Below are 243,793 nucleotides of genomic sequence, written 5' to 3'. Positions count from 1 at the left end.
GATTTGTTTCCAGTTAAACAAATGTATTTTATGAGCTATTACACAGGCCACACACATTAGCCCTAATGTGTCAGGGTGACCTACCGACTATACCCCATCTGCAGATGTTGAAGATAGCATGTAGCTACTCAAAACTAATAAAATCTACATCAAAAATACAAATTAGTTAGGATTTGATGTCATTTATGAAAAAGCTCACACCTATTACGGTAAATGTATTATTTAGCTACTTTTTTTTTTTTAAATCTCATATCCTATAAAGTAATTAAAGAAGTAATACCAGTGATCCCCCTCCACTTCTGGTTCATTGCTTCCCGGTTCCCTGCTAGTCTCTCTCCGCTGGCCTTCAGCAATGATGTGTTGACATAAACATGTGACCACTGCCAACCATTGGGTTGTAGTATTGGCGTGATCACAGTACTGAGGTCATGCTGTAGCCGATAACTGGCTACAGTGGTCAAATGTCAAGACAGGACAGTATACAGAGACTAGCAGTGGATTGTTAAGGTTATATGCAGTCATTACTACTTGTATTGTTTTATATATTCTGTTTTTAAGAAACTTCAGATGGCTGGATGACCCTTTTAATAAATCTGATGCATTTGGAATTGTCTGATTTTCCTCTTATGAGCGCTAATATGAGCTACCATACATTTGTGCCACTAATTTCTGTCATTTTTACCTTTGCCGTTGATAAGTAAGTTTAAGTGAGCATTCACACACTGTGTTCAAATCTTGGTTTGCTTTTTTTGCTGCAATTACTGCAAAATTGCCAAAATGGCATTTTGTGGCTATTTCTTTGTAATGGTAGCAAAAAATATTTGATTACAGTAGGTGAATCCACCCAAATTTGTTGTACCATGCCCACTCTTCCAGTCCATTATCTTTTTTGAAATAAGACAACAAATTTTTGCAGATTTTGTGCAAATTTGACAAAATTTTAGATGCATCTTTCCGTGCAGTTTCTGTCAAAATCAAATGTAAATTAATGTGGCCCATTTAATTTAATGATATTTGTTCAGTAGTTTCCTACATTGACTTTACAGTAGGTGGGATTAACATTGTTTAAAGGGGCTGTTTAGGATTTGAAAAAGATGGCAGCTTTCTTCCAAAAACAGCACCACAACAGTCCACAGGTTTTGTGTGGTACTGCAGCTTTGCCCCACTGGCTCCAATGGAGCTGAACTGCAATAGCAGACAACCTATGGACGGGGAAACCAGCCATGCTTTCTAATACTATACAACCCCTTTAAAGCATGAATAGGACTAAGCTCTGTGACCTGTCATGTTACTGGGTTAATAGCTCCTAGAAATGTACATCTTAAGGGTGATTTATTAAAAGTATTGAAAGTGAAACAGTAGTTGCAATGACTGCCATTGATAGGCAATAAATTAAGGTTGCTGCTTTGGTTTTTAAAGGGCCTATGAGACATTAGAACTGGAAATCTTAATCTGTGTCAGGGCATTTGAACATATGTATTAAAGGGGCTCCTGATATTGATTACCTATTCTCAGGATGGGTCATTAATATCTAATAGGTGAGGTTCTGACACCCTGCACCCCCACTGATCAGCTGTTCCGCACAGCTTCTCGTACTGGAGCTCATGCTTTGCAGCTCCGTTCAAAGTGTAGTGTTCGTGCTGGGTACTGCAGCTCAGCTCCCACTGAAATGAATTGAAACTCGGCTGTAGTAACCCGACATGGCCACTGCGCTTTGAACGGAAGTGTGTGTGTTTGTATATGTATGTGTGTGTGTGTGTGTGTGTGTGTGTGTGTATACTTTTTTTTTTGGGTGGGGGTGGGAATGTAAATGTAAAGTGAACAAACTTATTTTAGTTGCATATTATGTTTGCAGAATGGAGGCAAAAATTTAAAGAGAACATGTCACACTGAACATGGTCTCTGAGCTGCAGGCAGCATGTTATAGAGCAGGAGGAGCTGAGCAGATTGATTTTTTTTTTTTTTTTTTTTGAAAAGCCTTAATAAAACTTGCATTTCATTCATTTAAATTCCTGCTCTTTCTGGGCCTTGAAGTCAAGGATTCGGTCTGGTTAGTGATGACAGCCTTCCCTCTATGACTGTGTATACAGAGATAACTGTCAATCACTGATAGGACCGAATCCTTGACTTCAAAGCCCAGAATCAGCAGGAATTCAAATGTATAAAATACAGGTTTTAATGAATCTTTTCCAATAAAACTATACATCAGGCATGGCCAACCTGACTCTCTCTAGCTGTTGCAAAACTACAACTCCCAGTATTCCCAGACTGCCTACAGAAGGGCATGGTGGGAGTTGCTATACATCAATCTGCTCCTGCTCCTGCTGCCTGTAGATTACTCAACATTTTCCTGGTGACCGGTTACCTTTAACAGCGCACACTGCTTTGATGGGGCTCATCAAGATCCCTTTTCAGTTTAAAAATGGAGTCCAGTACAGAAGACTCTGTTCCTATCACAGTTACCTGTGCAAATGAATAAAACAGTATTCGCGCACTGTTCTCATCAACTGCTTAAAGCGGCCTTAGTAATTTTCCAGGGAAATCTGTACACACTTGGCCCCGTAGTTAAACTAAAATGGAAAGCTCCTCAGCAAACCCAGCTTCAGATGAACTAATTGTTTGATTTCATGTAGCTCAGCAAGTTAAGGTGTCCCTATACCAGGAGCTGAGTGTACAAGACTGCAGCATCAACATTTTATGCAGCTCATATACCAGCCAACGCTTTTAAAGTGAATGTAGCTTCCCATCTCATTTCTGCATGAATATTATCTGCACACACATTGCCTTGGCATTGTGTTTGCAGTATAGATGGACTTTAAACTAGTCTATCATTTATCATAATGTAGCCCCATTTTGAGACTAATGCAAATGCTACATCCAGTGCATGCATCATGTGCTGAATCACATCCACTCTGTTATTAGAAGCTATCAAGACTCAAACATACAATATGCAGCCCCACGTAGTCTTCCTTTTTACAGAAACCTAGAATAATTAATTTATTAATTAATTTCAAATAAAACAAAGTTGTTCTGTTGTGTATGTGATTTTACACACACAAAATCTAGACATTGCATATAGTAAAAGTCGCAGGGGGTTCTACAAAATTGAACTTGTCCCAATGAGGAAAACATATTGAATATCAAATGGCATTTCAGACCTTATTCTCATGAACTAATTTTTGAAAATTTGCTGATCTGAAATTTTAACAATTTGATTCAATAGAAAGCAACTACAAAGTGTTACAATTTGCCAAGTGTCCTCCCAGGGAGATAAGTCTGTAGAGAAACAAGAGAGCTGTATTTATAGACATTGGTCTACCAGTATTTGGTTCTAAAGGTGCGACCTCCTTCATTACATGTGGGGAGTAATCATGCCAATTTGGTCCTTGAGCTGCGATCTTGGTGATCACTTTCTATGGATGTGTGTGTTTGTGAACATCTTATAAGGATTTGGTGATCTATCTGCACACATCAGCAGTGGTCTCCAACATGTGGATCTGGAGCCGTCAACCACCGGTTGGGACTTGAAGTTTAAAAACAGATGGAGAACCACTGGTTGGAGTCTGAATTAAAAATGAATGCACACAACTTATCCATATACACACACTGAATGGACGGGTGAATTATGACATTCAGACGGAGTGGTCCCAGAAAAATGAGCTCAAGGACCAAATGAATACAGAGAGTTCAGTTTATTCAGTCTCGTTGTAGACAAAGGCAGAAAGATGGATAACTCTTTAAGAGCCCCAAAATGTTTGCCTGGTAATACACCATTTTATATCAATATATCTAAATATGATTCAATAATAAATTAGCAATAATTTGCTATACTGAGCAGCTTACTTAATAATGTGTTGCTTATAGCACCAATATGTTGTTTCAAGTACAACCAATTTTCCTAATATTGGCTATAGAGACACTAGTCCGTTCCTGATTGGTTGCAGCAGATACGTGTTGTATTCACACATTAGTAAGAAAGCTCTCAAAGACATTTCACAGATGCTAATACTGATCACCTTTTCAGGTAACAAACAAAAAGTGCAAACCAAAAGATCCACTCCATTTCTTCCTTCGTTCTAGACAGAAATTTCACCGCTAATTGAGCCATTGGATCTGCACTTTTAAAGAGGAGCATTCGCTCCTTCCATATTAAAGCTATGGAAAAAGAAACTTCAAAGAATAAATATCCAATATCTGTAGAAACCTGCCTGTATGGCACCTAAATATTAAATAAAGAATATTTGTAAAATATATACATTTATATATCTTTAGATATGTATATACAATTTAGAAAATGTATGTACAGTAATATACATCATATAAATTTCTCTGGAAAAAAAAAAAAATCCTTCAAATATTTCATTACACTTCTAACTTTGCTTGTCTGGTGAACCTTCCTTGGCAAGGTGGTAACTGTGATGTGTCCCCTGCCATCAGCCTCATCCATTCCAGGGCGATGTACTGTAGCCGTCTCACCATTCAGTGCATCTAATTTACCTTGCCGGTTCCATATTTTCTGCCCACTGGAAGCAGTCACTTCACAAATTCGGAGTCACTTGCACAATCTCCTTCATAAATTAAAAAAAATGTCAATTCAGTGCACTCTCTTTGGAAAATATTCACGTCACTGAGCAGTTCCAAGACTTTTAGGGTTAAATTGTTGGGTATGATTTCCAGTCAAGGAAATCATTTTGCGTTTTTGTTGGGATGAGATCTATTTAAGCCCAGGAGGTATTTTCTTCAACTCTTGGTATTGACCTGGAAAGAACAAGAAAATTATTGCACTAGCATACAAAGTAAAAAACACTGTAAAAAGTCTAGTCATGGCCAGTACGTCACATTGCTTCATGCTTTTTTGGCATAAACCTGGATGTTCATTCAATCCCATGTAGTTGCTGGGATAATGTACAGTATATGGGAGTTCCTGGACAGTCCCTGATGGCAGATGTTGGAGAAAAGAAGGATGGAGAATACTGGATTTCCTCATGCTCAACTCATAGTTCCTGCAGGAGTTATCGCCATCTTTATTGTTCCTGCAGGAGTCAACCATCTCCCCATTGAAATAATCACACACATTCAGCTCAACATGTTTATGGCTGAAGAGATAAGTGCTGGAGACAACTATCTAATGTGTATGCCCAGCCTGACACTCCACAAATATGATGATGATAACGACAAATGCAGCAATCATAAAGATGGATTTAGACGGGGCGAGGAGAAGCTGATTGTCAGGAAGGAAGCGTTCCTACCCGACAGGTGTTCATTAAGTGGAGATGAAGCCCTGCATTTTCCATGACCTCCACCGTACGAGGACGAGTGATCTCTATTGCACATCCTCATACAGCAGTACTATTTCCGGGCAGCAGATCGCTGTTTACACCGCACAATCTGCTGCCCAGAAACAATAATTTACTTGCCTTCACTCGTTCATCGGGTGATCGGCTGCACCTTTAGATGGCCAGATAGTCGGGAATGAGCGTCCTCGATAATCTGCCTGGATATCGGGCCATGAAAACCCACTTTACAACTTGTGTGAACATTCACTAACAGGGGCAAACCATATCAACCAAGCAATTGAGAACATCTACAAACTATAGTTATTCCCATAATTTCATGGAATTGATTTAGATTTGTTATGTAATTTATGTAACACTTCCTAACCCACCTTGACTAATATGTTTTAGATGCTTTTAAGGTAGAAACCCTCATTTGGCTGACAGCTATTGATCCTGTACTCGTCATACACCTGCACCCTCAGTTCATGTATGGCTACTATCACACTCGCATTTTGGGTGGATCAGTCATGGATCTGCACAAACGCTTCCGTTCAGATAATACAACCGCATGCATCCATTTAGAATGGATCCGTTTGTATTATCTGTAACATAGCCAAAACGGATCTGCCTTGAACACCATTGAAAGACAATGGGGAACGGATCCGTTTTCTATTGTGCCATATTGTGTCAGTGAAAATGGATCCGTCCCCATTGACTTACATTGTGTGCCAGGACGGATCCGTTTGCCTCTGCATCGTCAGGCGGACACCAAAACGCTGCAAGCAGCGTTTTGGTGTCCGCTTCCAGAGCGGAATGGAGGCGGAACAGAGGCAAACTGATGCATTCTGAACGGATCCTTATCCATTCAGAATGCATTAAGGCAAAATGGATCCGTTTTGGACCACTTGTGAGAGCCCTGAACGGATCTTGCAAACGGAAACCAAAACGCAAGTGTGAAAGTAGCTTATGGCGTATCTCCACAGGAAGGATCGGGCATACTGAAATCCAGTATGTGAGATTGTGCTGTAACCTGGCATCTGTCTGGAGGCCCCTGTACACATAAAGGGAATCTGTCACCAGTTTTATGCTGCCCTATCTGAGGGCAAAGTAGTGGCACATAGTATTCATGTGCTCTGACACCCCTGGCCTCCCCCCCCCCCCCTATCAATTGCCAAAATTCTATAGACAGTATAGGAAGAAAGTTACTTTTTAAATCGCCAGCACATCCTGCAAACTGGTAATTTCTTGAGTATGGCAAAACTTCCCGACAATTGTTTGTGCGTTACATTCACATGCAGTAATCACCTCCTCATCCTCATACATCTGCATTGTTTCTGGGCAGCAGAGTGCTTTTTAGACAGCAAGCATCTGCTTCCCAGAAATAATAATTTAGGTGTCCTCATAAACGACAGTTCAGTTCGCTCGTACATTGGGTGATCAGCAGCACCTTTAGATGGGCAAATTATCAGGAATGAGCGTTTGTAGGAACAGTCACCCCCGATATTCTGCCAACAATCGGGCATTGTAAATCCGCCTTAACTATTGCAATTAAATCACACACATTATGTCACATAATCTGTACCTTTTTACCCTTTTTAAGCTCAGTGCTTTAACGTCAATCAATTGACTATTATTATTCACTCTATTGTTCACTTTCACTATATATATTACATGACTTAGCTATTAGTGTTTTTTTGTATTTTTCAGACTTTATTCTGTATATATAGGCATTAATATAATGAGATAATGTTTGCTGAACACCTAATTTAACAGAACACCCTGTGCCTGAGCAGAATAGAGTCCAGCGTGCACAGAAACACAATACCGAGACCTAAAGTAGCAGAAGTCTTTATAAACCACAGCATGTGACCTGCTCAGTTCCAAGGCAAAGAGCTGATCAAAGTGGATGCAAACACATCTTTACAATTATAGACTTTGAGGTTTCTTTTAGAAGTAATGAGGAAGACACAGTAGGGGGCACTATTGATTGCATTAGAGCCTAGGCTATGAAAAGCGCCCAGGTGAGAGAAAATGTGCACCCTAGGGCATTCAATCCGGGATAACGACGGAGTGCCGGCAACAGAGTTAAATGGGACATGACAAAACGGTAGCGGATCATCTCTGTGCGCACATCAATGAATTATTCTCCTTTGCTTTGCTGCAGTAACATAGATATAAGTGGAACACTATCATCTAACTGTATCCATGTATATAAAAAAAATAGCATAAAAGGCTTCGCTAAGGTCCCAACCATTGTAAGTATCCCACACTGGTCTGCAGAATCACAGATCACTCATACTCAACCTATGAGTGCAAGAATGTGTTCAGTTTTTGGACTAAATCATACACATTCAAGTCCTGGTTTCCCTGCATATGACTACCATATTCACAGAAATGCAAGGCAGTATAAGATAGGTATAGGCCAGACCATGGATATAACAGGACAGTGCCTGGTATACGCTCAGCTAGGTGTAGAGATCTGTCATACTGTGCCATATGCCAGGGGTGACTGTACCTTATCAGACTTTCACAGAGGCTGGTGGCATCATGTGTTGACTCACCCTAAATAAAGGACAAATAGCAAATGTCACTTTTAAGAATAGCAAAAGGACAAGACGTGAAATGTCAGGGATTTCAGTATCTACAAAACGTTGTGCCGTCTTGAGTAATGAAAACTGCCAGCTCAGCTTCACGTACTCCTCTTCAATGAATTACCAGCTATATCGTGTTCAAGTAAAATGATAGATTTATGACTCTCCGTTTATTCACAAGATGGACAGTAATGATGTTTGTACTACTTCACGAGTCAGCAGATGTCTGGCCACCTATCTTCCAAAGACAGACACCATCCTATGTACAAATAGTCTGAAGGTATGACCAAATCAGGTTGGGATTCATGTAAGATGATCACAAAATTTTGAGAATGTCAAAGAGAATGCAAAGTATATTGTTTTCAAATGGGATCAATCAAAAAATGATTGGGTACAGCAGTTGCATACTCCCTATGGTGCCCTCTAGTGTACCAATTATTACTGGCTGACCTGCAGAATGGCAGGAGTTTCTTCAATACCCATTTACTAAACGTACACAGTGGTTGGGCTCAGCTGCTGGCATCTGTGTCCACCACCAATTGACACTTAGGCAGACATCTTGAGAGGACATAAAGAACACCAGGGAGACCCTGGTGTGTAACAGCAATATCAAGACACCAAAGCATTTTTAAAGGGAACCTCTCACACTGAACATGATGTCTGAGCTGTAGACAGCATGTTATAGAGCAGGAGAAGCTGAGCAGGTTGATGTATAGTTTTACTGGAAAAGATTCAGTATAACTTGTATTTTACACTTTTAAATTCCTGCTCATTCTGGGCTTTGAAGTCAAGGAGGAGGTCCTGTCAGTGATTGACAGCAACCTCTATAGAGAGAAGGCTGTCAATCACTGATAGGACCGCCTTCTTGAAAACTGTACATCAATCTGCTCTGTTCCTCCTGCTCAATAACATGCGGCCTATGGATTATTTCCCATTTTATGGATACATGTTCCAGTGGTTCCAATTGAAAAAATGTTATGGTTTGTGAGACATACCCTTGAGAACACCCTTTTAAGGGAAGATGTAGTGGAAAATACCCTATGAAGGTAAGATATCCAGATGTCATCAGATATCTTCTCGGCTCTGTTATTGCAGTGGCTTCAAGTTCAAGTAGAATTGCCATTTAGCCATTCCCTCCACTATGTGCACAGGGTATAACCTGAAGACCCGTCATTTTGTGATAAATATTACAATGGTCTGACTGGTAGGCAGCCATCTTTAATGTAAGAAGCCTAAATTAATAATGCAGCGCTGTCAGATTACATTTTAATCACTGTAGCCAAATGCAACATTAATGTCATGAACCTGAGATGAGACCATTCACTAGTGTTAGTCAAATGTGTGGAAATCATGGTGTACAATTAGTTGCGAGAGTCACAGAATTCTGCTTATACTTTGAAGTTGCTATCCTGTAGATAGCATTTCTAGTGCCTGTATATCAAATAACCTTGCATCTTATGTACTACTTTGTTATATAGTAACTGTTTATAGCCCAGCCTTCATATTTTATATAAGTTCTATGGTTCCTTGCCGATACTATTTAAAAGATCAGTAGTAACCCAGATTACTATGGGCTTACTTACAATAGTACTATATACAAAAACCTATGCTTATATCCTAGCATGGGGATGCAATTATTAATGATTAGTCCATGTTGCCTCATGGATAAACCAGCATTGGCTGTATGTACCTTATGTAATAGTCGACCAATATATATGTGAGCATACACGATATACAGTGTAGGCTCATTAGACCTTGGTCTCCATTGTAGTCCCAAGCTTTTTAAATACAATCTGGGTTTACCAATAAGAAGAGGAAGCCAAGGGCTCCAGGAATAGTTCTCCATCAAATATATTCCACAAGTAAACCATCACTATGTGTCCACAACTGGACCGTTCTCATATCCCACACGTAGGAAGGGTTGATTCATGGCATTACTGATGTCTCACATTCCTGTGGGAATCACACAAGAAGCAAGAGGAAGGAACACTACCCCTTTCATCCTGAAAAGAGGAAGACACTATATTCCAGCCCAAGCTTGGCAAATAAATTGCAAGGAATAGTTTGATTCTATTTTAGGAATTCCCAATCTTTGCTGAGATTTTGTTACGGTGAGAGTGGTTTATTTTAACTTCTCATCCGCCTATTCAATGCTGCCATGAAAAAGGAAGTGCTTATTTTTATGTGAAGGGTTCCCTTACAATAAAATCATTATGCCTACCAGCCGGAGTTCTGGAAATGATAGGATATTAGCTGTAAAACCCTCTACTTACTTATTTAAATCTAAACCTTTATGATAAGCTTCCTGGCTGTGTCGTGACAGTGTGGGCAAAGGAAAGTCCTAAAGGGGGTGAAGGCTAGGAGCGTAGACTGAACGTTCTGAGGAAGTGTTACCAGATACTAAAACATTTTACTGGGAATATTCTACTCAATGTAAAGTGCTGGCTGGGAGGTTGTAAAATAAAATAACACACCAAGAAGGAGTTGTTGTGTGACTGTAATGATGATATATGTAAATGATTACAATATTAGAGAGAAAGGATAGGTCAATTGGGGAAAACTGTACAATTGAAAGGAGTCTCTCTCTATATGGTATTCTGCCATGCATTTGTCCACCATGCATCTCGGCCTGTAGATCATGCACACTTGTATGTTGCCAAAGCTGATGGCCCAGATGGCCCCCTAAATGCTCAATTAGCAATAAATATGGCGATCTGGCAGGCCAAGGAAGTGTTTTAGTCTGGCAGAGACATTTCTGGGAAAAGCTTACTATGTGTGGGCGATCAATATTCTACCAAGACAAGTCAGTTGGTAGCCCTGCCATGAGAGGCAACACATGTGGCCACAGGATTTCCTGCACCTATTGCTGAGCTGTTATTGTCCCTTGTATCATCGCAAGGGGTGACCGACTGTCATATGTGACCGGTCCCCAGATCATTATATCAGCAGTTGGGGCAGTGTGTCACTCCAAAGCAAAGGCAGGGTTGAAAAGCTCCCCATGAAGCCTCCATACTCAAACCCCACTGTCTTCGGATCCAAAATAGAAAATGGATTTGTTGCTACAGACAATATGGTTCCAGTCTGTAGCACTCCAGGTTTCTTGTTCACAATGGCACCAAATTTCCCTCTGCTAAGCTCCCGAGAATGGACCAGACAGAGACAGTGGTGTGTAGTGAAGGTGCCACCTGTGTCTGGATGCTGGATAAGGAAACTATGGGAACTGTTCGTGCTTGGATCAAATGATCATCTCCACTGGCCGTCTGTCTGGGCTGCACAGAGATTGTTCACTGTGCGTACCCTCACATAATCACTACTCCCTACAACTAGGTCAGAAATGCCTAGATGACAGGCAAATCGTTAAAACAACCATACTGCTTTTCTCATTCCAATGAAGCACCCCCCTCTCAAAGTCTGTCAACTAGGGAAAATGTCTTAGAGTGCCACACCTGTAATTATTTATATACCTGCCTGAGACATAACTGCAATACGACATTTCTGTCTGGGTGCATTATTTTTTCATATTGAGTTTATATTTCTTGTCCAAAGATGGAAAAAACAGTTGTAACAAAAATAATGGTTATTATTATAAACTATGTCATCCATCATGTTCCTCCATCCACTGGTGGCATTGTTGACTAACCTATCCTTCTCTCCAACTTTAGAATGGATTTAGTGTACCCCATTGACTCAACTACGGAGCGCCTGACTTTACCCTTGCCCTTCATCCTCTTTTTCCCTCTCCTTAGATCTAATAATCAGATAAGAATCAAGTGTTCCAATGCAAGGACCATGCATACAGCAACCCAGATGTCGGTTCCCTACCCATTTGCGAGCATGACTTCGAGGGAGGATGAAGATTGGGACTCATCTTCAGATTTCTCTGAACTGACAGCTGAACTAGTACCATGTACGCTGTATTCAAATTCTAACACTCATCCTATAAAAGGATAATAATTTCAATAGGTACATTTCGGCATGTGAGTCACAAATAGACAAGAATCCTTATGAATCATATTCATCCACTATTGCCAATATATTTTCATAAAATATGCCTATCATACAATATTGGATTCACTGGATTTCCATCTATAAATCTGTATGGTGACTGAAGCTACCCTACACTTATTGATTTTCACATACAATCACAGCAAAAATCCTATAGCCAGCCATACACTTCAGACAGCTGTCTGCTGAATGCTGTACGCTCGGTGCATGTATTCTTAATAGGAAGAAGAGAGTAAGCTTATGTTGCTAGACACCTCTGTTGGTGGCTCATTTCCAGTGACAACAAAATCCTACAGTCTGAACCTTCTTCCCTTTGACATCTGCCATCGTGGAGAGACAGGACACCTCCATGTACATTAGGTGGTTGGTGCAAAAATCTGCAATTTTAGCCAACAATCATGTAATGTTTATGACCATCTTTAGAACTGAGCATCCCCAAAGTCTTTGGCCACCACAGATTTTCATGAGTGTAGTCTCTGAAAGCACAGATGTCTGTGACTGCTTTAAAGAGGACCTGTCACCTTTCATGACATGTCTGTTTAAGTAACTGCTTGCACTACCCATGTAATAACTATTCTGGAACATAGATTCTTATGACATCTATGATGTGCCATTCCTTTATCATTCCTGCTACAAGTTATGAATTACTAGCCGTTTTCAATATTACACTATCCAATCAGGGCTGCCAGTGTCAGAATGCATGGTCATACCTTCAACTGGTAACAACTGGGCCTGCATTGTAAATTGCTGGCAATTCATTCATAAACTCCAGCAGGAATAATAAAGCAACGGCACAACATAACATTATAAGAATATAGGCCCCAGAATTGCTATTACAAGGGGGGTGCCAGTAGTTACTAAAACTGACATGTCATGAGAGGTAACATGTCCTGTTTAGGAAAACAAAATTACAAGTAAGTATACAAGAAAGACAATGTGGTATAAAAAAAACTATAATAACGTGCCAAATGAAAAAAAACTATCCCTCTATATATGTTAATACTGCTTGCTTTTAGTTTGCTTGCTAGAATCCTAGGGCTCATGTTATAAGTGACAATGTAATACAGTAATCATATACCAGGAATAATGGACTCTTAGCTCTTCTACATAAGGGAGAAAAACCATAATAGATAATGATTAATAGTAGCCATATTATTATGCATGTTATAAGACCATGTTATTCAGCACATCAACTGCTATATCCCCATGGCAAACCTGTAATTCAGGCTGTGTGCTCACTGCAGTAAGGCCCCTTTTACACGAGCGTGATTTCCGCGTGGGTGCAATGTGTGACGTGAACGCATAGCACCCGCACTGAATCCTGACCCATTCATTTCAATGAGTCTGTGCACATGAGCGCTGTTTTTCACGCATCAGTTCTGCGTTATGCGAAAATCGCACCATGTTCTATATTCTGCATTTTTCACGCAGCCCTGGCCCCAAAGAAATGAATGGGGCGGCGTGAAAAAACGGATTGCACCCGCAAGCAAGTGCGGGTGCGATGCGTTTTTCACTGATGGTTGCTAAGAGATGTTGTTTGTAAACCTTCAATTTTTTATCACGCGCGTCAAAAACGCATCAAAACGCATTGCACCCGCGCGGAAAAAACTGAACGCAATCACAGACAAAACTGACTGAACTTGCTTGCAAAATAGTGCGAGTTTCACTGAACGCACCCTGAATGCATCCGGACCTAATCCGTCACGCTCGTGTGAAAGAGGCCTAAACCAGCAGCTGTATATATCCAGCCAGAGAACAAAGTATGATTGTGTGTGAAATAAGGTTAAACCACTCAGGTTTCTTATTGTTATATATGGAGTGTTACGGACCTGCTAACATTACTGAGTTTGCTTCTTTTTTTATATTCACTTTAGAATTTTAGAATTAAAAAACATATAGAAAAAAAAAGGAAGAAATGGTTCTGTAAGGGTTACATTAATGGGCTGATCTTATAGACAATACAAACCATACAATACTTAAAGTGAATCTTGAGGGGCATATGCAGAAATCGGTAATGACATTGGTGCATATGTAATACATTATTCATATTCCATTAAAATAACATTACAAGTTGCACTAATTGGTGTATACTGTTGGTCTGAAATACGGCCCAAATACACACACATTGATAAGATAGATATAGATAATTAGATAGATATAAGATAGATAGATAGACATGAGCTAGATAGATAGATCTAACAGGTCCTCTTTAACACTGCAATCAACAACACAAACAATTATAAATTATAGAACTGTTTACAATATTATTTGTTATAAATTAAAAAAATCTTGCACTTTGAATAATCCCTGTCTCCTTAAGGGGTTGTGCCAAGTTATCAACTTATCCTCTATACACAGGATGACCGTACTCGGCTATCTCTGGAATGGCATTCATGGGAACAGGGCTACCAATCTCATGAATGGTGGGGGTGTCACTGTTTAGAGTTCAAAACTTTTTTAACAGACCTTTTTAGAGTGGCTGGACCCACGTAAGGGTTTATATTTACCTGGTCCCAGCCACTGGATTCCAGCTGCAGCTCTCCACGGCTGCCACGGCAGGTCTCTTGGAATCTAAATTCTGTTGACGGGCATCAAGTGACCACTGTGGCCAGTGATTGCCACTGTAGTCATGCGGTATGTCACTTGGATAACCCCTTTAATCGTCACAACCCCTTTAAGATGTTATCCGTTGCTTTTGTATGTAAGTTAGGGTACTTTCACACTTGCGTTTTTCTTTTCCAGCATAGAGTTCCATCCTAGGGGCTCAATACCGGAAAAGAACTGATCAGGCATATCCCCATGCATTCTGAATGGAGAGCCATCCGATCAGGATGTCTTCAGTTCAGTCTTTTTGACTGATTAGGACAGAGATAAAACCGCAGCATGCTACGGTTTTATCTCCGGCCAAAAAACACTTGCCTGAATGGCAAGGCATTTTTTTCCATAGGAATGTATTAGTGCTGGATCCGGCATTCAAAATACCGGAATGCCGGATGCGTTTTTCTGGATGACACCGGAAAGACGGATCCGGCATTTAAATACATTTGTCAGACGGATCAGGATCTAAAAATGCTATCAGTTGGCATACGTTTTGACGGATCTGACAGGCGAAGTGTGAAAGTAGTTTTAAATGAATAACTGATGATCTGTTTCAAAGACTAACGCACTGGAAAGAGCAAATACTGGGCAAATCTGAGTATTCAGAATAAATACCAATGCTGGGATCAGGACACTTAATATCAAAATAATATGTCAAAAGAAAGTTCATGGGAAATGAAAATAATTTTTTAATAAAGCTTCAAATTAAATGTGAAAAGAAAAAAAGAAAAAGAAATAAAAATGAGACCAACCTAAAGGCTACAAGATGGAAGCTTCTTCTGAGTCACTACAGCTGCCAACAGTGAAAGGATCTGAACACGGCTCTCTAGTGGGAAGAAAACGCATCCTTTTTAATGGAGGAAACAAACTATTTTAAGCAGAGCCACCAGGCAAACCAGACAAAGAAACATTGAATTCTTTGTCGTTGCTTTTGTTTGCCTGCAGTAATGTCATCCGGGCAGAAGCTGGGTACCATAGTGAAACCACAGGATACAGCTGCCTATGCTCGAAGCATAGCACACCTGGCCCTGCACAATACCGTACTACCTATCCCAGCAACCAGAAGCTTCACAGATGGACAATGCCTATGTTATGTACCAGGTCAGTGGACAAAGCTATAATATTTGTTACATGGTGACAGACGTGTGCTTGTTACTGTATAGATGAGCTTTAAGTGGAACACAATGAAAAATATGACTTTAAATGGTTAATGCTAGAGGCTTCCAATAGTAATGGAGTGGTCTCTGTAGCTGCTCCCTGGGACCTGGATTACAACTTCCCACCTTCACCTCTTGAAACAACTACATACATGCAATCTTCTCTGAGAAGTCATCTACAGAATTATAGAGGTTCATCTACAAAATTAGGAAATGAGGCAGGTGATAAAAGTTGTCAAGTAATCTCCCCTGCTTTTGTGGTGTTAATTTTAAAAACTAACAGAAATAGCGTGGTGTTCAACAGGCAGGAAATGGTCAAACCCATATGCAGTTATGCACATGTATACAGGGGAGCAAATCCTGCACTTGTGGCCCATTGCCAATGGCGATCCCCAGCAAAAATGCATACAGTGGAGGATGCCTGCAGTGGACCACAAGTACCACAATAGACATCCTACACAAGATAGCAATGTTGAATACCACGCTATTTCTGTTAGTTTGCTTGTATATGGAGGTGTATAAACTCCAATTTAAATGTGCCTGTTTTCCATCTACAGGCTACATTTAGGTGCACCTGTGAAGCCTGGGCCATACCAGCCAGTCTTGAGTGGGACTCGCAGACTTCTCCATCCTCCTATTGTTGGCATGGAGGTAACTGGTGAGTTGTCTGTAAGTCGGACCTCACACTCCTGTAATTCGCCCACTGTCCCCTGGTATTGCCCATACGGCTCAGGTAGGTGAGTGTTAGGACCCGAGCTACTTGAGAAACCTTGGCGCGGTGCTCGGGCTCAGACATGTCCTCATGTAGGACATGTTGGCTACTCTCTCCATTTTAACACCAGTTTGAGGGCTTTAGTAAGATCGCAGAGTGCACCTGTCCTTGTTATTAGATTGTTTATTTTAAAAAGTCAAAAATTATGTTTATAATTATCATATTTGCACAATAATTTGTGACTTTTCACTTCTGTGGCAACTTTTCAAAAGTGGCAAGAAAAATGAGTAGAGTTTCCAACAAATGTATTGCATTTTAATGCCAGGAAATGCCCAAAAGGCAGCACAGATCATCTACATCTCCTCATAGCAGGTGTAGATTTAAAAGGGTTCTACAGGCTTTTACTTAAATCCCTTTTCCTATAAGCTGTGGAAGCAAGATTTTACATTTACATTATGCAACTGAAGGAGAAAATTCTGTAGCACATCTGGTTGGGGCCTCAAAAGAAGAGTCCATGGCCATTCCACACGGTCACATGCGTGCAGAGGAAATGGCGGAATTGATGGTGCAACGGAGGGATAAGTACTGCACAGGTTAAAAGACTGAGGGGTTTTAGTAAAAGCCTGTACTCAGTAATGCGCGTCACTATGACGTGTCAGAGGTTTTTTGAAATGGCTGTTACTCTTTAACTAGGTTTCATATATTACAAGTATTTACAAAATATTACATTTACTATCCATTTTATGCAAACTCAGAGTATTTCCACACAGAATGTAAATCCTGCAAAAATATCTACAGTGGATTTTGGCGCTATGTATTGCAAAAGTTTAAATCTGCAGTGGAATTCCATTTTCATGGCAGACTTTTTTCTACAGCATGTGGATGCGATCTGAAATATAAAATCTTATCCATTTTGCTGGTACTGTAATTTTCCACAATGTAAAACCTAATGCGTATCTGCTATGTGTAAACATAACCTTAGAATGACTTTTGAGGAACCAAATTTTCTTCATACACCTCGTCTCCTCTGGAGCAGTGGTGTAGCGTAATTACAAGTACCCTCCCCATTCACTTGTATGGAGCGAGTACTTGTATTACACTGCACTTCTGAGACTAAGTGTAGTGAAGAGGAAGCAGCGCGCGCATCGAGCGTCACCTCCTCTTCAAACAGCTGATCAGTGGGGGTCGCGGTGTCAGACCCCTCCGATCAGATATTGATGACCTATCCTCACAATAGGTCATCAATATTAACGGCTGGACAATCCTTAAAGTACCTAGGGCCCAAAGCATAATTTGTAATAGGGCCCCCTAACTACTATGTAGGATTTATAGTATTGGTGTCTTCTTATGTGAAGGATCATCGGTCTCCTCAGCCACCAAGACCCAGGGGCAACTGCTACCTCTAAAAGTTCTGTTCATTATCATTATCTGAGTTGTACTAGATGAATAAAACAATTAAAACTTAGCCATAGCATAAATCTATAGGCAACATATGCTATGCCCAAAGAACATCAGCTGAATCCCACATACACGGATCTACAGGCTGTGTAGCTACTTTATACATTATACATTTTCCAGTACCTACAGAACTACAGTAATATTGCCCATAATGTCACCTATTCCTACTACATGTACTAATGAAAATGGGTTACTGTGCAAAGAGGCTTGTTACAGTCACACATACATGCAGTCAATGGTCAATGACAGCAGATGGTACTCCTACATTTTCTTAAACATGTCAGTGGAAAGGACTGTTACCATAATGGTATGCATCTACTAGAATAAAGAGCCAAGGCACTCTCAAGAAAGGTTGCTGATATTCTAACGTTTGTTACAAAAATTTCCTATCAAGAATTTCCCATATCCAGAAGTGTTTGATATTGTGCACAGAGGTTAGGCAATATTTCTAGTTTCTATGGAGAATGGTATAACTGATTCGACGCAGTTCTCCCCGGTTCTGGTAGACGACACATTAACCTTGGATATTGGAGAGGCATTCTGAACATTTATGGTTGGACTGTTTACCTCCCATTTTAAATTATATTAGCACCTTCTTAATGATGTGACCTTGGTAGTTTTCACTTTAGTAAATGCATTTCCATATATACATATGTGAGGTTAGTGTTCTGTGATGTGAAGATTAATTTTTAAAATTAAAGCAGTTAGTAAGGTGACCAAAGAAAACAAGCCTGGCTTTAAAAAGTCATTTTTTTTTCCTTTTCTTTCTTTATCATCCAACATGATGTAAATGTGAGACTAAGGCTCTTTTCATATTTTGTTTGTGGCATGTGTTTGATGTACACACCAAACAAGGCTATAAGCCTCTATTCACCTGACAGATACCAAAAGCGCGTCCTTTTAGCATCCACCAGGCTGGGATATGTCATGGCATTTTTTTTTTACCCCATAGGAAGCAAAGCTGACGCACAAAAAACGACACACGGTATACTTTTTTCGGCCTTTACACATAGCCATTGCCGTTTTAAAGTCCGCAAGCCTGGGATCCATTAAATATGGATACTGGCCATGTACATCCCACACTTTACTTGTCCTTATTTTAGAAATGCCTATTCTTGTCCGCAAAACAGACAAGAATAGGACATGTTCAATAATCTGCAAAACGGTTGCATGAATGCAGACAGCACATGGATGACATCTGTGCGCTGTCTGCATTTTATGCGGCCCCCTAGAATGGCCAAAAATGCCGATCGGACACAGACTCAAAATATAGTTGTGTGTATGAGGCCTTATAATCATTTGGGCTTTGCCTAAGATATAATTAAGCCAACTTATTTTCATTGGTGCCTCCAAACACCCAGCAGACCATACCGATATCAGAGAAACATCAACTTACTGTTGCTCAGCTTTGGCACGATCTTCCAAAAAGTAAAGTGCTGTAGCCAGGAAAAACATTCCACCCAAAACCACCACAAACGGGCAGAGCATTAGTGCATAACCTAGACTTAGGAATTCCCACAGAGGAGACTTATTGGTGTTCTCCTGGATGAGGTCCGAGATCTGTGAAGCAAAAACAATAGACATGTAAACAGCCTCCTCCAACCTGGCACCAAGAACAATTTGCTTCTACAGCAGAGGAAATCAACTTTAGCCTAGCCAACTAATTAACCTGGGCACTGGGGATTGCAGAAGGAAACTAGGTTCAGCTAAACAACACTTATGCGAAGTGCCCGTTTTCATCACACCAGGGTCATTTGTGAGGTGTGGACATGTTTCCAGTCAGGAATGTGGTGTACATTATGATTCAACTGTAATAAAAACTAACTAACATGACCTTTCAGCTCCAGCATTGTGTATTTGATATCATAAAAGCAAGCAGAAAATATTTTTATAATTTCAGAACGCAGGCAAGGTTATTCTAGGTCATGAGTAGAACATCCCTGACGCCAAGACCATCATTTGTTCTGATATTATTTTTGAGGGTGTTCCAAAAATGAACTATTGTAATGTATTGTTAATTAATTACTTCATATTGAACAGTCATAGAGACTTATCCATGTTTTAATAGTATACATTTGTCTTTTCTTCCCTTTAGGCCTCATGCACACGACAGTTGTTTATCCCAGCCTCCGTTCCATTTTTTTTGCGGATTGGATGGGGACCCATTCATTTCAATGGGTCAGCAAAAAAATGCTCATCCGTTTGTGTTCCGCGTCCGTTGTCCGTGTTTCCCTTCAGCAAAAAAAAATAGTGCAAGTCCTACTTTTTTCACAATTGTGGACAAGGATAGGCATTTATTACAAGGGATCTATGGAAAAAAAACTGATCCTCCAAAAAAAACTGATGCCGCATCCATTTTTTTGGGCGGATGCACAATTTGCAGACGCAAAAAACAACTGTCGTGTGCATGAGGCCTTACAATGAGTGTTTCGGGATGACCAGGTTTGAAAAGAAGAAAAAAAAAACATTTGCAGTGCACAATAAAGTAACACAAAAGTTTTATTTTTTTGTCAAAGCTGGTCAACCGACGTCTTTCACCCGTTGAGCCAAAAGAAAAGACATGGAAAGACACACCTGTAAAAGTAATGTACCTTACAACCATAAAACTCTCCAGTGACTAAAGACAACCATTAAACGGTAACATTAAAATAAAATTCCTATGGGCTTGCACCTCAAAGTCTATATTAAGAAAGGGATGCAAACTAGCTCTTAACAAGCTCTGCCTCTGATGCCACCAGATATAAGGCAGCTATCCTATACGTCACTGTTTGACCCTTTAAATAGGCCTTGAGACATGACTCGGATATTAAATAAGCCAGCACCTCATCTGCGTGATTGCCCCTCATCAGTGCGGAGCAGAGAGTACCAGCTTAACTGGGTGAGAGGCCTAAGTCAGGATTTAGGGGTACTATCTCTCCTCGGTGTGAGGAGACTTATAGGCCTTACACGCTCCTCTGGAATTTTTGGGAAGAAAGGGATGCAAATGAGCTCTTAACAAGCTGTGCCTCTAATGCCACCAGATGTAAGACAGCTATCCTATAAAAAAAAGTTGATGTGACATACGGTAAAGAGAGCATTATCTTAATAATTGTGTCAATAAAATTTTGTTTCAAGTCAGTTTACAAATTGTTTCTCCTTTCCGTAAAGCCTGGTATTGCCATAAAACCTCTTCATGGCGAGCTGGAGGTAGTGCAATTAGAATAACGTATGAAACTGCAACTGTGAAATGGCCTTGTAATCCTGAAACGTGATGTGCACGCTGAGCCAGACAGGCTCATTGGGAATAGTTCAGCCTCGGCATTCCAGTTAAGGCTCATCTGCGTCGTACATTTTATGAAGTCTGCACACAGCTTTAAAGTACTTAAAAACAAACATCTAGAGCTATGCGACCATTGCTACACTTTCCCTAGCGCTACTTGATGTTTTTTTGCCTGATGGCTGAAACAAGTTCATAGTTCCCTCAGCTGTGAAAAGCAGTAAATCTACCTGTTCGCCCACAAGCTGGACGAGGCCCACCAATGTTTTCCACATTCTACAGAATGCTCTCTATGTGACCTATTTGTTCACTTTCTCACGTTTCGGCAGTGTTCACTAGTTTTGTGGGTGAGTTAACATTTTGCTCCACATTCATCAATGTATTTGTCACTCTAAAATAACGTCTAATCTGCCATGAGACACATTGTAATTACAGCCATTTGGGCCAATTCAATTGGTAAAACGAGAGTAAAAAGTAGGCATGGCTAACTGCTTGGCCAGGATTTACACATATTTATGAACTGTAACTTTTTAAAATGTCGAAAAAATTTTGTGCACTGTCTCTCCAGTAGGTGGGTGTTGTAAAATAATGCACAAATATCGCTCGACATAGTTAAAGATGCAACAAACTTAACAACATCATGCTACAGTTTGACAAATCTGCAGTAACTAACAGCAATGCTGCCTCCGCAAAACTGACTTAAAAAAAAAATCACGATAAATAAGGCTATGTAACCCTGAGGGTCCTGAAATCTATTGTATTACGCTGACAGCATTATGTCAGTCTAATACAATAGATTTCAGGACTCTAAGGGTTACACAGCATTATATATCAGTATAAGCCTACATGCACACGAACGTGGCTTGGTCCCGCATTTTCTGCGGCTCAGGTGTGGACCCATTCACTTCAATGGGGCCGCAAAAGATGCGGCCAGCACTCCGTGTGCTGTCCGCATCCGTTGCTCCGTTCCGTAGCCCCGCAAGAAAAATAGAGCATGTGAGTACAATAAAGGAATAAAGAGGGGCCTGGATGTATTTTTGGAGCATAATAATATTACAGGCTATAGCTACTAGAGTTATTCTGATTGCCTGATTGGAGTCGGGAAGGAATTTTTTATTCCCCTAAAGTGAGGAAAATTGGCTTCTACCTCACAGGGTTTTTTTTTTTTTTTTACTTCCTCTGGATAAACTTGCAGGATAACAGGCCGAACTGGATGGACAAATGTCTTTTTTCGGCCTTATGTATTATGTTACTATGTTACATGTCCTATTCTTGTCTGTGTTGCGGACAAGGATAGGCATTGTTACAATGGATCCGCCAAAAAAATAAAAATGATGCCATACGGACGTCATCCGGTTTTTGTGCGGATCCGCAATTTGCGGACCTCAAAACACAAACGTTCGTGTGCATGTAGGCTAATGCGGTGACACTGATACATGCTGTGAGTTCCTCGCATTCAGATTGCTCCTGTGTGTCTGGCCTAAATGGATGAAATACAAGTTGTACTGAATCTTTTCCCACAAAACCATTTATCACTCTGCTCAGCTCCTCCTGCTCTATAACATGCTGCCTGCAGCTCAGATACCATGTTCAATGTGATTGGTTTCCTTTAAAACTGCTCCATTAAGTAATCATCTTATATAGAATTGACTACAATGACTACAATATGTGTTGGTTATGAACATTTTCAGAACTGCAACCTGCCATTGGTAATCTGTGTATGGCATATTTCTAATCCATGGTTTGCCTATTTATCTGCTGTAATTAGTTTTCCTGCTACAGATATGCAATTAGTTATTCGAGGAAGGACAGCATCTGGGCTCCCCACAATCTTCATTAAGGGGCTGCAGTGCTAGCCTCAATCAGTGCCCAGCAAGTGGACAGAAGCAGTGCTGTGCAAACAAAAAATAAGCTAATGTGACCTCTTTTCCTCTCTTTTTGGGATCAACAGGGGTCTCATTGGTAGGTCCCCCACAATCAGAATGCTACCACAGACCATAAAGAAATTCTATGACGGAATGCATAACGGAAACAGGATGGATCAATTATGACGGAATGTTAACCGTTATGCATTCCATCAAAGAATTGCGTTATGGTCCATGGTAACGGAATCCATAATGCAGTTCACCTTTTACCAACAAACAACCTTTACAGAACAGTAATATTTCATAAGTTCACAAAAAAATACATAGTACAATAATACTACCTTTGATCTGATACTGTTATATACAATTAAAGGACAAAAACTCTATCTCACACCACATCGTTTCTCAAATGACCAAAACAGCATTACTATATATTACCCGATCAGCCTTACTATAAGGCCTTATGCATACGGCCGTTGTTTTGGTGCGCATCCGAGCCGCAGTTTTGGCGGCTTGGATACGGACCCATTCACTTCAATATGGCTGCAAAAGATGCAGACAGCACTCCATGTGCTGTCCGCATCCGTTGCTCCGTTCCGTGGTCCTCAAAAAAAATATAACCTGTCCTATTCTTGTCCGTTTTGCAGTTATATTAATGGCTGTCCGTGCCGTTCCGCAAGTTGCGTAATGCACACGGACGCCATCCGTGTTTTGCGGATCCGCAATTTGCAGACCGCAAAATACACAACGGTCGTGTGCATGAGGCCTAACTCAGTAGCAATATACCACTATAAATATGAAAACTGTTAAACATACTGGATTACTATCATAATCATACCAATTTCTGCTATGTACTTACAAAACCAATAAGGTATGGACTCCCAGCATCTCCAAGAAGATGTGAAGTGAAGCTCTGCAAAGCCATGGCTGTCGCACGGCGAGTTGGAATAACCACATACTAAGACAAAATAAGAGAAACAAGAGTAAAAAACACTGAGAAAAACATGAACACGGAATGGATACGGCAAAGAAGAGGCTCCCCAACTCATTGGATAGTGAGAAATGAAGAACTCTGAATTTAATATCACCATGGATCTAAGCATAGATAAGAGTATGCAGTATTTCCATTACAAGATATACAGGTCCTTCTAAAAAAAATTGCATATTGTGATAAAGTTCATTATTTTCTGTAATGTACTGATAAACATTAGACTTTCATATATTTTAGATTCATTACACACCAACTGAAGTAGTTCAAGCCTTTTATTGTTTTAATATTGATGATTTTGGCATACAGCTCATAAAAACCCCAAAATTCCTATCTAAAAAAATTTGCATATCATGAAAAGGTTCTCTAAACAAGCTATTAACCTAATCATCTGAATCAACTAATTAACTCTAAACACCTGCAAAAGATTCCTGAGGCTTTTAAAAACTCCCAGCCTGGTTCATTACTCAAAACCGCAATCATGGGTAAGACTGCCGACCTGACTGCTGTCCAGAAGGCCATCATTGACACCCTAAAGCCAGAGGGTAAGACACAGAAAGAAATTTCTGAATGAATAGGCTGTTCCCAGAGTGCTGTATCAAGGCACCTCAGTGGGAAGTCTGTGGGAAGGAAAAAGTGTGGCAGAAAACGCTGCACAACGAGAAGGGGTGACCGGACCCTGAGGAAGATTGTGGAGAAGGACCGACTCCAGACCTTGGGGGACCTGCGGAAGCAGTGGACTGAGTCTGGAGTAGAAACATCCAGAGCCACCGTGTACAGGCGTGTGCAGGAAATGGGCTACAGGTGCCGCATTCCCCAGGTCAAGCCACTTTTGAACCAGAAACAGCGGCAGAAGCGCCTGACCTGGGCTACAGAGAAGCAGCACTGGACTGTTGCTCAGTGGTCCAAAGTACTTTTTTCGAATGAAAGCAAATTTTACATGTCATTCGGAAATCAAGGTGCCAGAGTCTGGAGGAAGACTGGGGAGAGGGAAATGCCAAAATGCCTGAAGTCCAGTGTCAAGTACCCACAGTCAGTGATGGTCTGGGGTGCCATGTCAGCTGCTGGTGTTGGTCCACTGTGTTTTATCAAGGGCAGGGTCAATGCAGCTAGCTATCAGGAGATTTTGGAGCACTTCATGCTTCCATCTGCTGAAAAGCTTTATGGAGATGAAGATTTCATTTTTCAGCACGACCTGGCACCTGCTCACAGTGCCAAAACCACTGGTAAATGGTTTACTGACCATGGTATTACTGTGCTCAATTGGCCTGCCAACTCTCCTGACCTGAACCCCATAGAGAATCTGTGGGATATTGGGAAGAGAAAGTTGAGAGATGCAAGACCCAACACTCTGGATGAGCTTAAGGCCGCTATCGAAGCATCCTGGGCCTCCATAACACCTCAGCAGTGCCACAGGCTGATTGCCTCCATGCCACGCCGCATTGAAGCAGTCATTTCTGCAAAAGGATTCCCGACCAAGTATTGAGTGCCTAACTGAACATAATTATTTGAAGGTTGACTTTTTTTGTATTAAAAACACTTTTCTTTTATTGGTCGGATGAAATATGCTAATTTTTTTTATATAGGAAATTTGGGTTTTCATGAGCTGTATGCCAAAATCATCAATATTAAAACAATAAAAGGCTTGAACTACTTCAGTTGGTGTGTAATGAATCTAAAATATATGAAAGTCTAATGTTTATCAGTACATTACAGAAAATAATGAACTTTATCACAATATGCTATTTTTTTTAGAAGGACCTGTACTATGTTCCTTCTCTTCCCTTTCATGTCCCCCTCCTTTCCTCTAATTTATTAGTGTTTATATGTTAAAAATTTCAATAAAAAACAAAAAAGATATGGCCATTAAGTAATGACGAAATGAAGTAGTTAAGTAATGAAGGGTACTTTGACACTAGCGTTTTTTTATTCTAATAGGCAGTTCCGTTGACGTGTACAAACGGAAAGCTTTTTTTTCGGGATCAGTTAGAATACCGGATCCGTCTCATCTGGTATCATCTGGAATAACGGATCCAGTACTTAAATTTTTCAAAGATCAAAAGCCCGGTGCATATGCAGACCGGAAAACCGGATCCAGCGATGCGGCAATTTCCGGAACACTTGGTACCGGATACGGCATTAATACATTTCTATGAAACTAAGTGCATTATTGCTCCAGGATTTTGTCTGGAAAAAATACCGCAGCATGCTGCGGTATTTTGTCTGGTTAAATACCGTACAAGGGACGGAACGGTAGACATCCTGATGCATACTGAACGGATTTCTTTCCATTCATAATGCATTAGTACAAAGTGCGTTTTTTTCTGTTATTGAGCCCCTTTACCGGATTTCAATACCGGAAAAGAGTAACGCTAGTGTGAAAGTACCCTTAGCTATAATGAGACTATAAATGGAGGAAATTCCAAATCCAGTTAACACCTTTGTTTTCAATATATAAACTACGTTTCTCAGAGAAGGATGTTTTTGATGCGTGAGCTAGGACAGCTCAATGTGAGCATTTTATTTATTGTCAGGGGTATGTTTTTCTTTGCTCGATATTGTTGAAGGAAACAATAGCGTGTTGCTGGACGACTGGCGGTATCTTGACATATCAAACAAGAGCATGGTATTCAAGAAGCTTCCTGTTTAAAATAAACCATCCATGGCCATAGCCTTGTGTTTACGTGAATAAGCTCAATAGGAAATGCCTACAGTAGATGATGGTCAAGATTATTTCATTCCTTTGCAAGGACGTAAACATGGTGTAGCACATTCCTGTGAGAGAGTTGGGTCATTGGAACAATAGCCAAGGCATGTGACTCGGCAACTTAAAAGCAGGGAAAAAAAGATAACTCACGCTACACATTAAGCTGGATTTACACTGCCCGATGTTTGGGCTGATTATCGGGAATGAACTTTCCTACGAACACTCTGTCTACAGGTTCCACCGATCACCCAACGAACAAGCAAAACGTTCGTTCATTGAGTGAAATGATCTTCGGTGCGGACACCTCAATCATAGTTTCTGGGCAGCAGATCATGCGGTGTAAACAGCACTCTGCCGTCCAGAAACAAAGCAGCTATATGAGGGCGAGCCATAGCCGTAGCCTTAGCTCGTTCCTTTGCAATGGAGGTAATCACTGAATGTAAAGGCAGTGCTTCACCTCCACTTATAAGGAGGCAATTGTCAATAAGAAAGGTCATCACCACCGTATAAATGCGCTTTTAGAGAACTTTAATAAACCTTGATTTAATGAGTGACACATATTATCTGCACTTCAACACTTAAGGAGATTAGGCATTCATGTGCCAGGAAATTATGAGTATGGGTGCCACCATATAAACTACAATGAGCTAGCTAAATGAGGTTTCATTCATTGCGTCCAACTGTGGCACCCACACAGCATGATTACAGTTCTGTGGGTGTGCCTGGCTTGTGTATGTCAATGGCAGCTCCCTAATAACACCAGTACTTATAGTATTAAGAGATTGTTGATGTCAGTGCTTTATAAAGATGACGTCACCATAATTTGCACACACTGCACAATTGCCACACTGTAGGTCTCTAAGTATCATCACTTTCCTACTTCCTAGTGACCACATAGCTGTGTTATCAAGCAACTGTTCTAGGCTGATATCCTCCCAAGTCTCTGCCTACATATGCTGAATTGTCAGCTTTTATCATGTAACACAACCGGTGCTTGATTTCATCGTAACAAGGTCCACATCCTGGAAGTAGAAGATTCATTCATTACTTCTATTGCTCCCTGGATTGATTAGTGAGAGTGATGAACTTTGTGCATCCACATTCTCCACCATGATTTGCTACTGTGTCTTCCTAATTTGCACCCGGCTCTTCCTAATTTTCAAGCTGTTTAATGCATAGCAAGATTCTTGGAAGGGGTTATTCACTTATGGCAACCCTACAAAACCGCTAAATATTTCAGAATTTTACTTCTGGCTATAATGTATGTTACAAGCAAACAAAAGTAGACAAAGTTCACGCTCTATTAATACAACTAAATATTTTAGAAATGGAAAGACATTTCACAATCACACTGAAAGCTTTTGAGGTCAAAGAACTCCTTAGTGTCATCTCTTACTGTTAAATTATTGTTACTCGCTGCATAGAGTATGTCAGAGTGCAGAGCCATTGGGTCCATTAAAAAGAACATTGGCAAAACACATAAAAACATTAAATATAACAAACTGCAAGAAGCTAGAGCAGAAGTTAAAGTGATATATACAGCAGATGCTAATAAGCCATTTATGTACGGTAATTCATATTATATGATATATGAGTCCTGCAATTTAATATCACATTATTTTCTAAAAGCATACTTATATTTCATTTATTTACTGAAAAATATTACCTAAAAATGCTCTTAACAACATGTATAGTACAATCCTTAAAAAACATAATTTCTGTCTTCATGAAGTACACACTAGCATTTTGCTGCTAATATTACAGTGTACTGTATGTACTAACTAATTACAACAATTATGGGAGTAACATACACAAGGCAAACATACAGAGTGCAATGGCAGGGGTCTCTTTACAATCAGGGCAATGATTAGGAAGCAGTGTTTCTAGGAATGCTCGTTCCCAATAAGCGCCCCTGTATAAAGGGGCCACCAAAGGCATTGCTGGTGCAGACACCTAAACCTGTCTAAAACTGTGATCTGCTGCCCAGAAACAATGATTCTCTACGTGAAAGAGTGACTGCAGTAGCGATCCCTTGTCGCCATACAGTGGAGGTGATTGCTGCATGAAAACGCAACACTTATACCTCCACTGACGAGCAGGCGACTATTGTGAATGAATGGTTTGTTCCTGATAACTGTCTGCTGTGTTGGTGAGTGCATGTGGAACCCTTACATAGGACAGAGAGACTAAGGGAAGCTTTACGTTTTAATTTGTGCTTGGGGACCAGGTGATCAAATGTTCTATAAAGCCTCCATAATGGTTAACGATGGTTGCAACTTCCAGTCCTTAGTTACAGAGAGAAGAGCAGCACTGGAACAAACTGATGCTCTCTAAAAAGTGATATTATGCTGCACCTCCGGCACGAACTCCGCATCCCGTCAGGTACAAATGGTAAGGCCTGAAGGGTCCAGTCTCTCATATGTCAGGGTGCACTGAAGGATATCTATCCTTACAGATAAAAATTCAATTCTGCCGTCTAGGGTGTTAGAAAATACCATTGCCTCCAATTATATCTGATAATCTCCTTTTACTTTGAACCCAACAACCCTATGTAACTGACAACGCCACAAAACCCAGTAGTAACATTCCTATGTAAAGAAATATAAATTAGAGGCAATCAATATATTTACAGTCATCAAAAGTAGGTAAACCTATTAGGGCAATTCTTACTCACCATTAACATATCAGCGGTGATGGCCCAGTTAGAGAACAGTAGAGTCTCCCCAGCAAATATACAAATCTGTCAAAATGTAATACTATGAATTAATTCACCTTGAATATATTTCTTTTACTACAATCAAAATAACTTTCTATGATCTAAAAGCAAGAGAACAAAAGATGTACCTAAAAAATAAAATTAGGAAATTTGTCATTTACCTCTGCTGAGGAACGTCTTCCAACATATCTGATAGCGTTCAGAGAGATAAAGCGCATGAGGTTTGTGTAGATCTTAGGTTGTGAACCTGTCTTATATAAATACCATCTTTTCTGGCATATATCTGTAGCAGATTGCGGTGCAAAGGTTATTTGCGCTACAATCTGCGACTTTTCCCCAGTCAAGCCAGGTCCAAAAAAAAAGGGGGTGACGTGTGGGCAGGGAAGGGCCAGCAGGCCCGCCTCATTTATCATTTTCTACGCCTGTTTTAGGTGCAGAAAATGGTCTAAATTTAAACCAGAAAGGAAGCTGGCTTAGCGCACAGGGTTATTAAGACCGGCGTCTAGAACGCCAGTCTTAATAAATAACTCTGCATGTCTCTAGGAGATACTTGTACTTTTGTGCTTTTAATAAGTACATCACAGTGTATGAACATAGGTTTGAGTGGTGGGTACCTGGCCTGCAAACCATGAAATATACTGGTTGAGACCATATGACACTCTTGTAACTCTGAATGGTTAGAAGCGCCGTTTCTTTTCAGTACACATGCTGAGGGATAAGGTAACTTAGCTGCACCCTCTTCCACAGAGTAAAGATGCCTCCTCATTAAAGCCAAACATTCATTAATGTTCATGAAGGGAGTCCACTGTAGAAAGTCATCATAGAATGTCTATGCTCAATTTTCAACCCATGGGAAACTTTTGCTACTACTACTTTACCACTTCTACTGAGAAGAGTCAGGGGAGGACAGCTAAAATCTTGGCAGCTAAACGGGCTGTCTCAATTCAGCAATGGCATTTATCATGTAGAGAAAGTTAATACAAGGCACTTACTAATGTATTGTGATTGTCCATATTGCCTCCTTACTGGCTTGATTCATTTTTCCATCGCATTATACACTGCTCATATCCAGGGGTTATGGTCAGTGCTGCAATCCAGATGCAAGGTGTCCAGGACAGAAGCTGCTGCGCATGTGTGCCTGAGCGCCTGTATGGTCCCAGCCACCAGAGAGGCCAGTGCTTTTTCCTTTGGTGTTGAAGCATGGCCACCACTGCTGGACTGCAGGGTGGTCGTGACCTCTGGATATGAGCCGTGTATAATGTGATGGAAAAATGAATCCAGTCAGCAAAGGAGTCAATATGGACAATCACAATACATACATGTGTTAACTTTCTCTACATGATAAATACCCTTTGCTGATGTGAGACAGCCCCTTTAACTTAGGGCCCTTTCACACCTGCGTTATAGTCTTCCGGCATAGAGTTCCGTCGTCGGGGCTCTATGCCGGAAGAATACTGATCAGGATTTTCCTAATGCATTCTGAATGGACAGTCCGTCCTTCAGGATGCATCAGGATGTCTTCAGTTCCGGAACGGAACGTTTTTTGGCCGCAGCAAATAGCGCAGCATGCTGCGCTTTTTGCTCCGGCCAAAAATCCGGAACACTTGCCGCAAGGCCGGATCCGGAATGAATGCCCATTGAAAGGCATTGATCCGGATCCGGCCTTAAGCTAAACGTCGTTTCGGCGCATTGCCGGATGCGACGTTTAGCTTTTTCTCAATGGTTACCATGGCTGCCGGGACGCTAAAGTCCTGGCAGCCATGGTAAACTGTAGTGGGGAGCGGGGAGCAGCATACTTACCATCCGTGCGGCTCCCGGGGCACTCCAGAGTGACGTCAGGGCGCCCCAGGCGCATGGATGACGTGATCGCATGGATCACATGATCCATGCGCATGGGGCGCTCTGACGTCACTCTGGAGCGCCCCGGGAGCCGCACGGATGGTAAGTATGCTGCTCCCCCGCTCCCCACTACTACTATGGCACCTAGGACTTTAATAGCGTCCTGGGTGCCATAGTAACACTGAAAGCATTTTGAAGACGGATCCGTCTTCAAATGCTTTCAGTACACTTGCGTTTTTCCGGATCCGGCGTGTAATTCCGGCAAGTGGAGTACACGCCGGATCCGGACAACGCAAGTGTGAAAGAGGCCTAAACCAATTAAAGAAGCCGTTTCAGGCATCCTAGGTGTTAATATTCACACGTGGCATTTCTGTTGCATTTTTTTGTGGTTAAAATGACAAGGAAATGTAAGTTCACAGAAAAGGAAATTGAGTTTAGCTGCAAAAAAGAGCAATCGGTGTGCAACCTGATTTCTTTCTCTGCTGGCTAATTGCACATGTTGAATATGAAAGTGCTAAAAAGTCAATACACTTGTTTTTCAACCTGCTGCAATGTAATGAATACATCATGTATCAGCCATTAAACTATTATAGTAAATAAATTACATAGATCAGGCGTTCTTTACAAAGACACGCGATGTGCAAAGCTTCTGCAGCTAATAAACTGCACTGACTGCTGGAAGCAATGGGGACTACCGCATATGGAGTTCTTTACTTGGCGGATCTACATTTACCTTAAAGGCATCTACTAGAGAACATATGCTAATATGCTTGTGTTTCAAAGGGAATCTTACATGTTATCAATATACATTAATATACATAGACTAGATACAGTGGTGTACATAGAGAAGTAAGGGCTCCATAGCAAGGATCAAACCAGGCCCCCACACAGGACAAAAGGGTTTCAGCCTAAACTCTTTTCAATGACCCTTGGGCCATTTATTCCACTGCCTTGTTTGCTAAAAGTTGTTCCTTTAGAGGGTAGAGTCCTGACCATCTAAAGACTGGTCCCCCCTCTTAGGCTACTTTCACACTTGCGTTTGATCGGATCCGTTCTGAACGGATCCGATCATATTAATGCAGACGGAGGCTCCATTCAGTACGGATCCGTCTGCATTAATAACTTAGAAAAATTTCTAAGTGCGAAAGTAGCCTGAGCGGATCCGTTCAGACTTTCAATGTAAAGTCAATGGGGGACGGATCCGCTTGAAGATTGAGCCATATGGTGTCATCTTCAAGCGGATCCGTTCCCATTGACTTAATTGTAAGTCTGGACGGATCCGCACGGCCAGGCGGACAGCTGAACGCTGCAAGCAGCGTTCAGCTGTCCGCCTGGCCGTGCGGAGCGGAGGCTGAACGCCGCCAGACTGATGCAGTCTGAGCGGATCCGCATCCATTCAGACTGCATCAGGGCTGGACGGAAGCGTTCTGCTCCGCTCGTGAGCTCCTTCAAACGGAGCTCACGAGCGGACCGACGAACGCTAGTGTGAAAGTAGCCTTACCCTGGGCCCCATAGCAGTCGCATGGTCTGCCGCTATGGTAGTTACACCCCTGACTAGATATTATTGATATGACAAAATAAAATAAAATCATCCTAGAAATAGATGGCAAATAAATAGCTTGGTCCACGAAATGACCACTTTTCTTGCCACGCTTTTCAGTACGATCTGACCATTTGCGCCAGAGCTATTTTCTTCTCTTTTCTTCTGTGAAATAACATTTTTAATTCTGTGGATAATTTTTTTTTTTATATGAACGCTAAGATGGTAATTTGCAACCAGCTGTTGGGATGCTACAACTTCATGCATGCCCTCGCCATCTCCAGCAGTAAAGGTATGCCAAGAGTTGTAGTTTTCCCAATAGCTGGTCAGCTACAGGTCAGAGACTTCTGCTTTAACATATCAAGTAAACTATAAGGTTTGTATCCTAAGTTTTAACAAATGAGAAGACCATAAATACTTTATTACAGTATCTTCTATAAGTATTGGAGTAGGTATTATGTAAAGTGTATCTTTAAAGTAGGAAGATACAATCTAAACTCAAACTTTTCACTGTTATTAGTGTATTATATTGTTATCTGCCCCCTGTATATTATCTGGATAGAAGGAAACTGCCCCTTTGATGTACTATATTCTAATCCCTATGGTTAATGTTCGTATAACTAAGCTACCAATCCCACCGCCTGTGTATTTGCCAAGACTTTCTTTCCAGTTATTGTTTCGCTCTGCTCATTATTTGTATTCCTATTCTTGCTATTGTGCATTTAGTCTTTGAAGAGCGGTATCTCTGTATGATGAATGCCACTGCTCCATTCTGCCTTATCTGCAAAGTCTGCGTCTCATACAATATTCAACGCTAAAGTGTGTTTACATAGTTGTATTATATTCATGTATTCCTATTTATATCTCTTTCTTAAAGGATAAGTATGTGTAGTCAACAAGCACACTTTAAAGGGAGTCTGTCACATTGACGGTCCTATATTAATTGGGGCATTAGCAGAGAGCAAAGAACCCTGCTGCCCTAAGTGACCATCAATATAGTATAGCAAAATCCTGCTATTCAAGAAGCACCTTGGGGCAATCTAGTGGCTTTGGTAGTCCTATTGATAGTGCTGACATTTATTTGACTTGCATATGAAAGAAAGGCAGCCTAAGGAGTCAACTATTGGGGATGAGCTTTTCTAGGAATTCTCATTGCCCCTTGTAAAGATGTCTCCAATCACCCAATGAATGAGCAAGCTCATTTATTGGGAGGAAACGCTGATTCACTAGGAGATTCACTGAATCTTTCAACCTCCAGCCAAAATCATAATTTCTGGGTCTACAAACAATGAATCTGTATGGGGACGAGAACTCACAGTAGCGACCACTTGTCTTTATACAGAGGGATGATTGCTGCATGTAAATCTCCCCCCCCCCACTCAATGATCAGGCAAGTATGGGGTATGTTCCTAATATTTGTCTGTGAATCACCAAGTGTAAAAGGTCCATTAGCATAGTCAAATTCTAGAATTCCCTACTGCTAGAGAAATTTTCACCAACTTTTGGCTCTCCAGCTGTTGCAAAACTACAACTGTCATTGTGCCTTGGCAACCAGCTGGAAAGCCAGAGGTTGGAGATCACTGCACTAGAAGCTGGTCTAGACCTTCAAGTTATGACTAATGCTTTTGAGGTATATAATTAATAAGGGGGTTATTGTTATGGAATTAATGCAGAGAATTTATTTGATGGCCGTGGGGGATTGGGAAGGAACCCCCTTTGTACAATCTATGAGTTTTGCTTTGTCTTTCTCTCAATCAAACAGCTAGGCCTGAGACTGGTTGAGCTTGATTAACTTGTATCTCTTTTGGGGATTTATGATGCTGTGATTTTGGTTCAGTTAAAAGGGTTATCTGGGAATTTATATTGGTGACCTATCCTCTGGATCAGCTGAAGAGACTGCTGATCCATGAGCGCTCCGGCCTCTTCCTAGGCCATGTGACTTCAGAGTAAATTAGTCACACGGCCTAGTTGCAGCTCAGCCCCATTTAAGTCCTAAGGATAGGTGTGTTGCCAAAAATCAAAGTTAACAGATAGATTGCTAAATTAAAATTCTGTTGTAATATCCGTATTTCCCTGGAATAAGAGCTAAATCTAAGACTTGCGTACATGTACAATGCATTTACTGTTCCAATTTTGCAGTATTACGTTTTCTGATGAAAATAAACCTGCATTGGCAAGTATGTGGCAGTGTTAAAATCCTTGTGAATTCAAGCTATATTTTTAGAATACACTAGACCTTGAATGGCGTCTGAAATCATTCTGTACCGGAAGTTTTGGATTCAATCTAGGTTAGACAATTCTTCTAGGTGAGATGACTGCAATATACTGGCACAATACATATGTAGACCTCTCTACGGCCCTAATAAAGAAGCCTGTTAAGGTCAGCATGTGTAATATTTTTTGCTGTAATATACTGCTGTAGTGACCTGCCCACTACATTTGCGCTTGGGATAAAAAATTTAAGGGTTTGTCCATTTTAGACATGCCTTATTGTGGGTGCCTTTGCCAGAAGAAGATCTTGAAGCTTGATGACATGCAATCAAGCTGTTATTTGATAGAAAACTACTATGCCAATGTTCATTTTCCTTGCATTGGCATAGCAAGGTGGCAACTGAAGCCAAATGACTGCCATGGCAATATTGGAAACCCCTTTAATGCAATCTTTATCAAAACATTAGAGATCTTCGTGCTAACCCTTTTTTCATAAAGCTATGGTACCGGGTCTGTTGCTTATATTGGAGCCTGTTAGGCTAGTTTCACACTAGCGGCTGTGTGCCAGAATTGGACAGACAAAAAACTTTGCGTGCAGCGTTTTTTCTCTGACCGATTGCAGGCATTTTTGCCGGAAAGCGAGCGGTCTCTGCTGGACCCCATTATAGTCAGATGGCAGTATCCAGCAATACCGGATCTGGATAACATGCCGAAACAGCCTGCCGGAGAGGACACATGCACATGTGAAACTAGCTATACTTATATTGCTCTGCCCTCTGCCAAGTGGTAAATGATGGCATCGATATACAAAATTTCTACTATCAACATCAAATATACATTTTAACAACAACATAGTACATAAATGCAGCATTTCCCTTGGCTTCCAGCCATACTAAGATCTGTAACTCAAGCTGCAAACTTGATAAATAACACTATTTTATTACACAGCACTCTAGAACCTGAAATGTGAAGATAGCATCAGGGAGGAGGGCTACGTCAGAAGCTTTAGTGACTGAGTGGGTGGCACTAGTTCTTTAACAGGAGTATAACAATTGCAGATCATGTGCAATCTGGACACCAGCTGAGCTGCACAGAAGGTTTGTTTCAGCTTCACTGGGCAGAAATGATTTAGAGCAGTAGAAAGGCACATGAGAAAAGACTTCCCTAGTAAAGTAACTTACATATGCAGCTGCAATGCTGCTCTTGGCAGCCACGAAGACCAAGCAAATGAAGATGGCAGATCCCAGCATGCCCACAGCACAGACAAGTGGATCAGCACGTTGAGTTTTCGATCGACACCATTTAGTAGCTCCTGCCCCTATTATCACTCCAAGAAAGCCGGTGATGCAGGTGATTGCTCCAAAAATCAAACTGTTAAAAAAGATAGAAAAATATGTCAGGGACACGGGGAACCACATGTGGACTGGTACAGAAGTGGCAAGTTTCTAAGTATCTTTAAATTACAGAGTTTTTTATGGCCATCAATACCAAAGCAGGAAGTTTGATATCAATATATAGCAAACCTGCCTTCCTTGTAGCTGCTGGCTGCCCTCTGATCAGCTATCAAATGTTGGACCCCCGCCAGTCAGATGCTGATGATCTATCGAGAGGATAGATCATCAATTTAAACTGCAGAACCCCTTTAACTGTATCACTGTATTGAGGACTTGAATTCGGGAGGGCACCTGCGACAGCTGGCCTGGTGCATAAGTACCTAATGCTCCATTCATTAATAAATGCTGAGAGCATCAGATTGTTATGTATCTGGCCAGGCGTAAACATGGCTTGGGCGTCCCTCTGTGCCTCTGCCCACTGGGAAATTTCCCTGTACGGTCTACAGCCAGTCCGACCTTGCCAATAAAAGAGAAGTATTACAGAAGATGTATCATACATAAATTGTTGTAGTAATTGGATCAGTTTAGTAATAAAATGCAGAATTCTTAGTACCTTGGAGAATTGTCCTCCAAATATGTTGAATTACCTGTCTTTGGTGCTGCAGGGTCCATTGTTACATGGCTCCACTACTTTCTGTACAACTTGTGCTCTATACAGATATAAAGGAATCCACATTCCAAGAGCCCCAGTTGCAAACGACACGGTAGAAGTTGCCAGTGAAGAAAAGACATAACTGCGACTGGCAAAGTAAATAGGAAATGGACAAAGTAAGTGCTTGAAATACGGGCTGCCCAGATGAGACCTGATCATTGATTCCTGCTTTTTTCTGTATTTTCTAGGGATTTTAACAGTTTTGACAAATTCCTTACTATATATAACAGCTGTGTCGCTGTTGAAACATAGCTTCATCACCTAGTAGTCAATGGTAAAAATTTAGACAATGAATAAGTAATGCCCTTATCTTGTAGTTACCCCAAATAAACTCCAAAGTATGTCTATGAGAAAAAAAAAAATACACATTCTGCACTGATGATACCTAAATAGACTGAAACTGATTACAGATAAATATTTTATCTCAGCAAAGGCACATACAATGCTCTCCAGAGAAGGTGTGGCACTGAATATGACATTTATTCAAAAACCCTTCTAGTTTTTAAGAATCTCATTTCCCTCTATTGCAGTTCGACCCTTAAATGACTTACTTCCTGAGCAATGCTTTCATGTCTCGGAACCAAGAACTATGCACCTTCAGTTGTTCTGTGTGTCCTCTTTTTGCTACTGGTACGAATATTAGTATTAGAGCTCCTGTTATCATACCAAGCACCGGGGAGACCTGAAACATATTACATTTGTAGAACTGTTAACATGATGAGAATAAGAGATTCAACCAAAAATATAATGCACCGTATAAGTCACGACCACCAGCGCCGTACATGTACGACGAGAATCCTCTACGCCGGGTTATGTAGAAAATTTAAGAAATGTAAGAAAATTTAAGAACATCCAAGGAAAGAAATTGTAAGACATCAGATGATAGAGTCCGCAGGGGGGAGATTTGTCGAAGCTGATGCAGAGGAAAAACTGGCTTAGTTGCCGATAGCAACCAATGAGATTGAGCCTTTCATTTTGTAAAGATTGGATGCTTGGACAGATAAGTGGCAGACGAGGTTTAACACTGACATATGTAAGGTTATGCACATGGGAAGGAATAATGCAAGTCACCAGTACATACTAAATGGTAAAACACTGGGTAACACTGACATGGAAAAGACCTAGGAATATTGGTGAACAGCAAACTAAGCTGAAAAAAACTGTGTCAGGTAGCTGCTGCCAAGGCCAAAATAATGGGTTGCATCAAAAGGGGCCTAGATGCCCATGACGAGAAAGATAGTCCTGCCACTATACAAATCACTAGTCAGACCACACATGGAGTACTGCGTACAGTTCTGGGCTCCTGTGAACAAGGCAGACATAGCAGAGCTGGAGAGGGTTCCGAGCATGACAACTAAAGTAATAACTGGTATGGGTGCACTACAGTACCCAGAAAGATTGTCAAAATTAGGGTTATTCACTTTAGAAAAAAGACAACTGAGGGGAGATCTAATAACTATGTATAAATGTATCAGGGGTCAGTACAGAGATCTCTCCCATCATCTATTTATCCCCAGGACTGTGACTGTGATGAGGCGACATCCTCTGCGTCTGGAGGAAAGAAGGTTTGTACACAAACATAGAAGAGGATTCTTTACGGTAAGAGCAGTGAGACTATGGAACTCTCTGCCTGAGGAGGTGGTGATGGTGAGTACAATAAAGGAATTCAAGAGGGGCCTGGATGTATTTCTGGAGTGTAATAATATTACAGGCCATAGCTACTAGAGAGGGGTCGTTGATCCAGGGAGTTATTCTGATTGCATGATTGGAGTCGGGAAGGAGTTTTTTCCCCGAAAGTGAGGAAAATTGGCTTCTACTTCACAGTTTTTTTTTTGCCTTCCTCTGGATCAACTTGCAGGATGACAGGCCGAACTGGATGGACAAATGTCTTTTTTTTCGGCCTTATAAACTATGTTACTATGTAATACTATGTTACTATGCATAACAGATATGTTTAACAGTAACTGTGATCAGATTAAAAAAGTGTTTTCATAAAAAGAAGAGATGTGATATTAAATAAGAGACAAGGAATGCTAGCAGGCTGTCATCACAGTATTAAGTATGTGTTTAGTAAACCTTGAGTACTCGCATCTGTTTAATCCTAATGAGCCTCATTGATGATACCTCCCAACATGTTCCTCTGAGCACCCAGGCTTTAGGTTTGTAGCCTCAAGGATACATACACTAATTTGTGACCTTCTATTAGACAGGCAGAGGGAAGGACTAAAAACTTAGTTCTCAGGTTATGGTCCACAGTTTATTACCTTTTAGCAAGTTCTCTAACTTAAAGAAGTTTGAATTTGTAGTTCCATACTTACTATTCTAGAGCAACATATGTATAACCATCATTTTTGCTTCTTTTTGTACGCTATTGTTTAATTCAATAGGAAATATACAAGCACCACACCTTTTCCTAAAAAATACACTGTATAAGTTCTGGGAAAAGTCACCAATCCATAAAACAATAAGAACCTGAAAACAAATGTTCCCTATTTTTGACCGTTCCGTAAGGACAGAAATATAACTTTACTATAACTAGAACTCCCTAGTCGCTCACTGGATCTGTTCTAGAGAAAGAGAGTCAAAGGTGAAAAAGCAATGCTTCCCGTTTTAAGCCTTAAAAGATTTATGATCAGACAAGCAATGCTTGCACTTGGATGAAGAAAAAGGAAATGTGAAGTATATGGGGTCAGCGCTAAAGCTCTGGAAACCAGTTTTATTGTTTATTTTTCCCTGAAAACAGGAAAGAGTCTTTGTTATAATCTTAGACAGCCAAAAGTGGTGTAGAGTGGGGAAGGAGGACCACTAGAGTGGCTGCTACTGATTAGGATCAGGAGAATTCATTAATATGTGATGCTTGGAATAGTATTCTTGTTAAGCACAGTCTGTCTGTATTTCAGGCTGACTGACTTGGTCTTACATTAAAGAGCCTCTGACAATGTGATCAACCCTATTAAACCAATCATATTGTCTGGTAGGGTTGATCAAGCTGATTAAAACCTTATTTATCTTTGTAGGTTGCAAAGTTCTGGAGATATGAATTGTTTATCTTTATGCAAATGAGCCAGTTGGAGCACCAAGAGCTGGGCTGTTTCTCTTCAAGCACCACTACAGCTACACCCCTATAACTCATACAACCCCCCTTTGATTGACAGGGCTAAAAGACCTGTCTTCTTGTGTCTGCTCTGTGACTCAGTAATAATCTTTGGTGATCCAGCATTAAAGAGGGCCTTTCATGGGTCCAGACTTTATAAACGAAGTATCAGGATATGTAGGGCATACAGCGGGGATCTAATAGCGCTTACTATTTTTTCTGAGAGCCGCTCTGTTTGCCTGCTATGGCCCCCGTTAAATTCTCCCGCCCTGTATGCTAATTTTTGCATCAGAACAGGGAGGAGGAGACTGCCCTGTTTCTCAATGGGGTTTTCCTTCTCCCTGGCTGTAGCACTGTCCAATCACAGCAAAGAGCATCACAGCCAGGGAGAAGGAGAGTTTTTTCCCCCCTGGCTGTGATGTTCTCTGCTGCGATTGGACAGTGCTACAGCCAGGGAGAGGGCTATTAGGGGAGGGGGGCATGTACTTGGTACTAGGGGCATAGCAGTAGTGGTGCTCCAAGTGCTACACCGGCCCCTTTTCCAATTGACTGATCTGCATAAAGATAAAAATACTTATATCTCAGGAATGCTGCAACCTACAAAGATAAATAAGGTATAATTGTAATCAGCATGATCAACCCTACCAGAAAATATGCCTGGTTTAATAGGGTTGATCATGCTGACAGAGGCTCTTTAAATGATCACAACTCTTCTCTATACAAGTATTTCAGGAACTTTTGTTTTAAATAGGCAACTGCACTAAAACAACAAGATGAATATATCTGGCTTTGTTCACACTAACATCATGACTTCTGTACATACATGACATCTATGATAGATCGTTTTCAAATGGATCCTGTAGACTTATAATGTGGTTCATCAGATTTCCATAGGGGTTCAAGTATTTCTGATACCAAGAATACCACTGCAGGCTATGCTACAATGAAAACCCTGACAGTGTGAACAGAGCCTTAAAGGGGTTGTCTCATCACAAACAATATGCCCCTATTGTCTAATAGGTGCGGGTCCCGGCTGTGGGATCTATCAGACAATGGGGGCATATCGAGAACGGAGCCCTGAAAGTATTGGAGGAAGCACTGTGCATGCGCAGCCGCCCTACATTCATTTTCTATGGGGCTACCGAAAATTTCCATCAGGCCAATATAAGTGAATGGGAGCGGTTGCTGGTCATGTGCGGTACGCTTTCTTTCACTTTTATGGGGAGCGCACTTGGTGGTGGCCAGACCGAAGTCCTCCAGCCACCACTTTGCAGGGCTCCATTCCCGCTGGGACCTGCACCTATCAGACAATGGGGGCATATCCTAGCGATATGCCCCCATTGTCTGTGATGAGACAACCCCTTTAAGGCTGCCATACACATTAGATAGAAGTTGGGTGTCGGTTCGACTAGTTCATACACGCACGCTTATAGTGGGCAAGTAACGAATGATGGTCCGGACTCCAACTTTTGTGTGGATGAGTACAGTGTAGTTATGCTGTCGGTCAGACATAGCAGTGACTTACATGGATTCTTTAGTATTGTCATTTACAATTTTTAGATCTGAATTTGACTCTTTAAATGCAATGAACTGCCCATTGTATAATATTTTATCAATCATCCTGCATGGCCCCTCCAAACAGAAACACATATTATGTTTGGTCTGAACCCGCAAGGCAAATAAGATTTTTTTTTTATAATGAATTTTTTAATTGCTTACAAATTTATATTATTTCTGTCTAGGGAATCTCTCTGCCCTTACCATGTGGTATGTACATCTGTTCTACTATTCAGTAAAAGCCTCCATAGAAATTACTGCGTGCATAATATTTGCTATCAGGGATATGAAAACCTTGGAAACCATTGAAAAAAATTTATGGGAAATAAATTCTCACAAAAATGTTGCTCTACATATAAGACTTAGAAGAGACATAAGACTTTTCAGATTATTCTGTATTTGCAGTAAGAGATGTAATTGTACAGGACTTTGGGAGGTATCTAGAAGTAGTTTAGTAGACAAACACATACTTCAAACTAAGGCAACCAATAGTAGAGGAAAATATAAAGGAATACATAGAAATAGGCTGAACTCAAGGTGCCCGTACACCTTCAATGGCCATCGTCTAACAGCAATACCTTCCATCCCTGCATACACATGCAGCTTGGTTCAGTGAAGGTTGCATGTGCTGTCAAAAAGCAGATGAGTGTAAAGCTATCAAACACCTCTGGCCGTGGCTTATTTTCTTAAAGAAAGAAGGATCCTGTATGAAGTTCAACATGCCCAAAACATCATCATCTATCAGGGGACAGTTGGGAAGTCACCATGCTGGTTCCATTGACTTTGCTCTAATTTATATGGAGGCCTTAATGGCGTTAGCCCATCTGGGACATTGATGTCAGTGAAGGAGAGCATGCGGTACAGGTGCAACATACTCTCCATTCATAGCTCACTCAGCTATTTCTGGAAGTCCCATAGCCATGAATGGCGAGTGCACCGGACAATGCGCCCACCTGTCCAATCACCACTATGGGACTGCAAGAAATAGCTGAGCCATCGCTCTGCTATTTTCAGAACTCCCATAGCGGTGAACAGAGGGTGGCCATGCATGCACAGCTGCTGGAGATAAGAGCAGGTCCCAGACATGGGACTCACACTTGACACTGAAGGTGACTAGTGATATGCCATCAATTTCCCAGATGGGCAAACCCCTTTAAGTTCTAAGATTTACCACTCCTTCCTTCTACCTATTGTAGTCCTCTCACACTAATGCTAGGGCAGTTATGTCTTGTAGTCTACCATTGTTATAGCTGGTATATGTATGTTGACTTATTCTTTCATCATGAATATATTTCATTAGAAGAAACTAAAATAAATACTATACCCGCAATGCCCAGCGCCAGTCCCCTGCCACCTGCTTGACACTTGAACCGGTGATATATCCTAGGCCACTGTGGATAAGGAAAAAGAGGTTAAATAGAAAAATGACAACATTTCTATACAAGGTTTAGGAGATGCAAACAAACCATACTGTTATACCATCAAGAAATCTGCTCCCCAAACACTGACAGAGATACAGATTGATTAGCAAATGACTATATGGAGCAGATTTATCCACTTTAAGTATTTTTGACCCATATTCAAAAAAGTCTTTGATGTATTGGTTAAAGGGTTTCTACCACTTGCATATCACATATTTGGTGATCAGACACTAGCGATCCGCTAGTGTCTGATGTAGCTTACAAGCTAATTATTACCTTAATCCACTTATATCTTTATGCAAATGAGCCTCTAGGTGCTATGCAGGCGTTTTTCCAGCACCTAGAGGCTCCGTCTACCTTGCAGTTTGCCGCCCAGCGCCTCGCTCCAGCACGCCCATCTTCAACTCTATTCGATCCTCCCCCTGCTTCTGCCTTCCGAAATCTCGCGCCTGCGCCGTTCGTCGCGGCATTCGGCGCAGGCGCAGTCAATGTCTGACCGCTCCGTGCTCAGACATTTCCACTGCGCCTGCGCCGATGACATCGGCGCAGGCGCAGTGGAAATGTCTGAGCACGGAGCGGTCAGACATTGACTGCGCCTGCGCCGAATGCCTCCGAATGCCGCGACGAACGGCGCAGGCGCGGGATTTCTGAAGGCTGAAGCAGGGGGAGGATCGAATACGGTAAGAGATGGGCGTGCTGGAGCGAGGCGATGGGCGGCAAACTGCAAGGTAGACGGAGCCTCTAGGTGCTGGAAAAACGCCTGCATAGCACCTAGAGGCTCATTTGCATAAAGATATAAGTGCTTTTTTTGAGGTATGGGCCGAACGGATTAAGCTAATAATTAGCTTGTAAGCTACATCAGACACTAGCGGATCGCTAGTGTCTGATCACCAAATATGTGATATGCAAGTGGTAGAAACCCTTTAATAGTAATGTCCATTCTTCCAAGTGCCAACAATATACACGCTAACATTATGCATCTACAGTTTAATGAGATGGAAAATAAGGGGTTGAAATGCGTACGGCTAATCCGTAGTTGTTTACAATGATTCGTGGTAGATTACTAATGTACTGCTTTATGTGAGAGGAAATACCACTTTACTATAGGAAACAGCCAACAGGAACCTAGCTGCCACCCAGTCTGGTTCCTTCTAGTGCAAAAGGAAGCTATTGGAGGGGTACTTCAAGTTATGTTTCAGATAAAAGAAAAAAGGTTCAAAGTGGTGTAAAATAATAAAATATGTCAACCTTATAAATCGTCCATTCCAATGCCTCCAATTCTCCCACTGGTCTCCACTTCCTGGTCTCTCTTGACACACAGGAAATGACTGCTCAGCAAATCATTGCCTGCAGCGATGACCTGCATCAGCAAGTGGTCATTTCCTGCATGTCCAGAGGGACTAGAAAGTACAGACCAGTGGGGGACTGGAGGCATTGGAATGGGCGCACTTGGGGATTGGTAAGGAAAGTAGAATTTAGTTTTCGATTATCTTTACCCCATATGGAGCCTTTTACAAAAAGAAATTATGAATAAGACGAATGCTGGCCACTTTCAAATTAGCTAATGTCCACAGTGATCTGCTGATTTTGTGAGGGAAAGCTGCAGCTTCTAGGCATTTCCCATGTAGCAGTCTCAGAGAATTACTCTTGCACTCTGAGAGTGGGGACCCCAATCTATGATGTCCGTATGCCCTAGTAGGACAAATGAACAGGGGTTGTCTTCAATAGAAGACCCATTCAGTGGATCTGACATGATGATTCTGTAGGTCCCTTCTGGCTGCAATACCTTAAGCACTGCCTCCTGATATGTCAGTGAGCTGTGACCCACGCAGATCACATGTTAAGTATGGGCCCACTGCCTTCAATGGTCTACAGAGTTTCTGACATGCAGAAATGACTAAAGCAAAGCTGGAGAGATGCCCCCCCAAGTAGAGCTCCACAGACCCTGGAGAGGGGGTGGGGTAGAAGCATGAGCTTGCAGACTTCTCCCAAGTCCCAGTTACCAGACCATAATGGAAACTGATGATTTACTTTAAAACCTTCATGTTTGTATTATATTTGCACAATAAATTTGCTCACTGCGTGAAAAAAATATTTAAAAAAAAGAGACAGCAAATGTATGGAATTTAGAGAAAAATTGCCTCCTACTAGTTTTTCTTTCAATCTCATACTTCTTTGACATACTTTGTTGTTTGATAAATGAGAAGAATGGGTTAATGTGTAAAGACAAAACCAAAAGGCACTGACACATGTACACTGCATGCTCCGTAAGGAAGGCGGTTTCGCCCTGAGTGTCATGACTATAAATAGTTCCACCGGTCGGTCGGGCTGACTGAGGATAGTCTCTTGTGAACGCTCTTCATGTGCAGTACAGTATATTCCATGTAACAGCGATTACCTTCCTAGAGGGATAGCAAAGTAGAAGACTGACAGCATAAGCGTGCGGGTGTTCTTGGTAAACAGATCTCCGATGATGGTGGGAGCGATGGTTGAATAGCTAGCCTCTCCAATGCCTACAAGCCCCCTGGAGAGCACAAGCAGCCAGAAATACTGAAAAAGAAGACATTCGAGCATAAATTATGATACATTATAATAATAATTATTATTATTATAAACAATAAGCGTTATGACAAGGAACACGTTCAGTTTGCTTTGAAAGAGTTAATGCATAAGCAATTTTCTTTGGTTGCCACAGTAACTGGTAAGGAGACATGTAATGGGAATACATATAAAAATGAAGAAGATGAAGCAGGGTGTATCTCGCCTGGCAGGGGTCCTCAGCCAGACAATCCCGATAAACATGGTACAATCATTACACAGCTTTGTTTTGTCTCTGCTTCTTGCAGAGATCAGCATAGTTCACGCGGCATAATTACAGCATCATCATGTATCAGGCCTCTGTGAAATCATACCAATAAACACGGAAAATGGAACAATTACAGTAAAATTACTTACATAATTTAACTTAACTACTCATTATGGAAGATTTGTAAGTATTCATACTTAGTTATCAAAAAGTACATGAGGTGTACCAAAGTCAGCGTTACCTGGTACAACCAGCTGCATACATAAATGTCCTTCCTATGTAGCCACAGTATATGGTTTAGGATGTAAAACGGAAAAAAATGTAAAAAATAAGAGATGGCAAATAGATCTTTGAATGTTATAATCCAGATTGATATAAAATGGCTACAGAAATGGAAATAGTTGATTAGCATTAGGGCCCTATTACACTGCCGGAGGTTCAGCAGTACGAGCGCCGACTGATGATAACACATCCATCGGCGCTAGTCTGCACAGGCCTTATTATTGCTACTGCAGTAGTTACTCCCTCATTCAGTTCTATTGATAATCAGAAGATGTGCTGCGATAATTGGTCATTTTTCATCTAGCCAACAAACAAGCGCTGTTTACTTGATTATATAGGGCAATTACTGGAAAGGGTGTTCCTATGAGTGTGCCAAATAATTGGTCTGAAAATCGCGTGGTCTAGTAGGGTGCTAAGGACTCATGCACAAGGCTGTATTTGGTTCATTTGTATGGGCCGGTGATACAGCTTGAAAACTACAATTTTTTTTCATCCCTTACAGGTGTCAGGATGCAGTGTTTTATATAATAAACTATTGTCCTAAAGACTAAATTACACCTCCTATTCCAACACCTACTTGCACAGCTTGCATAGTGGTGCATGTGCCCTCTGCTGTACTGACATATGCCTCCCATTTTCACATCTAAGCACGCAAAGGTAAATTTCACGGTAAAATTTAGACGGTAAAAAAGATATATTGCATACTCGGGTCTAAATTAGGCGTATTTCTGGTGCAGATTCTGGTGCAAAAGGGGGCGTGGAGTGGGCGGAATGGCAGGCCCATCTTATTGATCATTTTCTACGCCTATTTTAGGTGTAGAAAATGGTCTAAATGTAAGACAGCTAGGAACCTGTTTTACATTTAGAAGTGGCTGAGGATCCGCCAAAGTTATGAAGAGGCCGGCGCCTCTTCATAACTCGGGCTGGTCCACCTCCAGGTCTAGGGGTTATTAAAACGCCAGTCTTAATAAATGACCCCATGTATGTACAAATGTATTATTATTATTTGGACCATGGGGAATAAATAGTATTTAATAATTCATAACAACACTCAAATATAATAAAATCACATAAAATGATAGGTGGTACCAGTATAAAATCACACTGGCGGGTGATAGTTGCGCAAACCTTGTATAATAATCAATCACAATTCACACTTGCCACCAACTAGGATTATATGGTGGCAATGAAACCGCAGACCGCAAATGTAGTGTCCCAATACAAATTCGTGTGGCTCCGGATTAAAGTGTCCACGTGCATAGAGATGTCTCTCAGTCAGGCAGTCTCTCCACAGTTATTTCAATGTGTCCGCAAAGGGCTGAAGATATTATATGCCCAATTCAGGTTCCTACCTTATTCCAAGGTTTTACCAGACTGTTCTCCGCTGGGCCGTCCTGCCACGAGCAGCAAGTGTACCGGCCGCTTCGGCGTCTCACGTCACAGATCTCGAGCCGCTGACGTCACAGTATCGCGGGAACAAAGAATTTGGCTGGTATGGATGGTAGGCAATTGTTGGAACCTGTATTCAGCTCCTATGTCCTAGTGGAGTGTTAATAGGATTCCTTATCGCATGGCCATGCAATGTATTCTCTCAGAATCCAGTGGATTAGGTGGGCGCTTCTTCCAGTCACCAGACGCGTTTCGGGGCGTTCTACACCCCTTCCTCAGTGCCTCCAATGTAGAACGCCCCGAAACGCGTCTGGTGACTGGAAGAAGCGCCCACTGGTACCACCTATCATTTTATGTGATTTTATTATATTTGAGTGTTGTTATGAATTATTAAATACTATTTATTCCCCATGGTCCAGATAGTGTGAGTGCTCACTCCTTTCTTTTTTGTCATATTGTTTATCAATTTTTGGGTTCGGGCACCCAAGTTGTGAGTTTGCAGCACCCGCCCGTAATTACCTGAGTGTGAGCCAACCACCAAATTACTCTATTTATTATTATTATTTAATTGGAAGTGCAATTAATATGATGGGGCTGTACATCTAAGAGGGGGTATACATACACCACAAGTACAACGAGCATGAACCCAGTAACAGCCTGGTACAGGGTGGGAGAGGACCCTGCCCGCGAGAGCTTACAGTCTACAAGGGAATTCTTTCATGATTACATAAGAGCTGCTAACTCTGTATCAATTCCATATGTTTTTAGGATTTCTGCTTGCTATCACTCAATAGAAACTTTTATTGCTTACTTCCAGCAGGAAGAAAATGTGACCTGACACTGAAAGTATACTGGAGAATTGCATAGCTGTCCATTATACAAAGAATAATAACCATTATTGCCTGAAATGATAATATCCCGATAGTCAAGCAGATGACTGGTAATAAAGGAGGAGCAGACAGCTCTAGAAGGCTTGTCGGCCTTTGTGGTGGAGACCCAGGTCATTACACATTGATAAAACACTTCAGCATTTCTTTGTTGTAGGCCTGTGTCCTTCAGGCAATGCACTTTGAGTATATTATTTACGCAGTCTGCATGAGAATAGGTAACTCCTCGGTGGAACTGCATGCCAATATTTGTCTTTATGCCTAAAGAGTAATCTGGAGGTGTCTGTGAATGCAAGATTAGGACGCTTCATGAACCAGAGGAAAGCGAAATAGAATGAATGCCTTTACATCAGGATTAGGTAGCCTGCGGTTTAACCATTGTACAATCCTGCCAATGAGAGTTGTCAGAGACTATCATACAATGTGTTAGCGGCAGCTCCGTGTCTAAAGCGATGACATGAAAGAGGTTATCCAAGACTAAAAAATCTACCACATACGCCCGGGCCCCTCACACTGAATATACTTACCTGGCCGCCTGCGCCGCTCCTGGTCCCCGCACATGGATAAAAACATCCGGTATCGGGGGTGAGCAGCCAATGGCAGGCAGTGACGGGGACAAGCCTCCATAGCATCACCTGCAATGCTAGGGAGGCTTGTCCCTGTCACCGTCTACCATTACTGCTTCCCCCTCGACACTGGATGTTTTCATCTGCACATGGGGAGAAGCAGCAGCAGCGGTGCGGGGACCAGGAGCAGTGCAGGGAGCAGGGAGCCAGGTAAGTATATCCAGTGTCAGGGGCCCAGGCGTATGCGGTACATTTTTTAGTCTTGGATAACCCCTTTAATGTCATCGCTTTAGACCTGGAGCTGCCACTGACACATTGTATGAACTCTCATTGGCAGGATTGTACAATGAAATGCCTTTAAGGAGCTGAATTTTATTAAAGGGGTTGACTGGTGAAAGGGAGTGAGCTGCAGTAATCTGGCATAGCCACTCAGGGGAGGATTTGGCCAAATTACTAAATCGAACAAAGATGGGCTTATTACCTAGACTTAAGGTCCCTTTACACTGCCAGAACATCAGCGTTCACTTGGTAGCAATAATCTGCCTGTGTAAAGGTGCCTCCGATTACTCGATGAATGAGCAAAACGTTTGCTCATCAGGTAATCACTCTGCCGGCTAAGATCAAGTGTAGTATCTGTTTTTAGATTCCTGGTGGCCAGAGCCATGCCAGGATGTAGAACAGAGAATCACACAGCAAGCCTAGGGTGTACGGCTTGGGTCTAAAGGTACCCTTGCTAGGTGACCAAGGCCTCTGCTGGATCTAAGCCAGGGGCTGAGATGTTTGAAAGCCTGAGGTGCAGAAGTTCCCCAGGAGTAGTGACCCTGGGGTGCCTGAACTCACTAGGGGTGGGAGCCCACTAAGTGACGGCACATTTGCACGCACTTCACTTTCTCACATTTTGAGTGCACACACGTCTCTTTGCTCGGCTTCGGCCCAGAAAAGATGAGGAATTTTTATAATTCTGGTCGAATGTCCGGGCCGTAATGGCACACATTCACTTATTTATTTTTTATGTTCACTGTGTGTTCACTTTCCACGTTTGTTTTGTCACTAGGGATGTGTGTGGCCATCTCGGTTCCGCACCCCACTGCCAAACCCCTTGGTCTCTCCCTTCAGGAGTTGAGGCTCCGTGCTACACCTGGGGTGACGCCCAGGTTGACGACTGGAGCAACAGACGCAGCGTACCCTCGGCCGAGGGTTGTCTGGGTGTACCCCCAGCTTTGGCTGGGGGTTACCTCTTTTGTTTCGGTCCCTTGCAGGAGTCTTCTGGCCCGGAGGGACTGGGAAAGGTTTATGGGGGCCATTCTTCTTTGGAAGAGGGCCTGTGATGGACCGTACCTAGTGCACGTTTTTTGTGTGGCACGCTGCACGATTTTCTTGCACAGGAGTAGAAAGCACGCTCCTCTGGCTTTAAAAGAAAATATATAGTACTCTGCCAGCAAACAGTCATTTTGTATGGGGGCGAGAGATGGTATTAGCGATTGCTCCTCCACATACTGAGGAGGAGATTGCTGCAAGTAGGCGATTGTCGGGAAGGAACACTTCCCTCCTGACAATCCTCTGCTCACTTGAGCAGTGTAAAGAGGCCTTTAAAGAAACTAATGTGGTGCCACAAAATACCCCAAAATTCACAAAAAGCCACACTAAGCCCAAAAAAATAAAAAAATAGTACATCACAAAATATATTTTAAAAATTACATTATTAATTAATCCCTACAGGATGGGACAGACAAAATACCATATAATCCATTATATCACCATATACTTGAATAAATCTAATGATTACAGTATTAAATGACCTGTAGGAAAGATCCCAAAACTCAATCATTACGCTAAACATATATACAGCATGCATAAGGATGGCACATAAAAGATAAAACAGTATATGCCATGAGTATTTAAATAGCATGTTATCCTGCAGCTTGCTTACAGGCTGAAAGATTTAGGCCTGTATTAGACAAGCATATAGTCTGCCAGATCATACTGATGCCGATAACCCAATCTTTCAACAGGTTTAAAAATCGTTTGCCAGAGGTAGATCGTGGTGTGTAAACACCATCTACTGCCAGCAAACAATGATTCAGTATGGAGATGAGAGATGGTGTTCTGTCTTCATACACGTTCACACAGTGTGCAGTCTGACATTCAGCATAAACCATTTCTGTCTTCCAAATAAGAGGACTGTTCTTTGTAGTCTAACTTGTTTATTGGTCAACAGGTTGTACTCTCTGCACGATGCGCTTGAGTGAGATATTGTACTGCGCTTAAGTGTGGTAAAACTACAAGAATACAAATAGCATGTATAAGTATAAAGCATAGTATAGAATGTACTATAACATTTGCATTGACAGTGAAAGCACATGGTAAAATGGCTGCCTATACATAGAATTACATGTCTAGCTAACAGTAGTAACAACTCTCTGAGTAACAATTTCAACTAACTGAACAGCTCTGCATAACATGATGTCCCTGAAACAAAGGTAGATCTCTCACCAGATATGATTTTACAAGAATGGTGGAGTTTGAGAGGGAGATAAGCATAGAACAGCTCTGAACTGTGTCCTGGAGACTAGAGACTTCTCTTTCCCAGAATGCTTTGCACTCCCACAATGCAGTGCACCACCCACAATGCAGTAATATTTGTAACTGGAAAAACAAAGTGTATTACAACTTAACACCGCTAGATGGTGCTATAACCACACTAAACACTTCAGAAATACAAAGACTGAGGCAGACTTGATCTGTAATGATTCTCTAACCCTGCTGGGCAGAACAGATGGCATTAGCGATCATTCCTCCCCATACTGTGGAGGAGATCCTTGCATGTAATAACAACTCTCCACTGACAAGAAGAGATTTGATGGGATGGAACACTTCCCTCCTGAAAACTGCTTAATACAGCCTTTAGACTAGTGTATATGCTAATAAAGTGCAAAACGAACTTATAGTACATAAGATAGATTTGCTCACAAATGATGTGTATAAATACACAAACCAAAGAGATATGGCAAAATGGAAGCCCAGTCGCTTCTTCCGGAGAGTCTGCAGGATAACATACTTGATGCTCATATATGTGGGCAAACAATCACTACTCTTATTGTTTGTTCCCATTCAGATTTATTATTTGTCGCCAGTTTACATGAAGATGTGATGCCAATAAATGATGATTGAATGTGCTGCATAAAAAAGATGGATCACTAGCACCTTTATATTGGTCAATTATCTGGAACAAGCGTTCGCAGGAGTGTTCGATCCCAATAATTGGTCCAATCCTCATCCTGTGTAAAAAAAAGCCCTTAGAATATAAAAAGTCAGCAATGCTTGCTCAGAAACAATAACTCAGAGTCTTAGTAGAAATTAGTAAAAACAAGTTCTCCACCCATTAGAAAGGACTCTATGGAGTATGGTAGATTGGCAAGTTGTATAAACTGGAGGGTAAGGGCACATATAGTGGGTGCAGTACCCGTTTGCAGAGTAAGACCTAGGTCTGAGCATAAGTGAGTATTCCAAACCCACAGAAGTTTGGTGCACAACCACTATCCAGTGCCATTTTTTGGCTCTACATGTAGCCTAAGGGCTCATGCACATGCCTCCTATTTTATACATAGGCATATTGGGGGGTCATTTATTATCAGATATACGCCAATTTTTGGCATATATCTGTTGCAGATTCGGTCGAAAAGGGGACTTGTGGCCGAATCTGCGACAGATATACACCAAAAATTCCCTGCTCGCACGTAAATCCATTGCAAAACACTGGATACAGCCAATCTCTCCGACTAAATCAGAGTGGATAAATATGGTCAATCATATGATATCCATGGAGAGTGGCATCTATATTAAAAGAGGCACTGTACAGAAATTTAAGAAGCAATGGCAGGTGTGGCTGGCTGGACCTGGGGGGATGTCTCAAAGATTGATGCATATTTGGAATGGAATGGTCCTAAGGGGATTTGGAAGTTAAGATGTAAGAGAAGTGGAGCATTTGTGTCCATGTCGAGGGAGATGACCACACGGAGAGGGGGAGGTGGGGAGGGAGTTGGGGGGGACTGGGAGATTTAATAAAGGTTTATTTGATGCAGTGTTATTGACGTGCTGATTTGGATAAAGTATGATTGATTTTACTGTATTGATATCCTATTGTCATATAATGTATGGTTTATCTGAATAATTGGCTGTATGTAAAACCTTTAATAAAAATGATCTGATAAAAAAAAAAAGCTCCCTGCTCACGCTAGGTCTAAAAAAAAAAGGGGCGTGGCATGGGCAGGGAAGGGGACAAGCTTGCAGGCCCATCTCATTTATGATTTTCTATAGGGAGCTTGCATAGATTTAGACAGGCGGTGGATGCTCCTAAGTTATGTAGAGGCCGACACCCCTACATAACTTCGGTGCATCCTCTGCTAGCACAAGGGGTTTTAAGACCGGCGTCTTAATAAATGACCCCAATTATTTTTTTTCTCTTGGATTCCATATGAGGTATTGTTCTCTACAACTGCCGTGGCCTCTGCACTTTGATTGACAGGGTCAGGCAGTGTAAATGGTGTAATGTTGTACATTACTAAAATAAATGGACTGAAATTCTCAACAAGCACATATGGTTGTGTGGTGTGGATTTCATTATACTTTTGACTATGTAGTAGGTATTTAATAACAGATCACACTCTATCGACCAAATTGCAATGTGCCCATAGGAGTTTTAGAATTCCAATTGATTGCACAGGTTGATAAAATCACTAGACGCATAGGCTGGGCCAGGAATACTTGGTTCTCTAATTATACCCACTATGATTATAATGTACCAAGCAAAACAATAATATAAAGTACACACAGGAATTGGGCTAATGAAATAGCAGAGCTCCATTGTCACCGGCAATAAGCAAGTTTGTTTTCATTTTGGAGGAAGAGCATTTATGTGATCCTCACACAGTATATTCTGCAAATTAACACAGTGAGAAAATGTGCTTATTTCAGATAATGTAATTCACAAAAAAAACTCAGCTCATTGAGGATATTAAATTGGGACATTTAGACAAATAAAACCCGAGAACATTCACAGTGAATGAGAAATGAGATGATAAGATGCCGTCCATGCGTTCTGAGCTGGCTCTGGTTGTGATGAGCTTAATGGAGGAGTGTTAAAAGATTTACATTCAAAATAAACTGTGCACACTGCTGGCTAGAATTAGATTTATGGAGAAAGATGTCCAGATGTAGTATGGCTGAGTAGCATTGAGTGAGAGGTGTGCTTTTCAGCCCATGATAGCCTCTATCTAGAACAATGTATGATGACCTGTACGAAGACCTGAAGCTTAATCACTTATGATGACAGAGGGTCAGATGCTACTGTGATAACATCACTCATATAATGTCTATATCCTGATTTCATCCACTATCCATATCCCCATTCCCTGCATATTAAGGTAACAGAGGAGGGTAACGATTTCTCTTTGCTCTAGAAAACCAATGGGGTTGAAATTGATATGAATGGATACAGAGTGCTTTCCCTGGTCACAACATCTGATAGCAGTCGATTCTTCCTCTACTATCAGACAACTTGCAATCTAAAATGAGGTTGTCCAAACTGATCAACGGATCGGGCAAGTTGAAATTCAACATGTCTAATCCATTCTGGTTGTCCAGTCCCACTGATACCAGCGGCTCTGCCCAAAACTAAGAGACAAAAAACCAGCTCCACAGTTTATCACAAGCGATTTGTAGAATCGGATGCACTAATGTCTTTTAGCCTAAACTAACACAGCAACCTCAAGCAAGGAAGGTAAGTTCAATCTATATTTCCAGCTATACTGCATATCGTATTTCCACCTATACCGCTATACCGTTTGTGTCAGAAACATGTAGGAGAGTAAGCTTTCATGTGATGGCAGTGGTGTTCTCTGGATTTTAATAGTTGCAAATAAAGAACTTTTATTCTGGGTGCTGGGTTACCTTCCTTGCTTGAGTTTGCCCAACCGTAGTCTAATGTGTATGCTAACCATAAATCATGAATTTAGGACCCTCTTATCCTCCTTGGCTGAGCTGTATCATTATACTATAAATTACTCCCTGTTTCAGTTTTCAAACAGCATGGATCCAGCAGCAAAGAATTTTAATAAATTAGCTAATAAAGCTTTTGCAACATTGACCTACAATCTCCTCCATAATCTTTTTTACAACCATTCTCTTTTTAAATATTTGGGAAAGGATTACTGGGTTTTGGTTTACATTCCTTTCTAAATAGTTATATGTTGAAAGGGGCTGTCCGCTTTATTTATATTGATACCCTTTACTTACGATAGATCATCGATATTGGAACCCCGATGATCAGCTGTTTGAAGAGAAGGCCATGTCTGTATGAGCACTACCTTCTCTTCACTGTTTGCCTTCTCACCATCGCAACTGCAATGGTGAGCAGGTGTAATGACATCTCAGCCATGCCGTTAACTTCAATGGGATGGCTCCCTTTCCACTGCAGTCGCGACGGCGAGCAGGTAAAGAATGATGTGAAGAAAATGCTAATATGAGAGCTGCCTTCTCTTCAAACAGCTGATCCGCGGGGCTGCCGGGAGTTGGACCCCGCTGATCTGACATTGATGACCTATCCTGAAGATAGGTCATCAATATAAAATAAAGTGGACAACCTCATTAACCCTGTGGATATATTTAACTGAAAAATATCTATTCTTCAAGTAGCCACCTAATAGAATATTCACTATAATGTTGGCACCGGTTGTTTGCTGTCTCATTATCTGATTAGCACTCATTCAAGAGTATGTGGTACCCATGAACAAAGGTCATGTATTGACATGTTTTGATGGTCTTTTTCTCCTTTGTTGGAGACTTCTTTGCTTCCATTTTTTTTGTAGGGAGAAGACAAATTTCACACTGGAGACAAATTAAATTCTGTAGAACATTAACAGGATACTTTACAGCAAGGTCCTACAATCTGGCCAAACAGAACAAGTGTTTGTCTACTATTTATTACATTGTCTGGAAAAAAGTGTTCTTTCCCGAGAATTGCCTGCTTCTTAGTAGAGGTTAAGTCTCCACAGTATAAGGACAAGCAATGGCTACTGTTGTTGCTCATCCTAATACAACTGGATTGTTTCTGGGCAGCAGAGTGCTGTTTGCACTGCACGATCTGAAGCACGGAAAGGATGATTGAGGTGTCAGCACAAAAGCTCATTTCACCCGGCGACCGTTCATCAGGTGATGACCAGCAGATTATGAGGAAATTGCGTCTAAACAAGGTATTACTATTCTGTATGGTTTTCATTACACAGACAGGCCATATTGTCAGTAAAAACTTATGAAATGATATAACCAATGAAAGGAATAAACTGAAGCAGCTAGTAATTACAAGTGCTGGGCTAAAGATCACCATAAAAGTAGGAATGCTTGTTTGTTCAACCGGTATCACTCCCAATCCCCTCATACACATGCATGCTCATGTGTTCTCAGTAGGAAGAGGAGGAGTAAATTTCCGCCAAACTCCTCTGGCAGCAGCTTAACTTCCTGAGAGAAAACGATCAGGGAAACGTCGTGAAGACTCCCATACACGTTAGATAGTCACCTGGTCCCAGGTGTATGGTCAGTTTACGTTCTACATTAGAACCTGTGTCTTCCTGTGGGTGGGTTCCACCCTTACTAAGCTGAATAAATGACTGTGCTTGTGAGATCATTTTTAAGCCTTCTAAAATTAATAACCTCTGTGTAACTCAGCTGAGAGGAAAACCTCGGGCACAGGTGCTGTATAACCTTGGCACTGTAACCGGTGTAACCAGTGGCTGCTATGAGCTTTTGGATGTTAAAACAAAGGACTATAGATTTATTCATGCAGGAAACATCACAGGAGGGTGTGACAAACACGTGCCCCAGGAATGCAAATATTAAAATGAAAAGGTTTTAGAATGGCGGGGACTGCGTTCTACTTAATCTCTGTAGGAATGTAACAACTCTCACATTTCTACCTCATGTAGCCTTGTAATTCTCTGGAGCGGTTATGTCATAATTACTACAAAAGAGAACTGACAGGCTGAAACTAAGTCTGAGCCACTGCTGTGTAAAGGAGGATTCTGAGAAAACAAAGAAGAGCAGTTACCAGGAACGTGTGCTAGCACACTACAGTGCACTCACCTGATCCAGGTCAATACTTTCAGTGTTACCCTTTCAGCTGAGCAAATACATTTTATTAGTGTCTAAGAATGTGCCTTAACTCGCTGGGCAAATATTTAAAAATATGACTTTATAAGGGGGTATTATTAGAGAAGATTTGTAAAGTTGACTTGAATAGGAGTAAACAGCTCACATTCACATTCTCTGTCACCACTTACACAAAGGAAGCCATTCAGAGGTGTAACATGAATCTCCTGGGGCCCAATGCATAATCTGTGACAGGGTCCCATCTACCAAGTGCCATTTACAGTACTAGTATCTCCTAATGTGGCAGATATGGGCTCCCTGAGGCACCAAGACCTGGATGCAACTGGTACCTCTGCACTCCCTATAGCTATGCCTATCCTAGAACTAGCTGACCTTTATACATGTGATACTAGCTTTATCTAATAGCTACTTTTCCTTGGCTACATTCATACCTGTCCAGCCAAAAGCTGATATTTATGCTGAATAGCTACCGGATTCCCTTTGGACCTGGTGATATCCAGCTATGCTGGATACGGTAACTCCGATAGGCTCTTCCTATGCAGGAATAGACTCCTATATTACCTTTAGTGCAGATTTGAACCTACGCTTATAATTACATTTTAGATTACTCAATGCTTGACACTGTATCTATCGACAGGTACACAAGTGAATAGAAAGTCTTGGACAAAATGTTTACACATTCTGAAGGGTACCCATTGGCTTCAATGGACCAAAATATACCATTGACAGATACATGCAACAGTCTGCACAAAACAGATGCATGCATTTTTTGAATATAGCCAAGTATATGATTATTTTTTCTTGGGGGAAAAAATGGCCATACTTCAAAAAAATATAAAAATAAATGTGTTAAAGAGTTTTTCAAGGATTACTATGGTTTTAACAGATATGGTCTTGAAGCTGATTACCTCATGTACATCTTCCCCCTTTTTTTAATTTGCACCCATTTTTACCATGTATGTCAGGGATGGCCAACCTGCGGCTCTCCAGCTGGTTTAAAACTACAACTCCCAGCATGCCCAGACTGCCTTCAGCTATCAACCTACAGCAGGGCATGGTGGGAGTTGCAGTTTTACAACAGCTGGAGAGTCCCAGGTTGTCCATCCCTGATGAACGTAAATCACTCTGGTTTCCATCCTGTATGTAGTACTTCCTGTTGCTGTATCCAACCAAACCCATGATGCCCTTCTCCTATTACTGCCACTCCTCCTAACAACACTAGTTTATAGCTCTTCCCACCCAGCGAGCTACATAGACACTCCCCTATCCCTAACTCTGTATGGACATAACATCACAGGAAATAAAGAGCTGAATGGACATGGTCATGTGACCCCAGCCTTTAATGGAAGATAGGAGCAATAAAGGTAAAATAAATACATTACAACAATACATTACTACCTCCATAAATGATCATTTCATAGGATTTTGATGCAAACCAGAAAACCCCGGTAAAGTCTGGTATCCTGATTATTCAAGCTACAGTTAGTGCATTACGCTGAAAACAGCAGCAATCAAATGGGGATGTCTAAAACTCCTACACTGTTAAAACTTTAATTTGTTCTCATTTTTAAGACCACAGCCTCCACATTAATTAGTGTAATTGGAGCATATGACCTTTCAGTACAGCTTGGAACCAAAGACAAAATCAGTACATTCCTTCATGACAGTATTTCGATAACGTAATATAAACCATATGTCGGCACGATGCATGGAGCGGTTAAAAAGAAGACTCTGCTACAGTGACTATTTCGTTCCTGGCCAAAGCGACACAAGAGGAGTAGTGTGCTTTTACCATTTCACAGTTCAGTCAAATCATACGCTACCTGTTTAGAGATGAAGGAACTTGAGAAGGTGACTGCCGACCAGAAGAATATCCCACAGCTCAGGATCACTTTTCTGTTGAAGCGGTCTCCTAAGTAACCAAATATAGGAGCTGCCACCATGAAGCTACAGATGAAAACTGCCAAAGAAAAGTTAAGCGTTAGTGATTGATAATTATTGCTCGTACTGAACACATAACCATAGTTACTGAAGGAGTCAACAAAAAACACCAATGCATGTAAAGGTTCAGGGTCGCTACAGTGACAAATGTTTAAAGTTGAAGAGTCTTAATCTTTAGAAATAACATCATGTTCACATACAACCAAAAATGAACTCACATAAAATATCACATATTAAATACATAAAATTTGCCTCGTGAGTCAGCTGAATCTCCTGTAAATTACTTGCTACCTCTTCACAATACACTAAATTAACAGATGTCGTGGCATACAGATGTAGCAAATATTAACCGGACGCTTAAAGGGGTTGTCCTATTTAGTTACCGTAGATCTCCCCAAAGCCCCTAAATGCAATAAAATAAAGATCTTATTCACCACTTAATCCCATGCACGTTTTCTGCATTAGCGCCCAGGTCGTCAGCTTCCGGGTGTGTTTACACAACTGCAGCAGTGACACAGCCCTATAGCCCATGTCACTGCTGCAGCCAATCGGACTCGCCGCCACAAATTTTCATGTGGCAAATCTGCAGGGGAAATCTCATTCACACTCTGTGTAATAAAATCTAACTGGTGGCTTTGGATTTGAGACCTGTATGTGGAGTTATGCTGTGGATCACTTCGCCTTTCACCCAAAGGAGAGAGTAAAATCAACAGTGATTTCCATGGCAAAAATGCATATAATTCATGTGTTTTTTGTCACATTTGTTGCAGCAGATCTTTTCTGCAGCATTTTACCTCCTGCCTAAAGGTTAAACACGCTGGTTCAACCGTCCCCAACCATATGTAGGTTTGCATGGTTGTAACACTGTGGGGTTCCTGAACGCAAAGCAGCGGTTCACGGAAAATAAGGCAGACAGCTGGAACTGTGCATGCCCAGAAAAATGATGGCCCTGCAGCACATAATTAAGATTGTTACTGTCTAGACAAAATATACATCTTATTACAGAATAGGGAATGCAGGTGGTTTCAGGACAGGGAAGGTAAAGGTAAAACCTGGGCTACTCCTCCTTGGCAAATTCATGTTATTAGAGAGGAGTATAATTAGAATTCATAGACCCCATAATAAAGCCACGAATGGGATCTACAGCTTGCTGACTGTAAAACTAATTGTAATAAAAAAATTGTATACAAAAAAACTCATTGTGAGCTCCCTCAACCATTGGACCTTTTACGAGCTACTATGGATGTGGTAATAGAATTTCACATTTCAGTAGGTTCTTTAGGACTGAAAAATTGCATAAATAGGGGTGAATAAACCACCTTAAGGATTTGAATTGCAAGGTGTGCTGGAGTTCTTTAGTGTTTTATGCTATGATCCTGAATCACGGTTCCCGCCATAGCTAGTGTATTTGGATGTGTTTCATATATATATATATATATATATATATATACACACACACACACTAGTTACATTGGTAAGTAGCTTCACTATGTTCTTTGATCCTTATAGGGGAAATCAACCAAGATGTTGATATTAAATGCAGTCTACAGCATGCCTCCCAACTTTTTGGATGGTTAAAGAGGGACACTGATAGTTCATTGTTCCTCTGTATCTATGTCAATAGTTTTCTTTTACACAATAGTGCAAAAATGATCTGAATATACAAATGTCTAAAAATCCAAAAAGCATCAAATAATGAAGCAATATACAAGGCGGGCTGTAATATACAGATAGGAACGAAACAAATGCTTTCTGGATCAATATTCTAAATGTAATAATGCAAAGCTAGACTTCAGATCAAAAAGAGGGACTTTTAAGGAGCAAAGAGGGACTTGGGTCCAAAGAAGGGACACATGGGAGGTCTGGTATACTGTTCCATTTAAGCAGTTTTTTAAGGTGACTGTATTGTTTCTGCCCCGTAAGTGTTATTTACTGGAAATTCCGTAAGTTCTTTAACAAGTTCTATGCCTTCTTGATTATTATCTCAATTTTTCCAGCCTGAATAATAGCAATAAGTCTACTGAAAACTCAAAAAGCAAGTAAAACTGCCTGTAATGTTTTACGCGTTAACAGGTTGTCTGCTGCCGATCAAGGCCCTGTGTTGACTATAAGCAGTACACTTCAGATTTCAGCGCCCAAAGACACAACATAAAGGAAAGAGATGCACTTGATTTACAGAACAGCTTATGTAACTAAGCAGTTCAGAGATAGTAAGGAAGAAATCTACTCCATAGGGGGGAAAAGTACACCGTTCTTTGTTTTGACAGCCCACACTCTGAAACTGTGATAACATTTTTACTGTCTACAGAAATGAATTTCACCAGCGCTGTCTATGTGTTTACATAACATAAGAGCATATATAATTATGTGCTCGAGGACTAAATGCTAATACGTGATAACAACAACTGTCTTAGGCTATTTTCGTCTTAGATCTATAACTGACAGTTTTATAATGCCTGTTTAGACCTGTTGTATGGGCAGGGAACACAAAGTTAGGAAAAGTGCACGTGGTTTCATTGAGCCTAATAAATAGATCATGCACCAAATTCGCACATTTTAATGCGACCATCCCTTGTTTATTTATTTATTTTTTGTCAATTTTTTAAATGACAGAAAAACTGCCAGCAAAGGTATACTATGTATAAATGCGAGTCAAGGCTAGATTTGTGGAAAGGTCAATGGAGGTCTAGGACTAATGATGGTATACCTGCCTGCTGGTTTGTAACAAGGTTTGTAACTGCGGGCGCAGCTGCAACATAGCCATTTTGTGTGGTCGTGTGGTCGTTCCCCAATTACAGAGGACCTTAAAGTATTAGCTTAGGTTTACATCTGAAGCCAGGGTCGGACTGGCTCACCAGAGCACCAGAGGATTCTCTAGTGCAGTGTTCCCCAACTCCAGTCCTCAGGGCCCACCTCCCGGTCATGTTTTCAGGATTTCCTTAGTATTGAGAAGGTGAAATAATTGGGGTCAGTGCATCAGGACTTACCACAGGTATTCATTCTGTGGGATATTTTCAAATCATGACCGAGAGCTGGGCCCTGACGACTGGAGTTGAGGAACACTGCTGTAGTGGCCCAAGGCTCTAATATTTATTTAATTTAAAACCAGTTAAACTTTATTGATGATATTGGGGATGAGACTTTAACGTTATGTCTTGTGCACATGGCTGTATACGAGACTCACGGTACAATAATCCTGATCACGTCATCCGTAGCATGCTATGGGCCCATAATGGACCTCCGTATGTTTGAGAAGCAATCAGGGATAACAGCCTCACATGTCATATTACAGAGGTGTTCTACCCTAGAGGCATTTTTGTAGGCGAGAGGCGGGTGTACAAGATGTCAGTCTACAGAATACCTCTAGGCCTGTAATATGGTCTGTGCACACAGCATTGCTGAAGAAGGTAAATACCATGTGAAGGCATTTAGACGATTCTTTCCTGAATAGAGGCATCTTGTCTCAACATTCAGCCAGGATGATATGATTTTAAGCTTTACAACTTCTCAAGTTCTCTCTATAAATAAATTGGGATTTGGCTAACTTGATTTTAATTCCGCTTCGCTGTATCAAGTCTATCTCAATGAAAGTCTGGCAGGATATTCTTAAAAGAAGTTCCAATTACTGCACCTCTCCAAGGTAATCAAGAGATAGCTATCTAATCTTGTAACCAAAGTCTGGAACACTCTACACAAAGCTTAACACCGGCTGGGAAGAATTTCCATGAAGCCTCAGAGGTCAAAGGCAAATTGGGACTTCTACAAAGGCAAACAGCTTGAAAGATTAATGTATATTTCAACAGTTCGCATGCCACAAATACACTCAGCACTACGGACAAGTGATGGATGTGTTAGCTCTTCTCATTATTTCTCAATGCAAAGCAGCAAAGATTAACAGTGCTCCTATCTGGAATAGGAACAGACAGAAACCCAATTTTGTGGCTATCAGATGTGGGCCATGTATAAGTAAGACAAGTTAATGGGTTGAAATTCATACAAATACTTAATAACCGGTATTATTTATTCTAGGATTACATCCTCTAATGCTGCAAAGTTGAAAATCAATTATTTTAATAGTTAGGATTATGTAGGAGGAATTTTCAATAGGCCATCAATGATTCCTTTATTGCACAGATTGGTCTAATATGAGGAGGTCAATTACTCTGATCATGGTAAAGCTGTCTGTTGACACAACCGGTAGCATGTCAGATTTGCTACAATGACAGAGATCATCATCAGTTGAAAGTGATGGCTTCTGGTCAATTATTGCTATATGAAGTCAGAATGAATCAAATCTCAAGTAAAATCCTAGAAAGGAAATCCACCCTCATATACACAGTGATCCGGTCTCTCTAAAAAACATACCAGTCCTGTTTTACCAGAAGAGAATTGTCCTTAGCCTGATGAACATCTATTGTACTTTGAATGAATGTACTCTCTGTGCAGCACACTGTGACAATAGGCTATTTAGAAGGGCACAACAGCTATAGCACAGCTATATTATTTTATAAGGTAAACTTCTCAGAGGTGTCGAATTTTCATTAGAAAATATTGTCTTCTGAATAATCCAACATAAGAGCATTACATAGGATAAGAATAATTAGTGATAAAATTATATCTACATTTTATAACAAATAGGGTGAGCAGGTGATAGGTAACAGGTAATAAATAGCCTGGGGTCAGTCACTAATCGCTCCACATGTTAACACATTAGATCTACCCTGCTACTTATAGGATGAAAGCTCGAGTGGGCAAGGTACGGCTTATATTGTATTTGATATATAATTTATTGTATTGTATATTATATGTATATGCATTTATTACATAAACACATTCAAACGTAACATGAACTGATAAGAGGCTTGATTTTGCCGACCCTAAAAAACATAACTCCAAGGGGTCGTTCACATGGCATTTTTTGTATGCATATTCCATGCCAAAAACTGTGCGGAATCCACAAGGAAATCGCCTTCCATTTCTGTCCTCATCAGTTGGGACTACAGTTCACCCAGTTGCGGTTTATTTCAGTGCAGATTTCCAGACCGTGGCAAGAAAGAACTGTGCTTTCTTGGTGCGGCTTCAGTGTGGATACTGCCAGAAGCCGTGGGTCCACTTACGGATAAGCTCCACTGAATGTGGCTAAAGTGGTGAATGGATCCGCCACATTCAAATTCCAAAAATATGTGTGGATTCAATGATTTTATCCGAATGGAAATCCACGCACAAAAAAGTGGCGTTCGAACATGCCCTAATTCTTCATTTTCTTGTGGGCTTTTGTGTTATAAAAAATGCCATGCATGCTATTTTTCAGGTCCTGTAGAGGAGCCTACAGGAAAAACTTTGAAAAAAAGCCATGCATAAAATTTTAAAAAATGCTCAAACAGAATGAAGAAATGCACCCACCACAAAAAAAGGACTTTAAGGTAAAATCAGGGAGCATAAAAAAATGGGGAAAAGGGTTGTGAAAAACATCACCCTAAATATGACCAACAACCTATGCTAACCCTGGTAAGTCAATATTCACATATCATGTATCCTTCCACTTATAGTATTGATGACAAGGCCAATTATTCTGCAGATAATATCCAGGTAAAGCTGCTGAATCAGAGCTTGGGTGTGTCCGAGGATACGTATCAGACAAAGAAATATTGCCTGTGAACTTTGTGAACTTATTGCTCTCTGAAGCTCAGTTCTTTCTACACATATTCCCCAGACACACCGAGGATATCCTGAAAGGATGCCCTGACCAGCTGAGTCAGCAGCATATAATGGCTACAATGGGGATTGCTGGGAGCACACACAACAATTCCCTGCACACACATTTAATCCTGACATACTCTACATGAAAGGAAAAATCTACTGTTCCATTGAGATAATTATGCACTGGAAAAAAACTAATGCTGGGAAATATAAAAGGATAAAAATAAAACAATCAAATGCTGTGGAATAAGACAATTATTTCTGGGGAGTCCCAATTTTAGGGCTTTGAGATCAATAAGAACTATGACCAAGCTGATCAGATAGAGTACTGCCATGCTAAGCAGGAAAAGACTTGCTGTCACACCCTCGTCTTCTGCTGATGGCCCCTAATCTACTAGATACAATTCTGCAGACTAATGATAGCTATGCTGGGATGTCACACCCATTGTGAGAACTTCAACAGTGCCCAAACAGTTGGAAAGTAGGTTCGTGGGCTATGCAAGACATAGTAGGGGTTAATTATCGTCGATAAGAACATACTGTCCATGGAAACCCTTTGGGAAGTGAAACTTGGGACGTTTAAAAAGCTAATAATAACATGATCTTTGCATGACATGATCTTGTTGGCTATGACTGAACTAATCTGCATCATATTTATGATGCTTGAAATTGGTACAGCCTGAACTGTTACCGGATGAGGCCAATTCATATGCAGGTTGTCAGATGTGAACACAATTTGGTTACTACACAAAGATAAATATACTGCTATGGTGTGACAGGCCTTTTCATAGTGTTCAGAACGGCAGGAAATTGTACTTAGGCTACTTTCACACTAGCGTTCGTCGGTCCGCTCGTGAGCTCCGTTTGAAGGGGCTCACGAGCGGACCCGAACGCTTCCGTCCAGCCCTGATGCAGTCTGAATGGATGCGGATCCGCTCAGACTGCATCAGTCTGGCGGCGTTCAGCCTCCGCTCCGCTCGCCTCCGCACGGACAGGCGGACAGCTGAACGCTGCTTGCAGCGTTCGGGTGTCCGCCTGGCCGTGCGGAGGCGTGCGGATCCGTGCGGATCCGTCCAGACTTACAATGTAAGTCAATGGGGACGTATCCGTTTGAAGATGCCACAATATGGCTCAATCTTCAAGCGGATCCGTCCCCCATTGACTTTACATTGTTCGAAACAAGTAGCAATGCCTGAAAAAATTTTCTAATGTGAAAAGAAGGAATCTAATATACCCCCAAGTATATTTCAGCAGCCATAGTGTGTGTGGGCAGCTGATTGGACCAGGATCACATTTTATTTTATTATTGTTTTATATTTTTTATTACGATCGTTATTGTGATATATTGATATACCCATTATATTATTTGTGATATATTTAACAATAGTTGGGGGGTATAATAGATTCCTTACTACATTAAAACAATTGTTTTCAGGCATTGTTTATAGAGCCAGTCATTTCAAACATTATTGGGGTCATTTATCAAAACTGGTGTAAAGTAGAACTGGCTTAGTTGCCCATAGCAACCAATCAGATTCCTCCTTTCATTTGTGTTTGACAGCTACTCATGGGCAGCTCATGGTAGTGCAAGCATAATGGGGGACATTTATCAAAACTAGTGTAAAGTGGAACTGGCTTAGTTGCCCATAGCAGCCAATCAGATTCCACCTTTCATTTTCCAAAGGAACTGTCAAAAATTTAAGGTGGAATCTGATTGGTTGCTATGGTCAACTAAGCCAGTTCTACTTTGCACCAGTTTGATTAAAAAAAAACTATATTTTTGTTTGATTGTTTGTGGGTATATAGTAGACTGTAAATATAAAATAGAAGTGGGGCACTCTCTTAAGAAAAGGGATCTTTATTACAATAATATATATAAAATGCAGTAGAATTAATGTAGCAAGTGAAATGCAATAAAATTAATAAGCAATAAAATTAATAGAGGCAGCAGATAAAACAGAATTTCAGTCCTAAAATAGTATTAAAATTGTATTAAATAACCAACATACAAATTGATCCCAAAATAAATAGATAAATTATTCCATTATTTTCCACTCTAGTAATAGTTCATTCATATAACAGTTCCGTTGATGTTATTTATTTATTTGAATATCAGAGTTTCCAGATTTGGCCAGTCTCTTTATGAACTTCAGTCTATGACTGAATGGAAAGTTCTCCTATTAAAGAACAATAAATTCCACTTCAATGTATCTGCAACAGATGGTTGACCACTGAGGAAGGGGTCAATATTATAAATCCCCGAAACGCGTCTTGTACACATTTCCCCCCTAAAGAAAACAAGGCTTGTGTAACTCCGGTGATCTGGACACTGCTTTACAAAAAGGATCTATTCAAACTTATCCACTGCGACATCAGAGACGCCAGAAACACGTGGACCAAACAAATCCAAGTGGCGCCAAGATTCAAATCCAAAGCAGCAACCCTTGAGACCGGGACCTCAGAAGCTAAACGTGCCGAGTCGAGGGTTTATCGTCCAGCTAAAAGACCGCCGGGTAAGATTACACTGTCTTCATAGCGATCGCTTGCCGAATATTACAGCGGGACGCCGCTGTACTCACTAGTAGCTTTCTCAACATCATTGCAACCAGTGAATAGCTACATCGCTTTGAACTTTGGTTACCATACGCATACAATGTTGCAGATACATTGAAGTGGAATTTATTGTTCTTTAATAGGAGAACTTTCCATTCAGTCATAGACTGAAGTTCATAAAGAGACTGGCCAAATCTGGAAACTCTGATATTCAAATAAATAAATAACATCAACGGAACTGTTATATGAATGAACTATTACTAGAGTGGAAAATAATGGAATAATTTATCTATTTATTTTGGGATCAATTTGTATGTTGGTTATTTAATACAATTTTAATACTATTTTAGGACTGAAATTCAGTTTTATCTGCTGCCTCTATTAATTTTATTGCTTATTAATTTTATTGCATTTCACTTGCTACATTAATTCTACTGCATTTTATATATATTATTGTAATAAAGATCCCTTTTCTTAAGAGAGTGCCCCACTTCTATTTTATATTTATTCCACTTTTTCAGACCGGGTGCTGTCTGTTAGTGGGAGCACCTCTGGTGGATCCCCCCCCCTCATTCTAGTGCGACATTATTTTATTTTATTATATAGTAGACTGTGCTCTCATAACAAAATAGACTTATCTGAATTGGCTGGAGCAGATTTCTGGTGTCATTTGCGCCAGTTTTCAGGTGCACTTGTTGATAAATGAGTTGGGCCACCTGCGGCTTACCTCCTCCCACGCCCACTTTTTGTTGACTTTGGAGCTTCTAATAAACTTCTCACTGTTGTTTGCAATAGCATATTCTATCTCTATATAAAGTATACCATGATGTGACCCGTGACAGTGGGCACTACAAGGATTTGCACCAACTTACATTCCTGCCAACATCCGCTGCCATTGTATAGACTTAAACAGAACTAAACATGGAGCTCATATCATCCTAATCTCATACACTAACTTAGTATCTTTCATCCTATACAGTTCAAAGACAGGACCACCCTACATTCAGAAGGGCTAGAACTGCCACATGAGAAAACCCCACATTCACATTCAAGGTTAAAGAGACCTACAATAAAGGGAGTTACAGTATTTCCCAGCCTGCATTCATCCTTGGTAAACGTCACCCGTTCCTGTAGACCTTTTCAGACCTTACAGGTTATACAAGTTTTACTGCTTGTCATTTCAGATCAGTGAGTGCTTGTGGTGGTGCTGAAGACATTCACATTTCTGCTGTCCCAGGTGCTGATTTCTCCCTAAGCCTCAGAGACTTGGAAAATTTTCATATAATCTCTCATCTGCACCAGTATATTGCTTGCTTGGCTTTTAAGGCTACTTAAACACTCGCGTTTTGGGCGGATCCGTCATGGATGTGCAAAAATTGATCCGTTACAATAATACAACCGCATGCATCCGTCATGATCGGATCCGTTTGTATTATCTGTAACATAGCTAAGACGGATCCGTCATGAACTTCATTAAAAAGTCAATGGAGGACAGATCAGTTTTCTATTGTGCCAGATTGTGTCAGAGAAAAAGTATCCGTCCCCATTGACTTACATTGTGTGCCAGGACGGATCCGTTTGGCTCAGTTTCGTCAAGCGGACAGCAAAACGCTGCAGGCAGCTTTTTGGTGTCCGCCTTCAGAGCGGAATGGAGACTGATCGGAGGCAAACTGATGCATTCTGAGCGGATCCTATTCTATTCCTATTCAGAATGCATTAAGGGCAAAACTGATCCGTTTTGGACCTTCCTGAACGGATCTCACAAATGGAAAGCCAAAACGCCAGTGTGAAAGTAGCCTAAGACAGACATTTTACTCCAGAAAATACACTGAGATCTAGACCGTTTGTTTTCTGTGTCGGGATATATCCATCACAATATCCCAGATAGTTAGGTGCACCATAAATTCACCCATCAATCTATACGAGGTCCTTCTCATTTTCCATCTAGTCTGTCTGGTAAGGAGCTCATGCATGCAGTAATATCCCAGCCAATAGACTGACGGACATATAATGGTTTTCTATTACTGAAGAGTCCACTATTGGGCATAATGGGGGAAAAAATGAGCTTAAACACTCTATTCACATAAATCATTTTTAATCAAAGAAAATAAGTTATTCCAATTTGGCAGTTTCTATATATAAATGTTTATCTTGGTTCTTCATTGCTTGGTTGAAATTTCTACCATTAGGGCACATTAAGAACCATCACAGAAACGACATACAGTATATAATATAAAGAAGATAACATCCCTATATTTAAAGGGAGCCTATCTGCAGTTTTGAGACCTTTAAACTGACAGCACTCGTAAGATAATGAGGAGAGTGAAGTGTCCCAAGCTCTCTGCAATGAATGCTTCCTGGCCTCCCTTGTGCATGGCTGTTCTAGTGGTCTCCCATGGCATTGAAAATAAAGGGGCCACCTCCTGGGCACTTTTGGTAGCTGAGTCGAGGAGAGGAAAACATTGATATCTCAGTAATGCAAACTGCAACCTCAATGTATGTCTGCACCACTCTCCCCATCACCTATAGAGTTCTGTCAGCAGTTTTGAGGGCTCAAAACTGCTGACAGACTCCATTTAAAGGGAATCTGTTACCAGTGAGTCTCCATTCCTGAGTTATGATACGTCCTCTTAACATGCAAATTAAGCCTTTGGTGCAATGAAGGCGTCACCATTGCTCTTTTTGCAACCAAGCTCCACCCCTTCTGTGGCCAGATTCTCCCTTGTTGCTTTGCAACTGCCTGGCCCTGTCAATAAAAGCAGCTAGGGTGCAACAAGAGCAATGGTGATGCCCTCATTGCACCAAAGCCTTAATCTGCATTTTAAGAAAAGGTATACTAACTCAGCAATGAAGCCTCGAATCAACAGAAGCAAAACACTGTTTTAATCGGGTGAACGACAACCACATGTCTATGCAAACAGTTTGATCGCTGGTGACAGATTCCATTTATTACTATAATACTTAATTTCAATCATTTTCACATGTGTCCTTTGTAACATATATCATCCAGTGATATGTATATCTAATAAAGTGGGCTGCTTATCTGAAGGCAGAGACCCGAACATGCGCCATGCTTTGATATTCACTGTAGGGAAGTGCACATAAATACAATCAGAAAGGTATATTAAATGTGAAGGGGCTGACATGTTGCGTGCAAGCAAATGCTTTTAATGATGAATCATTTGGACAGCTTTTATTTAAAGCTGTAACCTTTCACATTTCTTCTTCCACTGCTACTGATCAGATTGCCAAGAACTTCACAATTACTTGAAAGTGGAAGGCTCTCCACGGGGAGCTTAATTGAGGTGTCAAGAAAACGTCTAAACATAACGCTCCAGCCAATGATCAGGTGAGGACACTTTACTAGCTCCATCATACAATCCTGTTCTTACTGCAAATACATATCAACCTAAGAAGCCACAGTGGATGCGTGGTGGATAATCGAAGCTGAATACGTAATATGTATGCGAATGAGAGCATGAGTGACAGGAGACACACAAGAGGTTTTAATAATCTTGTAAGCTACATCACATCTCGTCAGCTTCCATCCTACGTGAGATCCTATGGGCATTGTACGCATACGCAGGAAATAACATAACCCAAATACAGCAACAAATTATGCAAAAAGAGGAGCAAATAATGCACAGAAGCTGCATAATATAGGGAGATGGATAATTGTTTGTGACTGATTACAACGTCAAGGTGACCCACCATGACCCCAGCCCTTACAATGTTTCCAGGAGGGCGTTTACATCCTGTGACGGGTTACATGTGGACAATGAATGGGAGTAGAATAGACAAGTTGCCGTGGGCAGTCACATATACATCAGTAATTCTTAGAGCTGGGAGTTATCGTGATATATATTTGTACAGAAAATCATCCAGTAGATTACTAATGGAAGTAGGCTTCTTAAGCTTACAGACAGTGAGACGTGTGTCATGACTGTTCGGCACATTCTGCATGTTGACTGAGAGGAGGTAACATGTCAGCAGATGTTTTTTCTTGGCAGGAACTGAAGCTGAATGGATCAAGCCAATCAGACCAAGACTCCCTTGAGCTCTTGGACTGTAATTAAGATGTGAGAGCTGCCACAGTGATTTGGGCATTTTCGCCACTCCTCGGATGTGCATGCATACATCGTAAAACTCATCCACACAGCTGGCAGCACTGAGGTCACATCCTTTGGATATGTTGGGGCTGATTGCAGACACTGTACATTATGAGTTCAAGCTGGAGGAAAGATGTACTAAACATATCAATGTCACTGACATTCAATGATGCCAATGAATGTAAATGTCAAAAGTAAAAGTACACCAGTGAATTTTTGCATAGTCTTGGTAATGGTGCAGACCCGGAAATAAAAGGTGACCGTGATAAAATAAAAAAAATGACTGGCCTCAGCAGTATATGGCACATCAGAACTGAGGCCAGGGATTGGCTGCAGTGGTGACACTGTGTGTACGGGATGTTACTACTGCAGTCAGGAAAACAAACACCAGGGGGAAGACCACGGCATGTTGCAGGAAATGGCAGGGGGGAAAAATTGTAAGGCTTCTTTACATGTGCGGCTCTGCTCTTTGGCAGGCTGTTCTGACATACAATGGCAGGAATCGGACGGACAATAACCATTGCGTCCAATAGTTTTTATCCAGCTGGATCTCTGCCGGAATCCATTATAATTAATGGGGCTGACAGGCATTCCGGTAACATCAGGAGAACTTTGGCAGGCTGCTGAAAAGCTGTGCCGTAAATGTGAACCTAGCCTAAGTATGACTTCTTTTGTTATTTTATCACCCTCACTGTTGGTCTTGTGGTTTCTTTTTAACTATTATAACTCCTTCAAGGACTTTGTTAGAAACATGACGAGACAAAAATCACCGTATGGCTTCATTCATATCTGCATTCTGTTGCAGATTCCATCAGAATTGGATCAAACAGGTCCATCTGTCGCCACTGGTGCCCATCAAGTCTTAGATCCGTCTCTGACTTATATTCTATTTTTTGTGTTCCTATGATGGAATGGAAATATGGGCTGTCCAACATAGATGTGAAAAAAACAAGAAACCACATATACAGTTGCAAGAAAAAGTATGTGAACCCTTTGGAATGATATGGATTTCTGCACAAATTGGTCATAAAATGTGATCTGATCTTCATCTTAGTCACAACAATAGACAATCACAGTCTGCTTAAACTAATAACACACAAATAATTAAATGTTACCATGTTTTTATTGAACACACCATGTAAACATTCACAGTGCAGGTGGAAAAAGTATGTGAACCCCTAGACTAATGACATCTCCAAGAGCTAACCGGAGTGAGGTTTTAGCCAACTGGAGTCCAATCAATGAGATGAGATTACAGGTGTTGGTTACAGCTGCCCTGCCCTATAAAAAACACACACCAGTTGTGGGTTTGCTTTTCACAAGAAGCATTGCCTGATGTGAATGATGCCTCGCACAAAAGAGCTCTCAGAAGACCTACGATTAAGAATTGTTGACGTGCATAAAGCTGGAAAGGGTTATAAAAGTATCTCCAAAAGCCTTGCTGTTCATCAGTCCACGGTAAGACAAATTGTCTATAAATGGAGAAAGTTCAGCACTGCTGCTACTCTCCCTAGTAGTGGCCGTCCTGTAAAGATGACTGTAAAAGCACAGCACAGACTGCTCATTGAGGTGAAAAAGAATCCTAGAGTGTCAGCTAAAGACTTACAAAAGTCTCTGGCATATGCCAACATCCCTGTTAGCGAATCTACGATATGTAAAACACTAAACAGGAATGGATTTCATGGGAGGATACCACAGAGGAAGCCACTGCTGTCCAAAAAAAACATTGCTGCACGTTTACAGTTTGTACAAGAGCACCTGGATGCTCCACATCAGTACTGGCAAAATATTCTGTGGACAGATGAAACCAAAGTTGAGTTGTTTGGAAGAAACACACAACACTATGTGTGGAGAAAGAGGCAGAGGTACACCAACATCAAAACCTCATCCCAACTGTGAAGTATGGTGGTGGGGGCATCATGGTTTGAGGCTGCTTTGCTGCGTCAGGGCCTGGACGGATTGCTATCATCAAAGGAAAAATGAATTCCCAAGTTTATCAAGACATTTTGCAGGAGAACTTAAGGCCACCTGTCCACCAGCTGAAGCTCAACATAAGATGGATGTTGCAACAGGACAACGACCCAAAGCATAGAAGTAAATCAACAACAGAATGGCTTAAAGGGAACCTGTCACCGGGATTTTGGCCATACAGCTGGGGACATGGGCTGCTAGATGGCCACTAGCACATCCGCAATACCCAGTCCCCATAGCTCTCTGTGCTTTTATTGTGTTAAAAAACAGTTTTGATCGATATGCAAATGAACCTCATATGTGTCCTGTATCCGGAGATGAGTCCAGCGGAAAGGAGCCCAGCACCGCCCCGCGTCCTCCGAATCTCCTCCTTGCTGGCTGACGTCGCAGAGCTGGAGCGCCGAAATCTTGCGATGCACGAGCTAGCGCATGCGCAGTGTCGGCATCATGTTCATTCCCTGTGCTGGCATCAGCACAGGGAACGAACTACGCATGCGCTAGCTCGCGCATCGCGAGATTTCGGCGCTCCAGCTCTGTGACGTCAGCCGGCAAGAAGGAGATTTGGAGGACGCGGGGCGGTGCTGGGATCCTTTCCGCTGGACTCATCTCCGGATACAGGACACATATGAGGTTCATTTGCATATCGATCAAAACTGTTTTTTAACACAATAAAAGCACAGAGAGCTATGGGGACTGGGTATTGCGGATGTGCTAGTGGCCATCTAGCAACCCATGTCCCCAGCTCTATGGCCAAAATCCCGGTGACAATCGACCTCAACCCGATTGAGATGCTGTGGAATGACCTCAAGAAAGCGATTCACACCAGACATCCCAAGAATATTGCTGAACTGAAACTGTAAAGAGGAATGGTCAAGAATTACTCCTGACCGTTGTGCTCGTCTGATCTGCAACTACAGGAAACGTTTGGTTCTACCAGTTACTACATCCAAGGGTTCACATACTTTTTCCACCTGCGCTGTGAATGTTTACATGGTGTGTTCAATAAAAACATGGTAACATTTAATTATTTGTGTTATTAGTTTAAGCAGACTGTGATTGTCTATTGTTGTGACTTAGATGAAGATCAGATCACATTTTATGACCAATTTGTGCAGAAATCCATATCATTCCAAAGGGTTCACATACTTTTTCTTGCAACTGTATATGTATGTATACCATTTATGTAGTATGTGTATGGAGAAAGAGACCCCTGATCATTCAGCCCAATGCAATAATAGTATTCGGTATAAAGACGTCTGGAAATTCATTCTACAATCTTTTCTTTTACCGCACAGTGACATATCTTACATTACACACTGTTGCTGTCATTTTTGGTAATACAGTATACCAATGACTTTCAAAAGCAATTTGTAAGACAAACACTGACTATCAAATCATCTAAAGCCTGAAATCTTGACATGTTATAGTAAGAGAAGTTAGAAGGAATATAAATATAAAATCGTTGGGCTCTCACCTTATTTTTTGCGACTACCAATAAAAAGTATATATTTCAAAATATCTCAGATATCAGACAGTGCATTAAATTAACTTTCTGAAGTCCATGTGAGATTTTAGGAATAGATTCAGTATAACTTGTAGCCTGTTCATAGAAATCTCTGCTCTTTTTGAGCTCAATAACCCAGATGGGGGGTCCTATCAGTGACCTACAGCTATCTATGTACAGTATACAGATTTATATAGGGAAGGCTACCAGTCAATGATAGGGCCGCCCATGAAGGCTACTGAGCTCAGAAAGAGCAGAGATTTTAATGAGCAAATTACAAGTTACATCCCAATCTGCTCAGCTCCTCCTGCTCTATAACATGCTGCCAGAAGACTGCCCTGCATTTTCATGGTGACAGGTTTCCTTTAAGCATCTGTTCTCGTATATGATGTCTCATGACATAACAGCTATGATTTACCATAGGCTTCCCTTCTGCTGAGTCTCACAGTTATTAAGGTATTTTAAATACCAATAAGTTATTATTAAATTAGTCAAATGGTCAGAGGTTTGGCAATATACAGCAAGTGCTGATCATTTAGCTACTGCCAAGTCTCCAAGGATCTGTGCTCTTAGGCCTCAGTTCAATATTCTGCAAATCATGGATTCTCTGATAATCTTCTCCTCCACATAAACACACTTAAGAGCACTATGTTACTGATTCAATGAAAAAAATTATTATTTACGTGAGTACGTGAGAACACATCTGTTTATATGCCACAGACCTGGCCTCCTGAAAGCCTTTGCAGATATGATATATTATTCATAAAGCATACACATTGTCTAATGTTGGCCACTGGTAGCTTTCAAGGGCAATTTCATGAACTTCAATTCACTGATCATCAATACACTTCTTAATGTAATATCATATGCATTTATTTCATAAAGGGCTCTGGTTTCCTTAAAGCTGGGCCGAGATATTCATTATAGGAGGAATGGGAATAGTTATGAGACATGGACTACTATGCCCTGTATTCAAGACAGTGCCATGAGAGGCAAGGAGCACGCGGGATAGCATAAAATAAATACTATATATTAAAATGAATGTTTACACTTACTATGAAATAATATAAAACTAGAATTTTGGTTGGGGCTGTTGAACCAAATACTGGGTATTCTGGTTCAAATTATCTAGGGGTTAACTATTAGATCAGTGGGGGTTTTACCAGTACCAGTACTGACCAGTACCCCCTGCAGCCCCCGAAATGAACGCTGTACTCGGCTATCTGCGGAACTCCCATAGAAATTAATGGGGTATGGGGCCCCTGTTTTCATGATTGGTCGGGTTCCCAGTGGTAGGACCACCACCGATTAAATAGTTATCCCCTGTCCTGTGGATAATGGATAACTTGAAACAACCGGAATACCTCTTTAAAGCGCATAGAGTGTGTAAATGGAGAAGTATAAACCACAATATAACAAAAAAACTATTTTAAGAATTGGAAATATGGGGGGTCATTTATTATTAGAGATATGCCAATTTTTGGCGTATGATTGTCGCAGATTCGTTCGCAAAGGGGATTTGCGGTCGAATCTGCCACTTTTCCCTGCTAATGCCAGGTCTACAAAAGGAGGCGTGGCGTGGGCAGGAAAGGAGGAGGGAAGGCTGGCCCATCCTATTTATCATTTTCTATGCCCGTTTCTATGCCATTTTCTACTCCAGCAAGGAGGCTGCCATAGATTTAGGCCGGCGGTGGATGCGCCTAAGTTATGTAGAGACCGGCACAAGGGGGCGTTTTAGACGCTGGTCTTAATAAATGACCCCATTTATTCATACATTTAAAGCGTTTTCTGGGACTACTATATTGATGACCTATCCTCAGGCTGAACTGGATGGACGTATGTCTTTTTTCAGCCTTACAAACTATGTTACTATGTGATATCTGGTTGGTGGGGGTCCGACACCCAGCACCCCTGCAATTAAGCTGTTTAAAGAGGCTGTGGAGCTCCAGTGCTGTGGCCTCCTCAAAGCGCCTTATATTGTATGGTGGCTGTGCTTGGTATTGCAGCTCTGCCCCGTTCTGAGCTGCACATAGGAACATTTAATACCACTAGCCATACTGATCTCCAGGGCGGACACATTATCACTATGTTATGTCTTCAGTAACCATGCCTTTTAGACAGAATCTCCCAGGAGAGTCATTCAAATAAGGGTCAGCAAAGTCACATATTTCAACACTGATTAAAATAAATGTCCCTGGGCTGTAAAGCTCACTAACCAACCAGTATAGGAAACAGTTAAAACATGATATAGTCCTCATAGATGTGCATATTATGAATTATTCTCAGTGTGTACAGTATAACGCATTTTTCTAGTAGTCAGAACCCTCCAGATGTGTTATTTCTGCTACATGGAACCTCAGTGGCAGACGCACATTCAGGTCCCTTGAGGCTACAGAAGGTGCTGCCTGTTTAGTCTTTTCCTTCTGTTTGGGCTAAAGTAGCTCAAGCTGAAGGGAAAAAAAGAAATGATTAACTCTATATCTGCCCTTGCAGTAGCGATCCCTGCTTTATTTAAAAGCATGTTCCCTGCACTTCTGGAGTCTTAGTAAAACATTGTAATTGATAAATGTGGTTTAAAGGGTTGTTCCATTAAGGCTACATTCACACGAACGTATTTTGTTTCCGCGTTCGTTCTGTTTTTTTTTTATGTTTTTTTTTTGCGGATAGGATGCAGACCCATTCATTTCAATCCGTAGCCCCGCAAAAAAGATAGAATATGTTCTATTCTTGTCCGTTTTGCTGACAAGGATAGGCATTGCTACAATGGATCCGCAAAAAAACGAATGCCATACGGAACGTCATCCGTTTTTTTTACGGATCCGCAATTTGCGGACCTCAAAACACATACAGTCGTGTAAATGTAGCCTAAGACAACTTGTCCCCTATCCAAAGGATATTGGCTATGTGTCTGTTTGGAAGGGGTCTTACCGCTGGGGACCCACTGATCACTAGAGCGGGGGCCTGTGCTCCCCCATTTGAATGGAGCGGAATTCACGCATTCAGCTATATGGGGTTGCTGGAGATAGTTGTGAGCTCGTACACAGCTATCTCGGGAGGTCCGACAGAGTTTAAAAGCATGTGTGGACAGAAGTCTCAGCGATTAGACACTTATCCAATACCCTAGCTCGTACTCAGCTACGTCAGAAGGTCCCATAGAGATAAAACACGTGAGTGGACAGAGCCTTCAGCGATCAGACACTTATCCAATATCATATAGGTTTGAGGATAAATTGTCTTAAATGGACAACCTCTTTAAAGGGAACCTGTCATAAATGTAATGCTGACCTCACTGAGAGCAGTATAAACTAGTGACAGAAATGCTGATGTCAGCGGTGTGTCACTCATCAGCTAATAGTAAGTGGTTGCTGAGAACCAGCATCATAATCATTGCAGCCCAGGCCTTGAGAAGAGTCAAATCTACCTGAGAAGAGTCCTGGATATTATAATCTCCTGCTCCCTCGCCCATCTGCTGATGATTGGCAGTTCTCTCCTAGAGAGAAAGGGAGAAAACTAGGTAGAAGCCTGTCAGCCATCAGCAGGTGGGCAGGAGAGCAGGAATTCATGAGTAACCAGGACTCTTCTCAGGTGGCCGGGACTCTTTTCCAGGCCCAGTCTGCAATGATTGTGATGTTGGTTCTCGGCAACCACTTACTTTTATCTTATAAATGACAGACCACTGAGATCAACCCACCTGTCTACATTACCATATATTCTGTCTAAAAGGCATGGTTATGCATTATGGTAGTTTGGGAGCCTGTTACACATTTGGCATGAAACATTGCCTAATATATGGACCTACAATGTATACAGTATATAAGTACTTTGAAATTGGACACTTACCAGTTGGTAATAAACCCGCACCACTGTCCTTGACTCCAAAGTGTTGCTGAATGTCCAGTAGAACTCCTATAAGGAGACAACAGACAATAAAGGTGACTTATGCTATTAAACGTTGTGAATTACAAAAAAAAAATATTTTTATTTTTTGTTAAATTAAGGAATACATTCATCATGATTGATCCCAAATAACCCCCACCCCCCAGCTGATTTAAAGGGAACCTGTCACCAGCATTTTGTGTATAGAGCTGAGGACATGGGCTGCTAGATGGCCGCTAGCACATCCGCAATATCCATTCCCCATAGCTCTGTGTGCTTTTATTGTGTAAAAAAAATGATTTGATACATATGCAAATTAACCTGAGATGAGTCCTGTACGTGAGATGAGTCAGGGACAGGACTCATCTCAGAGGAATTTGCATATGTATCAAATCGCTTTTTTCCCACAATAAAAGCACACAGAGCTATGGGGACTGGGTATTCCGGATGTGCTAGCGGCCATCTAGCAACCCATGTCCTCAGCTCTATACACAAAATCCCTGTGACAGGTTCCCTTTAAACCATAATTATAAAACCAAACTTGTAGTTGGTAAACAGTCAAGATAATAAGTAAAGACGTATTTCAAAAGAAATTCCATGGGCTAAATAGAGAAGACATGGTAAAAAGCGAGGAAGTGAAAGCTCGTGATTACAGCGTGTTCAGCTCTGGCAGTGGCCCATTTCCCCAGGACAAGTGCACATTTGCTTTGTAAATTGTTCAATATTTGGGTCATTCCAGCCTCAACAAAAATGACAATAAGATTTTGCTATTCTCCTTAAGTGGTTCTGTACCTTCAGTTTACTACTTTCTACTACAAGACTCTATAGACGATGCATTAAGCAGACCGTATGCTGTATGACCACATTGACCTATATCAATAATGAATGGGGGGGGGGGGGGATGTCGGAGTGTCATTACAAATGATATCTCTAAAAAACTAAAAGATCTGTCTACATCTGCAAATTACAGGATGACGACGTCTTTCTTGGACATGATGCACCTTCTGCCTAGCTAAGATAGTGTTCTGTGTCCTATCACTGTGAAACTTTTTGGATTGAGCCCTTCCTGTAACGTGTTTATCACATGTGACACTTGCAGTGTTTGCTCATTTACGATAAGGAAATATTGGGGCAGCACATTGTCCACCCTTGATTTGCTTCACAAACAGATTATCATTCACAGTTAAGTTGTGCAAGGAACCATCTGGCGGCACGGATGGCAGGAGATCAGAGTTTTTCTTGATTATACAGTAGTTTTTCTTGACTATATTTTTAGTAGACCTTTTGGGTATGTTGCGACCATTGTAACTTGGTCACTATAAGCGATATGCAGCTTTATACTGTAGAAGAATGGAGGTTGGTGTATCTATGCATTTGCAGTTCGCTGTGCTAATAAATCTTGGCAATCATTTCTGTGGGAATTGTGGCCATACTGGTTGCCATCCAACATTCTTTAAAAAACTGATATAACAAGTTCTTAAATGTTGTTTTCCTCAATATAAATTCTAACCAAAGAAGAGACTATGGGACTGATTTTAAAAGCACATGAAGGGATAACTGACCAGTAACACAGGCTAATGCCGTGAACACAGTAAAGTCAAGTCATAATTTCACATAATGCTGTCTTTCTCTTCTTTTATATCTGTTGTTTTATTTCCCCTTCATAGAAATAGTATATTTTCTATATTATCTCAGTACCATGCTCTACCTCACCACCGGCACCAAACAAAACGCATTTTCCACATAAAATCCCATGAGGCATCCAGGTGTTCATGCAAGAGGCATGAAATCATGATGAAACTGGTACTACATGTATGCAGCTCCTCCCTTTCTCTGTATGCTTCCCATAGTGACACACAATGTAGCTGTCACCCTGATCTCATTTTTCTTACATCCTTTGAAGCGCTCTTCATTGTTGAATGCTAATTTCTTTTTCATATGAGGTCTGTTTTATTCTAAGGATCTCTTTTTCAGTTGGTGACTCATATTAAACATGTTTCGTCTCTAGAGGAAAATAAGATTTTAGCATTGTGTGATGGGATCTCTCCATCTCAGGCCGTAAAATGATATTGCATTTCAACAAATTCAATGATCGTGACCACAGAATGCTATTTTTGTGCCACAACAGGCGAGAAGTTATAAACACACAAAGATTTAACTTTACGTTCCTGCTTGATTTTATGTCAACATGCCATAAATAATGCCAATATTTCAACACCATTATAGCCTCAAGATGACAGCCTATGGCATCACTTAGTGAACTGAGGTCAGCGCTAATGATTTTCATCATCCCATAGACAAGTTCTTCTGGGGCAGTGCACAGGCCATGGCTGCCTTCAACCTCTGGTCTCCTGGGAGTATACTATGTTCCTAGTACCAGTTGGCTGATGATATTTTCAGTATATACAGTACATTTAGAGCTATAGACCTGTCATGACATCTTACAGCATTTTGGTAAACATAAAGTAATGTACTAAGCAATAGAAATAGTAAGACAACTAATCAATAGAAATAGCAAGACATTTTTAAATTGGTATCCAAGAACAGCTCATGTTAAACTAGGACATCATAAGATGCCATGTTTGAACTGAACATCCCTCTGTCTTGCCAACTGGCATTGATCTATATCTCAAGTGAACCATCTTGGCACTGTAGAAAAAGGAATGGTGGATGGTGCTTATTAGCTCATACTAAGTGCTACATTTTGTCTTGCACCCTCAAAAACAGTAATACTTCTTTAGATCTTCTTCCACCATAGTCTACTTTGGAGACGTACACTCACTCTTACAATATATAGTACCCGATTTCTCCTGATCTTCCTATGAACTGTGAAGGTGGTCATACACATAAAGTTATTAAAACAGACAGTTTCAACCAAAATGATCATTGGTGAAATGTAATAATGAATGATGTTTTAGCTGACCGAACATTCCCAGAAAGATTTCTGGCCCTTCTACCAGCGTCATTAAACATGTATGGTTTAAATGACTGTAATGGCCAATACAGACTAAAATGTGTATGACTGTATTAAAGTTCATTGCTGACCAGAGAAAAGATTGTCCAACCATCAACCTACTTCTACCTAAGCGTATGGCCACCTTAAAGAGGACCTTTCACTCGTATACAAACTAAAAACTAACTATCTGTGGGCAGAGCGGCGCCCAGGGGTCCCCCTGCACTTACCAGTATGCCTGGGCGCCGCTCCGTTCGCCCTGTATAGGCTCCGGTGTCTCAGCTCCGTCTGTTGTATTGGACTGATTTTTTGTAGGAGGCGTGTCCCTTGCTGCAGCACTGGCCAATCGCAGCGCACAGCTCATAGCCAGTCTATGAGCTGTGTGCTGCGATTGGCCAGCACTGCAGCAAGGGACACGCCTCCTACAAAAAATCAGTCCAATACAACAGACGGAGCTGAGACACCGGAGCCTATACAGGGCGAATGGAGCGGCGCCCAGGCATACTAGTAAGTGCAGGGGGACCCCTGGGCGCCACTCTGCCCACAGATAGAGTTAGTTTTTAGTTTGTATACGAGTGAAAGGTCCTCTTTAAACTGGGATGTATTATGTGACTTATCCATTGACTAACATGAAATTTGTGCAAAGTTCCAAGGAAGTATCGGTTTTATAGGTTACTTTTATCTAGCCACATTCCTATAGAACAGAAAGGTTCCTTATAACATTTAAATATTTCCTCCTGTCACTCTGAAAAGACGCAGAAGCATCTCAGCCACGCAAGAAGTGATGCTTAGCAGTAATTAAAATAAAACTTGGGTGGAAAGCAAGTATCACCATTCTATAACACACCCTTCCAAGAAGATGCTTTCCTAAACCGCATCAGCCCTACACTCAGTGATAATACACATATACATTTCAGGCCACACCTCAATATATTACGATGCTAGTTACACAGTTAGTCATATGTTTTACTCCAGATACTTTTATAGAGTATTACATAAGCATTCACACATAGTTTACATGACACTTATAAATATAGACCTTACTCTGAAATGCACATGCCTCATCCTTATGACCTAAGAAAAATTTGGAAGAGATTCCAAAACTATCAGAAAACCCCTTTAAAGGGGTGTCCAACTAAAAGGAAAGTTGTTTAAATCTGCTAGAAATGAAAGTAAATGCAACTTACTAATAGACTTTCATAGATCCCTATGATGTTGCGAGTTTGGGTCTGTAGCCTGTGGTAAGGATGAGAAGTGTCTGTAACATGCTTGTGTGGAACTAGCCCAAGATGGGTCAAGATACTCTTATATTTTGGTAGTATTTCCGTTATGTGCTAACAGAATGGAATTAGTTAAATTTCACACTCTTAATCTAGAAAAGCCACCAATTTCTATAAATGAGTCCAATCATATATGGTGAATGTGTTACATAACCTTTATGACCAGTCATTATTTTTTACTTGGCAGTGCTGGAAAAAGCTCTCTCTGGAATAAAACATTAATTGCATCTGGGAGTGGTTATAATTATACATGATTCAAACTATTAACATTTCACAAGATGTATTCATTACATACTGGAGTATCTACTATGTGAATAAACACATTTACTTTTTGGAATACATTTTTTAAACTGAATTAAGGCCATTGACCGTGATCTTGCAGCAGGATGCCTTCACTCCCATGCCTGGTCTTCTATTATTGCATTAAAGAACCATTATTTCCATTTACTCCTGACACTCAGAGCTAGTGTTGTCTTCACAACCGTGCTGAATTGTTCAGTGTGTTTAATTAAAGCATACTTTACGTCTTATGAACTAACAAGAGTGGGCAACATCTCTGAACATCTTCTCTTCACATGCAAAAGTATTTCCACTGAAAGCTCAAACAAGAAAAGTAATGCCAAAAGAGATAGTGGATAGGTCTATGAACAGACACCAAGATGTTGCTTCTGTTTGGAAGTGCTGTCATTTTTCTGTTTGGATATTGAGAAGAAGGGCCAGAAGGACAAGGTCCTCATGGAATATCACCTACAGCATATTACTGTAGGGCTGCTTTTGCTTTATGTTTTTTATTTTTTAATATATATTTGTTTCTATGCCTGTTAGCTTGTTTTGTACAGATGTTTGGACCAATTCAGCTCCTGAAATGATATAACGGACTCCAAAAGTCTACAGTACATTGCCCATCAATGGTTCATCCATTATTAAGGGGTTCTCCAAGTAAAGCAGACTCCAACTGATTACCTCCAGTGGACAGTTGGGTTTCCCTCACAGGTATCTTATGTCTGAACCTGCACAAACAATAAAGTAGTACTTCTCTATCATCGGTCTGTATCATCAGCAGATACCTTCATTTTTAGAGCTCATTCAGATAAGCGATGTCAAAAGGAGTCCATGTTCCATCTGCTAAAAAAAGGACAGTTTGCAATTTGTGGAATCAGTATTTTCTCTGTGTTCCGTCAGTTTTTTCCATCTGTATGGCATCAGTATGCCATCTTTTTCACGCATCTGTCAAAAAAAACAGAAGAATGTCCATCCAAGCAACCACTTTATTGTATCTGTGTTGTCTTTTTCACAGACCCTCTGACTTGAATAGGCAAATCTAGCATTAAATTTGGACTAAAATAGTGCATGTTGCCAAATTCTCTGCATGGGCCAATAGCTCTGTAAAGTATTTCTGTGCTAAGGCAATGAAAAATCTTTTTATATTTTTGCTATGATTTATTTCTATGTGTCTGTAGTCACAATCCAAAGCACAGTAGCAGAAAAGTCATCATCTACCCTAACTAGAGCAGCTTCCATCTTTTATAATACCTCACTACATAATGAAATAATGAAAGAGTACCATAAAATGTTATGTAATAATAGATGGGCAGTTCTTTTTTTAGCACTGGTGCAGGTGCCTTATGCACCCTTTTATTTCAAATGTAATTTTAGTAACCACTGTGGCAACTTCATCCTACCAACTTCCTTGTGTGGTGACCACATAATACCGCAACTTTTCCTCTTCTTGTGCCCAAGGCTTATTCAATGCAGCTGGGAACCAATAAACAGAAATGTGTAAAGATGAACCCAGTGAGCACACACACAAATCAGACAAAAGCCATTATCTGCATTCAAATTAAATAGAATTGTGGAACGTAGTCATTATCCACTGAAACTGCCAACCATTTATACACGTAATATTAAAGGGAGAATGTACAAATGTGTGTAATGATATAGCAGCAAGGAAATTCCAAAAAAAACTGAGTAAAAATGAGATTAGGTGTACATCCTTTACTTTGAACTATATATATATATATATATATATATATATATATATATAGATATATACAGTCAGGTCCATAAATATTGGGACATCAATACAATTCTAAAATTTTGGGCTCTTTACACCACCACAAAAAAGGAATGTGTCATCGGAAAATAAGCTATTGTTTTTATGGTAAACATATTTTAAAGTATATTTAGTCATGTTATTTTAAATTTTCCATGTCAAAATCTATGTTAAATAAATTCCTAAAATCCTGCAGTTTTCGACATGGGCACTAAGCCTAATAGACTTCACTTTTTGGTCTCTACAGATTACTTTTCAGCAGTTATCTCATTATCATCACAAGTGGAATAAGAATGACAAATAACACCTATATAGATAAGTAAAGATCCTAAATGTACAATAAGTGATATCACAGCTTATCTACCCCCTCCTGACCTCTGCACAGGTAAGAGAGCATGGTCATAAAATCTCCTATAGAGCTCAATGGGGTCAGCTCATGTTGACTGTGTCTATGGCCCATGGTGGCTGCTGTAAAGCATTTCTGTAAATGTTGTTAAGAACAGTTCAGACAAGATGTCTGCCCCCATAATCATGTTCAGAAATAGAAATGAAAAAATCAGCAATCAGAAAATAAAACCAAATTAGAAAAAAAGGATAGGTGTGTAGCAGAAAAGTATTATATGTGTCACATTCCCTTTAATTTATATCTATCACTGCAAGTCTAACTATATGGGGTTCTGGAGTTTCAGTTCCACCTGGCCCAATGATCTCTCTGCCACACCAAAGGGGGCATACACATTAGATTAAAGTTGAACGAACAATCATCTCATGAATGATGGTTTTGCAGAGGGTTCTCCATATTGGCCATTACAGTCATTCAAACTGGACATATATGTCCAATAACACCAGGTAAAGAGCAAATAATTATTATAGGAATGTTCTTTTTACCTATCTAATCTACTGACTGAATATTTCAAACACAGCTGATTTCTGTGTTCAACCCGACTAATGATCATTTTGGTTGAAATATCTCATCATAGTTGGGTGTCTCAAGATATCTGACTTAAACCTGGAACAATCTAATAAAAACTTGCAGCCATATTCAAACCCCCTATAGACGTGCAAGCTTTTTACTATATTGCTTCTGCTTATATAAAAGTACCAGATAAGGACACTCTATTAGAAGATAGTGCTTCTTAGTGGAGCTCGAGGACCACTGGATGGTTGATTCTTTGGTTCCAAACAATAAAAACCTGGTCTATTAGTCTAAACATTTTTAAGACATGTTGGGAAAGTTGTTCTTTCCAGACAGCTGTTATGGTAAATACTTCTAAGAATATGAGATGTATGATGTGTTCCTATGCCGACAGACTTCTCCTCTGACAACGGGGTTCAAGTCCAAAAGGTGCTTTATTTTGGCACTTCAGCACCATCACACACATAAACATCGAAAATAAACACCTGCCCGTCTGGGCTCTACCTAATACACGTGTTGTCTCTACCTCACCTATAGAGCGCCGTTCACACACGGGATTAGACCCGGCTTCCTCAGCCATATATGGTCCAGCAGCCTCCAGGCTGTGACCACACCAGCACCCTTGCAAGGAGATGGTCCAGAGGTCCTCCCGACTCTGACCATGCCACCCTCTTTCTGTAGGTGTCGCTGGGCCCCCCAAACTTCAGGCTTTACAAAGCCTCGTGGCCTCTCAGCCCTCCTGGCGGAGACCACACAGAGCCTATTAGGCTCCCCTCTCTCTCAGGCTTCCTCAGCCTTTCTTCCTTCAAGTCATACACAGAGGGTTGTGTTATCCCTCCTTGATTACAGCAGCAGGCCTCACCTGCGATCACCTTTGGCAAAAGACAATACATGTAGTGGAAGGGTGTGGACTGGCAGATCCCACTACCAAACTTATTTCCCAGTCCACATGAAATCCAGCCCAGAATAACATCTAGACAAAACTGTCTCAGCAAACTACACTTTGAAATCCAGAAAGCTGCAGTGGTTTTAGCAGTTATCTCACCCAGCTGAGGTATCTGGGTGGGATATACACGCCTCCCAGCACCTATACTGTACACATCACCACAGGTGGTAGTAAAGCATCAATACTCAAGACATTCTTTCCTATCTTTACACTTTTAACAAGATTCCCTTTAACGTCTTCAATGTGTTATCATTAGATTAACATATTCAGCAGGGAAAAGACTATACAAGCAGGGTGTCCATGACCACTGCATTAAATAGGTTGTGCTCCTTCTGCAGCTGATCATGTGCTGATACAAGACATCCCCTCCCAAAAGCATGCATGTTTCCTTTCTCCAGGTCTATTGATTGAAAATGAAAACTCGTGGCCCGCTGCCATAATGAATTATTCATGCTGTGAATAAATCAGGGGATGCCACTTAAAGAGAGCTCCGTTTAGTTCAATGCAGAGTCTCTGGAGAGCGCAGCACTGCAGCTGAGCCGGGAGAATCTCCTTCTGTATTCAGTGTACACATAATATTCTGGGGCAGAGAGAGACATGGTGTAGACTGGGTGCCACATCCTGCTACCTCGTGGTGCAGAAATGTGCCATGTACATAGAGGGTGTGTGTCTGCAGTCTGATCTGCTCCTATTATGCAGGGAAAATATGCCTAATCAATTAATGTACTGCAATTGTGCAGAAACGTGCCATGTATACGTGTGCAGGGTGTGCGCTGCAGTATGATCTGCTCCTATTATGCAGGGCTATATGCTCAAAAGGCTTTTCCGGGAATTAGAAAAATGAAAATACTTAAATATTACTTTATTATAAATATATTCCCAAATACCTTTCATTAGTTATTCGTTTTGTCTGTGAAGCAATCATTAGGAGAAATAAAATGGCCACTGTCCTATTAGTACACAGAAAACCTGTCCTAATCACACAGGAGGACAAGTTACTTCAGAGCAGTGATCTAAAGAGCTGCCTCATCTTCTTTTATGATCCTAAATACAGTTTAATATGATCTTCAGCTAAATCTCTGTAGAAATTGAGTTCATGAGGAGGCATGAAGTACAGAGAGGAGGAGGAAGGTGGGGGGGGGGGGGGGTGTGATGTGGATAATGTGTAGCAGTACTTGAGTGCAGTCGCCATTACCCCAGTCTGTCCTGTCCGTCCTCTCTGTACTTCATTTCTCCTCATGAACTCCATTCCCACAGAGATTCAGTTAAAGTTCTTATAATCTGTATTCAGTATCATAATCCCTGACAGGTAGGAGAGGAGGATGAGGCAGCTCTTTACCTCAGTGCTCAGAAGTAACATATCCTCCTGTATGATTAAGATGGGTTTTGTGTGAATTAATAGGATGGCGGCCATTTTGTTTCTCCTAATGATTGCTCCCTAAACAAAATGAGCCATTATAAATAATGAAAGGTATATGGCAATATATTTATAATAAAGTAATATTTAAGTATTTCCATTTTCTAAATTCCTGGAGAACCCCTTTAATGAATGTACAGTCATTGTGCAGAAACATGTCATGTATACATATGCAGGGTGTGCGCTGCAGTATAATCTCCTCCTATTATGCAGAGGTATATGCTTAATGAATGTACTGTAATTGTACAGAAATGTGCCATGTATACGTGTGCAGGGTTTGCGCTGCAGTATGATCTGATCCTATTATGAAGGAGTTAAAGTTTAATGAATGCACAGTAATTGATTCCTTTAGCCAAGCAATACCATGTGGAAAAACATTTATCTTATATAATATGGAATTACTGGGAAGCACAAAGCCTCATATATGAATTTTCTTCTACTGCCTATAGGTAACATTAGTCACGCTTCTCTGGTGAGCATTACTAGAAGAACATGACAACGCTTCACACTCAGATAGCCAGGTAACGATTTTTTGAATTTTATTGTCTTTGGCATAAGAAACTCAAAAAAATGTTGTCCCACTATAGACAGTACTAAACATTTCTAGCCTGCAGAGTGTAAGCCTAGTAACCAAATGTATCACTGTGGTTTAGGCTGGATGACAGAGTTAGTGCATGGCTACACCCTTTTTTTCAACTTTGGCACAATTTTGTGCTGCAAAACGGCACAACTTCCATTTCTGGTAAGCCTTTCAGCTAGGCGCAGTTCATTTCTCTAAACCTATGTGCACCAAAGTGCACCACATTTTGGCGCAATTTACACCACAATCTAGGCACAAATACACTAGCCCTGTGTGTTTGGTCATATCTGTTTTATTTCTAAGGCCTCATTCATATGGTCAGTATTCTGCATCAGCATTTGTAAGTCAAAACCAGCAGTGGCTCCAAAACACAGAAGAGGTCCACATTTTCCATCACATATTGCATGTTCCACTTCTTGTTTTGGCTTACAAATACTGCCGTGTAAATGTGGCCTATAGGTATAAAAACTTCTGGAATGTCAATGTAATCAATACAAGGATGATGTTTTCTCCTTGTAAAATGCACAGTGTTGTGGCAGATATACAGATAATTATCTGACCCGTGATTTCTATGGGTTGGGCCCAATTGTTTTTTTGTACAGTAAAAGAAATTAAGGTTGACATTCACAAAATCATTAAGATCATTACAAATAATCAACCCAGGTGTCTATTTAGAAGTTTCCAGTATGAGGAATGTCACAAGCTGAACTATAAGATTAGATGCTCCAGAATGATGTATTTAATTGAGAACATGACATTGACAAACATGTCAGTGGATCATAAAAAGAGAGGGAAAGGGACTGGCTGTGACACCCCTCTCTTTGTGGTGCCAAGTTGAGAAAAATCAATTCCATCAACTGTGAGGATATAGATGATCTAACTATGGCCGTTCAGTGGTGTCTACCAGCTTCTTCGTACCCATGAAATATAATATAATGAGCATGAGTTGCTTAATATTAGGTCAAGAAAATGATCTCAACTGCTACATGGGACTCTAGGAACAGTGTAAAAGTGGAAGAGTTTTTTTAAGCTTTTCCCTGTTGGACCATTTAATAGCACATAATGGCCTAATTACTAACTAAAATTAGTAATCAAATTGAAATCTTCAGTTCCTTGACCTAAAGAGTGAGTTGAGGAGATCGCTTAAATCTAAAGGAATATGCATCACAACATACACAAGAGAAGAACTTACAAATTAGTTTTAGAACTAAAGGTCCCCATATACATTAGGGTATTATCGGCCAAACCTGCCAAGAACAGCAGGTTTGGATGATGCTCTAATACGTATAGGGAGCTCTCGGCTCTCCAACGATAGATGATGTCAGAGAACAGAACAATTTCTGACCAAACTGAATATTTTCACCTGATCTTTTTGTTCTCACGGGGGATGAGCTGCAGCCAGAAGTTCTGGAGACAGCTCCATCCTCTCTCCCTACTGACAACACATACATGATCGGTCAAACTGAACATGTATGTGTATGAGGGAGTCGGGGGAGATAGCTGCAGGATGAACCTTATTGAAGGTGTATGGCCAGATTTTGTCTCTCTACTGATGCCCCATCTTGGGATGTTATTGCACTGAACCACTTAGGAGAATATATCTATAATGGTAAGTACTACTTAAATGGCCAAACACATAACAGCTGCTTCACTAAAAGTGAACCAATTTAAACAAATCATCAGTGTCCTCTTACTGAGTGAATCACTGCCCACAGGACTCCTAAACTTAGAGTCCTACTGAATCTTTTCCCATGAAACGCTATATCCATTCCCCTCTATAACATGCTGCCTGCAAATTGCATTTTTTATCTGACCGGTTCCCTTTAAGCTACAGGTTTTTAGGGGGACAGAAAATAACTTTTGCATAAATATGTACATTTTTTACAACTTTGCTATAAGCATAAAGCGGGGGATTTATCAGAACTGGTGTAAAAGAAAACCAGCTTACTTGCCCACAGCAACCAATCAGATTCCACCTTTCATTTTTCACAGCCCCTTCGGAAATAAAAGGTGGAATCTGATTGGTCGCTGTGGGTAACTTAGTCAATTTTCCTTTGCACCAGTTTTGATAAATCTCCCACGAAGGTTCTTCCTTTTGTACAGCTGATACTGAAGCATGCTGTGTGTAGAGCACATCACCCGCTACCACCTGCTGGACTACTAGGTGAACACAATGTATAGCTGCAACAAACTGCCATTCAAAGGCCAAAAATCTGGTAGACTTAGCGCCCCATGGTTTAACCCTTTGTAAACCATACTGTTTTGTCTTCTTTTTCCCCATTTGATACGCAAGAGAGCTATGCCGGCCAGTCACAACAGTCATGACCTTGCTGCAACTCTAGACGACAATTACCCATCCAAGTGACCGGACCCAGCCTAATAGCATTGCATGTTGTGTCAGTATAGTATGTCACAAGAGTCTTCTACTGTTTCATTAAGGATTCCATCTCTAGGAAGAGAATTCTGTTAAAAACTAGTGTTGCAAGTTGTGACAATAGCCTCAGCCACCACAACAAACGTGACAAAAAGTTGATACTGTAGCATTCTTAGAAAGCAGTCTTTGCTTTGCACAGGGCACAGCTTATTGCAGAGCTGACACCATTAGGCATGACAAAAGCATTTTGCCAGCAACATAATACGTCTCACAGCATGACTGCGCGATATAAAAAAACTGATAATTATTATTTTTCTCTGGGACAAGAGCTGTAAAATATGTTACCAGTATGTATGTGCTCCACTGACAGATCTAACTAATGTTCACAGCTGCATGTCATACATCAAGTGACATTATGGAAGGATCCCGCTCAATTACAGCAAGTCACTCTGTGATTTACTGTGGCAGAAGCAAATACAATGATCCTAACATTGTAACATAGTTTGTAAGGCTGAAAATAAGACATCTGTCCATCCAGTTCAGCCCATTATCCAGCAAGATGATCCAGAGGAAGGCAAAAAAAAACAACAACTGTGAGGTAGAAGCCAATTTTCCTCATTTTAGGGGGGAAAAATTTCCTTCCCGACTCCAATCAGAATAATTCCCTGGATCAACTACCTCTCCAGAAATGTAATAACTATAACATGTAATATTATTACACTCCAGAAATACATCCAGGCCCCTCTTGAACTCTTAGTGATTTTTACCATCACCACCTCCTCAGGCAGAGAGATCCGTAGTCTCACTGCTCGTACGGCAGTCTTGTGAGTGTGGGTAAATTCCATATATGTGGTTTCAATCCTATTACAATGTAGAGTATTTCTTCTGATGTAATAGATGGAACACAATGGAGAGATACATCTGGACAACACACCATCTACTCCAATCCTTTATCCTATGAGGTGGTCTGAAATATTGTCATTTTGATAGAAGGAGATGATGGCACAAGTCCAGATTTACTAATGTATCTGTGCCTGTTTACAAATTAGTGCAACTACAATTTCTTCTGACTTACTTGAAGGGCTTAGTGAGAAGGGGTGTGGCTTTGCTGGAAATAGGTGTGGCTTATCAGGAAAGGGGTGGAGTCTGACAGTAAAATTCCGTCACAAAGTAAGCCAACGAATAGGTGGTATGAAGTAGCCCAGCACCGCATTTATCATCCAGTCTCAACCACTGATAAATCTGGTGCAGGTCTAGACAGCCATCTACAGGATTAGTAAATCTGCCCCACAGTTTTCAGCTTTTCACATCAAATTGCACGGAAAGAGATTTAAAAAATGCTGTTCAACTATATATAGTCCCTGTAATCAGCACCTGGGACTGTACTGTAACACAGTGTATTTCAAGAGGACTTTTCACGTTTTTTTTTTTTTCATTCTAGATAAATACTTTTACTTGCCACGTACCCCGTGCTGATGCTGCCACCCGGAATGCTTTTTTAAAATATTGCTTGTATGCCCTGATGTGCCCCCCTGCAGTTTTCCAGCTCAGTATGTTAATCCTGAGGAGATGCCAGGGTTTCTCAATGGGCGTCTCCTTCTCCCTTGCTGTGCTGCAATCCTATCACAGCGGAGAGCGTCACAGCCAGGGAGAAGAAGAGCTTTTTTTTTCTTCCTGGCTGTGATGCTCTCCGCCGTGATTGGACCGCTTAGCTGCGATAGATATCAAAATAGACAGGTCAGCAGGCATGGTGAAATACACTTCACCTGCTAGAAGTAGATTCACAAACGACAAGGGGGGGGGTTGTTGTTGGTATACCTGGTGCAGAGCTCATATTAACATCATGGCGCTGCATTGTATGCCCTGGTGTCTCAAACATACAATCCGAGCTTGTGCAAGATGGCGCACAACTGGAAGCATATGGGCGATGCATACCAAAGACCGGAAGTGCATTTCAGAAATAGATGTACAAATGCGCCGGATACAGACTATGCATGTCATCGTGCGTTCCATACACAAGTGGTGAAAACAGCATACAAAATTAGATTATTATCAATATATATGTATCTGAAAGCGCCAGTATATAACAAAGGGAAAAGAAAACATAAAAAACAAAAAGACCAAGAAAACTAGAAAATTATATATATGGGAAACCTTTCAAGCATAAAAATAATATACAACATGATCTAAATAGCCATGCACATATATATATATATATATATATATATATAATTATTGTAAAGCAATAGGATATGAATATCTATCTATCCACACAGTTTTGCAATTGTATACAATGATTTTCTGTGGGTTTTGTGTTTTTCTAACAAGAGGTGCAGCCTTGTATGCGGTATTTCTTTGTGTTTATTCCATATCTCTCAGCCAGGTAACATGGTTGTCATGGAGATATACCATTCCCAGTTGTGCAGCCATCTCTATATCTATGTTTACATCTATGTGCTTGAAGGACCGCAAAAACAAAGATGAGTGAATTTTGGCAGAATTTTTTAGGCATTTTTCCTTATGAAGAGCCCCCTAAGCACAGTATTAGGGGAAGATGAAGGAAGTGAAGTGTTGCTTCTTGAATCTGATGGGGGGGGGGGGGGGGCACTTTCTATGGTGCCCCTGCGGTTGTCACTCTTCAGCCCCCTCCATAATCTGTGGCACAGTCTGTGTCGCATTCCTGTATATTTCCAGGATTTTGCACTAAATGGTAAAGTATGTGCTTTATTCATTATTAGATATGACTATATGATGGCAATACACACTATTTCACTGCCATGACATGCCCACTCACAGGAACGGCATCCTTGTTGTAGCAATGGTAGGACTTGGGTCACACAGTCACTGCTCGCTTGGTGCTAATAGAACAGACATGGAATTACATTTCTACCATGAGGTAAGACTGTAAAGGGTCTTTGGAACATGAGCCAGGAAGTGATTTACTTCACCAGACCCTGGGGCTTGGGAGGGAAATCATTCAAAAAAAGGAAAACATATATTCAGTTTCTCAAAGGACATAGATTCATGTATGTAATCCCCTTCTATTTGCCTTTATCCATGAGGGTAAGCTTTCGCGACCTGTACTGAAAAGAAGAAAACCTTAGGTCCCAGCAGTAACTTAATCATATGTTCCTGTTATATGTTCTTATATAGATGTGTTTATAAAATATAATGGTTGGAAATTAGAAAATATCATATTGAGCCCATCACTGGTTTATATCTGGATAAGGCCTCATGCACACCATCATATATTCTGTCCCTATTTGTTATCTGCATTTTTTTCGGCTAGTTATTTATTTCTATGGGGCCATGCACATATCTGAGGATCCGTGTGGCCGTTCCGGAAATTATAGGACATGTCTGGTCTGTTGTGTATGAGAATAGCCCTTTCTATTGATGGGAGTAAGAGAAATGTGAAGTGCACAGGGAAGGTATCCATATTTTGCAGATCTATGGTCTGTGGACCCAAATTCAGACATAGTTGTGTGCATAAGGCCTTAGATATGCAGTGGCATAGCAAGAACTGACTGGGCACCACAGTGAATTTGCAAACAAGCCCCCCAATCCCCCCACAGCAACCCCCTCCTCTGGCAGCTGCTCCATCCGCGTTTCCTACACAGTATATACTGTATGCCATGTCATTGTATATAATACCGTGGTAGGTGCCCTGGCAATAATATCTTTCAGTCCTCCTCTTGGGCGGGCCCCTTCTGAGTTCGGGCTCCGTACCAGCTGCTTCCCCCTGCTTCCACTATAGCTATGTCCCTGGGTATGGAACTTTTATGTTATCTTTAGATGATTTTACTTCTCGATGTCAGCTGTCACACCCTGTCTGGGACAACTGCCCATACTGACCAATTCACACAATAGCCATTTAAGTTTCCCAACTGTTATTGGTTTTATTAGCATTTTGTCATTTAACAAATGATCATTTAGCAAACATAGAAATACTGTGTGCGTTAAAGGGACTGTTCCATGAAAAATACTCTACAGTTTTCAAACCAGCACCTGGATCTGAATACTTTTGTAATTGCATGTAATTAAAAATATATTATAGCTACTGAGATATTCATTGAAATCTATCTGTACAGCGACACCGGCTGTTTGCCCTCTTACTAATTTCTCTGTTCTGCTCACTAAGACGGAAGTCAATGCTCAGTATCTCCCTTTAACTGACACCAGCTGCAGCAGAAAGGACACCCCCCTGAGAAAGGACAGTCCCTAAGCTGACAACTTGAAACAAATCTAGCAGGACAATTGGAGAAATGGAGATCTATGGATCCATATGAGGTACCGGACTGGTTCTAGTTCTGTTAGAAAGAGGTTGCCATCTACTAGATTATGCATGATTCATTTTAAGTTTTTACATCATTCATGGGATAACTGCTTTAAATGAGCTATATGGAGATGCATACCCATCATGTGTCGTCCAAAGAAACGAAGAGGAAATTATTGGCATTACAGGAATGATCATTCACCAGGAGACAATATGAACATATCCATCATGAGAAATCTCTGCACAACAATTATCTTTGAGATTTATTTCAAAAGGTGTCTGCCCCCAGTAGAGCAGTAAGTGTCGACAGACCGACATGATGTCATTGGAGGAGAAGCATTTGTGAACTATCAGTCATCTAGTGTAACCTTTATCTTTTGCCTGCATTAACACCGGAAAAATGCAATTTCCATGTTGCAGAAGCATGCAATCAATGATATATGTACTGTATATATTAGATGTCAATGTCCGACATACACATAAAGGCTTGTATATGAAAAAACATGCTAAATAGAATCCACTTAACAAGCAGAAAAATAACGAGCATTTAATCCTAAAGACAGTTTCACGAGGGTTGCATTTCCCAGAGCGAACATTGCACCCGAACTCACAGCATGATAATGACATATGATGATGTCAGTTCCTATGGGACGGCACGACTATTGTACTGTGCTCACAGCATTATGTGAGTACCATATAGTAGACCTGTGGTCACCCAGGAACTCACAGCATCATGGATCATTATGATACTATGAGTTCAGCTTAGAGGAGTAGTGTTCGGTCCGGAAATTGCAGCCATCACATGAAGTGTGTTTCCTGGACTAAACACGCTCGTGTCAAACCAGCCTAATTCAGTAACATTAGTAAAAAGAATGCTTTGGAAATGTTTTGAATCCTGAATTTTAACATATGAAACATACTGATGTAAGAAAAAATATGCACAAAAATCACACAATGACGTAAAATGAAGGTAATATAAAAAAAAAAGTTGAGTCTATGAGCGAAATCTATGTCACAGTGGTTGTATGATCTAGAGGACTATGAACCCAATGCCTAAAACATGTGCCCAATTTAAAAAAAAAACACACACACACATACATATCAGCAGGCCCACCGCTTCCACACCGAGACCCTATTCCCAGGCTCTTTGGTTCCCTGGCGGAGCAGAAGGGGGTTGGTCCAGAGACTGCTGCAGCCAGCCACTGGCCTCAGTGGTCACATGTGCCAGAAAGGGATGTCATCAGTGACTTGCCTCAGTGGTCATGGGACCAAGACGCTTCCGATCCAGCAGGGACCTGAAGCATCCAGAAACAGGGTTATGACATGGGGACAACAGGACTTGGGTTGGTCAACTCCTAGGCTGGACAACCCCTTTAAAATATAAAAATAGCTATCTTTTTTAAACTCTGGACCAGAAGGAAGCTAAACAACCTAACCCAACTGTGATACTTTTGTCCTTAGTGTAAAAAATAAATTGCTGCTATTAATTTATTCCATAGGAGATATATCTCTAGATGTTAATTAAAGGGAACCTATCACCGGGATTTTGGGTACAGAGCTGAGGACATGGGTTGCTAGATGGCCGCTAGCACATCCGCAATACCCAGTCCCCATAGCTCTGTGTGCTTTTATTGTGTAAAAAAAACTATTTGATACATATGCAAATTACCTGAGATAAGTCCTGTACGTGAGAGGAGTCAGGGACAGGACTCATCTCAGGTTAATTTGCATATGTATCAAATTGTTTTTTTTTTTACACAATAAAAGCACACAGAGCTATGGGGACTGGGTATTGCGGATGTGCTTGCGGCCATCTAGCAACCCATGTCCTCAGCTCTATACACAAAATTCCGGTGAGAGGTTCCCTTTAATTAACATCTAGAGATATATCTCCTATGGAATAAATTAATGCCAGCAATGTATCTTTTACACTAAGGACAAAAGTATCACAGTTGGGTTAGGTTGTTTAGCTTCCTTCTGGCCCTTCGAAGTCCAGAGTCCTTCGAAGTTTAAATACTGGTATGCATTTTGCCTTCACTACCTCTGCACTAGAGCATTCTATCACTTAACTATGCACTTGCTGCATAATTATTAATGCAGTTGACATGTGCTTTAGTTAATGGGGTGCACTGCAGTGTAAATTCAGGGAAAACTGCTGTCATCAATAAAATGCTTTAACAAATCAGCTTCAGTTCTTGCGTGAAAAGGTTTAATCCTAAATGTACTTTAACTAAAGATATAAAATAAACTGTATATAAGGGTACATTGGAGATACATCGAGCCGAAATTCTAGCTATACACCCAGAACCATGCAGCCCCCTAAATTCATCTGCTATAGAAGTTTAGGAGACTAAGTTCTGGATCTGAGATGTTGCAATACATGGGTGGTGTGCAGTGTGGTAGGGTATATACATAGAAACCACATAAAACAGTTTGTAATTGCTGCTCTGTAGTCAGATATACATTACATATACAATGTTCTTGGCAAACACTGAAAGAAGGACACAATGACACATCAGTGAGTGACTATTTTATGTTTGTACCAGGAAAGACATCTAAACGGGAGAAGACGTATAGTTTTCTTTACACCTTTGAACCAAGTTCAGTTGCGTGTGAATGTGGTGCAACACGTCTGTGCACAAAATACTGATCTGCCATAAGGAATTTGGGGCCAAGACAAACCTTTCTTAGGCCTCGTTCACACCAGCGTTCAGCCTTTCCGTTCTCCTGCTCCGTTATAGGAGCAGGAGAACGGAAAGGACGGATTGGGCACATAACTGAGACGAGCGGAGCCTACGGACCCCATAGACTATAATGGGGTCCGTTAGGTTTACGCTCAGAAAATGATTTTGGAGCGGAGACAAAAGTCCTGCATGCAGTACTTTTGTCTCCGCTCCAAAATCATTTTCTGAGCGTAAACCTAACGGACCCCATTATAGTCTATGGGGTCCGTAGGCTCCGCTCGTCTCAGTTATGTGCCCAATCCGTCCTTTCCGTTCTCCTGCTCCTATAACGGAGCAGGAGAACAATAAGGCTGAACGCTGGTGTGAACGATGGTCTATAAGAAATACATCAGTGGGCAAGTTTTCACCCATTGAATAGTGCCATAAATTCCCTTTTGGGCACTGATTTAAAGGGAACTGGTAATGTGGTACACACTGTCTGTGCTGTTAGCGGAATATAATATAGCGCAGAAGGAGCTGAGCAGACAGGTTTGTGGGAAGAGTTCAGGAGAACCAGGACTTTACTGAAATCCCTGCTTACTTTGGGCCTAAGAGTCCAGTGGGCAGTCCTTTTCAGTGACAACTAATTTTGTATCACATTCATACTGGGAAGGCTGTCAATCAATGGTTAAAACAATCCACTGGACTCTTAAAGGGGATACTGACATCTGGGACATTGACAACATATCGCTAGGAGAGGTGCAAGTCTTACCGCTGGGACCCACTTCTATCTCCAGAACGTGACCCTTGCAGTGAACAGAGAGTGGCCGTACATGCGCTGCCACCCTCTGGTCACTGCTGTGGGAGTTCCCAACATAGCTGAACAGTCCCATAGTGATGGATGAAGAACTGGCCGCAATTGCACAGTGCGCTCTCCATTCACCAATATGGGACTTCCAAAAATAGCCGAGAGAACTCCCATAGCAATCGATTAGCACTTCTTCCCTTTGGGGGCCAACCCCTTTAATGGGGTTACGCTATGATTAATGTAAAACATGAAAATCAGACATATCATATCGTCCATGACCATCTCTTTCTAACAAAGCTAGAACCAGCCCTGTACCTCACATGGATCCAGCGATCTCCGCACTAATTGCTCTCCTAGATTTAGTTCAAGCTGGTAGCTCAGTATCCTTTCTCAGGGGTTATGTCCTTTTGATGAGGTTGAAGAATGGAACTGAGCATGTGTGTCCACCTCATTGAGGTAAACAGAGAAATTAGAAATAAAACAAACAGCAGGTGGCGCTATACAGATACATTTCAGTGAATGACTCAGTGACTATAATATTTTTTTAATTACATGCAATTACAAAAGTATTCAGATAAAGGTGCTGAATATTTTTTGTGGAGCAAACCTTTTAGCTTAGAATGAGCACTGATGTATATCAATAATGTACAGGTTAACTTGCATTTTAACCCACAAACCTTTCTATCAATCTACCCGGCTCCTCCTGCGCTATATCATGCTGTCTGTAGATCAGACAGTATGTACCACATGACATGTTCCCTGCAAAATATATATTTTGTCTAAATGAAGGGAAGAACCACGTTGCCACCACCATGGCACTTCTGCACCTGAAGGAGAGGTGCTAGATACTCTTAAAGACTAACTGCATATCTGACACCTGCTATTGAAATCAATGTGAATGACACTAGCCTACGAGTGCCCATTGCTGGCTCACCTCCACTTATAGAACACAAATGACGTGCCTGATTGAGAGGTCAATAAATTGTGCTATCAGCCTAAGGCCTCTTTCACACTACCGTATGGCTATTTCAGTGCTTTGCGGTCCGTTGTTCTGTTTTTTTGTTTCCGTTGTGTTTCCGTTCCGTTGTTCCGTTCCGTTTTTCCGTATGGCATATACAGTATACAGTAATTACATAGAAAAAATTGGGCTGGGCATAACATTTTCAATAGATGGTTCAGAAAAAACTGAACGGATACGGAAGACATACGGATGCATTTCCGTATGTGTTCCGTTTTTTTGGCGGACCCATTGACCTGAATGGAGCCACGGAACGTGATTTGCGGGCAATAATAGGACATGTTCTATCTTTCAACGGAACGGAAATAACGGAAATACGGAGACGGAATGCATACGGAGTACATTCCGTTTTTTTTGCGGAACCATTGAAATGAATGGTTCCGTATACGGATCGTATACGGAACGCAAAAAACGGCCCGCAAAACGAAAACAAAAAACGGTAGTGTGAAAGATGCCTAAAAGTCAGTCTCCAGCCACAAACCTCACTCTTGGCTGCAGACTGGACTTCCCTCCCTGGGGCCTCTTCTTTAAGTGCTTGCAAATACTAAACCAAAGGAATGTCTCATTAATCAATGTGTAATCCATTATCTAATATTAACTTTCATTTTTCTGCAATGTTCTATGATTTATCTGCGCCGTGTTCACTGTGCTTTGCACTTCTGCACTAGCTTTTTGTTAGAGCTATAGATCTTTTTCCGCTAAAAAAGGAATACGGTATATAGTTTATAGTACAGGTATCCTTTTTTCACTCCAATGAATACTTTTAAATTCTGTGGTTGAAGTGCGCTTTCTGGTCTTCTATATCTCTATTAAGTCATTGCAATGAACTCTAATGTGCAGACCTTTGGGTGGAAAGTCATTGGGAAAGGTTTTCAAACAGTAATGACACTTGTCTGACCCCCATTAACAGATACTACTCTCAGCAGCATATACAGCTGGATCATATGTGCAGAGGAGACGTGGATATCCACAGCTGCAGACTGCATGTCCACATATATCAATAATGCCTCTTTGTCCGGATCACAGTGTCATGCTGCCTTTCATCTTTATGGCATGGAAACTTCTACTGTATGTTGAAACAAAACATAAATTTTGACATTTTGGGGATATTGAATCTAAAGATCAGAAGATGAAGTGTCTCTCCCAAGCAAAAATATTATGTCTAGCTAACGCCACTGGATAAATAGTTATAAAAAAGCAGGTGTGTTAACAGAACGGAAGGAATGTAGCACTATATATTTATTTCCATGGGTCCCGCAAGCCTTGGAACATCACTTCTTCCAAGATAGGACCATAGGTCGTGAGCATTCCACCCACCATCTTCAGAAGACTAGCTACGGGACACCCAACATCTCACAATCAGATTGAGAGATGTTTCCGAAATACTGCAGAGGCATTTAGAGACCTCGCATGGGGCTATGTCCTCTTGTGAACTAATGGGCCATGCGAAAGAAAGGCATTTTCTTCTTACTGGACTGAAATGAGTTTTCCCGATCTTGTTAATTATCTGAATATGTTTAACAGGAAATCTCCTGCACTTCACATCTCTACTGATATATCATACTCTGACATTTCCATGGCAGCAGATTCTGTCATAAAAATTTTAAAGGAATATAATGCTTCATGTGATTGCTGCTTTAGAGTACATCCTTTTATGGGTTCCTAAGCCCACACCATCATAGTGGCAAATTTGGCATTTTTGAATGTAGAATGAACGAGTGCAGACTCGGATAAGCCCAGGGGTGGGATTAAAATTTTTAACAACAGGTTCCCTACTCAAAGGTGGACACGCTGCGTCACAACACATGTTTACATATACATACACCATATATATGCAACACACATAAATACACCATATACATGGTACACGTACATAAATACACTATATATATACTACACACATACCACCCAAGTTTTAAAAAGCCTAAGGAGCTAAACTCTGGGATGGAAGCGCTTATCTCCAGCTGCCGCTGTAATTTTAACAACTGGATCTGGAGAACCTGAGCGAACTGTCTGAATCCCATGCCTGGATACACCTCCTAATGGTTCTAGATCATATCCATATGGCATCAATCTTAAAGGGGTATTACGTTTTTTTTTTTTTTTTTTTTAAGGAAACAACACATTACCACTCACTAAGTGATTGGTTATGCCTTGTTTTCCTGCACTCCATCGTGGTCAAGTGACATTTTCCACTGTGTTGGTTCCTCATGTCATGAAAGGCACATCTACATCTGAGGCATAGCAAGGTTTGAAAGGCTCTGCCCTGTAGACACATCATCAGTGACCTTGCCTCAGCTCTGCTCATTCTCCTGGACCCTGCCCTGTAGATGTGGTGTCAGCAATAATGCTGTGTTTTAGTGTGAATGCACACGACTGTATGCATTTTGTGGCAAAATATGGATGTGGTCCTTGTGCACTTTTTGAAGGCCCCATTCAAAAAATGTCTATTCTTGACCGCAAAATGGACAAAAATAGGACATGTACTATAATTAGTGGCTTGGCTTCACGGATGCAGACAGAACACGAGCAGGTCAAACGCGGACTGAAAATACAGTCTTTTTCTTGCAGGGCTTCAAGCAGGCTTGAATCTGTGATGTTCAAGCTAGGAGGAGAACAGAGACCGGCAGTGACCTGATGCTACAGACACTCCCTGTGAGTCTTGCGCTGGAATGTAAACATAGGGTGCAGGTCACAGATCGCAATTATGCAGAAGGCATCAAAATGGTCTCAGAGGTTCATCATCTTACTTAGGGCTCATGCACAGGACCGTATGTATTTTGCGGTCCGCAAAAAAAAGGATAACGTCTGTGTGCATTCCATATTTTGCGGAACGGAACAGCTGGCCCCTAATAGAACAGTCCTATCCTTGTCCGTAATGCGGGCAATAATAGGATGATCTATTTTTTTGCAAAACAGACATACGGAAACGGAATGCACACTTCTGTTTTTTTTTGCGGACCCATTAACATGAATGGTTCCGCATACGGTCCGCCAAAAAAACGGAACGGACACGGAAAAAAAATACGTTCATGTGCATTAGCCCTTAGATAATGTAATAAACTAGAATGCGTTTTTTTTTTTTTTGTATGTAACAAGAAACCCTCTTTAACATCTAGGGGAGCTCCAAAGTGTGAGCTACCAGAGGCGGATTGGCCATAGAACTTCCACTGGCCTTCGCCCTCCTCACGGCCGGCCAGTGGAAGTTTTTGGGGATGTATTTTGTGCTGTTGGCAGTATTTTGTGATGGACTGTGGTATTTGGCTCTGTTGGGGTGGTATAATGGGCAGCAATATGGTATTGCTGTTCCCCCCCTACTTGTGTTGGCCCAGCCTTCCATTGATTTGGACCTACAAAACGGGGCTACTTTTAGTATTTTTTCCAGGGCCACTTTAAGTTCCCAGTACGCCCCTGTGAGCTACCTGTGTTGCTATAGTACTGCATGAGCCCCTACAAAAAATACAACTTTACAGAAGCCGCTGTGATGTGTGCATAATACTGCGGTGGCAAAATACTGTATTCCTGGTAGATAATATGACCTACTTTATGAAGGAGCTGCTTTAGAGGCAAGGGTGTTTTTAAGGACATTACATGCCCTGCTTGATAAAGAGCTGCTTTTGAAGCATGGAGAATTCAACATCTTGCTTAATTTAGTTCCATGTAATAGTTTTTATCATCGTAAGCAATTTTTGGATGTGTTTTCTTTGTTTTCTGCATTTGACCTTAGCTGAAATTCAGCAGAAAAAAACAACAATGCAATAAGAAAGCTAAATATTTTGGTCACGTTTTTGAGAGACTTAAAGAAAGTCAAGCACAGAGAGACCGTCCCACAGCGAACATTTCCACGGGCAAATTACTATGTGTTACAGATCTACAAACAAACCAGCAATCACAGAGGAATCTAAATTACCAGGAGAGAGAAAGGAAAACCGCAAAGTTATTCTGAAGAGAGAAAAAAGCCGTTCCTCAATTATGCCGTCTTTTTAAAGTTGTCATGGTATTTATTTTGGTGGCGTCCTCTCTCTCTAGAGGAATTCTGGAATGCATTTCTATCTAACTGGCACACAATCGCTATTACTGCAAATGACAAATATTCCTAATAAACATTTTTGGATCCATCATAAAGCCTTGCCCAATAATTATCCTATTAATAGCGAGTGACTTCTGATGTATCACAGTAATTCCACCAGTACATTACGAATTTGGGTTACACCCATAGGGACTTCCCTTGGGGTAGCCGAGGATACATTCATTCACAATTTACCCTGTGTTTCCTTGTTCCTCCACTTATATTTAAAGAGATTATTAGCGCAGACATAAAATATAACAGTTCCTTTAAAGGAGTTGTCGGAAAATAAATAACTTTTAACCAATGCCCACTCTGCCTCTGTTCATTCTTATCTGCTCCCCGCTGCTCTGTTCCTGCACGGCGTGCGCTTTATCTTGTGGTCCGTGGCTTGTTTACTTTCTCCCGGGCATGGTCACCTGCTCTGTTGCAGCCAACCACTGGCTTCATCTGTGACACATCTCTTTGTGACTTGCCACCACTGAAGCCAGTCATTGGCTGCAGTGGAGAAGGTGACCGTGCCCAGAAGGAAGTGCCCCTTTAAGGCACATCATGTTTTACCGCTAAGGCTTCTTTCACATTAGCGTTAGGATTGTCCATCCATACTAATGCTTGCACACGTGTGCTGCCGGAAGTCCGCTCTGGCCCCATTCACTATAATGGGGATGGTAGTCAAAGAAGACCGGCACTCAATCTTGTAGTTTGTAGATCGTTTTTTTATTGTATCTATAATGGGGATTGGTCGGAGATGCGGTCGCAGTACGGCAAACATGCCGAGAGGCGGCCGGACAAAATCTGCAGCATGGTCCGGGAAATTCAACCATCAGACCAAACCTAAAACAATGTCATATGTTTGGCTGGTATTCTCCTGCCTCCAGATTTTCAATTCAGCTATATATAAAAACATACAGTATATATATCGCACAATACACATGGAAACGGAAGTGACTGGCAGATAATGTATAAGCAGTCTGGAGCATATTTTACAAATGGTCCTGCCAAAAGTCACTCTTACACGTAATGAGGCTTTCATCTCAATTTAAAGGGGTACTTACCATAATGCAATACCTAGACCATATTTTTCATTCATGTGCTATCTGCATTTTTTGCGGCTCTTAAACTTACCCATTCATTTGTATGGGGATATGCACACATCTGATCTGTGAGGCCGTTCCACAAATTACGCCTATTCGGGTCCGTATTGCGGATAAGAATAGTCCTTTCTATTGATTGGAGTGAGAAAAATGCAGAATGCATATGGAATGTGCAAATACAGATACGGCTGTTCGCATGACGTCTTGGTTGCATTAATTTTTTTCATCACTCATTAGATTGGCTTTAATATAAAAAAAATGAATAATGGAAATGTACGTTTCAGAGCTGAACAGAAAAATAATGCATGTACCTGACCTGTATAGGAAGGGACACAATGGCGGCCATACTCACCTACCGCTTCTCTGTAGCCCTTCACAATGGCAGTAATTCATAGAGTGAGGTATGAAAATGACACATCCTCCAGGAGATATCCGAGCACATTGGTTTATTGGACTCTCATGACTCGTAAAGACCTTGCTATTTTCACTGAGGCAATGATGCTGATTACAGAAAAACTGCAGAGCTGCAAACAGAAGCAACGGGCCGTGCAATAGGGGCACTAGGACGCCCTCATAGGAAGCAAGTATGTCGAAGCGCAGTTAATACAGATCTAGGACAGAGCTTACATTCCAAACATGGCAAGTTCCAGTGGATGTCTCCCTGCCAAAGTTTTATTATTCTTCTTTTTACATTTTTTTTCCTTCAAAGCCTCGCCGTTTAAATATCCAGAAAGGAAATTATTCTTTCTTTCCCCATCTTTTTAAACACAGTAATCTGACGCACAAAGTAAACCAGACTACAATATTGTGATTGTACAATATTTCCATTGATTAGCGCTCCAGGGATCTGCAGAGGATACGCTTGCACACTTCATCAAAAGCTTCATCTATATTACTACATCATTTCCTAATACCTCAAGGCACATACACGGTTATGTTAAAGATAGGAAGGGTGGGAACAAGGCAAACAAAAGGACTGGCCTGAGGTCAAGGGAAGAATGTCAGCCTCTAGTGTCTGATGAAAAGACCAAGTCTGATAAGTGATCACATTACGTTTGTCACAGAGACACATTAAAGGAGATGTTTGAACCTCAGGATATTGTAATGGTGTCAGTTTATCATCTCAAAAGAGATATAGCCACAATTACAAATTCTGAACTCGTAAGGAAATATCTAATTCAATAACCTTTGTGTATGGCGGAGCTATTAAATATTGTGAATGTGAATCAACTCAAGGAGCAAGGTAAAAATACGGGCTCAGAGTTACTAACCAGTCTTGTGTCGAGAAACTGTATAAAAAATGGTGCAAATTGCTTGAATCTGGTGCAAACAAGGTTTCTACAATTTTTTCCGGCTCGCTTGAAAGGCGGTGGGGCTTAGTGGAAAGGGATATGGCTTTGTGAGAGAAAGAGAATGTCCTAAAATGCAATATTTTGCACCATAATTGTGCCAAAAATAAAACTCTGTCTCAAAGTGAGCACCGTAACAGAAAAATTAAATTAAAAAAACGTTGTGATTCGCCATTTTTTTAAGTCAACTTGTCCCCCCCAAAAATAGGATCGGACTGTTCTATTATGGGTTGGACGTTCTATAAAATGTGGAATGCACGCAGCTTTTTTTGGTGTTTTATTTTTTTCACGTGGTATCGAATGGTATTGAGTATCGTAATACTTTTTTATGGTATCGAAACCGAATAAAAATGTTGGTATCGGAACAACCCTAGTCTGACGCTACCCGACACCCGACAGCCCCATTCACTATAATGGGAACTGGTGGAAATCTGCCACAACTAGAAAAAACGCCGAGAATCAGCCAGAAGAAAAACGCTGCACACGTTTGCCAGGTTGCGGCTGGATCTCTCCGCCGGTCCCCATTATAGTGAATGGGGCCGGCGGGTGTCAGGTAGCGTCCGAAGGCACAGCAGAAACGGACCTTAGAAAGGCTAGTGTGAAACTAGCCTTAGAAAGATTACAATTTTTGGGTTATCTAGTAGATTTAAACTGCATATGTGTCATGACAAGGACATTTTATAAATACCACATACGGAAATTCAGCTGCTACATTTCACTACATTATTCATCAAGCCCCAAAGTGGACACTGTACGTGCTAATGCTGAGGAAGAACCGTGCTGCTCCAAGGCACCAGGCATGAATAATGCACAATATGTATGTCCAATACAGTATTTTACCCAAACCAGGGGAAATTCTCCTAGTACATGATACAGAGCACCATTTTGCTTATTTAGTTGACAGTAATGAAAACTTATTTGAACAATGCTCTTTAGATACACACATAAGGAAGGTAAATGCGGTGTTCATGTCATATGTCACATATGGGTCGTAATTCAATGTATACTGTAAGTGGGAAATCCCTGGAAAGAGGGACAGGGCTTGGTTCATTCTATTTCCAGTGAAGTTCAAAGAAAAATAAAGTGTAAAAGAAAAATTTCTCTTTATATTTGTCATATGTATGCAATTATCCATACGGCCCTAGAAAAGCAAAGGAGATGGACAAGTCTGTCTGCATAGCAATTTTAAAACAACCACATCCAACGCCTTTCAAAAATACTTTTACTACTCCTCCCTCCAATTAAAGAGGCGCCCTAAGACGTTTAGTTTGATATTTTCTAGTTCGTCATGAATTTAATATACTGCATGGATATGTCAAATGCAATTTGCTAACACATGCATGTCTATGGTGTAGTACCAATGAAATCTAGTTGAATTAAGTAGATTTTTTGTGAAGAATGAACTCACTTCCGTGTGTCAATGTCCTGTCATAGTTTTTCGCTCTGCAGGGGCACCTATAGCTTCTGGAGCATGACTACCACGTGGTGTTTCCAAGGGCAGCTATGTACGAGGCCTCATTATAGGCATTATGGGGGTCAGTTATCAAACTGGTGTTTGCCCATAGCAACCAATTAGATTCCACCTTTCATTTTGGACAGCTCCTTTGGAAAATGAAAGGAGGAATCTGATTGGTTGCTATGGACAACTAAGCCAGTCCTGCTTTACACCAGTCTTATAAATAACCCCCTATATTCTCGCAGAGTAAACACTATAGAAATGGACACTTTATGGCCCCACTTATTTCATGTTTTCCAAAGAAGGAAGGTTTCCCTGGTTGTTTTTGTTGGGATTTGTAAAACAACAATAGTAGATTGAATGGACCCTGTAACACGTGTGCGTGACTGATATAACGGCTGCCTTTTCTTGTCCTTCTCTTCCATTGCCCTAGTACAATGCTACTGTTCTCTGCATACCGGCTGTATGAAATCCTATTACAGTAATCCCCAACGAATGGCCGCGTTTTAATGGGATAGATGCTAAACTATGAAAGAGGAGTTATAAAATGGTGATAATGCGGCCTGGAATACAGGAAAACCTTTATTAAGATCAGCCTGTATCTGTGGTATCAGATGACGGCATCAGCATTAGATGCGTGGCACTGTCCCATTTATTTCACATTGCATAACTGGCAGCTAAACGCATACCGAATTTGTCAGTAAGACTGCGTTCACATCTGTGTTAAGAGCCTCCAGCATCTACACTATTTTTCCAGCTAAATGACGGACAGCATGACTGAGACCCTCTGAACGACAGAACTGACCAACACAGAGGTGAAAAGAGCCTCAGTTGTATAGAAGAGATTTTCTATCCTAAATGCACCAGAATTCAGGCTCAATTTAGGCCCAAAATGGCATTAATTGCACCACATTTATTGGACAGGATTTGTAAATCTGTCCCATAGTATTACAACACTAAAATGAATGTAATACTTCTGAAGGCTGTCATGTGGATGAATGGCGCCTAATGTGGAGAAGCTACCTACTGTTCCGCAGGTTTGTTATGTTCTTACCCAAAATGGGACATGTGGTTACCACATTCTGAGATATTTCACACGCCACAGGTGCTCCGCTGGAAAAGAATGCAGAACGAACGTGAAGGAGATTTCACAGTGAAGCACAGCAGTATGCATAGGGATTCCACGCATTTCATCCAGTAAATATTAACACCCATAAACCCTTAATCGGAGCGACATGAAGAAAGTCATCCTCAGCGTAGACAGACAGCTCTAGGTGTGACAACTAAAAGAATTCATAACACCAATACAGACACAGAACTAATTCATTAATAAATGTAACATCTTTAGTATAACATAGTCACAGTAAAAATGGTAAGACATGTCAGAAAACACCTCAAAGTCTGTGGAGCCCTGTTGTTCTTCATTCATGGATATAATAGCACCTAAATGCATACTAGGACCATAAAGACGGCATCCAAACATGTAACACATGAGTAAGGGTCCATTCACACGTCCGCAAAACGGGTCCGTTCCGCAATTTTGCGGAACAGGTGTTGACCCATTCATTTTCAAATGGTCCGGAATGTGCTGTCCGCATCCGCGGGTCCGCACTTCCGCTCTGCAAAAAAATAGAACATGTCCTTTTCTTGTCCGGAATTGCGGACAAGAAAGGGCATTTTCTATGAGAGTGCTGGAAATGTGCGGTCCGCAAAATGCGGAACGCACATTGCCGGTGTCAGTGTTTTGCGAATTCGCAAAACACATACGGACGTGTGAATGGACCCTAATAAATACAACGGTCCAGCTAAGTTCAAACAGTAGAGTGTAGATAGGGTGCAAATAGAAATCAACATAACCAACCAGGGATCAAGGGACCCACAGCCTCACTGACGTACGTTTCACCCAAGCTTCTTCCTGGGGGCGTATTTATTACATATGTTTGGATGCCGTCTTGATGGCATCTTTTTTGTCCTAGTATGCATTTATGTGCGATTATAACCATGAATGAACAACAACAGGGCTCCAGGGACTTTGGGGTATTTTTCTGACATGTCTTACCATTTTTACTGTGACTATTGGGAATGGATTTTAGTGATTATGTATTTGTATTGGTGTTATGGGAGATGGACCACACAATATTGGTTGTACAGATTGGCTCAATTTTTATAGGTGCTATATAAACAAAAGAATTCCCAAATGTTTAGAATTCTTACGATTGTTGAAATTCGCCAGTGACTTGTTCCGCAGTAGGGATACACTGAGGCTGTGCCATAGTGTCCGGCAGACCATAACAACACTCCAGGGTGTAGGTAAAAAGAGAGGAAACTATTGTACCATAGCAAGCGGTTATCATTCATTGCCATCAAAGGCACTATCATGAACATTTCCAATACGTATGGTAGCCCAGAATATGCATTACGTGAAGGGTGCATGTTATCCCCTGCAGCCTGGAAAACTTAATTTATAGCTCGGATCTACACCAGCTCATAGTAGATCTGACTTTCTGAGTCCTACATCTCATGACCCATTAATATCCTTTCAAGTTATCAGAAAAGTTATTCTATGGGATAGATAAAACACACCTAAATGTTTGCTGGTAGGGCTTTGCACTGCTTTCTATGGATGTCTTATTGCCTGCTTCGTAAAAAAATTAAAACTGGTGCCTGAAGGGTCTAACTGGCCCCGAAAGCAATTTGTCCACAGTGTTCCCGGTCAAGAGTCAATAACTAGCTATTTTTGGAGCTAGGGAATATATAATATTACTGATAAAAGGGGGACAGAAATACCCTATTCATTCTAGACAGGAATGTCGCCATTCGTTTTCCCATACATTGCATGCTGATCTGAAGTGAAGAGCTATAATGAATGAACACAGCTCTCACTATGTGGCGGGCTGAGTGGTCACTGTATTCTTGTGATTACATTATCACGGCAATCCTGGGATTTTGTTTAATCTTTTCCTCTAACAATAGCCATCTTATTAGAAGACTGGGCAGACTTCATGAAGTAAAAAGAACACGAGCAGCGTGCATTACAGCCGCAATTATAAGAGCGGGCCTTTTGATCAGTGAAATTGTCACCATTAGAGACCAGAATACTTAATTCATTAGGCACGAACAGTATTTATGGACAATATCTTTGGATCATATTGAAGACGTGTCCAAATTTGAAAAGCATGGGGCAATGAGTAGTCCAATTAGTCCACTATGAGCGGAAAAGGCTCCTTTTAAGAGTTTCTTATTTTCTCAGCATTGTGAAGCAGGTTTGTGGATGTGGGCTGCTATAAAAAGTATTAAGACAAAGACAAATGTGTTATCTATGGTTGTACACCAGATTGTACAACGCCAACACAATATTTTCCTCTATGAGAATAGGTAGGATATTTGCTGACATTCACCTATGAAACCTGTTTTGCTTTATGATAGAGGTTGAAAATGCCTTTCCCATTGTATTCAAAGCAACAGTGACCAATGACCAAATGATTTTAACTCTAAAGTGTATTTTCATCAATTACTCCTGGTCCCATTCCTCCTTGGATTTTTTTTTTCTAATTTATCTCATTAGCTCCCATGCTTGAATCCTACTCCCTGGTTTGTAATGTGTCTGCTGTCCCATCATGCCTCAGGGCTAGGGTTGTTGCGATACCAAAATTTTGATGAGGTTTCGATACCATAAAAAAGTATTGCGATACTTGATACCATTCGATACCACGCGGAAAAAATAAAATACCAAAAAAAGCCACGTGCATTCCGCATTTTATGGAACGTCCGGCCCATAATCGAACAGTCCTATTCTAAATGGGAAATCACGCAGTTTTTATATATTTTTTTCTGTTATAGCGTTCCCCGCATAGAGATTTTTTAAATATTTTAATAGTTTGGACTTTTCGGACATGGCGATATGTAATATGTTTATTTATTTATTGTTTATATACAGTACAGACCAAAAGTTTGGACACACCTTTTTCTTTATTTTCATGACTATGAAAATTGTAGATTCACACTGAAGGCATCAAAACTATGAATTAACACATGTGGAATTATATACATAACAAAAAAGTGTGAAACAACTGAAAATATGTCATATTCTAGGTTCTTCAAAGTAGCCACCTTTTGCTTTGATTACTGCTTTGCACACTCTTGGCATTCTCTTGATGAGCTTCATGAGGTAGTCACCTGAAATGGTCTTCCAACAGTCTTGAAGGAGTTCCCAGAGATGCGTAGCACTTGTTGGCCCTTTTGCCTTCACTGTGCGGTCCAGCTCACCCCAAACCATCTCGATTAGGTGACTGTGGAGGCCAGGTCATCTGGCGCAGCACCCCATCACTCCCCTTCATGGTCAAATAGCCCTTACTTTCAAAGTTTTCCCAATTTTTCGGACTGACTGACCTTAATTTCTTAAAGTAATGATGGCCACTCGTTTTTCTTTACTTAGCTGCTTTTTTCTTGCCATAATACAAATTCTAACAGTCTATTCAGTAGGACTATCAGCTGTGTATCCACCTGACTTCTCCACAACGCAACTGATGGTCCCAACCCCATTTATAAGGCAAGAAATCCCACTTATTAAGGGCTCTTTCACACCTGCGTTATTGTCTTCCGGCATAGAGTTCCGTCGTCGGGGCTCTATGCCGGAAGAATCCTGACCAGGATTATCCTAATGCATTCTGAATGGAGTGAAATCCGTTCAGGATGCATCAGGATGTCTTCAGTTCCGGAACTGAACGTTTTTTGGCCGGAGAAAATACCGCAGCATGCTGCGCTTTTTGCTCCGGCCAAAAAAACTGAAGACTTGCCGCAAGGCCGGATCCGGAATGAATGCCCATTGAAAGGCATTGATCCGGATCCGGCCTTAAGCTAAACGTCGTTTCAGCGCATTGCCGGATACGACGTTTAGCTTTTTTAGAGTGGTTACCATGGCTGCCGGGACGCTAAAGTCCTGGCAGCCATGGTAAAGTGTAGCGGGGAGCGGGGGAGCAGCATACTTACCATCCGTGCGGCTCCCGGGGCGCTCCAGAGTGACGTCAGGGCGCCCCAAGCGCATGGATCACGTGATCGCATGGCACGTCATCCATGCGCATGGGGCGCTCTGACGTCTTTCTGGAGCGCCCCGGGAGCCGCACGGATGGCAAGTATACCGCTCCCCCGCTCCTACTATGGCAACCAGGACTTTAATAGCGTCCTGGGTGCCATAGTAACACTGAAAGCATTTTGAAGTACACTTGCGTTTTTCCAGATCCGGCGTGTAATTCCGGCAAGTGGAGTACACACCGGATCCGGACAACGCAAGTGTGAAAGAGGCCTAAACCTGACAGGGCACACCTGTGAAGTGAAAACCATTTCAGGTGACTACCTCTTGAAGCTCATCAAGAGAATGCCAAGAGTGTACAAAGCAGTAATCAAAGCAAAAGGTGGCTACTTTGAAGAACCTAGAATGTGACATATTTTTAGTTGTTTCACACTTTTTTTGTTATGTATATAATTCCACATGTGTTAATTCATAGTTTTGATGCCTTCAGTGTGAATCTACAATTTTCATAGTCATGAAAATAAAGAAAACTCTTTGAAAGAGAAGGTGTGTCCAAACTTTTGGTCTGTACTGTATTTTATATGTAATATTGGGAAAAGGGGTGATTTATACTTAATATTTTGGTGTTGTTTTTCTTTTTACTTTTAGTTAGTTAATAACTATTTTCCCCCCTTAGGGGCTAGAACCTGGGATCTTTTCATCCCTTGTCCTATTCACCCACATAGTACACACAGCAGCAGAGAGCTTAACATGGCAGCCAGGGCTTTAGTAGCGTCCTGGCTGCCATGGTAACCGATCAGAGCCCCAGTATTACATTGCTGGGGCTCCAATCACAACTGCCACTGCACCACCAATGAAGAGGAGCGGAGGGGACCCTGTGTCCAATGATTTTAATACTGGGGGGTTTAGGGGGTGGGAGCGCACTGCACCACCAATGATTTTAATACTGGGGGGGGAGCGCACTGCGCCACCAATTACTCTAATACTAGGGGGGAGGGTTGAGGGTGGACTGCGCCACCAATGTTTTTAATACTGGGGATGGAGGGGCACTGCACCACCAATGATAATTAACGTCTAATACAGATATAGGAGGCAGGTGCGGTGGCAGAATCACATAGCCAGCACCCGGCCTCTATGACAGGGCGCTGCGATCCGTGGTAGTTAACCCCTCAGGTGTGGCACCCAGCTTCCTGTCACAGAGGTTGGGTGCAGGCTATGTGATTCTGCCGCCGCACACACCTCCTGTATCTGTATTAGACGTTCATTTTCATTGGTGGCGCAGTGCGCCCGCCCCTCCTCTGCCCCTCTCTCCTCATTAGCAGCAGCGGCACAGGGGGAGGGAGAGAGTGACCCCTTCTCCCCTGTGCTGCTGAGGGAACATGGCGTGCACTGACAACAGCACGCTCCATGTTCTCTGATACTGGGCTGCACAGTAGCGCAGCCTATTATCAGTAAAAGGCAAATCCCGGTACCGAACCGATACGGGACAAAAGTATCGATTGGGTATCGATATTTTGATACCTGCAACAACCCTACTTAGGGCAGTGAGATATGTCCTGACATTGGCAGGACATGCGGCACTAACTATGCCCCTTGTTCTTACCAATAATGCTTGTGCGTCCTACATTACAAGGCTCCACTACAGGACGTAACCAACAGCAACTGAAACTCACAACAGATTCCCCACAGGATGCAATGGTAGGCGATTTACTTTAGAATAAGGCAGTTTTAATAAATGGTGGCATTTGGGAAAAGTGGTATCTGTTGGGCGGGATATATTTATGTTTCTGGCACAAGGTCCTTAAGCTGGCCATACACATTAAGGCCCCTGCACAAATTGAGGATCTGCAAATAATGGATACCGGCCGAGTATCTGCATTTTGTGGAATGGAACATCTGGGCCATAATAGAACAGTCCTATCCTTGACCGTAATGCAAGGACAATAATAGGACATGTTCTATTTTTTTGTGGCACGCCCATGCGGACACACAGACATAGAATGCACACAGAGTCATTTCCATTTTTCTGCAGCCCTATTGAAGTGAATGGTTCCGCATACGGGCAAAAAAAAACCTGAACCGAACAGAATCGTTCCTTCCCGACAATCTTCTGCTCGTTAGTGGAGAAGACTGCTGTATTTACATGAAGCAATCTCCTCCACAGTAGGGGGAGAAGCGATCACTAATGCCATCACTCTTCCCTATACTGACTCGTTGTTTGCCAGCAGCAGATCATGTTTAAACAGCACCTTCTGCTGCTGGCAAACAAAGATTTTTGTCTGTGTACAAATGCTCATTTTACCCGATAACCGAACATTTTGCTCATTCACCGGGTAATTGGTGTTCCTAGAATGTTCGTTAGTGATTATCTTTAGGGTTCTCTGCTTGTGTAAACGGCCCTGAAGTCTCTGGCTGATGTTTCCGACTGGAGTAGGGGGTCCTAATCTGCCACTTTGAGTGCATAGTAATGATACCCATTTGCATTCAGGAAGGACTTGCTATTATGCTGTAAGATCACTGTTAGGCATGACGTTTCTGGTGGTGGCTTATCATCTGGAAGACTAAAAGGGTTGATGGGAAATATTCAGTTCGCCAGACCCATCTCTCCGTCAATGTCATCTGTCGGGGGCTACCTATATATACACGAGATTGTCGGCCGAACCCTCGGCGGATTCGGCCAACAATACTTAATGTGTATGGGAGCCTTAAATTGAACCCCAAAAAAACATTTGGAAGAAGCTAATCTTAGAAAAGACATATTTTCAGCTGTTGAATCCAGGCATGCCTGAACTGAATCATATGTAGGTAGTATGGGAAATCTCATTGTGTGTTACTTGGCTCGGGAGTCAATAGATACGACATACCAATGGCATTGATCACTATAAAGGCTGCCTGAGAATAATAACAGGTTTTCCTACATCAAGTATTCAGTTTTACTACTCTTTAGCTCAACCTAATATATATCAATGACTTGCTCATAGATCCGTGGAATGAGCCAAAAATCTATACTGAAAAAGATTTCTGCTTTTAAAACAAGCCCCAGATGTGTACAAACTTGGCTTGTTTTACACGGGAAAGAAATAGCCTAATTAATACAGATGAAACGACTTATGCTGCCATATTTAATGTCTTAGAAAGTTCAGTATTTCAACCAGTTAACAATGCACGTTATCCTATTTTATTTAATAGTCATCATTTATGACTGCAAATTGGCAACAAACAAAACCAGACGTAGAAGAGATAGTGTGAGAACCATAAGCAGATTCACATGGTCAAGAGACACAAAAATCCTAGTGAGGGCCTGCACTAAAATCAGTCCAGGTATTAATGTAGGTATTAAGACATGAAAGAACAGCATGCAGTCACTGGCTGCCAAACCTTCTATTCTGACCGGATCTTCCAATGATCTAATGTCTATAGAGCTTGGTAGAAGTCCTAGCAGTCCTCCACCAGCCAGCAGTATAGAGGTCATACTCATAAGAAGTAGGTTGAACGAGCATTAAGCAATCTTCTGACAAACTGTTACAGTTGCTTGAAATTGGCTATACATGTTCCACTGACAAGTATAAACGATCTTTTGGATGAAAATATCGTATGAAATATATATTAAATTAAATATATTAAATATGGCCGACTTGTTTCCAGGTGATGCCAGACTGTTGTTGGTTGGCTAAAATGAATGAGTTTTCTTAAATTTTACCCCGTGAACAAACACTTTGGCTGTAAGTGAGTAATGTGTATGGGTACCTTATGATAAAAAGCCAACTGTTGGAATCAGCAGGGCTTCCACTGGTTGAAGCCCACCATTGAATGATGCATATACTATCTCCTAGTACAAAAACCCCATGAAAGGGTATACTGATGCCTATAATACATATTCATGACAACATACAAACAATTTATGTATATTAACACTAACACATCTAGCTGTCAACCAGGGCCTTGTTCAACAGTTAGGCCTCTTTCAGACGGGCGTTGCGGGAAAATGTGCGGGTGCGTTGCGGGAACACCCGCAATTTTTCAGCGCGAGTGCAAAACATTGTAATGCGTTTTGCACTCGCGTGAGAAAAATCGTGCATCTTTGGTACCCAAACCCGAACTTCTTCACAGAAGTTCGGGTCTGGGATCGGTGTTCTGTAGATTGTATTATTTTACCTTATAACATAGGTTATAAGGGAAAATAATAGCATTCTGAATACAGAATGCATAGTAAAATAGCGCTGTAGGGGTTAAAAAAAATCCTGTTCCTGAAATGAATGGTCACCAAAGGTCCTGTTCAGCAAAGGAGACAGACGAGATGCCGGGCAGCGCGATCAAGTGGACTAAGGTGAGTTAAATTTTTATTTTTATTTTTTTAACCCCTCCAGTGCTATTTTACTATGCATTCTGTATTCAGAATGCTATTATTTTCCCTTATAACCATGTTATAAGGGAAAATAATAATGATCGGGTCTCCATCCCGATCATCTCCTAGCAACCGTGCGTGAAAATCTCACCGCATCCACACTTGCTTGCGGATGCTTGCGATTTTCACGAAACCCCATTCATTTCTATGGGGCCTGCGTTACATGAAAAACGCACAAAATAGAGCATGCTGCGATTTTCACGCAATGCATAAGTAATGCGTGAAAATCACTGCTCATGTGAACAGCCCCATAGAAATGAATGGGTCGGTATTCAGTGCGGGTGCAATGCATTCACCTCCCGCATCGCATCCGCGCGGAATACTCGCCCGTGTGAAAGGGGCCTTAAGGTGCCCACACAAACAGCTGTTGGCCGAATGAGCTTGTTTGGCTTTCAGCTACATCTCCCGACTCCCCGATATACATACACACTTGGCGGGTGGTTTATCTCCTGGGAGAACAAAAGAATCAGCGTTGAAATTCTAAGTGCCCGATCCTTCTCTCCCTCAACATCATCAGTTGGGAAGAGTCGGGAGCTTGTTCCCGCTGAAAATGGCGGGTTTGGCTGATAATAGCTTAATGCTGTGATGACTAACCTCCGGCACTCCAGCTGTGGTAAAACTACAACTCCCAAGATGCACACTTGCTTGGCTGTTCTCATAACTCCACAGAAATTAATGGAGCATGCTGGGAGTCATAGTTTCACCACAGCTGGAGTTCCGGAGGTTAGCCATCACTGGACGGGGTCTTCTAGAAGTAAGCGCCATGCTTTACAGTTGGGTTGATGGTAAGTGAAAGAAAAGGCTTCACCTTTTTAAACTGACAAGCATGCTTTAAACATCCTCAATGATATTTGAAATTATAGTCTTCTGCTTATTATGTTAACCATGGGCAAATGACCTAAGACTAGCGATCTATTATGTTAACCATGGGCAAATTACCTAAGACTGGCGATCTATTATGTTAACCATGGGCAAATGACCTAAGACTGGCGATCTATTATGTTAACCATGGGCAAATTACCTAAGACTGGCGATCTATTATGTTAACCATGGGCAAATTACCTAAGACTGGCGATCTATTATGTTAACCATGGGCAAATTACCTAAGACTGGCGATCTATTATGTTAACCATGGGCAAATTACCTAAGACTGGCTATCTTGACTTGAGATCGCACTACTATGGTATACATTTCACACACGAGTATATATAAATTGATTGTCACATCTGCTAATTAAATCTAAATAGTGAGAGACAAAATAGAAACATGTTAAATATGTGATATAGCGACATTTTTCTCTGGTCTTTGCACACCTTGCAGAGTTATGTAAGACCCAACAAACTCGAGATCTTTATCCAATATAGCCTAGCAACATGCAGATCATTACAATTAGCACAGTCGTTGCTGCATCCATATACAGATGTAGCAGAGCTGGCCTTGTCATTTAGCACATAGTGTGATTTTTGCTCCACAGAGCTGCAGCTGAATCCTACAGCATTATCTTAACTCATGCACAGAGGAAATAACAACTTCAGCCCTGCTACATCTGTACATAACATTATTTACAGACACGCACATGGTGAATGAATTCATTGAATGGCCCAATCTTGTATCCACTGTAATCAGATTACTTGGTGTTAATGAGATTTACTGTGCGCACCTTCTGGCTGGCTGAAGCACTGTCACAGGGAAGTACACCGGGTGGACATGCCACTTGGCCTTCTGCTCACCAAGCTCATAAGGAATGCCGTCCTGCCTGTTACTGAATGCACACTTGCTACAAGTACCCGCTGATAGTCGCTTCTGACAAGGTGTTTACCCAAGTTTATGTCTCTGGTTCAAGCAAATCATTGCAATATAATCTGCCAAAAGCCTCCTGTAATTATTAAAAATGAGTATAATTACTTCTGTACCCGTTTGGGTCTTAGATCAAGCTCACAAGGGATCATAGAAAATATAGGCAGGGATGTCACAGGTGATTAAAGCATTCCAAAGACATTCCACACACATTCCTTTCCTGTGATGTTCATGCCTTCCTACCTGCCTATGTAATATTGTATAGAACAATGCCTGTCTATATCATACATCATAAATGATAAGCTTTATTAATAGATTGTAATATGTGACACTAGGCTGCTGTCCGACAGCAATCGTATCAGACTCTTGCCAAATCAACTAATAGCTTGGCATGAGATACAAAATAGTTCAGACAAATTTTGGGGTGAATGGGAGGTATGGAGGCATTCTGTGCCTGGAGTCAAATGCATGATATGATATAGTATGATATAAAAAATGTTAATATTTTCACGCCAATAGCAAGTGCCAGGGTTTTATCGTCACCCTTTGTCCAATTACACATAAAGGCCTCTTGCACACGACTGTATTTTTGGTCCGTATTCGATGCAGACCAATTTATTTCAATAGGGCTGCAAAAAATTCGGACAGCACAGCGTATGCTGTTCGCATCCGTATGTTCGTTTCGGGTTGTTGTTTTTTTCCCACTTAAATAGTTTTCAAAAAATCAAATATGTGTTGATATTATCACTGATGGTAATAGTATGTTTTACTATAGCAATGCATTCATGCTACTATTTAAAGCATACCTGTTGTTTCAGGTGTTTTCCAGAACGGAGCAGTACTGAGCAATGTACAAGTGAATCCAACACTCGGGGCTTGATAAAAACAATTACTACAGCAGCATGACCCTCCCAGACCCCCACCAATGTAATAGTTATTCCAGATCCTGTGGATAGGGTATAACCTAACATAACCAGAATACCCCTTTAAAGTGAAGGATGTACTGGTAACACAGGTAAAAAGTGACATAAATATTTAACAAAATAATAATATTCATAAACCTGCTCTTTACCAATAACCTAAATTTGACAAAAGTTAAACAGACCTACAGGACCCAGTCTACCTGGTCCTTTTGGCCTCTTTCAGACCAGTATCCATCAGGGATACTAGATTTTTTTTACTGCATGGAATAGTGCAGAAGATTGTGCTATTCAATACAGAAGCACCCACTAAAGAATGTAAACTAGGTGCATACGAGTTCATAAAAAAGGGTGCCTATGTGTAATGGATGCCAATGGATAGGATGCATAGGCACTGTACAAGGAAGTGTGAAAAGTACATCACATTGCACCACATATTCTAAATAAAGGCTTTGATGATTGTGTCTGACATGGGTTAAACTAGACCTTTGCACATACACTCAAACAGACGACATCTGTGTATGTACTGTCAGTAGACAGATTATGGTAAGTACCTTCCAGCCTGGAGAACCTGCATTGCCCAATACACACTCTTGTTTATTTCATTAAAGTGCAAAGTATTCACATAAACACCTATATGCATGTAATAGTAAATACAGAAGGATGTTATATATAATAGATGGGGCAGTACTCACATAAACACTTATCTATATGTAATAGTACATACAGACATGGTGCCATATATAAAGAATGAGGCAGTATTCACCTAACGTATCCACATGTAATAGTACATACAGACATGGTGCCATATATAAAGGATTGGGCAGTAGTCACATAAACACCCATCTATATGTAATAGTAAATACAGACATGGTGCCATATATAAAGGATTGGGCAGTAGTCACATACACACCTATTGATATGTCATAGTACATACATACATGGTGCTATATATAAAGAATGGGGCAGTACTCACATAAACACTTATCTATATGTAATAGTACATACAGACATGGTGCCATATATAAAGGATTGGGCAGTAGTCACATAAACACCTATCCATATGTAATAGTAAATACAGACATGGTGCCATATATAAAGGATTGGGCAGTATTCACATAAACACCTACCTATATGTAATAGTAAATACATACAGGATGCCATATATAAAGGATTGGGCAGCAGTCACATAAACATCTATCCATATGTCATAGTACATACAGACATGGTGCCATATATAAAGAATGGGGCAGTATTCACCTAACTTATCCACATGTAATAGTACATACAGACATGGTGCCATATATAAAGGATTGGGCAGTAGTCACAAAAACACCTATCCATATAGGTGCATACAGACATGGTGCCATATATAAAGGATGGGGCAGTATTCACCTAACTTATCCACATGTAATAGTACATACAGACATGGTGCCATATATAAAGGATGGGGCAGTAGTCTACTGAATTACCAACACATAATTAAACCTACACTACCCTCATTGTAGGATTCCCTAGGTGTATAATTATTATGCCCTCAATGGTACCCTAAGGGAAAGGGGCCAGCTTTAATGTTTTCGAGGAGGACCAGAATCCAATAGTTTCTGTAGAAACCAATAAAAGCCATACTTAATGATAGTAGAGGAGATGACTGTCTAGTGTTGTGTTTGGAGATGCCACTGAAGTCCTCTTACATTTACACACCACATGCCATGATGAAAATATGAGGAGTATTTTCTATACACCAGACATTCCTATATGTGGATACATGTTACTTTTCACTAGATCATTTATTATTATTACTATAGGTCCTTTACATTGTTCAGCTTCTTCCTTTATAAATGATGAGCTGGCTCAGGATCCCCATACATCTGGCTAGTCAGTCTTCCTACTCCATATACTATTTTGATACACTCTAAATTTATCTAAATCCAGTTTTCCAAACTGCAGTGTGTAATCTAGAAACATTTACAGATTTGTCAATTAAAGGGGTTGTCCGGGTTCAGAGCTGAACCCGGACATACCTCCATTTTCATCCAGGCAGCCCCCCGGAGTTTGGCATCAGAGCAGTTCATGCTCCGATGCTCTCCTTTGCCCTGCGCTAAATTGCGCAGGGCAAAGGCATTTTCAAGAGTTCCGGTGACAAACCGGGCTCTTTATGGGGCTGCCAGAAAGCCTGGTGACGTCACCTTTGGGTGGGCTTTAGTGCTGATGCTATATAGTGTCATCTATAGATCCGCCCATATCAGTGTCATCCACAGATCCCTCTCCCCATAACAGTGCACAGATCCCCCTACCTATAACAGTGCCATCCACAGATCCCTCTCCCCATAACAGTGCCATCCACAGATCCCCCTCCCCATAACAGTGCCATCCACAGATCCCCCTCCCCATAACAGTGCCATCCACAGATCAACCTCCCCATAACAGTACCATCCACAGATCCCCCTCCCCATAACAGTGCCATCCACAGACCCCCATAACAGCGCCATCCACAGATCCCCCATAATAGTGTCATCTACAGATCCCCCCATAACAGCACCATCCACAGACCCCCCCATAACAGCGCCATCCACAGATCCCCCATAACAGCGCCATCCACAATTTGTTTTAATATGGCCCTTGAACATAATTTTTCAAGTAAAATCATATAAACCCCTTTTTTTGTCATTTTGGTGTTTTTTCCCGATTAATCGATGAAATTATTGACAACTAATCGATTATTTAAATAATCGTTAGCTGCAGCCCTATTGTAAACAAAAGAGCGCTTGCCCTGCGCGATCTAGCGCAGGGCAAAGGAGAGCATCGGAGCATGAACTGCTTCGATGCTCAAGTCAGGGGGGCTGCCTGGGTGAAAATGGAGGTATGTCCGTGTTCAGCTCTGAACCCGGACAACCTCTTTAATATTGGCTTTGCTAGACTCCATTCCATAGTCAAGGCATGTGCTTAGATGCAAGTATAAATTCCCCTTTAATCAGAAAATTCTGGGCCATTAAAATACATGATATCCTGTTAAGAATGATACAATATGAGGTCACGGTAGTGGAATTTTTAAGAACTAGAGCAGAACACTACTCCATATAAAGCAGAATCAGGCAAAATCTGGGATGTTATATCTACGTATCAAGTGATTTATTACATTTCATTCAGTCTTTTGTTGGACAAGAAATGCTATCCATTCATTTCAGTTACTTGAAGTATTACATACTGTGAAAATGTTTTCCCCTCCTGGTGACCAGATGAACAGAGTTGCTCAAGTATATGTGCGCTGTAGACCTTACAAACCATAAACTGAACTAATCCAAGCTTCTGACTCCTCCACTTGTTAACTTCGTCATCAATGGCTCATGTAAAATAATTAGCAGGAACACATTTCCTGTAGTAATATCATGGCGTCAGGCTTTTCATCACCACCATGTAATACTTTTATTCTGAAGAAGGAGGTGGACTCCATTCCATCCAAAATTTATTCTGACTCCAAAATTAATCCATACATAATTAACTTGTAACAGGGAACCAGCGACGCTCTCTCTCCCTGCAGTGCCGCCGGCATCCCATTTGTGAGGAGGAGCGAGGACGCTCGTCTCCATGGTAACAAGGGAGTGGAGAGGACCCGGCCGTGCACGCCTCTTAAGCATGGCCAGTGTCCTTCGTCCCCTAGACAACGAGCAGGGGGGAACTGAGCGCCGATGTCAATGAGTCGGCGCTCAGGTGTATTGATGTGCTGGACATGGGTCATGTGACACTGGCCACGTCACATGATCTATAAATTAGACCTATTTAAACAGGTAACCTGCTGGCCACAGGTTGCCTGTGATTGGTCTTGTTAACTCACTAACGTTCTCTGCATGTGTGACTACTTTTGTTTGACCTCAGCTTGTGTTTGACTTCGATCTTGTGTTACCCCTTGTACTGACGCGACCACTTGGCTCCTGACCTCGGCTTGTATTGACTTCGATCTTGAATTACCCATTTGTGCCCTTGTTACCTCTTGGGTCTTGACCTTGGCTTCTATTGGTTTCAGTTGTGATTTTACCCAGCCTGGGAAGTTTGTTGCTTCTGTCTTTTCTGTCCTTGTCTTTTGTTTTCTCCCCTTGTTGTTTCCTTTAGGCCCCTGCACGTACGTAAGATAGGGACTGCCGCCCAGTTGCACCCCGTCGGTTAGGACGGACCGTGCAAGTAGGTAGAGATAGGAGAGTGGGTGGAATTTAGGGCTGTACTTATCCCTACCCTTTCGTGACAGAACTCTTCTGAGATCTCTCTTCTGTTAAACCTAGTTGTAGGCTGCGCTAGCTTGTAAATGGTCGCAGTACCTTATTTTTAAGATGGCCATGCACCTTAGATAGCTGTGGTCTGAGGCTCATTCAGCAGACAGCTATCCCCCCCAATCCCCCATACACATTCATGCTCTGCTTGGTTGTACATGCATGTTTTCTTACACTTCTGGGGGAGACATCTCCTTGCCCAACCATTTCCCCCCAACACCTGACACTGGGGGAGAGAAACACCCCATACATATTAGATGGTTGTGCCCTCCTGTCAAAATGTGTGGGTTCAAATGAAGTTTGTCTAATAGGTATGGCCACCTTTAAGATACAGACAAAACATTTCCTGCTAAATACAGTCTGATGCGCAGCTCTTGGATACCCCTGACTTTCAATCATTGTGCAGAACAAACAGCAAAAGTCCAGCTATAAAAAAAGACCGCATGCACTGTCACACAGTAAAGGAAGAGGTTAAAAATGGCGAGGCCAAGGGTGACAGTATTTCTGAAGCTGCGCAGTTTGTGAACTGTTCATGTGCTGCTGTAGTAAAAGTGCATTGCAAGTGGACAAATGGCACCATTGTGAATAAGAGACATGGAAACTACAGAGCACCACGTGCCATTGATGTGAGAGGTGGACGTCAGCTACAAAGGTGCACAAGGGTGGACTGACACCCTACCGTGGAGCAGCTCACCACCAAAATGAACCAATCAGATGTGTCTAAAACAACAGTTCAGTGAAGACTACAGCATATTGGGCTCTAAGGCAGATGGATGGTCACTGCACCTCTGCTAACAAGGTTGCATTGGCAGAAAAGGCTTCAATTTTCATGGCAGTATCGTAATTGGACCTCCGCTGATTGGTAAAGCGTTGCCTTCTCCGACGCGTCATGTTTTCTGCTTCATAAAACGGATGGATGTGGCTGTGTCGGGCGAGAAACATCATAGAACCAACACCTTGCAACCATTGCTGGAAGAACACAAGCTGGTGTTGGCAGTGGTATGGTCTGGGGAATGTTTTTGTTGCATTCTATGAGCCCACTCATTCATGTGGAAGGCATTTTCCAATGATTTGGGTATAAATCCATCCTTGCAGCTCACGTATACCCATACATGCTGATTGCCTTCCCTGGGGCGGGTGAGATCTTCCAGCATGAAATGGCGACATGTCACATGGCTAAAAATGTCCAACATTGGTTGGAAGAGCATGACTAAGGCTAGGTCTACACGACGACATGTGTCGCGCAACATATAGGGCACAACTACACTGCAACATTTGTTGCACAACATTTTGTCGTACCAATGTCGCGCGAAAATTTTTATAACAGTAGTCTATGGTGTCGCAATGTGACATGCTGCGACTGCGACGCAACAGTCACAGAAAAATCCATCTCGAATTGATTTTTTGTGACGGTTGCGTCGCAGTCGCAGCATATCGCAGTGCGACACCATAGACTATCATTATAAAAATTTTCGCACGATATTGGTGCGACAAAATGTCGCCGTGTAGACCTAGCCTAAGACTTCCAAGAACCACTCTGGCCCCCTAATTCCCCACATGTGAACCCAGTTGAACACCTCGATCATGATTGCTCTATGGATCCTAACCCACGCACCCTCCAACAGCTGTGGGATGCACTGCACTCAGCATGGCTCCAGATACCTGTGACAACCTACCAGGACCTTAATGAGTCATTCCCAGCTCGTCTAGCTGCTGTCCATGCTGCACACAAAGGTTACTCTAGGTATTAGCTGGTGGCCATAATAATGTGACTAGACTGTGTATAAATATATATATATATATATATATATATATACACACACTATATGGTTAACCAAGAGGCTGGGAAACGAACACAATCTATTATATCATTACTGTAGCACAACCAATTATAATGGAGGCTTCAGTCATTGTGATGGAATGGCCTGTCAATAAGCATGATGCTGGAAGCTCTATACAACCTACTACTATTGTGACTGCAAAAATAATAGATCTGAAAGTAGCTGACATACTGTAAAGTGCATGTAAACAACACAGTCACATAAGCGGCATGGTAGGGTTCTCAGGTAATGAGTACAAATATGCAATTCATTCAGAGGTGATACCTACACAGTTTACATAAGATCCCTGTGGAATGAATATACACGTCCTTCATTCAAGTAAACATCAATTTGCAATCAGAATATGTCTTGGATCCTATTGATTGATTCTCAATCCAATAATGAGTTGTGGAGGTGCACATGTAGCCACTTGAGTGTGATATCAGGAAATGAGAAATATCAAAGGATAAATCTTGTAAGGAATATAATTTAGAGCATGTACAGTGCAGCATACTCCAGAATGCTTATCTCCATAGCCCTAGGGCTAAATCAAGATATAAGCCTCCAAAACACAACCTGCTATTACATCCTTGTGGTCTCATCTCTCACTCACACCCATATCCTCTTGGGATGAGGCAGGGTTTCGTCTGGTTTTCGCATAAGATTGGATTTTTATGTATTCTCCGAGTTCTGCGTATGGCTACCACCAAAGGTTGAAGTCTACCCATCTAAAAACAGTAGACTACCTAGGTTCTTGAGGTTCCTCAACGCAATGTAATAAGGAATGTTACATCTAAAATCTTTCATTGGCAATAGTTATTCTTAATATTTAAAATTGTCTGATGTCTATGTCACCCACGTAACATTTACTGCCTATTCCTCCTGGACCATACAATGACCAGAAAGCATCCACCAAATCATGGAGCACAAGGACTCTGAGCTGTGTCCATTGGAGAATACTTGGTGGCCATTTAATCAGTTAATGGCCTTAAGTCTAGATTTTGTTGGAACTGCAATGCTGCAAATCCTATCTTCATTTGTTAGATGCCATAAATGATGTGGTGGCTCAGGAGTATTTCCACCTCACACAACAGGACTACCTTAACTGTGATGATCATCTACCAGAAAATGATACAGATTTGGGAAGCTGTGAGGACTGGGCAAAGGTGTATGACCTTGAAGCCTCCCAATTGTTGAATGCCTTCCTGCTTACCATGCAAGTGACCTTAGATGACAGTGTACTTACTGTATGGTGACAGTGGTGGACATCACACTGCAGGGATCTCATTCATCTACTTTATATGCATTGAAGGCTACTGTATGCCACACATTATTCATCAGGAATTACTACACACATAGGCACACACACAGGTAAGTTTGTAGGTGGCACTGATGGCAGCTCCTGCACCTATCACAGGATCACTTACCTGCTACAGTGTACCTGTCCAGGTAGTTGAGCACATTGCCCACGCTGAGGATGCCCACTGCTGCCACCCTGGCACGCTTCATGTTGACGGGCTTCTCGGAGAGGCTGGCTTTACTGCTGGGACTCTCCATCTCTGGCGATTTAATATCCAGAACGGTTGTCACCGGGTTCATCCTCCCTGAGAGGGTCTCCACCCCCCCGTCCTCCGCTCCTGGGATGCAGTCCTGGCTGCTGCCCCCCGTGCCCGCTCCATCACTCTCCAGGCACATCATGAGCTGCTGCCCGGAGCTCCGCCAGTGATTCCGGGCAGCTGAATGCAGGAGAGTCAGGGTGCTGCTCCCGTGAATGAGACAAAGCGCTTGGGAGGGTGAGCAGTCCTGGACTTCAGGCTCGCATCTCCCGGTGAGTGGCTGCCGTGTGCGGTACTTGACAGCTCGGCTGGAGCTTCCTCCTCCACTGCAGAGTGTGTGGCTGTGTGTACAGGCAGGGGACAGGGCACTCCGCTCGCCTGGCTCCGCCCTCTTACACCACGGTCCTGGAGGAGAGAAGTAATAACACCTGATTCTGCTATGTGTCGGGCTAGCAATGCCATTCCCCCAGTGCTGTGCGCAGCGCCACCTGCTGGCTCCTTTCACCTCCTAAGTAGCTGTATAATACCAGAGCGGCTTCTGCGGCGATCCTGACCCCTCTGTATCCGTGTACAGGCTCCGCGCATCTGTGGAGGTCAGCTGACCAGCCAAGACATTTCATTGTCTCTCCACATCAAGAATACCCGCTGCATCTTAGGATACCGAGAAAAAACATGCTGTAACAGTTCCAATAATAACCTGATGTATAATCTCATCTATCTATCTATCAAATCAATTAAGCTTTATTGGCAGGACTAAATACATTTTATCATTGCCAAAGCATGTCGGAAATAATTGGGTAGGGGGATGGGGACACATCCAGGGTGGGAGTATAGGGTAAGTTTGGGGGATGAGAACACATCCAGGGTGGGGAGTCCATGGAATATCAGGCTCCTCTCAGTCTATGGCAGGCAGTAATATATTGTGCTGCTGTGGCCGCTGTGTTCTCCTCTTCCCCCAGCAGTATGGAGAGTCTCTCTTCCTCCTCCATGGAGGTGAAGTCTGGGCAGAGTATCTATCTCATCTCATATCTATCTATCTATCTATCTATCTATCTCATATCTATCTATCTATCTATCTATCTATCTATCTATCTATCTCATATCTGTCTATCATCTATCCATCTCATATCTATCTATCTATCTATCTATCTATCTATCTATCTATCTCATATCTATCTATCTATCTATCTATCTATCTATCTATCTATCTATCTATCTATCTCATATCTATCTATCTATCTATCTATCTATCTCATATCTGTCTATCTCATATCTATCTATCTATCTATCTATCTATCTATCTCATATCTATCTATCTATCTATCTATCTATCTATCTATCTATCTCATATCTGTCTATCATCTATCCATCTCATATCTATCTATCTATCTATCTCATATCTATCTATCTATCTATCTATCTATCTATCTCATATCATCTATCTCATATCTATGTATCTATCTATGTATCTATCTATCTATCTATCTCATATCTATCTATCTATCTCTCTCTCTCTCTCTATTATCTATCTATCTCATTTCATCAACAGAACATAGTGCATGGCATTAAATCTAAGAATTTCCCTCCCAACACTCTACAGATCATTCTGCTAAGAGAGAAAAAACGTTTGCCCTAAGGAATCTCTGAAATATTTCTGAAGTCCGGCTAATACAAATCATATGTAGTGTTTTTTTCTGGTTCCTTCTTGTGGATTGTTCTGCTCAGTGAATTGCAATCATCTACATTGACAGTGGATGTAAAAGCTGTGCACTATTCATTAAGTGTACTGGGCTTCATTAATGCAGATGTGATTAGCTGTCCAATCTATTGTGCTCGCCTGTGGCGGCAGATGTGATTATTCCTGCAGAACCTTCTCAAACACCCCTGTGCCCAGACGCTGCCAGGCCCCACTGTACTGCACATGGATGGCAGGTAGCATAATGCAGATGATCTGTATCCATTGTAAGCAGAAGGCATAGCCTACGGTGAAGCCACTGTTATACCCCTTATTTCCACAGTCCTGATGCTGAGATCCCCCAGAAGGTAAGTGAAGCCAGCATGGTCTGACAGCAGCTTATCCCCCTCTTCTTAGGCCTCATGCACACGACCGTTGTTTCAGTACAATGGGGCCGCATCTGTTGCTCCGTTCCGTAGCCCCGCCCCAAAAAATATAACATGTCCTATTCTTGTCCGTTTTGCGGACAAGAATAGGCATTTCTAGAATGGGCCGCCCGTTCCGTTCCGCAAATTGCTGAAGGCACACTGACGGCTTCCGTTTTTTTTCAGATCAGCGGTTTGCAGACCGCAAAAAAACGGAACGGTCGTGTGCATGACGCCTTACAGAAATAAACCACCGAGACAGAGTGTTGTCACCCCAGGGAGTTGAGTGTAAGGGCTTATTACATACAGTGATGTAGCGGGTGCTTGTTGGGAGGTAAGTGTTCCTTCCTGGAAATCCACTGCTCGTTGTGGAGGAGACTGCTGCTATTACATGCAGCTATCTCCTCCACAGTTAGGGGAGGAGCAATCGGTAATACCATCGCGTGTTCCATACTGCCTAATTGTGACCCTGTGATTACCATAAATAATTATAGTCCAAATCAAAGTCTTAAGGGTGTATTACATGGGCAGATTTTCTGTCCGATGATCGCTAATGAGCGTTCGTATGATCTTGCAGTGTAAGGGCTCATGCACACGAACGTATGCCCTCCGAGGGGCCATGCACTTCTGTGGGGCCATGCACACATCCGTCCTTTTTGTGGATGCGTATGACCATTCTGGAGATTACATTACATGTCCTATTCTGATCAGGGGCATAGCTAAAGGCTCATGGCCCTGGTGCATGAGTTCAGCTTGGGCCCCCCTTCCCTCAGTGCTTTGTGGCCAGGGGCCAGGAAGCACATAGCCTACGTCCTGCCTGAGGCAAAATTGAAACGGCACCTCCCCCCACGCCAAATTCTTAACCAACCTAACCCCTTCCCTCCAGCCAGAGGTGTAACTTGACCAGCATGTGCTTTCTATAATTCTGGTGTCTTCTTATGCACCACAAGGGTCTTTGGGCCCCCTCAGGTTCCTGGGCCCAAAATCGAATGCCACCTCCGCACCCCCTATAGCTACACCCCTGATTCTGATACTTATTGCTAAAGAGAATTGCTCTTTCCATTGATTGGAGTGAGAAAAATGCAGAGGACATGCTGAAGGTTTGCAGATCCACTCCATGCAAACCCGAAATATGGACCAGACTGTCTACATGAAGCCTAACCTTATGTACATTTTATGTTCTATTTTATGTCATCCCCTTATTAATATCAGTGTATAGACTGTTGTAGGTTAGTCAGTAATGGATGAGGGTGGTCTTGAATAAGCTAACCTAGCTGTGCTAAATAGCCATAATGAGACAAGCTTTATGACACCTCACTATGTAATGTCACCTCACACCCTACTAATTTACACTTGGAATGTGATACCTCCAATAAATCAGTCAGAGCCTCATGTCATGGATATGTGCGTCTATGTCTACAGTTTTATCCCATGCCGCCTGTACTTCCTTCTTTCCTTTACATTACAGTAGAAATTAACACCTCACGATAGCACCAAATGTTCCTCAGGTAGTTGACATACTGCTGGTGAGGAGATGACTCATGAGCCTACACTAGCCCTTTAGCCCTTTATTTCGCCCCATGAAATACTTGAGTTTATTACAGTTCTCATCTCTCTTTAGATCCATTTTTCTTTTGGTAACTTGGGAATGATGTGTAAATTCCAGGATGTTTTTCTCTTGAATCACTCATGCCAAGAAACAATAGGATCTTCATTATCTTGGAGAAACACGGCACATCCTGAGCTTCCTATTCCACTGGTAGAGAAGACTGGGTATCCTCCCAGACCAGGGGAGATGTAATTTTAGATTTATCTGAGAGAAAGTGTTCAGCACAATCACACTATTTTCTAGAGATGGTTTGGAAGTATGAAGCTCGGGAGGCAATACATTCTAGGTATGATGATCTTTACTCTAGGCTTCTTTCACATCTGTGTTACAGGTCTCCAGCAGGCTGTTCTGGCTGGAGCTCTCTGGATCAGACATAGCTGGATGTTACCAGAATGCCCGCTGGCCGCAAATATGGTGGGATTCGACTTGACAAAAACCATTGTGTGCAGCGGAACAAGCTGCCAGATCTCCGCTGGATCCCATTAAAGTCAGTGAAGGCTGGCAGGCTTTCCAGTAACACAAGCTATGCCAAATCTAGACAGCTAACATTAGTGTGAAACTAACCTTAACCAATTAATAATATATTCCCTAATGCTAAGGAAGATGTGTACGAATCAGCAGATGAGGGATAAGCTCATAGGGGCTCATTTACTATGCAGAAATATGCCTATATTAGGCGGATTTCTGGTGCAGATTGCGGTGAAAATATTATTTGCGCTGTTATTTGAGCCGCACTCTGTAACTTTTTCCTGCTCACGCCTGGTCTAAAAATAAAGTGGGCATGGCATGGGCAGGGAAGGGGGCGCCTAAAAAAGGCGTAAAAAATGTTCTAAATGTAAGCCAGCCAGGAAGCTGCATAAAACAATACCGTATCTGTGCTAAGTCCTTGGAAGTCCCTTCAGCAGAGCGAAGCGGAGAGAAACCCAGGTCGGACCACCCAGTGGCGTACATAGAGAAGTAAGGGCCCCATAGCAAGAGTCAAACCAGACTTCCCCCACAGGACAGAAGGGTTTCCGCCTAAACCCCTTTCAATGACCCTTGGGCCATTTTTTTCACTGCCTCATTTGCTAAAAGTTGTTTCTTTAGGGTACTTTCACACTAATGTTATTCTTTTCCGGCATTGAGTTCCGTCCTAGGGGCTCTATACTAGAAAAGAACTGATCAGCTTTATCCTAATGCATTCTGAATGGAGAGTAAGGCTACTTTCACACTGGCGTTTCTGGGTCCGCTTGTGAGATCTGTTTCAGGGCTTTCACGAGCGGCCCAAAACGGATCAGTTCAGCCCCAATGCATTCTGAATGGATAAGGATTCATTCAGAATGCATCAATTTGGCTGTGTTTGATCTCCGTTGTGTTTTGGTGTCCGCCTGACGATGTGCAGCCAAACTGATCCATCCTGACTTACAATGTAAGTCAATGGGGACGGATCAGTTTTTCACTGCCACAATATGGTGCAATTGAAAACGGATCCGTCCCCCATTGACTTTCCATGTAAATCAAGACAGATCCATTTTGACTTAGACTTTTTTTTTTTTTATGAATAATGCAAACGGATCCGTTATGAACGGATACAAGCGTTTGCATTATCGGTGCGGATCCGTCTGTGCAAATACAAGACGGATCCGCACCGAAAGCCAGTATGAAAGTAGCCTAATCCGTTAAGGATGCATCAGGATGTCTTCAGTTCAGTCCTTTTGACTGCTCAGGACGGAGATAATACCGCAGCATGCTGCGGTTTTATCTCCGGCCAAAAAAAGGAACACTTGCCTGAATGCCAGATCCGGCAATTTTTTTCATTGGAAAGTATTAATGATCCATCATTTAAAAATTTGGAAAAAATAAATACTGGATACGTTTTGCCTGATGACACTGGAAAAACGGATCTGGTATTGCAATGCATTTTTCTGACTGATCAGGCATTTTCAGACTGATCAGGATCCTGATCAGTCTGAAAAATGCCTGGTCAGTCAGAAAAAATGACATGCATTTGCATACAGGTAGGCAGTTCAGGCAAACGGAACCAAGTTTTCGACCCCAGTAGAAGAGGGGATGATCCCAACTGGGCCCCCTCTTGCCCTGGGCCCCATAGCAGTCGCATGGTCTGCCGCTACAGTAGTTACGCCTTTAGGGCCAACATACAGGCTGGGAAAGCCACCACTTACGGCTGTGAACTACTGGAGTGGAGTTTATATACGATTCCTATCTTTTAATCTTGTGAGTAAATAAATGTTCATTATGCGCAATCCGTGTTAGTGGATCTTCACTATTGAGGTTACTATTTTAGTGGAACCGCAACACAGAGGATGAGTGTTTCCTGTGGCATACTGTTCCAAGAGGAAAAGAAAGACGGATGGTGTGAACAAGCACGAGACACACCAGAAGAGAGAAAGTGAGAGAAGTGAAAAAATTGAGTGGCTCCAAGGACTTAGCGCAGACGCGGTATTGTTTTTATGTACTTTGTTATAGTGAATGTGGACCTAATCCCAGAGGTGGATCCAGCTGCTTAATTTATCCATTTAGGTTGTACAGATAAGGACGATACTTTTCATTTAAATTGTTCAGCAAGGAAGCTGGCTTGCATTTAGACTGGCGCTGGATACACCGAAGTTATGTAGAGGCTGGCGCCTCTTCATAACTTCGGCAGATCTACTGTCAGCTAAAAGGCTTAATAAGACTGGCGTCATGATGTCCTGTTCATCGGTCACATGGCTGCGGCGCAGCTCAGTCCTATTCAAGTTAATGGAGCTGAGCTACAATACCAAGCAATGTAGGGCACTGTGTCTGGTATGCTGTGAGGAGGCCGCAGTGCTCACCGGAGGGCCATTGCCTCTTCAAGCAGCTGATTGTGATCACCGGGATTGTTATAACAGCAATTCAAAACTAACAACCAGAAGAGTACCCCCATTTTGGGTATATATAAAAGTTCCTTAAAAGGACCAATGATCCAGGCAATTATCGGGAAGGGGCATTTCTAGGAATGTGCCTTCTCTATCATTGCCCTGTGTAAAGGTGCCACCGATCACCCAGCTCGTCCATCAGGTGAAAGCATTATTGATGCATCGCTAGAGATTGCTTGTCCCCATACAGCGATAGTGATAGTTACAAGTAAATGCAGCGTTCACCACCCGCAACGAGCAGGTAATTATTGGGAATGACCGGCTTATTCCAAATAATTGCCTGCTGCGTCAACCCAAGTAAAGGGGCCTTAAGGTCTTAAACTGTCTACTGTTTACCGAAATACATATATATATCAGTGTAGGTGAATTTATGAGACTAGACACACATGCAGTTTTTGGTGCAGTTTTGAACTTTTTGTTTAGCAAAGACTTCATGTGCTTAGCAGTATTCACTCCACATTTCTCTCAGTAGAAAGGACTATTCTCGTCCACAGTACAGACCAGAATAACATACGTTCTGCGATTTGCAGAATTGCCACACATCTGCAGAAAACACGTGTGCATGGTCCCATAGGCATGAATGGGTGAGTGTGCTATCCAGAAAAAAAGCCGGCAAAAACTTTATTAGAAAATGCACAAAAGCTGCATGTGTGTTTGTATTTGGAGGCAGGAAAGAGGAATTTCACAGGAATTTAACCTGGGCCATACTGGCCAATCAAAAAAAAAAACAATTAACACCAAAGTAACTAACAGCGCACTGCAAGACGCTGGATTGGGGGAGCGGTTTGTGCTAATTGTCACAATGATGCCCACAGGTGTATATACTTAAAATGACTTTGTTGTTAATCTCTGGCTCTAATTGACTAGAAATGTAATGACTTTTCCTCTAAAAATTGCAAAAGGTGGACTGGAAATGGGGTTGATAAGTTTAGCTAACCTAGGGAAAATAATACAACAACATGGTGCTTACACAATGCTCTATAGTGTCAAAATAATACTGTCACACCCAAATTATAATGCCACTACTGTCAGTGCCCACAGAATAAGGCTACTTTCACACTAGCGTTCGATCGGATCCGTTCTGAACGGATCCGATCATAATAATGCAGACGGAGGCTCCGTTCAGTACGGATCCGTCTGCATTATATTAGCATATAAAAGCTAAGTGTGAAAATAGCCTAGTACGGATCCGTCCAGACTTTCAATGTAAAGTCAATGGGGGACGGATCCGCTTGAAGACTGAGCCATATTGTGGCATCTTCAAACGGATCCGTCCCCATTGACTTACATTGTAAGTCTGGACAGATCCGCACGCCTCCGCACAGCCAGGCGGACACCCGAACGCTGCAAGCAGCGTTCAGCTGTCCGCCTGTCCGTGTGGAGGCGAGCGGAGCGGAGGCTGAACGCCGCCAGACTGATGCAGTCTGAGCGGATCCGCATCCATTCAGACTGCATCAGGGCTGGACGGAAGCGTTCGGGTCCGCTCGTGAGCTCCTTCAAACGGAGCTCACGAGCGGACCGACGAACGCTAGTGTGAAAGTAGCCTAAGACAGAAACAGATCATAAACACTAAACATACATGCCCAGATTTACTAACGTGTTTACACCTAGAATCTGTCTAACATAATTTTGCTGCAATTTGGTGAAACTAGGGTTTCTCAAATTTTTGAGCTCCATTGAAAGGGGTGGGTCTCATCAGGAAGGGGTGGCCTAATATAAGATGTTTTGTGCCAAAATTGCACCACAATTCTGCTGTAATATTCAGTTTCAAAGTAAGCCAACAAATTGTTGGTGTAGAGTTAGTGAATACACCAACAGTGTTACTGAATTCCGTTATAACTCTGTTGTAATGGAACCTATAACGGAATATAACGGAATTCTAGTACGGAATGCAAAATTGAAGCCTTTAAGAGGCATTCCGTTTTGCTCCGTCCTAATACATGTCTATGGGGGCACATAATAGGTTCCGTTTGTTTCCATTATACAGGTCCTTCTAAAAAAATTAGCATATTGTGATAAAGTTCATTATTTTCTGTAATGTACTGATAAACATTAGACTTTCGTATATTTTAGATTCATTACACACAACTGAAGTAGTTCAAGCCTTTTATTGTTTTAATATTGAAGATTTTGGCATACAGCTCATGAAAACCCCAATTTCCTATCTCAAAAAATTAGCATATTTCATCCGACCAATAAAAGAAGAGTGTTTTTAATACAAAAAAAGTCAACCTTACAATAATTATGTTCAGTTATGCACTCAATACTTGGTCGGGAATCCTTTTGCAGAAATGACTGCTTCAATGCGGCGTGGCATGGAGGCAATCAGCCTGTGGCACTGCTGAGGTGTTATGGAGGCCCAGAATGCTTCGATAGCGGCCTTAAGCTCATCCAGTGTGTTGGGTCTTGCGTCTCTCAACTTTCTCTTCCCAATATCCCACAGATTCTCTATGGGGTTCAGGTCAGGAGAGTTGGCAGGCCAATTGAGCACAGTAATACCATGGTCAGTAAACCATTTACCAGTGGTTGTGGCACTGTGAGCAGGTGCCAGGTCGTGCTGAAAAATGAAATCTTCATCTCCATAAAGCTTTTCAGCAGATGGAAGCATGAAGTGCTCCAAAATCTCCTGATAGCTAGCTGCATTGACCCTGCCCTTGATAAAACACAGTGGACCAACACCAGCAGCTGACATGGCACCCCAGACCATCACTGACTGTGGGTACTTGACACTGGACTTCAGGCATTTTGGCATTTCCCTCTCCCCAGTCTTCCTCCAGACTCTGGCACCTTGATTTCCGAATGACCTGCAACAGTCCAGTGCTGCTTCTCTGTAGCCCAGGTAAGGCGCTTCTGCCGCTGTTTCTGGTTCAAAAGTGGCTTGACCTGGGGAATGCGGCACCTGTAGCCCATTTCCTGCACACGCCTGTACACGGTGGCTCTGGATGTTTCTACTCCAGACTCAGTCCACTGCTTCCGCAGGTCCCCCAAGGTCTGGAATCGGTCCTTCTCCACAATCTTCCTCAGGGTCCGGTCACCTCTTCTCGTTGTGCAGCGTTTGTACACTTTTTCCTTCCCACAGACTTCCCACTGAGGTGCCTTGATACAGCACTCTGGGAACAGCCTATTCGTTCAGAAATTTCTTTCTGTGTCTTACCCTCTTGCTTGAGGGTGTCAATGATGGCCTTCTGGACAGCAGTCAGGTCGGCAGTCTTACCCATGATTGCAGTTTTGAGTAATGAACCAGGCTGGGAGTTTTTAAAAGCCTCAGGAATCTTTTGCAGGTGTTTAGAGTTAATTAGTTGATTCAGATGATTAGGTTAATAGCTCGTTTAGAGAACCTTTTCATGATATGCTAATTTTTTTAGATAGGAATTTGGGGTTTTCATGAGCTGTATGCCAAAATCATCAATATTAAAACAATAAAAGGCTTGAACTACTTCAGTTGGTGTGTAATGAATCTAAAATATACGAAAGTCTAATGTTTATCAGTACATTACAGAAAATAATGAACTTTATCACAATATGCAAATTTTTTGAGAAGGACCTGTACATGATGGAAAAAATAGACCTGTCGACAGGACAGTTTTTTCCGTTCTGTATAACGGAAACAAACTGAACCGTTATGTGCCCCCATAGACATGTATTAGGAGCAAAACGGAATGTCTCTTAAAAGCTTCCATTTTGCATTCCGTACTAGAATTCCGTTATATTCCGTTATAACTCTGTTGTAATGGAACCTATAACGGAATTCAATAACGCAGATGTGAACCCGGCCTTAGAGAAAATTGTCTTTCCATGCACCAGATTTATCATCCAGCCTGAGCCACTGTTGGCTAGACAGCTTGTCTAAGTTTGTGACATCTATAGGACTAGTAAATCTGGCCCACAGGGACACATTTATCAAAAACAGTGTAAAGAAAAAACTGGCTTTGTTGCCCATAGCAACCAATCAGATTCCACCTTTTATTTTTCAAAGGAGATCTAAAAAAATGAAAGCTGTATTCTGATTGGTTGCTATGGGCAACAAAGCCAGTTTTCCCTTACACTGCTTTTGATATATCTGCTCCTGTGTAAAAAGATCAGCTTTATGTTTGAAGCCCCAGTTTTAATCATCGATCTTTTTGCTGCCAAAATATTGTGCTGTATTTAAAATCACTTCTAAAACTCAATTAGAATACAGTCCTTACAATAAGCAATGGAAGCTGACAAAGACACTGAGGGGGTAAATTATGGCACATGCCATATTTGCGCTAAAATCTGTGACATTTTGAGCTTCTCGACACTTTTCTAAAGTGGCGAGAAAAGAGGGTGGGGTTTTACTGGCGTTCAGAATGCTTACAACGGCCCAACAGATTTACTATAACTTCCACTGGAAAATGTTGTAAGTTATAACTTAAGTCTGCGCCAGATTAGAGTTCCAGAGATGGGACTAATAAATCAGGCGCATCTTACTCCAGAGCACAGGGATAAATTTTAAAAAAAGGTTAAAAACACAAGAACAGTTCACAGTAATCACATTTTAGACCCGCAATAAGATCCGGAAGACCTCCACGTGTTGAAAGAAATCTGTGACCAAAACACAGAACATTAGTATTTGACATAAAAGTGGCATTCACTGCACAATCCCTCCAAAACTGGTGATTACAGTATATACTTTAGTTCAGGATACGATCACACATGGCGGCTCCGCTGTAGAGACTTTCTACAGTACTAAATCCGCATTGGCAAAATGTACACCAATTAGCCCGAATTTTGCCACGCTTTTAGTTATACTGAAATACTGCAGATTTCACCCTCTGCCTTGCAAAGAAATCTGAAACATACGGTAAATTGACATGCTGCAAAAAAAATACCAGCGTTTTTTCTACATGTGGCTATACTTTTATAATGCGGTTTCAAAGCCAAAGTATAAATACCAAAAGTCCATGTCTGGGGCAATATCCATGACAAGACAGTCAGTGTTTCATACGTGACGATTAGGGATGAGCGAATAGACTTCGGATGTAACACATTTTACAATATGACTTAAATCTGAGATTAAAAACTACCACTTTAGTAGTATGGAATCTGACAAGCCTTTTTTACCAAAAATACATCTGAGTTTAACATAATTTAAGCCAATTAAAGGGTTTTATGAGTATGTGATTGGTGGGTGTTCGACACCCAGCACCCCCGCCAATCAGCTGTTTGAGAAGGCAGTGGCATTTTTTTGTTGTTAAAGTAGCAAAACATAACAAAAACAATATAACTGTAATCACATTAACCCATAGAATAAGGTCGGCATGTCATTGTGACTGCAAAACCCCAAAAGTTATGCTGAAATTGCATTTTTTTTTATTACATTTTTTCTCATTTTCCAGTGCTTGATATGGTAAATTAAATGGTGCCAAAAGAAAGCACAACATCACCCGCAAAACATAAGCCCTCATACAGCTACGTGAATAAAAAAAAAAAGTTGAGGCTTTTGCATGGCAGGGAGTAAAAAAAAAAAGAAAACATAAAAGGGGTGTATGGGGAAGGGGATACATTACTGAACAGAGGCACATAAAATAATAACAGTTCTGCCAAAAGCAGCATGTACACCGTCTACAAAGCAGAGAGTTAGGCAATCACTGTATAGTGGTATACCCACTGTATAGTCAAACCATGAGAGTGCAACAGGGCCCAGACCAAACATGTTCATTAAGGTCTATGGCTGAATGAAAACAATGCACAACACACAAATTCCATCCATGTTTGGTGTTCTTCTTACGGATCATTGCTGGGACACTCCCGGTCAGTGTTGGACCGAAGTCCCTTGGGCCCACCAGAGGAAATGATTCTGAGGGCCCACCATCTGTATATATAGGACCTCAATCACTCATCATTTTTAGGGCTCCATTACTGTCAGAGCTTGGGCCCTCTGGAGGATCCTCTGGTACTCTGGTAGGCCAGTCCAATCCTGCGTCCTGTAAATTCCCATTTTGGCCTAGCAGTGCATGTGAAAATAGATCACACACAGAGGACAAAAAAACGGACACACAGAACAAAGCAGACACAACACAAACTTCATCATGGTTAAAAAAGGCACGTTCGAATAAGGCCTTAGAATAAACATAAAAATAAGCTCCTACAATGATAATACCTAAACCACAAAATAAATGATGTAGTGCCAAAGTGATATTGATTTCTATTTAATAGATCATACTTATTAAAGGAAGAACGGATTGGCACTCGCTGTTAGTATATAATCTTGGGATTTATTGTCACATTCCAGTGACGGCGTTTCGGCGTACAATCAATCACAAGATTATATACTAACAGCGAGTGCCGATCCGTTCTTCCTTTGATCTACATGGGACGCCTTCCCTGGGACACGCGCACCGCCACTCTATTTCCCGCAGTGACGATCAATATATTATACACATACTTATTAAAGTGGCTATCTCATGCTTGATATAAAATAAAAAATAAAAATCTATATTAAAAAATTTATATAAATAAAATCATACATCATATAGTGCAAGACAATTTCTTTCTTAAGAAAAGCTAGAACCAGTCCTGTTCTTCACATGGAGATAGAGCTCCCCTCATTAATTGCTCAAATTGCTCTACTAGATAGATTTCAGGCTGGGAGCTCAGGGGGCATGCCCAATTTCAGAGCATGTCCTTCTCTCCCTGTAACTGTCACAGCTTCTAACAGTAGATACAACGGATGGCAGTTGAAAAATGGACATTTGGGACCACCTCAGCAGGCAGGACAGAGAAATAAGGAAAAGAGCAATCAATAGGTGGCACTATACAGATAGATGTTTTTGAATAACTCAGTGGCTATACTACATTTACATTTAATGCAATTACGAAAAGATTTTGAAAAATGTAGAATATTTGTTTTGGGCGGCACAACCCCTTCAGCTGAAGAATTATGAGTAGAAATACATAGGCAAACCATGGAGATGTTAACCAGTGTTAAGCATCCATATCTATAGGCAAAATGTCTCACATAGTTGTATTTTTGTGATGGTTTTGTATATTTTTACCACAAAATCTCAGTTTATATATTCTAATTAATTTTATTTCATGCCAAATTCAATTTTATTTAAATACATTTTTTTCAATGCATGCCTGCCATTTTATTATTGTCTATGTGTCTAACTACTAGGGAACTGCATGGTGTAATTACGTTTTTATTTTTATTTTGGAAAAACCTTCTAAACTCACTGAAATTAGACTGGATGATGAGTACTTTGCAGATACTTTTCCTGGAAGCAGTTCTTAAAATAGACTATAGACTGATGTCTTCAGAAAAGCACTGGAGTTTTCATCATGTCAATTATTTTTATTTAGTTACATTCAGTTTTCTGCTTGTTACATGTAGGAAGCAGCATTCAGATGTTAAAGGAACATGAGGCCTAGAAATGAGGGATAGAAATAACAAAGACCTGTGGCTCCTAAACAACCAGTCTTGTATAAATCCTGCAGAGAACACAGGAATTAATGATCACTTTTTGGGTGCTAGAGGTCTAATACAATAGTGTTCGGCCGCCAGCTATCTTTCCGGACCCCTCCATTACACATACACTTTAGGTTCAGCCAGACATGGATGTGTATTCAATTGGGAGGCTGGAAAAAGCCACTGCCAGACAGTTCTCCTGGAAGAACATAAGGATTAGATTAGGGTTCATATATTGGACCCAGGAGCCGGACCATGAGTAGATGGATGGGGCGTTTGTGTGAATTAATATAATTTAAATGTAAATTTCGCAACATTAAAGGTTTAGTTTAATTCAAGGTAGAAAAGCATAAAAATAGTTATTGTACAAAACTTTTATGCTATGTATTTCTTTCATAACATAGTATGCATAACTCACCTTCAATTTTAGTGGGAACAGTGTTGTTGGTCTCCCTTTTTTGCTAAGGCATCAAAGTCTCCATAGTGCCCCCCCATATTGTGCCAGTATATAGGGCCCCCATAGTGCTTCCTCTCTTCTCCATTGTGGCCCCCATAGTGCTTCCCCCTCTTCTCCATAGTGCCCCCCATATTTTGGCAGTATATAGGGCCCACATAGTGCTTCCCCTCTTCTCCATAGTGGCCCCCATAGTGCTTCCCCTCTTCTCCATAGTACCAATCGATATTGTGCCAGTATATAGGGCCCCCATAGTGTTTCCCCTCTTCTCCACAGTGGCCCCATAGTGCTTCCCCTCTTCTCCATAGTACCAATCCATATTGTGCCAGTATATAGGGCCCCACCCCCCTTCTTGCCACAGTATACTATAAATAATAAAAACAATAAACACATATACTTACCTTATGCTGCTGTCAGTGATGCGATGCAGACCTCTTCCGGCCAGTCTCCCGCTCTGTACGGCTCAGGCGGCGCGATGACGTCATCACGCTGCCTGCATCGGCCTCTGATAGGCTACAGGCACTAGGTATTGCTTTCCTGAAGATGGTGATACAGATGAATATGGAGATGAGCGCTTCCACAATGGAAGCGCTTATCTCCACTCCTGCTGCCTCCGGACAGAAAGGGCCCCCCTACGGCGCTGGGCCCTGCTGATGGTGCCCCCTTCTTCTGTCCTCCTCGCCCGGCTGTAGAAACGGCCCTGGGAGGAAGCATGGAATCCGGAAGCCGCAATCCTCAATACCCGCCTGAACTCCACCCTGCCTCCGTCACTTCCCATAGCAGTCGCATGAGCAGCTCTGCGGGCCATAGTTTGCCCATCACTGCATTAGACTGTTGGCCAAACCGACCATTCTCAGTGGGTTTGGCCAACAATCCATTAATACAATACATTCAAAGGTCTTCAGACCCTTTCACATTTTTCATGTGTTGTTATGTTGCAGCCTTGTGCTAAAATAAAAAAAAATCTAGTTTTTCCCCATCATTCTGCACTCAATACCCCATAATGATAAAGTGAATGATAAAAATCTTTGATACTTTATTGAAAAGGAAAAACTAATTGACATAAGTATTCAGACCCTTTACTCAATACTTAGTTAAAGCACCTCTGGCAGTGATTATACCCTCCAGTCTTCTTGGGTATGGAGGGTCATTGTCTTGTTGGAAGTTAAACTCTGGATCAGGTTTTCATTAACATCTGTACTTTGCGCCACTCAGGTTTCCATCTACCCTGGCTATCCTCCCTGCCCAAGCCACTGAAAAACACCACTACTGCTGCCACCATACTTCACTGTAGGTATGGTATTGGGAAGGTGATAAGCAGTGCTCCGTCTCCTCAAAAAAGTTCAATTTTGGCTTTTGTCACAGTCTGACAATCCTTTAAGGGCTTTATTTTGCAAACTACAGGCAGGCTCTCAGTTGTCTACTGAGAAGAGGCTTCTTTCTGGCCACCAGTGATGCTTGACCTTCTGGAAGATTCTGCCATCTCCACACAGGATATTTGGAGCTCAGCCAGAATGACCATTGGGTTCTTGCTCACCTCTTTTACCAAGGATCTTTTCCCCCTAGAGGTTTGGTGTGGCGGCCAGCTCTAGGAAGAGTCCTGGTTATTTTTTATTTATTTTACTCACTCATATAGCAATGACATATTCTGCAGTGCATTACAGACATTAGTATTGCTTACTGTTTCTAGTGGAGTTCACAATCTAAGCTCCTTATCAGTATGTCTTTGGAGTGTGGGAAAAAACTCACGCAAACACAAGGAGAACATACAAACTCCATGCAGATGTTGTCCTTGGTCAGATTCGAACCTAGGACACTAGCACTACAAGGAACCATTGAGCCACCATGCTGTTCCAAACCTTTTTTCCATTTAAGAATAACTGTGCTCTTGAGAACTTTCAGGGAAGCAGAAATGTATTGTACCCCTCTCCAGATCTGTGCCTCCACACAATCTTGTCTCTGAGCTCTGCAGGCAGTTCCTTCCTTCTCATGGCTTGGCTTTTTCTCTGATATGCCTTGTCTACTGTGAGATCTTATATAGACCATGTCCAATCAACTCAATTTACCACAGGTACTGTCACGGTCCCTCCTGTGACAGATGTCAGGAGATCAAGGAAAGTGGCGGAGCGTGGAGGAATCTACCAGCCTCTTTGATTACTCTTGATTCAATGTTGTTGTTGTTAATGACCACATCCCTTGTTTCAGGTGTAGCTTAGTAGTCAAAACTTCTACCCTATTTAGTCTTACCCCACCCTTCTGACTGTGCAGTAAGATAGCTTCATTTGGTTTTGGAAGAGCTCATCCATCTCACTACAGAAGTTAAGTGTCACATTTGTTTGTGTTTTGTTTTCCCTTTTTTGTTGGTTTTTACTAGGGCTCAGGGAGATGCTTGTTTCTTCATCTGGGAAGGAACGGGTTGTCTCAGCCCTGATAATATCCATAGGGATCTTTAGGGTCTCCAGGGTCCCAGGTTCCAGGGTATGGGCATTCCTACCTTCAAGGGGTGCCCATACGGTTAGGAGTCAGGGCCAGGGGTACGGTTCTCTAGGAGGTGACCTTTTCCTTTCCCTAGTGTTGAGGCCTAGTGTCTATCCCTTTCCCTCCTGGTTTTCAGTGTGGAGTTTCCTCCTATACCTCACATCTGTGTCAGGTGGACTTCAGTCAAGGTGTAGAAACATTTAAAAGATGGTGAAGGGAAATGAGAGGTCCCCAGAGCTAAATTTCAAGTGTCATAACTAGAGATGAGCGAAGATATCACAACAAATATCACAACCAGGGCTGTATTTAATATTGATTGGACCCTGGGCAAGAGGGAGAACAGAAGTGCCGCTGCCGCATTCATGGGTCCATACCTTATTAACTAGGTTTTTTTTCTCCCTGGCTGTGACGTTCTGCGCTGCGATTGGACAGCGCTACAGGGAGAAGGAACGCCCAGGGAGAAAAGCTGATGTCTCCTCCCTGGTGTTCCGATGCTGTTACTTAGAATGGAGAATGTAACAGGAGCCACAGCGGCGCAATGGAGCGGTGCCCAGAAATAATAGTAAGTGCAGGGACATCCCCCATGTATGCCCTACATGTCCTGCTACTTAGTTAATAAAGCATGGACCCATGAAAGGTCCTCCAGTGGCCAGCGGGGCTCAAGAGGCAGTTACCTTGGGCCCCCAGAAGCGACTGGACCCGGGGCCCTGATCACAACAAACTATTATTTTAGCCAACCGAAGACAGACCATTATTGTCTGAAGAGAAGTCGACTGTGCTTGAAACTTTTGTCTGATAATTTGACTAAAGATCTTTCTTTCAAAGAATGTTACCAGAAAGAAACATCCCAGCTGTGATGTTTTATTCAAGATATGACTGCTGAAGTCTGTGACTGGCTGCAGTGGACATGGGACCAAGCCGCTTCTAGGTCCTGCAGGGTGTCTGGGAATAGAGCAGCAGTGGGACTACGGACAGGTGAGTGGGTTTTTATGTTGAGGGGAACAGGATAATATGCCAGGGGTTGATGGCTCCAGGGCTGGACAATACAGTGTGAATGCACCTTTAAGGTTGCCATATTATTGTACTGTTGGCTGAACCCACAGAGAATGTCTGATTTGGCCGTGAGTCTAATGTGTATGTGGCGCTCTAAACTCTCCCTTGACAGATGATTTTGAGGGAGAGTTGGATAGGAGAAATGAATATTTTTGCTGTTTGTTTTGTTCTCCTGGAAGACAAGCTGCTGTCTGGCAGCCACTTTCTCCTCATCCCCATTAAATACGGATACTCATTAGTCCGAGTCGGGAGTGCATATGCATGAGTGCAGCGAGCCTTGGAGAAGTGAATGGAGAATGGTAGTGGAGGTACCTCTGACAATAGTAGCTGTACACTCGGATGACAGTGGCACGAGGGAAAGCCCTTTCTTCTCTTGGGGAACACCTTGATGGTGGGACTCCATTCAAGTGGTAATTGAAGTGTCCTTGGTGTTTTGGGAGGGTGCAAGGCCGGAGTGTGGATGAAATGGTCAACGGATGGTTAAGTAGTAACCAAGCCAGTGGTAGTAAATAATTCTATCTTTACTAGAGTGCAAGATATGTGTAGTAGTCCATCCAACAGTATCAAGGCACAGTTCAGAGCATTTCATAGTGAACATGTTCCCCAATAGTAATGTATGGATAGCAGCATTTCTGGGGGTTGTGGTACTCCTGATCTCTGTCTCTCCAAAGTCACTCTCTTTGCAGAACCTAAGGCTGGCAATGAGATTCGTAGTAAATGCCAATCTAAGGGCTGAGTCATAATGTTGACCCTGACTTATCCATACAATACTATTGGGTATACAAATATGGTAAATCAGAACATTTCACTTAGAACAACATTACAACAGTTTGCACTTTTTGCAGTTAACTTATTCTGGGGTACTGCATGAAGGAATTGTGAGGGAGTCAGGAGAGATAGCTTTTGGCCAAATTATAATTCACTAGATGGCTATTTAATTTGTACAGCCGCCTTTAGACAGTTGTGTAAGGAGGAAACTGGAAAATGAATCATCTCTCGGAAAACAGCAGCATTCTTTATATTTTCACAGTTTTGATTGTAATGCGGGACAAGAAAGAATCAAAGAGATTTCAGAGGAATTCCTGGGATTCTTTATGTTGTTTTTATATATTTTCTACAATTGGTTTTCCTTTGCTAGAACTTGTCTACTGATTACCGTTTTCTGTTTTCTAAGGTGGTCTGTGGGGACAGTGCCTGGAAATCTTTCTAGCCACCCATACAAATTAAGTTGGGAATATTGCCAGGAAAAGGAGATTCCTGACTCTATTTAAAATCTGCAACTTGAAGTTTATACTTCATAGACATTCAAATTATTTGCTGATGCATCGTAGATAGATGTAAAAAGACCTGTTAAAGGGGCTTTCTAGCTTTGAAGTAAATGAAAAGGGTATTATCATCTCAGACCTTTATGGCATATCTGCAAGATAAACAACATAGAATACTTATTTTTTTAATTCTAAATTAGAAACTTGAATTTTTATGCTAGGGAGTGCATGGAGGGACCCGCTAGGGGAAGACATGTTGATACAGTTGAAACTGGAAGCCATAGGCTCCCTTCATGTGACTCACCATCTTGTAGACTGCAGGCAACTTTAGGCTTCCATTCTAGAATGTTGGGACCACGCACGGAATGTCAGTTTCCTGGCACAGGTGGTGCAATGAAGTCATTGCCTTGTGCCGCCTTTGCTGAGACACTAAAGGGTGTATTAGACACCCTGATGATGTCTGATAGCTAGCGGATGACACCGCTGCTATTAGATGCAGCAATGTCCTCCATGGCATGGGGAGGAGTGATCGCTATGCCATCGCTTCTCCCCATGCAGGGCAGCGGTGTGCTGATGGGAGATCGCTATTAGGAGCCCGATCTGCCGCCGACACCATTGTGATTTTAAACATACTTAAAAATCACAATTGCCAGATGAACGAGCATGGGGCATTTGGAGGCAGTATTAGACTGCCAGATGATCGCTAATGAGTGCTCATAGGAACACTCATTACCGATCATCTTCTAGAAAATCTGCCAGTCTAATACACCCTTATCTATGCAAATAAGAGGATGCTATGATGAGCTGATTGGAAAATAGGGATGAAGTCAACAGTAAGTAGCTGGATTTTACTGTACTTTATACACGGTCTGCAGAGATAAAAATTAGCAATCTGTTTGTAAAGATGCAGAAATGAATATCAAATTCATTCACTAAAGTCTTGAGTGACTTTTATGATAATATAATTCAAAAGTACCTAGAGTCCTAACTCACCCTATAATACCTTGGCTATAGTGACAGGACTGAGACTACCTGTTCCTCCAGAAAGGAAAGAACGACCAGGAGTCTCCGACAGGCCTGCAACAAAGGGCAGGGGAAAAACAACACACAGATAAACCAAAACAAATTGCAAAAGGAAAGGAAACACTTAACTTTCCAGTAGCTATGGCAGCAACAGGAACTTAGCCGAGAACCAAACACCAGCAGCCCACAGACACCACTGAAGCTATAAACCGCCCAGCATTGTGGGAGAAGCAACTATAAATAAGGAAAGTTAACTGACCACAATAGCAACACCTGGAGGTTAGAGGTGTGGCCAAGTATCAGAAACAACACAGACGTCTATTGATCCACAAGGAAACCTGTCAGATCAAAGCACGTGTTGCCAGTCTTACAGATCTTCTGTCACCCACTGTTGCGGGGACGTTCAATGTCTCGGTACGTCCATGACAGTATGAGGATCAGGGATCGCAGTTGCCATTGCTCGTCCTCACACTGTTGAGGTGATCGCTGAGTGTAAAATGTAATGCTTCACTTTGACTAACGAGCAGCCAGTGGTTGGGAATGAACGTTTCCTTCCGGATAATCGGCTGCCCCTCAGAGCATGTAAACCCGCCATTAGATTAGCATCATCTTCATCTCTTGGCACTTTGGCAAAATTCTTGAAGTAGGATGAGGTCAAGAAATAAGTATAATATATTGATAGAGTGATTTTCTTCATTTTCTATTCCACCTGTGAAAATAAATTTAAACGGAATGTGTCATCAGGAAATGACATTGTTTAAATCACATTTTTATGTTTAATGTATTTTTAAAGAATTTTTGATATAATTTTTAATTTTCTATTTAAATATCTATATTTAAACAAAAACCATAAAATCCTGCAGTTTTTGCACTGGCCACTAAGCCTAATAATTGGTGCCACTTCTTGGTCTGTACAGATCATTTTACTGCAGTTATCTCCTTATCTATCATTCTAATCCTACCTGCAATGATATCACCTCTGTGTATAGTAAAGAGAGGATCCACCATTCACAGTATGTGATTGTCAAAGCTTATCTGTTCTTTCCTTGTACAAAGACCTCTGCACAGGTCACAAATGATGCCTAGTAAAGTCTCCGATAGAAGTCAATGAGGTCTCCTCCTGACCATTGTTTCTATGGCCCATAGGGCTGCCATAAAGTAATTTTCTTAATGCTTTGTAAATGCTGTTAAGAGCAGATCAGGCAAGATAGCCGCCCCCATAATGATGTTCAGGAAATAAAATAAAAAAAAATCGAATTAATAGATTAGTAAAAAAGAAGACTTGTTGCTATCTGGTTTTAACTGTCAGATTACATTTTTGGTAACACAAGTGGAATCTCCCAGTTAGACAAGCAATAGGGGTTCTTTAATTCAACCAGAGTTTATTAAGTAGTAGATGACTTATTATGGCAATGCATCAATTATGTAAATTATGTAATTGAACGCATACATTATTTTTATTCAGCGCAATACTGTGTGTAATTGGTTTTGCTAGTGCTTCATATTTAGACAATGAATAGAATACCTTTTATCTTGACAATAAGGGATCATGCACACGACCGTATGTAGTTTGCGGTCCACAAAACACGGATCCGCAAAAAATACGGATGACGACCATGTGCATTCCGTTATGCAGACAATAATAGGACATGTTCTGGTGTTTTATGGAACTGACATGCGGACATAAGGAAACGGAATGCACACAGAGTAACTTCCATTTTTTTTTTTGCAGACCCATTGAAATGAATGGTTCCATATACATGCAAAAAAAACGGAATGGACACAGAATCAAAATGCATTCATGTGGATGAGCCCTAAAAGAGTTTGCCGAGATTTTCATACTGATGACTTATCCTCTGGATAGGTCATCAGTGGGGGTCTGATACCTGGGATCCCTGCCGATCACCTGTTTGAGAAGGCACTGGTGCTCCTGTGAGCAGCTTACCTAGCACAGCGCCGTACATTATATAGTGGCTGTGCCTAGTACGGTGCTCAGTCCCATTCACTTAAAAAGGGGCTGAGCTGTGCCTAGGCCACATGACAGATAAATGTGTTTTTACTGGCCTAGGAAAAGCTGAGAGAAGGCTGCGGCACCACTGGGAGTGCCTGTGTCTTCTCAAACAACAGATCGGTGGGGGTCCCGGGAGTCGGACCCTCACCAATCAGATACTTATGACCTATCCTGAGGATTGGTTATAAGTATAAAAATCCTGAAAAACCACTTTAAAGAGGCTCTGTCACCTGGTTCCAGCATACCCTAATAGTCATATACCCAGGTAGGGTTCTTAACACTGATAAAAAAAAACATACCTTTCATTCCCTTCTCTGAGGTCCGTTTTAGCTCTAAAAGCAACTTTTAGGCGCCTTTCACACGGGCGAGATATCCGCGCGGGTGAGTGAGGTGAACGCATTGCACCCGCACTGAATCCGGACCCATTCACTTCTATGGGGCTGTTCAGATGAGCGGTGATTTTCACGCATCATGCTCTATATTGTGCGTTTATCACGCAGCACTGGCCCCATAGAAGTGAATGGGGCTGCGTGAAAATCGCAAGCATCCGCAAGCAAGTGCGGATGCAGTGCGATTTTCACAAATGGTTGCTAAGATGAAAGTCTATTCACTGTATTATTTTGTATTATCTTTAATACAGAATGCTTAGTAGAAGGTCAATTGAGGGTTAAAAAAAAATTATACTCACCTCCTCCTCTTGATCGCGTAGTTGCCAATCTCTTCTTACTTCTTTAATCATGAGCTGCCGGCTAAAGGACCTCTGGTGATGTCACATCACATGGTCCAATCACATGGTCCATCACCGTGGTGATGGACCATGTGATGAGCTCAGTTACATCACCACAGGTCCTGTGACAGGTCTTTAAGAAAGAACAGGAGACCGGCAGCTCCGCAATCAATTGGAGGAGGTGAGTTAATTTAAAAAAAAAATGTAACCCTCAATTGACCTTCTACTAAGCATTCTGTATTAAAGAATGCTATTATTTTCCCTTATAACCATGTTATAAGGGAAAATAATTACATCTACACAACCTTGAACCCAAACCTGAACTTCAGTGAAGAAGTTCGGGTCTGGGTACCACATTCAGTTTTTTATCACGTGCGTGCAAAACGCATTGCACCCGTGCGATAAAAACTGAACAACGGAACGCAATCGCAGTCAAAACTGACTGCAATTGCGTACCTACTCGCGCGGGTTTGCCGCAATGCACCCGGGGCGCTTCCAGAGCAAAAACGTGACGCCCGTGTGAAAAAGGCCTTATAAATATTTAAATGAGCAACTGGAGCACTCGGAGCACCACCACTTCCGGGTGCAGTGATGTGATGGTGCGTGCGCACTAGAAGACAAGGACTTGCTGGAACCAGGTGACAGAGCCTCTTTAATGTTCTTAAAACAGCATTATCAGCTACAATCTTTATTGACTATATACTTTTGCACAATAGGATTTTTTATTTTAGGTAATAAAGGTGTTATTTAGAAAAATAAATAAAGTGGTGGGAGGGCAGTAATTTTTCAAAGAGACCAAAACATATATATATATATATATATATGCAAAGTGTTAGCGCAAGCAATGCATAAGGCTTAAGATTTTGGAGATTTTTTTTGTCCAATACTATAGAAAACTGCCTAGTGATAGCCCATTTTTACTATCTACACCCAATATAAAAGTTCATTTATTTTCTGTATAATGACACAGAAACAGAAACTGATGTCACAAGCACAGAAGGTGTAGCCCGGTCATTTCACATTTAGACTGAAATATGTTCCATACAGCACTAGGAGAATGCAGGAAACTGCTGCCAAAATAAACTCTTTGTAGTACACGTGTACAGCTTTTTTATGGTTTGACCTCAACTCATACATTTCATTAATGCAAAACACCAAAATGTCTGTGAAACATCTTACGGTAAGATTACAAAATCCTTTTAGGATTTCTCAAGGGTATTATCTGAGAACCTTGAGAAGAGTCCAAATCAAGCAAACGGTGCATGTTTCTGGAATATTTTCTTGCATGGACAAGAATATGAATCTGGAAAATTAAAAATGAGATCCCTCAAATTAAGATAACAAAACATTAATGATGGATAAAATAAATGTAGAGAGAATATATGTGACATATGATTCACTTTTAAAGGGGTTGTCCGGGTTCAGAGCTGAACCCAGACATAACCCCATTTTCACCCAGGCAGTCCCCCTGACTTGTGCATCGGAGCAGTTCATGCTCCGATTCTCTCCTTTGCCCTGCGCTAAATTGCACAGGGCAAAGGCATTTTCTGGAGTTCCGATGACGAACCAGACTCTCCACAGGGCTGCAAGGCGGAGGCTTCTGCCCAGCAGTGAGCCCGGTGACGTCACCGACACTGATGAGCGGGCTTTAGTGCTGCCCTAGCCTGTAAAACAGCTAGGGCAGCGCTAAAGCCTGCCCATCAGATCCGGTGATGTCGCCAAACACACTGCTGGGGGGAGGCCTCTGCCCGGCAGTGTGTTATTGTAAACAAAAGAGCCTGTGCCCTGCGCGATCCAGTGCAGGGCAAGGGAGGGCATCTAAACATGAATTGCTCCAATGCTAACATCAGGGGCGCTGCCTGGGTGAAATTATGGGTATGTCCGGGTTCAGCTCTGAACCCGTACAACCCCTTTAAGTCTTTCAGTATCTTTCCCACTCTCACTTTAGGTTTCCTCTTGATGCTACAAGAAAGCGACCATCAATAATATACAGTGCTGCCCTTAATTATACATACCCCTGGCAAATTCTGACTTAAAGTTACTTTTATTCAACCAGCAAGTCATTTTTTGACGGGAAATGACATAGGTGTCTCCCAAAAGATAATAAGACGATGTACAAGAGGCATTATTGTGGAAAAAATATAATACAAGATGTTCCGCACTGTGGAAAATCTCAGAGGACGTGGTCGGAAGCCAAAAGTGACACCTGTGCTGGTCAGGAGGAGAGTTAGAGAGGTGAAAAAGAATCCAAGGATCACCACCAAGGTCATCCTGGTGAATTTGGGCTCTGCTGGTGGCAATGTCTTAAGGCAGACAATCCAACGGACACTGCACACTGCTGGGTTCCACTGATGCAGACCAAGGAGGACGCAACTTCTCCAGATAAGGCACCCAAAAGCTTGCTTGGCCTTTGCAAAAGCTCATCTGGACAAAGATGAAGACTTCTGGTCTTCTGTGTTATGGTCAGATGAAACAAAAATTGAATTGTTCGGTCACAAAGATGTTTCCTTCATTTGGCGTAAAAAAGGAGAAGCCTTCAACCCAAAGAACACCATCCCCACTGTCAAACATGGTGGTGGAAACCTAATGCTTTGGGGGTGTTTTTCAGCCAATGGACCAGGGAACCTAATCACAGTTAATGGCACCATGAAAAAAGAGCAATACATGAGGATTCTCAACGACAACATCATGCAGTCTGCAGAGAAACTTGGCCTTGGGCACCAGTGAACATTTTAGCATGACAATGACCCAAAACACACAGCAAAAGTGGTGAAGAAATGGTTAGCAGACAACAACATTAACGTTTTGGAGTGGCCCAGCCAGAGTCCAGACTTGAATCCAATTGAGAATCTGTGGAGGGAGCTAAAGATCAGGGTGATGGCAAGAAGACCGTCGAACCTGAAAGATTTGGAGCTCATTGGCAAAGATGAATAGGCAAAAATACCTGTGGAGACATGCAAAGAGCTGGTCTGCAATTATAGGAAGCGTTTGATTGCTGCAATGGCCAATAAAGACTATTCTATTGATTATTGAGAAGGGTATGAATAATTTTGGTCTGGACACTTTTTGCTGAAATGTAAATAAAAGCTGAGAAATGTATTTTTTCCACAATAATGCCTCTTGTACATCGTCTTATTATCTTTTGGGAGACGCCTATGTCATTTCTGGTCAAAAAATTACTTGCTGGTTGAATAAAAGTAACTTTAAGTCAAAATTTGCCAGGGGTATGAATAATTAAGGGAAGCACTGTAGGTATTAGATATGTGACCCGTAACATGAAAATGTTTGGGGCTTATGTGCTTGATCAGTCTTACTGTGTGAATATTTATTTCATAATTTACTCTGTTGCCTGCATTTATAATATAGTTTATGGATGGGGTGGTCAACCACAATGGTGATAATTCTTGGATGAGTTAATTCATGTACGTGGAGGAGAATCTCCAAAAATAAGAGTGAATCTGAATCACACATCCTCATACTATGCTTTGATCTAATAACTGCTTCTCAGCATAATAACATTGCTTCTCAGTGCAATTGGTAGTATACCGCCCCCTATGTTGCATGCTATACATGAGGCATTAATTTACATTTTGATCAAAAAGCATAGGCCCACTCACCACGTCAAGGTTGCCTTCTTAGGCTACTTTCACACTAGCGTTCGGGCGGATCCGTTCTGAACGGATCCGCTCATATTAATGCAGACGGAGGCTCCGTTCAGTACGGATCCGTCTGGATTAATAACTTTAAAAAAATTCGCAAGTGCGCAAGTAGCCTGCGCGGATCCGTTCAGACTTTCAATGTAAAGTCAATGGGGGACGGATCCGCTTGAAGATTGAGTCAATTGGTGACATCTTCAAGCGGATCCGTTCCCATTGACTTACATTGTAAGTCTGAACGGATCCGCACGCCTCCGCACGGCCAGGCGAACACCCGAACGCTGCAAGCAGCGTTCAGCTGTCCGCCTGTCCATGCGGAGGCGAGCGGAGCGGAGGCTGAACGCCGCCAGACTGATGCAGTCTGAGCGGATCCGCTCCATTCAGACTGCATCAGGGCTGGACGGCTGCGTTCGGGTCCGCTCGTGAGCCCCTTCAAACGGAGCTCACGAACGGACCGACGAACGCTAGTGTGAAAGTAGCCTTAAGTGGGTGCGGTGCCGCGCATGCTTTTTGATATATTTATGTAGAAGAATCTGTCTAGAGCTCAGCTAAGGCTGAGTTTACATCCATCAAATGTGTCTGGCCACAACTGATGATGAAAAGGGGTATTCCAGTTGTTAAAAGTCATCCATTATATACAGGGTAGGGGTTAACTTTTAGATCGGTGGGGTCCTATTGCTGGGATGTCCAACGATCCCGAGAATGGGAACCCAGTACCTATGAAAGCCCCAAGAAATGAATGGAGCAGCATGTTAAGCATGCAAGGGCCACTCCATTCATCTCCTAGGAGTACCGGTTACCATTCTCGTGATCAGTGGGGGTCCCAACAGTTGGACCCTCCCCAATCTAGTAGTAATACCCTATTATGTGGATAAGGAAAAACTTTTTTAACAACTGGAGTACCTCTTTAATTAGTATACTTTATGCACCAGTCCGATGTTGTTTCCATAGCACCACTTTGTGGGAGTCTCTTCTCATTAAAGTAGTATTCCAGCTTAAGCAAATAAAAGTTATTGACTGTATAATAAAACTTCTGCAGTTTCCTAAAATAATTACTATATTAATTCCTCACACGTTTTAAGATCTCTACTTGCAGTCATCCAGTAGAACTCTTTATTGTTTACTTCCAGTGGCTATAAATCTGATTCTGCTAGTTCTATAATTGCTAGCGTCACAACACAAATTGGAATGGTTGGATTGTGGGCAAATTGTCCAGCCAGTGGCTAGCTTTACAATTAAAATTTTCAGGTCAATTTTTCTACCTATATCTTAGCTTTTGCTTTAGCAATCTCTGCCTATAGACTTGCACCTTATGTGAGCTGCATGTGTGAATGTAGTAGAAGAATGCTTTGGCTGTTGGTCCTGCCGGGCTGCAAATCCCAAGGGTGTGGATGGTTGTAAACATGGAAAGTTCGTGTCTGCAATGCTGAACACAAGGTGCTCCTAGCAATGGTTGCTGATAGAGGAGTCTGTAGAATTACTGTTCCAGATCCAGCAGGAAATTATTTTTTAAGACTGTAGAAGAAATAAACCAAAGCCAATGCAATCCAAGAAAGAATAACTGGTTAACATTAGTCAGTCATTCAAAAAATGCTAATAAAAGAGATACAATTTTATGAATTTAGATTCCAAGTGCTGGTTATAGAACGGCCACTTAGATATTCCGTATACAGTTTCCTTTTAGAAAAGGATTAAAGGGGTTGTCTCACTTCAGCAAACTACAGGTGAAACTCGAAAAATTTGAATATCGTGCAAAGTTCATTTAAATGGACTTTTGCACAATATTCAAATTTTTTGAGTTTCACCTGTACATTTATCAGGTACAGAAAGTTAATACAAGCCACCTACTAATGTATTGTGATTGTCCATATTGCCTCCTTTGCTGACGTGATTCATTTTTCCATCACATTATACACCGCTTGTTTCCATGGTTACAACCGCCCTGTAATCCAGCAGCAGTGGTCATGCTTGCACAATATAGAAAAAATAACAGGACTCTCCTGTGGCTGGGACTATGTGAGTGAACATAGTGCAGCACTTTTTCCTATAGTGTGCATGCACGGCCACCTCGGCTAGATTACAGGGTGGTCGTAACCATAGAAACAAACAGTGTATAATGTGATGGAAAAATGAATCAATTCAGCAAAGGAAGCAATATGGAAAATAACAATACATTAGTAAGTGCCTTGTATTAACTTTGTCTACATGATAAATGCTATTTGCTGAAGTAGGACAACCCCTTTAAGGAAATGCAGGAAGTAAATGAATGTTTATGAGTACAAGGAATCAGAGAAGACTATGGCCCAATACTTATGTAGACAGAACCACAGTGGTTAGTACATTTTAGCAGTATGAGATATGCTTTCTCTACTGGTTCACTTTGGAAACTTCTTTGGCCACAGACCCACTTTAAAACTGTTGGATATATATATAATCAGATTTGTGATTTGTAATCTGGGTCAGGTAAGCATTGATCCCCTTGGATGTCACAATGATCTTAGTTACCACCCAATTTTTATTTTTTTCGGCAAATGGATAAAGCTAATAAACAACTGAATAGAACATTAAAGCTTAGCTATACTTTGTAAAAGTATAAGTATATCAAAGGTTTTGATCAGTGAGGTTTAAGGGCTAAGACCAGGGGTGCACCACCAATGAGGCCAGGTGAGCACCAGATAGGGACAAGATGGGGGGCAGTTGATAGGCCATGGGCTGAAGGGAAGGGATTAGGTTAAGAAATTGGCATTAGGGAGGGAGACAGCGCTGTTTCAGTTTTCGCCTCATGCAGCAGAAAGGCTAGGTGCACCCCTGGCTAAGACTCCGATTAATAAAATGAGGAGTTAAAGGCGCTCAGCTGAATGATGTCTCTCTTTGCTGCTGTAGATGTGCTTAGTAGAAAGTCTATGAAGCTAGCCATCTTCAGCAGAGAACAAGTGGTCTTCTAAACTGAGCACTCCTAACTCCTTGTTTTATTTATTGGCGGGGTCTCAGTACTCGTACCCCCACTGATCACAACCTTGACATAACACTATTACATATCAAAAGGGTTTAATCCCTTCCCGATCCATTCCATAATGCACCATGACATTTATAGTATGGAGATAGCAGCAGCTCAGGAACATTGCCGATGCCATCAGCAGCAAGTGTCAGCTGTAACATACTGACACTCCACTGCAATGGCCAAGTGCCAGTGCTAGCGCCGAGCTCAGCCATTTAACTCCTTAGATGCCACAGGCTGTAAGTTTCAGTGTAAAACTGACAGTAAAACACACTGCAATAGATCTTCAAGTCCCCAAGTGGAACAAACAAAAATAAGTTAATAAAGAAAAAATTACATTTTTCCTGTATTCTCTCATTTATAAAAAGGTTAAAAAGCAAATAAATAAATTAAACTACACAAAATTGGTATTACCACGTTTATAACAACCTCATCTATAAAAAGATCATGATCCTTATTCCATGTTGTAAACAGCAGGAACAAAATGTAAAAACCAATGACAAAATCACAGTTTTTGTCACCTCACCTCCCAAAAAATGGTATAAAAAAAACGATTAAAAAGCTATATGTCCCCCAATATGGTGCCAATAAAAACTACAGCTTGTCCCGCAAAAAACAAGCCCCCACACAGCTGCATTGATGCAAAAATAAAGTTATGACTCTCAGATGTGTCGAGGCAAAAAACATTTAATTTTTTTTTTTATGATGAGCAAGTAGTAAAACATGAAATAAACCTCTATAAATTTGGTATTGCTTGGATGTGTGAAAAGGTTCATAAGTTATTACCACATAAAGTGATGTGTCACATTGGAAAAACAGGAGTGTGCCTTTAAGGCCAAAACAAGCAGGAGTGTGCCTTTAAGGCAAAAAACGCAGTCCTTAAAGGGGTTGTACTGCTATATATCCTTAGGATAGGTCGTCAATATGTGATCAGTGAGGGTCCGACACCAGACCATTCAGCTGTTGGAAGAGGAGGCGGCATTTCATGCGAGTGCCACTTCCTCTTCATTACACTGCCCGGTGTCTCAGAAGTTTTGCCGGTGCAATGTAATTACAAGTACTCGGTCCATTCACTTGAATGGAGTGAGTACTTGTAATGACACTATGCCGCCGATGAGATGGCATGCAGTGTAATAAAGGGAAAGCAGAGCTCGCATGGAGCGCCGCCTCCTCTTCAACAGGGGAGCCGGGAGTCAGACCCCTGCCGATCAGATATTGATGAGGATGCATCCTATAACAGTTTGTTAAAAATAGCTATAAAGATAACCCCTTTAACATAAAGCTTTCAATATTATAGATGTTTCACTTGGGAAAACTACATAATAATTTATGTAAATAGGGTAATTTAGCACCTAACAATGATGACACTTATCGGGGGGGGGGGGGAGGGGGTCTTCAAGTGAACAGAAAAGAAAATGTCTAATAATAGAAAAAATAGTATTTGCTCACCACTCTTCTCATTAACTTGTAGCATCCAGACCTGAATTCCTGGAGAACTCCTAAACTACATACAGGCACTGACATTGAATTCCAATGTAGAAAAAAGAAATGCCTCCAGCACTCCTTAAAAAACTAATCTTATTTTAAAGGCATTAAAACATCTTGTACAAAAAGATTTAAAAAAAAAAAAAAAAACTTTGCTTTTCAGACACTTGTTCTTACTGTCTTATTGAGTCTGAAACAGTAATGCAACAAGCTATTTTTAATGTATTACAATAAAGGATTGATTTTTTTTTTTTAAAGAGTGCTGGAGAAAAGAAAATGTGCCTGATTTTGTTTCAAGGAGGATTTTATTTTTCTTTACAATGCCTTTGCCTGACATTACAAAGTATTAAGTACGAGTCCTTAAAACACTGGCAAAAACTGCTTGGAAGTTTGTCTACAGGAGATTGCAATAGGTAGTGCCATTCACCCCATCACTAGTACAGGGTGACCCACAAAAAGTACCCCATCTCCAGGACAAGATGAACGAGCAAGTGGATTTTTTTTTAAAATTACCTACAAGTCACAAAAGATGCTGAAAGTGGTCCCTGGTCACATCTATGTATCTTTGGACACATCCGATTATGTTGGCTGATACTGCTTGCAGCTCTCCAACAGTGATGCTGCAGAACAGTTGCGTACATAGAAAAGTAAAGGCCCCATAGCAAGGATCAAACCAGGCCCCCACACAGGACAAAAGGGTTTCCGCCTAAACACCTTTCACTGACCCGTGGGCCATTTTTCTAATTCTTCATTTACAAAAAGTTGTTCCTTTACAGGGTAGAGTCCTGACCAAGTTTTCACCCCCAGTAGAAGAGGAGATGATCCCAACTAAGACTGGGCCTCCTCTTTCCCTGGGTCCCCTCTTGCCCTGGGCTCCATAGCAGTTGCATGGTCTGCCGCTATGGTAGTTACGCCCCTGCTGCGGATAGTGTTTGCTTTTTCATCTTGTCATACTATCGCTGGAGGCGGGCTATTTTTTCGTGGGCCACCCTGTAATTCTGTCTCCAGTAATATATGGACACTTGGGTAACAAAGTTACAGTAAGCTGCTTGTCTACTTGTGTGAAATCCAGCGGTCCTGTTATAAAATTCAGTGAACTCTTCCCTTGATCTGGTCTGTCCCCTTTGTCTCATCATGTGCACTCTCTTTGCCCTCTTCTCACTTTTTTAGTTTTTAGCAAAATATTACAAATGACTCCTTTTGGATTTTTTTTATTGTAACTTCTTTTGTGATCTGTTTTGACTTTTTGTGATTAAAGAATCCTATGCTTTCTCATTGAAAGGCCTCATGCACACGACCGTTGTGTGCATCCGCGTCCGTTCCGTCATTTTTCACAGTTTAGTGGAGGTCCCATTAATTTCTATGGAGCTGTGAAAAAAAAATGATAGTGCTCCATTTTTTCTCCGCGTCCGTGATTCCAGTCCGTCAAAAATATATAACCTGTCCTATTCTTGTCAGTGGAAAACGGAGGACGGACCCATTCAAGTCAATGGGTCCGTCAAAAAAAACAGACGCACAACTGGTATGTCATCCGTGTACCGCGTCCGTGTCTATTTTTTCTACAAGACCTTGGTGCAATAAAATTACACTTTTCATTAACTTTCCTTTTTTTCCCCCCTGTCAGACAAAAAAAAAGAAAGACACAAGGAAACACAACTGAAGCAAAATCGGACACGGACCACTGAAGCCAAATGACTGACAGTGAAAAAACACTGTCGAGTAAGGCCAGACTAGAGGTTTACCCTAAGGGTAGGCCTTCATGAAGAATTTTGGTGCCAGGGGCCTGGTAGGTGTAGGTTTAATGGAAGCAGAGGGGTGGGATAGTAAGGGTGGAGTTAGGGGGGACGTTATTTAAGGGGGGTTTAGCCCGGTGGCCATTTTAGAGTTAACAAGTCCAGCAATGATACCCTGTTCAAAAATTGGATAACTCAATTTAATGAGAATAAGCAAACTTATACATAGTCATTAGGGTGGGCCATGACACAGTGAGACACACTGACGTGAGTGGTGGGGAAATTGTCCCTGCCACTGCTGCCCTATTCTGGTCCTCTGCCCAGGGACGTCCCCTAATGGTGGGGACTCCCTGTCCTCGTACCTAGCCTCACCTCCTGTCTAACCCTGGTGAGGTGACAGGTGGAAAGAGACTAGTGTCAGAGTGGTCCCCCAGTGGATGACCAGCACAGATGACAAAGAAAGGAAAAAAGGTGACCACTGTATACGGCCCTCGTGGCGAATCGCCAGGAGGTACAGGGTCAACCTAGTGGGTAAAATACGCAGACAAACACACGCACACAAATACACAAATAAGATAGTTTAATGATGTAGATATGATACACTACAACCCCGACGCGTTTCACCCATCGAGTGGGATCATCAGGGGGTAATACGAGGTAGGTATACTACAGACAAGGGGCCAATCAGGAATAACGTCAAGACAACAGACCCATATGTTATATGCCGAAAACTGGATAAATATATGCCAAAAGGCAAAGTACGTACGGTCACTTGACACAGAAAATGACGATGGAAAATGACCAATGCACCTAAAGTGCAAATCACTGAAGTCACAGAGGGCATCAAGTCAAAAAATGTTGACTCGTAGGAGTGCTCATGGGAAAGCGTCAGGGGTAATAGCCCTGAATAGCCCATTCATCGATACAACTAAGAGTGACTGCCAATGCAGGGCGGTCCCGCAGAGTATGGCTCCTACAATCTGAAGCTACCCAACGTCCAGTGCATGGTGCCACCGTCAATGGGGAGTAAAGGGTCTGAGGCATACAGGGTATATGGGGGTTCCGGGGTGGCTTAGGTACGACGAGCAATTCAGACAGAGGAAGGCGGTTAGGCCTAATATTAGGTGGGACCATAAAGATCGGTATCCCAGGCGAGAGGCGGCGGAATTGTTAAAACGTGTTTTTTTGGAGGGGTTTCGTATTCCGTCAAACCCATTGCCTGTGGTCGTACCGCAAAGAAATTTGCGGTCGGCTTTACAGTTTCCAGAGGTAGTCTCCGAAAAGTTGGCAAAGGAGGTTGCCTTGGGCAGGATGGATGGGCCTATTTGAGGGAGTGCCGTTAGCGGGCTTGAGGGTGTCGCCGCTGGGGCTGGTGCCTAAAAAAGAGCCGAACAAGTTTAGGCTTATACATCACTTGTCTTTCCCAAAGGGGGCGTCGGTCAATGATGGTATCGATCCGGACATTTGTTCGGTGGTCTATACGTCATTTGATGCGGCTGTGGCATGGGTTAAGAATCTGGGTCCTCGAACCTTGTTGGCTAAGGCAGATATCAAGGTGGCTTTTCGGTTACTCCCGGTTCACCCGGATAGTTTACATCTGTTGGGTTGTTTTTGGGACAGGGGGGTATTTTGTGGATAGATGTTTGCCTATGGGTTGTTCCGTGTCATGCGCATACTTTGAGGCATTTAGTTCATTCTTGGAATGGGTGGTGGTGGATGTGGCGGGGTGTTCATCCATTATCCATTACTTGGATGATTTTTTCTCTTTTATTGGCTACGTTGCAGTCGGTTTTTGCGGAGTTTGGGGTGCCGTTAGCTGTGGATAAGACTGTTGGCCCGGCGACGGAATTAAGTTTTTTGGGCATTGTAATATATACGAAAAGGATGGAATGTCGTCTTCTGGAGGATAAAGTGGTTGATTTGCGGGCAGGAGTCGAGAGTGTGAGACAGTCGTCGAAGGTTCAGTTGCGGGATCTGCAGTCTCTTTTAGGGAAATTGAACTTTGCATGTAGAATCATGCCTATGGGCCGAGTGTTTTGTCGTCGGTTGGCGGCAGCAACGGCGGGGGTGGTTGCACCACATCATTTCATTAGGTTGGGCAGGAGTTAAAAAGGGATTTGGAGGTTTGGTCTGTTTTTTAGGGATTTTAATGGTAGAACGTTAATGATGGGCGAGGTGGTGAATAGTTTTGAGTTTGAATTATTTACAGATGCAGCTGGTGGGGTAGGGTTTGGGGCTTATTGTCATGGCCAGTGGTGTGTGGCTCGTTGGCCGGAGTCTTGGGTTGAGAGGGGGTGGGTCAGGAATTTGTGTCTCCTTGAGCTTTTTCCCATAGTTCTTGCAATGGTGTTGTGGAGGGATAGATTTAGGAACAAGAAGGTGCGGTTTCATTGCAATAACATGGGGGTGGTACAGGCGATCAATGGTTTGACGGCTTCGTCTCCACCCGTGGTTTGCTTGTTGCAGCATCTTGTGTTGCTTTGTTTATTGTTTAATGCATGGGTGGTAGCAGTTCATGTGCCCGGGGCTTCTAACAACATTGTGGATGCTCTTTCTCGTTTGCAGTGGGAGCGATTTCGGCAGTTGGCTCCGGAGGCGGAAGCGGAAGGCCCGGGGGTCGCTGTGGGGACTATTGGAGGTACTGTAGCAGGGTTGTTGCGGGCGTCATTGAGCGCGGGTTCCTGGGCTGCATACGGGAATGCTTGGAGAGAATGGGAGCAGTGGTGTTCAGTTTTGGGGATGAGAGTAGATGAAGGGGAGATACCTTTATTGTTGTTCTTGGGGCACGGGAAGGAGCAAGGTTGGTCGGTGGCGCAGTTGAACAAGTGTGTGGCAGGCCTGGCATTTGGTTTCAAGCTACGGGGCATGGCTGACGTTACGAAGACCTTTTTGGTGAGGCAGGTATTGAAGGGTTGGAGGAGGGGTCAGTGGACGGAGGATCGTAGAAGGCCAGTGTCATTCTCTTTGCTGTTGAAGATTGGTAGACAGGTCGAGTTAGTTTGTAGTTCCGGGGGGAGGTTAGCTTGTTTCAGTTGGCTTTTTTCTTAGCCTTTTTTGGGGCTTTCCGTTTGGGGGAATTGGTGTCTAGGAGCGTCAGGGTTGCGGGGGGTCTGTATGAGAAGGATGTGGATTTGCTCCAGAACAGGGTGGTGGTCCGGCTGCAGACGTCCAAAACGGATCTGGAGGGTAAGGGGCGGTATGTTACCCTTTTTTCAGTGCCAGAGTGCTGGTTGTGTCCAGTGAGATGTTTGCGGGTGAATAGGAAAGGGGTGTTTTTCGATGGTGGCCTGCTTCTGAGGCATTGTGATGGATCGTTTCTTTCCAGGTTTCAATTTGTGGCGGTGTTTAAAAAATGTCTGGTAGGGGCTGGGGTGGACCCAACAGATTTTACTGGTCACTCCTTCAGGATTGGGGCAGCGACTGAAGCGGCTATGTCGGGGTTAAGTGACAAGGTTATTAAAAGGATAGGGTGTTGGGAATCCATCAGGTTCCGGTCATATGTGCGTTTGGGTAGTTTGTAAGGGGAGTGATGGTGACTTGAATAGTAATGTGTTTCTTTTGTTTGCGTTTCATTGCAGGCTCCAGTCCGCGCTAGTTTGGATCATTGGACACTTGTTTGTTTTCTGGGGGACGTTGAGGGCGGATGTTCGGGAAAACAGACGTCAATTGGGGTTTGGCAGGGATGTCGCAGTTGTGAAGTGGCTAGGATCTAGAGGTATGTTGTGGGGCAGCGTGCTGAGGAAGTTTCATTGTTTTGTTAGGTTAGATAGAGCTCCAGAAATTTTTGTGCTCCATGTTGGGGGCAATGATTTGGGGGTTAGACCGGCGAGGGAATTGATCAGGGATATCAAATTTGATCTTTTACGGCTTTGGTCATTGTTTCCTCAAATGGTAACTGTATGGTCAGATATTGTGGCTAGGAAAACTTGGCGGGAGGCGCGGTCTGTTGAAGGGGTGAACAGGGCTCGCATTAAGGTGAACAGGGCGATTGGACGGTTTGTGGGGCGGTGGCAGTTAGACATGTGGATCTTGAGTCGGGCCTTGGTGGGTTTTGGAGGGCGGATGGCGTTCACCTGAATGCGGTTGGGATTGATCTGTGGTCACTGGGACTACAGTGTGGAATTGAGAGGGCTCTGGAGATGTTGAGGAACGCGCAATCATGAGGTTTGAGTGGTCAAGTTGCGCGTTGTTGGCCGGGGGAGGTCCTCGGAGCTGGTGGAATGGGTTGGTGCTTGAGAATGAGAGGGCCTCAATGGTAGGGCTGGACTCTCAGGATTCGGCACGCGGTTAATCGGTGAGGCATCCATCAGTTGGTGGCTTAGAGCTGGGTGTTTACGGCTGGAGGCAAGGTGGATTGTCCAGTTGGTGGTTGTTCTGGATGTATACAGGTTGGGGCTTCTAGGACCTCCCTCGTCTGGGGTAATTCATTGTTAATATATATATATTTTTTGTTTAATAAATAACGGCTGCTGTGGCCGATTTAAATCCGACTCAAGTCTCCGTGTCTTATTGGTAAGGGGCAGGTTAAAAGGGGTAAAGGATGGAGGTATTACAGGGGAAGGATAGTTTGCTAGGGCCCGAAAGGGTCACCAATAATTCGCTCATCTGCATGAGGCCAAACAGTAAGGCTAGGTTATTTAATTTAAATGAATGTTTGTGTTGCTCAGGTTCTTGTTACAATCTATTTATACAGTGTTAGCATTGACCAAATGTATGTATGCAAATCAAATGTTTCCAGCATTGACCAACTCCCCTTAAAGGGATTCTGTCACCAACATAGCAACCGAGGGGTGCGGCTGGGCACCAAGTTAGGAAAGGACATCCCCTTGGGCACCTTATGTAAGTCATTATCATATCACTAAAATCGATTTTATAAAGAAATAAATCAAGACTATTAGTTAATAAGGGCATCATTTAATACAGCTCAGGGAGACCTACAAGTAGCTATGTTTTCCTGTAGGGGGTAAAATGTGGTGACAGAATCCCTTTAAATATATAGGACGAAACTAAAACCACACACAGTACATTGTACCTAATCTGAACAAACAAAATAAAAGCATGATAAAATGTGTCATTTCTTTTTTATCATATCACAAAATTAAATTCTATATCATTGTGCAGAGCATTGTTACCTCTGATCTATCTTTGGTCAGCTGTTAATTTGGAAGCTTACACCTCTGCAAATTAAATCATGCCACTACTTCAAGGTAAGCATTTCAGTTCTATTTCAGACAGCTCCTCAGACAGTTTCCAACCACGGAAAACTAAAATTACAACTGAGGTAAGTTAATTTATATTATATTTTTCTCAAAAAGCCATCAATTTAGATCTCTTACTTGAGGGTATAATAAAAATGTTCTGTTTCTCTTTGGTTTTTAACACTTTTCTCAAGGAATGTTATTACCAATTTATCTTTATGATGGTTTAAGGGAAAAAAAAACAGGTACAGAAGCAATATACAGTTGATGCATTTTATCCAGAACCCAGTGACCCTGAATTCTCATGTATTTGGCAGGTGGCTAAATAAGTCACTGAGCTGTATTAGGATTACATTGTCCAATAAACCAAATACAAAGATATACATATAGAGCATAAGGTTAGGGTCCAATGGCACAACAGGCTACATACAGCCAAGCCATGCCCAACCATGGCAGCAAAAAAAAAGTGGACGTAGCTTGGCTACAGACTGCCAGCGGCACCACCGGTCCATATCCTTATAAGGGCTCATGCACACTAATGTATTTTTTTTCCGTGTCCGTTCTGTTGCGGAACTATTCATTTCAATGGGTCCGCAAAAAAAATGGAAGTTACTCCGTGTGCATTCCGTTTCCAAAGGTCCGTTCTGCAAAAAAATAGAACATGTCCTATTATTGTCATTACAGACAAGGATAGTACTGTTCTATTAGCGGCCAGCTGTTCCGTTCCGCAAAATACAGAATGCACGCGGATGTCATTTGTATTTTTAGTGGACCACAAAATGCTTACTGTCGTGTGCATGAGTCCTAAGAAAGATGTGGTGAGGGTGGGGATGATAATTACTTTTTATGTGCACATAAAAAAACACCTGATTTGTGCAGAACTGTGAATTTTTTAAGGTATTTTTGACCAAAGATTGTGTTTGTGCACAGGTATTTTTAACAGTTTTTTAAATACTTTGCTTTATTATATAAGAAAGTATGTACCCCCTTTAATGTATAAAGTAAAAAAAAGTTAATACATGTGTATTCGTTCACCCTTTTGCAACAGTAGCTTTTTTATTTTTTGTATTGTATGATAATGTTTTTATGGACTTGAAATATAGTTTTTAACCACAAGTGCCAGAAGATTTGTCCAGGATTCGTCCCCCTGTACAGAAGTATGCAAACAAATGAAAAAACACTGTCCCAAAATGCCACTAAATTGCATTGCACTGCTTGTGTTTTTCAAGCAGACCAAAAAAACAAAAAAACAATGGATGTTTGTTAGACAAAAATGCCAGGAAATAAGAGGAAAGACACCACACCCAAATTGTACTGCATTGTCAACAAAATTCAGTTGAACCAAAAATGCCTACAAAAAGTGCATAGTTCACATAGACCTCCATGTAATATCTACAACTGTCAAAATGCCTTAAAAAAAAAAAAACACCAAGAAAAGATTGTGTGACAACAGCCTAAGGCCTCTTTCACACTGCAGTTTTTTGCGTTCCGTATACGGTCCGTTTTTTGCGTTCCGTATACGGTCCGTATACGGAACCATTCATTTCAATGGTTCCGCAAAAAAACGGAATGTGTTCCGTATGCATTCCGTTTCCTTATTTCCGTTTTTCCGTTCCGTTGAAAAGATAGAACATGTCCTATATTTGGCCGCAAATCACAGTCCGTGGCTCCATTCAAGTCAATGGGTCCGCAAAAAAAACGGAACACATACGGAAATGCATCCGTATGTCTTACGTTTCCGTTCCGTTTTTTGCGGAACCATCTATTGAAAATGTTATGCCCAGCCCAATTTTTAATATGAAATTACTGTATACTGTATTTGCCATACGGAAAAATGGAACGGAACAACGGAACGGAAACGGAACCACAACAGAAGCAAAAAACGGAACAACGGATCCGTGAAAAACGGAACGCAAAACACTGAATTCAACATACTGTAGTGTGAAAGAGGCCTAAAGCTAGTTTGTCAGTAGGAACTGATGGACCCAAAGACATATCTTCAGTAATAACATGTATAGTACCAGTTCTGACTGTGCAAAACATTTTGTTATATTTTTTTGTGCAAAGATCTACCAAAAAATGGTCACATTAAAGAGATTTTAGGGAGAAAAAATTGTCCTCGTCTCAGGAATGAGAAGTGTGTGTCAACTATAGCTAGCAATATTACTGCATACAGAGCCACACTACTATGGTTCTTCTAGGCCAGATTGTCACGTACCCCATTGTGTAAGCTAATACTGTAGGTATGCTTGGACCTAAAAAATGCAATGGAAGCCATTAGTTTAATATGGAATTTCCCTTTGTCCAAAACTAAGTCACAGAGTAAAGTATAAACCGCTATTTTATGCTGTAAATGACTCTCTGATGACAGATATCTTACAGCTATTGTTCTAGTGCAGACTATACGGGGGTTAGGTTGCTAAGGAAATACTTTTGATAAATATCTCCTAATGAAATCCTCAACTCATTTGCCCTTAACAATGCTTTTCTATAGATTTCAATGTTTTTTCCCCTTTTCCCTCAGTGACATTTTTGGAATACCTTTGGAAATATGCTTTTGTGTAGTGTAGCCAACACTTCCTGTGTAACTCTCCACTTAATTTCATGATAAAAAGCAACAATGCTCACACAGCATTGGCTCTTTGTGTGTGAGCTATGTGTGCTTGGATTTTAAAATCACCCATCTGTTTCCGGGCTTTGGCAGGGAGGGAACCTTTAAAGCAGAATTCATATCTCTGCGTTTATTAGGTTTTGAAGCTACAGGGTATACGTATTAGAAAAACAGACACAGTCTTGGTGCATTTCTTCTGGTACTGATTATGTCTTTTCATTTTATGTTATTTTTTTTATCTGGTATGAATTGATATCTAAAATCAATCAAACGTGCTACAGACAGTCTAAATGTATCCCTAGCCTGAAGGCATTCAGAAAGTTTACATACAGTCCGACCTGTTTCCATGCTTTCTTGTGTCCACTTATATCCATAGAATCCCATGTCACTGATAGAATCTGCAGGAGCAATAGAATCTCACCTGTTAACATTAGTGGAAAAGTACTAAAGTGTTTTACCGTGTAAGGCCTCTTTCACACTTGCGTTGTCCGGATCCGGCGTGTACTCCACTTGCCGGAATTACACGCCGGATCCGGAAAAACTTTCAAAATGCGTTCAGTGTTACTATGGCAGCCAGGACGCTATTGAAGTCCTGGTTGCCATAGTAGTAGTGGGGAGCGGTATACTTACAGTCCGTGCGGTTCCCGGGGCGCTCCAGAATGACGTCAGAGCGCCCCATGCGCATGGATGACGTGCCATGCGATCACGTCATCCATGCGCGTGGGGCGCCCTGACGTCACTCTGGAGCGCCCCGGGAGCCGCACGGACGGTAAGTATACTGCTCCCCCGCTCCCCACTACACTTTACCATGGCTGCCAGGACTTTAGCGTCCCGGCAGCCATGGTAACCATTCAGAAAAAGCTAAACGTCGGATCCGGCAATGCGCCGAAACAACGTTTAGCTTAAGGCCTTTCAATGGGCATTAATTTCCGGATCCGGCCTTGCGGCAAGTGTTCAGGATTTTTGGCCGGAGCAAAAAGCGCAGCATGCTGCGGTATTTTCTCCGGCCAAAAAACGTTCCGGTCCTGAACTGAAGACATCCTGATGCATCCTGAACGGATTTCTCTCCATTCAGAATGCATTAGGATAAAACTGATCAGGATTCTTCCGGCATAGAGCCCCGACGACGGAACTCTATGCCGGAAGAAAAGAACGCAGGTGTGAAAGAGCCCTAAGCCGTCCTTAAGGAGCAAGGACTACAGTTGTGCGATACCTTTTTAAATTGTAGATGAGTAGATAAAGCTGGTCATACAGAATACATTTTTGTTATCTGTACCTGCCAATTTCAGCAGGACCGGCCAACCATCTTTATATCGAGGCCCTACTAACTGTTCCCTGACATCAGATTTTGGGGAATAGATCTGTTATATTGGATTTCAACTGCCCGAACCGTTTCTTTTTGAGGAGATAATAAGCCGTTGCAAGAGGATTCTGGTTGCAGCTTTCCTCTAACCTTCCTACTAAGAACACTTTCTTGTTTGAGCTGAACAGGTACTGTATGTATATGAGGGAATTGGGTGTGACAGCTGTCGGCCAACATCTGATGTGTACATATAAGGACATGAGGTTACGAGCTTAATGCTGATGCTTTAGGCCCCATGCACACGGCCGTGTTTCACAGCCGTGTGCGGGCCGTGGAACCGCGGCCTGGATCCCTCCTGAGAGCAGGAGCGCATGGCGTCACTGGTTGCTATGACGCCGAGCGCTTCATACTGCCGCTGCACTAAAGTAATACACTCGTACGAGTATAGCAACCAATGACGCCGTGCGCTCCTGCTCTCAGCAGGAATCCAGGCCGTGTTACCACGGACCACTCACAGCCGTGAAACACGGCCGTGTGCATTCGGCCTTACAGTCAATCCCAATTCAGACAGTTCCCTCAGGCACAGTACAGTAATACACTGGTATAGATCATACCAGTGTATTACTGTACTGTGCCGGCAGCAGGGAGCGCACGGCGTCATAGCAACCAGTGACGCCGTGCGCTCCTGCTCTCAGGAGGGATCCAGGCCGCGGTTCCACGGCCCGCACACGGCTGTGAAACACGGCCGTGTGCATGGGGCCTTAGGGTGTTTTTTATTTTAAATACATGTAATTTGACAGATCCATAATTGTTAATATACAACTCAAGACCAGATAAAACTTTTAAACTAAACGTTGGCCAAAAGTGGAGGCTCACATTAGCAATGGGTAGGATAAAAAGAAAATATATTTTGTATAAAATAATTATATGTTCGTTAATAATATCATTAATTTATGTTTATCTAAATACCAAAGGACATGTGCTAAACTTTCTAGATGCTGGGCTTTAGTCTAAGCCATCTGCTGACATTTGAGTTGTCATTTATTTGTTATGTTTATCAGAATCCATAACTTTTGCATCATGAGTGAGTCTATGTATATCTTGTGTACAGTGTCCTGTCATGCTGTATATATACAGTACTTTGTCCTCAACATTCTTTGGTAGCTCTATGGTAACAGTAAATCCTTTATGCACAACAGTATAACTACTGGCAGACATTGAAAAGACCAACTCTTTGTAATGCTTCTGTGTGACAATATTTATATAAATAATAAACAGATAAAGATTTTTCAGTGAGTCATGGGAGGGGCAAACTTGGGCGATGGAATATACGGAGGATATAGCTACACAAACTATAAAAATACAAAGGGGTCAATTCAAGGCCAATGAGATACATTCAGCTTTCTACATGTACAGTGCTGCCCATAATTATTCATACCCCTGGCAAATTTTGACTTAAAGTTACTTTTATTCAACCAGCAAGTCATTTTTTTTTTAAGCGAAATTACATACTGTAGGTGTCTCCCAAAAGATAATAAGCCGATGTACAAGAGGCATTATTGTGGAAGAAAAACATTTCTCAGCTTTTATTTACATTTGAGCAAAAAGTGTCCAGTTGGCATAAAAAAGGAGAAGCCTTCAACCCAAAGAACACCATCCCCACTGTCAAACACGGTGGTGGGAACCTAATGTTTGGGGGTGTTTTTCAGCCAATGGACCAGGGAACATAATCACAGTAAACGGCACCATGAAAAAAGAGCAATACATGTGGATTCTCAACGACAACATCAGGCAGTCTGCAGAGAAACCTGGCCTTGGGCACCAGTGGACATTTCAGCATGACAATGACCCAAAACACACAGCAAAAGTGGTGAAGAAATGGTTAGCAGACAACAACATTAACGTTTTGGAGTGGTCCAGCCAAAGTCCAGACTTAAATCCAATTGAGAATCTGTGGAGGGAGCTAAAGATCAGGGTGATGGCAAGAAGACCCTCCAACCTGAAAGATTTGGAGCTCATTGCTAAAGATGAATGGGCAAAAATACCTGTGGAGACATGCAAAAAGCTGGTCTGCAATTATAGGAAATGTTTGATTGCTGTAATAGCCAATAAAGGCTTTTCTATTGATTATTGAGAAGGGTAGGAATAATTTTGGACTGGACACTTTTTGCTCAAATGTAAATAAAAGCTGAGAAATGTTATTTTTCCACAATAATGCCTCATGTACGTCATCTTATTATCTTTTGGGAGACACCTATGTCATTTACCATCAAAAAATTTCTTTGCAGTGCTGGAACTTCATTTATTATTGTTTTGCTACCAAAGGACTCTTTTACCTGTTCTGTGCACCAGGGTTTGATTGAATCTACAAAAGGTTAGCTGGAATTTTACTATGGATGATTAATTTTGATCATTTTTGCTGATGACACTAAACTGTGTAAATCGTAATTAACATGGAAGAGGACAGTATACTTCTATAGATGGATGGATAAATGTTTTTTTTTTTGCCTTCCTCCGGATCCCCTTGCAGGATAACAGGCTGAACTAGATGGACAGATGTCTTTTCTGCCTTACAAACTATGTTAATAGGATGCAGTATGCCAGTGGACCATCCATTATGATTTCAAGAACTGATCAAAATTGTACTTTGATGGGTACAGATTTGATGGGTTTCACCAGTGAATACTTTGGGTTTTCTGCCCAGCGCCCCAGGTATCCTGGACAGAGATTGACACTTTCAGCTCTTAATATGTCCTTAGTCTGAGTCCTGTGTGGGGCAGAATACAAAATACAACGCTAAAAATAAATTTTGCAGTAGGTCTTTGTTAATTTCTTTTTACAGTTTTTTTTATTTACTGCTTTCATTTTCTGTGCATTTGTAGACTAGCAGGCTTTCTGACTCCGTCAAGGAACCGCTCTGACAGCTGGCTCAGTAGTCCTTATCTCTGAACTCCTGATAGCTGAAAAACACTCATTGTAGCTCAGTTCCTATCAGCGTGATAGGAATGTAAAGCAAAAGCTGTCAAAAATCTCTAACAACTAGACCAACTAAAAAAAAAAGATTTTTAGCCTATAATGAGTAGAATGCAATAATGAAAATAAAATTGCCCCCAAAGGTGTCAATAGCCTTTTAAACAACCAAACCCTTCAGGGATTTGTAAATTATGAGAAAAGCTAAAACATCACTGCAATGGAAGTCAGAAAACCGAAATCTTTTTATGTGATGCAAAATGCTCTGTTCCTGAACTTTGTGATTTTGTATTGCAGTCACCTAGGTTGAATTTATTAACGTATGTCTAAAACACCCTATTAATTAGACAGTAATGCACAGGTTAGGCTACTTTCACACTTGCGCTTGATCGGATCCGTTCTGAACGGATCCGATCATATTAATGCAGACGGAGGCTCCGTTCAGTACGGATCCGTCTGCATTAATAACTTAGAAAAATTTCTAAGTCTGAAAGTAGCCTGAGCGGATCCGTTAAGACTTTCAATGTAAAGTCAATGGGGGACGGATCCGCTTGAAGATTGAGCCATATGGTGTCATCTTCAAGCGGATCCGTTCCCATTGACTTACATTGTAAGTCTGGACGGATCCGCACGCCTCCGCACGGCCAGGCGGACAGCTGAACGCTGCAAGCAGCGTTCAGCTGTCCGCCTGGCCGTGCGGAGGCGAGCGGAGCGAAGGCTGAACGCCGCCAGACTGATGCAGTCTGAGCGGATCCGCTCCATTCAGACTGCATCAGGGCTGGACGGAGGCGTTCGGGTCCGCTCGTGAGCTCCTTCAAACGGAGCTCACGAGCGGACCGACTAACGCAAGTGTGAAAGTAGCCTTACTGAAGTAGCAAATTAAGTCAGACATTTAAGAGCAGAACATTTAATGGAGGATTGAAGAGGCTGCACCAGAGGATCTGGTCAGTATACATATTTCAATGAAAGGTTTTAAAAGTGTTGTGCGCTTTATTTACATTGACAACCTATCCCCAGAATAGGTCATCAATATCAGTTCAGCGGAGGGCCGACTGCTGGCACACCCGCCATCAGCTGTTTGAAGAGAAGGCAGTGCTTTTATAAGCATTGCTTTCTCTCCTCTATTTACCTGCTCGCTATAGCAATTGCAGTGGTGAGTACATCTAATTACAATAATGGTGTACCGATTTACTTCTATAGGATGGCTCTGTTTGTTCTAGTGAATACCACAGAGCAGTCCCATAGAAATTAATTGGTATGTCATACTTTTCATTACACCTGCTCATCACTGCAGTTGTTCGGCGAACAGATAAACAGAGCAGAGAAGGAAACGCTCATATGAGCACTGCCTTCTCTTCAAACAGCTGATCGGCAGGGGTGTCGGGAGTCAAACCCCAACAATCTGATATTAATGACCTATCCTGAGGATAGGTCATCAATAGTAAAAAACCCTTTTAAGTAACTGAAATAAAATATTTTATGCATTATTACAATATTTCTGTTTTAAATTAAACAGTTACTTTATTAAAGTATAACTGTCGTTCCAGGTAATTTTGCAGAATAAGCTGCCATGTGGGTGTACATGAGGGATATAACACTATTTTTGGCCATTATATAACTTTCTATCTGTATCTATTTTTTTCTGAGGTGATGGGTGGAGACTAGCTAGAATCATGTCTGCCCATACACATGGAGAAACAGGAGATTCTGCTTCCTTTACTCTCTGTAGCACACCTCCAGAAGCAGCATCAGTAATGGAGGACATTACACAGCAGAACTTAGCAGTTTCGATGTAAATCCAACAGTTAATTAAGACGTCACTTACAAACCAGCAGTAGTCTTTCTGCCTCTGTCTCATTTTCCTCCTCATCTCCCTCTCCTTCCCTTTCCATATACTTCTATGTAATCTGATCCTTCAGTGAGCAGGCAGACCATCCTAACCTAATGACAGATCTGAACAAATTGAGAATTAGTGAAGAGGAGAGGGCGCAGGAGAGGAGCCTGATAAGAGAAGGAGCCATCTGTCTCCAATGAGACATATTACAAAGTTTCTTCTATTGAAACAACAGTTACTCTTTAATGAAAAACTTACCATACATTAGACAGTGACATTAGCATTTTCCACTGAAAAAGGAAAACTTTTACTTACACATTGACACCTTTTTTTCCAATTTTCAATTTCTTTTACATTTTCTTTCAGGATTGGCACATTTTACGATATACAGAGCTATAAACCAGCTAGTCCTTTGTAATTAAAGAGTTCTTGAATATAACGGATTTACTGTAAGTTAATGATGTAATGTTGTATAAGGAAATGTTTGTAAATGTAATTTAAACATTGTGTTTAGACCAAGAAACATATGTTGAACTTTTGAACAGGAAATGGTGGCTGTACTTACAGTATGTATACATATTTCCCAGTGTACAGTAAAGCTACTACTTTTATTACATGGGATGAGGAATGACAAGAGCTTGTTAGGTCACTTGTTCTCATGCACTGTCCTTTTAAAAGGAAATTGATACCAAGCTTCCACTTTCTGCCGCCAGTTACTCTCTTGAACTTCATATTTTCCTTTATCATAGCTCACCATTTGTTTTCCTGCAGATATTTGCTTTGTGTGAGATTCCTGTGCCAAATCTCAAGAAAGCTTGAATAGCTTTTCAGTTTCTAGTGTACACGCCTACATGGATTCTCTTTAATGTATAGAATGTAGGAAAACATATACCGGTATGCCAAAATGTATTTCTGACTATGTTGTTCCCACTAAAGGGAACTAAATTTCATATATTGAAACATACGTACAATTAACAAATCTAAAATAATCATGTTAAAGTGTTTCATTTTCTTTGCATATATCATATTACTTGTAAGTATATAAAGCTTCATAGCACATCTTATTTGGATAAACTGTCATCTTCTCCTTCCATTTGTCTATAGGTCCCTTTTCTTTGACTGATGCCTAAATGTACAGAAACCTTCCATGTCTGCAAAAACAAAAAAACTAAAAACAGCCTATAGCAATACATTTAGTATAAGAGAGTGGTGAGGGGGAAAAAAATGGGGATGCAGGAAGGGGGAGAGAAAAGTGAAGAGGCATTTGATTGGTTGCCTCAAAGTGCTGCCACCAGGAAGAACCTGTCCATTCAGCAAGTATTTAAAAAAAAAAAAAAAAAAAAAAAAATCACACATGAGATTGCATTGATGACTGGACTACAGTATATGTAATCTACAGCTAGCTATGGAATGATTGTGATTATTTTTTTTATTGGTATGTCCTAATTGTTTTTCTTATAGGTACTGCCTAGATACTGTCCTAACATAATACACAGGAGTGTCACAATACAGAGGTAATAAGCTGTGCCACAGTAGAAGTTAATCAATACAGTGATGTCAGAACACAGGGGATATAAACATAGTGCTATATGTAAAAGAAAACACAGGGATATTAGACACAATGATGTCACACTACAGAGAAAACACACAGGCATCCACTATAGTTACCCTCCTGGGGGACAACCACTTTTGGTCCCAGGGAGCAAGGCATATCCTGGCAAGGCATATACAACTCAAAGTTGTATAATTGTCAAGATTTCCTAATGAATATTTATAATAGTCTCTACCACTGGGCACCGACTGTGGGCCAGCCGCTTGCGGTCCGCGATCCGTCCGTTCCGCAAAAAGATAGAGCAAGTTCTATCTTTTTGAGGTGCGGAGGCATGGAACGGAACCCCAGGAAGCACTCCGTAGTGCTTCGGTGGGGTTCCGTTCTGTGCTCCCGTTCCGTTCCGCACCGCATCTCCGGATTTGCGGACCCATTCAAGTAAATGGGTCCGCATCCGTGATGCGGAATGCACATGGCCGGTGCCCCATGTATTGCGGACACGCCGTATGTGGGCCGCAATAAGGCAACAGAGGGGCAACTAGCCCTTAATCTGTGTGCATTCCATTTCTGTATGTCCATATTTCCGTTCCGCAAAAAATAGAACATGTCCTATTATTGTCCGCATTACGGACAAGGATAGTACTGTTATATCAGGGGCCAGCTGTTCCGTTCTGCAAAATACAGAATGCAAACTAACGCCATCCATATTTTCTGCGGATCAGTTTTTTGCAGACTGCAAAATACATCCGGTGGTGTGCATGAGCCCTTATCCTCATTGTCAAATGTTTTTTTTCCTTAAATCACCCATGCAAGAGATGATGTTGTCATCAAGGTTGGTGGAACAACGTCCAGAATACAGACCCCCAGGTGGCACTGGCACTATTGGCGAAAAAGCTTATTTTTTTTCTATTTAGATAAAAAAAGGAAGCAGGAAATACCACTGCTTTATTTTGAGCATTTCTAGTAATCACATTCGTTCTCATGCATGGCAGGTCAAGAAAATTATACAGAGGAAGTTGCCAGACTTCATATTCTAGCTCTGAGAGTCATTTCTGGAAAGCAAGCATTCAAAGTGTTATTCTGTATAATTTTGTATGTCTGTATGCAATAAACATAGAAACATAGAATGTGTCGGCAGATAAGAACCATTTGGCCCATCTAGTCTGCCCAATATACTGAATACTATGGATAGCCCCTGGCCCTATCTTATATGAAGGATGGCCTTATGCCTATCCCATGCATGCCTAAACTCCTTCACTTTATTTGCCGCTACCACTTCTGCAGGAAAGCTATTCCATGCATCCACTACTCTCGCAGTAAAGTAATACTTCCTGATATAACTTTTAAACCTTTGCCCCTCTAATTTAAAACGATGTCCTCTTGTAGCAGTTTTTCTTCTTTTAAATATTCTCTCCTCTTTTACCTTGTTGATTCCCTTTATGTATTTAAAAGTTTCTATCATATCCCCTCTGTCTCGCTTTTCTCGAAGCTATACATGTTAAGGTCCTTTAACCTTTCCTGGTAAGTTTTATCCTGCAATCCATGTACCAGTTTAGTAGCTCTTCTCTGAACCCTCTCCAAAGTATCAATATCCTTCTGGAGATATGGTCTCCAGTACTGAGCACAATACTCCAAATGAGGTCTCACTAGTGCTCTGTAGAGCGGCATGAGCACCTCCCTCTTTCTACTGGTAATGCCTCTCCCTATACACCCAAGCATTCTGCTAGCATTTCCTGCTGCTCTATGACATTGTCTGCCTACCTTTAAGTCTTCTGAAATAATGATCCCTAAATCCCTTTCCTCAGATACTGAGGTTAGGACTGTATCACTGATTTTATATTTTGCTGTCCTCTTGGGTTTTTACGCCCCAGGTGCATTATCTTGCACTTAACATAAATTTTTTTAGTTGCCAGATTTTTGACCATTCCTCTAGTTTTCCTAAATCCTTTTCCATTTGGTGTATCCCTCCAGGAACATCAACCCTGTTACAAATCTTTGTGTCATCAGCAAAAAGACACCTTCCCATCGAGGCCTTCTGCAATTTCGCTGATAAAGATATTAAACAATATGGGTCCCAGAACAGATCCCTGAGGTACCCCACTGTTAACAAGACCTTGGTCTGAATATACCCCATTGACTACAACCCTCTGTTGTCTCTCCCTCAGCCACTGCCTAATCCATCCATTAAACATGTCTATCTGTTCAGCTATAAATCAGTAATACTAATTGTGCTTAACTAGTACCAAAGATCAGGTAGCAAAGTTCAGTTCTATTCCAAGCTCTGAATTCCCCGAAACTATTGCAATCCTTGTTGTTAGATGCTCATTCACACCAGCACTACGTCCTGAATTGAGAAAGCTTGTTGGAAAAACAAGTGAAACGTTTTCAAGAAATCTACAGTAAGTCCAGTTGCCTTGATTTATTCTTTACAGATATTGTTCTTGGCATAGCATGCCCACTATTAAACAGAACAACAGAAAACAGCCATAGTGCAATAACATCTTCAACAACAGGGTACTTTTAAAGGGTTTTTCCAGGAGTACAATATTGATGATCTATTCCAGGAGTACAATATTGATCCTCAGGATAGGTGACCAATACCTGATTGGTAAGGGTCCGACTCCAGACACACAGCATACAAAGCACAGCACCCTCATTGTATAGTGGCTGTGCTTGGTATTGCAGCCCATGTCTATTCAGTTGAATAGGAGGGAGCTGCACATAGGCCATGTGACCGATGTATGGTGACGTCACTGGCCTAGGAGGAGGCCACAGTTCACACCAGAACACCACCTCTTCAAACAGCTGATCAGCAAGGTGTCTGCAGTTTGATCACCTTTGATCTAATATGGATGACCAATTCTGAGGATAGTTTATCATTATTTGGGAGACCCCTTTAAAGATTTTTATTATACTCTGAAATAAGTGCTTTTCAATCGCATGTAGTACATTTTAAAATGCACATGGCAAACTGCAATCACCCAACTCGAGTTTCATCCACATTGACCTCTTCTAGGGCATGATTGGGCAACCTAATCACAAAGTGTCCCCCTGCTGGGACCATCTGTGAACTGCCATGGGGAAACCTGACTGTAAGTGCTCATTTTCCCTTTGCTGCCATCGAACGAGAAATTAAGCATGATGCAATAATCACTGAAATCAATCGGTTGTCTGTATAATACAGGACAGGACATGGCTTCCAGAGCGTACTCCAGGTAACCACTCTCCACTCTTGCCATGAGATAGTGATTCTCGACAAAACACTATTAACTCAGAATTCCCTACAAGAATGTAAGTGTAGAGTGGACAGCACCCAGACCAAACATTGATCCAATAAAATCAATGGACCAATCCACATGAGCAGTTTGGACTCTGCTGAGAAAATGATAGAATGCACTATCCAGCTCTGATTTTCCCACAAGACTCATTCACTCAGAGGTTTTCAAAGATTTTTGTACTGATGGCCTGTATTCTGGATAGGTCATCAGTAACTGATTGGTGGTGGTCGAACAACCGATCAGCTGTTTGATAAGGCGTCCACGCATGCAGTAGTGTTGTGGCCTTCTCTTAGCTCACCAAGCGCACAGCACAGTACATTGTTCAGTGTCTGTGCTTGGTATTGTAGTTCAGCCCCTTTCACTTCAATGAGGCTGAGCTGCGCCTAGGCCATGTGACCGATGAACATGACATCACATAGCCTAGGCAAAGTGACGAGAAGGCAGTTGGGCTACAGCAAGCGCAGGTGCCTATTCCAACAGCTGATGAGCTGGGGTCCCAGATCTCAGACCACCACCGATCTGATCCTGATGATCCAGAGGATACTGTAGGTCATCAGTTAAAAAAACTTTTTAAAACAAGTCTGTGTTCCCTGGCCGAAAAACATGCATTGTTCATCTGAATGCAGTTTTAAAAAATTCTAGAAACATTGGTTAGAAAGAATAATGTTATAGCAATAGATACCCAACATTCAGCAGGACATTCTCCCAACAAACTAGATGTGAACAGAAACCACATGAGGTCATTGAAAATCTTTTGATTTGCCTGGAGAAGCATATTCTAACCCGTGGGGATTCCTGAGTGTTCTATAGGATTATGAGTTCCTGAGGGATAGGGCGGGTCAATCAAACTTAGATCTTCCTCACAGCATTAGTATTTTCCACAACTGAGGGCTGTGGTGAGGACTGCGGCCTTAATGTACACAGTACACGACACACTCCAAATGAGGTGAGAGCCTCTCTCTATAGTGAGGGAATAACGCAGCGCTAACAGTTTGTGGCTAGGTATTTATTACTTTTGGCCTATGATCTAAACCATTACTGGCTACAGAGTCTGCCAACACATAGCAGCGTAAATGTAGAGCATGCCTTTATACAGGCAAAGAGGTCAGGGGGAATATTTCTCACAGTCTAAATGAAATCACATGTCCAATGAATAATACATGTGCTGTATATATTAAAAGAAGGAGGAAAGAAACATGAACGGTGGGTCTAGATACACAATTGCATTTTTCTTCTAGCACTTTTTTTCAAGTTGTCATCCGTGTGCTCTCCATTTGTTTTTCATGGACCCACAGAAATGATCATTTTTTGCAGCTCGCACATGGATCAAAAATACAGTCGTGTACATAGCGCCTAATACAGTACTGGCTGTTTTCTAAATCTCATGTACACGGAGGAGAAATTTACCACACAGTAAATGACCTGTAATAATGATTTTGAAATATGTGGTATGTCAATTGTTGTAAATTTTTGCCAAAATCTGCAAGTAACAGATGGGCATTTCAGAGCAGATTTAGTACAGAAATGCATTGAAATCCACATGAAAATCCACATAAACTACACCTCCATGTGCATGCACCCTTACAGCACAACTTTGGTGAAAGCATCACAAAAACTGCATATTTTAAATACAGATTTATTTCACCTATTCCTACACAATAGGTGGAATCCATGGTGAAAAGGAAAAGTTGACTTGCTGCAGATTTAAAATCTAAGCCTCAGATCAATTTCGTCATTGTATATACTGGCACTAGGGGGGAGTATAATATATAAATACTGGCACAAGGGGGGAACCATTGTATATACTGGCACTAGGTAGGGAGCATTGTATATACTGGCAGTGGGGGGGCATTGTATATGTTGGCACTGGGGAGCATTGTATACACTGGCACTATGGGGGGCAGAGGAACATTACATGTACTGGCACTACAAAGAGGAACATGATGTATGCTGGTGCTACAGGGATATATATATATATATATATATATATACACACATACACACACACATACACACACACACAACAGGAGGAACTATAATATAGGGGGCACTAAAGGCAAGTTATAACTGCAGGGAGGCATTATATATACTGGAAGCATGGGGGAGCAGTGGAGCATTACATATACTGCCACTACAGGTGGGAGCATTATACATGTTGGCACAACAGGGGAAATTATAATACAGGATGCACTACAAGCACAGGGGCATTATAAACACTGTAGGCACTATGGTCTAATTTTTACTACTGGGAGTACTGTGGGGACATTATTGTTGAGCACAATATGGAGGGCATTATTACTAATGAGGGCTGTATGGTACTGCTATTTCTGCAGTATATGACAGGTTGACAATGTTGAGACACCAGGAGGAGGAGAATGATGGAAAAATGAGGAACCTAAGATGTCTGTTTGGCATACTCTGCAGAGACGAAATGCGGCTGAAAGAAATCATCATGGTGGTCTGGTCCGAATAGAGTAAATGAGGAAAGCGAATATCTGCATCAGAGGAGATGTCACTGGATGTAAGAGGTATGTGGCGCTGTTTTTTTACCTGTATGTTCTGTAGTAAGGTATTGTTCATGTTCATCCAAATATGTGTTTAGCAGTGTGTGCGTGCGTGTGTGTGTGTGTGTGGGGGGGGGGGGGGGGGTGGGGTTTGCGCCATTTACATTTTTGCCTCAGGCAGCAGAAAACCTAGAATCGACTCTGTATGGAGTGGTGCTTTTAGTTTCAGCTGGTGGTGTTTTTTTATGCCTATAGAGGAATATATGGGAAGACCAGAAAAAAACATCACATTCAGATCATGCTTGGATGTTAAAAAACACTAAGGGCTCATGCACACGACCGTACAGTTTTTTGTGGTCCGCAAATTGCGGATCTGCAAAAAAGAGATGCCGCCCGTGTGCCTTCCACAATTCGCGGAACGGAACAGGAGGCCCATTATAGAAATGCCTATTCTTGTCCGCAAAAAGGACAAGAATAGGACATGCCTCATAATTTTTGCGGGGCCACGGAACAGAGCAACGGATGCGGACACAGAGTGCTGTCCGCATCTTTTGCGGACCCATTGAAATGAATGGCTCCGTCTACGGACCGCATAAGGAATCAAAATACGGTCCGTATAGGGAACGCAAAAAACTTTCATGTGCATGAGCGCTAAGGGTCAACAGACTTCAGGAAACTAAAAAAAACAAAAAAAACAAAAAAAAACCACATTGTTTATAGGGCATTTGATAATTTCCTATTGGACATTTGATAATTTCCTATTGGACAACATGTAACATTTGTCTGCCGTATTTTTGCTTTAAAGACAAATAAACAAAGAGAAGCTCAGTGTTTTTGAAAAAATTAAAATAAATTAAAAACTACATGTGCTACTACCCTATAGGTACGGCCACACAGTCAGGTTTCTTGATGCAGCCAAAATCAGGAGTGAATCATAAAAGAAGAGAAAGTATAAAGGACAGATAAGAACTACACTTTTTTTATTGACTCCTGGCTTTCCTTTTCAAAACTGCAAGCAGAAACCTGATCGTCTGGCCCTAATGGGACTAAAAAAAGTTTGAAAAGAAGATAAAATGAAGAATTAAAAAATATTGTCATATCCCAGAAAATACCATAAATACAGGACATTCACAGTAAGTAGTTGTGTACCTTGATGTTGGGTGATTATTTACCAGTCTGTGCATGTAACGGTCGCGTACACACACACACAGGGGGGAGGGAAGTGACCACTGCGCTCCACCCTTACCCCTGGCCCTGCCTACTTGCCTCGCGAGTCCTAATGACAGGGGACAACTGGACGGCAATCCCTAGCTTGAACTAAGTGCAGGGATGACAGACAGACAAACAACAGAACGTGAACGGACCGAGTCAATACCAGGAAAGCTACAAAGTACAAATGGAGCAAGCAGAGAATAGTCAGGAGAAGCCGGGGGTCATAAATACCAGGAGAGTCGTGAAGTACCAAAGGAGTCAGCAGAGGATCGTCAGGAGGAGGCCGGGATCAGAATACCAGGAGAGCAGCAAAGTACACAAGGAGCAGGCAGAGGATCGACAGGAATTCAGCAGGAGGTAAGTACGCCAGGAAAGACAAAATCACAGGTGGAACCTAAATTAACAGGCAACCTGTGGCCAGCAGGCTGCCTGTATTTATAGTGGGGAGTGAGGGTCATGTGTCGTGGCCAGCGTCACATGACCGACAGACCAACCAGTCGAGCACCGAGTGATCAGCTCGGCGCTCAAGGCAGACTTAGGAGCAGGGGACCTCCCAGCTAGCAAAGCCGCCCTGGGAATGAGGTCAAACACAGATCCTCGCTCCCGAAGCTGAGTAGCAGGTCTGTGGCTAATGGGAGTGAATCAGGTACTGCAAGGAAATACGCACCTTCCTGACATCCACTATTTTAGACACCACATACTCGACAGCATCATTAACAAGAACCGGCGGAGGCGAGGCTTTTGATGGTACTACCGGTTCAAAATATTTTTTAAGTAGGGATTTATGGAACACATTATGAATGTGGAATGACTCGGGCAGCTCCAACCTAAATGATACCGGGTTAATCACCTTCGCGATCTTATATGGTCCAATAAAACAAGGAGCAAACTTTTTAGAATCTACCTTAAGAGAGATTCTTGGAGGACAACCATACCTTATCCCCAATCTGAAAATTCACCCCCCTTGAACGTCTCCTATCGGCCTTGAGTTTCTGAGAATTTTGAGCCTTTTCTAAGTTCGATTGAACCTGGGCCCAAACTGTGCACAGTTCAGAGGATAGCCTATCCGCCTCAGGGTTAGAGGAGGAGACTGATGACCCAGAATGAAAACGGGGATGGAAACCATGGTTACAAAAGAAAGGTGAAACCCCAGCAGAAGAATTGACACGGTTATTCAAAACAAATTCAGCCAATGGAAGAAATTTCACCCATAATTGCTGGTCATCAGCAACATACAACCTCAAGAATTGTTCCACAGACTGATTAAGGCGTTCCGTCTGCCCATTACTCTCAGGGTGGTAGGCAGAAGAAAAAGACAATGAAATTTGACATCTTTGACAGAAGGCCCTCCAGAATTTGGACACAAACTGCACACCCCTGTCAGAAACAATATTTTCCGGGATACCATGCAATCGAACAATTTCTTTCACAAAAATAGACGCCAGGGTTTTGGCATTCGGGAGTTTAGCCAGGGGAATGAAATGGACCATCTTGCTAAACCTATCAACCACTACCCAAACTACAGTCTTACCCTCCGCCGGCGGTAGGTCCGTTATAAAGTCCATCGAGATATGGGACCAGGGTCTACTGGGAATGGGTAGGGGTCGTAGGTTACCAGCAGGGGGAGTTCTAGGTGTCTTGGACCTGGCACAAACCTCACAGGCTGACACGTAGGACTTGACATCCCTAGTTAGAGTGGGCCACCAATAAGATCTAGAAACCAGATCCTTAGTGCCCTCAACACCCGGATGTCCACAAAAGGCAGAATCACCCAACAGCTGGAGACGAAATTGTACGGGAACAAACAACTTATCTGTTGGGGTGGATACCGGTGCCAGATGTTGTTCAGACCTAATGCGAGCCGAGATATTCTGGGTTAGAGCTGCTATGAAGATTTTTGCTGGTAGGATGGATTCAGGTGGTACCTCAGTAGGTTGAAAAGCATGGAAGCTCCGAGATAATGCGTCCGCCTTCACATTTTTACTTCCCGGCCTGAACGTAATGGAAAAATCAAAACGAGTAAAAAACAGAGCCCACCTGGCTTGACGGGGATTCAACCTCTTAGCAGACTCGAGAAACATAAGGTTCTTATGGTCAGTGACAACAGTTACACAATGCCTTGCCCCTCCAGAAAATGCCTCCACTCCTCAAATGCCCATTTAATGGCCAGCAGCTCCCTATTCCCTATGTCGTAGTTTCTCTCCATGGGAGAGAATTTCCGGGAGAAGAAGGCACACGGTCTCAGGTTAGTGAGACTAGCAGGACCTTGTGAAAGGACTGCTCCTGCGCCGTCCTCGGATGCATCCACCTCCACAATAAAAGGTCTCTCCTGATCAGGCTGGAGCAGAATGGGGGCGCTACTGAATGCCTTTTTTAATTTTTCAAATGAAGAAATGGCCTCAGTAGACCAATTCTCCAAATCCGCCCCTTTCTTAGTAAGGTCGGTCAACGGTTTAGCAATTACGGAAAAATTCATAATAAATTTACGATAGTAATTGGCGAAACCTAAGAATCGTTGTAAGGCCTTTAAGGATGAAGGTCTTACCCATTCCTTAATTGCTAGTACCTTACCAGGATCCACCTTGAAGGCGTGAGGAGTCAGAATATGCCCTAGAAACAGAATCTCCTGTACACCAAAGACACATTTCTCTTGCTTAGCGGATAGCTGATTCTCCCTCAACACCTCTAATACTTGTTTTACATGAGACACATGGGATTCGAAGTCAGGAGAGAATATCAAAATGTCGTCAAGATAGACAATAACAAATTTACCTAAGAACTCCCTAAGAATGTCATTCATGAAGTTTTGGAACACAGCTGGGGCATTGCTGAGTCCAAAAGGCATCACCTGATATTCAAAGTGTCCTACCGGAGTATTGAATGCCGTCTTCCATTCGTCTCCCTCCTTGATTCGGATTAGATTGTATGCCCCTTTCAGGTCAATTTTGGAAAACCAGGTTGCCCCCAGAACCTGGTTAAATAAATCCGGAATCAATGGGAGGGAGTATCTATTCTGGACAGTGATTTTATTTAATCTCCGGTAATCGATACATGGCCTAAGACCACCATCTTTTTTCTTAACGAAGAAAAACCCCGCCCCCATAGGAGAGACAGAAGATCTAATATGCCCTTTATCAAGGCTCTCCTTAATATAATCTTCCATGGCCTTGCGTTCAGGCTTAGAAAGATTAGAAAATCGCCCCTTAGGAAACTTGGCCCCCTCTACTAGCTCTATAGTACAATGATAAGGTCTATGGGGGGGTAGAACCTCCGGGGTTAGTGATGAGAATACATCAGAATATTCCCTAACAACAGTGGGTAAAGTATCAGACTTTACTGAGACCCCAGCCTGTACCACGGACAAGCACGAGTCACACTTAGGCCACCATCTCACCAACTCCCCATTGGACCAATCTATATTGGGGTTATGTAGTCGGAGCCATGTCAACCCTAGTACCACCTCAGCCGGTAGGTTCTCCAGGGCAAAAAGGGAACATCTCTCTGAGTGGCACACACCCACGGTTAGAGAAATCTCTGAGGTACATGAGCTCACTTTACCACCAATAAGAGGAGTAGCATCAATAGCCATGACATGGATAGGAGTTGGTAAAGCAAACATCTTACAGCATACTCAGAGTCAATAAAGCTGGCCGCTGAGCCAGAATCAATAAAGGCCTTACCCTGCCATTTTTCTACTCCGAGAGAAATCGTAATGGGTACCAAAAGCTTACATTTAGAAAAATCAGGGTGTACCTGGTCTTTAGGTTGCCTTGCCTTAGGAGACTTGACAGAGAGGACCTTCTTAGGGCACTGGTTGATCCAATGGTCAGGATCTCCACAGTAAAAGCATTCTCCACGTCTGCGGCGAAGATTCCCTCGGGTCATGCTAACCTGCATGGGTTCCTCGGTGGAGACCTCAGCGTTGTCTCTGGGATAGGCCTCTGGCTGGACCACCATCTGGAAAGAGAACTGTTGTTCCTGTCGTCTCTCTCTAACCCGTCGGTCAAGCCGGACAACAAGGGTCATCATCTCCTCTAAGGTCTCAGGGTTGATAACTGACCAGAAGATCCTTTAAATTATCAGACAGACCTGAACTGACTCTTCAGGGCTGGTTCATTCCATCCTGAGGGGACACACCACCTTCTGAATTGAGTGCAATAATCCTCCGCAGGTAGATTGCCCTGAACCAGTGCCTTTAGAGCCGTCTCGGCTACTAGAGCCCTGTCTGGTTCATCATAGAGGGTACCCAGGGCCTGAAAGAACCCCTCCACAGAAGATAAACAACTGGCGCCAGCAGGTAAAGAGAACGCCCAGTCCTGGGGATCACCCTGTAGTCGGGAAATGATAATGCCCACGCGTTGACTCTCGGGGCCAGAGGACACGGGCCGCAAACGGAAGTAAAGTTTGCAACTCTCCTTGAAAGAGAGAAACTTCTTCCGGTCTCCAGAAAAGGGTTCTGGGAGCTTAATCTGGGGCTCAAAATGCGGAGTGGAGGCCTGAGGAGTGGAAGGATGAAGTGACCACTGCGCTCCACGCTTACCCCTGGCCCTGCCTACTTGCCTCGCGAGTCCTAATGACAGGGGACAATTGGACGGCAATCCCTAGCTTGAACTAAGTGCAGGGATGACAGACAGACAAACAACAGAACGTGAATGGACCGAGTCAATACCAGGAAAGCTACAAAGTACAAATGGAGCAAGCAGAGAATAGTCAGGAGAAGCCAGGGTCATAAATACCAGGAGAGTCGTGAAGTACCAAAGGAGTCAGCAGAGGATCGTCAGGAGGAGGCCGTGGTCAGAATACCAGGAGAGCAGCAAAGTACACAAGGAGCAGGCAGAGGATTGTCAGGAATTCAGCAGGAGGTAAGTACTCCAGGAAAGACAAAATCACAGGTGGAACCTAAATTAACAGGCAACCTCTGGCCAGCAGGCTGCCTGTATTTATAGTGGGGAGTGAGGGTCATGTGACGTGGCCAGCGTCACATGACCGACAGACCAACCAGTCGAGCACCGAGTGATCAGCTCGGCGCTCAAGGCAGACTTAGGAGCAGGGGACCTCCCAGCTAGCAAAGCCACCCTGGGAACAAGGTCAAACACAGATCCTCACTCCCCAAGCTAAGCAGCAGGTCTGTGGCTAATGGGAGACCGAGTGCACCTTCGGAACCCCATTACAGTGCAAGCACGTCACTGCTACTTTGTATCCCTGCTACATCACATCAATGAAGTATATGCTAAAATGAACATCATGAAAAAGTTATATTTGACACATCTCTGCATGTTCTGTCTCTGGCTATTCAGTCTCTCTGGTCCAGATTTACTAAGGCCTTATTCACACAGTCTGAGACATCTTGGATGGCAGAAGAGGAACCTGGGAGCCTTGGCAGATCTACAGCTGAAAAGTTGAAAAGGGAGACACCAAGTAAGTGTTCTGTAAGTTCTCCAGTTAATGTGTTTTTATTTTTCTGGAACCTAAGGGCTGCTTTAATACATTTTGTAAGTATGTATCAAGAATATATACTGTAGATGGTTTTTCCTTGATTTTCAATTTATACCCCATCTTTATGACCGCTACCATTCATCAGAACAAGCTACAGCAATGCTTTACACATTGCCATCCGTATCAGTATGATTGTGCCTGGTATACCTGCTCAGCACACTTAGGCCCCTTTCACACGAGCTTGATGGATTAGGTACGGATGCGTTCAGGGTGCGTTCAGTGAAACTCGCACTATTTTGAAAGCAAGTTCAGTCAGTTTTGTCTGCGATTGCGTTCAGTTGTTCAGTTTTTTCCGCGCGGGTGCAATGGTTTTGATACGTTTTTCATGCGCGTGATAAAAAACTGAAGGTTTACAAACAACATCTCTTAGCAACCATCAGTGAAAAATGCTTGTCACACAGCCTCATTCACTTCTATTGGGCCAGGGCTGCGTGAAAAACGCAGAATATAGAACATGCTGCGATTTTCACGCAGGATTCAGTGCGGGTGTTATGCGTTCACGTCACGCATTGCACCCGTGCAGAAAATTCACTCGTGTGAAAGGGGCCTTAAGTGGAGGGTACTGTAAATAGGTTGTGGTGCTCCAGTAAGTGCTTACAGTTTTTCACTCTGCTAGTCAGCGAGGTTCCCTAGGGGTTTCACTTCCACCAATTATGCATCCTTTGAATAGGCCAACAATAAAAAAATCCCAGAAAACACAACCCTTGTTCACACAGTGCAGTTTGGTTGCAATTTCTACATGAGCTTTGTAAGCTAAAACTAAGAGTAGTCATATTTTTCTTGAGAAAATGGAATACATTTTAAATAGAAGGGCAAAAATTAAAGCAGAATACATTTTAGGATCAAACTACACATAAAGTACATTTTAAGGCTACTTTCACACTTGCGCTTGATCGGATCCGTTCTGAACGGATCCGATCATATTAATGCAGACGGAGGCTCCGTTCAGTACGGATCCGTCTGCATTAATAACTTAGAAAAATTTCTAAGTTCGCAAGTAGCCTGAGCGGATCCGTTCAGACTTTCAATGTAAAGTCAATGGGGGACGGATCCGCTTGAAGATTGAGCCATATGGGCTCATCTTCAAGCGGATCCGTTCCCATTGACTTACATTGTAAGTCTGAACGGATCCGCACGCCTCCGCACGGCCAGGCGGACAGCTGAACGCTGCAAGCAGCGTTCAGCTGTCCGCCTGTCCGTGCGGAGGTGAGCGGAGCGGAGGCTGAACGCCGCCAGACTGATGCAGTCTGAGCGGATCCGCTCCATTCAGACTGCATCAGGGCTGGACGGAGGCGTTCGCGTCCGCTCGTGAGCTCCTTCAAAAGGAGCTCACGAGCGGAATTGCGAACACAAGTGTGAAAGTAGCCTTAGTCTGTAACCATGTAGACACATAGGAGGTGTAGACAAAAATAGTAGGATATGTTAATTAAATCAAGAAAAACTGGTTGCAAATGTGGCGGCCATATCCTTTAAGCGGTCTTTGACATACTGCATCGTGGCACCATTTGTAAAGGCATGCTGTTTCAACATTCATGGAAGAAATATGTCGCACTAGACTCACACTATTGCTGAAGTCATTAGGAGATCAATGTGACATGTTTAAGTGACACCTTTTACAATTTCTCATTCATTCTGGTACATTGCAAGTAGGAAGCATACGGTAAATGTCAGCACTATGTCATCTAACACAGCTCCATGGAACTTAACACAAGAATAACAGATGTGAAGGAACATGTTTAGTGAATGGTCTTCAGTTACAGATAGTAAGGGCCACACTACAGCAAGTTCAAGAACATCCCCCCCAAGTGCAGCCTTTCTCTCTTCTTGCTGTAATGTTCATCTTTATCATGGGCGAAGTTTTATATACTTGTAATCCATCTTCCACCGGGAGATTGCAGTGAGTGACATAAACCATCAGTATAGATTAGTAGATTAAATGTTGGTATTAAAGAAAATCTGCCACATTGTACATGTAGTAGCCAATTGAGTATATTACTGGATGTACTAGCAGCCCCAGCACCACAGATAAACCTTTCTCTTCTTTTGTATACAGGTGAAACTCAAAAATTTGGAATATCGTGCAAAAGTTCATTTATTTCAGTAATGCAACTTTAAGTTAGAATATTGTGAAAAGGTTCAATATTCTAGGCTCAAAGTGTCACACTCTAGTCAGCTAATTATTCCATACCCCCTGAGCAAAGGGTACCTGAGATTGTGACTTTGGGGTTTTCATGAGCTGTAAGCCATAATCATCCAAATTATACCAAATAAAGGCTTGAAATATCTCGCTTTGCATGTAATGAGTCTCTCTCATGTTAGTTTCACCTTTTAAGTTGCATTACTGAAATAAATGAACTTTGCACGATATTCAAATTTTTCGAGTTTCACCTGTATACAGAGCTAAAAAAAACATTTAGTAACTCTGCCTTTTCCTTATCTTCAGTGACTAACCCCCCTTTGCCATTATTTAGAGGGCCTACCTGCTCAGACCTTGGTTTTTTAGCATTTACTGTATATAATTAAATCATTTTTGGGGATATGTTTTGCTCTCTTTTGCCACTTGCTGTTCGTTTTGTATTTTTGCTAATTTTATCTCCTTTTTACAGATTTTGTTAAGCCCTTTGTAAACTTCAAAGGCTACAGCTGACCCCTCAGATTTGTATTTTTAAATGCCCTTTTTTGTTGTTGTCATTTATTGCCCTTTTTACAGTACCTGTAAGCCATGGGGGGTTTAATTTTAGCCGTTTATACTTGTTAGGCTACTTTCACACTAGCGTTCGTCGGTCCGCTCGTGAGCTCCGTTTGAAGGGGCTCACGAGCGGACCCGAACGCAGCCGTCCAGCCCTGATGCAGTCTGAATGGAGCGGATCCGCTCAGACTGCATCAGTCTGGCGGCGTTCAGCCTCCGCTCCGCTCGCCTCCGCACGGACAGGCGGACAGCTGAACGCTGCTTGCAGCGTTCGGGTGTCCGCCTGGCCGTGCGGAGGCGTGCGGATCCGTGCGGATCCGTCCAGACTTACAATGTAAGTCAATGGGGACAGATCCGTTTGAAGATGCCACAATGTGGCTCAATCTTCAAGCGGATCCGTCCCCCATTGACTTTACATTGAAAGTCTGGACGGATCCGTCTGAGGCTATTTTCACACTTAGCTTTTTTTTTTCCATTTTAATGCAGACGGATCCGTTCTGAACGGAGCCTCCGTCTGCATTATTATGAGCGGATCCGTTCAGAACGGATCCGCCCGAACGCTAGTGTGAAAGTAGCCTAACCTGAAGGAATACCTTTTTTTAGTGCAATTACTCAATGTGGATTTAAAGCTCTTCCATTTATCCTATTATTATATGACAGTAGCTGCTCCCAGTCTATGTCCTGAAATGCTGCCCTCAACCCAGGGAAATTAGAACACTTTAAAAGCAACATGTATGGCTATGGGAAAATGCATGATAGCCGGTTCTAACAAACAGCCTGTTTAAAAACACATTGTAGCTTTCTTTTTGAAAAAATTTTGCTTTTCCACAGCAAATGCCTACTGGTGTGTATACACACTCTGTGGCTGGGTCATCGGCTCCTCCTTCTTCATCTTTCCTGTCTTCTGATGAGAAAATTGCCCAATTGACTCAACAAAAATTTAGATCAGAGTTGACCCAAATTTTTGGGACAATTTGAATCAAAGTCGATTAGTTTAGAACTGATTTGCTCATTTCTAATCGAAAATGTTCTATAGTCTCCTATATATTCTCACGAATATGTACAATCTCTACCACTATAAGCAAATGGCTAGATCATGACAATAAAACCAAATTTTTTGTGTGTTCATAAAGTAACACATATATCCCTTATAAAAATATGTAGGGAAATGAGAAACCAGCAGAAGACAACTGTGACACTCTGGATTCTGAATTCATTCAAAAATAAGTCTGGAATCCGAGATGCCGCCAGACATTTCTATGAAAGTAACATTGATTTTACAGGACTTGTACGCAAAAACTGTAATTTCAGTGCAGCAGTGCTAGTCAGGGGCGTACATAGAAGTCATTGGGCCCCATAGCAAGAATCTGAATTGGGCCCCCCTAACTCCGCCCACTACCCACCCCTGGCCCATCCCACCACTTGTCTTGGCTCCTCGCCTGCCCCCACCCTATTATGTCCCCCAAACTGCCCGGGCACCGCATACAGGTAATTCAAGGTGACTGAGTGGGGATGGGCTGCTGGGCACATACTGTACTCTATATGAGCAAGCAGAGTTCATGGGAAGGGGGTCCTCTATGAGCCTTATATACACAACAGTGTCCCCCCTACCACGTAGGAACTTTGCTTGCTGCTGCCCTCTGTCTCCCCCCCCATCAAGAATCCCCCTGCTAGTTATTGATTATCTGCAAATGTAGGTAATGGTGTGAGAGATCTACTTGCAGCCCCTTCCCATTTACAGTGAAAGCCTTGAAACAAAACTGTGTACACAGGGGTATAACTACAGCACCTACAGAGGACATAGTTATATCTGACTCCTAGTTAGGGAGTCCAATGGCTACTCTGTCTTATAAGAGGATGCCAATGTATAGTCTCTGTGCTGTAATATCACTGTGTGCAATTACTGCTAGCTCTTTAATTCTGTTTATTATTTCTATCCTGTGACATCTGTTTGCATTAAAAAAGTTATCCAATCCCTAAAATGCCTCTTCATACACTCGGGCCCCTCACAGAGGTTGTACTTACCTGGCTCCCCGGCACCCACGTCTCTCTTCTGATGCCCGCACGGCCGTTGCTGCATCCTCGCGTGAATGAAAACATCCGGCGTCGGGGGGGGGGGGACTAGCCAATAGCTGAATGCAACAGGAATAAGCCTCCCTAGTGTCACCCACGATGCTAGGAAGTATCGTTCCCATTGTGGCCTGCTATTGGCTGCCCCCCCCCCGGATGTTTTGATTGGTGTGCCAGGGAGATGCAGTGGCGGCCCCTTATAACCTCCCCAGTTATAAGAGGGTGCGCACACTCATGCAACCACATTATTTTAGTTTTTTTCTGTTTTCTTCCCTCCACCTAAGAGATCTCAATTTGTTTTTCAATTGAGTGGTACAGTTTATAGGTCACATTAAAGGCGGAAAAAGTTCTGAAATGATTTATCTTTGTCTCATTTTTTTACATCACAGAAACCTGAAATTTTAACAGGGGTGTGTAGACTTTTTATATCCACATCACTATGTGCATCCCGTTCTAGCCCTATTATCATGATTATTACCTCTCTGTTGTGACATTGTTGATAATCCCTCTGCTGTGACATGACTGTGCTCAGTACCCCGTGACCTCACAGTGTGCATTATGGTTGATGCTGTAAGACTGTAGATATCTGTGCCGTGACATTGCTGTGTTTATGATCCTTGTTCTGTCATCTTACGATCCACAGTCCCTGTTCTGAGTCAGGCACATTTTGGATTTCATGTTACTGATTAAAGTTTTTTATTATTTCCAATGGAACAGAATAAGAGAACAGAAAGTGGGATTCTTTTTCCCAGCAGATGTGCAGTCAGGGCTTTTGAATGTCAAGGGAGATGTCTGATTTAATAAATCATCCTATAAATGTTAGTGTGGTTGATAGGGCTCCTCCTATTCCTTGCTGAGTGTTTCTTCTTTGGATCATCCAAGCCTCCTTACATTCTCTCTTATGAAAGCAGATGATGAATTGGTCCTGTGCCATCGCTATCACATTCTGTAAATTGTTGGATGCATATACCGCACGTTATAAAACTTCACATAATCATGATACTGTCGAAACCTCACTATATAGATGCAGGTGTTTTCTGTATCTCGTGAAACCCCAAAATAATACCACATTTTATGGTATACATATCCATGGCTCTGGATGCATGTCAAGTCAAGGTTTTGGAAGGATAATACTAGACGGGGATACTGACACATCACAGATGCCAGGAGGCAAGATAACGTTGTGGTGCCCTGCTAATTATTTACAGTAAAAAGCATCTCCCAGGTCTTCTCTATAGCTACAGACTTTACATATGAGGTTAACTGATGACAACTATCCCCATTGTCCCCAACATGACCATGTCTGTTTGAGCAGGCTGAGCATGCATGTCATTTCCATGGTTAGAAGAAGTCATAATGGTGGCATGCACTCTGCTATCCATGTTTTGCAGGTCTGCAATTTGAAGAGCACAAAATGAATACGGTCATCTGCATGAGCCCTAAGCAGAAAAAATTATGTGAAGGTAGCCTTGACAGATTATTCTAGGATTTCCTTGCTTTTTTAAATTCCCCCTAACTACCAGACTTGTAAAGGGAGTATACGTACCATCCCCATGCTGTTTGGTTCTGGCTCCAGTGGTCCACTGCTGTCTTTACCGCGTATTTAAATTTCCGGCATGGATGGGGGTCACATGTGCTACTGCACACATTGACTGGAAGTGGTAACGTGTCCCCAAGCGACATGTCAATGCAGTCATGTACCACTTTTGGGACATGTCACCGCTGTGACCAGTCATTGGCTGCAGTAGCACACATGACGCCCGTCCATGCCAGAAGCTACCATGTGGGAACCGAAGCACATTGAATATAGCGGTGGACTGAAAGGGCCAGAACTGAGCAGAGAGGAGCAGATACGTATCTGGTAGGGAGGAGGGGGAGCTTAGATGAAAAAATGCTTGCAGCCACATTACTACTTCTCAAATCTATAAAGAATGCTATATTCACAGATATAAATCGAGTGATGTTGGGGCTTATTTACACATACAGTTTATACATGACCGGCTGTTCGCCCAGGGAAGAAAATCACAAAATAATCAAAAGACAAAGGGTAAATCAGAAGTGTGCCCAAATTCTCCATCTGTTCCAGGCAGCAAAAATGAAGTGGGCTTAGTATTAATTCTGATTATTTTTGGAAATGCCAATGCACATTCCTGGGAAAGAGACAAGATGCTTTAATGTCACCAGATTGGCTTTATGGAGATTGATTCCGAAGATGCAATAGATCAAGAGAGGAAGCTGTTACTTTCAAAGGTTAAAAGTCTCTAAAGAATATTTGGCAGAAAGAGATCATTTTCAATCTTCCAAATGAAAGTCTTCCTCTATTTTAATATGCACATCAATGTAATAAGTCTTTATAAAATGCTGTCTTGTATTTAAAGAGGCTGCATGAGATCTGCATGTCCTGTTTTTTTTTTAGCATTTCAGACAATCTTCTTGGTAGAAAGAAGGCTTACGTTTGTCCAAGTGTGACCACAACTGAAGAAGACATCTGGTTTGGAAGTATGTCACATACAGTAATTGAGGATTGGATAATTGGCAGGTTTCTGATCCATTAGTATTCATCCCTGCTGGCAGCATAGAGCAGGAGGCCGAGCTCCTTCATATTGGCTGCAGATATCCTGTCTTTCCATTTGCCATCTATTTACTGTGGATTACATTGTTGTGTAGGGTTATATACAGTCAGGGGCGTACCTAGAGCATTTGGCACCCGGGGCGAACCCTTTGTTTGGCACCCCCCCCCCCCCCCCCAAGAAAGTTAAGAAAACATGCACAATTTTTTTTCAATGTTTTCAATAATATTTATTACAAATTACACCCCCTCCCTTAATAACACCCCCCCCTTAATTACACCCCCCCTTAATTACACCCCCTCTCTTCTCCCCTTAATTACACCTCCTCCCTTAATTACACCCCCCCTCTTAATTACACCCCCCCTTAATTACACACTCCCCCCCTTAATTACACCCCCTCCCTCCCCACCTTACCCCTCCCTTAATTACACACACACATCCCTTAATTACACCCCCCCCCTTAATTACAAACCCCCACTTAATTACGCACACACACACCCCTTAATTACACAATTATTTACTCACATTTTGATGATGCCTCAGGCTCCGTCCGACCGCTGGTAATGGGGGGATTCACCTGAGGAGGGGGGTGGTCTCCTGTCAGCGTGGGGGGATTAACCTGAGGAGGGGGGTGGTCTCCTGTCAGTGTGGGGGGATTCACCTGAGGAGGGGGGTGGTCTCCTGTCAGTGTGGGGGGGATTCACCTGAGGAGGGGGGTGGTCTCCTGTCAGCGTGTGGGGGATTCACCTGAGGAGGGGGGTGGTCTCCTGTCAGTATGTGGGGGTATCACCTTAGGAGGGGGGTGGTCTCCTGTCAGTGTGTGGGGGTATCACCTTAGGAGGGGGGTGGTCTTCTGTCGGTGGTGATAGGGGGTGGGCGGTCACGTGTGCCACGTCTGTGGCTGTAAGGTAGGTCACCTGTAGGTCGCAGCTGGTTACCCGTGATGCTTTGCCGCAGGCTGCGGTTGCCGGGCGGTGAGGTAACAGCTGGTCACGTGACTGCTCGTAGTCGAGGTATTAGGGCTGGGCGAACGGGGCGCTGCCGGGAACTCAATAACAGAACAGAGCCCCGCCCCCCTTATTAATATCCCGCTGATTAACATAATCAAATGAGCGCGACCTCAGCTTGTGACGCAGAACTGAAGAAGGCGGAGTCGTGTCGCGGTGCAGCAGTGGATGGAGGGGTGACTCCGTCATGGCACCCCCCTTTGTGAGTGGCACCCGGGGCGGGCCGCCCCCCCCGCCCCCCCCCTTGGTACGCCACTGTATACAGTAGTCTGCTAATGGGGTGTAGGCTGTAGCTGGGATGAACATTAGAGAGTTACTAAATTCACCATAGAAACAGTTTGATTTCTTAAGGGGTGCTGTTCAGTGCTGATATTTTAACCAAATAAAATGGGTCTTTCTACTGTATATTTAATGTTATTTTGGAAAAGCAGGGTTCAAGGACATCTGTCAGCAGATTTGTATCTATGAAACTGGATGCATGTGCGCTTGGCAGCTGAAGGCATCTGTTTTGTTCCATGTTCCATGTTCATATGTGCCCGCATTGTGAGTTGAATATGTGCAAATGAGCATCTAGGAGCAACGGGGGTGTTGCCATTACTCCTAGAGGATCAGCTCTCCCTGCAGTTGCTATGTCTCTGTACATTGACAGGGCCAAGCAGTGTAAATGTGATCTCACCTGCCTGACCCTGTCAATCAAACATATGAAGATATCTTCAGCTGCCAAGTACACATGCAACAGGTCAGACAGTTTTATAGGTACAAATCTGCTGACAGATTCCCTTTAACCCCTTAAGGACATAGGACGTACCGGTACGCCCTATTTCCCGAGTCCTTAAGGACCCAGGACGTACCGGTACGTCCTGACTTAAAATCGGAATTCCGGCGCTGCGGGGGTTAATCGGAACGGGACTCCAGCTGAAATCATTCAGCCGGCATCCCGTAACAACGCAGGGGGGGGGTCATTTGACCCCCCCGTATCGGCGATCGCAGAAAACCGCAGGTCAATTCAGACCTGCGGTTTGCTGCGCTTTTTGCAGTTTCTGCGGGGATCAGAAACTTTAGAGTGTCTAAATTAGAGATTTTGCACCCCCTCTGCACCCCTGCACGATTTGATGGCGGCGGGTGGTGCAGGGGGGGTGTCGCAGGCGGTGGGGGCGTTGCGGGAGGCGGGCGGTGCGGCAGGCGGGATCGCGATCCCCCGCCCGCCTCCCCTTGAATAATCGTTGGCGTCTAGTGGTTATACCAGGGTGCCAGCACATTGCTGACACCCTGGTATAAACGGCTGACATCTGGGCAGATGTCAGCCATTTAACCCTTTCCATACCGCGGCCCGTACGGATCGCTGTATGGAAAAGGCTAACTGTCATCGGTCAGGGAGCTCCCTCCCTCTCCCATCGGGGGGCTGCTGTGCCTTTGCAGCCCCCCGATGGAGAGGGAGAGAGCCCCCAGGCAGCCCCCCGAAGCCCCGTCCTCACCCTTCCCCATCTGCGAAGTTGTGGCAGACGGGGAAGGTTCCCATGGCAACAGGACGCCTGCTCAGGCGTCCTGCTGTCCATGGTGCTGAACAGATCTATGCTAAAAGCATAGATCTGTTCAGTGTAAGTAAAATACAGTACAGAACCCTATAGGGTTCTGTACTGTATTTTACAGACATCAGACCCACTGGATCTTCAAGAACCAAGTGGGTCTGGGTCAAAAAAATGTAAAAAAAAAGTGAAAAAAGTTAAGATAAAAAAACAAAAACATTTATCACTGAATACAAAAAAAAAATACACTACACATATTAGGTATCGCTGCGTCCATAACGACCTGATCTATAAAACAGTCATGTTACTTTCCCCACACGGTGAACGCCATAAAAAAAAAAAACTATGAGAAAATTTAAATTTTGCCCACCTTACTTCTCAAAAAAGGTAATAAAAGTGATCAAAAAAGTCGCATGTACGCCAAAATAGTACCAATCAAACCGTAATCTCATCCCGCAAAAAATGAGACCCTACTCAAGATAATCGCCCAAAAACTGAAAAAACTATGGCTCTTAGACTATGGAAACACTAAAACATGATTTTTTTTTGTTTCAAAAATAAAATAATTGTGTAAAACTTACATAAATAAAAATAAAGTATACATATTAGGTATCGCCACGTCCGTATCGACCGGCTCTATAAAAATATCACATGACCTAACCCCTCAGGTGACCACCGTAAGAAAATAAAAATAAAAACGGTGTAAAAAAAGCCATTTTTTGCCATCTTACGTCACAAAAAGTGTAATAGCAAGCGATCAAAAAGTCATATGCACCCCAAAATAGTGCCAATCAAACCGTCATCTCATCCCGCAAAAAATTAGACCCTACTCAAGATAATCGCCCAAAAACTGAAAAAACTATGGCCCTTAGACTATGGAGACACTAAACAGTTATTGTATAAAACTTACATAAATAAAAAAATTGTATACATATTAGGTATCGCCGCGTCCGTGACAACCTGCTCTATAAAATTACCACATGATCTAACCTGTCAGATGAATGTTGTAAATAACAAAAAAATAAAACGTGCCAAAAAAGCTATTTCTTGTTACCTTGCCGCACAAAAAGTGTAATATAGAGCAACCAAAAATCATATGTACCCTAAACTAGTACCAACAATACTGCCACCCTATTCCGTACTTTCTAAAATAGGGTCACTTTTTTGGAGTTTCTACTCTAGGGGTGCATCAGGGGGGCTTCAAATGGGACATGGTGTCAAAAAAACAGTCCAGCAAAATCTGCCTTCCAAAAACCATATGGCATTCCTTTCCTTCTGCGCCCTGCTGTGTGCCCTTACAGCGTTTACAGCCACATATGGGGTGTTTCTGTAAACTACAGAATCAGGGCCATAAATAATGAGTTTTGTTTGGCTGTTAACCCTTGCTTTGTAACTGGAAAAAAAATATTAAAATGGAAAATCTGCCAAAAAAGTGAAATTTTTAAATTGTATCTCTATTTTCCATTAAATCTTGTGCAACACCTAAAGGGTAAACAAAGTTTGTAAAATCAGTTTTGAATTTTTTTCTTACAAAAAATTTAAGGTGAAAAAATATAAATCAGTTTTTTTTAATAAAAATTGTATTAAATAAAAACATAAGTTTGAACCCAGCTTTAAGGCCCTATTACACTGGCAGACAGAGCAGACGAGTGTCGGGAGGGAAGCATTCCCTCTCATTAATTGCCTGCTCGCTAGAGGAGGAGACCACTGCTATTACATGCAGCGATCTGCTTCTCAGTATAGGACCGAGCAATCGCTAATGCATCACACGGCATCAGAGCGGATATTACATAGCATGATCTGCCACCTGCAAACTAGGATTTTATAACAGGTAAAAAAATCCTGATTATCCGATGAACAAGCGTTTGCTCATTCACTGGGTAGTTGGCTGCAGTATTACACTGCCAGATGATCGCTGATAATTATTCATACGAACGCACGTTAGTGATCATTTTATCAATAATCTGCCCATGTAATAGGGCCTTTAGGTCCCTTTCAGACAGTCAGTGTTTTTGGTCAATGATTTCCATCAGTGAATGTGAGCAAAAACCAAGAGTGGGTCAACAATACTGTGCTGTCCCAGCATTTATTTCTTCCATTTAAGATAAATTGCTGTATTTGTGTTATCATATCATTACTGTGTTGTGTAATGCTGCCACCCTGTGGTCATTCTTGTTATAGGTTTCCTGAATGTATTATGTAAATCCCATTGCCTTTTCTCTCTGTTTACTCCTCCCTTTCGGTGACATCATATCCTGTTTGTTCTTGTTCTGGGTCTTTCTTTTCTGCAGCAGACTCACAGCTGGTGAGAGCATTTCGTTTTGACCTCTAATATCCTCTAATGTCCTCTATATGTCTTTGCTCAAGGTAAACTCAATCAATTCCCAAAGCATTTCCATTGTATCCTCCTCACTGGATCTTCACATACAACTGGTACCACAACCTAGGGATATTAGTGAGTTCAGCTGTCTACCAATGCTTGTACAGAGATTACCACTCACAACCATTCAGAGACTTCTCTAACGTACATCTGTGGCAGAATAAATACAGAGGAAGTGCAGATCTTTCCAATATACCTTATCTCTATGTAAGCTTCACTCCTGGTTTGTGCTCACAATCGCTGATGGAAATCACTGACCAAACACTGACCAATCCCTGACTGTGTGAAAGCGGCCTTAGGCTTCTTGTACACAGCATAGTCACGGCAGAGGCAGTACAGAGGCACCTGCAGGTTCTACAGAGCACCCGATATAGTCAATGAGTGCTGGGGGTACACTATCATAATTTTCAGTTATAGGAATAGAAAAATGGAATACTGCTGATGTGAACCCACCTAATTCATAAAACTCTTTGTGAAATACACATTTTTCAGAGATCCCATACTAACCCCCAGTGTGCCTATACATAAATGGTATATTAGATTTGTCATCATATAAAATTTCATTTGGCAGTATGGTGTCTTACTGTGCCAATTAAAGCAAGTATAGCAAATGAAAGGTTAATGGTTTGCCATTTAGAAGGACCTGACAACAGGATCAACTCTATTAATCCACGCATACTGCTTATTAGGGTTGATACTGCTGGTTAAAATAATACCTGGATGGTGAAACTTTGTTGCTCCTTTTAATTTTATGTACAAATTAGAGCTTCAGTGCAGAGCGGTGACAGGTGTGGCAGTGCAGGAAAGTAGAGGAACTAAGGTATACCAAAGGGCTAGGGCCTGTCCCTCAATGCACTGAAGCTCTAATTTAGGGCTCATGCACACGACTGCGCCATATTTTGTGGTCAACAAATTGCAGATAAGGAAAACACAGATGCCGGCCGTGTGCGTTCCGCGATTTGCAGAATGGACTGGGCGGCCCATGATAGAAATGCCTATTCTTGCCCACAAAACGAACAAGAATAGGACATTTTTTTTTTAGGGACCACGGAATGGAGCAGCAGTCATGTGCATGAGCCCTTAGTCCAGGCAATGGATTTTACAACATTCAGGTATTGTTTTAATCAGCAGGATGAATGCTACCAGACTGGTTTAATAGGCATGCTCCTGCTGGCAGATCCTCTTTAAACTTCTGTTATTTTACTCTTATACAAATGAATATTTATTTTGTCTTATATGAAACAACATAGAAAAATGTTAAGCTACTTAATTGCATGTTCACATCTGCAGCTGTCACAGAGTTCATCAAAAATAGTGGACTTTTTTCTCAGCTAAAAAAAGTTCTCCTGAATGGACCCCATTATAGTCAGTGGGATCTGTTCGGTTACTGTCTGTTCTGTAATTTTTGTTGTTGTGCTCCTATAATGGAGCAGAACAACGAAAATAATAACGACGATGTCAACATGAAACCTGGATATGATCAGTTTCTTTATATTCACTTTGTATATTAACCACCTCCCGACCGCCGTACGCGTATATGCGTCCGGGAGGTGGTTGTTTTACTCCTCCTGGACGCATATACGCGTCCTCTCGCGAGACGCGAGATTTCCTGTGAACGCTCACAGGAACAGAAGGTAAGCGAGTGGATCTCCAGCCTGCCAGCGGCGATCGCTCGCTGGCAGGCTGGAGATCCGAATTTTTTAACCCCTAACAGGTATATTAGACGCTGTTTTCATAACAGCGTCTAATATACCTCCTACCTGGTCCTCTGGTGGTCCCTTTTGTTAGGATCGACCACCAGAGGACTCAGGTAGGTCAGTACAGTCCCACCAAACACTACACTACACTACACTACACCCCCCCCCCCCCGTCACTTATTAACCCCTTATAAACCCCTGATCACCCCATATAAACTCCCTGATCACCCCCCTGTCATTGATCACCGCCCTGTCATTGATCACCCCCCTGTCAGGCTCCGTTCAGACGTCCGCATGATTTTTACGGATCCGATCCATGTATCCATGGATCCGTAAAAATCATGCGGAAGTCTGAATGGAGCCTTACAGGGGGGTGATCAATGACAGGCGGGTGATCACCCATATACACTCCCTGATCACCCCCTGTCATTGATCACCGCCCTGTCAGGCTCCATTCAGACGTCCGCATGATTTTTACGGATCCGATCCATGTATCCATGGATCCGTAAAAATCATGCGGACGTCTGAATGGAGCCTTACAGGGGGGTTATCAATGACAGGCGGGTGATCACCCATATACACTCCCTGATCACCCCCTGTCATTGATCACCCCCTGTCATTGATCACCCCCCTGTCAGGCTCCATTCAGACGTCCGCATGATTTTTACGGATCCGATCCATGTATCCATGGATCCGTAAAAATCATGCGGACGTCTGAATGGAGCCTTACAGGGGGGGTGATCAGTGACAGGGGGGTGATCACCCTGATTACCCTGATCACCCCCTGTCATTGATAACCCCCCTGTAAGGCTCCATTCAGACGTCCGCATGCGTTCTGTGGATCCGATCCATGTATCCATGGATCCGTAAAAAATCATGCGGATGTCTGAATGGAGCCTTACAGGGGGGGTGATCAGTGACAGGGGGGTGATCACCCTGATTACCCTGATCACCCCCTGTCATTGATAACCCCCCTGTAAGGCTCCATTCAGACGTCCGCATGCGTTCTGTGGATCCGATCCATGTATCCATGGATCCGTAAAAAATCATGCGGATGTCTGAATGGAGCCTTACAGGGGGGGTGATCAGTGACAGGGGGGTGATCACCCTGATTACCCTGATCACCCCCTGTCATTGATAACCCCCCTGTAAGGCTCCATTCAGACGTCCGCATGCGTTCTGTGGATCCGATCCATGTATCCATGGATCCGTAAAAAATCATGCGGATGTCTGAATGGAGCCTTACAGGGGGGGTGATCAGTGACAGGGGGGTGATTACCCTGATCACCCCCTGTCATTGATAACCCCCCTGTAAGGCTCCATTCAGACGTCCGCATGCGTTCTGTGGATCCGATCCATGTATCCATGGATCCGTAAAAAATCATGCGGATGTCTGAATGGAGCCTTACAGGGGGGGTGATCAGTGACAGGGGGGTGATCACCCTGATTACCCTGATCACCCCCTGTCATTGATAACCCCCCTGTAAGGCTCCATTCAGACGTCCGCATGCGTTCTGTGGATCCGATCCATGTATCCATGGATCCGTAAAAAATCATGCGGATGTCTGAATGGAGCCTTACAGGGGGGGGTGATCAGTGACAGGGGGGTGATCACCCTGATTACCCTGATCACCCCCTGTCATTGATAACCCCCCTGTAAGGCTCCATTCAGACGTCCGCATGCGTTCTGTGGATCCGATCCATGTATCCATGGATCCGTAAAAAATCATACGGATGTCTGAATGGAGCCTTACAGGGGGGGTGATCAGTGACAGGGGGGTGATCACCCTGATCACCCTGATCACCCCCTGTCATTGATAACCCCCCTGTAAGGCTCCATTCAGACGTCCGCATGCGTTTTGTGGATCCGATCCATGTATCCATGGATCCGTAAAAAATCATGCGGATGTCTGAATGGAGCCTTACAGGGGGGGTGATCAGTGACAGGGGGGTGATCACCCTGATTACCCTGATCACCCCCTGTCATTGATAACCCCCCTGTAAGGCTCCATTCAGACGTCCGCATGCGTTCTGTGGATCCGATCCATGTATCCATGGATCCGTAAAAATCATGCGGACGTCTGAATGGAGCCTTACAGGGGGGGTGATCAGTGACAGGGGGGTGATCACCCTGATTACCCTGATCACCCCCTGTCATTGATAACCCCCCTGTAAGGCTCCATTCAGACGTCCGCATGCATTCTGTGGATCCGATCCATGTATCAATGGATCCGTAAAAATCATGCGGACGTCTGAATGAAGCCTTACAGGGGGGGTGATCAATGACAGGGGGGTGATCAGGGAGTCTATATGGGTGATCACCCCCCTGTCATTGATCACCCCCCCTGTCATTGATCACCCCCCCCTGGTAAGGCTCCATTCAGCCATTTTTTTTGGCACAAGTTAGCGGACATTTTTTGTTTGTTTTTGTTTTTGTTTTTTCTTACTAAGTCTCATATTCCACTAACTTGTGTCAAAAAATAAAATCTCCCATGAACTCGCCATACCCCTCACGGAATCCAAATGCGTAAACATTTTTAGACATTTATATTCCAGACTTCTTCTCACGCTTTAGGGCCCCTAAAAAGCCAGGGCAGTATAAATACCCCACATGTGACCCCATTTCGGAAAGAAGACACCCCAAGGTATTCCGTGAGGGGCATATTGAGTCCATGAAAGATTGAAATTTTTGTCCTAAGTTAGCGGAAAGTGAGACTTTGTGAGAAAAAAAACAAAAAAAATCAATATCCGCTAACTTATGCAAAAAAAAAAAAAATTCTAGGAACTCGCCATGCCCCTCATTGAATACCTTGGGGTGTCTTCTTTCCAAAGTGGGGTCACATGTGGGGTATTTATACTGCCCTGGCTTTTTAGGGGCCCGAAAGTGTGAGAAGAAGTCTGGGATCCAAATGTCTAAAAATGCCCTCCTAAAAGGAATTTGGGCCCCTTTGCGCATCTAGGCTGCAAAAAAGTGTCACACATGTGGTATCGCCGTACTCAGGAGAAGTTGGGCAATGTGTTTTGGGGGGTCATTTTACATATACCCATGCTGGGTGAGAAAAATATCTTGGTCAAATGCCAACTTTGTATAAAAAAATTGGAAAAGTTGTCTTTTGCCAAGATATTTCTCTCACCCAGCATGGGTATATGTAAAATGACCCCCCAAAACACATTGCCCAACTTCTCCTGAGTACGGCGATACCAGATGTGTGACACTTTTTTGCAGCCAAGGTGGGCAAAGGGGCACCTTTCGGATTTCGCAGGCCATTTTTTACACATTTTGATTTCAAGGTACTTCTTACACATTTGGGCCCCTAAATTGCCAGGGCAGTATAACTACGCCACAAGTGACCCCATTTTGGAAAGAAGACACCCCAAGGTATTCCGTGGGGGGCACGGCGAGTTCATAGAATTTTTTATTTTTTGTCACAATTTAGCGGAAAATGATGATTTTTCTTTTTTTTTTCTTTTTTCCTTACAAAGTCTCATATTCCACTAACTTGCGACAAAAAATAAAAAATTCTAGGAACTCGCCATGCCCCTCACGGAATACCTTGGGGTGTCTTCTTTCCAAAATGGGGTCACTTGTGGCGTAGTTATACTGCCCTGGCAATTTAGGGGCCCAAATGTGTGAGAAGAACTTTGCAATCAAAATGTGTAAAAAATGCCCTGCAAAATCCGAAAGGTGCACTTTGGAATATGTGCCCCTTTGCCCACCTTGGCAGCAAAAAAGTGTGACACATCTGGTATCGCCGTACTCAGGAGAAGTTGGGCAATGTGTTTTGGGGTGTCATTTTACATATACCCATGCTGGGTGAGAAAAATATCTTGGTCAAATGCCAACTTTGTATAAAAAAATTGGAAAAGTTGTCTTTTGCCAAGATATTTCTCTCACCCAGCATGGGTATATGTAAAATGACAGCCCAAAACACATTCCCCAACTTCTCCTGAGTACGGCGATACCAGATGTGTGACGCTTTTTTGATGCCAAGGTGGGCAAAGGGGCACATATTCCAAAGTGCACCTTTCGGATTTCACCGGTCATTTTTTACAGATTTTGATTGCAAAGTACTTCTCACACATATGGGCCCCTAAATTGCCAGGGCAGTATAACTACCCCACAAGTGACCCCATTTTGGAAAGAAGACACCCCAAGGTATTCCGTGAGGGGCATGGCGAGTTCCTAGAATTTTTTATTTTTTGTCGCAAGTTAGTGGAATATGAGACTTTGTAAGGAAAAAAGAGAAAAAAAAAAAAATCATCATTTTCCGCTAACTTGTGACAAAAAATAAAAAATTCTAGGAACTCGCAGTGCTCCTCACGGAATACCTTAGGGTGTCTTCTTTCCAAAATGGGGTCACTTGTGGCGTAGTTATACTGCTCTGGCAATTTAGGGGCCCAAATGTGTGAGAAGAACTTTGCAATCAACATGTGTAAAAAATGCCCTGCAAAATCCGAAAGGTGCACTTTGGAATATGTGCCCCTTTGCCCACCTTGGCAGCAAAAAAGTGTGACACATCTGGTATCGCCGTACTCAGGAAAAGTTGGGGAATGTGTTTTGGGGTGTCATTTTACATATACCCATGCTGGGTGAGAAAAATATCTTGGTCAAATGCCAACTTTGTATAAAAAAATGGGAAAAGTTATCTTTTGCCAAGATATTTCTCTCACCCAGCATGGGTATATGTAAAATGACCCCCCAAAACACATTCCCCAACTTCTCCTGAGTACGGCGATACCACATGTGTGACACTTTTTTGCTGCCAAGGTGGGCAAAGGGGCGCATATTCCAAAGTGCACCTTTCGGATTTCACCGGTCATTTCTTACACATTTTGATTGCAAAGTACTTCTCACACATTTGGGCCCCTAAATTGCCAGGGCAGTATAACTACCCCACAAGTGACCCCATTTTGGAAAGAAGACACCCCAAGGTATTCTGTGAGGGGCATGGTGAGTTCCTAGAATTTTTTATTTTTTGTCGCAAGTTAGTGGAATATGAGACTTTGTAAGAAAAAAATAAAAAAATAAAAATCATCATCATTTTCCACTAACTTGTGACAAAAAATAAAAAGTTCTATGAACTCACTATGCCCATCAGCGAATACCTTAGGGTGTCTACTTTCCGAAATGGGGTCATTTGTGGGGGTTTTCTACTGTTTGGGCATTGTAGAACCTCAGGAAACATGACAGGTGCTCAGAAAATCAGAGCCGTTTCAAAAAGCGGAAATTCACATTTTTGTACCATAGTTTGTAAATGCTATAACTTTTACCCAAACCATTTTTTTTATACCCCAAACATTTTTTTTTTATCAAAGACATGTAGAACTATAAATTTAGCGAAAAATTTATATATGGATGTCGTTTTTTTTGCAAAATTTCACAGCTGAAAGTGAAAAATGTCATTTTTTTGCAAAAAAATCGTTACATTTTGATTAATAACAAAAAAAGTAAAAATGTCAGCAGCAATAAAATACCACCAAATGAAAGCTCTATTAGTGAGAAGAAAAGGAGGTAAAATTCATTTGGGTGGTAAGTTGCATGACCGAGCGATAAACGGTGAAAGGAGTGTAGTGCCGAAGTGTAAAAAGTGGCCTGGTCATGAAGGGGGTTTCACCTAGCGGGGCTGAAGTGGTTAAAGTCAAGAAAAAAACATATTTTATACTTTTCTTTTTGCCTTAGAGTTATCCTTATTTACCTTTCCTTAATAACAAGCAATAACTGGGCTAATGTAATAATGATAGTGCTCAAGGACTTTGTTCTACTTAGAATATACATGAAAAGTGCACAATCATAAAAGTTATCACTGCACAATTATTTTCTTTTCAAACAAGAAACTTATTTCCTGGGTTCTAGTAAATAAAATGTAATAGTGTTCATGAATATAAATAAATATGTACTGTTCACCTGAACACATTCTTAGATTTCTATAATTAGTGCAGGGGAAAGGAACAGATATGTCACAGAAGGATTGTGCAGGACCTGGAGAGGTGAATAATCCACTTTAAACCAGTTATACACAATTAAAGGGATTTTCCAAGATTTACATATTAATGACCTATTCTCAGGATGGGTCATCAATAACAGATCGGAGGGGGTCCGACTCTTGCCCCTTCCCCCACTGACCAGCTTTGTGAAGAAACCCACTGGAGCACTGCAGCAGTGTCAGACTGGGGGCCATGGGATCAGCAGAGGAAATTATTCTCAAGACCCAACCCTTATATCATCAATAAAGTTTAACTGGGTTTGAATCAAAGAAATAAAACCTATTGGGAAGTGATCGGCTCCAAAGGCAGCTAAATGTTTTTTTGTTTTCCTGATCACCACAGGGGTCAGGAGTCGGACCCCCACTGATCTGATATTGATGACCTGTGCTGATAATCTCTAAATCTAGTGGGAAGTATTTGGCTTCAAAGGCAGCTAAATGTTTTACTTTTCTGGATATTTGTGGTCCACTATACTATTAGAGCCTGGGCCCACTAGAGGATCCTCTGATACTAAGGTCCAACACTGCACTGCAGTCTTTTCCTAGGCAGTGGCGTAGCGTAGGTTGCCAGCACCTGGGGCAAGCCAAGTATTGCGCCCCCAACCTGTGACCACGCCCATTTCTACAAATAATGCAGTAGATGTCATCTGCAGTCCTATGTAACACCACAGATAACACAGGGATAACTCTGAGTACAGATAATGTAGTAGATGGGTGTGGGCCCCAGAATTCAGGACACGCACAGTGTGACCTGAAGTCTGGGGCCAGGCGTCGGCAGTGTGGCCAAAATTCTATATCCACCCCCCCCCAAACAGATATTTGTATGGACATAACATACATTGCTATGAAAAATACAGGAGAAGACCGCACCATACATCTTACATCCAGTGACATCTCCTGTGATGTAGACTTTCCTCAGCATCTTCATTCGGAGATAGGACCGCCATGACACCTTCTTTCAGCCGCGTCTCGTCTCTGTAGAGTTTCACAAAAAATGTTTGGGATTTCTCACTTTACTATCATCCTCAGATAATAGACCTCCCCTCCCCCGTAGTGCCCATAACTATAATGCCCTCTGTATAATTATAATATATACTGGCCCCTCTATATTATTATTATTTCCTCCTCTGTATTAATATTAAAATGGCCCCCTCTGTAGTATTATAGTAATAATTATGTCCCCCCTTCAGCATACAGTCCCATGTAAGATACAACCTTCCCCCTGCCTTCAGCCCCTCCAGCATACAGTCCCATGTAAGACACAACACTCTCCTGCCTTCAGCCCCTCCAGCATACAGTCTCCTGTAAAATACATCACTCCCTGCCTTCAGCCCCTCCAACATACAGTCCTATGTAAATAATATCACACTCCCTCTCTTTGCCATCTGCCTTCAGCCCCTTCAACATACAGTCCTATGTAAGATACATCACACCCCTGCCTTCCAGCCCTTCTTGCACAGTCCCATGTTAGGCTACTTTCACATTTGCGTTCGGGGTTCCGCTTGTGGGTTCCGTTTGAAGGCTCTCACAAGCGGCCCCGAACGCATCCGTACTGCCCTAATGCAGTCTGAGTGGATGCGGATCCGCTCAGAATGCATCAGTCTGGCACAGTTTGTCCTCCGCTCCACTCAGCAGGCGGACACCCGAACGCAGCTTGCAGCGTCCGGGTGTCCGCCTGGCCATGCGGAGGCAAGCGGATCCGTCCAGACTTACAATGTAAGTCAACGGGGACGGATCCTTTTGAATTTGACACTATATGGCTAAATTTTCAAACGGATCCGTCCCCCATTGACTTACAATGTAAAGTCTGGACAGATCCCATCGTCTGCATTATAGGAGCGGATCCGTCTGTGCAGACACCAGACGGATCCGCTCTGAACGCAAGTGTGAAAGTAGCCTAAAATGCATCACTCCCCTTGCCTTCAGCCCCTCCAGCATACAGTCCTATGTAAAATACATCACTCTCCCTGCCTTCAGCCCCTCCAGCATACAGTCCCATGTAAGATACAACCCCCCTCTGCCTTCAGCCCCTCCGGCATACAGTCCCATGTAAAACACATCACTTCCCTGCCTTAGCCCCTCCAGCATACAGTCCCATGTAAAATATCACCCCCCCTGCCTTCAGCCTCTCCAGCATACAGTCCCATGTAAATAATATCCCCCCCCCACCTTCTCTTCAGACCCCACTAACATACAGTCTCCAATACAAAGAGGATTCCTTCTCCCTACAGCCCCTGCAAAAAGCCCCCCCAAGTAAAAATAACAGTCACTATTCTCCTCCACATACTTACCTTCACACTCTGCTCCTGCTCTGTAGAATCTCCCGCACATTGTTAGGACACGCCCCCTGGATGACGAGACTCGCCTCTTCCCTTGACATCATACCTCCCAGGATCAACTACATTCTCTTACACTACGCTCGCTCTACTGCCTCATAGGCTTCAGGCCACTAGCCTGAAACCTATGAGGAATAACGGAGGGGACGGGAGCCATAGGCTCCCATGACCCTCATTGAAGTGTTTGCTGCCTGGCGCCCCCTGCAATTTTGCGCCCGGGGCAACGGCCCCCCTGGCCCCCCCCACGCTACGCCCCTGTTCCTAGGCCAGATACGTCACATTCATCTGTCATGTACCTAGGCACAGCTCAATCCCATTGTCCCATGAGAATGGGGCTGAGCTGTGATACCAATCACAATTGCTTCCTCAGAAAACCCCTTTAAAATCTTGACTACCCTAAACCACTCAATTTATTCCAACTGTACTATTTACCACCTGGGCCACCAGGGATAAATTCTATGGGCTTGCATGTATGAATATTTAGTGATGCATATGGACATTAGCATGTGTTTTAGGGTACATCCACACTAGAAAGAAAAGCTGTGAATTTTCTGTCCAGAATTGCGCATGGAAAAATCAGCAGCGAAATAGAGATGATATTTGATATGTTCTGCTCGGTGAGTAAATGGAAAAAGACAAAAAAAAAAAAAGGGTCAGAATGGGTTCAATAAAAAAGAAGGATTACTCACCTCCACTGATTTCCTGCCGCTGCTGTTACAACACTGGTACCTGCTGCTCTCAACTACCTGTCCTCCATTGATAGGCTGGACATGGAGAGCAGGGGGTACCAGAAGAGCTTTGCTTTATTATATAATATTTGTAATGTTAATGCTATTTACTCCATACGTAGTTGTTCCAGCATGAGCTGTGTGAGGCCAGAGTTAACAATTCTGGCCCAACCCTCTCTGTAGCTCAGGGTGTGAGCCCTCTCCACTACCAAGTTCCAGAAGAGTCTAGGAAGGTAGCTGTAGAGAGGGATGAGAAATAAGAAGCAGTTTGTAATGACCGGCAACACGCACAGGGAGGAAAAAGGGAAAGTCCTGCCCAAGGGAGAGGGAAAGGTGGTGACCCCTAACTCTCCTTGCGGCTGGCACCTGACTGCCCTGACGTCCCTAGACGGGTTCCTCACCCGTGCGGCGATCATGTGCCTAAACCCTGGCTTTCCCTGAAATGAACCCTAGATAATGAACGGGCCGGTGGGATCGCTAGTCCTCACCACTGCACTAAGAGGGAAACACCAGGGAGAGGACAGACAAACACAGACAAACACAAACACCCAGGTGGACGACAACAACTGTCCACAAAGGTCCAACAGGGATCCGGAGGGTAGCGTTCTGGATCAACTACCAGAGAACGCAGCAACACAGCTCCAGTGGGTCAGAATAGATGTCCAGGCAGGAAGCTCTATATCTGGCAACCAGAGAAGTGTGAGAGGGGAATATAAGGAGGATTGGGAGTGCTGGACAAGGAACAGCTGAGAGAAGGAGCTACGGATCCCTGAGTGAGCCAAAAGGGTTTGCAAAGCAAACCCAGAAAGCTACAATAAGAAAACATCCCTATCTTACATAGAGCGTAAAGCCAACCGCTGCGACCTCCTGACCCCGGGTACAACGGAGTCAGGCGTGGCTCTTGACACCCTTGTGACAGTATCCCCCTCTCTACGAGGGGCCTCTGGACACTCAGGACCAGGTCTCTCAGGATGAGAGGCATGAAAAATCCGAACTAGCCTGTCGGCGTTTACCTCAGACGCAGGAACCCACATTCTTTCCTCGGGACCGTAACCTCTCCAGTGCACCAGATATTGGAGAGAGCGGCGGACCCGACGAGAATTAATAATTTTGGATATCTGAAGTTCTAAATTACCATCCACGACAACAGGAGGGGGTGGCAGCGGTGACGGTTCTAGAGGTGGAACATATTTTTTGAGTAACGACTTATGAAAGACATTATGGATTTTAAAAGTCTGAGGCAACTCCAGGCGAAAAGCCACGGGGTTGATGATGGCTACAATCTTGTACGGACCAATAAACCTAGGACCCAGTTTCCAAGAGGGAACCTTCAATTTGATATTCCTAGTAGATAACCACACATAGTCATTCACTCCTAGGTCCGGACCTGGCGACCGTCTCTTATCAGCCATGCATTTGTATTTACCTCCCATATTTTTCAAGTTAGCTTGCACCTTCTGCCATACCGATGAAAGAGATGACGAAAACCGTTCCTCTTCGGGAACCCCAGAAGACCCCCCCTCTTTGAAAGTACAAAATTGGGGATGAAAACCATATGCACCAAGAAATGGTGACTTGCCAGTGGATTCCTGACGGCGATTATTTATGGCAAACTCAGCTAAGGGTAAATATGACGACAACTCTTGGTTTTCAGACACAAAACATCTTAGATATGTCTCCAGGTTTTGGTTGGTACGCTCAGTCTGTCCATTCGACTGAGGATGGAAAGCTGAGGAAAAGGACAAGTGAACCCCCAAACGGGAACAAAAAGCTTTCCAAAATTTAGAAATAAACTGGGTTCCCCGATCCGAAACAACATCGGAGGGGACCCCGTGAAGCTTCACGATCTCACTGACGAATACCTGAGCAAGAGTTTTCGCATTAGGTAGTGCGGGTAACGCAATGAAGTGTGCCATTTTGCTAAACCTGTCCACTACTACCAAAATAACAGTTTTACCCGCAGACAAAGGTAAGTCAGTGATAAAATCCATAGACAGATGTGTCCATGGTCTATTGGGAATGACGAGTGGTAATAGAGACCCTGCAGGACGTGTATGTGAAACTTTTGCGCGCGCACAGGTAGAACAAGAAGACACAAAATCCAATACATCCTGACGCAACCTTGGCCACCAAAAACGACGAGACAATAGCTCCAAGGTTGCTTTACCACCCGGGTGCCCAGCAAGTGCCGAATTATGATGTTCCTTTAATACGTAGACGTAGGTTCAACGGTACAAACAATTTCTCTGAGGGGCAAGAGACCGGGGCATCCCCCTGGGCCTCTAACACCTTCCCCTCCAAAGCAGAGTGTACCGCAGAGACAACTACTCCTCTTTGAAGAATGGGCACCGGATCACTCACATTACCCCCTCCAGGGAAACAACGCGATAGTGCATCAGCCTTGGTATTCTTTGCCCCAGGACGATAGGTAATCACAAAGTTAAACCTGGTAAAAAATAGCGACCACCTAGCCTGTCTAGGGGTGAGACGCTTAGCTGATTCGAGGTACAGCAGATTTTTGTGGTCCGTAAACACAGTGACGGGGTGGACTGCCCCCTCTAAGAAGTGACGTCACTCCTCAAACGCAAGTTTAATAGCTAACAGTTCCCTATTGCCAATATCGTAGTTCTGTTCTGCTGCAGATAGTTTTTTAGAAAAGAAAGCACAAGGACGCCATTTGCCAGGAGACGGACCCTGAGAGAGTACAGCCCCCACTCCCACCTCTGATGCATCGACTTCAACAATAAAAGGCTGAGAAACATCAGGTTGGACTAGTACAGGTGCTGAGGTAAACCTCTCTTTTAGAGAGGAAAAAGCAACTTTAGCGGTGTCAGACCATTTAGAAAAATTAGTCCCCTTCCTAGTCATGTCAGTAAGGGGTTTTACGATCACCGAATAATTTTTAATGAATTTCCTATAGAAATTCACGAAGCCCAAGAACCGTTGTAATGCTTTGAGGTTCTCAGGAAGATCCCAATCTAAAATTGCCTGGACCTTCCTAGGATCCATACGGAAACCTGACGCAGATAAATAATAACCTAGGAATTGTATCTCCTGAACGGCAAAAACACATTTTTCAATTTTAGCATATAATTCCTTCGTCCGTAGGACCTGTAGTACCTGTCTGACATGCTCCTCATGTGTTCTCAGAACAGACGAATAAATTAAGATATCATCTAGGTATATTACCACAAACCTGCCGATTAGATGACTAAAAATGTCATTAACGAAATGTTGAAAGACGGCAGGAGCATTGGTCAGGCCAAAAGGCATAACTAGATTTTCATAATGCCCCTCAGGGGTGTTAAAAGCTGTTTTCCACTCATCCCCCTCTTTAATACGAATCAGATTGTAGGCCCCCCTAAGATCGAGTTTGGAGAACCACCTAGCACCCGCAATCTGGTTAAACAGGTCAGGAATGAGAGGAAGAGGGTATGGGTCTCGGATGGTTATCCGATTTAATTCACGAAAATCTAGGCAAGGACGCAGGCCCCCATCTTTCTTTTTAACGAAGAAAAACCCTGCAGCCACGGGTGAAGAAGAGGGTCTGATGTGTCCCTTAGCCAAACTCTCGGAGATATAATCCTTCATGGCTTGTCTCTCTGGACCTGAAAGATTATATAACCTGGTCTTGGGTAATTTTGCGCCAGGAATAAGGTTAACCGGGCAATCATAAGGACGATGAGGTGGTAACTTCTGACAACCCTTTTCAGAAAAACCGTCCTCAAAGTCTGAAACAAAAGTAGGTAGGGTAGCTATGGAGGCGACTAAGCAATTGCTATTTAAGCAATTTTCTCTGCACGGCTCACTCCACTCCAATATCTCCCTGGCCTGCCAATCCACCACTGGATTGTGCGCTACCAACCAGGGAAGACCCAGCACTACCGGAGTGGGAAGCCCCTCCAGAACATAACATGAGAGCATCTCGTTATGGTGGTCCCCTACCCGAAGGTGTAAGTTATGAACAATGTGGGTGAGATTTCTCTGAGACAGAGGAGCAGAATCAATAGCAAATATGGGAATAGGTCTCTGTAGTGTACAGAGAGACAAACCCATAGTGCGGGCAAAATGGGCATCTATCAAATTTACCCCTGCTCCACTGTCTAGAAAGAAAGAAATAGTCTCTGTCTTATCACCAAAAACAATAACCGCTGGCAACACAAATTGTGATGTACGTATGGAGGAAACGTATACCCCCCGGCTGACATCCTCCACACAGCCTGGGGTTAGTAGTTTTCCGACGGTTTTTTTGTTTCTGAGGAAAGAAGGACAGACATTAATGAAATGACCCCTCTCCCCACAAAAAAAACAAACCCCACGCCTACGGCGAACCACAGGAGGACGGACCTGACGAGTAGTTCCTCCTAGCTGCATAGGCTCGTCTAAGTCCGTACAGACTAACTGCTGCTTGGGAGGGGTTACCAATGGCTCCGGTTTTTTCAACCTGTCCCTAAGGCGTCTATCTATACGGATAGAAAGGGACATAACTGCATCAAGGGAAAAGGGGGTCTCATACAATGCAAGCGCATCCTTAACCCTTTCGGATCCCAGAGCAGAACTGACTCCTGAGAGCCGGGTCGTTCCATTGGGTATCCGTAGCCCACCTACAGAAGTCAGAGCAATACTCCTCTACCGGCCGCTCTCCTTGTAGGAGTCTCCGTAATTTTAATTCAGCCAGTGCGACTCGGTCAGGGTCGTCATATATGAGACCCAAGGCCCCGAAAAACTCATCCACTGACCGAAACGCCTGAGAATCAGTAGGTAAAGAGAACGCCCAGGACTGCGGGTCCCCCTGCAGCAGGGAAATAACCACACCCACCCGCTGTTCTTCATTACCAGAGGAGCAGTGGCGTCGCCAGGGGGGGGGCCAGAGGGGGCCACGGCCCCCCCTACATCATGCTCGGCCCCCCCAACTAAAATGCGCCCCCCCCCCCCAAGTGAGCCGCCGCTGCAGCCGCAGCCGCCGCCGGGCACAGGGAGATGAGCGCTTCCATTGCGCTCATCTCCTTACTACTGCCTGTGCCAGTGGCGGTGCAGGGGAGGGAGAGGCGTGTCCCTTCCCCTTGCTCTGATAGGCTGCCGGCACTAGGCCGGCAGCCTATCAGAGGCCGGCGCAGGCGGCGCGATGACGTCATCGCGCTGCCTGAGCCATACAGCGTGGGACACAGACCAGAAGAGGCCTGCATCGCATCGCTGACACTTTTTTTTTCTTACAATAGTGATACTGAAGGGGTGGGGGACTTAATAATGCCACATGATGGGGGGACTTAATAATGCCACATGATGGGGGGGGACTTAATAATGCCACATGATGGGGGGGACTTAATAATGCCACATGATGGGGGGGGACTTAATAATGCCACATGATGGGGGGGGGACTTAATAATGCCACATGATGGGGGGGACTTAATAATGCCACATGGCGGAGGGGGGACTTAATAATGGCACATGACGGAGGGGGGACTTAATAATGGCGCATGACGGGGGGGGGGACTTAATAATGGCACATGATGGGGGGACTTAATAATGGCACATGATGGGGGGGGGACTTAATAATGCCACATGATGGGGGGGGACTTAATAATGCCACATGATGGGGGGACTTAATAATGGCACATGATGGGGGGGACTTAATAATGCCACATGATGGGGGGGACTTAATAATGCCACATGATGGGGGGACTTAATAATGGCACATGATGGGGGGGGGACTTAATAATGGCACATGATGGGGGGGACTTAATAATGGCACATGATGGGGGGGACTTAATAATGGCACATGATTGGGGGACTTAATAATGGCACATGATGGGGGGACTTAATAATGGCACATGATGGGGGGACTTAATAATGGCACATGATGGGGGGGACTTAATAATGGCACATGATGGGGGGGACTTAATAATGGCACATGATGGGGGGGACTTAATAATGGCACATGATCGGGGGGACTTAATAATGGCACATGACGGGGGGGGGACTTAATAATGGCACATGATGGGGGGACTTAATAATGGCACATGATGGGGGGGACTTAATAATGGCACATGATGGGGGGGGACTTAATAATGGCACATGATGGGGGGACTTAATAATGGCACATGATTACTGGCACGTAATGGGGGGCTTATTACTGACACGTAATGGGGGGCGACTTAATAATGGCAAATGATTACTGGCACGTAATGGAGGGCTTATTACTGACACGTAATGGGGGCTTATTACTGGCACATGATGGGGGGGCTTATTACTGGCACATGATGGGGGGCTTATTACTGACACGTAATGGGGGGCTTATTACTGGCACGTAATGGGGGGCTTATTACTGGCACATTATTGGTGGGCACTATAGGGGCATCTACTGAGGCAACACAAAGAAGGGGTGTTTTATATGGGGGGCTCTGTACAGTAGCATTTTATACTGGGACACATTATGGTGGGTACTATGGGGAAGGGGGGAGAGGAGTACTATGGAGTCATCTACGGGGGCACTAAGAAGGGGTAATTTATACTTGCAAAATTATGGGGGACACTGAGGGCATCTACTGGGGCATTTTATACTGGTACATTATGGGGGGCACTAGGAGGAAGGGGGAGAGGAGCACTATGGGGGCATTTACTGGGGGCACTATATAGGGGTATTTTATACTGGCAAATTATGGGGGACATTAGCTCAACTGGGGGCATAAGGGGGTATTTTTTGCATTGTCACATTATAAGGAGAATTATTTCTACTGGGGGGCATAATGGTGGGCTTTATTACTCCCCCATGGTATGACCCCCCTAGTAGCAGCACCGGCCTCTCCCTGCTCTGCTATCCCTCTGCCCCTTCTCCAAATCCTTATTATGAAATCTTTCTCATTAGGATAAAACACATCAGCTCCGCCAAGCCCCCGGACAAAGTGTGGAAGTGGCGTCCGAGATTCCCAAGGGCCAAGCCAAGTAACTGTAAGTGTTCATGTGAAATATGTTTATGTTATACACACATAGCCTAACACTGTACCACACAATATACAGAATACCTCTACACTGTGCCCCACAATATACAGTATACCGCTACACTGTGCCACACAATATACAGTATACCTCTATACTGTGCCACACAATATACAGTATACCTCTACACTGTGCCCCACAATATACAGTATACCTCTACACTGTGCCCCACAATATACAGTATACCTCTACACTGTGCCCCACAATATACAGTATACCGCTACACTGTGCCCCACAATATACAGTATACCGCTACACTGTGCCCCACAATATACAGTATACCGCTACACTGTGCCCCACAATATACAGTATACCTCTACACTGTGCCACACAGTATACCTCTACTCTGTGCCACACAGTATACCTCTACACTGTGCCACACAGTATACCTCTACACTGTGCCACACAGTATACCTCTACACTGTGCCACACAGTATACCTCTACACTGTGCCACACAGTATACCTCTACACTGTGCCACACAGTATACCGTATACCTCTACACTGTGCCCCACGATATACAGTATACCTCTACACTGTGCCCCACGATATACAGTATACCGCTACACTGTGCCACACAGTATACAGCTACACTGTGGAGTCTGTTCTATAAGCACCCTTGTTCTGTGGCGGCGGACAGAAAATAATCTGGAAGTGCCTCTCCCGAGACCGGGCTCTGGATCCGCCACTGGTCTGGACCGCTCACAGGAGTGTACATTTCTTCTAAACTGTAATCCGTATCCTCTGACCTGCAGAAATGAGCGCTAGCTCGATAACAACTAACAGGCAGTACCTGTAGGCTGTAGCCTGGCCCTGTTACCGAAGCTAGCCGAGTGGTGTAAGGTTAAGGTACTAGTAGAGATGAGCGGCTGCTGAATCCTGATTTAAAGTTAAAGTTACTGCAGGATATGGATTACGGTTTAGAAATGTCAAATGTACACTCCTGTGAGAGGCGGGGAGGGGGATCTGTGGATGACACTGTTATGGAGGGGGAAATGGGGATGACACTGTTATGGAGGGGGAAATGGGGATGACACTGTCATGGGGTGGATCTGTGGATGACACATATAGCATAAGATGCTATACCCGGTATGTGGCATCCACAGATCCCCCCCATAGCAGTGTCATCCACAGATCCCCCTCTCTATAAAAGTGTCATCCACAGACAGCTGGACTTTTCTTCCCTGTTGCAGTTTTAGGTATCGCAGCATTTCGAAGCGTACTTGTGTAAATGTATCGTAGTTATAGCTGCCCCCCCTACTTTTGTCCTGGCCCCCAGTGTGCCCCCCCAAATTTTGAAAGCTAGAGACGCCACTGCAGAGGAGTAAGGGCGCAGTTTAAAGTATAATTTACAGGCCTCACGGAAAATCAAAAACTTGTCCCTTCCCCCAGAAAATCTGTCAGGGAGAGGGACCTTGGGTTCCGCAACAACCTGGTTACCAGTAGCAACCGCTGGGCTTGCGGTCTGTTGTAATTGCTGCTGTTGCTGGAGGACCGACGCCTTCAATCCTGCCACCTCCAAAGACAGGCCATGAGATTGTTCGGACAGAGCAGCAATTTGATCCATACTGGATTCTAAGTAGGTAAAAAAAATATATATATATTTTTTTTACCTACACAAAAATAAGGGCCAGATATAATGTAATGACCGGCAACACGCACAGGGAGGAAAAAGGGAAAGTCCTGCCCAAGGGAGAGGGAAAGGTGGTGACCCCTAACTCTCCTTGCGGCTGGCACCTGACTTCCCTGACGTCCCTAGACGGGTTCCTCACCCGTGCGGCGATCACGTGCCTAAACCCTGGCTTTCCCTGAAATGAACCCTAGATAATGAACGGGCCGGTGGGATCGCTAGTCCTCACCACTGCACTAAGAGGGAAACACCAGGGAGAGGACAGACAAACACAGACAAACACAAACACCCAGGTGGACGACAACAACTGTCCACAAAGGTCCAACAGGGATCCGGAGGGTAGCGTTCTGGATCAACTACCAGAGAACGCAGCAACACAGCTCCAGTGGGTCAGAATAGATGTCCAGGCAGGAAGCTCTATATCTGGCAACCAGAGAAGTGTGAGAGGGGAATATAAGGAGGATTGGGAGTGCTGGACAAGGAACAGCTGAGAGAAGGAGCTACGGATCCCTGAGTGAGCCAAAAGGGTTTGCAAAGCAAACCCAGAAAGCTACAATAAGGAAACATTCCTATCTTACATAGAGCGTAAAGCCAACCACTGCGACCTCCTGACCCCGGGTACAACGGAGTCAGGCGTGGCTCTTGACACCCTCGTGACACAGTCTCCATGTGCTCCTGCAGTACGCCGCCCTGCGGAGTATTGCGATGTGAGGTCGCGGTTAATGGGCAAACTCCTTCACTAGTAAAGCTCTATTTATAGATGAAGGGGGTAGTCGTAGAATTATTAAATCAATATCACTGAAGTACGACTACCTAAAATTTAACATTTATTTAGGTCAATTAAAATTCCCTGAATGAGGGACAACTCGTACCACAAAACACAAAAACACATACAGTACAAAAAACACACCAACGAGCAAGATCAGACAGGTAGATTAGTATGAGAGGAAAAAAGGGGGGGAACGCATCAGGGCAACCCGTGCCATGACACACTCAATCCCTACAATATCCCTTTAAAACTTCTCCTCAGCCCGGAGATGTGTCTTGATGGTAGGCACACTCCGTCCCCGTACCTATGCTGTCTATCCTTAAAATGCCCTTTATACCCTATCCCATATGGATATCCGGGTAATAGTGTATAAGAGAAAGATGTCGCTTATATAATCACGTGTCCCTTCACTAGCCTCCTTGTGGCAACTAGAAGCCTGGGCTGTCTAGCTGCATGTCAGGAGGAGGCCCTCAGCTGGTCTCTGGCTAAGGTGCCCTCTCACTTCTGTCTCTCCACAGACTCCTGACTACACAGACTAACTCCTCCCTGTCTGGGCCTGAATATATACACTAGGGGCTCCTTATCTCCCTCTAGTGTCTAGAATGATAAACTGCACCCTAATAGGCCTGCTACACACATCACAGGGAGGAATACACATACATACATACGGAAATACATTAAAATGGACTGTTAAACACACTGCCACTGTCCCTCAGAAGTAGGAGTACCACATGGCCCAATTGACCCTTGTGTAGTGCCCACATTTACCTAGTGGGACACTACACTCCTCTCCCATATACCCCTGCAACAAGCCCTCAAGCCTCCATCAGCTCCAGGAGATGCAAGCAAGCAAGAACTAAAGGAGGAGGATTTGCATGGCTACAGCGAGAGAGACAGAAAGTTAACTCAGCTCAAAATGATCCAGACCCTGCTGCTGCAGAGACAAGGAGTGCCCCGAGGGAAAACGGTGCATTTCCTTCACTGCACCGGCCCCAGGGAGCAACCGCCTGATGGAGTACACCATGACATATCATCTTTAAGGCCACTACCACTCCTATTCTCTGCTCTGGCTCCTCAGGGGGTAGCTGTATATTCTTTGTTTTGTATTTTAACCCATTGTGAAACCCACGGGCACATGTCTGGCCCCAGCACAATGGCCATTCCACAGGGCTCGCAGGGTACACCAAATATCCCCAGTAGTAGGGGACATTATGGCCTACCAAGTCGGCCATATGGCCCACCATATCAGGCCCAGACTTCCTATGGGCAGCCTGTCCCCTCCTCATCCCAGGCTGGCCCATCTGTGCACTCCGGTCGCCCTACACAACCCTCCTACCATGGCCCACAGTTTCAGGGTCCCCCCATCCCCACCTAGCCGGTTCTTGAATTTGTAAATTTTATTTTCTATATTTTCTATGCGTTATTATTTTGCAAACAAAAAAGTCAAGTTGACTCATCTGTGTTTTATTAAACAGAGTTTTATTTTCATGCATTTGATTGTTTGTTGTCTTTATTATATACAGTGCATACTGATATTTATGTAGCACAAACACTTAGACCACATTACTAATTGTAAACGTTTAATATACATTAATATAAGCCAAATACACTTCTACTATATAAACATGATTTCTCTAACCTAACTTAATTTGGTTATAAACTATATCAACAAATTTCAAAACTTTCTTCCGCATATTTTTTTATATACATATCTACAAAAAAAGGTTACAAAATATAACGTCCATTATGCACATGATATTAAGCACAATACAGATGGAGTTTAGTGACATGCCACCTGTAATTATAGTTTTTATAAAGTCATAATCAGGCCAACTACTACTTTATTAATGATGATGGTAAAACATGCATACATTTAGTGCTAAACATTACACTTTCTATTAATGAGGTCTTAGTACATATTTCCCAGTCTGTGTTATAAACAATATAAGTTAGCAAAATATGTAAGCTCGCAACCCACGTGAAGGGTTCTCATTATCTTGCGAGTCCCTATATATAAATAATCCAAATACCTAACATAAAAACCTGCCAAACTACTTTGGTATGGTACTGTACTTTATTTGGTTTGCAGAGAGCTGTTGCATTGCATATTTTGTTTTACAGTATTGTTCTCAGCCGTAGCAATGTGCCCCCGCGCATTGGGATGTGCTGACTGACCCCCTTTTTCCTTTGCAGTTTGTACTAGAGGTGTGGCTGCCTCCTCAGTCGTGCCCTCCTGACCAGCTCGTCTGCCCCATAGGCTGATTTTAATTAGTGTGAGTATATAGCTTAGCCTGCTCTCCCTCATTCACTGGAAGCCATTTGGCACCAGGAGAGATATAGGGTGGACTCTCATGGCATTCTTTGGTGGCCATTTGGCACCAGGAGTGGTGTGGAGTGGGTCCGGCATGCATGTTGGTACCTGCATTCCTTGGATATAATGGAGGTCATTTTGGCACCAAAGATGACAGAAATTAAAGCAGACCCAGCATGCATGTGGAACCTACACTCCCTGAATTGTATGGTAGCCGTCATGGCACATAACAGGTAGAATTTTGTGTTAGGAACCTGTCTTACAGAGATCGCCTTGATGTGCGGCAGACGGGCTCAAATAATTTTGTACAAAATGCAAGCATCTCCAATTTATAACCATAGCATTAGCAATTATTATGCATTTTTGTACTTTATTTGGTTTGCAGAGAGCTGTTGCATTGCATGTTTTGTTTTACTTTTGTATACAGTGCATACTGATATTTATGTAGCACAAACACATAGACCACATTACTAATTGTAAACGTTAAATATACATTAATATAAGCCAAATACACTTCTACTATATAAACATGATTTCTCTAACCTTTACACACGAAAATTAATTGGGTTATAAACTATATCAACAAATTTCAAAACTTTCTTCCGCATATTTTTTTATATACATATCTACAAAAAAAGAAGGTTACAAAATATAACGTCCATTATGCACATGATATTAAGCACAATACAGATGGAGTTTAGTGACATGCCACCTGTAATTATAGTTTTTATAAAGTCATAATCAGGCCAACTACTACTTTATTAATGATGATGGTGAAACATGCATACATTTAGTGCTAAACATTACACTTTCTATTAATGAGGTATTAGTACATATTTCTCAGTCTGTGTTATAAACAATATATGTTAGCAAAATATGTAAGCTCGCAACCCACATGAAGGGTTCTCATTATCTTGTGAGTCCCTATATATAAATAATCCAAATACCTAACATAAAAACCTGCCAAAATACCAACTCTCCATAAAAAATTTGAGCTGTCCAAATAACCTATGCATGCTGGGGGTATTTATATATGTGTTTGCAGTAAAAGGTCAATCTAGAGGATGGTTTAGCTTTTTTCTACCGCATTAAAAACGCATGCAATCCGCATGTCACCCGCGTGGAAAAAACGCAATAACGCAACACAATGGCATACAAAACATACTGCACATGCAAGCAGAATCCTGCGATTATGATTGAACGCATCCGTCACACTAGTGTGCAAGAGGCCTTAATCGGATGTCATGCATCATCTGAGATAAACACTTCTGAGTTAAATGTGCAGAATCAATAGCAAAAATGGAAATGTTTTTCTCTAATGCACTTGGAGACAACCTGTGCATACAGACGAACTGAGCATCAATCAGGTTCAACCCTGCCCCACTGTCAATAAACACCTCAATCGCCACAGTCTTGGACTCTAGCGCCACATCGGCAGTCAGGAGAAATTGGGTACTACCAGTCAAAAACAAATGCACGTTCTCTGACTCTACTCTCACCCCTCCAAGACTCAGATGGGAATTAGACGTCCCCTTTTTTTTTCTTTTTGATGCTGAATGCATGGACATACATGGATAAAATGTCCCTTTTGTCCACAATAAAAACACACTCCCTTCCTCCGACTAATACGCTTAAAAGCAGATCCAGGAGTAGCTCCCCCTAATTGTATGGGTTCGTCCCCAGACATAAACGCAGGAGTATCTTCACCCAAAGTGTCAGAGGTAGACGATACATTATGTGATAATACGTCCTGAGAGTGGGGGCCCCTAGATCTCTCTCTCTCCGGTATCTATCAATGTGTATAGCCAGAGACATAGCGGCTTCCAGAGACTCAGGATTCTCATGAAAGGCCTCAGCCTCTCTTATAATCCCTGACAAAACTGACTACAGGGAGCCTGATCGTTCCACTCAGTATCTGTAGCCTACCTCCTAAACTCAGAGCAATAGATCTCAGCAGAACGCTCTCCCTGACAAAGGCCACACAGCTTGGTCTCGGCCAGGAAGGTCCCATCTGGGTCATCATAGATGAGAAGGAACCTATATATAGCCCAGAATAAAGTCCAGGGCCCACCCTAACTATATCATGAACCAACCAAGAGGAGTGGGTCAATTAAGTACACAAACACTTATAATACTGAGGTAATCAAAAAATAACATAATTTTATTAGAAAATCATTAGACATAATTGGCACAGATCACAAAAAACATTTAACACAGGTCACAATACATAAAAGTATTAAAAACCAAGAGGACCGATGGTGGACTGCTGGTATGTATTTATAAAGTACAAGTGCAATAATCCTGATTGGTCAATAGTAGAAAGGTATATTTCACCAAACCATAATGGCTCAAAACTAAGGCCCCATATGCATATTTGTACAACAGATACCAAAATTGGGGGTGAAAATACACACCCCAACGGCTAACTGAGGCAATAGGGCAACTAAAAATGTAATAGGCACATAAAAAATACTGACCAACCGACCTAGTATACCACACAGGAGCACCACCGGTCCACTCCCCAACGCACGTTTTAAAAAAGCTAAACGCGAAACGTGCGTTGGGGAGTGGACCGGTGGTGCTCCTGTGTGGTATACTAGGTCGGTTGGTCAGTATTTTTTATGTGCCTATTACATTTTTGTCTGACCACGGTCTCCTAAAAGATGACCTGATCTAAATACAGAAAACAATAAAAATATATTCACAGATTATTGCACCATATAAGTATATGCTAGATGCACTGTGTTGTTAGAGTAAGAGAAAAGAGGTATTCTATGATACACATTCAAGGCGGCTGCTTAATGCTGTACAGTGGTGCACTCTTACAGAGCACCCGTACATTACCATGCCAAATGCACTATTGGTATAAATATATATATAGACCCTACGTGTTTCGCCCATACCAATGACCTGGGCTCATCAGGGGATATACAGTTCAATAACCTAACAGGCATCAGTATTAACATGAATGGGACACAATCTTCCTCATCATGGATGACATTACAATCAGATTGTCACCAGTGTCAGGCTGTCGATCATTGCAGCCATACACTACCAATCAACACTCTTGGATGATACAGTCAGAAAAAACAATAGACAGGGTCAAAGCCCTATATAGATTTAGGGGATAGATATAATCCCTTTGTAGACACAGACATATAGACACTGCACCATATCCATTTATACACTAATAAAGTGCCTGCCAATCATATACAGCAGTCTTCGCACTAATTTGTTTGTGTGCACCATAACATGAATGATAATTATGGTACTTATGGTGCTTGCGTGTCCAGGGTGACGACAAGGGGGTGGTTGCAGGCGTCCAAATAAAGATGCCGCAGCCCACCATTTTCCGGCTTGGCCAGTGGTGGTCAGCGCCGGTGCCCCAATGGATCCAATGTGAGGTCTACCAGTATGAACAGACCCCAGAGGTAGGTGAGTTCTGACACAGGAATACCTATTGTCCTAACTCACCCTGGTACTAATGTCAGGACTGAGACAACCTATTCCTCCAAAAGGAAGGACAAACAGGAGTCTCCCTCAGGCCTTAATACAAATGAGAGGGAAATGCAACACACAAAATAACCCAAACAAACTACAAAAGGGAGAGAAAACACTTCAAGTGGCAGCACCAGGAACACATGTCAGATCAAACCACGTGTTGCCAGTCTCACCGATCTCCTGCCACCTGTCGCGGGAACGTCTGTGACATTACAGCTCCCTTTGGAAAATGAAACGTGGAATCTGTTTGGTTACTATGGGCATCTAAGCCAGTTTTACTTTACACAAGTTTGATAAATGACCCCCAATATATTGATGCACAGAGCTTGTTAACTAATGTGGTGAAGTGTGAGAAATGATAGTGAAGGAAATGTGTTTTATCACTTGGCTGTGGCTCCATATTTATGCCAACACACCTGTATACTGATAGGTGAGAACACAGTGTACCACGCAGGCTGCCAGTGATAATCCAGTAGAAAGATAACTAACAAAGCACTTTAGTGTGGAATTTATTTTGAAATGCTAACATCAGCAGACATGAACTATGGAATACAAGATATATCAAAATGTGAAATAAAGGTCATTCTGTAATTCTGCCAGAAGAAGTAAACTGTCTTCTACTTTTATCTGAAATAATACCTGGCAGTAATGTAGTGTCATAAATTTAATAGCTGTAAATGAAGCCCACGTAGTTTATTGCACCCTAGATACATTTTATTGTTTAATCACCATCATAATAATATTGTGTACTACTTTACTATTTATGGCCTGTTTAAAAAATGTACAAAATAATTTATCTTCAATATTTCCGGTTCATTTAATTAAAGGATCACAGACCAGGTTAATATTTTCTTGTAGGTTGCTGAGACTGTGAGATCTCTGCAAGGCACTTTTGCCAAAAACCCAGACGAGGAGATGCCACCCTGGCCACCTGAGTGTGTGATAAACCAACAAGCGACAAAACGGTGTACATTTTAAAACTAAGAATCCCAGTGGGGTATTTCAAATCCTAATACTCACTGCATAGTTTTATGCCTTGTGCCTCCACCCGTTTCCCTATATCCCTCATTATTAAAGGAGTTTTTCGGTTCTTAAATATTGATGGGCTATCCATCGTGGACGTGCAGGTATCAGCTGTTTTAGGCAGCACCAGTGCTGCAAACTATTCAGTGGACAGAGCTGGAAGCAGAAGGCTTCATCCATTGTGTAGTGGCGGTGCTAGGGTACTGCAGCCCAGCTCCCATTAAAGAGAATGAGCTGAGCTGCAGTTAGTCCATTCTGGACACCACACACAGTGGACAGAGCCATCTGTCCACTCGTTTCCGACACTGGCGGCTGCCCGAAACAGCTGATTTGTGGTTGTGCCAGGTGTCAGACCCCAAGGATCTGATATTAGTGACTTATCTTGAGGTAGGCCATATATCTAAGTCCTGCAAAACCCCTTTAAGGACACTGAAAATTAGCTTTGCTTCTGGTTCTTCTTTCTGCACATCTCCCTGGTTGTGATATCTTGGTTAGTGAATTCAGACCCTGAACTTATTCACATGGGTTGTTCCCATCTCAGCATTTATGCCATTTATATCGTGATGGGAATAACTCTTTAAAGGTACACTTACACGTGTCGACCAAGCAGGAAATTATCGGAAAGGAACCATTCCTTCTGATAATTGCCTGTTTGTCTGAGGAGGAAAGAGCTATGAGGCACATTTATTACCTCTAAAACGCCGGTCTTAATATCCTCTATAGCTGGCGGTGGATCCGCCGGAGTTATGTCGAGGCACCGGCCTCTACATAACTTTGGTCTATCCAGCACCGATTCTAAATGTAAGACAGCTGCCTAGTTGTCTTACATTTAGACTATTTTCTACGACTAAACCAAGCGTAGAAAATGGTAAAGGAGATGGGCCTGCCGTCCCCTATCCCCGCTCATGCCACGCCCACTTTATTAGACCTGGCAAGAGCAGGAAAGAAGTCGCAGATTCTGCCGCACCATATTTTCATGCAGCTATCACCTCACATAATTGCTACCGCTGTCCTCATACAGCAGCAAATCGTGCTGCATAAACAATTATTAATGTGCTGCATGAAAGATCATTTCACACAATGGAATGCTAATTGGATGATCGGCAGCACATTTACATGAGCCTATTATCAGGAATGAGTGTTCGCAGTAATGGTATACTGCCATTTCACCTTCAACATTTAGCTTTATCTGCTGGCTCCCTGTCAGATAGGTTCTATAGACAGAAGATAGCAGCTTGGGAAGTGCCCTGCCTCAAAGGCCATATTGCTGTGAAGGGTCAAAGTTGCAGACAAAGGATCATTAAACCCGGCACATCAGATAAGCCCACACCATTCTTCTTTAATAAATCTTTATTGTTTTCCTGACATTATACAAAAACAGGTTTAACAATCATTCATTTACACAACATTCCACATATCAACCCCACCTCCCTTGTTTTTAATTACTCCCCCCCCCCAAAAAAAAAATGTCTTTCCTCTTTACCCCCTTCCCTGCTCAACTCCCACCCCCCTCTCTCCACCACCACCCCCCCTCTCCACCCCCCCTCTCTCCACCCCCCTCAATACCCCAACTCGGACTGCCCATCTCTCCGAAAAGGTCACACCATTCTAATTGTACTACTGAGCTACCAGACTCTCTAACACTTACAGTGAAACTTCTCCAAAATACCACCTCTTTGAGAAGACCATCTGTTTATCCAGATCAGATTTCCTGTGACAGAGTTTTCATCACATATTATGCATACTGGCCATCTTCTTCCTAGAAGACAGGGATGGCCCTGTAAAAAACTGTAGAACTGGCCCCATGATGGTAGGTGGGTCCAAACTGACAGTATGTTAGGCCAGCAATACCACAGTACATCACAAAATACCGCCCAGCAGCTCCAAATATCACAGTGCAGAACGATATACTGCCATCCCTGCCACAGTGTTCAATTGCATCACTGTCCTGAGGATGTTCAAAAAAGCAAAATGAGAGCAGCACAACTCAATTCAAGTGAAGGTGGTGTGCCAGTGGCTGCAGAGGGCATCAAATCTTCAGACGAATAGAAGGAGAAATTCCACGGCACTCCCAAAAAAGTACAATTGTAGTGTTCTTTATTCAAAAACATTCAGTACTCGTACTGGGACTTTTCTCAAGTGGTACTATTTGTCCTGAGGATGATGGTACAGTTGAATTCAGGAGGGTATCTGCGGATGCTGGCCAGGTGCTTGAGTAACTGATACTCCTTGCATTAATTAACAATGAGAACATCAGATCATTATGTACCTTGTCGGTGGCTGTGAGGAGGGCTCAGTAAGCTCCTTGGGCATTGGTCCACTGGAAAATATCTCTGTAGCGTCTATGGCCAATATACCCCTGCTAGAAGACCACTTTGTAGTTTTGGGTGGTCATCTCAAAGAGGTTTCACTGTGTACTATAGTCGCACCAGTGACTTTAGAAAGCGTTATTTCCATTGTTCTTTTCCATCATAGAAAACAAACAACAAACATAATGACAGTGCCACTTCTATCATATAAATGACACCACGTTGACAATATGGCTTCTAGGTTTCTGAGTTTTCGCTGAGCCTTCATCATATAGCAGAACTTATCTTTATTGAGCTTGGTTATTCTCGGAACTCTCATGGAGTGATGGAAAAAGCTGTGCATGCATGGCCACCTATCCATACAATTCAGCAGGGTCCTGTTCCCGAGATCCATATCCTTTGGATATGCCATGAATGTCTGAGAATACACCTTTGGCTTGCTCATTTAAGCTGACAATTATCTGGCGGCTATGACCAGGATAAAGCATACTATAATAAAACCTGTCAAACGCTATTACAAAAAAACTCTAGAAAAACAAAAAGACCAAGTGCCAAAAAAACTAAAAAGTTTTGTGAATTACTTAATGGTATTAAGCAGACATTGACCTTTTGTTCTTTATAATTATTCCATCAGATAGAAAGTTTGACAAGACCTAAAAGTATGTCTAATGTCACATCTATTTATCATATAGAATCTATATCATGAGCTTCCCTTGTCTAGACAGGTAATTACAGTAGTATTTTCCCTGCTGAGTGCATTCAGGGCCACATTCCACAGGTTGCTCACCTAACATAATATCTAAGGCTTGTAGTAGCTAAGCCTGACCCATTGTATGGTACAGGCTTAGGATGATGGTACAGTTGAATTCAGGAGGGTATCTGCGGATGCTGGCCAGGTGCTTGAGTAACTGATACTCCTTGCATTAATTAACAATGAGAACATCAGATCATTATGTACCTTGTCGGTGGCTGTGAGGAGGGCTCAGTAAGCTCCTTGGGCATTGGTCCACTGGAAAATATCTCTGTAGCGTCTATGGCCAATATACCCCTGCTAGAAGACCACTTTGTAGTTTTGGGTGGTCATCTCAAAGAGGTTTCACTGTGTACTATAGTCGCACCAGTGACTTTAGAAAGCGTTATTTCCATTGTTCTTTTCCATCATAGAAAACAAACAACAAACATAATGACAGTGCCACTTCTATCATATAAATGACACCACGTTGACAATATGGCTTCTAGGTTTCTGAGTTTTCGCTGAGCCTTCATCATATAGCAGAACTTATCTTTATTGAGCTTGGTTATTCTCGGAACTCTCATGGAGTGATGGAAAAAGCTGTGCATGCATGGCCACCTATCCATACAATTCAGCAGGGTCCTGTTCCCGAGATCCATATCCTTTGGATATGCCATGAATGTCTGAGAATACACCTTTGGCTTGCTCATTTAAGCTGACAATTATCTGGCGGCTATGACCAGGATAAAGCATACTATAATAAAACCTGTCAAACGCTATTACAAAAAAACTCTAGAAAAACAAAAAGACCAAGTGCCAAAAAAACTAAAAAGTTTTGTGAATTACTTAATGGTATTAAGCAGACATTGACCTTTTGTTCTTTATAATTATTCCATCAGATAGAAAGTTTGACAAGACCTAAAAGTATGTCTAATGTCACATCTATTTATCATATAGAATCTATATCATGAGCTTCCCTTGTCTAGACAGGTAATTACAGTAGTATTTTCCCTGCTGAGTGCATTCAGGGCCACATTCCACAGGTTGCTCACCTAACATAATATCTAAGGCTTGTAGTAGCTAAGCCTGACCCATTGTAATATACCTTAAGGCACTACTTCGTTTCTCCCTTCTAGTCGCCACCACTTAGGGCTTCTCAGGGCTGGTGGGGATGTCTGGCACTGTGTGCGACCTAACGTGTCTGGCCGCTGTTCGACTAATCACAGGACTCAATTCCACTAATCAGGAGGTCTCGCTGGCCAGACCATCAGGAAGCTTGGTCAGTGGGCTAATTATAGGCTGCTAATGTGAGCAATCCAAGTGCCGGTTGCTCTATTTGAGCCTGGTTTGTACTGCTGGCTGCGCCAGTTATTGTGCCCTACATCCTGATGCTATTTGATTATAATAGCGTATTCCCATTTCCCTTTGAACACTCTCTCGGATTAACCCTTTCCTATCTGTACTGGAATTGACCTCGGACTGTCTGATTTGCCATTTGTCTGCTGTCCTGTCACTAACCCTGGGTTCACACCTGAGCGTTTCTGAGACGCGCGTTTTCCTCGCGTATTTGTCGCGCGTTTATATGCACGTTTTTTGCAATAGTAAACGCGCATTTGTGTGATTGACTGCAGTGTTGTCCAATGAGTCTATGGCCAAAACACGCGACAAACGCCCCAAAAAAAGCTCAAGAACTTGTTTATGCGTCGGGCGTTTTACAGCACGTTCAAACGCGCTGTAAAACGCTCAAGTGTGAACCAGGGCCATAGGGAAGCATTGGTTTTCACGTGTTGAGCGTTTTACAGCGCGTTTGAATGCACTGTAAAACGCTCAGGTGTGAACTTAGGGTAAGAGTCAAAACCTGGAATGAACTAAGAATCAGACTTTGGAGCTGTCTTGACTTAGATGCTTCCTCTTTCGGTTACCCGGTATTGACCCTTGTCTTGTTAGGTTACCCTCTCCACCTGTTTACCCAACTAGTCAGTGACTGCAGAAGCAACCTGGGGACCTGAAGCAACGAAGACCAGATCAGGTGAAAATCTGGGGTACCTTAGATTCTGCTAGTTAGAGTCTGACTATGAAAGCTCATTTTTAGAAGCAGGCGAGGTAAACCGCTACACACGTCCTCCCTACAAACTGAGACTCCCCCTACATTCCAAGTACTTTAATGAGTACCATTCCTTGTGTGTTGTTGTGATAAGCGCTGAGGCCCTAACACACATATGCAATGTGGTGGGCCGGTGTTTTGCACCACCTTGCCTTGACTTGGGGTACAAGTATGCAGATATCCATCAACTCAATTTACACATGTGATGACAAGGCCGTGGCTCATACGTACATCAGAAGAGAGAAAACAGATATCCTGACAGTTTTGGCACATGTAGCTTTTTCATACATTTTTTCTTTAGGTTAGACATTTCCACAATTTCCTTAAAACGATGTAATAAAAGTTCTTGCCAGAGGTAATTGTCATCTGGAAAAGCACCAGTTAGTGCAGTCATGTTTTATTCTGCTTGGTGGATGAAAGGCACCACGACTAATATCATTCCACTTTAATAACTTAATGCTGCCATGGAATTACATTAAACGCAAGGATTTTCATCTGAGCCAAGCACTACATTGCAAGCAATGGAAATTTCTACTGGTCTGCCTTCTACAAATTACAGCAATGTTACCTGGAGAGCAGAATGAAAGGATTACTTAGGAAAAATGTCACCTGCAGCATTCTTATACTATATGCATTTGAGCTAACTAGCACATGGGGATAAAAGTGACAATATTAGCTAAAAACTAAATTTATATTATATTAACCCCATAACAAATATGGGTTAACCCTTTGAACAGCAGTCCATTTTGCCCTTAAAGGGCATCTATCAGCAGATTTGTACCTATGAACCTGGCTGACCTGTTACATCTGCACTTGGCAGCTGAAGGCATCTGTGTTGGTCCCATGTTCATATGTAACTGCATTGCTGAGAAAAATTATGTTTTAATATATGCAAATGAGCATCTAGGAGCAATGGGGGCGTTGCCAAGAGGCTCAGCTCTCTCTGCAACTGGATCACCCTCTACAATTTGATTGACAGAGATATGATGTGATGACATTTACACTGCCTGGCCCTGTCAAAGTGCAGAGGGTGCGGCAGTTGCAGAGAGAGCAGAGCCTCTAGGTGTATTGGCAACGTCCCTGTTGCTCCTAGGGGCTCATTTGCATATAATAAAACACAATTTTTCTCAGCAGTGTGGGCACATATGAACATGGGACCAACACAGATGCCTTCAGCTGCCAAGTGCAAATGCAGCCGGTCAGCCAGTTTCATACGTACAAATCTGCTGACAGATGCCCTTTAATAGTATAAGACACTTTAATATCACTTTAATATCAGTAGACAGTAGCCCTTGCTTGTTTTTGAGGGACTTGATAACATGCATGTCTGATTTTGTCGTCTATTTATTGCGCCCATGCAGATTTTTCTACCTAGACAAGACCATCAGACCATTGTTCCATAGAATAAGTGTCCATTCACACGTCCGTAGAATGGGTATGGATCCGTTCCGCAACGTTGCGGAACGAATCTGGATCCATTAATTCTCTATAGGGCCAGAAGAGATGCGGACATCACACAGTGTACTGTCCGCATTCCGCATTTCCGGTGCGCGGCCCGATCTTCCGGTCCGCAGCTCCGGAAAAAAATAGAACATGTTCTATTCTTAAACAAAACAAGTGGAGTATTGTATCAAAAAATATAATTTATTATAGAATATAAAAAATGGGGAACAACGGAATGTTGTAATACAGTACACGGAGAAGCACAGAGTGAGTCAATGCAAAAAGACACCATGGAAATACGCAAAGTAATGCGCAATTAGGTACGGTCAAGTGTGAGGCAAAGCTAGGGCTCTGGGAAACCGGTGGGATACTACGTGTGCTGTTCACCCAATTAAGGGTATGGTACACCCAGTACCACAACCAGAAAGTAAACCCAGAGTCGTAGCTACATACACTAATGATGTAAACATCACCATCAACCCCATATGATCATAATAATGACCAACTTGGGGTGGAAGTGGATGTAGATGATACAATGAATGTACATAAATAGTACCATGCGTATACGCCTAAGTGCATGGGACCCGACAAGGACACGTACAAGGGAACCATACACAATATAAGTCAAGCTAAATGCAGACCGTACCTGAGGTCATGGTGAAAGTTGAAATGACAGACCCTGGGCGCGGGACCTCGACTCGCGTTTCACCTCACGGCTTCGTCAGGGTCTGTCATTTCAACTTTCACCATGACCTCAGGTACGGTCTGCATTTAGCTTGACTTATATTGTGTATGTCGGGTCCCATGCACTTAGGCGTATACGCATGGTACTATTTATGTACATTCATTGTATCATCTACATCCACTTCCACCCCAAGTTGGTCATTATTATGATCATATGGGGTTGATGGTGATGTTTACATCATTAGTGTATGTAGCTACGACTCTGGGTTTACTTTCTGGTTGTGGTACTGGGTGTACCATACCCTTAATTGGGTGAACAGCACACGTAGTATCCCACCGGTTTCCCAGAGCCCTAGCTTTGCCTCACACTTGACCGTACCTAATTGCGCATTACTTTGCGTATTTCCATGGTGTCTTTTTGCATTGACTCACTCTGTGCTTCTCCGTGTACTGTATTACAACATTCCGTTGTTCCCCATTTTTTATATTCTATAATAAATTATATTTTTTGATACAATACTCCACTTGTTTTGTTTTTGGTTTACTCTGGATGTGGTACCAGTGGTTACTATAGCTGTCTTAATTGACAGAGCTGCCTTGTTGTAGGTTAATAACATGTTCTATTCTTGTCTGCAATTGTGGAAAATAATGGGCAGTTCTATGGGGGGTGCAGGCCGGGTGTATTTCGGATCTGCAATTTGTGGATCCGCAATACACTACGGATGTGTGAATGGACCCTAAGGGAACATAAAAACTCCATAAAAACAGGCAAGGGATGTACCTATTTAATTAATCATATGATAGATATTCACAATGGTGATATGGCCTGTTTAACCTTTGCAGGATTGCAGTGGATTTTCTCACCACATAAAGTTGGAGATACATATGGTGTTCTGTTGAAATGTGAAGCAAATTGGATTATAAAAGCAGACGTTTTGGGACCTCCTGTTTCAAATGACCAAAATAAATTGTCTCCTTTTTTAGTATGAATTATCTTGTTTGCATATATTTGTATCCCTGTTAGTATATAGTGTATATACAAGTGGATATAAAAAGTCTACACGCCCCTGTTAAAATGTCAGATTTCTGTGATGTAAAAAAATGAGCAAAGATTAATCATTTCAGAACTTTTTCCACCTTTAATGTGACCTATAAACTGTACAACTCAATTGAAAAACAAACTGAAATCTTTTAGGTAGAGGGAGGAAAAAAAATATAAAAATAAAATAATATGGTTGCATAAGTGTGCATACCCTTAAACTAATACTTTGTTGAAGCACCTTTTGATTTTATTACAGCACTCAGTCTTTTTGGGTATGAGTCTATCAGCATGGCACATTTTCCCACTCTTCTTTGCAAAAACACTCCAAATCTGTCAGATTGCGAGGGCATCTCCTGTGTACAGCCCTCTTCAGATCACCCCACAGATTTTAAATCGGATTCAGGTCTGGGCTCTGGCTGGGCCATTCCAAAACTTTAATCTTCTTCTGGTGAAGCCATTCCTTTGTTTATTTGGATGTATGCTTTGGGTCGTTGTCATGCTGAAAGATGAAGTTCCTCTTCATGTTCAGCTTTCTAGCAGAAGCCTGAAGGTTTTATGCCAATATTGACTGGTATTTGGAACTGTCCATAGTTTGCTTTAGCTTAACTAAGGCCCCAGTTCCAGCTGAAGAAAAACAGCCCCAATGCATGATGCTGCCACCACCATGCTTCACTGTGGGTATGGTGTTCTTTTAGTGATGGGCAGTGTTGTTTTTGCGCCAAACATATCTTTTGGAATTATGGACAAAAAGTTCAACCTTGGTTTCATCAGACCATAACACCTTTTCCCTCATGCTTTTGAGAGACTTCAGATGTGGTTTTGCAAAATGTAGCCTGGTTTGGATGTTTTTCTTCGTAAGAAAAGGCTTTCGTCTTGCCACTCTACCCCATAGCCCAGACATATGAAGAATACGGGAGATTGTTGTCACATGTACCACACAGCCAATACTTGCCAGATATTCCTGCAGCTCCTTTAATGTTGCTGTAGGCCTCTTGGTAGCCTCCCAGACCAGTTTTCTTCTAGTCTTTTCATAAATTTTGGAGGGACGTCCAGTTCTTGGTAATGTCACTGTTGGGCCATATTTTCTCCACTTGATGATGACTGTTTTCACTGTGTTCCATGGTATATCTAATGCCTTGGAAATTCTTTTGTACCCTTCTCCTGACTGATACCTTTTAACAACGAGATCCCTATGATGCTTTGGAAGCTCTCTGTGGACCATGGCTTTTGCTGTGGGATGCAACTAAGAAAATTTCAGGAAAGACCAACTAGAGCAGCTGAACTGTATTTGGAGTTAGGCCTCATGCACACGACTGTTGTTTCATTTCGTGCTCGTTGTTCCGTTTTTCGTGATTTTCTGTGGACCCATTGACTTTCAATCGGTCCGTTGAAAACTCGGCTAATGCACCGTTTGTCATCCGCGTCCGTGATCCGTGGTTCCAGTCCGTCAAAAAAATATAACCTGTCCTATTTTTTTCACGGAAAATGGTTTGTGGACCCATTCAAGTCAATGGGTCCGTAAAAAAGCACGGAGGCACACAAGATTGTCATCCGCGTCCGTGTCCGTTTTTTTCCTATCATTTGCATGGCAAACTTGACTTGGATTTTTTTCAACTTTCCTTCATGTCTGGTGATCCTCCAAAAATAAAGGAAGACACACGGAAACAAATCACGGAACAATGGAACCCCATTTTGCGGAACGGAACACAACAACGGTCGTGTGCATGAGGCCTAAATCAGAGGCACTTTAAATGATGGCAGGTGTATGCTGACTCCTATTTAACATGATTTTGAATGTGATTGCTTAATTCTGAACACAGCTACATCCCCAGTTATAAGAGGGTGTGCACACTAATGCAACCACATTATTTTAGTTTTTTGTTTTCTTCCCTCCCTAAAATATTTTTGTTTGTTTTTCAATTGAGTGGTACAGTTTATAGATCACATTAAAGGTGGAAAAAGTTCTGAATTAAATGATCTTTGTCCCAAAAATTTTTACAGCACAGAAACCTGACATTTTATCAGGGGTGTGTAGACTTTTTATATCCACTGTATGTATATATATTGGTACGTGTATGTAATGAGGTCGGCGGGGGAGCAGCCGCTAAAAGGAAGCAAACAGGTTGCTCTCATAGTGCCTTGAGAAAGCACCTGTGAGGTGAAACGGCCATAGCCGACTGCTCTCCTGCATTACCCTCCTGTTCTCGCTGTATGTGCACGCTGGATTAAATAAAGCTTCACACATGAATGAATGAAGCTTCACACATACCTCCAATTCTAGTTGCCTCGAAATGCCAGTAAAGGGAGGCAAGTAAAAAAAAAAATATATATATGTACTGTAAGCAGGGGTGGTAATCAAATTTTCAACAACTGGTTCCCTACTCAACGACGCACACACAGCATTACGACACATGTTTACATATACATACACCATATATTCGCAACACACATAAATACACCATATACATGGTACACATACATAAATACACCATATATACACTACACACATACCACCCAACTTTTAGAAAGCCTAAGGAGCTAAACTCTGGAAGAGATGCGCTCATCTCCAGCTGCCGCTGTAATTTTAACAACCGGATCTGGAGAACCTGAGGGAACTGTCTGAATTGGGATTGACTGTAAGGCCAAATGCACACGGCCGTGTTTCACGGCTGTGAGTGGTCCGTGGTAACGCGGCCTGGATTCCTGCTGAGAGCAGGAGCGCACGGCGTCATTGGTTGCTATGACGCCGAGCGCTTCATACTGCCGCTGCACTACAGTAATACACTCGTACGAGTATAGCAACCAATGACGCCGTGCGCTCCTGCTCTCAGCAGGAATCCAGGCCGTGTTACCGCGGACCGCTCATGGCTGTGGAACATGGCCGTGTGCATTCGGCCTAAGTAGGAAACTCCTCAACCCTATAGCAACGGCTATAGGCAGCACAAGAAGGATATTTGGAACTCTATATCAGAAAAAACTGTCCTACAAACTCTATTAGGGTTTGTTCACACAGCTCATTTTCTATGTGGATTTTGACATGTATTTGTGTCACGAGGGTGTAAAGAGCCACGTCTGACTCCGTTATACCCGGGGTCAGGAAGTCGCAGCGGGTGGCTGCGCGCTCTATGTCTAAAGATCACGTTGTTTCTTAGTGATTGTTTTCTGTGTTTGCCTTGCAATCCTTTTTGTCTCACTCAGGGATCCGTAGCTTCTCCTCCTCAGCTGTTTCTTGTCTGCCACTCCCAACCTCCTTATATTCTCCTCTCACACTTCTCTTGTTGCCAGTTATAGAGCTTCCTGCCTGGACTTCTATACTGACCCACTGGAGCTGTGAATCCTGGTTGTTGTTCCAGAGTGCTACCCTCCGGATCCCTGTTGGGCTTTTTGTTGTCTCCTGTTGTCGCCCACCTGGGATTATATGTTGAGTCTGTATTGTCTGTGCTCCCCTTGGTGTTTTCCCTTAGAGCTAGTGGTGCGGACTAGTGTTCCCACCGCCCTGTTCACTATCTAGGGCTCATCTTAGGGAAAGCCAGGGTTTTAGGCACGTGACCGGCGTACGGGTGAGGAACCCGTCTAGGGACGTCAGGGCAGCCAGGTGCCAGCCACAAGGTGAGTCAGGGGTCACCACCTTCCCTCTCACTTGGGCAGGGCCTTCCTCTTTCCCTCCCTCTGTGTCACGTATGTGATAGTCACGCCGATCGTGATAATTTGGCACCAAAATCCACACAAAAATCAAATGCATTCCACTTTCCATGTTCTTTAAATCAGAGTCCAGATATCAGAAGTCAGATTTTCTGTGTGCAGATTTTAAATCCACATAGTTGGAAAAAAGTATAGGCTTGGGCTGTGGGTTCTGGGACTAGATCAACATGTGGATCTACAGCATGTACAACCATAGTAGAAATCCATTGGACAGCCTTAGATTTCTGCGATGGATTTCATGGCAGATTGTTCCAAGAAAAAAAATTAAAAATCTGCCAAGTGAACATACCTTAAATATTATAAAAGTTATCTGCACAAAATGATAGACTAATTTAGACTAAATTTAATTGTATACGCTTTGACCCATTTTTGTCCTAGACCACCACAGACAATATCATTAACCCCTTCATCATTATTTATTTCCAAGAATATTAGGTATTAACTTCCAACCCACCCTAAATCCTACATATACCTGACATATTCCGCAGCGCTTTACAGACATTAGCATCAAGCTGTCCCCAATGGGGCTCACAATCTAAGGTCCCTATCAGTATGTTTTTGTAGTATGGGAGGAAACCGGAGTACCCGGAGGAAACCCACGCAAACACGGGGAGAACATACAAACTCCACGCAGATGTTGTCATTGGTCGGATTCAAACCATGGACCCCAGTACTAAGCACTAAGCCACCATGCTTTATACATTACGCATTAAATCCATGTCGCTTTAAAAGGTCCGATAGACAGGAATCTTCCATACAGCAGCTCAATGCTGACACAGATCACGGCGGTGCTATAATATGATCCAGTCATCTCAGATAAAAAAATAAAATAAAAAAAAACAACAGAAAACACTGAGTGTTAATGATTGGATTTGGAAATCGAGTATTTAACAACTCATTATCAATTAAGGAGTATGAATAAGTATTACAATTTGGGTGGAGAACGTTTCCAAAGCCTACATATTTTGTCTGCTCTCACTAATGCAATTCATATTTCCATTTGACAGAACGCAGACAGGTCATTAGGGCTGTCATCACTCACTTGAAACATGAAATACTTAACATATGCTACAAAAAGCCGGCCAAAACAGCCATGCCCTAAACTAGAGAATTCATGTAACATATTTAATAGATACCAAAGTCTTTGTAAAAATCACAAAGGAGCAGACGTGCTGCTCTGAGCACTTGCACTAGACATGAGTAAATTGGTTTCTAAAAAACCTCTTTGCTTCATCAAGCAGAGTTCTACAACTGAAATGGGGTGTCCCCGGGACCCCGACGCTCCCCCTGCTGCTTGATTGATATTTTGCTATCCGTGACATTCTGTTTCTGGAAAATCGACTGTTTATGCAACACTAGTGGCGCATGCACAGTAGCTTTTTCAGTAGAGGCCCATGCACAAGCACTACTCCACTAGTGGAAACACCTCCTCTGCCCTTGTGCCGATACTCATATCAGCAGGGCAGGTGTAAGACTGTTAGGGCCGGATGAGATGTCTGGCCCTGTCAATCAAGTGGTGGAGGGGTGTCCTCCCCATCACAGGTACAGAACCCTTACGAATCGATTCGCTCATCTATACTCTGCACCTTTGGCTTTTATCGCCTCTACTCGGCTGTCTGAACATGTAGAATATGGATCCCATATACTTTCTATGGATTTGTACTCCACACAGTAGTATGGCAGAACAGAGCTGATAAAGCGGATGAGCAGCGCTTCCGCCCCTTTATTACTTTGTCAAAGGTTTAGTTACCCTTTAAGTATCATTTTATTTCCCAACCCTGTTGCTACATTTTCAGCCTGTGGATCATGCTGTAATCCGCTTAGCTGAACCAAAACCCGAGTTAGGGTGGGTTCACATCATGTTTTATGCCTCCGTTTGACGTATACGTTAGAAAAAGAAGGATACAAAAACACAGCACACTACATTCTTGCATCCTGGTAAAAAAAGGAGTCTGGTAAAAAAAACTTATATTTTTTTTTAACAATGGAACTCTATGGTGAACAGATGCCACTGTATGCCATGTTAAACAGATGGGAAAAACATGATGTGAACCCAGCCTAAGGCCCAGTTTACATATGAATGTGCTGTGCTAGTTTTTACTGCTAAATAAAACCATAAAAGCTGCATGCATTTTTGTGTTTTTTTTGCACATCATATGTGATTCTTTTGACATTTTTTTCTCTCTAGAGAAAGAGATGAAAAATGTGTGGTCTGTGGTCTAAATACATTTTTAGCTTTGTTGTGGGTTCTGAATTTATTTGTGTTGCTATAGAGGCTAGTCTGCAGAAGCGATGAGCCAGACTTGATTTTGCAGCAAGCTCTACAGTCATCAGAAGTTGTCATAGTGGTGACAACTGAATGGAAGAGAAAAGGAAAAATGACCTGTCAGTCGATGCATTTAAAGCTGTTCTCCAGCTTTTTTCGCAAATTTTGGCTCCCCTTCACTGCAGGACCTGTGGAGGAAAATATATTTACCTGTGAAAGAAAACCGAGGGCTGGGCCCACAGGTGCAGGGGGTACATGATGCCACACAGACACAGACAATGGTTCTTTCCAAGCAGTTGAGTTTACTGAACAATGTAGTGAACAAGAAGCTGAGAAAATATAAAACAGATTGGAACACAGAGAATAAACCAACAGTAAATGTAACACTGTCTAACAATAAAGCAGTAAATGTGATGTTTTCTCCAAAGTCCATTAAGCAGCCTAGCTGCACTTGTATGTTCCTGGACGAGTTTGGGTGCACCCTAAGTATTGCGCAATACTATTTGTAATCCTTAATCTTTACTCCAGCTCCCAGCATATAACATCCTATGAGCAGCCAGTGAGATAGGAAGGTGTCAGCGTATAAGTCCCTTAGGGCTATGCATTAGCTTGCAGCCCATACACTGCAATGTAACTGTACTTGGAGCATTATTGTATGTCCAAATGCCACTTCAAAAGTGTGGTGCAATGTGACGTGCTAAAGCCGAACTTACAGTTTCTTGAGCATTTTTTTATTTTTTATTTCCTGGTCCACTCCAAAACTGGATCCTACAGACACAACACTCCTGGGATTGCCTCTGCAAACCTCCTCAGTCTCCAACATGAGCCGGTCCATTCCTTTCCAGATTCAGCAGAGATTTCCTCTTATGGTTTCCAGAAGCACCAAGCACAGCCTTCGTCTGCTCACTTCCTGCTTCAACAGGCAACACTCCTCCCCTTACACAGTGTGATGCAATAAGTCATTTGCTAAGTGTAGTGTCAAACCTGCATATTCAGTTTGCCATCACACTTGTAAGGGTCCAAAACAGCCCATAAATTAACTATTTACCAGCTTGGCAAACTAAATACATTATAGTATTCCTCTGATAGGCAGCTCCAATGTAGACTTTTACCATCTTATCTTTTGCTGCCATCTACTGACCAAGGTGAGATGTTGCAGTAATTATACAATTTATAACACAGCAGAGTAATACATTTAAGATCCCTTGCCCCTCATCTTTACACCTGCTTCCCCTTCTGGAGTGAGGAGAACTGAGTATTGTGATTTGAACTATAAAATGAGCTCAGACTTTACATTATCTTTGGCTTGGGCTTTCCCTCAGTGCACTTAGCTGCTCATATACTGGTAAGTGAAGCAGAGGTACCATTACTAGTCCTACAAGACATTGTGCCTGGTTTAGCACTGAATTTCCCACTAACTATTAAGGCCACTTGCAGACCAGCATGTTCACTGCAAGAAACATGCTCCATGTGGGTAGTGTGATTTCCAGTCCTGGACTCTGCTCTTGTAATGAGACCCTACAGCGTTACAATGATTTATCATTCTATGTGTCCCTGCCCAATATCAGTTGTAATAAATTGTACTGACATAAT

The 243,793-nt window shown here is 42.4% G+C and overlaps 1 protein-coding gene across 5 annotated transcripts; it reads right to left on the bottom strand.

Annotated features, from left to right (window-relative positions):
* Positions 1 to 2,360: 2,360 nt before the first annotated feature.
* Positions 2,361 to 128,803, bottom strand: SPNS2 (sphingolipid transporter 2). Of its 5 annotated transcripts, XR_006388220.1 has the most exons (15): positions 128,331 to 128,803; positions 127,697 to 128,230; positions 78,749 to 78,814; positions 58,954 to 59,090; positions 45,436 to 45,587; positions 42,941 to 43,007; positions 37,517 to 37,647; positions 36,901 to 37,053; positions 36,101 to 36,290; positions 29,288 to 29,353; positions 23,778 to 23,876; positions 19,194 to 19,357; positions 15,223 to 15,296; positions 7,792 to 7,838; positions 2,361 to 4,758 (listed from the first exon to the last, which is right to left on the bottom strand). XR_006388220.1 is itself a non-coding variant. In XM_044285205.1 (14 exons), exons 1-13 carry the CDS (start codon positions 128,443 to 128,445, stop codon positions 15,230 to 15,232), a joined length of 1,941 nt encoding a protein of 646 aa, XP_044141140.1. In that variant the 5' UTR covers positions 128,446 to 128,803; the 3' UTR covers positions 2,361 to 4,758; positions 15,223 to 15,229. The 5 variants fall into 5 exon arrangements, 3 of the variants coding, with proteins under 3 accessions (XP_044141140.1, XP_044141141.1, XP_044141142.1); XR_006388221.1 differs by having other exon boundaries at positions 127,697 to 128,803; XM_044285205.1 differs by lacking the exon at positions 7,792 to 7,838.
* Positions 128,804 to 243,793: the final 114,990 nt, after the last annotated feature.

Source organism: Bufo gargarizans, chromosome 3 (genome assembly GCF_014858855.1).
Source record: "Bufo gargarizans isolate SCDJY-AF-19 chromosome 3, ASM1485885v1, whole genome shotgun sequence".
NCBI lineage: Eukaryota > Metazoa > Chordata > Amphibia > Anura > Bufonidae > Bufo > Bufo gargarizans.
The sequence above is the reverse complement of the archived record's forward strand: the minus strand, read 5'-3'. Positions and strand labels throughout refer to the sequence as shown.

Bases quoted from the DNA above. Each gene is read 5' to 3' on its own strand.
- SPNS2 (XM_044285205.1), bottom strand. From the start codon at position 128,445: ATGAAATGTCTTGGCTGGTCAGCTGACCTCCACAGATGCGCGGAGCCT. The intron at 128,231-128,330 runs GTGAAAGGAGCC...TCTCTCCTCCAG, and splicing joins ATTATACAGCTACTTAGGAG to GACCGTGGTGTAAGAGGGCG. The intron at 43,008-45,435 runs GTAATCGCTGTT...CCTTATCCACAG, and splicing joins TTTGCTATCCCTCTAGGAAG to TGGCCTAGGATATATCACCG.